At 43.3% G+C, this 288,358-nt stretch overlaps 3 protein-coding genes, 1 long non-coding RNA gene and 1 pseudogene across 10 annotated transcripts; 3 read left to right on the forward strand and 2 right to left on the reverse strand.

The window, feature by feature from the left end:
• Nucleotides 1-1,495: 1,495 nt before the first annotated feature.
• Nucleotides 1,496-2,513, reverse strand: LOC121491224 (annotated as a pseudogene).
• A 16,574-nt stretch (nt 2,514-19,087) lies between these two features.
• On the forward strand, nt 19,088-85,292 carry AFTPH (aftiphilin). 4 transcript variants are annotated; one of them, XM_041754604.1, is made up of 10 exons: nt 19,088-19,218; nt 45,615-47,578; nt 59,908-60,059; nt 62,061-62,187; nt 62,824-62,880; nt 65,758-65,880; nt 71,828-71,888; nt 73,432-73,515; nt 77,369-77,492; nt 84,135-85,292. In XM_041754604.1, exons 2-10 carry the CDS (start codon nt 45,647-45,649, stop codon nt 84,280-84,282), a joined length of 2,808 nt encoding a protein of 935 aa, XP_041610538.1. In that variant the 5' UTR covers nt 19,088-19,218; nt 45,615-45,646; the 3' UTR covers nt 84,283-85,292. The 4 variants fall into 4 exon arrangements, 3 of the variants coding, with proteins under 3 accessions (XP_041610538.1, XP_041610540.1, XP_041610539.1); XM_041754605.1 differs by lacking the exon at nt 19,088-19,218 and adding an exon at nt 19,769-19,912; XM_041754606.1 differs by lacking the exon at nt 73,432-73,515.
• A 12,337-nt stretch (nt 85,293-97,629) lies between these two features.
• LOC121491767 (leucine-rich repeat extensin-like protein 3) lies at nt 97,630-98,403 on the forward strand. Its single transcript, XM_041756945.1, has one exon. It carries the CDS (start codon nt 97,630-97,632, stop codon nt 98,401-98,403), a length of 774 nt encoding a protein of 257 aa, XP_041612879.1.
• A 17,496-nt stretch (nt 98,404-115,899) lies between these two features.
• SERTAD2 (SERTA domain containing 2) lies at nt 115,900-230,282 on the reverse strand. 4 transcript variants are annotated; one of them, XM_041755674.1, is made up of 2 exons: nt 230,204-230,282; nt 115,900-121,314 (listed from the first exon to the last, which is right to left on the reverse strand). In XM_041755674.1, the coding sequence occupies exon 2, from the start codon at nt 121,308-121,310 to the stop codon at nt 120,324-120,326; it is 987 nt and encodes a 328-aa protein (XP_041611608.1). In that variant the 5' UTR covers nt 121,311-121,314; nt 230,204-230,282; the 3' UTR covers nt 115,900-120,323. The 4 variants fall into 4 exon arrangements, with proteins under 4 accessions (XP_041611608.1, XP_041611609.1, XP_041611607.1 ...); XM_041755675.1 differs by lacking the exon at nt 230,204-230,282 and adding an exon at nt 141,450-141,626; XM_041755673.1 differs by lacking the exon at nt 230,204-230,282 and adding an exon at nt 139,215-140,696.
• Nucleotides 197,336-210,765, forward strand: LOC121491158. The gene is made up of 4 exons (XR_005987887.1): nt 197,336-197,846; nt 206,494-206,625; nt 208,084-208,251; nt 210,570-210,765. It is a non-coding gene; the product is annotated as an uncharacterized LOC121491158 (long non-coding RNA).
• Nucleotides 230,283-288,358: the final 58,076 nt, after the last annotated feature.

Consider the following 288,358-nt stretch of genomic DNA (forward strand, 5'->3'; position numbering starts at 1 on the left):
TCCCCATTGAGAATGATATTTGCTGTGGGCTTTTCATAGATGGCTTTTAAGATGTCGAGGAAAGTTCCCTCTATCCCAACACTCTGAAGGGTTTTGATCAGGAATGGATGCTGTATTTTGTCAAATGCTTTCTCTGCATCTAATGAGAGTATCATATGGTTCTTGGTTTTTCTCTTGCTGATATGATGAATAACATTGATGGTTTTACGAGTGTTGAACCAGCCTTGTGTCCCGGGGATAAATCCTATTTGGTCATGGTGAATAATTTTCTTAATGTGTTGTTGGATCCTATTGGCTAGTATCTTGTTGAGAATTTTTGCATCCATGTTCATCAGGGATATTGGTCTATAATTCTCCTTTTTGGTGGGGTCTTTGTCTGGTTTCGGAATTAAGGTGATGCTGGCCTCATAGAACGAATTTGGAAGTACTCCATCTCTTTCTATCCTTCCAAACAGCTTTAGTAGAATAGGTATGATTTCTTCTTTAAACGTTTGATAGAATTCCCCTGGGAAGCCATCTGGCCCTGGACTCTTGTGTCTTGGGAGGTTTTTGATGACTGCTTCAATTTCCTCTCTGGTTATTGGCCTGTTCAGGTTTTCTATTTCTTCCTGCTCCAGTTTTGGTAGTTTGTGGCCTTCCAGAAATGCGTCCATTTCTTCTAGATTGCCTAATTTATTGGCGTACAGCTGTTCATAATATGTTTTTAAAATCGTTTGTATTTCCTTGGTGTTGGTAGTGATCTCTCCTTAGCATTTGACTCTTGATCTCAGGGTTGTGAGTTTGAGCCCCACGCTGGGTGTAGAGATTACTAAAAGAAATAAATAAAATTAAAAAAAATTTTTTTAGCTTTCCTTGATGAATCTGAAGCAATTATTACTGTGGTGGTGGCTAAACAGCAAATTTATTTTTTTTAAGATTTTATTTCTTTATTTATGAGAGACACAGAGGCAGAGACACAGGCAGAGGGAGAAGCAGGCTTACTGTGGGGAGCATGATGTGGGACTCAATCCCAGGACCCTGGGATCACACCCTGAGCCAAAGGCAGATGCTCAACTGCTGAGCCACCCAGGTGCCCCTAAATAACAAATTTCTAATGCTGGCATTCCTTCTACATTCCTCATTAGTTATCATACACATCAGTGCATCTTGAGCCTCTCAAAGGAATGGGCCCTCGGTGTGAGGCTAGGAGATGTGTCATTAAATTAAAGATAGTGAACAATGAAAGAATGTGGCAACATCAAGGGATTCATGGAATGAGCACAGTTGTTTTTGGTTTTTTTTTTTTTTTTTTTGGCTGGGTACAGTATACTTTATTGATGGTACATGACAAGGTAGGGCTCCCCGAGCCCCTCCCCTTCCTCGGGGTCTAGGATGTAAATTGGAGGTCAGGAGATTCTCAGTGTGTTGGGGGATTAAGTTAGAGCAGGGACTCCCCAGCAGCTGAGGGCCTCTCTCTTCTTCTTGTTCTTGCTGGGGCTGGTGGTCCAGGAAGCTCTTACTCCTTGGAGGCCATGTAGACCATGAGGTCCACCACCCGGTTGCTGTAGCCAAATTCATTGTCATACCAGGAAATGAGCTTGACGAAGTGGTCATTGAGGGCAATGCCAGCCCCGGTGTCGAAGGTGGAAGAGTGGGTGTCACTGTTGAAGTCACAGGAGACAACCTGGTCCTCAGTGTAGCCCAGGATGCCCTTGAGGGGGCCCTCCGATGCTTGCTTCACTACCTTCTTGATGTCATCATATTTGGCAGCTTTCTCCAGGCAGCAGGTCAAATCCACAACTGACACATTGGGGGTGGGGACACAGAAGGCCATGCCAGTGAGCTCCCGTTCAGCTCAGGGATGACCTTGCCCACAGCCTTGGCGGCGCCAGTGGAAGCAGGGATGATGTTCTGGGCAGCCCCTTGGCAGTCACGCCACAGCTTCCCAGAGGGGCCGTCCACGGTCTTCTGGGTGGCAGTGATGGCATGGACGGTGGTCATGAGGCCCTCCACGATGCCGAAGTGGTCATGGATGACTTTGGCTAGAGGAGCCAAGCAGTTGGTGGTGCAGGAGGCATTGCTGACAATCTTGAGGGAGTTGTCATACTTCTCGTGGTTCAAGCTCATCACAAACATGGGGGCATCAGCAGAAGGAGCAGAGATGATGACCCTCTTGGCCCCGCCCTCCAAGTGAGCCCCAGCCTTCTCCATGGTGGTGAAGACCCCAGTGGACTCCACAACATACTCAGCACCAGCATCACCCCATTTGATGTTGGCAGGATCTCGCTCCTGGAAGATGGAGATAGACTTCCCATTGATGACAAGTTTCCCATTGTCAGCCTTGACTGTGCCGTGGAATTTGCCATGGGCAGAATCATACTGGAACATGTACACCATGTAGTTGAGATCAATGAAGGGGTCATTGATGGCGACAATATTAACTTTGCCAGAGTTGAAAGCAGCCCTGGTGACCAGGCTCCCAATACGGCCAAATCCGTTCACTCCGACCTTCACCATCGTGTCTCGGGGACGCGGCTGGCACCGCACCAGAAGATGCGGCTGTCTGTCGAACGGGGAGGAGCAGAGCGCAGCACAGTTGTTTCTGTAGGAACTCGCAATTTCCAACATGAATGAATGTGGCCACCATCACCACCCACAGCCTTTCTAAACTGGTGAATTAGGGTTGGGTAGCCTGGTGCGTGTCTGCACATCTTTCAAGTTATCCAAAATAAACTGTGCCTCCTAGGACCTGGCTGGCATCCTCTTGGTCACATCAAAGCAGGAGGGAGTGTCGCCAGGCATTCAGAGAGCATGGCAATGAAAGAGAAATCAAGGATGGATGCATGCAGAGAAGAGGAATCCGCGTGAAGGGGCATTTGGGGTGTTTTGACTGTTAGGGCTCATGCAACAGAAGAGCCAGTGAGAGAGAAAGGCTAGAGCGGGGAATAGCACAGTGTTATGGAAACCATGGTAGGAATCCGAAGAAGGAGAAAGCATCCAGGGTTATCTTCTGCTCCTGAGTAGAGTCTTGGATTTGGAGTCACTTGGGGGCTTTAGATTAGAAACACTTGGGTTGAACACTTTTGATATGCCTGACTCCGTAAAATAAGGGAGAAACTCCCCATGGGCCCTGGGGTGTCTGGCCAACTCCTTTCCCTGAAACCAAAGTCACACGGCCAGTCCTCTGCCCAAGTCCACCAGGATGTACCAGACCTGCCGAAAGGGCCTGGGAGGCATCTCTGTTCCCTCTAGCCTCTACAAAAAGAACCAAGCCCAAGGTCCTGGTGTGTCTGACTCTGCTTTACCTCTGTAATAGCAGCTTGCAAAAACCGCACCTCCCCTCAGGAATCTCATTTACCTCCTTTTCCCTCTCCAAGCCCCAGCTGTCCCCCTTCCCTAAGCATTGCCCACAGTCAGGAGTATCAAGGGTTACAGCAGTCAGCAGCATGACCTCATTGGATGTGCGCTGATGCAGTGCATGGATGACTTTTGAGAGGCCAATTTTTTAAAGATTTTTAATTTATTTATTTGACAGAGAGAGAGAGAGAGCAAGCACAAGCAGCGGGAGCAGCAGCAGGAGAGAGAGAGGCAGGCTCCCTGTTGAGCAGGGAGCCCTCATGGGGCTCGATCCCAGGACCCCAGGATCATGACCTGAGCCACCCAGGCACCCCTGAAAAGCCAGTTTTAATAAAAATTGTGAGAGTTCCAGATAAATTAGCTACAGCCTACACTTTCCAGAAAGACAGGTTAGCTAGCAATGTGACAGGAAAGCATAGCTGTGGCATAGGTTTTTGCAGTCAAGACAACAGGGCATGTTTTTAAGAAGCTAGAGGAGAACAAGAACTTGAAGATGCCAGAAAGAGGGACATAATGAACAATGGGGATTAAGTGGAGAATCATTGGTGAAAAACCCCCAGGAAAGGTCAGCTCTGCGGTGAAAAATAGGATGTGGCTTCTCTGGAAATAGAAAGAATGAAGAGGAAAAAGCTAAGGATGGATGGTGATGCACGCAAAACTGAGATAGTAGAGAGAAGAGATGAGGCCTTGACCTTCTCAGTAAATTAGGCGTAGAGGGCATCTGTGGCAGTAGGGGGAGGTCAAAAGTTCTTTAAGAAGAGTGAGGAGAATTTGGAACAGCTGCCTCCCAGAAGTCACTAGAACGTTAAGAGGAATAAAAAGGCTGCTCTGACAACAAAATGACTTATGAATCTGAAAAACAAGCATGCCCGGATAATGCATTGGGTACAGATTGATTTTCTCCAGAAAAGTCTTTACAGGTCTCTGCTGATTGTAATGCTTGTTGAACCATCTATCTGAATGTCTAAGCCTGATAAGAATCTTTGGCAGACTAACCAATGGCTGGGATAACTATTAGCATGCACTTCTCAATACTTGGAGAAATGAAATTTTCCACTCACCGTAAGCTGTTAAAATCCTAATTATCCCCCTGGAGCCTGGCCCTCTCAATTCCAACTAGCTCCTTTACAAAGGAAGGGGATCACACACACACACACACACACACACACACACACACACACACACACGAAGTAGCCATTCACACACACCATGAATAAAATAAATTGATCTTTGTTTCCTCATCCAGTAAGATACTCTAAGTCACTCCTTGACACATTGACTTTCTGGTAATCTCATCATTGATCCTTCCAAACACAGTAAGCTTTCTACCCACTACACAGTGACAGCAGCAGCTGGGTTTTGTTGGAAGATGCATTCATGTCAACTATGGAGAACATTCACTCCTACTCCCACTGCATCCCACACCACACAGCGGCCAATTATGAATGAAAGGCCAGGTTCTTTCCTCCTGAGCTTTTGTGGAGAGACTGAGAAAATCATTTCCTGGGGAAATGAAGGCTGAAAGCCCTGGCAGGGAAGGAGACAGTTCTCCAGAGAGGGGTAGGAGAAGGTTGGCAGGGACAAAGACGTAAGGGACTGATGCCAAGAAGCAAGGTACTGAATGTTGACAGCACCTTCTTCCAAGCCCTAAAGGGGTTCTTTGTGGGCTCTAGCTTTCAGCAAAAGGCAACTTGCAGGAAGTGGTGAGGAGAGTTGCCCTCGCTTGATCCAGAGAAAAAAGACTGAGTAACGGCAGCCTAGGAAGCCCCAAATCAAACACAAGCCCCATGGCAGGTGGCCCAAAGCAGGGCCCAAGAAAAGAGTGGAGGTTGGAGGAGGTTTGGGAAGCAGAGTCATACTTTAACCAAAAGGTGATCAGCAATAGAAGGAAAGAGAATAAGAGTCTCTTGTGCAGTTTTGCCTGCATTGAAAATGGAATTAAGAGTTAAAATAATAATAATAAATAAATAGGGGCCCCTGGGTGGATCAGTGGTTGGGCATCTGCCTTTGGCTCAGGACATAATCCCAGGGTCCTGGGATCGAGTTCCGCATCGGGCTCCCCACAGGGAGCCTGCGTCTCCCTCTGCCTATTTCTGCCTCTCTCTCTCTGTCTCTTGTGAATAAACAAATAAAATCTTTAAATGATAATAATATTAACAAATAGCATCAAGAGACTCAAAATATACTCTACAAAATTGAGAATTTGCAGCATTTTGTTATTTAAGGGCACGTGTCAGATTGCAGTTAGATGTGTAGTTTAGCATATAGATCACATCATACTATATAGCTTAGCACATGCAGAGCAGATCACATTACTTATTACTATATTATTAGAGTTACTTTGCTCTTTGCAAAATGTGTCTTATAGAAAATGACCGTCTCCCCAAATAAGTGATGACTGAAGAAGTGGTTCTGTTGGGAGAGAAAAGTAATTATAAAGTCAAACATGTTAGAAAAGTCAGGCTTGAGGGGACCAAGTATTTACCTTTAGAAGTTATGCTAGAAAATGCTGCAAAAGTGCGTTATAAATCCACCAGTAGTTGAAAAGAGAAGAAACCAACAGGGCTATGAGGACGGGGGACACCATGGGGACATAGTTATATGCGGTAAAAGAGCACAAATAATATGAAGTTATGTGAATAGATTAGAGCTACTCTTGAAGATAAAAGAAAACACTTGAGTTGAAACACAAGCAGACAGGTGATATATTTGCTTTTTCCCACAGTTGGCTGTTCTTTAATTGTGCTGTTTATCTCCTAAGAACACTTGAGTGGTTGTGGTTGCAAAGCCAACTTTTTTTTTTTTAAAGATTTTATGGACAAGCAGGCTTCCCACTGAGCAGGGATCCCAACATGAGGCTTGATCCAAGGACCCTGGGATCACGACGTGAGCTGAAGACAGATGATTAACCGACTGAGCCACCCAGACACCCCGCAAAGCAAACTTCTGAGCCGAGATCTGAAGTCTCAATTAAAAGGGAATACATTAAGAGCGTCCCTATTGCTATAAATCCATGGTGCAGAATTTAAAACCCTGTATACATCGGTCTCAGCCTGCTTCCCAAACTAAGGCACAGAAGAGAGCCAGTCGTTACAACGTTAGGTTGAGAAAAGATGAGTTAACTCTGGGCTAACACTATGTTGGTAATTGAATGAATTCACTGGTTGCCTAAAAAGGAATGGGATGCTGGGAAAAACAAGACGTGCCCACCCGTCCAGGCATTGCCCCATCTCCTCTGCTGCCTTCTCCACTTCCTTCTTCCCTCACCTGTCGCCCCTTGTATTCTAGAAATGACCTCAGACCTGCTGTAGTTATCATCATATCCAAAACCAGACTTGCAGCCAGCCCTCTGATATGCTCCAAACTTACTACTCTCTTTTCCTTCCACTTTCTACCCTACTCTCCTGATTTAAGATATCATGGCATTATTTGTGACAGTAAAACATAGTAGAAAATGTGGAATTTGTTTGTTTGTTCTTAAAATATATAGTTGGCCAGATTATGGAGTACTATGAAGCCATAGAAAAGGAGAGAAAAGCATTATATGTACTGATGGGGGAAACATCCATCATCCATAATATACTATTGAGTTGGGTTGTTTTTTTTTTTTAAGTAATTAGCCCAAAACACCATCTGGAGTCAGATGATACTATCTTTGTAAAATAAATGAAGCAAAACAAAACTACATAGATGTCTTGAGATTCTAAGGGTATGACTGAGGAACAACAGGTGATCTGCTTGGTTAAGGCCAAAGAGTCTTGCCTTGCTGGGTTGGGTTGAGTGTATACATACCGAGTGCATCTAGACGTGAAGGTAGCGGAGAATGAAAGGCAGTTCTGGAGCAGGGAGGCTGGGAGGAGGCAGGTTTGGGAGGAGGATGAGTAGAAGAAAAGGAAAGGTGAGAGAGACCCCTTAGAGAGAAGAACTGCTTTGAAGATGTCCTGCCAGCTTCTCTGCAAGTCATGTGGGAACATGGTATGACAGCTACTTGCCAGAGCCAATTGTTCAGCTCAGAATATATTTTTTAAAGATTTTCTTTATTTATTCATGAGAGACAGAGAGAGAGAGAGAGAGAGAGAGAGGCACAGACACAGGCAGAGGGAGAAGCAGGCTCCATGCAGGGAGCCTGACGTGGGACTAGATCCCAGTTCTCCAGGATCACGCCCTGGGCTGATGGTGGTGCTGAGCCACCTGGGCTACCCAGCTCAGAATATTTTTAAAAATTCCCTGAAGAAGAAATGAAACTCCTCATTGAGTTTTAGGTTTATAAACTGTTAAAAGAACTTTTATTTATTTTTAAACCACTACAAAAGGAAGATAATGGAGCTGGTTCTTGCTGCCTCAAAGACCAGAAATCACACTGTATGGTCTTAAAGAAGAAAAACCCAGAGAAAGATGAAGGAGGAGAAGAAAAAAAAATGCTTTGAATTTAATGGAATTTCATATACATATCTCCATAGGATTAATACTAGGTAATTTCTGAACCATCATCATTTCCTATCATTGTTTTACCAGCTTCCACGACTGTAGGAACTTTTATCACAAGCCTTTCTGTCCATATAGATGTAATAGGTTTATATTTGACATAGATAAAGTTCTGTAGAAAACCCATTTGACAGCAGTGGTGATTTTGTTTCCCCATAATCAATGACAACAGGGATGCCTGGGTGGCTCAGGGGTTGAGCATCTGCCTTTGGCTCAGGGCGTGATCCCGGGTCCTGGGATCAAGTCCTGCATGAGGCTCCCTGCATGGAACCTGCTTCTCCCTCTGCCTGAGTCTCTGCCTCTCTCTCTGTGTCTCTCGTGAATAAATAAATAAAATCTTTAAAAAAATGACAACAAAGAAAGCTGAACTTTGATGGATATCAGTGCACAAATTTATGCTAATCTGAGACCTTCATCATTATCCCAGTTGCCAGCTAACAAAGGCTTTTTGTTTAGTTCATTAGGTCTTCATCTCAGCTTCTTCATCAGCCAAGGGCAGGACATTTGCAACACAACATTGAATTAACAAAGTATTTTAGATCCAAGTGATTTGTTTGCTTTTGCTAGATTCCGTTGAATAAAAACTGATTCTCTTCTTTAAAAAAAAAAAAAAAAAAGATTCATTTATATATTTTAGAGAGAGAGTGCATGTGCAGGAGCTGGGGGAAGGGCAAAGGGAGAGAGAGAGAGAGAGAGAATCTCAAGCAGACTCACCCGCTGAGCACAGAGCCCCACTTGGGACTCAATCTCACAACCCTGAGATCATAACCTAAGCCAAAATCAAGAGTGGGCTGCTGAACTGACTGAGCCACCCAGGTGTCCCAAAACTGATTCTCTTCCAAAGGAAAAATATACTTCTGGTTTTTTGTTTCAAATTTAAATACAGTCATTGATGCTAATTAGACTTACTATGATGATCATTTCTCAATATATACAAATATTAAATCATTACATTGTACACCTGAAACTAATAGGATAATGTTATACTGTATGTCAATTATACCTCAATTAAAAAGAAATTCTGGGAAAAAATTGGTATTTGGGATTTTGATCAGGATTATGTTGAATCCGTAGGTTAAATTGGGGGGAACTGCCACCTTAACAATGTCAAGTTTTATGCTGCATGAACATTATAAATTTCCATTCACTTAGGTCTTTGCTAAACTTTCTCACAATGCTTTGTTAGCAGAATAAATGCCTTGCAGATTTTTGTCAGTTTATTCCCAAATATTTTGCCTTTAAATTCTATTGTGATGTCTTTCAAGTTCATTTTTTTCAATTGTTGTAGGCAGCATATACAAGTAGAGCTGATTTTTGTATATTAACCTTGTAACATGCAATGTTCTTAAATTCACTTTTCAGTTTTAGTAATTTTTTTCATAGATTCTAAGAGGATTTTTTTTTTAAGTTTGTTTATTTCAGAGAGTGAATGAGAGAGCATGAGTGGTTGGAGGGGCAGAGAGAGAGGGAGAAGCAGACTCCCTAGTGAACAGGGAGCCTGACGTGGAGCTGATCCCAGGGCCCTGAGGCCATGACCTGAGCTGAAGGCAGACGCTTAACCAACTGAACCACCCAGGCACTGTTAAGAGTTTTCAATGTAAACAACCTTGTTGTCTGTAGTAAAGGGAGTCTTGAGAAATACCCCCCACCAGATAGATAGTGGTTGCTCTACATGGCTGAAAAGTTTAGAATTCGCATAACTGAAGATCTAGATTGCTAATCTGTGATGAAGCTGGCAAGAGTGAACTTCAATAACATTTCTCCAGGTTGGGTGCTAAAAAAGATGGATAACCTGGATTCTCTCAGCAGAAGCAGATTAGTGCTCCAGTATTCAGGGTGGACCCATTTCTGTAGAAGGTAACAGAGACTTAACACTGTTGCATCCTAAACATATGCATTCATTCATCCAATACACATTTGAGTATCATACGTGCATAATACTGATGGAAGGATAAAAGCACCATGATAAGCTCATAAAAGCTCCCAGGGGCTGGGAACCACCAACACCATTTCCTTAGTGCATGTTACTTAACATATTCTCTTTTGTACCTGAGTACAACCCAAGATTCAGCCCTGCTTCATCCCAGTCCAGGAACTGCTTTGAGAACCACAGGGAAGGGTCTTGGGACCCATGGAACACTGATCTACTTGAACCCGTGCTCAGGAGTTCTCAGGAGTCTATCTCGAACTCCATGCAGCTGATACAGTAGGAAGAGATCAGTTCTGTCTCCCAGTCGGTAGGGACACAACACTCGTGGAATAACCACATCAGTGATAGCTAACATTTGCTGGTACTTATCATGTTCCAAGCCCTGTGTTCAGTACCATATGTACAGCATCACATTTAGACCTCCTATAGGTCCATGAGGCAGAAACTATTAACAGTTGTTTTATTGAAATTTAAAATGTACAGAGAAAGGGCACAAAACATGTAAAATCTTTGCATGTACCTGATACTAGGCTGTAAACTCCTAAGGGACAAGGAGTATCTTGTTCATGTTTGTCTTCGCAACACCTAGGACGGAGCCTTAACATACTACTTAATGTTGTTACATGGTTAAATAATAAGCTCATAGCCAAAAGTAAATAAACGGTCCCTCTGTCATTTATTTATTTATTTATTTATTTATTTATTTATTTATTTATTTATTTATTTATTCATGAGAGACACACACAGAGAGAGAGAGGCAGAGACATAGGCAGAGGGAGAAGCAGGCTCCATGCAGGGAGCCCGATGGAAGAATCGATCCCAGGACCTGGGATCACAACCTGAGCCGAAGGCAGACACTGAACCACTGAGCTACCTAGGCGTCCCAGTCCCTCGTCTTGTTATCAAATTTTGGTGCACATCACTGTCACCTGTGGAACTGCAAAAGCCATAGGTGCCAATGTTCCAAGCCTGGGGATCTGATATAGTGGGAGAACCCTGATTCGGTAGCTGGATTTTTGGCCATATAAATATTTTCATTAACCTTTAGCCCTGGGCTGTTCTCAAACAAGAACACGTTTGCTACGGCTTCACTAAATCATATGGCTAGAAGTTTCACGATATGTATCTGTCATCTCTTCTAAGATGACTTTTTTACACAACTTTTCATCTCAAATGCTTAAAGTACTCTGGGGAATTTCGCTAAAAGGATTTTTAAACCCACACTTCCCACATTTTTACATCAAAAAAAGAATAAAAGTAATCATTGGAATAACAATGAAAATGTCTCCGGCAGTGCATAAAAAGGAAATAGGTACTAGGTTAAGAAGGAATCCATTAATATTATGGATATCAGTAGTATCCAAAGAATTTACAGTGGTATTTTATAAAAGCGATACTCTAAAATTTGCTCCATTTTTCTTGTCAAGAGAACCTTATCGATGTTCTATTATGACAAGAATGTAACTGGTAAAAAAAAAATTAGAAATGATAACTGTTTATGTCCAGAGAGGTTATAAACATACTAAATTTCATACCATCAATTTCATCCATTTCAATTACTCATTCAGCCAACAAATGTTAGATAAACACCATACTAGGCACTAGAGATACAGAGATGAAGAACCCAGTTCTTTCTCCTTAGGCTAGAAGTTTCAGGGCGCTTGGGTGGCTCAGATGGTTAAGCATCTGCCTTCAGCTCAGGTCATGATCTCAGGGTCCTGGGATGGAGCTCCACATCCAGCTCCTCCCTCATCAAGGAGTCTGCTTCTCCCTTTCCCTCTGCCTCTCCCCTCTGCTTCTGATCTCTCTCTCTCTCCCTCTCTCTCTCATTTCTCTGTCTCTGTCTCTCTCTGTCTCTTTGTCTCAAATGAATAAATAAAAATTAAAAAAAATAAAGTTATAAGTTTAGTGAGGGAGACAGTTTAGGAAATTGGAAACGACAATCGATATGATAAGAGCAATATTATAGATACACACAAGGCACAACAGAGGCTTAGAAGAGAAGAAACAAATTTGAGGGGGGCAGGGAGTGCAGAGAAGATGTCAGTGAAGGTTTCTAGGAGGAGAAATTGCTGAGGAGGAATGATTCTTTGAATTTTATCTTAAGAAATGCATAGGAGCAACATAGTTGAAAGGAGTATCTGTCAGGGTTCTTAGTCACCAGCAACAGAATTGACATAGACTGATTAAGTGGAAATTTATTAAAACATTAGGTAGCTCACAGAATCTCCTGTATGACTCAAGAACGAAGCTCAGAGTCCGAACAGCCAGGAACCTCTCCCCAAATCATGCCAGAGATCTGGTCCAGTGAGGATGCTGCGGAAACTGGTATACCCAGGGCCACTAGCCCTGGACATGAAACACCAGCCGGCCCCTGCCGCCTCAGAAGCTGTCTCGCCAACCCGGCTACCATCACCATCAGAAAAAGTTCTCCATGGCTCTTGCTTCTATTTGTTAATTAGCTCCCAATTCAAAGTCTGGGGACGGGCATCTGTTCGGGAAAGCCTAGGTCACACGCTCCACCTAGCAGCAAAGGAAGTTGAGAAAGGAAGCATCTGCCCGCATTCATTGCCAATCGCCAAGTAACAAACCACCACAGGACTTGGTGCCTTAAAACAGCAGTGACCATCATTGTAACTGAAGATTCTGTGGGATGACTGACTGGGCTCAGCTGGTCAGAGCTTCTGCTCTAAGTGGTGTCTTACTGGGTCTAAAAATTATCTGAAGGGTCATCTGCCTGGAATGTCCAAGATGGGTCACGTCCATGGCTGGCTGTTGGCTGAGAGCTTAGAGTAGGTCACTTCTCCTATCCTCGTGTAGATTGGGTTCCCACAGCATGTAGCACTCGGGGGTTGTTGTACCTTTTACGTGCTGTCTCTCTTCTGGGACAAGCATACGAAGCAGCAAAGTCAGAAGCTCCAGATCTCTTAACGCTCAGCCCGAAAAGTTACACAGCACCACTTCCACCCATTCTGTTGGTCAGATTAAGGCACAGGCTAGCACACACTCAAGAAGAGCAATAAATGCCATCTCAAAATTGCAGAAGTGGCAAAAATCTGCAGCTGTCCTTAATTCCCCACATTGGCCCTCTCAGCCTTTATACTGGGAAGAAGGGATTGCCTCCCATGTAGACTCATAAATTGGTGATTTTTCCAAACATAGGAAAGAGGTCCGGATTCTGAGCTCTTCAAAGAAAAAGAGAAAAAGGGGGGAAAAAGACAATCGCCCACTGTAAGAAGCAGGAAGAAGGGCATTTCAAGTAGAAGGAACAGTATTGAAAAGTCACAGAGGGCTGCCGCTGATACTACCACTTAAATAGTGCACTACTCTTGATAATATAATTCCCGCTGTTCTCTTGCTAACACTGCATTAGAACTGCTCCTTGTTGAACAGAGCTGTAATTCTACTGTATTTGTGCATATTAGAGGATTTAAACTAATTACAATTGATTTGGAAGTTGCAGTCCTTGCTTGTTTTCTCCTTTCTACAAATTTAAAACCCTTTACAAGAGCACTGTTTACAAGGTCTGCTCCAGAATCAGAAATGTGTATTTGACAATGATTGCCTGGGGAATGCAGTAATTTGAAAATAAATGTAAGGGAAACCCAGACTTCATCTGTATGCTTGGATATTTTTTTAATAGCCTTTTCTTTTACTTTGTATTATGAAATACTCTAAATAGCAGAAAAGTAAAAAATAAAAAAAAAAAAAAGCCTAATAAACACTAAGACATCCACCACCTGGATTCGGTTTAATAATTTCTAGCATTTTGCCATATTTGCTTTATCTCTAGGTATTTGGGGTATTTTTCTGAACCATTTTATTTTTTAGATTTATTTAGAAAGATTTATTTATTTGGGAAAGACAGAGCAAGCAGGGGGAACTGCAGAGGGAGAAGGAGAAGCCGACTCTCTGCTGAGTGCAGAGCCCGACGTGGGGCTCAGTGTCGGGATCTTGAGATCATGACCCGAGCCAAAATCAAGAGTCCGACGCTTAACCAACTGAGCAACCCAGGTGTCCCTTTCTGAACCATTTTATTTTCTTTTATTTTTTTAAAGATTTATTTATTTATGAGATATGCAGAGAGAGAGAGAGAGAGAGAGGCAGAGACACAGGCAGTGGGAGAAGCAGGCTCCATGCAGGGAGCCCGACACAGGACCCAATCCCAGGACCCCAGGATCACTCCCTGGGCCAAAGGCAGGCGCTAAATCGCTGAGCCACCCAGGGATCCCCTCTGAACCATTTTAAAATAGATTATACACATCATTATATGTCAGGCATCTCCAGAAAGTAAGGACATCCTCATACAGATCCATAATTTCATTACCAGATCTTAAAAATTCACAATAATTCCTCAAGAACATTAAATGCCAATACACAGTCAGATTTCCTCAACTATCTCCAAAAATGTCTTTTGTTAACTGGTTCATTCAAGTAACAATTCTGTCAAGAACCACAAATTGCACTAGGTTGTTATTTCTTTTACATTTCTTTTAACCTAGACTATCCCTTTTCAAGAGAACATGTTATTTGTAGAATAATCCATGTACTGGATTGGTACAATTGTTTCTTAGTAGTCCTGTTTAACTCGTTGCTCCGGTATTTCCTATAAACTGGAAGGTAGTTTTAAAGGCTTAATGAGATTCAGATTAAATATATTTGGCAGATGCTGTGTACTTCTGTGATCTGTGTATTTCACACTGCATCACACTGGGGGCTCTTTGTGTCCAATTGCCTTTGTCTTTCACTTTGGGGAGGGACACACAAAAATAATGCACGCAGGTTGGGTGAGACAAAACAGTCTAAGACAGGATTCCAGCAGGACTAAAGGTGTGGATAGAAGTGACAGCGAGCCCCTTGGGGGTTGCTGTCTGCTTCTGAGCCCTTAGCTTTGGGCTGACTCGATTACCTGAGAGGAGAGACACTCATCTTGATGGTATTAATGAGGGGAGGCAAAGATCCCGGCTGGAGTCTGAGAATAGAAGAAGAGTAAGGTCCCGGCATAGCCCCTGCTCGGGTCTCTCTTGCCTTGTTCTGGAAGATGTCTGGTCTGATTTCCTATTAGGAAAAGCACCACAGCAACATTTTACTTACAGGGGTCTACAGACCTATAAGAATTTAGGGTCTGGCATACTTAATATGGAACCAGAGGCCAGAGCCTCTGAATTATTGTCTCTGTCAGCTGTAACATGCCAGTGGAGACCCAAAATCCTAGTAGGAAGCTCTGAGAAAACCATTGGGGCATTTTGGCTCCTGGAGTGATTTTTAAGTTTGGGGGAGCAGTAGCAGTAGCAGACAGTTGGGGGACCTACAGGCTCTACAGGGACTGTGTGAGAATCAGGAGAGATAATATACTCAAAAGCGTTTTTGAACAGTTGAACAAATCTTAGATATTAGCATTAGCATAATACATCAGGAACTCTCTCTAGGATGCTGTTCGCAATTTGTTGTTTTAAATTAGCTGGCTCTGGAAAAGCTGTTTTTTAACTTGAAAAAATGAATACAGAACATGTCAGAGAATTATATAACACACACCCTGTACCCTCCACCTAGAATTAAATATAAATGGCTTGAACAAAGCATCAAGTTGTATGTCTTAAGTAAATACAACTTTTACTTGTCAGTTGTATCTCAGCAAAGCTAGAAAAGAGAAGAAAAAATGTAAATGGCTTGCCACATTTACTTCAGATTTTTTTTTTTAAGATATAAGACATTGCAATTACAGGTAAAAATCCACTTTGGTGCTTTCTGACCCATTCCATACTGGCCTCTAATGACTTTTGTGTATCTTATTCCGGTCCATATTTTTGTACTTTATTATACAAAATTTATATCCATTAAGTACTGGTTTATTTTTAAAACTCACATACACTATAAAATTCATATCACATTTTACCCATTCTGAAACCTCATTCACTTTTGTTTTTATAATCATTGATACCTACAGGTCTAGTTTATTTAAGTGCTGAAAAGTAATCCATCTATGAATATATTATAATTTATTTGTCCACTAAAAAGTATTACTTAGCCAGAAAGCATTTACTGGGTTATAAAATGAGATCCTAGGAAAACGTGTAGATGAAAAGAACCTTGGAAGTCATCTGGTGCAGGGTTTCTGAAGCTGTGGTTCATAGACCCTCTTCCATGAATGAGCTTTAGGAGGTCTAAGAAATTTGAATGTCTGTGGGATGAGCATTTTCTGCAGAAAGGGTCAAAGCTTTGACCATATACTCAAAGAGATACATGTGCTAGTTACTTGTCCTAAAGGAGTTGAGGACCTGTGATCTAGTTTCACTCTCTCATTTGACATAGAAGAAGACTGAAGTCCAGAGAGGTTAAGTAATTTATACAAAATCATAGTGACAATAGATCCTGTTCATGAACCCAGGTCTATGTTATTCTTTTTCCAGAATATCACATTGCTAGGGCTTTATGCTTGTTGATTTCTTATATAAATGAGTTAACTTCCTTTCAACTTTTAGTCTATAAACTATAATTCTATCTTTTTTTCTTTTAATGATTATCCACTGCTGGTAAGGAAGTGGTAAAATTGGTACATTCCTATATTACTGGTAGTATTGTAAACTGGCATAGTCTTTTGGAAAATAATATGAGATGATAAAGTGCCAATAAAACATTAATATCTTTTTGGCTCATTTTTATATTGAGAAAAAAGTCCTACAATTGGACAAAGCCACATGGACAAAACGTTCATCAGAGTATTACTTGCAATGGTGGAAAATATCTACTAATAGGATAACGGATAAATCACAGTATGTCCACTCCATTGAATACCATGGAGATCATTAAGTCTTACAAAATGTTAAGCAATAGAGGGAAATGCTTACAACAAAATATTAAGTGGAAAGTTAGCTTTATTTAGTTATGATTACAACTTTGTAAACAATCTACACAAAACACTAGAAGTACATACAACACGTGATAAACGGTCATTTACTTTTTCTTTTCTTTCTTTTTTTTAAAGATTTATTTATTTATTTATTCACGATAGTACTTTTTCTTTTCTTGATGCAAATTCTTGGGTAATGAAGTTCTGGTCATAATTTTTAGAAAGTAAACAAAAATAATACCATCATTAGATCCAAATGCAGTGATTTTTTTCCCCCAAATGCTTATGTTTCCTACAGACTCATCGTCTTAAAAACATTGAGAAACAAAGGCTGTCCTTTTGTACTACACTTTAGTAGGCTTTGGAATGCTGCTCTGACCCCTGTGTAAGATTACCCATTACCAGCTGGTTGATTGCACTCACAAGTCATCTGACCAAATAGCTACCCAATCGCCTTATTCAGAGTTGGACACTGATTTCTAAATTGTTGTCCTCAAGTGGATAGAATTGGCTCCTACATTTATCTCATTAAAAAAAAAAAATCACTTTGGAATCGTATGTTATGTGTGGATCAGGGACCTACTTTTTCCAAAATCAGGGTTTTCTTTTTTAACGTTCTGATGTTTGAGTCCACTATTTCAATGCAAACATTTTCCTGGTGTAGGGTCTGCTTTAAGGATTTTACATGTTCTTCTCATTCCGAGATCTCTGTGCAGCAGAGCTCTCAAATTAGGACGAGCACGTGTTCATCTAAAATTAATTCATTCCCAGTCTCCACAACGAACACACAAATACTTTTCCTTCTTTCCTTCTCGGTCAATAAACATTTATGGTGACATAGACGTGCATTATTTATTTATTTATTTTTTTCCCCAAGCCTGCACGTGAGCTACACCAGCAGGGGGCGAAATACAATAGGAATTTGACAAGCCATACAGATTCTTTTTTTTTTTTTTTCCTTTAGTGACTGAGCAATAACCAAAAATCCAGTAGGACCCACAAAGCAGTCAGTGCTCCCACTGAAAGTGATGCAGTCTCCGTATTTCTTACAGCGATTTGAGTTGTAAAAAGACCAATGTAGCGCTCCAAGTTAATTTGTCTAGAACATTGCAGAGGCGGGATCAAACCGTGATGAACTGCTTTTGTCCTTATCTTTCCCCTGATTTGTATAATTCCTCCACTCAAGGGGGAGGGAGGCGGGGGGTGGACACTTCTCTGTGGCTGAGGGGGTGTTTTCCATCCTTGCTTCTTTGCGCAGCTCTGGAGCTTGGCTGTCTTGGGACTATTTTAAATTATTCAAATTGCCGGTGCGGGTTTGCCCAAAAGTGAGGAAAATGAGCGCCCGGCAAGGAAGCGGGGCTCCCGATTTGCAGGCTGGGTGCCCCGGTCGCCTGGTCCTGGACGATGAACAATGATCCTTGAAGCCTTGGAGTCTCCTTTTTTTTTTTTTTTTTTTTTGCAGTGGTCAGTGTTCGAACAGATACTTGTGATAAAAACGAGGGGGAAAGGTCACAAAAACGCCAATGATCAGCTGCTGGAGGCTGACAGCAGCAAAAAAAATCCATGATGAACCAGGGGAGCGCACACGTCGACCTGACACCTTCGGCTTCCTTGGAGGGTCTCCATCTGTTAGCAAAATTCCCGATTTTTTAAAAAAAAAGAAAAAAATTTTTTTTGGGGGGGGAAACATATTAGCTACTGGTCTCAAAAGCCCATGTGTCCGTCTTCGGCGGGGGCTCTCCCTCTGCTTTATAACAATCTCTTTGCTAAGGTAGCAAAACCAGCAGCTTCCTCTTCTGCGAGTTTAAATTAAAAATGAGGAACATTGGACTGAATTTAATAAAAAAAAAAAAAAAAAGTCGATTTACGGGGCGGGGGGAGGGGAAGGGCAAGCTGATCAGGGCTCTCCGTGGTGGAGAAGTCACGGTGCAGGAGTTCACAAAATCTTGGCAACTGTTGTTTGCAGAGCGGGACACTTGGCTCGGTCCTGCCCGCGCGCCGCCGCCGCCCGGCTCGGGAGCACCCGGCTGGGGAGCCCCCGGCCCCGCGCGCAGCTCCCGCGGCAGGCGGGCTGCGGAAAGACGTCTGTCCCCGCAACGCCTCGCGAGGAAGTAGAGGAGAAGGGCAGCCTGCCCACACCCAAAATGGCGGCCGGCACGCCACGCGACCGCGCCTGCGCAGGGGTAAGCGTTCTGTGACACTAATTCCCCCTGGAGTGTCCTCCCCCGCCCCCCCCCCAGCAGCCCCCGCCCCCCTGCACCCACCAGCGCCCGGCCCCGACCTAGCCACCTGCGCCCGGAAGTGACGTGTCGGCGGCAGCGGTTCCCCCGCTGCATGATGGGAGAGTGTGTGGAGTGGGCGGGGGGTCTCGGCGGAGGAGGAGGTGGAGGCGGCGGCGGCGGCGGCGGAAGAGGGCGGAGGGTAATGGGATGGGGGTCCCGCGGCAGCGCTGAAACTCCGGGTGGGCGTCCATGGCGCTGCTTCGCTGACGGGGCTGGGAGCAGCCTGCCTTCCGCTCTCTCCAGCTCCGCGTCGGACTAGCCGGTCCTTCCCCGGGGAGCCAGTTACTCCCCGGGCCCCTGAGCCATGCCCATCGCGGCCGCCCCGAGCGAGCCAGGTAAGCGCCGCCGCTCCGCGTCCCCGGCCGCGCGGGGGCCCCAGGGGGCGGGCGCCGGGCCCGGCCCACCGGCGGGACCGTCGCCCGGGCCGGGAGGACCTGCCTGCCGCGGAGCCTGGGACTGCGGGGCCGGGGACGGTGCCGGCTCTGCGGGCCTGCGGGCTCCGGACTGGGGCTCTGCCCTCTTCCGCGGCGGGTGCGGGGACGCCCGCGGCGGCCGCGAAGCGCTCAGGCTCGCTCCCCGCCATCCCGGGCACCGGCCGGGGCAGCGTGAGCCCTTCCCGCATCCGCGGCCGCCGCCGGCTCGCCCTGCCCCTCCGCTTCCACCTGCCCGCAGCTCCGGCCGGCCGCTCCCTCCCTCCCTCCCTCCCCGGCGCTGGAGAGAAGTTTGGGGCTCTGCTCCAGCTTCCTCTTTTTTTTTCCTTTTTTTTTCCCTCCCCCTTCCTCGTGACAGGTGTAAACACTGCCTGCTTCTCCCAGGCCCGAGGCCGGCTGCGACCGGAGCGTGGCTGCTTCCGAGGGTCTCTGAAGCAAGCGGGTTTTGAGACCTCCCAACAGGCAGAGCTCATGCATCCCTTCCCGAAAGGGACCTTTTCTGCCCCTTTCTTGCACTTCTCAAGAAATATTCCGTGTCTGCTCCCCAGATTGCGTTCGCAAAGTTGGACCATTATTCTTCACGCGCCCAGTCTGGCAGGTGCAATGTCTTGCTCGGGCAGAGGACAGGAGTAGAGGGTGAACGGTCCGAGGGTCTTTTCTCCCATTAAGGAAGTACCGAGTGGCTAGTTTTGTTGTTGTTGTTGTTTTGTTTTGTTTTGTTTTGTTTTTCTCCTAGAGGTTAATGCAAGTTTTCGCTCGGTTTCCCACCGAGCCTTCTCTTTGGGGGCCGAGGAAGGGACTAACTCACACTTGTAAGTGTTTCATTGGGGGCATCAGAAGGGGGACAAGTGAGACAAAAGCAGTGGTCCCGGTTCCAAAGTTCTCACTTTAGGGGAAGAAAAGTAAAACTTTGCTTTTGAGCTTCGATCTTCCCTCTTCCCTGGCTTTCACGGAGGGCTTTCTCCTCCTCCCAACTGGGGTTTTGTTTTTGTTTTTGTTTTTCTTTTGAGGGTGGGAGAGGGACCCAGTTTGACCCCTGGTGTTACATTTAATTGTTATTCTCAGGGAGCCTTTGAGACATTGGAATGTCTGCCAGACTCCAGGGGAAACAAATGTTTCAACACTATTCCGTTGATCTAATTTGCAGTTTATCTACATTTGATATGCTTTGCCGGCTTAAATGTTGACTTTCGTAGTAGTCATTCTTAACTCTTTGCAGAAGTATCTGTGTCTGTACAGAGTACCTAGGGCAGCCTTGTACCCTTGTACCTGCAAGATATTGCAGATGGATTTAAAGATCTCGTATAAAAATATTCAGCCCAGTAAATGACACCTAGTAAATTCTCATTAGATCGAATTCCTTTATGTATCAGTTAGATATATTAATTGACCTTCAAAGCATAGGTATATTTTAAAACCTTTAAAAAGCTCTTGTAAGAAATTCACTAGAATTCCCATAATATGTAGGGCATCTGTTTTTCTGTTTTCTGGTTTTTGACCTAGAGACTATTATGAAAACAATTCTGTATCCGATGTCTCCCTTATTGGATACTGAGCCCATAATTGCATTGATAAATTTTGCAGAATCCAGTTGTCTTTATCAAAATTTTGTGATCTAGATGAATCCTCTTATGAAACATCATTTAAAATTGTAATTTGTTTTACTTGCAGTTAGTTAAAAGTTACTCCAGAAAACAAGTGAAATTTGAGTACCAAATTTTCACTTTTGTGTGAGATCCAAAGTGCTTCCCTTAACAGTCTAAAAAAAGTCTTTGAATAGCTTCTCATTGAGGAATTACCCCTTCTCTCCTAACCCTACTTCCCAAAACTCATAAAAGGAGGCCATTAAGTATTTAGGTATTTTTAAACTGTCATAAATTATTTAAATCGAATGTTTATATTGTAATTAACCTACAATTCCAAAGTTAAAAAATAAGTACTTTATTCTCTCTTAGCACTTTCAGTTCCTCTTTAACTAGGCTAGTGAACCTTTCCAGCCTGACTTAGTAAGTATTTATAATTTTTACACAATTTGCAAAATGTCTGGCATTATATGGGATATATATATATATGTATGTGTATATATCTCTCTATATGTGTATCTCAATTCAATAATTGGTCTTTTCTCAGAGTGTGTGTTTGTAATACAATCACAGGTCCTTTTGCAACTTTATGATAATTGCTAGCACTAATATACACTGCTTACTATGAGTGTGAGATACTTATCTAAGCGATTTATATAGAGTATATTAACTCATTTAATCCTCATAACAACCCTATAAACTCGTAGGTGGTATTATCCCCATTTTTCAGTGAAGAAACTGAGGTACAGATGTTAAGCAACTTGCCCAGGGTGAAACAGCTGGTAACAGAACCAGAATATAGTATAGTTTTGCTTATCGTATTTATGTAGTTTTAATACAGTTTTTAAAACATGCAAAACTATACAATATATTTTCTGGGAATCTTGGAATAGGTAGCAAAAGTATAAAAACATTCATGGGAATGATAAATACCAAATGAGAATAAAAGTTACCGTTGAAGAACTGAAGAAGAATAAAGGATCTAGGAAGGGCCTTTGTTTTTGAACCATAGCTTTGCTGTTTTAAAAATAAATCTATAGCAGATTTAGTAAAAGGGTACTTGATCATTCATTAATTTTTTTTTCTAAACTTGTGTGCTTGAAATCATAATAAAAGATCGGGTTTATCATTTTAAAAATAAAGTAGATTGTATATTTTAAAAGAGGACAGGGAAGTAGCTAAGTGTTATTTTGTATTGACTTCCTTTTAAAATATATGAAGTTCCTCTGCAGTAACCTCCCTTGCCTGCCTGGGCTCTCCTCTTACTCCTGCCAACCATCTCAAAAGCCCTGTATCACACTCTTAGTTTCTATTTCTGGCCTTAACCTGGGGATAAGGCTCATAGGTCTGGATTAGACCTATTCCCTAGGAAAAGGAAGAAGTCAGAAAATGTACACTGGGGAGGAAGCAGAGAGGTGGGGAGTCTGTGTTCATTAGTTTGGGGGAAATGAAAGAAGAAGGCAAGTAGATTTAACACTCCCTCCTTTCTTCCTCAATCACCACCATCCCTGTTTCAAATACTAACTTAAGTAAACCTTGCAGAGATAAATTGCTAGTAAATTAAAGGTTGTCTGTATGCTCAAAGCTTAATTTATAAGCACTGTTTTGGTGAATAGTTCTCAGAGGAAAATATAGTAGTGAATTAGAATAAATTCACTGTAGGTTCTATTTATGTAAATACTTACAATATGCTGTAAGCCATTTCAACTAAATCTCTAACACCGTGGTAGTCTCTACCTTTGCTTCTTACTGCAATACGCGAGGCTTTATTCTAGATGCTGGGGATACTGAAATGAACAAAAAAGAAAAAAAAAATAGCCCTCATTGAGCTTTTCTTGCATTTGTATGTGTGTATGGGGAAAAGAAAAAATAAAATATAGAGATGGCATATGATGTGAAGTGTCACAGAGAACAGTCCATTTGGAGGGACACAGGAGTACAGACTTTTTGTCTGAGACAGGAGTGGGAGGTGGTGGTTGTTGGGGTTTGCTGTTGTATGTTGGATGGAGTCAGAGAAAGCTTAAGACCTGAAGTTGGTGAGGAGAATATGGGCGAGAGCGGTAGGAGCAGAAGTATGCCTGGAATATGCAAAGCATTGCAAGGGGAAGAGTAGTATATGTGATCACAGAGTTAGAGGGTGAGAGGGCAGTGTGCAGGGCTTTGTAGAAATTCTAATGACTTTGGCTTTTTACTGTGTGAAATGGGAGGCCATTGCAGGACTTTTGAGTAGAGATGTGACATAATCTATGTTTTAAAAGGATCCGGCTGGGGAAGAAAAAAAGGATCTGGCTGGCTGCTGTACGAAAAATAGACTATAGGAGTGCAGGAGTGGAAGCAGGAAGATTCCATTAGGAGGTGGTTACAGTGATATGGACAGTTTCTTGAATTGGAACCTCTAGTAATTTCCCCATCGCTAAATTCAAAAAATTTCCCTTCTGAAAATTCAAGGCCCTCATAGCCTACTTTTTGAGCATACTGCCTACTTCCTTCATATATCCCGCATTCTAACCAAACTCTATTAATGTGACTTACTGTTCTTTGACACTTGCCCCATACTTTATTTTTAGTGTCTGCTGTTACTTGTAACAGTTAAAAGCCTTTTCATTTCAAATTCTATCTCCATGAAGCTTTTTCTCATTTTTGCCATTCTTCCTCTTTCCAATCAAGTAAGGTCTTTTTCTTAGAATCCTTATAACTGCATTTTACTTCATTTGATGTTTATATTCTGGTTTGTGTTAATTACTTTTATTTTTCTTTTATGTGTTGTTCCCCTTAAATAATTGTAGTTTACTTTAAGATTGTGACTCCTTTTACTCATTTCTGCCTCTTATAGAACCTAGCACAGTTTTGTATGTAGTAGATGCTCAGAAATAGTGGGTATATATACTTTAATTTTTAAAAGTAGTCTTTTATTACAGGAGCATTGTAGAAAATTGGCAAGCAAAAAAAATTAAAAAAAAAAAAAAACAAGAGGAAAAGAAAATCACATTCCTGCTGCTCAGAAATCCCCCCGTTAACAGTTTTGTAGATTGTTTTGTGTTAGTCAACTAATCTCCTCTTACCATTTTAGAAAATTTTCATCTAAACTAATATTCAGGGCTATATTCAAATTCTTCCCCAGGTAACCCAGAAATATCCCTTTATAGCTGATTTGCCCAAATCAGCATCCACTGCACGTTGTATTTTATTTTTCTGGTTATTAAAATTATGAAAGGATAATGTGTTTTTTAGAGAATATTTGGAAAATGTGGAAAAGTGTAAAGAAAACTGGTATGTCCCTTGATGGCAGGGACCCATCTGTTTTAATGCCTAGCAGAGAGTAGCACTTAATAAATACATGTTAAAAGGAATAATATGTGTTAAAAGGAATATTAGTCATCACACTACAAAGAGATAACTAAACATTTTGGATTGCATTCCATTTTTTTCCCCCTGTGGGTATATGAGTGTCATATACACATGTACGTATGAATCATGTTGTATCTTGGTCAACAAGTTTGTGATCTTTGACTTTGTTTTTGGTTCTTTCTGTAGGACTGAGTCTTAGATGCGGCGTTACTAAAAGAAAGGGAAAACCAGTTGCTTTCCAAGCGGTTGTAATAAAATCACTTACCTACAAGGAGTGTTTGAGAGTACCTGTCTTCCTTTAATCTCCTCAGGTGATGAGTAAAAAGGCAGTTTTTAAACTGTTTACCTGAATTTTTATTTTGGATTTAGGCTTTTCAGCAGTATGGAATATTTGCATAATTTAAACATTTTTGAAAAGTTTAAATACGAGATGTGTTCTTATTTGTTATGCAGTTAAAACTGCTTAATGCTGTGTTGTTTTAAAAATAACTGATTATGGGATCCCTGGGTGGCGCAGTGGTTTGGCGCCTGCCTTTGGCCCAGGGCGCGATCCTGGAGACCCGGGATTGAATCCCACATCAGGCTCCCGGTGCATGGAGCCTGCTTCTCCCTCCGCCTGTGTCTCTGCCTCTCTCTCTCTCTCTGTGACTATCATAAATAAATAAAAAATTAAAAAAAAAATAAAATAACTGATTATGTTAGTAAGCTATTTAAGTACAGGAAATACAGTATTATTTTCTGGAACTATATTGTGCAGTACAATAACTTCTAGCACATGTGGAACTTTTAACAAAGCTAGTCCAAAGTAGATGTGTTCTGCGTGTAAAAAAACACACTGACACTAATGTTAAGATACATGTTTTAGGTTGGTTACATGTTAAAATAATATTTTAGATGCTTTGGGTTAAGCAAAATATAATTTCATCTGCTTTTTAAATTGATTGTTAGAAAAGTTAAAATTGTATATGTGGCTCATAGTGTATTTCAGTTGGACTGTCGTGCTCTGGAGCCTGACACTGACTTGTTTTTACGTATGGAAAAGAAATGTAAGATTAACTTCACTATTCTGAAAAGCAGTAAGTTTTTAAAAACCAACTTCTTACATTTTGATATGTCAGTATATTTTTCATAGGATATACAGTTTGCAGTCATCTTTCAAATTACAAGTGTTTGATTATAGACTATAACTTACTGCAGGTCTTATGCTGTCAAAGAAATATATACAGGAAGACTTGGGGAAGGGTTTTAGGAATTTACCTGAGAAATTGATCCCTCATCTAAGAATTGAAGAACATGTAGGAATGTTTTAGGCATTGGGACTGCAGGTACAAAGGCCCTGTGGCACAAAAGAATGCATGCTTTCAGTAAATGAAAGAGGGCCTATTTAGAGTATTGGAAACAATAGAGGAAGGGAAGAGGAGGTGACTGAAGAGGTGGTAATGGCTCATATAGACTTTATTAAAGATTTTTTAAAAAAAATCTTTAGGGCAGCCCCGGTAGCACAGCAGTTTAGCGCCGCCTGCAGCCTAGGGTATGATCCTGGAGACCTGGGATCGAGTCCCACGCCGGGCTCCCTGCATGGAGCCTACTTCTCCCTCTGCCTGTGTCTCTGCCCCTCTCTCTCTCTCTCTCTCTCTCTCTCTCTGAATAAATAAATAAGTAAATCTTAAAAAAAAAAAAATCTTTATCACAAGCAGGGAATCAGTGTGATCAGATTGACTTTTTAAAAGATTACTTAGGTTGTGCATGATTGCATACCAGTCAGGAAGAGGCTGTTTAAGTGATAATGGCAGCTTAGACTGGAACAAGTCACAGAAGGTGAAAGGAAGTACAGATATTCTAGAATTGAGGGATTTATGAGATACAAATCATTCTTTAGAAGATAGGGGAAGGTGAGGAGCTTTGTCAAGGGTGGTTCTTATGTTTCTGATTTAGTAACTAGGTGGGTGGAGGGGCCATTCCCTGAGTTAGAGCACCCTGGAAAAGGACTAGATTTGAGGAAGAAAAGCTTTGAGTTTTCTTCCTGTTAAGCTTGGTTTGAGTTGAAGAATTCAAGTGCAGAGAACTAGTAGAGAGTTGGCTTGGCAGGTCTGGAGCTCTGGTTTGAGAGCAGGGTTGTAGGAATAAATCTGGGAGGCCTAGAACATGGTAATTAAAGCCTTAGGTGGATGAGATTGTTTAGGGGGGACGTTGAATAAGAAGAGAGCCTGCATGAAACCTGGAAGAACCTACACTACTAATTTGGATATGTTTCATACTTAACAAGAAAATGTGAATTTGTTTTGAGACCTACTTGTAAAGTGAAAGTAAAGAGTAAATTAGATCAAGTAAGTTAAATATTTCTGTTTGAAGTGTGTAATCGAGCAAATAATCTAACACAATGCTTATTTGATTATTTGGAAACATACCTTTTTCCTGCATCAGAAAACAAACTGGGCTTCCCTTCTGAACACGCTGAAAACAATTATGAATAACTATCGGTTCTTTTTGTTAACATTACCAGAACTAAGGAAAAATTATATAATTCTCTCCATAAATACTGTAATTGTCTCCATAAATTTTGAAACTCACTTTTAATTTTTTTTAACAAAACAACTTAAAAAAATTATTGGATAATTCTGCAATATGATAAAATGTATATACCTCCAACCAAAAATCATTATTTTAATTTAGGGGGACTAGTAATGCCCGCTGTCACCATTACTAGTAGATTTGATATTGGAGACATGAGCCAGCACAGTCAATAAGGAAAAAGACATAAGAATTGGAAAGGAAATGGTCAGACTATTCCAGTTTGCTTATGATGTGATGGTATACTTTACAAGTAATAGGAGCTTTCAATTTTATAAGTAGCACTTAGCAGTTAGAAAATAGAAGAGGAGACCCCATTTTACATGAGCAGAAAAAAAAAAAAACCTAACAAGTTTAACAACAAATGTAAAAATCCTACATTGCTAACATTGAATTTTTCTGTTGCATAAAATAACAATTTTGTGTTTAGATAATAGAGGATATCATTCCTAGTTCACATCTTCTTATTCTTTAAATGTTAATTTTAAATGATATTTTCCAAAGCAAGACTTCTAGGAGTAGGATCTTTAATATTTGCATATTTCTTAATGAGACCAAAGAAATAAAATGAATGCTGTTTCTGCCTCACGCACCCTCCCAGGTGGGTATTTTTTTGTTGTTGTTTTCTTCTTAATCATTGCTTATGTTTTGTAGTATTTTCTATTTTGCTATAGTTAATCATCTCTCATCTCAATTGTTCATTATTTGGATGCAGAAATGTTGACCTGGAGTATTTTCAGGTAAAACACTTCTGCTATAGTGACACTCAGAATCTGAAGCATTGATTTATTTTCTTAAGACTTTTTTTTAGTAGCTATTTATAAAATTAATGAACCTACATTAAGAAATAAATTAACTCTTTTTGCACCAAATATTTTTTTTAAGATTTTATTTATTTATTCATGAGAGGCACACAGAGAGAGAGGGACAGAGACACAGACCAAGGAGAAGCAGGCTCCATCCAGGAAGCCTGACGTGTGGGACTCGATCCCGTGACTCCAGGATCACGCCCTGGGCTGAAGGCAGGTGCCAAACCGCTGAGCCACCCAGGGATCCCCTGAATATTTTTAATAGTATCTTTGCTTCTTAAAAAAAAAAAATCATACCAAGAGTTTCAGGTATAACATTCATATTTTCTCTTCCCAAAACCCAAACTGGAATGTTTGAATATTCATTACTTTTTTTTAAAAAAAATTCATTACTTTTTACCTATAGTTAAGTCCTCCTTCATCCTCCTTTCGTATTTCAGACTTATCCCTCTATATCATAACGAGCTAGCAGATGATAGCTTTCTGTCTCATTAGGTTTCAGAAGTTTACTTGCAACACAGTGCAAGCGTCACACCTAAATAGTACAGATTTTAATCAGATTATCAGTGACCTTGGTTTCTGGAAGTAGAGAAGAGTTTCTGTTGTTGCTGTTCACATTCATTTCTTAATATTCAATAGCAAGTGGAACCGATTAAATTTTTAAACATGGTTTTATTTTTACCAAGAATTCTATTAACATTTAAATTATGTACATAATTGTATCTGTTTCCAGGATTATTGCAGTAATTCAAAGTTGATCCTTTAAGGAAATTTTCCAAGTTTTATTTTTAAGAAAAGTATCAAAAATTTTGTTGTGAACTCTTTTAAAAAATTTTTTTAAGATTTTATTTATTTATTTGACAGAGAGCAAGCACAAGCAGGGGGAGTGGCAGGGAGAGGGAGAAGCAGGCTTCCCACTGAGCAGGGAATTCAACGTGGGCCCTATCCTAGGACTCTGGGATCATGATCTGAGCCAAAGGCAGGTGCTTAACCAACTGAGCCAACCGGACACCCCTTTCTTTTATAAATCTTGAGTGTGAAATTTCTTTGTGATATTCTCAGGTAAATTTTAGAAATGTTTGTACAATCAAATCATTGTAAGTAAAGGAAAACGTTTTATAAGAAAAATGACAATTTCATTGATTTATCTCCATCAATGTGTTCAGCAGTGAAGTTTGCAGGCATTTATGTCAACCCCAAAGTTATAAAGTCCAGTAACATTCTTATCTTCTGGAAACTTAACTCAGTGTTTCTCCAGCTTTACTGACAATCAGCATCATCTTTGAAACCTTAAAAAAAAAAAAATACAGATCTTTAGGTCCACCTGTTCTATTAAAAAGGAAAAACTTAATACAAAGCTAAGATTGAGTAACATTGGTTTATAGGCTACTAGAGGAGAAAAACATGGAAACAAATTTGATTTACTTTGTCAAATGTAATAAAAGAGGTAGATATAAAGAAGGATTAATTGATTTAGAAAGGCAAACTAACATAATGAAAAGAACAGTGGTTGTAATGTTAAGGCCTTCCTTTCTGTACTTACTCTTTGTGAGACCTCGAGCAGATTATTTGACCTCTCTGAGCATGTTTTTTTCCTCTACAAAAATAGATGGTTGAGATTAAGTTGGATCATGTATGAATAGTACCTAGTATAGTACCTATGACTTAATAACTTGATAAGTATTGGTGGATCTCACTTCACAGAAAACTTCATGCCTGAATAGGGTTTGAAAGTGTAGTAAGTGGGTTCTCTGAATAGGTAACAATAGGAAGTTAGAAAAAATGATGTATGACAACCTAGAGGTAACAGAGCCAGTGGAGGAACCAGGGGTTAGTTTTGTCTGATTGGTGCACAAAGAGAGAGTATCTTAGTCATGTTGGATAAGATAGGTGTTTCAAATAGACTGTAGTAATCCCAGCCAGAAATAATGAGGCCGTGACATAAGCTATTGGTTGTGGGATGTTAAAATAAATACAGTAAGAAATATAAAAGACCTCATTTATGGTTGATTTAATTTGTGGGATGGGGGTGGGATGGGGGCAGAGGGAAAACAGGGCTAACCCTCAGATTTCTGGGCTTCGAATTTAGAATGTTATATAGGGGGGCACCTGGGTGGCTCAGTGTTTGAGTGTCCATCTTTTGTTTGCGTCTTGGTCCTGGAGTCTGCCTTTCTGTGTCTCTCTCATGAATAAATAAAACAGGAAGGAAGGAAGGAAGGGAGGGAGGGAGGGAAAGAAAAGAAAGAAAGAAAGAAAGAGAAAGAGAAAGAGAAAGAAGAAAAGAGAAGAGTGTTGTATAAGAACAAGTGGTTTCTGTTCTTTTTTTGGGGGGGGGGGGTCCAGTTTCTGTTGTTTTGAGTAGAGGTTGATTGACTTCAGTTTTGGAATTGGAACATATGAAATATCTTTAGGACATCCAAGTGGTGATATTCAGAAAGGCATTTAGGTAGACAGATCTGGAGGTTGGGGAACCTGTAAGTAGATAGTGGTTTTAGCATTCTGAACATATAAAAAGAAAAGGTGGTTGAGAACCCTCCGGGATAAGAATATGGGGAGACCAAGGCCTGAGGAACACTGAAATTTAAGAGGCAAGCAGAAGAAGCAGATTCATTGAAGGAGGAGAAAGGCTATGATAAGAGGAGAATCAAGAGAGACTGCCTTTCAGAAAATGCTTTCTTTTATTTTAACTTAAAAATGTGTTTTAGGGGCACCTGTGTGGCTCAGTCAGTTAAGCATCTGCCTTCACCTCAGGTCATGATCTTGGGGTCCTGGTATCCAGCACCTTGTTGAGCTCCCTGCTCAGCAGGGAGTCTGTTTCTCCCTCTCCCTATGCAGTTCCCCCTGTTCATGTTCTCTCTCGCTCGATCTCAAGTAAAAAAATCTTTATTAAAAGTGTTTTAGACACATTTCCCAATTAATATTGTAGCTTTATCTTTTTTTTAGTGGCCATAGTTTTTATTTACCCTATTCCTTATTTTCTTTTAATAATTTATTTATTTACTTACTTATTTGACAGAGAGAAAGCACACAAAGATAGGGAGTGGCAGGCAGAGGGAGGAGAAGCAGACTCCCTGCCTAGCAGGGAGCCCTATGCCAGGCTGAATCCTGGGACCTTAGGATCATGACCTGAGCCAAAGACAGTCATTTAATTGAGCGCCCCTACCCTATTTCTTATTGATAAATATTTCAGTTATTTTCAGTTAACTTTTTAAACAAACAATGCAGGAATTAACATTTATGTGGAATGATCTTTGGATGCTTGTATGATTGTTTCTATAGGATACATTCTTGTGGATGAAATTATTTAGTCCAAAAACTGTGCATTAAAATTTTTTGTATATTGCAGAATTACTTGGAGTATGAACCAACATGTAGTCCCAGCAATAGTATCTTTAATTTTATCCTTAAAGTGGCTTGCTTTGTAGATTGAGGGTAGTATGAATTTGAAAAAATAATAGTATTTGTTATTACTTTATGTAAAATTCTGTGAAGAGAAAAAGAACACTTTCACTTTATCAAATTACTTGGCTCATTCAAATAATGTAATTTAAGAATGCATTTTGTCCTTGTAAGCACCAGATCAAGGAGGAGTTCTTTGTTTTGAAAGAAGCTCTGTTCCCTCCTCTTATATGCTGGAAGCAGTAATTGGATTTAGAGGAAGTGGATCAGAAGGAAAGGGAGTGATAGTATTATTGTGAGGGAGATTAAACCTTGAACAAAATTGATGCATGCAAACAATTCTTGTTGTGGTAGACATGCATTACTAATACAAATTCTGTGTTAAGATTTTGTACAGAGATATTTTGAGATTTTTTTTCTTGTCGTAGCAAACTTTAAGCAATGACTACAAGACTGTAAAATGATTCCTATAAAAGTGATCATAGGAGAATTGATGTCTTAGAAAATACCCAGAATAGAAACACTGCAGGAGTTTTAAGTCGCCTTAAATTGTGCCACTTACGTACTTTAAAGGTGAAAAACTATGGACAAATTTCAAATTTTTTTATTGACATTATTCATAACATCTATATAGAAGGACCTGCATTTCCCTAACCTCAGTGATACTAATAGTATTTAGGGGAAATTGACTTTTAGTTTTGTTCATTTTCTTTAAATTCTTCAGTGTCCTTTTTGTCTTTTTTTTTATTATTATTATTTTTTACTTTGGGTTATGACCTATTTCTGGTTTATAAAATTTAGGTTTATAAAATCAATTTAGGGGATCCTGACCAACTTTTAAGGAAAAGTGAAATAGAACTAAAAATATCAAGAGTACCCAGAGAGTAAGGGTAAGTACTAGTTGGTGAAATTCTGTTTGCCCTTTACCCTTTCTACCTCTCAGGGGAAAGTAAAACTTTAAACCAAGGAACAACACAATTGAAAGGTCAACCACCTAGAATTTGTTTGCTATGGGAATTCCTTCCATAATTTCCATGAAGGTTATCAGTACTGTGGGACCTACTTGTGGCATTACCTGGGTATATCACAACATACATTCTTGAGCACTGTTTTGGAAGGTGTTTACGTTTGATTTTTCACATATACAAAGCTTTTGTTTTATAATCACCCCAAGAATGTCCTTATATGTTATTATTTGTGGATGATGTATGATTATCTTTAAGCCTGGTTCATTATCTGGTTTCCTTCTCCCATGTTTCTAGGTTATCTTTTTCTCAATTGATGGGTGGTCAGAGAAGAAATTAACAGATAGCACTTAGCAAAGATAATTTGTGAGGTAAATCTGCTGTTGCATAGGACATATTTAAAGGCCAAATTTGTGAGTTATAGATTATGTAGGACACTGCCTGCATCCCTTTTTCATTAGCTCAGGTGATTGAATTCTAACTGCATTTGGTTGCAGTTTTAGAACCTTTACTAGATGTTTTTTTCTCTAAAAGGTGAGTTCTCCTGGTGGGATTTATAATATCTGGAGTAGCAGTGTCAGGAAGGGTAGCTGCCAAAGGCCTGAACAATTTGAGTTACAGACTAGAGTGGGGTCTTTCGTTTTGAAAGTCCATAAAGTAGGTCTTGTGGTTTTGGTTTTTATTTTTTTCATAATACCATGGGATCTTGAGGTTTAACTCATCAGTCTTGACCAGAATTTAAATCTAAAGCTTTACAGCTAGAAATTTCTTTCAAAACATGTCAGCTATTCATGCTGGCTGATTGCAAATCTGTGGGAAATTTTACATGGAGTATTAAAGTTTCTGGGAACAGAGAACAAGAGCAGGGGAAATTAGTTGGGCCATCCAGAGTCATATCACGCTCTGGAGACACCAGCTGACACCTCCACTTATGGTGAGAAACTGCCTCAAATCAAAGCAGAAAGTCATACTGGCTGGTCTGTTAAACACACACATGAACAAAAATTTGTCCTTTAGCTGTTTGTTTTTTTCCCCCTAGTTTGCATATAAGCACTACCCTGCTCAACATATTCTTTTTTTCAGTCAGGTGCAGCACAAATGATTGGATTTGCTTTCTTTTGCACATGTTACATCTCAGACCAGCCTCCCAGATCATATTTACTTACCTTGACTGAACTTCGATGTTTTCTAACTTACTTGGTGGAGCACCAGAGCGAGGGTTATAGAAATCTAGTGGGAGGTTGAGAAGGAGACAGTTCACGAGTGGTCAGTGGGGTAATGCCCCAGCAAGAACAGTAATAGGGCATTCAGTTCCTACGGTGCATCAGGCCCTGAGCTGCAGTGGTCAGCAGCAGAGGCCTGTTCCTGCACAGCATTTCCAGTCTTTTGAGCTCAAGTAAAGTATCTCTTGCAAGTGTAGTTTCAGTGGAGTGGTAGGATGGAAGCCAGATTGTTCTGGGTTGAGGAGTGAGTGGGAGGCTAGGAAGTAGAGATAGCCAATAGACAGAGCCCTTTGAAGAAGCTTGGTGGTGAGGAGGAGGAGAGCTAGAAGGGCACAGAAGGGAGGAGTTTGTTTTGTTTTGCTCTGATTTGTTTAAGGTTGGAAGACTCTGGAACATTTACAGGCTGGTGAGAAAGCATCAGTAGTAATGGAGAAATTCAAAGGGTCCCCTGAGCAAGCAATTGAGAAAGAGAACAGAAAGTCCAGAGGTTATCTGTAGACAATATGGTAGATATAAGCAAGATTTTAGTGAAAGGACTTGAAACTGAAGTAGTTCTGCTTTTAGATTCTGTTTTTGTCGTAAAGTTTCAGGGATGTTAAGGAGGAAATTAGAGTGGCTAATTTATTCTGTAACTGTGTAATAAGAGCAGAGAGTACTAGGGAAAAAAACTGTTTCCCAGGGCTAATGCATCCATTCTCACCACTGCTTCTGTTTTGTTGTCTTTGTTAGCAACAGTTATCCAATATCATTTATCCAATTTCAAGTTGAAGTACCTTTTGGGGAATAAAAGCTAGTAATCTCTCAAATATGGTCAGTTGATATGATGAATTAAAGATAAAACAATTTCAAAAGTTTTTGTTTATCTTGTTTAATTTTTACTGTGCCGCTAGAAAAACACAAAATGCCTTATGGATTTACATAAAAGAAAAGCTCTTTCTTAGGAATTTTTGAAAACTACCTTCTGTAAAATGGTAACTTTTATTGCTACTTAGCAACATTCATTGAAGAGTGTGAGTTGCTGCTCACATTGTCATTTAGGTTATAGGTATGGTATTTGTACTTTTGTGAATCATCGTTATTGACATCAAAATCAGGAAGATAGAAAATTTGGTTGTCACTTTTTGTCAATCTGGCCTTTTGAGGGTGATCAACTTAGTTATAAAGATATTTTGCTGCTTGTTTCTTTACATTTTTACCATTGTATACATTAATACTAAAAAGAAGACATTCACCTCTTGGCATTTTTGTTGGTTATTAGCTTGTAAGCATTTTTTCCTCTTTCAAACTATTGTGAAAGTTTCAGAAACCTTTTTCTTAACTCAGAAACCTTTAAGGGATGATTCTTGTAATTCTAGTATTTGCTCTCAATTATTTCTGCAGTAAGACATTTTTCAAGTATTCTATTAGCTTGTGACTGATTCACCACTTAGTAGTTACACTACCATGAGGGATTATTTAACCTCTGTAAGCGTCTATCTGTAAAATGAAGATAATCCCTACCGCATAGCATAGTATGAGGAGTAAATGAGATAATTCACAAATGCTTTTCATATAGTATCAGCACATAGTAAGTGTTGAATAAATGTTAACTTGATATTGGTGTAAGCAGAAGAAAGTGCTTGGACTCCTCTGTTTGTTCAACAAATATTTTAAATAATACTGCATGTTATGCAGTTGATGACATGTTGACATATTGATATAGCTGATGTCTATAATGTCTTGCGTTTTTGTTCTTAAGTCAGCAAGTTCAGATCATATCTCTTAAAAATATTCATCTTTAGAATTATGGAAGTTTGATTAAAGAGCCTTAAAGTTTGCAGCCTATGTTGAAGGGAATCTTAGAAACAAATCACAACAACATAACGCTTCTCAATTTTTTACTAAAAAGCATCTATTTTTAGGGGCTTTCCTTGTTTTGTTAGCCACCATAGAGCTAATACAATATGCTGAATTTTAGAAGCATGAAAACTTTCGTGACATCATGCACGGTCCAGTTGTCTCTAGATGGTTTGGAAAACCAGAAAGTTAACTAAAATCCCTATCTTCATATCACTCAGAATAAGGGCTCTTTCTGAGACAAGATGACCTAAACTGAATGTAGGCTGGGCAGATTCATTGGCAGTATATTTTTATAGTATCTTAAAAAACTCCTGTGAAGATATTACAGTAAAGATTTTAATAATTTGAACTACTGCAATAGCAGGCAACATTTGTAATGCAAATCGATGTTGTTAATTGCTTGTGTAACATTTTCATTCATTTTTCTAAAGAAAATACACATTTTTTTCCCATCACTCACCCAAATGATTTGACAAGTGACTCGTTAAAAACCTCAGACATCATGATAAAAAGGTGGCAGGGTTCTTTTGCGTGTGATCCATTAACTAAACCTTGCTAGTGTGGTTTGTGCTACTTAGAGCTTCTGGCACAGTTTACATGGTTGTTTGTCTTTTTTCTTTTTTCTTTTTTCTTACCACCATCCTTCTGCTTGTTTGTGTTCTCCTTTACTTACCCCCACCTCCATTCCAGTCCTATAAAAATAAGTTTGGAGTGAAAGGTTCTCAGTAAAGCTGGGGATTATATAATCTAGATATGCTTATCTGGCCTTCAGAGTTGATGTACACATGGATGCAGCTTGATCAGTGCCCTGTAAAACGTGGGAGTTTCTCTCTCTGGTGAGTTTTTAGCTTATCTGGAAGGTTCTCTCAGTGTTTGAGAAATTTCTAAAGGGCTGCTTAGAGACCCCACCACTACCACCAAATGTGAGCCCAGAGACCCTTAGGACAGTTAATACTTTATGTTGATGATGGAGGATAGAGGGGTGATCACGAATTAACTCTATCCTAGAGTAGTATGTAAAATCCTTTGCATCCCAACTAGGTACTTTTTTAGAAGCCTTTATTCTTGTGGCCTTTTCTCTAAATGGATAATATCTACAGCTGCTTTACTTCAGGTTGCTTGTGAGAACTCTGGGTTGTATTGTCCTCATCAAAACCTCCATCTTTTAATAAGCTAGTACTAGTCCCTTGAGTTGGTTCAGAGGCTGTCGTCTCAGTCCTTCAACCTTGGGCATTGTTTCATATTTTCCAGGGGTGGGTTAGAGAAATTGGCAATAAAATCAATATCTTGTATCTTTAGTGCAGCTAGGAATATTTTTCTTAAGTGACTTATTCTTTCAGTGACCTTTTAAAGTATATGCAGAGTCATGTGAATGTTTTTGGCAACTAAGCAAACATTGGCTTAGATTTTTGTTAAGGGTAGATTATGGTTTGAACCACAAACTTGGTGAAAGTTAAAATGTAATGATAGTTGATAACTTGCTGAGGTACAGAATGTGCCAGGTATTGAAGGTCTGTTATTTGTAATCCTCACAACAGCATTGAAAGGGAGGAACTTCTAGCCCCTTTTTATAGATAGGACACCGAAGCTCAAGGAGGGCAAACTCACATAATTAGTAAATGAGGAAACTGGAATCTGAACCTAGGATCTCTTTGACTCCAAATCCAAGATCTTTCTCCTGTACCAATGCTGCCTTTTGAGACAAACGCATATTACCTTAAATCCCAGAATTAGGAAAAGTATAAATAAGCAAAACTTTTTTTTTGATAAATGGTATGCTTATTATTACGATCCCATATGCATTTACTTTAATGTAGTTGTTGTTAAATGTGTTGATTTTCTGAGAAACACGTTTTGTTTTTTATTGTTACATACACAGAACAAATGTATGAGTCTTAGTACATTGTTCATATATGTAAAATATATATGTACCTGTGTAACTAGTATTCTCATCAAGAGATAATAACATTATTAGCACCCTGGGGCTCTTTTATGCCCCCTTCCAGTCAGTACTGTACCTGCTATAGGTACCCCTGTTCTGAATTATCCCCGTAGATTCGTTTTGCCTATTTTGAACTTCCCAGAAATGGAATCGCAATATGTATTTTGTGTGTATATCTGGCTTTTTTCACACATCATGTCTGTGATAGTCATCCATGTTGTTGCATGTAATAATAATTCATAATGTACTCCATTGTATGTGTATACCATGGTTCGTTTTAACCAGTCTGCTTATGGACACTTGGGTTATTTTTAATGAAGAATCAAGTTATCATGGGGGCGCCTGGGTGGCTCAGTCAGTTGGGCATCTGCCTTCATCTCAGGTCCTGATATCAGGGTCCTGGGATTGAGCCCTGCACTGGACTCTCTGCTCTGCTTCTGCAGAGTCTGCTTCTCCCTCTCCCTCTGCCTCTGCCTGCTGCTTCCCCTGCCTGTGCACGCATGCATACTCACTCTTTCTCTCTCTGTCAAATAGTCTTTAAAAAAAAAAAAAAAGTTATTATGAACAGTCTTGTACATGCCTTTCAATGCACATATGTACTCACTTCTGTGGAGTATAGACCTGGTACAGTTTTAGTAAGTACTGCCAAACAGTTTTCCAAATAGGTATACCAGTTTCCAGTTTACACTCCAGCCATTAAAATAAGAGAATACCAGTTGTTCCATATTGTTGCCATTGGTAGCTGTGGTTAATATTGTTTTGTTCTAATTTTATCTGTTCTGGTGGGTGTATAATAGTGTCTTCTTGGGGCTTTAATGTGCATTTTTTCCCTGACGACTTTTCAGATAGTTATTGGCTATTTGTGTAATCTCTTTTGTGATTTACCTGTTCAAAATATTTTGGTCATTTTTCTGTTGAGTTGTCTCACCTTGATTTGTAGGAATTCTTTATATATACTGGATATGAGTTCTTTTACAGTTATATGTAGCACAGATTTCTTCTCCCAGTCAGTGGCTTGCCTTTTCACTCTCTTAATGTTGTTCTTTAGGTAACAGGAATTTTAAATCTTAATGAAGTCCAATTTACCATTTTCTCTTTTATGATTTCTGCGTTCTGTGTCTTATTTAAAACACCTTGCCTTCCCTAAGGTCTCGAAAATAATCTCTTAAGTTATCTTCTAGAAGGTTGATTATTTTTACCTTTCACATTTAGGCCTACAATCTGTCTGGAGCTGATTTTTGTATAAGGTACTAGGTAGAATCAAAGATTGAGTCCACCTGTATAGACATTCACTTAATCTAGCACCATTTGTTGAAAAAAAAGGCTTGTCCTTTCCCCCTCCACACCGCAGTGGCATCTTTGTTATCACATGACATGTAGCTTTAAACAAGTCTTTATATCTGGTAATTTAAGTGCTTCAGCTTTGTTCCTTTAGGGAAACTATTTTTATTTTTTTATTTATTTTTTTTTTAAGTTTTTTTTTGTTTGTTTATTTTTTTATTTATTTTTTAATTTACTATAGTCACACAGAGAGAGAGAGAGAGGCAGAGACATAGGCAGAGGGAGAAGCAGGCTCCATGCACTGGGAGCCCGACGTGGGATTCGATCCCGGGTCTCCAGGATCGCGCCCTGGGCCAAAGGCAGGCGCCAAACCGCTGCGCCACCCAGGGATCCCTAGGGAAACTATTTTTAAATTGCCAGATAGTCTTAAATGATAGTGAGCCCCATTCCTCCTTTCATTCCTCTGCGTTCCCAACCCTTCCTTTCCACTTGACCCCAGAGCTTTCAACCTATAGACCTACCAACTCTTCTTTTCCATGACCATTTCAGACTTGAGGCTAGAAATCCTTAAGCAGGTACAACTTCTTTTCTTTTGAGAGATTAGTATTGAATTACTTTCATCCATTGTATGCCTTGTTACCCTGGCTGCTAATCTGGCACAGGACTCAGGGTTCCACAGCTGATTGCTACTAGGCTTCTGGATTCTTCCCCTGGTTCCTCTCTAGTGGACTCTTATAAAAGAATTACCAAACCCAAGATCCTTTGATTTTCATAGTCTGTAGCCCGGAAGGTCTTCTTTGGCTTACATTTTTATTTTACTATTTTTCACTTATATTGCCCCCTAGTCTCTGTTCTAAGGGTGTGATTTCCCATGGACAGACTCTGAAGTGCAGGTAGTCTGCCAAATTCTCTATCTGCATGCTCTAACTTTAGGATACCCCATTTATTACCCATGAAATCCCCTGTCTACTTTTTGTGTATAATATGGTTTGAATCTTTTCTAGATACCCTCATTACTTGTTTACTCCACTTTAAGAGGTCTTGGAATAAGCAGGCATAAAACTGGGAAGTTGAACACACCCTTTTACACACGCACATGTGTGCATGTACTTGTTTTGATTATAAAGAAATTAGACAACTGATTAGAACTCCTTGTGGTATGGAGTAAGAGTCCATTAAGACAGCTGAAGAGACATTAAAGTTGCTGTGTGCCAGGCACAGTATTAAAGTAGCTCATCTATCTCTTATTCCGGTTAAGTAGGAATAGCTATTTAAAGTCCATATTTTCTGTGTTAAAAAAAAAAAAGAAGTATATTTGTCTTAAGTCAAACTTAGTATGCTAATTCATCAAATACTTCAATTAACAAATAATACTTCAACTAACAAATTTTACTGAGTTGCCCTGGACACTGAAGAATTTTCTGAAAAGTTCCAAGCCTCCTCCACACTGGCTGGTTGGCATTCTTGACTGAAACTTGAGAGTGGCATTCTCTTAAATTGTTGAAGGATGAATTGGACCAAAGCCAAGACCTGCGGGAAGGGAATCTGTAGCCCAGTTTCTTCCCATCAGTATGTGACACAGTTTAGAGAAATAAGGAAATGTTCATAGTCAGGGAGGCTGACAGAGCCTATTGTATCTAGAAGGAGAAAGAGAATACTTTGTCAAGATGTGGCAGGAAGGACTATTTTTAGTATTGTTGGTGTGATTACAAAGTTGCTGATTCAGAAATACAAAAACCTGTACATAAATGTTGTTAGCATCTTTAATATGTATACTATTTAAATATACTATTGGTGCATATATTAAGGTTATGTTTATGTAAAGTTTAGGTACTACTTAAAATAATAAAGTATAAGAAATAACCCATATGTCATTCAGTTGATGAGTGAGAGAACAAACTGGTATATCTGTACTATAGAATACTAGTTAGCCATAAAAATAATTGACCTATTGATACATGCATAACCAGGATGGACCTTAAGGGCATTATATTTAGTGAAAAAAGTTAACTTCAAGAAGTTGCATACTGTATAATTTCATTTACATAACACTTTTGAAATGACAGAACTATGCAGACAGAAAATAGATCAGTGGTTGGCCAGGGATAGGATGGGGGAGAAGGAGCAATTCTGTATCTTGATAATTGTAGTTACAAAGATTTGTACATGGGATCAAATTAAACAGAACTACACACAAAAGCTTTTTTTTTTTTTTTTAAAGGTGAAGACTGAATAAGGACTGCAGTCTAGGTAATAGTAATGTTTCAACATGGTCAGTTTCCAGGTTTGCTATTGTCCTAGAGCTATATAAGATTCACCATTAGGGGTAGCTAGATGAAGGTTGTACATATGGTGTCTGTTATTTTTGCAACTTTATGCTAATCTATTATTGTTTCAAAACAAAGAGTCAAAAAAAATAAGGTATATTGTACACCTGTGTTCAACAACGTTATTCACAACAGCCAAAAGGTAGAAGTAACCCAACTGTCTACCAACAGATGATAGTATATACATACAATGGAATAATATTCAGCCTTGAAAAGGATGAAATTCTGACACATGCTACACAAAATATATGAACCTTGAGGACATTATGCTAAGTGAAATAAGCCAGTCACCAAAGGATATCTATTGTGTAATTCCACTTATATGAGGTGCCTAGAGCGGTCCAATTCGTGGAGAAAAAACAATGCTGGTTGCAGGATCTGGGAGGTGGGAGAATGGGGAGTTATGGGGAGTTATTGTTTAATGAGTACAGAAAACAGGTACCTGGGCAGCTTAGTTGGTTTAGTGTCTGATCTTGGTTTTGACTCAGGTCATGATCTCATGGTTGTGGGATCAAGCCACATGTCGGGCTCCATGCTCAATGCAAAGTCTGCTTCAGGTTCTTTCTCCCTTTTGTTCTCTCTCTCTCTGTCTCATCAATCAATCAGTCTTTTAAAAACATGAGTACAGAAAATATTTTAATATTTTGGAAGACAAAGATTTCTAAAGATGGATGGTGGTGATGGTTGTACAACAATGTGAATGTACTCAATGCCACTGAACTGTACACTAAAAAATGGTTAGAATAGTACATTTTTAAATTTTTTAAATAGGAATTTTTATGTATACTTTGCCAAAAAATTTGAAAAGAAGATACTTTATAAGTAACATGTATTTATTATACAACGTGCATATTTAAATGCAAACATAAATCTCCTTGAATACTTTTAATTTTTTAATTTTCATTTTGAGATGATCATAAACATAGAAAAGTTGCAAGTTCAGTACAAATAAGTGTTTTTCCAGAATAACTTGAGACTGTTACCAACCTGATGTCTCATCTCTCCCAAGTATTGTAGTGTGCATTTCCGACAACAAAAGACACTCTCTTACGTGACCACAATACTACCCTCAAAATCAAGAAATTAGCATCAACACGTTGCTCCTTGGACTCTATTCAGATTTCACAGTCGTCCCAATAATGACCTGTACAGAAAGGGAAGCCAGTTGAAAATCATGTGTTAAATTTACTTGTCATGTCTCTAGTCATCTTCAATTTGGAAGAGTTATTAAGTCTTTCCTTAATTTTCATGACATTGATACTTTTGAAGATTACAGGCCAGTTGTTTTGTAGACTGTGTCTCAATTTGAATTTGTCTGAAGTTTCCTCATGAATAAATTCAGGTTGTGTCTTTTGGGCAGGAATATTCCAGGAGTGATCCTGTGTTCTTGTTACATCTTGTCAGGTGATACATGATTTCAGTATTCCCATTACTAATCATGTTCACTTTGATCATTTGATGAAGTGTCAGCCTTCACCACTGTAAAGTTACACTTTGTTCCTTTGTAATTGAGTATGTTGTGGGGAGATATTTTGAAACTGCAGTATCTTATGTGTTTGTATCTGAGGACTGATAGTTGATTCTTTTATTCGGTGGATTATAATTCAATATTATCTTTATTTTGATGCTCAAATTGTCACCAGTTTTACCACTAGGAATCCCTTCAAGCTGGCTTTTGTGTCCTTTTGACATGTTGGTATCATTATGAATGCTTTTAAATTTAAAAACGAGTAATCATGATATTAATGGCTACATGGCATCCTATTGGGAGGACAAAGCGTAATTTGTTTAAATAATCCCTTTGGAACATTTTTGTTTTACTTTTAAGAAAAAAACAAAAAAAACAAAAAACAGGGACGCCTAGGTGGCAGTGGTTGAGCATCTGCCTTCGGCTCAGGGTGTGATTCCAGGGTCCTGGGATCGAGTCCTGCATTGGGCTCCCTGCTCAACAGGGAGTCTGCTTCTCCCTCTGCATGTGTCTCTCCCTCTCTCTCTGTCTCTCATGAATAAATAAATAAAATCTTAAAAAAAAACACACACACACAGTTTGTATAATATAGCCAGATTGCCTTCTGGAAGCCTTCTAACAGTTTACACATCCACAGCAGTATGTGTGTGCAAATGTCCTTTTCTCCACACTCTCATTAACAATCAGTATTTTTAAATAATAGGAACTTCATAATCACAGGGAAACTTTTAGAGGCCAAATTACCTTGTATAAGCATTGTAAGGGGTTATCAGGACTCTGGACAAAGGAGAAAAGTAGGGTTTATATGTATCTTTTACTATTTTTTTCCTTTTCTCTTTAAATCAGCAGAAAAGGTATCTCAGAAGTAAAGCCATTATTTTCTTATTTATGATGCTGGTTTTGTAAGGAAGACAGTTTAAAAATAGATATATTACAATGGAGTCTTTTTCTTTTCTTGTGATTTATTCAATTTCTTTCAAATAACTCTCAGTGACTGACCAGTCATTGACCTCAAAGATCCTTTTCAAAATTCTGAAGTCATTCTCTACTAACCAGCTGTATGACCTTTGGGAAAGTTGCTTATCAGTAGGCTTCATTTTCCTCATATCTAATTAAGTTAAGTGGTTTCTAAGGTATCTTCTCCCTAAAGCTGCAAGATCTTACGAAATTTTGTTCTGAGAGTTAGAAGAAAGTGGTTGTTTTGTTTTGTTGAGCTTACAAAACTGGTTGAATTTTGTAGTAAAATATTTTCCTCGTGTATCTAATTTTACAAATGTGAATTGCAGGAAATATTCATTGGGCTTCAGTTCATTGGAACTATCAATTTATGGTCTGGTTTTGTTCTAAGACTTCTGTTGTTTATTTTCCTTTGCTTCTAATGTAAATCTGTCTTGTGGCCCTTTTGACTATTTAGTACAAAGAAACAGGATAGCCCAGACACAGATTCCATTTAAGAGTTAAGTGTATATAGAAAGCAGATATCATAGACTAATGGGTATGGAAAGGATTACTCAGTAAATGGGATTATGACAATTGCTTGGCCATTTAAAAGAAAAAATTGCTTAGACCTTTGCATCATATATCAAAATAAATTATTAAAAAAAACTAAATGCAAAGAAAACCACCTGAGGTAGAAAAAAATAAGATTGTATATTTATTAAATCTCAAGTTTATATGAAAGCAAAATAATGAAAATTACTAATGGAAAGTTGATTTGACCTCTTACAAATTAACTTTAGAAAATAGTTTGGCAGTTTCTTATAAAGTTAAACTTAGGTGTAACTGAGCATTTGTACCCCGGGGAATTTATCTTAGAGAAATAAAACCTCATGGTCAGATAACAATCTGTATACAAATATTGATAGCAGCTATATTTGTAATTATTTGTAATTAGAAACAATCCAAATGCCCTACATTGAGTGAACAGAGAAACTGTGAGCCCTTTTATAACAGAGTACTCCTTGGCAACAAAAAAGAAAACTCTTGACATGTAACAACATGGATGGATCTCAAGGGCATTAAGTCTAGTGAAGAAAAACCAACTTCAAAGAATTACGTATTATATAATTCTATTTACATAATACTTGTGAAGTAGCAAAATTATAATAATGGATAATAGATCAGTGGCTGGCAGGAGTTAGGGCTTAGAGGAGGGTGTGAATATTGAAAGGTAACAACAGAGTTTCTTTATATTGATGAATATTACTGAACTATTTTTGCAGGCAGTGCTTATCTCAATTATAGTCTTGGTTATTTGAATCTAATCTGCACATGTGATAAAATTTCATAGAATTACACACAAAACTGATGAAATCTAAATAAGGTCTGTAGCGGAGTTGATAGTGTTGTACGGATGTCAGTTTTCTGGATTGGTTATGTACTATCGTTATTTACCATATTATCGTTGTGGGAAACTGGATGGAATATACATGAGAACTCTCTACTGTTTTTGCAACTTCAAGTCAGAAATGGTTTCAATATTGAAAATTATTTTAAAAAATTAAATAAACTGGGGTACATCCAGACAACGGAATATTATTCAGTGCTAGAAAGAAATGAGCTATCAACCATGAAAAGACATGGAGGAAGCTTGGATACATGTTACTAAGTGAAAGAACCAATCATATAGTATGTACAGGCTACATACTATGTGACAGACTATATGATTCCAATTATTTGATATCCCCAAAAAAGGCAAAACTATGGAGACAGTAAAAAGATCAGTGGTTGCCAGGGGCAGGGGAGAGAGAAGAATATAATGGGTGGAACAGAAGGTTTTTAGGGCATTGAAATTACTCTGTGTGATAATGTAATGGTGGATACATATGATGCATTTGCCCTTACCCATAGAATGTACAACGCCAAGAGCAAACCCTAACATAAACAATGGACTTTGGGTGATAATGATGTATGTCAGTGTAGGTTCATCAGTTGTAACAAATACACCACTCTGGTGTAGGATGTCCATAATAGAGGAGGCTGTGCATGAATAGGGGTAGGGAAGATACAGGAATTCACTGTACCTTCTGCTCAATTTTTAGTGAACCTAAAACTGCTCTAAAAAGTCTATTTTAAAAAATGGGTCAGAAATAAACATTGAACAGCAAGGTGAGGAATATATTTGTAGCAATTATTAGAGATAAAATTTATTTTCATGTCTTATTTATAAAGAACTCATACAAATCCATAAGACAGACCCTGAATCCTCTGTGGACTGGAAAGAGAACTCAAGAGAACAAGCAAGTGCCCCAAGAGAGAATTTTGTAGATACACTTATGTGTTTACTCAAAAATTTTTGGAAACCTCAAATTCAGTAATGTAATACCACTGCTCTTGGAAACATGCACTGGAAGAGAGATTTTTTTTTTTTTTTTTTTTGCCATTATAACTGTGTAATCTCACCTAAGAGAAAAATAATTTAAAGGATACAAACAGAGCACTGTAATTTGCATTGTTTTGAAATAGCTTTGAGACAATTTTGAAAGACCTTACTGTATGTAATCTGTTCCCTCCAAAAAAAAAAAAAAATCTGTTTTTTTTTCTAGGTGTAAATTAATCATTTGAAAGCAATTGAACAATGGAGCCAGACATCATTCGAATGTACTCTTCATCCCCACCACCACTAGACAATGGAGCCGAGGATGACGATGATGATGAATTTGGGGAATTTGGTGGGTTTTCAGAAGTGAGCCCTTCTGGTGTAGGGTTTGTTGATTTTGATACACCAGATTATACTCGTCCCAAGGAAGAGTTTGTACCTTCAAACCATTTTATGCCAATTCATGATTTCTCAGAAAATGTAGATAGCCTTACTAGCTTTAAGTCCATTAAAAATGGTAATGATAAAGACATCAGAGCTGAACTTTCTCCTCCTGTGAAAGGACAGACTGATGTTTTACTTTCTACCACCAGCAAAGAAATAATTTCATCTAAAACTTTAGATACTTCCATTGATGGCATAGAAAGTCCAGAAGATTTAAATACTATAGTGAAGCAGAGACAGAATGTTGGAACGCCTGAAAGTTTCTCTCCAGGAGATTTTAGAACTGATATGAACATTGTTCATCAAAACAAGCAGTTAGAGAGCTGCAATGGTGAAAAGCCTCCTTGTCTGGAGATTCTGACAAATGGGTTTGCAGTACTGGAAACTGTAAATCCTCAGGGAACAGATGATCTGGACATTGTAGCTGATTCAAAAGGAAGAAAGCCTCTTAGCACTCATAGTACTGAGTATAACTTAGACTGTGTACCTAGTCCTGCTGAGGAATTTGCAGATTTTGCCACATTTTCCAAAAAGGAAAGGATACAACTAGAAGAAATAGGATGTGAAATTTTGAATGGTCAAGAAGCATTAACCATTCAGGAAAACAATAAAATTAATAGAGTCAGTGAACTTAATTCTGTAAAAGCAGTGTCTTTGGGTAGAAGTTTTGATGAAAAAGGAGACATTGATGGAGAGGATCAGGTTTGTGTCTCAGAAATAAACAGAATGAGTACCAGAGATTTCAGTACTGAAAAACAACGCCTTCCAACATTGCAACAGGATGAATTTTTAAAATCAAGTGTTCAGTCAAAGCCTTGGAGTTTGGCAGACTCAGCTGATAATTTAGAAGCCAGCATAAAAGAAGACGAGTATAAAACTGAGGAAAAACTTGATTTATTTACTTCAAAGTGTGCTGACCTGTGTATGGATTCTATTAAAACTTCTGATGCCGGTGATGAAGTTGGTTCTTCCAAAGAAGAAAGTAAAAAGTTTACTTATTCCCAAAGCCCCAGCATTGATCCCACAGAAGAAAGTGTTCTGGATGATTCTATAAGTGTAAAAAATGGTGACAGTAGTAATGATTTTGTGACTTGCAATGATACTAACGAGGATGAGTTTGGGGACTTTGGCACAGCCAGTGGCGCAACTCCACCTTTCGTTTCTGGTACTCAAGATTCAATGAGCGATATCACTTTTGAAGAGTCTTCAGAGCACTTTCCACATTTTAGTGAACCAGGTGATGACTTTGGAGAATTTGGGGATACAAATGCTGTTTCTTGCCAAGATGAAATTATATTTACTGAATCCGACCTAAAACAGACTTCTGATAGTTTATCAGAGGAATGTAAATTGAGAGGAAAGTCTACTGGAACAGGCACTGATCCTATTTCAAAACTGGAAATTGGGCAAGAAGGTGAATTTGGAGATTTTGATTCTGTGCCAAATATTCAAGATGACTGCAGTGCTTTTCAAGACTCTGATGATTTTGCAGACTTCAGTTCAGCTGGGCCTAGCCAGGTTGTAGATTGGAATGCTTTTGAGGATGGACAAAAAGATAGTTGTTCTTGGGCTGCTTTTGGAGACCAGGCTACTGAATCGCACCATCGAAAGGAAGCTTGGCAGTCACATAGGACAGATGAAAAGATTGATACTCCAGGAACCCCCAAAATGCACAGTGTCCCTTCAGCAGCTTCCAAAGGAGCAGTTGCTGGTGGCCATTTACAGGAAACAGCCACTTCAGTTCAGGTATTTATTGATTTACTCTATTTTGTATGACATATAAATTGCTGTAGAGGCTTTTCAGAAAGTATTTTTAGATTGGGTGGGTACCTATTGAAGGAGTCTCATAATGCTTGATTTGTAGATTATATTTTTCACAACCCTTTGGTAAACTTTCGATAGACAATCCTATAGTAAGTAATGCTTGGTAAGTAAGGTTTTTCTTTATCTCAGTGAATTTAGTACTTACAGAAATCCATCAGCTTGCTTTTTGATTAACATAAATACCACTTATGTAAAAAATTCATTCATTAGCTAATTATTCCAATGAATCCTTCAGTTTTTACCTTTACAGTCATTTAAGAAGAAGATTAAAGCAAGATGTAGAAGATTTTTTTTTAAGTTTCAGAAATAATGTCTCTTAATTTTGCCCACCAAGAGACCTAGGAAATTAGAATCAAGTTTGCATTTTTTGAAGATTGATTTATTTGAGAGAATGAGAGAGAGAGAGAGAGAGAGAACCGACGTGCACCAGCTGGGGAGGAGCAGGGGAAGAGGGAGAGAGGGAAAGAATCCTCAATAGACTCCCTGCAGAGCCTGACCTAAGAGGGGCTCTGCTGACTCAGCTACCCAGGTGCCCCTAAAGTACAGTTTTGAGTGCAGGACAGAACAAGCAGAATTTTAAATCTCAGCCTGTGCTGAAGGCTGTAGGGAATTGAAGGACAGAAAGAGAATTTGAGCAAAGCAGATTTGGATTTCATAATTTGACAATGACTAAAGACCTGGGATGAGAGTTTGAGAAGGATCAAGGGTTAGACTTAGAACAAGAAACAGTCATAGGTTGACTTACTGTGGCTGTATTTATTTGCTTATAGTTTCTTACAAACGTACATTTTTGTTCACACTTTTTGGGGAGTAGGTATGTCAGGGAGAATATTTTTATCCTCCAGCACCTGTACTTTATCCTTTTCTGTTCCAGACTCTTTCAGAGACGATTCACCAAGATTTATTCTTACCTAAAGTAGCCCCTAGAGATACATTTTGATATCCAGGCTGTTCCACAGTCATGAATTGTACCCTGTGCTAAACCTAACGTTTCCTCAACCCCAGAGGTGTTAAAAAGAGCACTCCCTAGAACATCACTGCTTTGCATTGACAATTGATAGAAGGAACACTTGTCTCACCAGCTTTTTTTAAAGATCCTGAGAACAAAATCAGAGTCTGCAAATTCTTCCAGTTATCTTTTGCTAAGCAAACCATTTTCAGTCGGAAGTATTTCCAACGTCTGGATGTTAATTGAAATGGTTATACATCGTTGCTTTGATACATGAAGATATTATTATGATATTATCAGGTGGTGTATACAGCTAATCACTTTTCATTTGACTTTGAGTGTCTGAACAGCTTAATTTGCTAATTCAGTTATTATATGGTTTGGCTAATGTGTATTATTCCTGTTGATTAATTAATTATTGAAGTAGAAGCTTTCAGTTTTAAACAAGGAGTAAACTAATTATATAATGCAAAGCCAAGACTGTTGATGGTTGATTTTGACCTAATCCTTTCCCTGTTTAGTTTCATCTTACTGTAAGGTGACACTGGTATTGAATGATCTTTAATTTATAGCCCTAGAACTTGTAACATCATGAGATAATAAATTTTTAAAAGTATGACCACTTGAAAAAGGACTTTTTTGCATTACACAAGTTGATTAAAGTTATTTATAATTTGATAACTGGATATAAGAGGTAATAAAGTATATAAGCTTTGTATAACCTTACAAATCTGAGTTCAAATCTTGACTCAGCCTCTTATAAGCTTTATGATTTTGTAAGTTACTTCTGAGCTCAGGTGTTTGTAAAAAAAAAAAAAAGAGAGAGAGAGAGAGAGATAATATCCACTTCAAGGGACTTTTGTGAAGACAAAATGACAGGAAATTTTAAAGTGAATGAAAAAATCCACTGAAAAATAAGAATTTTGTAGTATGATTCTATTTTGTAAAGATAGAGCAAAAATTGTGTGGATGTGGCAAGATACATTAAGACTTCCCAAGATTTGTTTGGCTCAGTCCTCAGACTTTTATTTTTGCTGAATAGATTTGGAAAATGAGCAGAACTTAGAGATGGATTTTGAAAAGGAGAAATTGTTAGAAGGGGCTGGAAGATAAGTTTAGAAGGAAGTTGAGGTAGGGAAATGGGTAAGCCCCTACTCGGTAAATGACGAGTTGGAAGTGATATTCGTTCTTATTCTGCTGTTGTGAAGGAGGCTTGTGGCCTGCAGTTTCTTCCTTTTCCCAAACATGCTGGAAAAATACATTAATCTAAGTCCCCTAGGAGAGGATTAGATTTACTAGTATTTTTCCTAAAATGTTTCATCTGCTTGCTACAGTGTTGGGGACAGAACAGAAATCCTCATTTTTTTTTTTTTTTTTAAGATTTATTTATTGTAGAGAGCATGCACAAGCATGGTGAGGGGCAGAGGCAGGGTGGAGAGAGAGGGAGAGAGAGAAGCAGACCCCCCATTGAGTACAGAGCCCGACACAGAGCTCGATCTGAGGACCCTGAGATCAAGACCTGAGCTGAAATCAAGAGTTGGACACTTAACCAACTGAGCCACCGAGGCGCCCCTAATGACAGTGAACATTAAGTTTTTAATGGTAGAATTTAGAATGATTTTTTCCTTTTAAATTTTACCTGAATGTAACAATTCTGTCCTGAACAGAGTATCTTCAAGTCCTTTTGTCCAAGTTCGGCTTTGGCAGAATGTTGTGAGTCTTTCAGAATTCATAGCTTAGTTAATTCATTTAACAAACATGGGAAACAATTCTGTTTCAAGAAATGAGTGCAGTTGTCATTTCAGATTTCTATTTCTCACTATAACGTTGTCTGGGTCTCTGTTTTTTAGTACTTTCTTTTTTTCTGGCTACCAAAAGGATATCTTAATATTTTAATAAAATATGTCTTCCTTGGATCAAGAGACAGTTTTATTGCAGCTTTATTGTAATAACTTATTTACTTAGTGAGAAGTCAACCAAAAAGAAATCTTCCAAACTTGTAAAATGTTCTTAAACTACTTCTTAAATGTGGGTCTAGCAAGCCTCAGAGAGTTCAAGCCTTGATATAAAACCATACATGACCATGTACTGAGAAATCTTCCCTTTCAGTGAATATTTTTTTCTGAGAACACAGAGATCAATATATTTCATTTTCTTGTTAACATTCTCATAAATTGTAGAGGAAAACAAGTAGTGGTATCTCTGTTGAACAAATTGGAAAAGAGGCCCAAGCTGTTCTTCGGTTTTTAGGCTAAGATTCAAAACAAAAAGATGATAAAAAAAAAATCCTCCTTAATTTCGAAGCAGTCCTCTTTTCCAAAAGACCATTATGTATGTAGTTTTAACTGATTTCTTTTTTCCTTCCTTTCCTTTCTTCCTTCCTTTCCTTTCTTCCTTCCTTTCTTTCTTTTCTTTCCTTCTTTCCTCCCTCCTGCTCTCCCTCCCTTCCTTCTACCTGTTAATATTCCAGAAAGGAAATCTGATTGAAATAACTAAGATTACTTGTCCGTCCATGTATGGTAAAGGAAGTTAATATTGTACATACTACATTTAACTCTGAGCTTCTGTAAAATTTTTAAAATATTGCTGTGGATGTTATTTGAGAATGTAGGTAATTGGTAAGTAATCTCTTTATATTACTCGACTATAGAAAAGGAACCAAGAGTAGTTTTTGCTTATTAGCTATCTACTTGATAATGCTACTGAGAGGTGCTACTAGATGAAGATTTTTTTTTTTTTGAGAGCCTTAAAAATTAAGAGTATCACAAAAAGAAAAAGGAAGAGAATTATTAATAGTTTGGCTTATTTTACTTTTAAATTAAATTTTTGGTTCACCAGAAAGTCAGTCAGCATTCTCAAACTGACTCTTAACTCCACATTTTTACCTTTGTTTATTTTATCATCTGCCTAAGATACGTGCAAGGTTTCCCTTCTGTGGATGAACAGCTGAACTTATTACTGAAAAAAGAAGTAAGCAACCAAATAAATTAAGTGGTCAAAAGATACAACTTCCAGTTATAAAATAAACGAGGGGATGTAATGTATAGCATGGTGCTATAGTTAATAACACTATATTATATAACTGAAAATCTCTAAGAAAATAGATCTTAAAAGTTCTCTTGACAAGAAAAGAAAAATTTGTAACTACGTGTGGTGATGGCTGTTAAATAGGTGTATTGTGATCATTTTGCAGTATATACATATCAAATCGTTACGTTGTACACCTAAAACTAATATATGTCAATTATATCTCAATTTTTAAAAAGAAAGAAATTGAGATTTTGGCCTTAGAGCTCTTTGCTTATTTGAAGTATCTGGATAGCAATTTCTTTTGTTATTTTTCCCCTCAGGAAATTAGAAATTCTAGTCTCTAGTTTTTCTCTAGAAAAATACTTCACTAGATTTACCCACAACTTACACAGAAGGGGCAGACCATCTTTTTAGAACATGGTGAATATTACAGTTGGTCACTCTTGATAAAGTATACAATTGTAGATTGTATTTGATATCTTACTAAATATTTAATGGTGGCAAGGCATAAGGTAACCTATTAAATGGAAGGTTAAATTACCCAGTGGATTTTGTGTTTCTTCTAAACTTCCACTTAAGAGCAAAATCTAATGCTATCAGTGTTAAAATTATTAACATTAATCAACTTTTGTTCTGAAGGAAAAAAACTAGATACATGTTGAAGGAACTTTAGGAATTGCCGTAAATACAAGCTACTTTAAAGGAGATCTGAATTGAGTGGCATAAGAACCAGAGTCTTGAATCCTAGGTGCTAGTCTTACGCACCCCTTTGGAAAACTTCATGAGATTTTCAATATACTTTTTATACTCCAGTATAATTTTTTATAAAGTAGAGGTATATTAGGGTTCTCCAGAGAAACAGAACCAGAGAGACTTACTAAAAGGGATGGCTCAAGTCTTTTGGACGTAAAGAAGTCCCAAATACAGTCCTAAAGCTGTCTTCAGTTGATCAGATGAGGACCACCCATATTAGAGAAGACAATCAGCTTTACCCAGTCTGCCAGTTCAAATGATAATCTCATCCAGAAACACTTCCACACACATACATCTAGAATAATGTTTGACCAGTCATCTGGGCAGGGGCACTTCATGTCCTAGTCAAGTTGACACATAAAATTAACCACCAGAAGAGGGAGTGCTGTTTGTCCCTGTACAGCTTTCAGGGTTTCGGGAGATTTGCAACCTGTTTGTGACTGGGACCTACCAACTGGGAAGCTCTGCACTCAATAATATGACTTGTTTACATCAGTGGGTAAAATGAAATGATTGCTTGTATACCTCCTACTCTAAACATCGAGATATGAGAGAACTGAGAATGAGTGTAAGTGAATGCATACTTGATGCTTTGCCCCCACTGATGAATTTAACCATTGGGTAGTAGATCATTTGTGCTTTCCCAGAAATCACATCCGGTTTGAAAAAGTAGTAACTGTTATTATAGAGACATTCAAGGTAATAAAGGACCCTGATAGGAGAACAAAATTTATGACAAATGAGAAAATTGGGAAAGATAAAAAAGCCAGTGTACCCTTGAGAGTAACATAGCTAGGGCCACATGTGACTTTAATGTGACTTACCTCTAAAAGATATTTAAAAATTCTATTTTGTGACTTGGTATAAAGATGAGGATGTTAATACTTATTTTTAAAACATTTTCATAGGGACGGCTGGGTGACTCAGCGGTTGAGCATCTGCTCAGGGCATGATCCCAGGTCTGGGGATCGAGTCTTACATAGGGCTCCCTGTGGGGAGCCTGCTTCTCCCTCTGCCTGTGTCTGCCTCTCTCTCTCTGTCTCTCATGAATAAATAATTAATAAATAAATAAATAAATAAATAAATAAATAAATAAATAAATAACATCATTAAAAACCATTTTCATAAATCCCTAAAGTTATGTGGGCCTTGGGCCCTGGAAATAGTATAGTGCTTAAAAGCAACACTCTAGAGTCATACTACTAGACTGAGGTCCAGGTTTCAGCACTAACTTGTGTTAGTCACTTCCCTGAACCTTAGATTTAGAGAATAATAGTACTTATTAAAATCTCTCATTCTGAAGGTAAAACGAAAGTGTGCATGTAAAGGTGCTTACCACATTGTCTCGCACCATAATAAGTGCTCAACAAATGTTAGTTACTGGATCCTCTCAGAAATGAACTTCTTGGAAAATGGTCTTTAAAGGTGCAAAGAAATAGTGTTGCCAACTGAAGTTTATGGTGAATGGCAAAAAGTAATAGTGAGCAAATAAGAATTTGAGTGAGAATGCCTCTATTTCTGGCTATATACTCATCTGTCAAACTATTTTGAGAAGAAAGCTACTGCTTTGGGCTAGTTTCCATTCTCAGAATAGTTTTGGCAGATTAGGAACTCTTCTGAATACTAGTGCCCTCCTTCTTTGTCCTAGTACTGGACGTGAATAGGGAAAATAAAATGGACTCTGGCATCTGCCTTGAATGGGATTTGACTTTCAACACTACATGTATCAGCTCCCAGTTCTTACAATGTGTACTGGCCAGATGTGCTGCTGTTTGCCGTAGGCTGAGAATTTGATGCACGTGTGAACTGAAGAACAAGACTGAGTTTACATAACTGATATTCAGCTAAACCAGTCACTAGTTCTCTAAGTCCAAATTCAAGAGAGAACTAATGACTGCTTTTCCTCTATGACTTTGGAGTTAAAGGCATTTAAAAGTCAAGTAATTAATGTGAATATTATTTCATTTAGTTTGCTATTCAGTTACGGTTGTAACCGTAAATAGCTAACTATTTAGTATGCTAAGTGTGTGGGCACTTGGCAACTTCTCATTAATTTACAGTGCAGCACTCTTTAGTAAAATGTACATTTTGCTTTGTTGAAAACTATGAATTGTAGTGTTAGATAAAATCATTGCTTTCTTAGGTATAGTCATCACCTCAGCAGTTAACAGTTGAATCTCTTATCTCATGGCTACAAATGTTTGAAAGACCACCAAAAGTGGGTAAAAGAATGATTTGGTGAAAATAGTAGGCTTTGGAGTTTAGACTTGGGATCAAATCCTTGCTGTGCACCGGACCAGCATGAGACTGTGGTTAATTAGTCTCCCTGAGCTTTAGTTTGATTTGTTATACTAGAAACAATAGTATTTATCTTTTGGGTTTTTTATTTTAAAAAGATTCATAAGGTAGTATATATATAATATCAAGCATAGTACCTAGTACATAAGGGATTCAGTTATATTTGTTACAATTATATAAATATATTCAACAATGGTTAGATGGCTTATAATAAGATATACTTTCATAAGTGGAACAAATATGCCCCCTGCAGTCTTAAATAAAAGTGAAGTGCTTTTTTCTTTCTTTCTTTCTTTTTCTTAATCTAGTGCACACTGATTTAGCTAACATTTCTGTATCAACTATGTACAGGAACCTAAGTACTGGAGATTCAAAATGAGACATAGTCCCTGCCCTCAAAACTCCTATAATTTTTAGAAATTGAACCTAGAACTGCTTTGATGACCGCATAATACAGTGTTTAAGAACACAGACTCTGGAGCTATACTTCCTAGGTTAGGATTCAGCATGTAATATTCATCTGATTGGGAGCAAGTTAACCTCTTAGTGCTCCATTTTTCTCATCTAAAAAAGAGATGATAATATAGACTGTTACTTCCCTCCTGTGGTTTGTCTGTGTTCTTCTATGAGCTAATATTTGTAAAGCATTTAGAATAATGCCTGGCATGTGGTGAGCACTATGTAAGCATTAAATAAAAAATATAATGCACCATATCAGGCTTTTGCAGTTTCTAACTATGTTTCAGAGAACATCTTTGATCTTTTACTGAATTTAGGCTCTCACTTTCCTGAACTGATTCGGGTTATACTTACATGGTTTGCTTTACATGTTCTGCCTTATCTGCCTAGGGAAACTCATGTAGCCAGTCTAACTTTACCATTAATTCCAAATATTAAATACTGTCTTTTAGAACTTTGCATCTAATGCAAGTCCACATATACTGTAACATGTTAATAAACATTATTATTTAATTCGCATCTTTTTCTGAATCAGCTATAAGGAGTTTAAAAATGGGTAGTGTTCCTATTTAATCAAAACCAGGAGTGGGAAAAAAAAAAAACAGGAGTAGATTGCCTCTTATGGCTAGATATACCCTATATATAAATAAGAATTCTTATAAGCAGGGTAATATTAAGTTCCGTTTCGTTCATACACAGAATAAGTCCAAGTTTAAATAATATTTCACTTTGTTAAACCTAGTATTGATGTAATATTAATTTTATTACTGATTTGGTTTTAGATTGTTGTATGTATTAAACTGTGGCTGATAGTGTTGAGGGAAAAATTATATATATTATACAACAGTTAAAATTATTTAATAATTAAAACAACTTTTACCAGTACATGGTTTTGATATATAACTTATATCTCATGCTTAAATTTTTTGCTCAGAATAACAGTAATTTTTTTTTTAATTTAGCGTGTGATTACTATCTGTTTTAGAAAATCTGTTTCTTGGGATCCCTGGGTGGCGCAGCGTTTTGGCGCCTGCCTTTGGCCCAGGGCGCGATCCTGGAGACCCAAGATCGAGTCCCACGTCGGGCTCCCGGTGCATGGAGCCTGCTTCTCCCTCTGCCTGTGTCTCTGCCTCTCTGTGTGTGTGTGTGTGTGACTATCATAAATAAATAAAAATTTTAAAAAAAATCTGTTTCTTGAAAGAAACCTATCTGCTTGGTCACAAGAAAAACTGTTCTTATAGTGGGTTAATTTTTCTTCTGAGCATTATGTTATGTTCTCATACCTGTTCTGTTTACCAAGTTATTTGGACTATATTCCATCATATTTTTTGAAATTGTAATTTTATTGCACTTCTTGGGAAGTAAAGCACTCTTAAACCCAATGCTGTTTACACACTTTGTATTTTATTTTATTTATTTATTTTACACTTTGTATTTTATATGTGATCACAATTTAAGTCATGAATGCCAAAGTGTCAACCAAAATGTTTACCAATCTACAAAGAGAGGTGCCTGGGTGGCCAGTTAAGCGTCCAACTCTTGATTTCAGCTCAGGTTATGATCTCAGGGTCGTGAGGGTGAGCCCCATTTCAGGCTCCAGACTGGGCCTGAAGCGAGCTTATGATTCTCCCTCTCCCTCTGCCCTACCCCCCCTTTTTCTAAAAAAAAAACAAATTTTTTTAATAAAAAATAAAATCCACAAGGAGTAGCATGAAGAGGTTCTGTTTATACAAGTGGCTCTTAATGATAGACATTTTTAAATTGGTTCTTATTTTCCAATTCAAGAGGATCTTCAGGGGTGCAAAAATTTGGATTATTTCATTTCTTCTTATACTGTGGTAGAAATCGATAGATTGAAACAAGTATTTTCATAATGATTTAGAATGTTAAATAGTGGGGATCCCTGGGTGGCTCAGCGGTTTAGCACCTGCCTTCAGCCCAGGACGTGATCAAGTCCCACATCGGGCTCCCTGCATGGAGTCTGCTTCTCCCTCTGCCTGTGTCTTTACCTCTCTGTGTGTGTCGCATGAATGAATAAATAAATAAATAATCTTTAAAAAAAAAAAAAGAATGTTAAATAGTGGTAGAGAAACATCTCTAGTGAGATTTGAACCTAGATTTGACATTTATTTTATTCCTTGGTAGGCCACTGTGTTTCTATGTACCACCTGTATAATAACAATAGTAGTGAAAAAAGTTACCACTTCCTCGGCACACACTGGGTACCAAGTATTTAATCCTGTGGTTGGTCACCCACCCTGTGAGATTGCCCCTGATATTTTCAGTTTATAAATCCAGAAACTGAGTCTCACCCCTGGGTCCACAGTCCTCTGTTGAAGTATTATATTACATCATACGTTTACTTCCTGGAATTAACTAGTAGCAAATGAAATTTGGCATGTATAACCATGAACAACATATTAGTAAGAAATTCTTTGTAGAAGATTCCCTTTTACCATCAGACTAGTTGTATGGGTAGCTGGAAATTATACTTTTAAAGCAAAATGTCAGGAAATTTATTTTTCATTACAATCTTTGTTAATTCTGTTAGCTGCTTTCTTGTTGAATTGTTAAGAGTTCCTCCTTATGGTGGGTGGTCCTGTTCAGTTAGTAGGTTCTGATTATTTAAATCTTTGTTATTTATTGCTCTACCTCAGGGGTCAGCAAACTGGCCTATGAAACAAATCTATCCTGCTGGCTGTTTTAGTAAATTAAATGTCATTGGAACACACGACACATATGTTTATAGATGGTGCAAAGCCGAAAATATTTACTGTCTAGCCCTGTATAGAAAAAATTTGCTGACCCCTGGTTTACTTCATTAAAGAAAGTATATGAAGCAATTGAGTGTAATATCTAATCACAAAGATAAATGGAACTTTCTTTTAAATTTTCCATGTAACTTACATTCTCCATGAGAAAAAGTTAGGTAATAAGTAAAGACTTGAGGTAAATGTGATATTCTGTTTGTTCATGTACATTCCACTGATTTGAGAATTTGCTTACTGGTATACCTAAGACCTGGTAGTTAGGTGTAATATTGCCCAAATAACTGGATGTGTTTTGGGGTCATTTCTTTCTTCCTTTGATAAATATTTTTTCTTTCCCATTAGAAGGATAACAAAGAGGATACAAGAGAGATTCAGTTTTAATTTACAGAGAAGTAAAATTTGGTCATATGTGAGTTTTTGTTTACCTTCCCTGCCCAGAAGGAGCCAGCGCTCATCATGTTTCCAATTAGATGGTTATCTGATCCCTTTAAAAGTAATGTCTGTCCATTCCCTCTGTTGAAGCAAGTAAGTATGGGTCCCCTTGACACACTCAAGTTTCACAAGCCTTGGGATCTTGAGTCTACTCTTTACTGTAGGTTTCATAATTGATACTGAGAACCTTTTCCCATATCACACACATGAATATAATGAAGGTGTTAGAGTAACTTTTCTAGAGATAACAGAAGAGCACCCTGAGACTAATTATTCAGTGTTAAGTTTTTGCTCTGATACTGCTTCCAAAAGAGAGGTTTTAGTTTGGAAAACATGTTTGTGAAGATTTTTCCTTTTGTTTTGCATTTTCCTGTTTGCTGAGTATACTAAACAACAGAAATCAAGCGTTAAGTTGTTTTTGTTACTTGGCAGGAAATACTACCATGATGTGGCATTTCCTTGTACACTTGGTATCATTTCAGTAGTACACTTCCAACAGTCTTTAACTTCACAGTGTATATTCCTATTTGGTATTTAAGTAATAAATTGGAAAAAAAATAGTAAATTGAGCTAAATTGAAAATACTTCACATGTATCTGACATACAGTAAGGAAAGTAGGAATAAATGTTATTGTAGGCTGTACATGTAGAATAACCTAGTAGTACCCCCCAAAAATGTCAGTCAGTCTAAATTCAACAAGTTTTAATTAATGAAAATACTCCAAAATGCCAGCATTCTCAGTGAAAGTACTCCAAGGAATATCCAGTCTTTGTGTGGAGGAAAGGCAGTGTTCTATTAAAAAATACATATATACACACCATATGTAGAAGCGTAGAAAAAAAATGGAATTTTTAAAAGATAACACAGATCATAAAAATGATAAGTGAGCTATTGAATTTCTTAGTAAAAATTGAGACATTGTTTCATACTTTGGTTCTTTTAGCAGCAGAGATATTTCGAAAAGCCTTTTAAAGTTCAAATGTTTATATTCAAGAAAAAGGTTTTGTCAACTATGACTGCATAATATTTTTCATAAACATCCAGTTTAAGTATTCTTAAATCTGGAGTACATGGGTGATCATAGGGAGCATCTCAGTGATGTAAATAATATGAATGCTGCCTGTTTGTTTTTCTGAATGTTTCTCTTTGGTTTTTTGGGGTTTTTGTTTGTTTGTTTTGCTTTGGGTAGATTATTCACACTTTGAGAATGATTTCTCACTGTACAATTGAATAATAATTTTTTCTTTGTGAATTCTGTAATAGATTAAATAAGGTAATGTTTGTGAAGTACCAGATATGTTGCTTGGCATATAACTACATTTGTCACCACTCTATCACCATGATTACTTAATGTGATCATTTAGAACAATTGTTTTATGAGTAGTTATGCCCCTGTGTTTTCCTGTACCCTGACTGGTAGTTAACCTCCCTCTCTCTTATAGTGGTAAACAGGGTGCAGAGTTAAGAGGCGCGCGCGCGCTTGTGTGTGTATTGATGATAAAACTGACATTAAAATTAGAGAAATGAAAATAAACTTTTGGGGGGTGTTTTGATGCAGACAGCTTTATTAAACCGCCTGGAGCGAATTTTCGAAGCATGTTTTCCTTCAATACTTATCCCTGATACTGAAGAGGAAGTTACTTCCCTGAAGCACTTGCTGGAAACAAGCACCTTCCCATTAAAAACAAGAGAGGCCTTAGCTGAAAGTGGGTAAGTAGTAGACAGTTTTTAAGATAGCATGCATATTTGTTAGTTTCAAATATTCCAACTTACAAAGTTCTCTTAAAGCATCAAAGTTCTAAAATGTTCTTGTAACATTGTGTTGAAGTTTAAAAATCATATTGTCCTACAAAAAACTCCCTGCTCCATTTTTGAACACTTTTAAAAATATTTCTAAATGGATATTCTCATCATTTTATATATTATCTTTTGACTTCTAGTATGATAGATGAGAATTTAGACTTTACATCTGCTATCCTCCATCATCTCTATATACTTATATTTTTTGTTGAGTTGATATTTGGTATTTGCATTATTGTATCATGTAAATAGTGCTCACTGTCCATTATTAGAGCTTCTTTACTAAGTCTTTTCCTACCCTTCAACAGCCTATTAGTACAGTTTTACTTAGGATCAAACCATTCCATTTTTTTTCCTGAGTCCTCTATGAGAGGACTCAGTCCTCCTGAGTCCTATTCTAATCTGGAATGGATTCAATCTAGGCTTCTTATCTACATGTTGTCTTGGTAGTTCCCTTCATGTAGAGCCCATTTTGGTGAAGCACATCCTCTAATGCCTCCTGAGAAATAAGTGGGTACATGGGTGGTAAAATTTTATTTTATTCTATTCTCCCATTAAATGTATAATTTAGGATTGTTTGTTGTTGGTATTCTGAAAATTCACAATGAAGTGTCTTGATAGAAATCTTTTCGTTCATTGGACTAAGTACTAGGTGTATGATGTTTCAGTATCGGGCAGTTTTCTTGTATTGACAATTACCTGCCCTCCATTGTCTTTCTGGATCTCCCATTAATTATTAGATGTTAGATGGTCTAGGTTGTTTTTCTCATTTCAAAGTTACTCTTATTCCTGTACTCTCTTGCATTTCATTACTATCCATGTCTGGACACATTCTCTCCCTCTTTACAAGTCTCTCCATCCCTCTTTGTGACTTCAGTGCTTGCAATGCAGGGTTTTAAGTACCTCTTAATTTCTTTAAAGATAGAGATTATGGGGACCCCTGGGTGGCGCAGCGGTTTGGCGCCTGCCTTTGGCCCAGGGCGCAATCCTGGAGACCCGGGATCGAATCCCACGTCAGGCTCCCGGTGCATGGAGCCTGCTTCTCCCTCTGCCTGTGTCTCTGCCCCTCTCTCTCTCTCTCTCTCTCTCTCTCTCTCTCTCTCTCTCTGTGTGTGTGTGTGTGTGTGTGTGTGACTATCATAAATAAATAAAAATTAAAAAAAAAAAAGATAGAGATTATGATTTGCTTCTTGGTTTTTGGGGGATGATTTCTGAGAAGAAAAGGGGACAAAGGTTTATGCTTTACCATCTTAAAACCTTTTAGATGTGTTATTTTAAAATATGCTAGTTGTCCAAATAGACTTAGGAATCTCCCCAAGAGATTCATTTTGGGGATATAGCAACTCTACAACAAAACATACCATAAAATACAGGAAAATATTTTTTGCCTTACTAACAATAAGACCTAAACAGTAAAAACAACTTATTTAAACTGTAGAATTGTGGTCAATTAAATAATGATGCATTCTGTCTAATTGAACGTTACACAGCCATTAAAAAAGTATACATGTAGATGAAGAAATGCTCAAAATCTGAAAAAAAAAATTTTCTATATGCTATAATTGCAGCTACGTTATTGGGCCAAGACTTAAAGAGAAAGCACAAATATTAAATGACTGTAGTAATATGGTAGAAGGATGAGTGATTTCTTTTCTCCTTTTAAATATTTTTGTTTTACAATTAAAAAAAACAGACTAAGTTTTGGTTGGTTATTGGCAAATTGTTTCAAATGAGTTTAACTTAGCTATTTTAATAACTAAGTGGTAGTTGATTTTATTCAGATTTGTAATAATTGTATACTCATGTTAAATGCAAGATTTATTGGAATATATAACATTTTACCATCACATTAAAACTAGAATTTGTGGTGAAAGCTATTGCATAACCTGTTGTTGGTGGCTTCATCATCAGGGAACTGCTGGATGTGTGGACCGAGCTACAGGACATCCATGATGCACATGGCTTGAGATATCAGTGGGGCGGCTCCCATAGCAACAAGAAGCTTTTGTGCTCCTTGGGAATAGACACCCGAAACATTGTGAGTTTTGTTATACCTTGGAAAATCCTTTAGTGGATCTATATAAGTGTTTTTAAATTCTGTTACACTTCTGATCAAGCTATGATAAGCTAGTTCCTCAGAAAAATAATTATTAGTTGTCTTAAAAGCTAATTTATTTTGAATATGACAACTTTTTTTTCTTAATGTTTATTAGTTTTTTTTTTTTCTTTTTAAGATTTTATTTATTTCATGAGAGAGAGAAAGGCAGAGACACAGGCAGAGGGAGAAGCAGGCTCCCAGAAGGGAGCCTGATGTGGGATTTGATCCCAGGACTCCAGGATCACGCCCTGAGGTGAAGGCAGACGCTCAACCACTGAGCCACCCAGGAGTCCCTGAATATGCCAACTTTTAAACATAAATCTGTCTAAATTTTTCTCTAGTCAATATATCTTATTTTAAGAAAAAGTGGTTTTAGTGTTTTTTGTTAACTATAAAAAGAAAGGATTGGACTAAGATATCAAAAACAGAAGCCCATATGAGCAGTTTAATAATTTGTTCTATTTATGTTTCACAGTGTATATAATAAAGCATTGCAAGCATATTTTGTTAACTGTTTGATTGTATAACATGTCATTTTCTAAATAAATGTTCTTTTTCTGTAACACATGTATGTAGCTCTTCACGGGTAATAAGAAGCAGCCTGTTATAGTGCCCATGTATGCAGCAGGATTGGTAAGTACAAAAATGTCTGTGTGCAAACTTATTATTGCTGCATTCTGTAAAATTTATCTTATGTGGCATGACACGGAAAGTGTTTTTTAGGGGGCATTTAGTGTGGAAACATTAAATGAATAACTGTTAATTTCCTTTTAGATCTCATAAATCCTTTCAAGTCTTGATTTAAGGACATTTTTCTATATTGTATTAATTAAAAACACTGTTTTGTTTTGAATTGAAGATTTAGTAACATAGTGCTCCTAATTCTAAAATGTACCTTTGGAGGTCTTGTTCTTTCTGCCTTTTTTTTCTCTTTTCTAAATTTGCTTTTAAAAAGTGGAAGCTAAAGTATCTGAAGGCTGAGATATCATATATTTTAATCCACTTCTGATCAATTTTAAATGATATAGTAGTGAATCTGTGGATGTATATAAAAGCTTGGGAATACCAAATGCTAGTAATTGAAAATGAGCCACAATCCATAATTGGCCCTCAGTTTTTCCATTAATTTTTAAAAATATGTTCAATTTTGTTTTTTCAGATATGCCAGGTAGCCCAGGATAACTGAGGAATTTTCTTTCTGTACCTTATCAAGACTCAGTCACACTTTAAAGTTTGATGTGTTTGTGTTTTTTGGTGTGTCTTTAAGTTATTGGTGGACATTAAACTAAATCTATTAAACTAAATCTATTCAACTAAAAATATTTTTAAATTCTTACACCAATAACTACAAAATAAGGTAAAACACAATATTTAAGAAAAAATAACTTGATATGGAATTTAAATTATACAACCCTTTATGTGCATGGGAAAGTGAATTTGCGGTGAAACTTGACCTTCTTTAATCTTACAGACATTTTCATGAATAAACTTTAATTACTGGTAATGAATTGGAATGTTTTACTTTGTTTCATTTTTGTAGTTTTGTTTGTTTTATGGAATTAGGCAAAAAGTTTTCTGTGCTTCAGCTTTTAATCCGTTTCTTCTCCTTTATAAGTGTAAATAGAATTTATCTTATATTTTCAAAACACCTTGATTATCCCTATACTTTTTTCTGTTGTGATAAAAATAATGGAGAACATTCTTTAACTTTTGGTTATTTGTATTTCTTTTTTCCTCAAGGAGTAGCATTTTAAAGATTGTTGGTGTTAACTGTCACATTCTGAGTAGAAAGTATGAATTTAATTTGTAGGAGTTTTCATTCAGCACATTGGGAGCAGTAACCTACTTAATCCTTATGTGTAAGCCCAGCATATTAGCCAGTTCTTTAAATTTTGTGAGAAGTTAGAGACCAGTGTTTTTGCTTTATTTTCCTACCTTAATTACTATCTTTCTTGGTAATAATTTTACCCTTTTTATAAGCTTTTAATACCAAAGTTGATTTATTGAATATATATCTCTCCTTTTCCATCTTTATGATGCTTTTACATTTAGAAATTTATTCTTTTTCATATCTGGTTTCCAATTTTAATTATACCTGAATTCTTCCCATGGTGCTTCAGCCAATGAGATGTTTAGTATCATTTGGTCTCATTTGGAGGAATAGGAGCTGAAATGATCGTTTAAGTCACTGGTTCTCAGACCTTAATATGCATCAGAAATGTTTGGAAGACATGTTAAAACACAGAATGCTGGGCACCACCTCCAGAGATTCTTACTCAGTAAGGGTGAGGCTGCACATCTGACAAGTTACCAAGTGGTGCAAAAACTACTTGGGAACCACTTTGAGAACCACTGATTTGTGGGATAGTTCACTTTGGAAAAGTTGGCTAAAGCTGGGAATTGTTTGCTGCGTGCACTGTCGCTTTAGATAAGGGTGCACTAGAAACCCTGTATAATGTATAAGCTATTGAGTTAGACCATGAATTTATTTTCAGTCAAGTTGCTGTCATAAAGCCTTTCACAAATAGCATTGTTAAGAATTGAATCTACAAATTGCTTTAGTTAGCATATGCCCTCTTTTATAAGAAGGGGGATTGTCCTGAAAACTTGTTTTTAGAAATGTATAGTTACCTTACTGTCTTAGCTGCTTTGATATTTTTCCCCCAGTAAAGGAAGATTTTGTGTGGTCTGGTTGATAAATACATAAGAGTTTATCAAGTATTATTTTAAAATGTGTTAAAGCTTGGTTTTTTTTTTTTTTTTCAGGCCATTAACTGATGTTTACCCATTATTATTAGTGTTTGGTAGAGTATTGATACACATTGCTGATTTTTTTTTTCCTTCTTTATTTCTCCCTCCACCCTGAATGGATTCCTTTCTTACACAAAAAGTGCGTTACATTTGTAACACATCTAGTGGAACATGTAAGATGTTTTCCCCTCTGAAATAGCTGTGTCTCTGCTTTGTTAGCCCAAAGATCTAAGTATTAAGGTTCCCACCCTTTAGTGGAGATAGGATCAAATACTAAATTTACATTGAAGCAGGTAGACATCATCATCATGGATGGCATGTTTTAGAATGCTCACTTCTCCAATCACCACCGTGGTGTAATGGGTACAAAGGGTGCCCTTTCCTGCAGTTTCAGTGTCTGAAATATCTTAATATTGTTGGATTCTTAGGGCCTATTCTGTGTACTTGCCTCTTCCCTGCCCCTGCCATCCCAAATTGTTTATGCCTTTGTGTAGCAGTGATAACTAGGCACTTTAAAACCAATTGAATCTAAAATACAAGGTCTTGCTTCAAAAAGTTTGGATTCCAAAGGTACTATTGTAAAACATTTTCCATTATAGTGCTAGAAGATTGTCTCCAAACAAAATATAAGCATAGTTGCTTTGTCTTTAGTGCTTTCCAAATGACTTGTTTTTTTTTTTTTACTTTCTGCTAGATTGACATTCTCATAAAGTTGATTTCTCCCCCCTCTTCCACTAATAGCTAATATGCCTTTTTCAGGGTATGTTAGAACCCACCAAGGAACCATTGAAACCACTATCTGCTGCAGAAAAAATTGCTTCCATTGGTCAGACAAACACCATGTCACCAGAAATGAACACATGTACATCTGACCAATTCCAGGTAAAAATATCTGTATGTGTATTGATACACTTATGCATGTATACACACATATGTCCAGACACAGTGTTTCCCATAATATGTAACTTTTAGTTTAAAATATTTTAAAAATTGGTTTAATGATGGACATGATTTTGATTACTTATTAATATCCCTTGGAATACAATAAACAAACGATCTTTAATTTTCAAACAAAGGCACAATTTGAGAACTGGCTGGTTATGGGTAAGTCCTTTAAACCTATCTAGGCCCCAATTTCTTTACCTATAAAATGAAGACTTTGAAGCAGGCATGTCTAAAAATCCTTTACAGCTTGAACATTGTATGATCATAATTACTGACACACCAATCTGGTAAGTACTGATTTTCAGAATAATTGGGAAACACTGCATTTACACAAACCCTTCAAATTTGCTAATGTGTGTTTTTCCTGAAGCCTACACATTTTATAAAGTAATAAAATTAGGTGTGTTTATTACATCAAAAACTGTTGTTTTGAGAGTTTGAATAAAAGTGTTACTTAAGTTGAAAATAATGTGGCCTTTACCAAACATTATTTGGATTAAGAAAAAAGAAAACTGTCTTACCTTTCTTATCCTCCACCTCCTTGGCACTGTTAAGCACAAATTTTTTTCAGTCTAATATGTTTATTATCAAAGCTGCTCCCCTCGCTTTTTTATCTGGAAAAAAAATGTGCTTACTCTTCCCACATCAAATTAGAAACTGACTCAGTGCTGGTTAAGCATTCTTTTTCAAAGATTAATATTTTTAAGTGAACATTACCATTTGTAAAACATCTGCTTTGTCATTTCTTACCTTCAATATCATCTTTAGTTATATCTAACACACAAATATGGACAGCCTTTCCCAAAATGTGTGTTCCATTGAATGCTAATCCCCAGAGATGTTCCATTAAAGAAGGGTTCCGACGGAAGTAAGTTTGGAAATTTTTTCATATCATACCCTGTAACCACCCTCGGAGATTCTCAACACACATTAAGCACTCTGGAGAATCCTGCAGTTAATAACCCTATTTAATTTTATTTCTTAAATTTAGTTGGCCACAGGATCCTTCTCTGCAGAGACCGGGGAAAAGGGCCATAACACCTGTAGAACTAGTATTTTGGAGAATATACTTTAGAAAATAATGATATAAAGCAAAGTCCTTCCCTTTCACGTGTGTTTCAAGGAACATCTGACATTACTGCTGTGTACCACTGTGGTTCATACTTGAGCATAACTTAAGCATCCCTTTGAAGCCAGTTCATTACTAGCACTGAAATAGTGGGCAAGGAAGCCTGAAGCATAAAATGCCTGGCCTTGTTGATGGTTGGGCAACAGGCAGGGTGGTTTGGCAAATTTATCTCCATAGGTAGAATCTGTCCTTAGTTATTCTCTGTTAATTGCCCTTGTATTATTGTTCTCTGGCTCTCCGCTTCCCTCCCAGGCCTCCCCTACATAAGCAGATTCCAAAATTACTTCTCCCACAGCACATTCCCACTTCTGCCTTATGCAGCATTTTTATTCCAACAGTGCTAGATGTTAGGAAAGTAATTTGAACTACCTGGTTCAAACTACCTGGTATGTTTACTGAAAATGAAGCCATTCTTTATTTGAGGCCACTTGTTGCTAGTCTTGCTTGCTGCCACCACCTCCTCCTCCTCTCCTCCGTCCAAGCACTTCTCTGTGTTACAGCCCCATAAGCTATTGCTTATTTTGTCAGTTAGCTGTCACCTGTCATTTTTGCCCCTAGTTGGTTTAATTGACTTCTTATATTTCATTCTAGTCACACTTCATATCTATCGTCTTCCTTACAGAATTTAATTGTAAATGACTAAAAGTCTAGATGATCTAATAAAAAAAAGTGTGTCAATTTAATGGAACTTTTAATGGAAATTAATGTGTATTAATTAAATGGAGGTTAGTCATAGCTCCATGATACGTGTTTAGCTGCTGCTGTCTCTTTACACATATACACCCCTCTATATTTATGGTCAAAGGAACACTGTCCCAGTATTGATAGACAAGTATGGATATTTTCAGCAGCATTGAAGCATATCTAACTTTTTTGCTAGAAGATGGAACTTGGTCTCTTGCTAATTATATTTTAAAAACTTTGTAATCACATCTGTTTAGTACACACACCTCTCTTTTAAAAAAAATACACAAAGTACTGAATTAACAAGTTTCATTCTGTACTTTTTTTGTGGTAGTTTGTGATCTTCATTAGCTTTCCCTTTTAGACTTTTTTGGGAACCAAAATAATATTTCCCAGTGGGAGTTGTTGTTCAGACTTCTTTCTGAATCAGCTTGAGCCTCTCTAGGTCTTCATTCTAACATACACACAATTACACTGGATATTTCATTATACATGTTGGGATTTTGTGCTGAGGTACCTCATCTTCTTCACCAGACTGTATGATCTTTGCTTGGCTCTATACCCCAGAATCAAGTTAAAATATTTTAAAAACATCTAAAATGCATTGTAAGATTCTCTTTCTATAAAGCGATCTTTCTTACCACTATTCTTTGGCAGGCTTGTATATATTTTGTTACTTTCTATTTTAGCCATGCAGTAATACACTACATCTTCCCATTAGTCATAATACCCCAAGGAAACAGCCATAGCCTTCAGTGCTGGCAGTTCAGCAAAATATGTCAGGAAGGATCTGTTTAATACCTAATTATTTAGTTATTTATTTATTTTTGGTCAATCATACACCAAATCTTGCCTTTATGTTTTTATAGCGCCATCACTAACAGTGACTTTCAAACTTCACATTATTGTTTAATTCTCATTATGATACCTGCTTTCTCTTCTGTCTGTCCTGTTTCAATTTTGGTATCCATTGAATTTTTACTGTTTTTTTTTTTTCCAATTAGTTTGTACTCATTACTCTTGTAACCATTGCATCTCTTGTTTAGGAGCTGGATGACTTACTAACAACTGTTCCTGGTGTTTTTTCCAGGATACTTTTACCTGAAAAGATAGCTTTATGGTCAAAAAAGCAGTAGTGATACTTTTGTTGTTTTGTTTTTAAATCTTCATTCACTGAATTTCATGGTCACATCATTCCCGGTGCTGCTACTGATTCCCCTCTTAGTAAGATCAGTATGTCAACCACATCTTATCCACTGCTGAGTAGAGTCAGCTCTCTGACCAGCAGTTATTTATCTAGCTAGTCACTACATAGCAAATATCCTCTTAGGCCATTTGATGTGGCTGTTCCATTTGTGAATCAGAATTTTAAAGTTAGAAGAAAGGAAAAATGATTATATGGCATTGTTCTCTCTTTTTACATTAAGAGAACATATTTGGAAAGGCTAAATGATGTATGCCTCTGATCTGTAGCCTCCATTGGTTTGGGGGAGTGGGATGGGTTCTGCTCTTTTCTTTTTTTAATAGGCATTCTTTGTCTTTCACACAAGTCATTCACAAATGACATGATCATCTACATAGAAAATCCCAGTGAATTTACCAGAAAACCATGGTAATGCCAATAGGTGAATTTGGCAAGATTTTGGGATATCAGATCACTATATAAAAATAAGCTGTATTTTTATATATCCTAAAAACAAGTGATTGGAAATTGAAATAAAAAACATGTTACTTGCCAAAGCAACAAAACCATGAAATATTTAGGGATAAGTGTAAATGTACTTAATTTTTCTTCTTTCATTTTTTATTTCAAGTTTTTATTTAGATGCCAGTTAGTTAACTGATAGTGTTTTTGCTCTTTTTATTATGACCTTTTCTTCCTTAGTGCTTTTAGTTGCTGCAGTAATCACTTTTACCACATTGCTTAAGGTTGTTTTAGTGCGTCATTCAGTGCTTTCTCTTTAAGTAGCCCTCCTCACCAGTGCCATTAGTTAGCTTATAATTGCTAACGTCTCCTGTTTTACTTCTGTCTTATTTCCACTAAATATTGACTCGTGTTTTAGTACCTCATTATTATAATATTGGCTATGTTTTCAAAATGCCACATACCTGTATGAGAATCTAAAATACCAGCAAATCATTGAAATATTTCTAAGCAACCAGCTAATTGACATCGTTTAGATAAAACATGTTAATGAAAGAGCTTTGCTTTCTTTAACCAGAAATTTTGTTAGTGCATTAACCTGGTTGTTGTCCATCCTGGGTGTTGTCTAACCAGGTTTCTTTCACTGGTCTCTGAGTAGAATAATAGAAGTTGAATCTGTTGGGATACTTAGAGCTTTTCATTTGTTTGTTTTTGAGATCAGCTAACAAAGATCTTTTCTAAATGTTTATTAATCATGCAGATAAGTTATAAATCAGATTTTCGCCAGCATTATTTTTTATTTTATTTGGAATAATTATAGGTTCACAGGAAGTTGCAGAGATAGTACAGAGGAGATGCTTTGTACCTTTCACCAGTTTCTCCCCCTAATTACATCTTTCTTAATTATAGCCCAATATCAAAACCAGAGATATGACTTGATTATAATATGTGTGTATAGCTCTATGTCATTTTGTCATGTGGGTAGATTCGTAAAACCACCACCACAATCAAGATACATGAACTCTTCCATCACCATAAAGAACTCTCTTAATAGACTTCCCCACCCCCAGCTATCCCCAACCCTCTGGCAACCACTAATGTGAGGATTTTGCTTTGTTTATACCTCCCTCCTCAACCTCCAGTCCTGACCTGATATAGGGAAGACTAAATGCGTATAGTAACATGCCTGTCATTTGTATCCCAATTATCAAGACAATTGTATTATAATATCATGGGATTAGACTTTCAAAAATAACCAATTCATGCTCCTTTCCTGTAGGGAACAAGCAATTATCTATACACCAATATAATATTAATGTTTTAATAGTACCTACCTTACAATAAAGCATAGTGGTAAGCAATAACCAAAAAAAAAAGCAACGTGTTGGTATTAAGAGTCTATCAGAACACAGGTTGTTTCAGTAAATGTTGTCAACACCATCCCCAAAATAAAAAAAGAAAATCAGGATTTTCTTGTTAAGATTTTTTTCTTGTTAAGATTTTTTCTTGTTAAGATTGTTCTTAAAATAAGGCAGTGATCATTTTTTAAATGTTTTGTATTACCTTCCATCTTACATGTATCATTTGCTCAATTTATCCTTATGTGTTTGGCAGTCAACAAAATTTAAAAACCCAAAATAGTCAAATGGAACTCTGATTATGCTTTTAAGTATGTTGAAAATTAAATTCTGATGCTGACTATAAGTAATTTCTAAACTGGAGAAGTTGATTTTAAAAATTCTCTTAATTTTAAATGTAGTTTCTGTCCCGTAATTTTCTTTATAATTTGGGGAATTGTAAGGAACCGGAGACCTTAGACTTTAAACCTTCTTATTTTATATGCAAAGAGACTAACTAAATTAAGCCAGATATGGTCATATAACTAGTTATTTAGTAGTTACTTAGTCTTGAAAAATGCCGATCTCCTTATTTTCATATAGTACCTTCTCTATTGCATTAGACCATCCTCTGAGAAATTTTAAGTGTCTAGTCATTTAATATAAAGTAGATCACTCGTTAGTGAAAAAAGTTAGTGATTTTTTAAAATATCTGTATTATAATCTAGCCAATAGTTTAGATCATAACTTGAGAATAGATTGAAATCTTGACATAGAATCAGTCCATAAAAATCTGTTTGAAAATGTAAAGTGAATTCCTTTTCTCAGAGTTTTTTTAAATTAACCAATAAGCTGTACTTTGTCAATTTTTCAGTTTCAGTTTGTGTTCATATTTTTAAGTAACCTTCTGAAATTGTAAATTATCCCAATTTTGTCTTTAGGTACTTTATTGCCTAATGATCTTGCTATAATAGTTTTTGTTTTTTGGGGTTTTTTTGTTTTTGGTTTTTGGTTTTTGGTTTTTTAAGGATTCTTTATGTTGCTATAGCCTGTACTGATTAATTTTGATTTTTTGGTTTTCAACTCTAGGAGTCTCTACCACCCGTCCAGTTTGACTGGAGTAGCAGTGGCCTTACTAACCCTTTAGATGGTACGTCTCTCCGTAGAGCCTCTAGCACCAGAGCTAGAGTTAAGAAAGCTACAAAGTTCAGACAAACTTCTCTCTGCTGATTTCCTTTTTTGTTTGAACATAACTTCTTATCTTTGGAAATTCAGGCTTTCTTTCTGAATAGTAATTGCTCAAAAAAAAAAAAAAACAGCTGTTACTATTATTAAACAGTATTAAGTACATAAGTAGGTAGCAGTAGCTAGGTAAAATTTTAATTTCTTTATCTTAAGTCAAAAACAAGCTTCTTTATTTTTTACAAGTATCTAAGTAGTTGAAATGATATTTTAGGTAGAACCAGTTTACTTGAAATTTGTTCCTGTAGTTTTAATTTATGGAATTTTCTTGGATGCAAAGTCTTGTGGCTAGAGGCTGCTTAAAAAAAGCACAAAGCACAATTATATAACCAAAAACAGTGTGCAAATAGATCATATTTATTGACTCAAAGTAGTTTTCAGATTTAATAATATTTTATAGAGCACTTATGCAAATGGAAAATGAATGATTTTCATGATTCTTTTCTAAAACTTATCTCAAAATACTAGTAGGTAGTTCTAGAAATAATTGGTTTCTCTTATGGCTTCAAGAGAAAATCCTGGAAAAGGAATAACTTATCCTAGTAATGTGGGTCTTTAAAATAAATGACACAAAATGCTCGTTTTCCAGTGTGCTGACACCACAAATTTTGATTGGACCCTAAGATACAATTATCCTTATTCCTTATACTTCATAAGTTATTTGAGCCATTGTCTAAAACACCCGTCATTCCATCAGCTTTGCCTTAGACTGGGGGTCCTAGATCTGGAAAGCATCCAATTGAATAACAGTGCTGAAGGAAAGCCTGGATGCACCTTTTGCTGTTGTCTGGTGTCTTGAATATTCAGTCAAATCATCATGCTTTTTATTAACAAACAACTTCTTTAAAACTGTATACTATTTCTGATTACTGTTTCAGAGTTAAAGGGGAACAGTACAGCTTGAGGTTGCACATCAGGGTAGGGCAGTAATGATAGTCCTTATTAATGTTATTTTAATTTAAACCAAGTTAATGTATTGGTGCGTGTCCTGAAACTGACAACTTTGTCACTTTTTAAAAATCATTAATTTGAAACCAACATTACTAACATGGAAGATTGATTTGGGCATGTACAGTGATTTACTGTTGGGTTGAGATTAAAGTATTGTTTCCCTTTAACGGGTACACTTTCCCCTTGGTCTTTCTGGTATGGCTTTGAGTTTTGATTGAAAGAACTGAACTCCTAACTAAAACCTTACTAAGTGTTAAATTATTTACTTTGTACATGAGAAAATGTACATTGAATTATTAAATTGTTACTTTAGAAATGTCCTTAGTAATGAAAAACTAATACTGTACACATTGTTTTAATGTTGATTTTAAAATATGTAATGACTACTAATTATAACCTGCATGTTCAAGTGTGTGTCTTACCCCTTTTTACACATAACCCCTCCTCCCTTGGCTTACCTTCTGTGTGGCTGCCTACCAACACGGTCACTGAATTTCAAGCTAGTGGAGGTTCCACTCTTCTGAACCTTGATTTCTTTGGGCCCGTGGATGACAGTAGCTCTAGCAGCAGCACCACAATCCCAGGTCAGCAGAGTGTTAAAACCACAATTCTAGTTTAATTACTAAAAGCATGACCACATCACTTGACTTTCCTATAAACAAGGAAACAAGTAGTTGTATTCTCTATAATATCTTTCTAATACTTTTCTTTTATCTATTGTTATTTTCTAGTATCTGACTATAACGAATGACTTCTGTAAAACATGTTTTAAAGAAAGCTTTCTCAGTGTACTATTCAGAGCTGAAAGTAGTTTCTAGGAATAAAGTAGCCCTAATATCTTTAGCCAGTTAAAGGCAAGGTTTGTTTGTGGGGTTTTTTTCTTTTTCCTGTAAGTGGAAAATGTGATATTTTATATGCTTATTTTTAAAAGCATATTCTATAAAGTCATTTAAAAAAATACGGGTTTAGAAATATAAGGATATTTTAGTATACAAAGATGACTTTACATTGTAGTGCCTGTGATAATAGAACCTCTACAAATTCTAGCAGTTAGTTGTTTATTAATGCTAAATGTATAATTAGGTCCCAAAATGTTAGAGTCTAGCACTGAGTTATATATAGGTCCCACATAGAACTTATGTAGCCCTTAAATAGAAAGTATTCTGTTAGTTTTTCATGAAGAAAAAAAAAACTGTTACAGAAGTCATAGTAGAAAATAATTGCTATGAGAAATTAAAAACTAGAAATTAAAACTTAATGGAGTGCCTGTTAAATTAATGTTCAGCCCTGCGAAGTTCAGTTTATTGACCAAAGGACTAATGTACTTTGTCATTTTTTAACTGAATAAAAGATTAAAATATAATGGCATTTTTATGTTTACATTTTATTCAATATGATTTTAATGAGTCCCTGTCATCCCACCTTGTGATCTGGTAATCATGCCCATTGATCACCAGACAGCTGTTGGGGTGCTATATAGATGCTGATGCCCAGAATGCATAGCAAGGATCCCTGTCTGTGCCCTCTAGCAGCCAGTTACACAGCCAGCCTGGTTCCTGAGAATTTGCTGGTTTTGTTCTATTCCACTAGATATCTTGTCACCCACTTCAGGAGCCATGGTGGGAAATGGGGAAAACCGTAAAAGTCAGATAAGGGTGGGCCTGGAACCCTGAACATCTTTCTCCAGAATATGGTTATTGAAATCTGATCCTGCTATGAGGAAGTTCCAAGGCCATTTGATAGAATGACTGGATTTCTCAAATCTAAGCCCTTGGTTATCATTTTCATTATTTCCAAGATTTTGCAAGCAGATAAAAAACCAATCTGTCTGGTTTTGACTTCAAAATGATATTTTACTATTTACTCAAATTACTTCTAAAATACATTTGAGCTATGGAATGACCGGGGTGAGCCTAATTAGCTGTTTTTAATACTTAATTGGGGGAAAAAAAGACAACAAAAACTTGTGTATCAGTTTCCTTATTACCATATTCCCAAGAATGAATTACCAAACTCCCATTTTTAATTTGCTCTCAGATTTGTTTTGTCATGAACTGTACTATAATTTACATGAGGTCACTATTTTTGGACACCTAAAACCTGGTTTAAATTTAATTTTTGGTTACATTTCAAACTCCGTTAAGAACACAAATAAGAAGTATACAGAAATTACGTGATAACCAGGCTCAAAATACACACAGAAGAGCAAGTGGTTTCAGAGGCTTAGAGCTGTAATGGAAGTGAAATTAGCATGTTCAAATGCAGTCCTCATTATTTTGGAACCTCTTAAATATTTTTGGTCCATATTTTCATTAGTATGCTCTAGCCACTATATAAACTTGATTACTATAAATTTGCTTGGCTTCTTTTTATTGCTATTGGGTTTTGTTAAAACTTACCATCAAGCTACAGGTATCAACACTTTTCTCAGTATTCCATTTCACCACTTGCTTGCACTTTTTCTGACTTGTTTCTGGGAAAGTCATTTTGTCTTAGCTTGCGGTTATTTAATTATTTTGTGTGTGAGACTTAGGAGGTTGGCATAGAACTTGGTTGGCTAGCTTTAGTTATGTAACTAAACTATGCCTCATTAAGGTTCTGAAAAAAAAAAAACAAGCAAACTCTTCCATTAAAAAAATTACTCTCCAATAATTAGTGTAGAGTAAGTTATCTTGTTTTTGAAAAATATAAAATAGTCACGGTATCATGTACCTTCCTTTATTTTTTTTTTTAATTTTATTTTTTATTTCTTTGGTGATGGTGGTTGTTTTGTTTTGGGCTAGGGAGTTTGGGTTTTTTGTTGTCTTTTTTTTTTTATCTCCCACTTTATTCTTTGACAGCCAAGTGGCCAGTAGTTTTCAAACTCAACCAAATTTTTACTACCACTTTTCTGTTGCCAGTCAGAATACAGTTGTTTATTCTGCATTATATATTAGACATCAGCTTAAATTTTGTGGTTACTTGAAATCTAACCTTTCATAAAGTGGAGGAAGAAGGTACTTTTGGTTCATTTCGTTCCTTATAGGCATCTACAATTTTTTAGATTTTAATTGAAACCTATATACTTACAGAGATACAAATAAAGGACCTCATTAAGTATATTTTGAAATTGTACCTTAATGAAATATTAAGAACTTGGGAGAGTCAACATTTTCTATAGCCTTCCTCCCTTGTTGGACATGATAACTGTGGAAGCTGCTTTTGCTTGTTTGATTTCTGTAAACATCTGAGATCTGTGTTTACATCTGCTAGTTATCTGCAAAGTTGGTTAATAGAAGGCAGTTCCTGACTTTCTTAGCCTTAAAATATCTTAAAAAGAAGCTTGTTAATAACATTAATATTTACATTTATATATAATTTTCTCCTATCTTCAGAGAAATAATAAGTAAGGATTGATGAAAGTATAAGACATTGTTCCTTATAGTCTGCTTTTCTGCTATATTCTGAAACTACTAAACTTTTTATCTCAAGTAATTTGCTGGTACCATAGAGAGTAGAGGATTGATTGATTTTTTTTAATCTGAGTCTCTATTAACTAAAGTTGAGCTTGAATCAAAAATGTTTAATTGTTCATTTCAGTGTTTTTGTAGTCATTATTATTTAATATAAATCTATATCCAAGGGAAATATAAAAATATATATGTATATTTAGTGAAGTCCAATCAAAGCTAACAAATCAGCTTCATTTTGAATTCCTTAAAACCAGACTGGATATGAGACCATAGAAATATAAGTAATCCTTGAGACAATTTTCATTTTGTCTAAAATTAGTGCTCTTATTAGTTTTTCTGGGAATATTTTACCCTCCCTACTTCGGACCTGAAGAAAGAACATGTGGTATATAATTTATCTTTAGCACTAATTTGATGCTTTGAGTAATAGTTCGTGTCCTCAGGGCGTCAATATATATTTAACCAAGTCATTTACCATATTTGAGACTTTAGCTTCTGAATCTTTTGATGTGGAAGAAAGTGTAATGGAGGTAAAATGGTTACAAACGTGTAGAGGGAGAGAAAACTTCAAAAATGAGGCTTATCAGTCCATTTAAACATTGAAGTATCATATAACAAACAAATCATGTGTGCTCTTTATGCAACATTGATAACTTTCATATTGCTAACTAATCCAAAATTGAGTTTTCTATAGCAGATAGAAATTTTAGAAGTATTTGCATATCTACTACATAAGTGTTAGATGAATTAAGGCTGCATTTATACCAAAGTGAGATCCTAAAAGTATTTTCCTACTTTATAAAAATTCTGAAATGTGAAATCTATAATTTAAAAAACAAATGCAATACTACAGCAGTCTAAAGACTTATTGTGCTCATAAAAGACTCAGATGTTTACAGAATGAGTGCCTTTTGCATCTTGGATCATGGCTGATTGAGTAACGCACTGCAACTTGCCCTCACTGACTGTCGTTTTATACTATAAGGTGTGGATCCAGAGTTGTATGAGTTAACAACTTCTAAGCTGGAAATCTCCACCTCAAGCCTAAAAGTGACGGATGCATTTGCAAGACTCATGTCCACAGTAGAGAAGACAAGCACATCTACCAGGTAAACAGCTAGTGTTCATTACACCTTGCTTTGAATTCTGTGTTAAACAAAACAGCTCTGATGGGAAAGCAAGTAAGTTGACAGTATTTCAATATATTGTATTAAAATTCACTTCGTATTTATAAAAATCAATAAATGATGCCTCATTCCAGAAAACAGTTATCAAATTATGTTTAATTGTGAACTCTATTAGAATAGAGCTATTTCATGAAAGGCCGGGAAGGGTTGACAGATGTGGTTTTCTTTTTACCCCACCCCTGTAAACTTTGTGGAGAAGAATTCTGATTAAGTATTGAGATCATAAGCCATTGTAGAAACAGCCCCTCTCCCTTCATAACCACTGAGCTGATCATCTGTGGGAACCCACTTTCACACTCCCAGAGTCACTTAAGCTAATCTTGCTACTCCTTACCTAAGATGGAGTAGGCAATGGCTAGTATTTTATTTTCTGCATTATTGCTGATGTGCAGCACCTCTGACTTGGGATGTGAAGCCTTGCTTTGCCAAGCTTTCTGGGAGGCCTTTTAGGGGCATGACTTTTATGGAAAAGCAGTGTTGGAACCAGACAGAAAGAATGTCACTTGGGCCCCTGTGCTCAGGATTCAGGAAACCTTTAATTTTACATAATTTAGCACTGGAACAGTAAGCCATGCTTACTGCTTTGACACGTTAGCCATAAGAATAGGCCAGTTCCTAATAAGAGGTAGTCATTGTGAACCAGGAAATCACTACTGCAATAGCAAATACTGGTTGATAGGGGTACCATCTTTGTTGATCCAAATCCATTATTCGTCAGCATTTTCAAGTGGAAATATTTACCTGCTAGTTGCTCGCGTTGGCAAAAGTATTATAGGCCTTACTCCTAAATAAATCCATTCTGCCACCAGGTCAGATTCAGATTTATCTTTTGAATCAGTTCTTCTGTAGAAAAACATCCATTTAAAAAGCCCTTTTTTCTGGGGATCCCTGGGTGGCGCAGCGGTTTGGCGCCTGCCTTTGGCCCAGGGCGCGATCCTGGAGACCCGGGATCGAATCCCACGTCAGGCTCCCGGTGCATGGAGCCTGCTTCTCCCTCTGCCTGTGTCTCTGCCTCCCTCTCTCTCTCTCTCTGTGTGACTATCATTAAAAAAAAAAAAAAAAAAAAAAAAATTAAAAAGCCCTTTTTTCTTATGAATAATTAAATGCTTACCGGTCTTAAAACTTTGATTTGAATTATCACATTGCCTTTCAAACTGTATTCTTAAATATCCATTCATTAAACAGATATGTATTATTATTTATAATTATGAAAAGGCATTTTTACTTATTTCATAATTACGAATCTCCTTAACTTTTCCCTAGAATAATTTATGGCATGCACACACCACAGATTGTCATTCTCCTTGCTCCTGTTTCTTTGTGGTAACGCCTCCTGGCACTAGGAAAGCTTCCTATTCAGTGAACCTATTTGCAAATGAATCCTCCATGGATTATTTTTGCTTATTTCCTAACTTTTTCTGTCTCCAAATCATATTTTCAAATCGAAAATCTTCTCATACAAATTTCTCATCCATTTTTCCTATAAATGCATCAATAGTCAAAGCTACTGCACATTTGACTTTTTTAAAAAGTACTGATGCTTTTATTGTTTGAGCTTTCCCCTGCCATTTTTAGGGCAACCTTTTCTAAAGACGGTTGTACCATTTTGTTACTTTTTTACCTCTGCTGTCTGACTGAATGAATTGTGGTAGTTTCCAGTCCCATGATGAGAATTAGTCTTTGTGCCATTAGGAGGAGCTCTACACCACATTGTCAGCTTGCTTGCTCTCCTAATTGTGGTTTTACTCATTCTTGAAACATCCCCTGTACACCAGGCAACCTGAACAACTCCTATCACTTTAAGAAATTATCTTCATCATTTCCCTTACTCTGTACTGTTACAGAGTGTACTAGAATCATTGTGTGTATCCTAAGGTTAGTGTTGTAACAGCGTTGAATTGCTCTCTAGTATCTGTCCAGCTTTGCGTTTAAAACACAACCAATTAGGGGCACCTGGGTGGCTCAGTGGTTGAGCATCTACCTTTGGCTCAGGGTATGATCCTGGGGTCCTGGGATTGAGTCCCACATCGGGCTCCCCACGGGGAGCCTGCTTCTCCCTCTGCCTGTGTCTCTGCCTCTCTCTCTGTGTCTCTCATGAATAAATAAAATCTTTTTTTAAAAAAAAGCCATTTAAAAAAAATAAAACACAACAAATTGAAAAGAAAATGAGTTGCCAACTCTGTATTTTGTTTTGAGGAATTATTTGAAAATGGTAAGAAATGCAGATATTCACAAGTCTTAAAGTTAGAAGGTAATACTGTAAAATGTCTCCATGAATGATTCTCAGTTGTACAGGGAAGAAAAAGGTGGATGGCATGCATCACTTCAGGAGATTTTGGTGTCTTTGTTACTTTTACATTTTGTTCTGTTTTTCTTTTTGTTTTTGAATAAAACTACAGAAAGCAAAGCTCAGCAAACTTGACTGTTGACAACACACAGAAGGTAGGGTGACTGTAGGGCACACCACAAGGTTAGGAAGCTGCGCTGTAGGCAGAGGAAGGTGGCGTGTAACAAAAGGACATACTCTTTTCTAAGTGCCTTTGATGCATATGCAAGAAGTACATGTGCTCATCTCCTTCCAGACACAAGCTGTTACAAGTGACTTCTTAAAAGAGATGCAAGTTCTTAGTTTTAAAATAACTTAGTTTTAAAATAACCTGGGTGGCTCACTCAGTTGGGTGTCTGCCTTCGACTGCAGTCATGATCCTGGAGTCCCGGGATCAAGTCTCGGCGGGCTCCCTGCTCCAAGGGGAGTCTGCTTCTCCCTCTGCCCCTCCCCCTGCTCCTTCCCTTTCTCATGCACTCCCTCTCTCAAATAAATAAATAAGATCTTTTAAAAAATAAAGTAGTTCCTTCTTCTTGCTTTACCTTTTCTAATATAGAGAAAAATTACCTCCTGATCCTAATCAGTGGGACCACCCAGTTAGTAGTGGCAAACCTCCAAGTCAGGTTTATTCAAGCCGAACGACTCATCGCCAAAAGTGATACGTACATCTTTCTTTTTTTGAGCTTTTAGTTGAGATATATTCCACATACCATGAAATCTACCCTTCTCAAGTATACAGTTCATTGGCTTTTAGTATGTTGACAACATTGCACAACCATGACCACTATGTAATTCTAGAACACTTATATCACCCCAGAGAGAAACTCCATACTCATTAGCAGTTACTCCCTCTCTGTCACTTTTCCCAGCCTCTGACATCCACTAATCTGCCTTCTGTCTCCAGTAATTTGCCTATTCTTGTTATTTCGTATAAGTGGAATCATACAGTGTTTGACCTTTTGTTCCTGGCTTCTTTCTCTTAGTGTGTTTTCAGTTTCAAGTTTGGCCATGCTATTGAGTGTATCAGTATTTTCCATTCCTTTTTATGACTACATTATATTCCTTTGTGTGATTACACCACATTTTGCTTACCCATTAATTGGTTGATGGATATTTGGGCTGTTTTTACTTTCTGATTATTCTGACTAATGCTGTGAACATTCATGTACAGGTTCTTGTGTAGACAAATGTTTTTCATTTTCTTGGGAGTGAAACACTGGGTCATACAATATCGATATGTTTAACTTTTTGAGGAGCTGCTGAACTGTTTTCCAAAGTAGTGCCACCATTTTACATTCTTCCAATAATATGTAAGGATACAAGTTTTTCCACATTCTCTCCAAGGCTTGTTATTGTCTGACTTTTGGTTACAGCCATCCCGGAAACCGTTGTCTACATCAAGGTCAGGAAGATTTACACCTAGGTTTTTTCCTGAGAGTTTTATAGCTTCAGCTCTTACATTTAGGTCTTTGGTCCATTTTGATTTAATATTTGAATGTGGTGTGAGATAGGGGTCCAACTTCATTCTTCTACATGTGGATATCCCACATTGTTTGATGAAAAGACTCTTTTTTTTCCCCATCGATGGTCTTGGCACCCTTGTTGAAAATCAGTTTTCCATAAATAATGGGTTTGTTTCTGGACTCTGAGTTGTATTCTACTGACAAAAAGGATAAATCTTAGCTAATGAGAATGTAAATCAAAATTAGGTCACTGCTTTTGGATTTGAGAAAAGTTCATGATACAACTTTTTATTTTTAAATTCTCCTCAATTTTCTTCTTATAGTCCAAGAAAACTAGATCACATCAGTGCACAGTGACTACAGATAAATACACAAACTATCAACTCTGTAAACTTTTTTCAATTTCCTGTTGCCTCTAAATAGCACTTCTAAAGTAAGGCCATTAGTAGAACATCTAGAGTAATCTTTACTAACCATTTCTTGGGTATAAGCTTCTACCTTGCTCTCCTTTCCCACACCCCAACTGCATTCCACAAATGAGAAAGTCCATTTAGGTCCAATTTTATTTGTTGCTGTGTTTTGTTTTGTTCTGTTAAGATTTTGTTTATTTGAGAGAGAGCAAGCACATACAACTGGGCTGGAGAGGGACAAGCAGACTCTCCTCTGAGCAGGGGGCCCAACACAGGGCTCCATCCCAGGACCCCAGGATCATAACCTGAGTGGAAGTCAGACACTTAACCAACTGCACCACCCAGGCACCCCTGTTTGTTACTGTTTTTAATAACTTTTATCATAATAGGAGCGATAAGATATAGAAACTTAGAAAATACAAAAAAATTAAAACTCAGTTTCACATTCTTACCACTCAGATCTGTATAACTCCTTTCAGATCATTTGCTATGCAAATATATCCATATGTGTGGTTTTTAGCCAAAAATGAGGTTTTATAGTCCATACCGAAATGAACTTACCTTTGCAGTCTGTAATCTCCATCTGTGAACTTCAGTGCATTTTTATTCCATCTAATACCAAAGCTATATTCAGATGTCCCCTCAATACCAGTTCTCAAAGCAGGGAACTGTTGTACCTGGCTGTTTCAGCCTCTAAGCCTCCTTTAACCTGGCTTATCTACCTCCCACCCTTTTGTTTGTGTTCAGTTTTAACAGTAGCTTATTAAAAAGATGTCCAGGTGTCCTGCAGAACGTCCCAACCTCTGGATTTATCTGTTGGCTTTCTTCAAGTAGTATTTAATATGTTTCTCTATTCCCCCTATTTCCTGTAAGCTAGAAACTATATCCACAAATTAGATGAATTCGAATGAAAGGTTTTGGCTGGAATACAGCACAGGTGTTGTACCGCATCAGAAGTTGCATAGTGACCTGGTGACTCCTCAGTAGTGATGCGAAGATTGACCGTTGGTGAGAGTCTTGATCTCTTTCCGTTATACAGACACTTCCAGTCTTTCACTTTGAGACTAAAAATGAACTCTCTGGTTTTTCTTCATCAAACATCCACCTAATAATTTTGCCACCATTTAAATGCAATTAAAATTGTAGATTTTAAGCAGAAAATACTGGATTGCTCTCCCATTCTTCTGAGAAACCTTAGAACTGAGTATTGGTTGATCTGATGGTTTCAATGTGCCTGAAGCCCACCCCTCATTGAAGAACTTCGGTCTTAAAATTGTGATGTTTGATTTTTCCATCATTCTATTAAATCTTTTTATTTCAGCCTGAATTTAAAAGTGATAACAGAAAAGCCTAGATATGAAATAAAAGCCTGTTATCCATCTTTCCCTTCTCGTTTCATCTCCTGACTCCCTGTTCCCCATTCCAACGACAAAGAATTCAGGTGGAAGAAATAATATATATATATATATATATATATAATATAGGACCAACTATTTTACCATAAAAGAGAATTGGGCTTTTTAGAATCAACAATTTTAAACAGAATTTGGTCTAAAATTAATATCTCCATGACTACAACTATTCTTTCAATATATTTAACATCCTGGAAAAAAATCAAGGTTGGCTTACAGTCATGTGCTCAACTTGAGCCACATTTGAGGCTCACTTGACATTTCCGCAGCTCACCATCTGGGAAGCCCTGGGTAAAAGGGGTTCTTCCTGAAGTGCTCACCTCTAATATCAGGGGCCAGCGAGTAAAATCTACTTCGTCTACAGAAGCCCAAGGATTTCTAGCTTTCCCTTCTCCGTGAGCACTTCCTGCCTAAGTCCATTCTCAGCACCTGCGACCGCTCCCGTGCTGCTCCTTTTGGACCTGCTGTCGGTGTCCCAGCAGGGCTGAGACTGGGCGTTTCTGAGCCAAGGGCTTCCTCTCCTGGAATTCCCCAGGAGGGGATGAAGAACGCCTGAGGTTAAAATGATTTACAAGGCCTTGTGCCAGACATACTTATGTTGAAGTAATTTTGGTAGTTTAGTGGGGTTCAGGGGGAAATCCAGTTGGGTGAAGTTTTATTAGGGCTCCAGCATGATATTTCTGCTTAGCAACATTTTTAAAGTGTGCCCGGGTAGATGCTTCTAGCCTTAAGCAGATCTGTGAGCTGTACCTAGGTGCATGCGAGTGTATGTGTGCACACGCCCAGCTGTAACGCATATACACAAATGGGGATGCATCTTCGGAAGAGTGGTACGTGGCGCAAGAAGCACACACAGTTCCTTACGGGGTCAGGAACTGGCAGAGAAGTCCCCACAGGCCGCTGTCTTACAGCAGAGTCCCGTCAACACACTTCTCTTTTTCATTTGTCCTTAGGAAACCGAAAAGAGAAGAGCACCTGAGTGAAGAAGCCATCAAGGTGATTGCTAGCCTTCCTGACTTAACGTTCATGCATGCCAAGGTGTTGATGTTCCCAGCCACGTTAACACCTTCCACAAGGTCCCAGGAGAAAGCGGATGGATAACTGATGTGGATTGGACAATTTCAGTTGCTTTTCCTTCCCTCCAGTCCTTCCTTACCTACCATCAAAAGCATACCTGCTCTAATTAAAAAAAAAAAAAAAAAAAAAAGTTCAGCTGATTTGTTGGTAAGCCGCACTAGAAAGGTATACATAGTAATGTATATTTATTTACATACTGAAGTCCTAAATTTATATTAGAAAAAAAATGTAAATAATCGGGGGTGAACATTTTTGAAGATTTATTCTTTTTGTGTTGCTGGGGTGTATACATTTATGTCTTTGTGAAATACACTGGTGGTGTCCTTCTTACAAAACTTTTGAAATAAAAAAAAAGAAAATTAAAAACTCAAATCTCCACTGTCTGTGAAATCCCCTTCAGTCTTTTCAGATTGCATTGAATGTTCTATTAATTTTTCATATCATATGTTGAATTACTTTTGCTATCATAAATAAGCTCCAAAGTCCCTGTTTAGCTTTTTTTTTTTTTTTTTTTTCCAATTTTATGTGTGGTGGGTTTGTTTCAGATCTGGCTTTTTGTTAACATTTTTGCACTCTTTTTTAATCTTTTCAATCTGGCATATTGCTGTTTGACCTTTTGCAAGGTACTTTATCGATTGCTCTTTTGTTATAGGGTATGTGGATCATTGTCAGAACTTGATTGGAGGGGTTTAAAGAGATTGTGTCTGTTTTAAATCAGTTTGGTTTGGAGAAGGACCAAATTATATGAATGTCTTACAATGAAATTTACTTGTTAATGATTTTTTGTTTTATCGTACCACTATTTTTTGAGGATTTTGCACAGTGTAAAATGACATAATCATAGATTGCTATGGTTTAGGCTGTATATACAGAAAAAACTATGGGTTTTAAATGTTTGGGGAAATTCCTATGGAAAAAAGAAAGACACGTAGAAGAACCTCTGACAAGGTTAATGTGCATGCCCAAGGTCTTTTGAGATTTCAGTGTGTAAATTTCCTTTTAGCTTACACAAAAATAAAATAATTTAAAAGAAATTGAGCCTGGTGTCTTTATACTTTGGTATCTGAGGAAAATATGAGTTTGGATGCAAAGATTTATTCCATTTTAATATATTTCAATCCAGAGGAAATCATTTAGCAGGGCTTCCACTTTTTTGAAAGCAGAAGGAATTAGGATCTGGCCCATGGGAAATGGGTCAGTACTAGAGGGGAGTCGTTTTTATGTAAAACATGAGATTATAAAAGAAATTCCCATGATTCACTATAAATGTATCTTCATCAGAATTGGCAAGATTAAATAAGGGTTTACAGGGAATTTCTGTCTTTTCCAGAAAATACATGCATGATACCAAGGTGAGCAGGAAATTTCTACAAGGTAATCTTTAAATATTGTTATTAGCCGGGTGCCCAGGTGGCTCAGTGGTTGAGCGTCTGCCTTCGGTTGAGCGTCTGCCTTCGGCTCAGGCCATGATCCCAGGGTCCTGGGGTCGAGTCCCGCATCAGCTCCCTGCTCGACGGGGAGCCTGCTTCTCCCTCTCCTCCCTGCTTGTGTCTCTCTCACTTTCTCTCTCGCTCACTCTCAAGATCTTTAAAAATATATAAATATTGTTACTAGCTGTTGTGTCAGCTGAGTCACATGACCTATTTCATCAGAGAGTGGCAGCCCGCCCGACAGCGGCCCTCAGCCTGTGGGGAGGCTCCGGTGGAAGCCTCGGCCCCTCCCTCGCCGACCGTCCTGTGCTGCTCCTGTGCTGCCGGGTTCACCGGGCTGCGGGACCGCCGGTGCAGGCACGGCCTGGAGACGGCGCCTCTCCATCCTCCACCCGCCATCTCCCCAACTTTTTTGGGGGGTTTGGGGGGTTCTCTCCGAATGGTCCCAAGTCCTCAGTGTCCGGTGACCCTTCCGAGTGGAAGGATAGAAACAGTCCTCAGCAGAACTTCCCCAGTTGCAGTAACTAGAGCCCAAAGGGCTGCTTCTGCCCTGAGACCACACCATAATGGCAGCACCTCCCAGCCGTGGATTAGCTGCGCTCCTGTGAGGAAGGTCGTCAACCGCTCTGAGCCTTACAAGTGGGCACGGTGCTACCCTCCTGTGGGGCTGCTGTGTTCTACTAACTGTAGAACGCTTGGCACGTGAGGAAAGAGCCAACGTAGCCAGAACCTAGAGGCAGCGAAACCTGTGATGCTCCCACACCCCCATCCCAGTAGATTCAAGAGGCCGGCGGAGGAGGAGGAAGGGTCATGGCAAGCAACAAGGGAGGGCGTTGGGATTTAGAAGTGGTCCAGGGAGTCCTCGTCCTCGAAGCGGCCTGCCTCAGCCACACCCACAACGGACATGTCTTCTTAGAACCACATTCTAAAAAAATAAATACAAATAAATGAACAAATAAAAATTACAAAATAAATCTGACAAGCCAGATTCCCTGCTTGTCTGTCCTATGGGCCTTCGATGTTCTCGTCACAACAGGCACGTCAGCCTCGCATTCTCACAGGCTAAGGGCCGGACTCGCCTTGACCGGAAGTGCCCCCGCCAAGCCAGGGCTCGGCTGCGCCCAAGGCCGGGCAGTGCGGGGAGAGCCTGCAGCGTCTCTCGGGGTCTCGGCCCAGGGACAGCCCGTGGCTGCAAACAGCAGCTGACCACTGGTCTTTCTCGTCAACCGGGCGGGCCCTGCAGAGCCGGGGAGAAGAAACCAAAGAGCAGAGACCCTGAAAGCGGCCACGCACAGTGGACACCGGTGTAGCCGTCAGCTTTGTGTCCTCGACGCCTTCAAGCCAGCTGCCCTCATCCCCCAGACTCGCATCTCCCCTTGCTGGTCAAACCCCAGCAGCCATACCTAGGTCCCCATTTAATCCGGACTGGGAAACATGGGAGAGATGTCCCTAAATTGAGTCATGTGTCACTACTATTTTTGTGAGTCATGCTTTTATATAGAAGCTTGTTCTTCCCCCTACATGATTATCATGTTCTCTATTTAGAACCTGCCACTTCGTTCCCTCGCGTTTCTTGAATCCGTTAGGATTAGGTTTGGCTGTGAGTAACAAAAACCCAAAATACTGCATTCCGTGTAATCAGATTCATACTTCTGCCATACTTCGGAGCTGCTCCGAGATCGGAATGTGGCCTACAGTTGGAGGGCACCCATTGCACCGGCAGGGGCCTTTCTGTTAGTGACACACCAGCTCCTGCTGTCTACGGTCAAGGCCCAGGGTTGATGAGACCTGGTAATGGCGGCTTAAACCATTGAGGTTCGTTTGTCTTGCAGGCTAGGGCTGGCGACGGGGCTCCGTGAGATCACCAGCGACTGATGCTCTTGACTATCTCGTTGTTCCGCCACCACCCACACATGGTGTCTACCTCATGGTCCAAGGTGGCTGCGGATGGTTCGGCCACTAGCCCTATGTTCCAGCCATCAGTGAGGGAAGAGCGAAGAAGAGAGCATTCTCCCTCTCCTTAAGAGCACTTTCCATAAGGTCTACAAAATAACTCTACTACCTTGTGGCCAGAACGTGGTGGCAGCACCGTATCTGGCTACAAAAGAGACTGGGGGGACCTGTGTTCTGGGCAGCCTCTAAATGGGAGTCTGGTAGGAAGACGGAGAGAACAGACCCTAGGACAACGGCAGAGCTGGGCCTCATTTTGCAGTGCATGCAGCGTGCCACTGAGTTACAGTAATACCTAGGGAAGTGGATTCCAGGGTCACTGTCTCAGGACGGGATCTGTTGACTTCCTGGTGTTCTAAGAGGGGAAGGAATCGGGGTACCTGGGTGGCTCAGCAGTTGAGCAGCTGCCTTCGGCTCAGGACATGATCCCGGGGTCCTGGGATTGAGTCCCACATCGGGCTACCCATGGGGAGCCTGCTTCTCTCTCTGCCTGTGTCTCTGCCTTTCTGTGTGTCTTATATGAGTTTAAAAAAAAAAAAAAAAGATTTAAGAGGGGGACGGAATCTATAGTGAGCAGCAACACAAGTTTACTGGGACCTGGGAGGAACAGATGCTAGGACACAATCCTGAATGGTAGAGGGGAGCACCTGGGGAGGTAGAAGGGACACGGGATGGGGCTGGGGGTCGTGTGTTCTAAAGAGAGTTCTCCACTAACCAGCTGTAGCGTGTGGAACAAATCCCTTTTCCGAGTCTCAGGTAGTTCAGAGTCTATGGAATTGAAAACTAAGGTAGGAAAAAACCTCAGAAAACCACAGAATTCTCGGGCTGGGAGATGAACAAGACCGATGCCCAGAAACCAGCCCCAGGGGCCCTGCAGTGGGGGAGGGGAGGGCTGGCCCCTGCAGTGACTCATCGGGCCTCTATGTCGGGGGACGGGGGTGTTGCAGATTGCAAATTTCAAAAAGCCAAGGATGATTCAATTCTCCAAGCTGAGGAAATGGGAAGTCTACACAGGAAATCGACTTGCCCAACATTACGCATCTATAACCAGAGGCAGGACCTGAAAACAGTTTTCCTGACTCCTGGTCTTTTCATCTGCAGCCTCCCGCATCTCCCCGCCTTAGAGGGGTGGCTAGGCCAGCCTGTGCCTGAGCCAGGTTCCTAGGGACCTCAAGGGAGCTCCGAGTCCCAGAAGACCGGGGGGGGGGGGGCGGGGGGCACCACCAAGCTTGCTCTGATGGCTGGCAGGACTGGTAGGACTTCTCAGTGGAGACCCAGGGTCCCCACAGCCTCCAGCAATGCTGTTCCTGACAGTAAGCCTGACCCCCCGGAGTCTTACATGTCAGTTATCCGTTGTTTCAGCTTATCCTTCCGGCCCGGGCTCTAGCTCAGAGAAGCATTTCTTTCTTTTTTTTTTTTAAGATTTTATTTATTTATTCATGAGAGACACAGAGAGAGAGAGGCAGAGACACAGGCAGAGGGAGAAGCAGGCTCCCTACGGGGAGCCCGATGTGGGACCTGATCCCAGGATCTGGGATCACGACCTGAGCCAAAGGCAGATGCTCCACCCCGAGCCCCTACCCCCACCCCCGGCGCCCCAGGAAGAGCATTTCTCAGATGACTTCACATACGACCCGTGACCGTGTGACCGTGTGACCGTGGAGCGGCACCTGCGATTTCACCCTGTGCCCCCGGGGCCCCGCTGCGGGATGCGCTCACCTGCCGGCCCCTCCCGGGAGCCCTTCCTGCGCCCCCACCGGGCCCCCCTCACCCCCGCAGCAGCTCCCCAGCCCCCAGGGCTCAGCCCACCTGAGCTCCCGTTCTGTCCCCCGCCTCCCCGAGCCCTGAGAGGCACCCCAGCTATCCTCGCCCCAGTTTCCTGGTGAGGCAACCGAGGCCTAGAACGTGGAACGGCCCAGGGTCACTCAGCCAGAGGAGGAGAGTCTAGAACCCAAGCCGTCGGGTCCGAAGCCTGAACGCTTCCCCAGAGCGCCAGCGGCCGGGCCGCGGAGGGCTGACGGCACCTCTGGGCGCTTCGGGGCGGCCCTTGGCTCTCCTCAGGCTGCGAGGCCCGAGGGCACTTAGGGACAGTGTCTGCCCCTGTTGGCCCCGGGCCCCCCCTCGGCGCCGCCACCTGGGCAAACCCTCACCTCGTCCGCTTCCTAAACCAGTTCATGCAGCAGCCCCTCGGTGAGATGCACGGGGATCCTTCCAGAATCTGTGCTTTGCCGTCGCCTGCAAATTCCGCAAGCCCCGCAAGCCCCATGTGATTTTCCCCACAACATATCCCGTCCTGTGGCTCGGGGACTCGGCCTCCAAGCTCTGGAGCAGCCGAGGCACCGTGCCCGCCCCAGGGGCCTCCATTTGGCCGAAACCATCTGTCTGGGTCTGGTTTTGCCTCAGCCCCTGCCCTGCAAGCAGCAAGTAGGGGCCGGACCAGTGGGGATCGGGGCCACTCCGGGCCGACCCTGTGGTCTACACCGCCAGTGGCCCCTGGCTGAAAGTGCACGGCTCGCCAGGAGACCCCCAAACCTAGAATCACCCCCCTTCCCGGGGATGCCCCCCAGGTGGTTGTCTGGGAATCGGGGGGGGGGGGTGGGAATCAGCAAGGACTCCTCTCCGAGCAAGGCCCCACCTGACCCCCGGGTTGGTCCTCAGACAAGCTGGGTACCCCCAAGGGAAGGCACGCTGACAGCCACTCCCCCGGTGACCACGAGGACCCTGAAGGCACCGCTGGGCCATGATGACGGCGGCCACCCGCTTTACCCCCCACCCCCCAGGTCCCATCAGCGCCCCAGGCCCCGACGGTGGGATCCACACCCCGCTCGCCTTCCGCTAGATTTAACCCCCCCGATCCCCCCTGCTGCAGTGCCTGGGGCGGGTGGGGGGAGCAGGGCGCCCCAGACCATCCCAGCCCTCGGGCTCCGCTCCTCCCAAGCCGCAGTTTGACGGGCTTACGGTTTGTTTCACTTTATATCTGCGGAGTCCTGGGAGCCGGACCTGGGACCCGGTGGGAGCCGCTGATTCATGGGCTCAAGACGGCGGCACCGAGCAGCCTTCGGCCTCCTGCCTCCATGGGAAGACGCCGCGCCCCGCCAGGCCTAGGAGAGGCCAGAACTCGGCGGGCAGCCCCTCGGGCTCGTGGCCTCGATCCGGGCCCGATCCCGGCCAGACCCCTGCTCGGATCCCAGTCCCGATCCTGCCAGGATCCCGGCCCTGATCCCAGCCCTGATTCCGGCCTCAATCCCGACTCGATCCCTGCCCCAATCCTACCCAGATCCCAGCCCTGATCCTGCCCCCGATCTCGGCCTGGATCCCAGTCGTGATCCCAGCCGGATCCCGGCTCGATCCCAGCCCCTGGAATCACCCCCGCCCGGGGCACCGCGCGGCCTGGGCTCCGACCCGCGAAGGGGAGGCGGCGTTTCCCTTCGGCTACTATCTTGTACTCCCTCCTAATTTACAATCTGTTTGCTGTTTCAGATGTTTGGAAAGAAAACGCCTGAGTCAGCAGCTCTGGAAAGCTTCATTTGCAGTGAAATCTGGACTCTTCTTTCCCATCCCAGATTTTGTTTTGTTTTGTTTTGTGGCTGGAACCTCACATCTGTGAGGCAGGCGGGACCTCACGGGCCGGGTCACCAAACACCTATTGAAAGGATGCATTCAAGGGTGGCAAATCCGGGCAGAGCCCACGGGTGACAACTGGTATTTACCTAATGTCGGCCTCAGCCGAGCGGACGGAGAGGAGCAGGATGACAGCCAGTGGTGGGTCCCGGCTCCGGTGGAGGGGGACCCCCGCAGGAACAGCGGCCCCAAGGGCAGACCAGAGAGCAGAGAACAGAGGCAGTTTTCCCAGCTGAGGGGGCGTCACCCGGGGGGTAGTGTCTCCACCGCCCACCTCTGCGGAGACCGTCCTCCCGGCCACTTGCACAGCAGGTGACACTGGTCCATCTGGCCATCCAGGGCGGCGGTGAAGGGGCGCGCACTTGGGAGGGGCGACAAACGGACCTGGAGCCGCAGCTTTCCCGGCTAGCTGTCCCCAGCTGTCACCAGCCCCCGCTACCGGGCTCCTGAGGTGGCCTGAACATTCCTCCCGGGACAGCAGCAGCAAGGAGGCAGCAGGCTTCGAGGCCTGGCACTGCCGCTCCCTGACGGCGACACCAGACCCAGCCTGTAAGGTGCGGGTGGGAGTCAGGGGGCAGAAGACCAAAGCAGGCTTCTTAGGAGAATTCAGGACACACGTCCTGTCAAACACTGAGCAGGACACGTGGTGACACTAAGTGCTCAATAAATGCTGGGCGCTCGGATTATTAGGACGCCGCGTTCCCCTGGACGCCCGCAGCATGTCCTGCCTGCCCTGGGAGCCTCTGGACCTCAGGCCTAAGTTAGGGTGCAGCCCCCCAGTCCAAGAAGTAATTAGGGAGCAGCAGGCTGGCCGTTCACCGCCTTTCCACCTGAACGGTGAGGCCCAGACCTGCTGAGGCCCGCGAGCAGGCCCCGGGTCGCTGTGGGGGCCCCGGGCCGCAGAGGGGTGCCCGGACCCTCCAGAGGGAACACACAGGACGTCTCCATAAAACGTGACCTGTGCAAGTCCTGTCTGGTGGTGGGCTTTTTTTTTTTTTTGAGAGAGAGAGAGAGAGAGAGAGAAAGAGCATAAGCAATGAGGAAGAGGGAGAGGGAGAAGCAGACTCCCTGCTGAGGAGGGCGCCTGACTCCGGGCTCGAACCCAGGGCCCTGCGATCATGACCAGAGCAGAGGGCAGATGCCTGACGCGCCGAGCCCCCCAGGCGCCCCTCAGGGTGGCCTTGCGACGGTAGCTGGGAGGTAGACGTTAGGGGAGGAGAGCTCAGTCCCGCAGAGGCTGCCGCTCACTCCTCACCTTCCATGAAGCAAGTGAACGCCCTGCGCTGGCGCACGGCCCTCCTGGACACGCAGGGGGTGCAGGGGCTCGGGCGTGTGGAGCTCGGGGGCCCAGAGGGCGCGAGCCCTGGCCCTCGGGGCACCTCATTCTCCCTCCTTGAGCCGTCCTAGACCTTAGGGAGCTTAGATTTTATTTACTTATTTACTTTGCTGAACAATTTCTGAACAAAGGGTGGTTATCCTCCCATGCCCCCCCACGTCAAAACACAGGGGTCTTCTCACTAACCCCAGTGCTAGTGGCACCCCCGCGAAAATGAACGATAATATCTGAACGTCACTTGAAAACCAGTCTCCTTGGACTCCCCGAGGCGTCCCTAAAAAGTCAGAGCTTGCCTGTTCAAACCGGGCTCCACTGGAGGAGGGCGCGCCCCACTTGACCACGTGTCCCTTTCAATCTAGAACAGTTCCCTCGACCTTTTATTTTTTATGACGTTGCTGTTGTTGTTGTTTGTAAGAGACCAGGCCAATTGTGTGGCAGAATGTCCCAGATTCTGGATGTGCCTGTTTCCTCCCGGTGCCGCGTAGCTTGTTTGTTTTCCATCCCCTGTATTTCCTCCAACGGTGTCTGAGTCCCTTCAGGCTGCTTAAAAGAAAGTACCATAGACAAGGGCGGTTTGTAACATCAGGAATTTATTTCTCACGGTTCTGAAGGCTGGAAGTCAAAGGTCAAGACAGCAGCTTGGCCAGGTTCCGGCGAGAACCCGAGTCCTGGTCCTTTCACCACATCCTCACACAGCAGAAGGGGTGAGGGAGCCCTCTGGGGCATCTTCGAGGGCCACGAGTCCCCTCCCAAAGGCCTTGATCACCTCCTAAAGGCCCCACCTCCAAATACCTTCACACTGGGGCTTAGGATTTCAAATAGCAATTTTTTAAAAAGATTTTATTTATTTATTTATGAGAGACACACAGAGAGAGGCAAAGACAGGGTAGAGGCCCCACGGAAGGTTCCCGCAGAAGGCCGGGGACATGAGACAGCTGGCCATCCGGGATCCCCCAGCTGTGGGAAGTGGCCGTGTGGGTCCTCTGTCATGTTGGGCTACGGCAACCCAAGCAGCACTGGCCACCTGGTGGGCGGCCTTCCCCCCTCCTGGGACCTCCCCAGGCCTCTGCATGGCTCAGAGCTCCGAGAAGCCTTTCCTGAGCGCTAGCTCCGAGCGGACGCGCCACACTCGGGGCTGGGCTTTTCTTCTCAGTGCACATTCCCCTCCCACATATATTTACTGTTTATGTGGTTTATCTGTCTCTCCCGCCAACACTCTAAACGTCATTAGGACAGGGAGCTTTGGGGCAGCCCAGGGGGCTCAGCGGTTTAGCGCCGCCTTCAGCCCAGGGCGTGACCCTGGAGCCCCGGGATGGAGTCCCACCTCCGGCTCCCTGCATGGAGCCTGCTTCTCCCTCTGCCTGTGTCTCTGCCTCTCTCTCTCTGTGTCTCTCATGAATAAATAAATAAATCTTTAAAATAATAATAATAATAATAAAGACAGGGAGCTTTGCTGCTTTGTGCGCTGCTCTATCTCCAGTGCCTAGAACAGCTTGTCATGGGTAAGGAAGGCAGCTAATAAATCTTGAATGAATGAATGAATGAATGAATGGGCCCCACAGCAGACAGCCCCATTCCAAGCCTACAATTGACCTTAACAGATACTGTTTGAGGTTATCATCTTCCCAGAAACAGGTACGAAAATTCCGAAAGGACACTTGACATGAAGTAGATTAAAAAAAAAAAAAAATCACACCAGTGGTGAGCAATAAACTCTCCCCTGCAAGTTGTCTGACCTCCCCAGCCCCGGGGCCCCCCTCCCTGCTGCCAGAGTTTGGGCAACTCCCGAATGGCTCAACTCGGGCTGAGTCCAGGGCCTGTTGGTCATAAATACCATTTCGTCCCACTCAGCTCACTTAGGCGTTTGGCGTGGAGGCTGATTCCCTCTCTCTGACTTTTTTAATCCGAAGTTGAGTCTTCTTGTTTGCCCTCGACCGCTGAAGGGTGCCCCTTTTCACTCCCAGCGCAGTCGAGGCCTGGCGCAGGCCCGAGTGAGCCCGGGGCCTGGGAGAGGGAGTGGGGGGCGGGGAGCCCCGAGCCGAGGGCCTCCCACCCATGAGCCAAGCAAGGGGGCAGCCTTTGATCTGCTGCAGTAACACCAACAGCCAGGGGGAGGGGGGGGGGCGGCTAGCGAGGGGCTCTGGGGCCCGCCATCCCCGACCCCCGCAAGGCACCGTGCACTGGGGAGAGGCCGGGGCGCCTGTTCCCAGCAGCTTGGTGACAGCGCCCCACCCCCTCCCGCAAGCCTCCCCTGGGGAAGAAAAACACAAGACGGCATCTGGCAGCTTTCTGGAAGGCGACCCAAGCCTCGTGTCAAGCTCCAGGGCAGGCCCCCTCCCTCCAGGAGCGCGAGGCGACTGGGGAGACGCGGCCCAAGGGAGGGGCGGGGCGGGGCACGCGGGGTCACTTCCCGCGGGTCTCCGGCAGGTGCCCGCGCCCCCCCCCCCGCCCCGGAGTCCCCCACGGTAGCTCCTCCCAGCAGCCCTGGGCACAGGCGCCCCGCTTGTCGCCTCACCCTGCGCCCGAAGCTCCTGCAACGTGCAACCTGCGCAGACTGGCCTGCGGGTTGCGGTCCGGGCGCCCCGCTCCCCCTCGGGCTCCCCGCCCAGGAGCTACGAGGGCGATCTCCCGGGCTCCCGGCGCCCTTGCAGCCCCCCTTGCAGCCCGCCGCCTGCCGTGCGGGCTGGGAGCCAAAAGAAAGAGGAATTTCAAGGGGCAAGAGGTCCCCCTGGGGCAGGGCTGCGCACGGGGCCTGGGGCAGTGGGAGGGGCGGCTGCCTAACCCTAACCCTAACCCAACCCTAACCCTAACCCTAACCCTAACCCTAACCCAACCCTAACCCTAACCCTAACCCTAACCCGACAGCTCCGGCCGCCCCGGGGAGCCCCCTCCCCCCCCCCCCCCGTCGAGGTTAGCACCCCTCGCTCCCTCTCCTGCAGGGTCTGGGAGAAGCGCCTTCCGTGGGGAGACCCAGGGATGAGCAAGGCCGCGGCCCCACCTCAACCCGCCCCGCCTGCTGTGCCACCCGGGCCTACTCACAGTTCGCAGGGAGGCCTGGGTGAGGCCGTCGGGCCCCTGCAGCCCTTCCCGAATGTTCTGTGTGGTCTGCTACGCATCCCCTTGCTCTAGACGTTTGGAGAAGAGCCCCAGACACCGGGAGTCGGGGAGCTGGGGGCTGCCTGCAGGGTCCCGCTGCTTTCAAGACCCGATCACTTCCCTGCCCCTCCTGCTAGTGTTTGACCTTTATCTGGATTCTCTGAGGCAAAAATACCTACAATATAGCACACATATGGGCAGCCCGGGGCGGGGGGGGGGGGCGCAGCGGTTTAGCGCCGCCTTCAGCGGAGGGTGTGATGCTGGAGGCCTGGATCGAGGCCCGCGTCCGGCTCCCTGCGTGGAGCCTGCTTCTCCCTCGGCCTGTGTCTCTGCCTCTCTCTCTCTCTCCCTCTGTGTCTCATGAATAAATAAAATCTTTAAAAAAAAATAGTACACATATTTATACATTCTACACAGACGAATATCTTTCAGCCACGCGCGAGGGCATTTTTGCCACTTGCCACCAGACTGTGTTCTATACTTCCCTGCACCATCTGGACATTTTGTAGGAGCTTCCCTTCTTGCAGAAGGGGGGCGGGGTGGGCTGGGGAGGACACAAAGGCCTCTGGGTTAATGTGCTGGAAGCCGCTGCCAAGCTTATAAATTAAGAACTATTGTCTTTTTTTTTTTTTTAAAGATTTCATTTATTTATTCATGAGAGACCGGGCGGGGGGGGGGGGGGTGTGCAGAGACACAGGCAGAGGGAGAAGCAGGCTCCATGCAGGGAGCCCGACGTGGGACTCCATCCCGGGTCTCCAGGATCACGCCCTGGGCTGAAGGCGGCGCTAAACCACTGAGCCACCGGGGCTGCCCCAAGAACTACTGTCTTTAAACTCGTTCGGCAAACCTACAGAAAAATGGATTTAAGTTGAAAATAATGTCATTTCCACACAACCTGGGGAGCACGTGCAAAGCCCCAAAGCTAAAAGCTACTACTGCACACTGCTCAGGAGCTCGCCGCCCCGTGGGCGGATATCCCAAGAGTTTTAGTGAAAACCAACATAACACCAACTTGTTTGACCAAGCTTTTAGGATAAACGAGCTATTAGATTCTTAAAGCAGGACTAGAACATGAATGAGCTCTAGACCCCAGTTCAGTTATAAACCAACAAATTAGGCATGGTTTTGCTTAACAGTTTTAGCTTTAATGTAAATATATATTATTACTTAGAACATTAGCATCTGAACTACATAATGACTTTATCATTTTACTTTAATTAAAACCAGAATTAAACCCCATGGGGCTCCCCGGCCACGCGGAGGCCAGCGCACAGGGGCGGGGCTTGTTGCTCAGGGGCGGGGCCAGCGGGGCGGGGCCAGCGGCGCGGGGGCGGGGCCTGCGGGGGCGGGGGCGGGGCCGCGGCGCGGGGGCGGGCTTCAGCCTCGGGGAGGTACAGCTGGGAGCTGTCTCCTGTCCAGCTGGATTTTCCAGTCAAGTCTGCACGTTCCTTCCTGTTCCTTCCCTCATCCTCCGGCAAACACGTGACTTGAGCCGGGCGCCCAGAGAGTGAGGGGATTCCCACAGAGAAGGGTGCCTTGGAGGCCAGGGCGCCGGCCTCCCGCCTCACCCTCCTTACCCACCCACCCCGCCCTGCGCAGCTCCCTGCAGGCCCCGGCCCCGCCCCCGCCCGGGACAGCACAGCCCCGGGAGCGGGAAGGGCCTCGCAGACCGTACCGCTGTGCCCCAGCCGCTCTCCGCACCAGGCACGGGATGGGGGGCGCCCGGGGGCGGGGGGCCCGGTGCCCCTGAGCCTCGGGCTCGTCCTGGGCGCCAGGAGGCGGCCCCGCGCGCCGGCCACACGGTCAGCGGCGAAGCCTCGGCCCGCCACGTCGGGCTCCGGTCCCTGTGCCGGCCCCAGGCCCCTGCGCCCCACCCCCGCCTCGCCCCTGCACATACCCCCCTTCCCTGCCAGGCCGCCCTGAGCCGCCCCTCCCGGGATGGGAGACGCGCAGGCTTTCGGGCCTCCGGACCCCCCTCCACCGCCCGGACCTCCCCCTCCACCGCCCGGACCTCCCCCTCCACCGCCCGAACCTCCCCCCCACCGCCCGAACCTCCCCCCCACCGCCCGAAGCCCCCCTCCACCACCCGGACCTCCCCCTCCACCGCCCGAAGCCCCCCCCACCGCCCGGACCTCCCCCCCCACCGCCCGGACCTCCCCCCCCACCGCCCGGACCTCCCCCTCCACCGCCCGGACCTCCCCCTCCACCGCCCGGACCTCCCCCCCCACCGCCCGGACCTCCCCCCCCACCGCCCGGACCTCCCCCTCCACCGCCCGGACCTCCCCCTCCACCGCCCGGACCTCCCCACCACCGCCCGGACCCCCCTCCACCACCCGGACCCCCCTCCACCACCCGGACCTCCCCACTGCCCGGACCTCCCCCCCCACCGCCCGAAGCCCCCTCCACCGCCCGGACCTCCCCCTCCACCGCCCGGACCTCCCCTCCATCGCCCGGACCTCCCCCCCCACCGCCCGGACCTCCCCCTCCATCGCCCGGACCCCCCCCCCCCACCGCCCGGACCTCCCCCCCCACCGCCCGGACCTCTCCCTCCACCGCCCGGACCTCTCCCTCCACCGCCCGGACCTCTCCCTCCACCGCCCGGACCCCCCTCCACCGCCCGGACCTCCCCACCGCCTGGACCCCCCTCCACCGCCTGGACCCCCCTCCACCGCCTGGACCCCCCACCACCACCCGGACCTCCCCCCAACCTGACCTCCCCCCAACCGGACCCCCCTCCACCGCCCGGACCCCCCTCCACAGCCCCGAACCCCCCCACCGCCCGGACCCCCGTCCCCCTCCACCCCCCGGACCCCCCCCACCGCCCGGACCTCCGCCCCCCGCCTCCCCCCGCCCCCCGCGCTCCGCAGGCCCCAGGACACAGTCACGTCCGCGGGAGTTAGAGCAGCGAGTCCACGGGGTGCGGCCTCGGGAGGACCCGATCCTGCCTTCGTTCCCTGTTAGCCGTGGGCCAGCCCTTCACCTCGGCCTCCGGGACCGCGGACAGGCGAGCCCGGCTTCCCCCATAGACATGGTCTTTCCTGGGTGACGGCCACGAGGGACTCGGAAATGGACCCCAGTTTCCTCAAAGACTTGATGCACTTAGCGCCACCGCAGCCTAACCCCGGGCTGGGGCCGGTGGGGCTGGAACAGGTAAGCCGGGCCTCGGGGCGAGTCCTGGGTGCTCCGCCTCCTGCGGGGACCCCGGGCCCTGCTTCCTGGAGGTCCTTTATAGGCTCAGCGACAATTCTCCCAGAAGGTTCTGGGTCGCTTCGGAGACACGGATCTGAAAGCTCGCTGCACTAACCTAGAGCAAGAGATGGTCATAGTTCATCCTTTTCCCCAGAGTCCTCTTCAATACCTTTATATAAGGTTTTCTTTTCTTTTTTTTCAATATAATGTTTTCAATAACATTGTAAACACGCCTAAGTCTGTAATGTGTCCCAATCCCCCAGGCCCAGGTCTTACCCTAGTGACAGAGAAGGGGAGCCTGGTAGCCATGATTTGGTGGGAATGCCCCCCACCCCAGACGTTTCACAGCCAGCACCCTTCGGGCCACACTGCCCTTAATCCAAGCAATAACTCTGAGGATGGGATCTGGATCAGAGGGGGGGAGATTCGGGCATGGGGTGGCCACGTTCCTCCCGTCCCCTCTCCCAGGTGACCCTGACCCTCCCACCTGCCTCTGAGCATTTGAATGTTCACAGGGGTTAAGGAGTGAGAGGAGCGCCTGGAGAATTGGGCCCCTGGCTGGTCAGCGGGTGCCCCTGGGTAGGCAAGACCAGAGAAGGCCGGAGAGAGCAGGGCTTTGTTCAGAGCCAACTGAGATATGTCAAGAGCCTGCAAATATCCTCTTTGTCCCAACAAGTCCACTGCAGGTATTTCTCTTATGGAAATAATCAGAGAAACCGTAAATGAGCCACAACGATATGGGAGCGGTTGAAACAGGAGGGGCGCTGTCACATGAAACCACGGTCTTCAGCCATCAAAAATCCCTTTTCCAAATAATTTCTAATGATCTGGGAGTTTCTCATGATATAAGGTTGAAAAGCAGCATAAAAATAGTATTGTAGGGGCACCTGGCTGGCTCAGCAGGTGAAGTGCATGACTCTTAATCTCAGGGTTGTGGGTTCAAGCCCCACGTTGGATGTAGAGATTACTTGGAAAGACAATCTTTTTTTAAAAAATGGTGTTGCATGTTGTTGAACTTTATCCAGAAATACATCTTATTTATCTAAAAATACATATTATTGTAATATAGATAATAGATATAAATAAAACAAAGGACTAGAAGGAAATTCACCAATTCACCAAGGTTTTCTGTGGGTGGTGGGATCACGGGTGATAGGTGTTTTCTGCTTCGCTGTTTCCCATCTGTGTTTCTAGAATGAGCACTTTTTTACTTTAGCATTCAAAAAAAATAGTTTAAGAACCTACAATGTTCTCAGCATTGTACCAGACTCAAAGATGAATAAGATAACAAAAGCCTATTTTCTGTCCCGGAGGAACTGAGGTCCAAGGAGACAAGAGGTACCCCCCAAAAATACCAACCCAAGGCAGGGTAGGATACATCCTGAAGAGGCGAGCAGCATGCAGTGGGAGCACGGGAATATAAGCTCCTTGGGGCCAGGCCTGGGGGAAAGTGGCGACAGGCCGGGGCACAGGGCAGGGTAGCCTGAGAGTTCAGCTGTGCTCCCAGTGCCCTGCGACTGTGGGCAACCTGGGCAGAAGGAGCCTAACTTTCCTCATCTGTAAAATGGGGTAACAAGAATGTTCCCGTGAACAGTTAAGGTGATGGAGATGAAGCATGGTGCCTGGCACCCGGGAAGCTCAATAAAAATGAGATTTATGGTAAAAATTTGAGTCAGGTCTGGGTGAGAAAGCCCAAGGGCTGTGTGGGAAAGTGGGGGATTGGGGGGGGGATGAGGCAGGGGGCTAAGTGCAGGCAGCGGGGTGCAGCTTCCAGGGTAGGAGAGGCTCAGTGCAGGAAGGGGGGGTTCGGGGTGCCTCCTCCGACCCAGAGCAAAGGAATAAGTGGGGGACACAGGGATGAAAGAGAGGGTGCGGACTGAGCTGGACTGGGAGACTTCGGCTCCGGGGAGGGCAGGGAAAGGGCGTGGAGGGGCGCACAGGGTGGGGGTGCTCACAAGCCACAGGGTGCCAGCGGCCTGGGCCTGGGCGTACTGCCCCCGGGTGACAGGTGATGAAGCGGAGGCTCGGGGGCTTTCCGGGGAACCTCCTGCGTGCTCCCCGAGACCCCTTACCCCTCCTGTCCCCCAGGTGGGGCGTGCACGGGCTGGAGAAGGGGGGCTGCGGGGCAGATCTCGGGGTTCGCAGAATTCGAGTACGGTTGCTTGGACAACGTCCTAAACCCCTTGAGAGGCCCAGACATGGGGGAGGTGACCCCCCCACCGCGGGACCCCTCCGGGTGGGCTGGCGCCAGGGCCCGGATCCCTGGACCACCTGGCTCCCTGGGCCTGCGCTCCTCTGTCGCGCTGACAACTGGAAAGAGATGCAGTGCCTCAGAGGAGGCTTCCCTTCCAAACCTTAGGGACCCGGAGGGGCAAGATTGCTGTGCATCTGAGGGGGGACAATGGAGAAGCAAACGTGTCCCATAGAAAGCCAACTTTAACACCCCCCCACCCCCACCCGCACCCCCACTCCCGCTTAGAGCCCAGGCTGTCTTCAGGGAAAGCCTTATTGCCTGAGCGAGCATTTTTAATTTTTTCCAATCCACCTGGCAGAGAGCCTGACCACAGCATCTGCCTCACCCTTTCTCCTGAAACCCTGGCCTCCTTGATGGGATTTATAGAATTTAGGGGAGGAGGGGGGCGGGGGCTGTGTTGTTTCCCAGTTCTGCCGCCCATTTTTCACAAGAGAAAACTGGGTGTCAAAGAGAGGAGAATAGATTCTGCAATAAAAGCATTTGGAGCCAGGAGGGGGAAATCTAATTTATAACAAGGGTTCTCAACCGTAGCTGCAAATTAGAAGCACGAGGACACTTTAAAACATACCGATAACCGGGCGCCGTCAAATATTTGCTCTGGGATGAGGCCTCTCCCTGTCTCTCTCCCTCCCTTTCTTCCTTCCACCCTCCCTCTCTTCCTTTCTTTAAAAAGTCAGCCAGGTGAGTCTCATCTGCCAGGGGCGAGAACTGCCCACATTAGGTGAAACAACTGTGTGAGAAAGAAGAGGATTCGATAGAAAAATGGACCCAGGAGGTGAAGGGGTAACTCGGAGAAGAAATAAAAATGGCTAATGGGCACATGAAAAACAGTTGACCCCAATTAATAATTAAAGAAATGCTAAATAAAACAATAATGAGATAGCATTTCATGTATCAAATTGTCAACCTTTCTTTTTTCTTAAATGAAAGAATATTCCTAGGAATCGCAACAGTAGTGCCTTGTAAGTGTGAGTGTGAGTGGTGGGGGGGCTCCGGCATCGTTTATGAGGATAGAGGGCTACAGTCTTCCCTGGGGGCACCTGGTGGCAGGCCTACGCTTTTAACCCGTCAGTGTCACCTCAAGATTCTAGATCAGGATGTCCTGAGATTGTAACCGGAGTTGTTAATCATTGCAAGAAGAAAAAAAAAAAAAGGAAATTCCTAAATATTTCACACTAGGAAATTAGCTCGATGAATTACAGTGTAACCATAGAACAGAATGCCACCCAGCCACGGAATATGATATAGTAGATGAATAAATATGTCCCTGCTTGGGGAAAATGTTCGGATAAATTATTGAGTGCAAAAAAGTTTCCAAATAATAATGGTAACCGTTTTTGTTTTGTTAGAAAAATAAAGAGTATGGAAAAGTGTGTGTGTGTGTAGGCGTCTGCACTTAGGAACTTACAAAAACGTATGTAAGGTTTTAATAGTCATCACCTCTAAGACAAAAGTGAGGGTTTTACATTTTTATTTTTGCTTCTTTGTATTTTCCAGCTTTGCCCTACAAAAGGACATACTTGTTTTGGTCAAAAGGAAAAAAAAATCTTTTTAATTGTAAAACCTACATTGCAGAGCAAAATTGCTAATCTGTTTTCTTCTGGGAGGGGCAGTCAATATCTTGGAGCAATGAAATCTCCAGATAATCCCCTCCGCTCTTCGTCCTCTAGCGTCTCATCTTTGACCAAGAAGCCAAAATAGAGCCTCAATTTGGATCTCTCCTCTCCTTCCAGGCCTTTCCCACACTGTCGAGCTGTGGGAACTGGCTAGGAGTTGGCGCTGGGGGAAGAAGAGGATCCAGAGGTCTGAGAAATCCCATCAGCGTGGAGAAGAACCCAGGCTTTGAAGTCCTGGATCTGCCTCTATTTAGCTCTATGTGACCTTGGGTCAAGCCCTTACCTTCTCCAAGCCTCAGTTGTGCGCAGCTATAAGGTGGGAATAATAATAGTGCTGAGCTCATTGGTGATTGCTCACAAGGCTTTCCTGAGATGAGGCGACATAAAGCGTTTAGCATGTCGTGTGGCACAAAGCACTCGACAAATGGCACTTCTGATCATTTCTGATTTGGGATGCCAGACTCTTCCCTGCCCGGGAGGTGGGGGAGTCACACCAGGAGCCTCTGACCGTCCTGACATTCACCGAGGCCCTTCTGACCATCTTGGGAAGGAAACGAGAGAGAAGCCAAACCGCTGACCCACAGACTCCAGAAGGGCCTTCTAGACTCTCTGCTAGACTTATCACCTAGGTGGGGGCTCTTACCTGCAGCCCCTTCCCCACATGCCCTGTCCCTCCTTCCTGTAAATGTCTGTGGACTCTGGTTCTGCATCTTGACCTTTCCTCCACGGTACCTCTGTTCATCGCAGTCTACTTGGGGATGCCTCAGAGCCACCCAAGGCCTGTGAGTTCCTGTTGCCACTGTTCACTACCCCCGCCCTTGCAACCTGGGACTAGGGGATGAAAATAAACTCACCCGCCCATCCTATCAGCCCCATGACCATCTCCATGCTGGTCATGCTGAGCCCCTTACTACCAACCCAAAGGCAGTTCCCACTGGGGAACTTATTGGGATGACCCAGCTCCTCATCGCAGAGTGAGGTTCAGAGGTCCCAGCCGGTGCAGCAGCTGGGACCTGTCACCCAGGCTCAGGGAGCTTCTTTGACAGCAGTGCAGGTGCCTTCTGACAAAATTGGGAACAGAGTGGCTTTGTGGTCTCCTAGAAGGCTCCATCTGGGAGATAGAGAAGCTGTGCCCACTCCCTGACCCAGAGGAGGCCAGAGTCCCTGGAGGCAGCAACTGGCCCACCTGTTCTCTACCCCCCTCCAGAGCAGGGCTGCCCGGGACCAGGGCCTTGGAAGCAGTGTTGCGAGGACTGAGCCTTTACAGCAGCACCCTGAGCACCTGTGACATCCTCTTCCCTGAAGACCAGGAACAATTGGGGTTGCCAGTACAAAGGACCTGGAGGGCCAGTCTGACCTCACCTCTCCTGAATGAATGAGGGGATGGATAAATGAATGATTTGGCTCTATTTTTTTTTTTTTTGTTATTTCTTGAGTTAATTAACATAGGATAAAATGTTCATGGAAAGAAGATGTAGTACACACATGCACACACACACACACGGAGGAATATGACTCAGCCACCAAAAAGCATGAGGCATTGCCATTTACAACATGCATGGACCTGGAGGGGATTATGTTCAGGGAAGTAAGTCGGACAGAGAAAGACAAATACCATATGTGGAATCTAAACCCTATAAATACAGAGAACAAACTGATGGTTGCCAGAGGGAAGCAGGTTGGGGGACGGGCAAGCTGGGGGAAGGGGCGTGGGAGACACAGGCTTCCAGTAATGAAACAAGTCATGGGAACAAAAGGGACAGCATAAGGAACATAGTCAGTGATACTGTACCGCACTGTGCGGTGACAGATGTGAGCAGGGCGCGACACAGAGAGAGGTTGAGGCACTGCGTCGTACACCTGAAACTGATACACCATTGTGCCAACTGTAGTCAAGTAAAAGCTGTTTTTAAAAACTCTGTAAGGGTGCCAACCTGTAGACGATAGCTAAAGATGGGCGCCCGAGGGGCCCACCCTTGACTGCAGCTCAGGTCGCGATCTCAGGGCAGTGGGGTCGAGCCCCCAATCGGGCTCCTCGCTCAGCAGGGAGTCCGCTTGAGGTTTTCTCTCTCCCTCTCCCTCTGCCCCTCCCCCTGCTCATGCTTCTCTTTCTCAAATAAGTAAAATCTTAAAGAAAAAAAAATGGTAAATAAACCCAGAAGCTTAACTGAGCACACAAGTGTCAGTAGGGAGTCACATTTTGCATCTGCTGCTTTGGCTTAGCAGCTAAACCCGAACTGGGCCTGCAGGGCACTAATAGTTCCACCAAGTCCTGACCAGGTGAATGAATGATTTGACCAGACATCTCAGATAAGGCAGGACCAGGGGAGGAAGCTCCGGGTGTGCCTCCGCACCACAGAGAGTTAAAGCCACTTACACTTCTCCGAGTGACCTGAGAAGGGGTGAGCATTTGGAGTCAGGGGCCCCCAGATGGGAGGCTCAATTAAAAACGCAAAATTAGCGGAGCAGGAGAGCCAAGGGCAGACTGGGGGGCTTCCGTTCACACCGTTCACACCGCAGGCTGCGCTCCCCGCTGGGGTAACTAGACCAGAGCATCTGCTGAGTAGGACAATCCAGGGACACCTGCCCGGGCTCTAGGTCTTCCCCCACAGAGTCGCAGACGCTCTAAGAGCCACCTCTTCTCCACATATGCACTGTGACCCTGTCCTGGGCTATCCTGGGTGTTGGGCCTGAGCCACAGTTAAGGTTTGTGTGGACCGGATTCCCTGGAAGATGAGCTCCTGGCTGGGACCAGGTGCCCAAGAACTTCTGGGGAGAACCCAACCCGGCCTCCAGGGCCTCCAGCCTTACTGCTCTGTTGTTGACTCAGGTGGGGGGTGGGGTGGGCGTTGAGGCTCTCCCCATCTGGACTTGCCCCGGGGGGCTCCGGCCTTCTGCCCAGCCCCTGGGTCCCGTCTCCCACCCTTGGACTCCCCTAAACAATGGGCTGCTCCAGCCTGAAAGGGGCAGTACCAGGGGGCAGTGCCCAGGCCCGGTCCAGCTGAACCTTGGCGCCAGGCAGCATCTGGAGTGCAAGGCAGGCCCACGAAGCTGGTGTTTTCCTCTCGGGGAGTGGCCCCTTTCTGTGACTCAGACCCTGGGAATCTGGGAGCCTCACTAGCCTAGGCTCTCGCTGGCTCCCAGGAGCCCCCACCAGGCTGAGAGTGAATGCACTTGGGTTTCTTAGCTCCCCTGGCCCCCTCCCACTCCCCTCAGTGGGTTCCTTTTGTTGTCACTAAATCCCCTCCAATCTCCCTTTCCAAAAGCCGGCAGATCCAAGTGGAATTCAACACCCAAACACTCACACAAAAGCTAGGATTAATAGCTGGCTTTGTCTGGGCACAGATGTGCAGCAGCTTGGAAGGGGGGTGGCTTTCCTGCCACTTGAGTCAACCCGGCTCCACACTGGGGGAGGGAGGGGGAAGGAAGGAGGCACCGGGAGGGTGGGGGGACCCATGCCCCACCCCTCTGAGCTGGTGTGTTCTTGGGGGTCTGGCCCCACCAAGGAGGAGACAAAGGTCCCCCCTCGCTGGGAGGTGCTGGGAGGCCCCTCGGTCTCTCCTCCTTCCCCTCCTAGCAAGTCACACTCCCAGTGGCAGCGAGCAGGCGCTCAGTCTCTGGACTCAGTCCCTGCTCTTCTGGAGCCTGAGCCCCGAAACAGGCCCCGGCAATCCTCAAAGAAACCCTGTGAGCCCAGAGATAACAGGTCGCTGCCGGGAAGGCAGGCAGGGAGGGCTCCAGGGGGCGGCGGGCCTGACGCTGAGCTCCAGAGGCCCAGGGCAGGGTCTGCGGGGGCTCCAGGGGAGGAAGGACTTCAGAAGGGTCTGGCAATGAGGAACCTCCGAAAGTTATAGGCCCGGAGGAACACGGTGGGGTGTGAGGAGGACAGGCTGGTAGGCAGGTGGTAGCCGCTGGGGCAGAGCCGATTCTCGCCCTCTGCCTCCAGTAGGAAACCTTTTTAGAACAATCCATGCTACTGTTCAACCACAAGATCCGGGAGATTCTGAATTTGGTCCTCAACACTTATGGGAAAGATATCATATTTCCCTATTGTTCTATGTCAGGTAAACCAGGCTCCATTCCCAGCAGGATCGCTGGTTGGAAATATGACATCAGTCAAGTTTTGGAGTGGCTGGAGGCTTCCCCCTCCCCAGAATGGTGCAAATATCTAGGGTCCCTGGCCTGGCCTCTGAAGAATTTATCAGCCAAGATAAGGTCCCTACTGTCAGGAGGTTTATATGCTACAGGAAATAAATGAGTAACAAACAAGGAAACAAATAAATGAATGAGATGACGTCACATGGCAATAGATGTTATGAAGAAAATAGAACAGAGCAGTGTCCCTGCCTGAGGATGGTGTAGGATGGATGCTCAGGGATGGCCACTGTCTGAAGAGGTGGCATTTGAGCTGAATCTTGGAGGATGAGAAACATGGGATATATTAGGTAGAAGCTCATGTCATCATGGATATTTAACTTTTTGGGGGGCGGGTCTACAAAAATACTAATTTCATAGGGTTCAATGAAATATAAAGACAGAGAGGAAAGGAACAGCAAATGCAAAGGTCCTGAGGCAAAACCAAGCTGGAAGTGGTGGTCCAACCTCAGAATGGTTAGTGGAGTTGCGTGGTGCCAAGCAAGGAAAAAACACTTAGGAAAAATGAGGTTGGAGGGGAAGACTGGTCAGGGAAGGAGTCGGGAATTTAAGTTCAGCGGTAAGCTGTTGGAGGGCCAGGATGTAGCCTGATTCTTATTTGGAATGTTGAGATATCAAACGTTTTTAGAAGTCGAAATTAAAAACTTAACACCGGTTATATTAACACTTTTTATACTTAGGTATAAATCTCACAAAATCTATGGGCAAAATAGATATAGATAGGGAAGGAATATGAAATGCTGACGAAGGAAATCAAAGATCTAAATAAATGTTCATCGCAGTCTACTTGGGGATGCCTCAGAGCCACCCGAGGCCTGTGAGCTCCTGCTGCCACTGTTCACCACCCCCGCCCTTGCAACCTGGGACTAGGGGATGAAAATAAACTCCATGTTCATGGAGAGAGAAGACTCAGTATTGTTCAGACGCCTAGTCTTCCAAACTCGACCTACAGATTCAATACAATCCCAATCAGAATTCCAACTGATTCTAAAGTTTGTATGGGAAGGCCAAACCCCAGAACAGCCAACACAATATCGAAGGAGAAAACAAAGTTTAAGGCCTGACCGCCTGACCTCATGACTTACAATAAAGTCACGATGATCAAGACTGCACGGTATGGAAAGAAGAAACACAGATGAGTGGAAGAGAACAGAGGAACCCGGAAACAGACCCACACAAATATAGCGTCTAATCTTTGATAGAAGAGCAAAGGCAATTCAATGTAGAAATGATCGTCATTTCAACAAAACGTGCTAAAAAACTGAGTATTCACAACACACCAAATGAATCTAAACACAGACCTTGTACTTTTCATGGAAATCAACCCAGAACACGTCATAGACTTAAATGTAAAATGCTGAGCTACTTGAAACTTCTACAAGATAACATTAGAAAAAATCTAGGTGACCTTGGGTTTGGCATTTATTTTTTATTTATTTATTTTTTCTTAAAGATTTATTTATTTATTTAGCCATGGAGACACAGAGAGAGAGAGAGGCAGAGACATAGGCAGAGGGAGAAGCGGGCTCTCCACAGGATCCCAGATCCCAGGATCACGATCTGAGCCAAAGGCAACACCCAACCGCTGAGCCATTCAGGCGTCCCTGGCATTTATTTTTTAGATAAAATGCCAGACGTGTGATCCACGAAAGAACAAATTGAAAAGTTGGACTTCATTGAGATTTAGCATTTCTGCTCTGCAAAAGACACTCCTAAGACAATGAAAGGAAATCATGGAGTGGGAGAAAGTCTTAGCAAAACACATATCTGATCGTGAACTGGGATCCCAAATATACAATGAATTTTTCAACAATAAGGAAAGAAACAACCCAATTAAAAAGGGGCAAAAGATCTGAATAGACACTGTATCAGCTGATGGATAAGCATGTGAAAAGATCATCAACATCGTATATCATTACCACAAATTAAAACAACGAGCATCGCTACACCTAATTGAAAGGCTAAGGTCAAAAAAATAAATAAAATAAAATAAAATAAAATAAAATAAAATTAAATTAAATTAAATTAAAAAAGGAAAGGCTAAGGTCCAAAACACTGACAACACCAAATGCTGACAAGGATGTGGAGCAACAGGGACTCTCACTCATTGCTGGTGGAGTGGCCACTTGGGAAGACAGATTTGGCAGTGTCTTACGAAGAATACCCCTGGGGCGCCTGGGTGGCTCAGTCGGTGAGGTGTCTGACTTTGGCTCCGATCATGACCTCAGGGTCCTGGAATCAAGCCCTGCGCCTCTGGGCTCCCCACTCAGCAAGAGGGAGTCTGCTTCTCCCCCTCCCTCTGCCTTCCCTCCCCACCTCACCCTCTGCTCCCTCCCTCTTTCTCTCAAATAAATAAATATTTGTAAAAAGTACTCTTACCATACGATCCAGCAATCGTGCATACAGCTATTTATCCAAGGGAATCAAAATCTTACGTCCACACAAACACCTGCACACGAATGTTTAGAGCGGCTTTATGCATAACTGCCAAAACTTGCAAGCAGCCTTCGATAGGTAAATGGATAACCAAATAGTGGTGCGTCCAGACAGTGGAATATTATCCAACAGTAAAAAGAAGCGAGCGATCCAGCCATGAAAGGACACGGAGAACCTGAAATGTGTGTTGCTAAGCAAAAGAATCCAGTCTGAGAAGACGGCATAGGATAGCATCCTAATTACACGGCGTTCTGGAACAGGCAACACGACGGAGACAGGAAAAGGATTAGGAGGGGACAGCGGGTCCGGGGGAGAGAGGAGGGAATGAACAGGTGGAGCACGGGAGATTTTAGGGTGGAGGAACCATTCCATGTGACACTGGAATTGAGGACATGACATCATGCATTTGTCAAAATCCATAGAACCGTCCAGCCCAGGAAGTGAACCGTCCAGCCCTACTCTAAAAGATAATATTAATGCGTTGAGATTGGCTCATCAGTTGTAACGAAGGTTAACATTCGAATACAAAATCATATAATGGGGGAAGCGAAAGGGGGGTAGGGAGGGGGATAGATGGGAACTCTGTACTTTTTTCCTGAGGGGGCAGGGGGCCGAGGGAGAGAGAGAAGCTCAAGCAGGCGTCCCTACAGGGCGAGCAGAAGGCTGCCCTGAAACCCGAGGGAGGTGGCAGTGACGGTGCCAACCTTACTGGGCTGTCGTGGTGTAATGAGCTACCTCTCGGACGACACTTCGCCAGGGCAGGCCCGAGAAGAGACTGACCACACCGGTTGGTCGCTGCCCCCCATGCCTGTCCTCCTGCCGGGGTCAGGGTGTGGCTCGCAGCACGGCAGGTGCCACCCGCGTCGCTTGGGCCTGGAGCCAGGGCGCCCGGCGGGAGCTAGTCCGTCCTTCCACCAGCAAGTCGTTCCTGAGAGTCGGTCCCCACGGCCAGGGCCACCCAGATGCCAGCCCCCGTGGGCTCCGCGATGCAGTGGGGGGGACGCTGGTATCAGGAAGGGAAGGTGCCCCCGCTGGGCGCCGGGCCCGGGTGCTTGTGAGGCAGGTGCGCGGCCCCCTCGCGGACCCGCTGGGTTAGAAGCCACCCTTGCGCGGGATCCCGGGGGGTTCGGGCACACATTGTGGGGGGCATGGTAATGACTTCTATTTCCAAAGGAGCATTCTGCTGCTCTGTGGAAGACAGACGACCCCCATGGGGGTGGGGGCGGGGACACCAGCCGGTGGCTGCGGGACCCCCCTGGAGAAGGGCGACAGCGCCAGAGCCTGCATCCATCGGCTGGGAGGCCGCGCACAAGGTGAGTGGGCTGGGGGGGCAGGACCGACTCCAAGGACTCGCCTCATCCGCCAGGTGAGCGGTGTCACGTCTACTGCACCTGCACCGGGGACTCGGCAAAGGCTACTTGAACAAATGGGCCAGGAGGGCCCAGACCTGAGGTGCCCCTGACAAGCCCCGGGGGTCAGCCTTGCTGGGTGGGAGCCCTCCTGGCCTCCGAAGTTTCTCTCCTGCCCGTCCCGTTCTTCCTTGCAGCCCAGCTGAGGAGGTTGGCAGGCCGGGGATGCAAACTGCTAGGGTTTGGGGACCGGAACCTACGCCTGACCCCTATTTTCCTGGGCCCGCCCCCAGGCTACAGACGGGGTCCAAGCATCGCAGGGTAGCTTCTCCACGATGGCCCAAGTGCGGCCCGGGTCCCCTGGACGGAGGGGGCTGTGCACCCCGCCGGGTGCGGAACAGAGCCCCACAGGCACACACAGCACCCCTGCCCCGAGACCCCAGGTACCAGCTATACTGCCTTGGATAACTCGCCTGACTTTTCTGGGCCTCAGTTTCCCTATGGATTAGTGACAGGGTGGCCAGGGAGGCCCAGCCCAGTGTCCACAGAACGAAGCGCCTTGAAGGAGGTCGTCGGCCTGCGCTCATCTCCCTGAGGACCCAGGCCCTCAGCCCGACCCCTCGGCCCTCCCTCGGGGCCAGCTGCCCCCGCCCTCACCGTGCGCTCTCGGCCACTGAGAACAATGACCCACACTCATCCGATGTCCATTCCCTGCGAGTGCCACCGGGCCCTGTCCTCTGCTGGGCAGAGAGCTGCCCGCAGAGCCCCCTCAGCCAGGCTGAAGCCCCCAGCGGCTGGGCACCCCCCCCAGGGGTGCTCAGGCCCACAGGCCAGTGACACTCAGTCCCGTCAGAGCTGCTCAGGCCACCCTGGGACGCAGAGCGAGTCCTGCGTCCTGCCACGGACCCTGCAGCCGGTGGCCTCACGTGGGGGGCTGAGGACTCAGGGGCAGCACCCAGGCCCCGAGGGCAGGGACTCCCCATCCATTGCCACCGGGTCACTTGGGCTGTGCCCAGTCCCCGGATCCCAGGGCAGAGACTCCGGGAGCGCAGCCCACGTTCAGGCCCTGATGTAGGAGCCAGAGCGGCTGAGAGTCAGAGACCTGGAGAGATGGAGAGACAGAGAGACAGAGAGACCCGGAGAGGTGCAGGGCAGCCCCGGGCCGGTGGCCGCAGAAGCTCAGCGCCGCCCAGGCTGAGGGGGGCGCTTTGGTTTCGGGGCGTCCTGGGGTGTGCTCAGCACTAGGCCGACTCTGCGAGCGCCTGACTTTCAGCTGAGCGTCTGGGGGGCCCGCCTGGCTGGGGAAGGCCGAGGGCTCAGCTGAGCTGCGTCTGCCCCCCGCAGCCCTGGGGGGGAGCACCCCGGATGCGAGCTCCCAAGGCCTTCAGCCCCCGCTCAGAGCCCCGGCGCTCCTGGGGCTCCCGGAACCACGGTCCTGGCTTCTGCGGGCGCTGAAGGCAGGACCCCAGGGCTGCAGGCAGCCTCCCCCGCGCTCACCCCACACGCACCCCGCGCCCGCTGCCTGGGCACCTCGGTCTCCCCAGGGGTGCCCCACCGCCCCCACCACCGCCCCCTTCGGAAGAGGCGTGAGAAATCCAGCGACTGAGCCACAGCCCCGAGCTGCACCTGTGCGCAGGTGTCGGGCCGACGCCCCCACCCCGCCCTCGGGCCCCCTCCAGAGCGCTGGGCACCGGGCGCTGTGCTGGGGCACCTGGCAGGCAGGTGAGTGACCCCCACCGCCTTCCTAGCGCCTTCGGCTCCCAGGACAGTGGCACAGGCTGGGGAAGACGGTGAAGCCGGCGGCTGGGGAGGGGCGTCTGTGCTGGGTGCCCCGGGAGGTGCGGTGGGGAGACGGGTCCCCAGCTCCCCCTCCTCCCAGCCTCGGGCCTGTGCTCCCTCAGCGCCCCGGCTCGTGCCTGCTTCACGGAGGCCCTGTGGCAGCAGCGGCTGCTTGTGGCCCAGGCAGCTGGCCTGGGGGGCTCCCCAGCTCCGGGGACCCCCGGCCCACGTACCCCCGGCCATCCCAGAAGCCCCAAAGGCTGGCCCTGGTGCTCCCGGGACAGTGGGAGCCTCCCCGCCAGCGTTTGTGGCAAATCCCGGAGGCCCCGAGGCACTGGTGGAGCCCCCGGGATTCTAAGTGTCCGGGCATCCGCGTCTGTCCCCCTCCATTGCCACCAAGCCCCAGAGTCTCCGAGGGGGCAGGGGCTGGCCCGGGGTCACGGAGGGCCAGGGCGACAGAGCCTGGTGGGAGTCCGGCCCTGCGGGGGGCCCTAACTTGGGGGTCACCACGGGCCTCCCTGGGCGGGGGGATGCACAGCCCAGGGAAGGAGCGGTGGGTGAGGGGACAGGTGACAGGTGACGGGGCTAAAGCACAGAGTAGGGCGAGGTCTCCTGGCCCCCACCTGCCCGGCTTCCGACCTTGGCCTTTCCCCACCTCCCGACGCCAGCAGGAGGGCCACAGGAGGGGCTGCCGAAGGGGTCAGGACAAGGGGCACAATCCCAGCGGTGCCACCTGCCCGCTGCATGAGCCTGGAGAAGCTCGGCACCCCCTGAGCCCGGGCTCCCCCTCGGGGCGCTGAGGCGCCCAGCAGGCCTCCCCGCGGCCTCCCGCCGAGTGCTGCCCGGTCCCCTTTCCGGAGGAGCCCGCGGCGGCGGGGGGGCGGTGATGATGAAAGCACAGAGGAAAGAGGCAGCAGGCCCCGGGCGCCGGCAAGCAACAGCTGTCGCCACGACAGGTACGACCAGGACGGCGTCGGGAATCGGCCGGGTCCCTGCAGAAGGTGCCTTCTGCGGCCACCGCAGTGGGCGGCTGCCCTCAACGACCTCGACCAAGTGCTGTTAATCCCCAGCATCGCGGGGAACAAGCCCAGGCGTGACCCTTGTGGCCCTCGTCCTAGCGATGAGAGCTGAGGGCACCGAGACGCGGGGACCTGCCCAAGGGGACAGGCTGCGAGCAGTGGCACCGGGCCTCCGGCAGGCCGTCCCCTCGCAGAGCGCTCCCCGACCCCCTGCGGGACACCGCGGCTCGCACTGGAAGCTAATCGCACGCCTCGGCTTTTATGTCTGTAAAATGGGGCCTTTCCACCGCAAGGATGTGTCCAAGCCCCCTCCCACGCCCTCGGCTCTCAGATGTCCACCCTGGTGCGACTTTGCCGCCGGCTCTGCCCTGGGCCGCACTTGGAGCCTCCTGCCCCCTGCGCTCAGGCTGCTTTCGGCCCGCGCCCCCGGGGAACAGGACCCGCCTGCCCCGCTCTGGGGCCCCCGCTGCCCTCAGACACCGTCCTAAGCCTTACGTGGTTTGCACAGACCGGGGTTGGGGCAAACTCTGGTAAGGGCCAAATATCTCAGATTCGGGGAGACTTCTGGTCTCCGCGCCACGTGGAGGGCAGCAGCCACAGGCAGTACCCCGAAGAACCAGGGCGGCGGTGGGTTGGTTCTGACTCGGGGGATGCCCAGAAAGCCTGACGTGCGGCCACTCGAGCGTGGCCTTGGAGCGATGGTAGAATTTCTACAAGCAGGAGTAGGGGCACGAGCAAGAGCATGGAGCGCGCCGGGAATGGGGCACCCCGGCGGTTGGGCTAGGAGCGGGCCTGGGACCCAGGCAAGAAGGACCCAGCTGCTTCTGGGCTTCTCCCACATGGTAGAGAAGAGAGAACTATGGTTTTTTTTTTTTTTCTTTTCTTCTTCTTCTAATTCAACAGATACGCCGAGTGCCTACTACGTGCTAGGCACGGCTGTGGGCGGGAGGACGGACACTACCCGTACCTTGCATTTTCATTGCACTGCGAACATTTTCCGAAAGATTTAGGACCTGTGACTTTATCTCGCCCTCACAAGCACAGAGAGCGTGTACGACCTGCCAAAGTGAGCCCTCTAATTAATAGCAGATGCTCATACTGCGGGGACCAGCCACTCCACCGAGCAGCGCGCTCTTATTTCCAGCTGCCTAAGGAGAATCTTCCACCGGAATGTCTGGAGAGAGCTCATCCTGCCCGTTCTGCCCTGTGTGGGTTTGCTGGGGCTGCCATCGCAAAGTACCACAGACCAAGTGGCTTCAACAACAGAAAAGTATTGTTCTGGGGGCTGGAAGTCAGAGGTCCAGGTGTCGGCGGAGTTGGTTCCTCCTGAGGGCGGGGAGGATCTGCTCCACACCTGTCCCCCAGCTTCTCGTGGTTTGCTGGCAGTCTCTGGTGTTCGCTGGCCTGCAGACGTATGGGCCGCTCTCTGCCTTCATCTTCACACGGTGCTGTCCCTGTGTGCTCCTGTGTGTCAAGACCTCCCCGTCTTATAAGGACATTAGTCATATTGGATTAGTCATTTTAATCTGGTGATCTCTGTGAAGACCCTACTTCCAGATGTAAGGTCACATTCCGAGGTCCTGGGGGTGAGGACGTCAGCACATTTTTTGGAGCACACAAGTCAGCCTGTAACACCTCCCCGGCACCAACCCCCCACATATTCCACTGCTGGCTGAATGGAACCTTCATTACACAGGCCCCTCGGGTCCAGCTCCATTCCCTACCAGCTGCTATGGTGGGCCAGGAAGGCCTGGACCAGGCAAGGCTGGACCCCGTGACTCCCATCAAAGAAGGTTGCCCAGCATCTCCTCCGTGAACCCCTGGAAGATGATGGTAAGGCGGGCAGGGAGGGGACCTGCTGGAAGATGAGGAACACGGTGGCGAACCACTGGTGCTTTGTAACGTCAAGTCCAGCCTCAAGGATGTTAGAGAAACCTCGGGGGCACTCACAGCAGATAGGAAGCAGCTGCGGCAATGGGAGGCAAGGAGAGGCGGGCCCGGGGTAGGGAAGCTGCGGTCGGGATGGAAAGGAGGCAGCCCGGGAGCGCGGATGTGGTGGCGCGGGGTGGCGGGGACTGCAGGGAGGCCCGGAGGGGCAACAGGGTGAGTGTGAGATGGCAAGGCTGGCAGATGCTTCACGCCAGGGCCTGAGAGAGAGGGGCAGGAGCTGGACACCAGTTTTCATAGTCCCAAGTGGGTCAGATCCCGCTGGGAAAGAGAAGTGAGAACGAGGAGGTCGAGAAGGGTCGGGGGGGGGGGGGGGGGAGAGCCAGGAGGCCAAGACAGTTTGAGAAGTTCAACAGCACCAACCCCAGCACAGGCCGCCGAGTGGGCCGTTCCTTCGCACAAGCAAACTGTGACACCCCAGCTGGTAGTGCTCCAGTCAGAAGCAAACTGCAAACACGCCTCTCTTCATCTTTTAACTGTTTATTGTATAATATAAAACTACAAAAGTAAGACTGCTCATTTCCATGTACATTTAATCTGTCCAATTGTTTAGATTACAGCCCGAACCTACGTGTGAATACAGCTATCTGGGTTCCGATGTTACGTCTGTAATATTGCATAGAAAAGGCACAGCTCTCAGGTCTGTGGGGGAAAGGTTACACCTCCTTTCTGACAAAAGCCTTCCTCAAAAACCATGCACCAAACATGTCACTATGTACATCTCTTCCAAAATCTTGTTTGTTTGCTTGTCTGGACTGCACTTCTCTTCCAAACTTGTTATCCCCAAAACACGTCCGAAATTTTTATTGGCTTTGTCTGCAATAGCATTTGATCCTGGCTAATTTTCAAGAACCATTTAGACTCATTCTTAGAAGCACTGAGAACAACTGTACACAAGCAGGACGCACACACCTCGCTGCCTTCGGCAGTTACAGGAAGTTAACCATTCACAGCCAGAACAGGTTAGGTATGCTCTTTTCAGTATTTTCGGAAAATGTATAAAGGTCCAATTTGTAACAGCAAGGTTTTGAAATTAAGACAATTCATACAGAGGGTAACAATCGCTGCACAAAGTAGAGTCTTTTTTTTTTTTTTTACATCTGTCATTTAAGAAGGCTGCCCTGTGGTATTCATAATTCATTGTTTACCACAAAGGTGGTTAATAAATTTAAGCTTTAAAAACGATCTGTAAGATGATACTTTGGCTCTTTGGAGCTTATTTATTTAAGAAATTTTCCTTGATTGACCTCAGGGCAGTTGGGATACTCCACGGGGATATGGCAATAAAAAGCTCAATTGATAAAGACACTCGAGGTGTAGCGGAGGCTCTGGCTAGTTCTCACCCTTGGGGGTGAACGAGGGTCTCAGTGTGGTTGCCCCTTCTGTCATCAAGAGAAAGTGTTACTAAAAAAAGTTTAAAAATATCAACCCTTTGATGCTTGATTTTCTTAAAAATTTGGAGGTATTAAAACATTCCTCATCCATACCTTTTGCATATTTCAAATAGACCTATACAGAGAAGAGGATAAAACTGAACGTGGACGGTGCATACAATGAGAAGATCCAGGGGTCTGGCTCGGACCCCCTTTGAACACAGACTGACATTCCTACAAGAGAATGAATACATTCCTACCATACATTCTGCACATGGTACGATCCAGATGTTGTTAGAGCTCCACAGTAAAATAAATATATTTACACAGAAAAAAAAAGGAATAAATAACTTATGAAAAAAATCACTTCAAATTCAAAGCTCTTATTATTCTGCTCTCATCTTGTCATTTCATTGCACATCACTGTCAATAATTTTCCTCTCCCAGCCCCACCCAGCACGTCTTTCTCATAAAGGCACCTCAAACAGCCTGCCTGACTCCAAATGCCACACCGTGTCCTTTAGAAAGGGGGAAGGCACTACAGCCAGGTGGCGTCTGGAAGCGCATCCCAACACTCAAACTGGGGCTTGGAGATCACACCCAGGCCCGCATTCTTCCCCATTGGGACTTCGCTTTGAAAAAAATAAGACGAAGATAACTTGGACACTTGATGTTTTTGTTCTTCGTAAGATGGGCCACTAATTTCCCATGTCTTCCTCAACAGACCTGGAATATCGAGCATCTATGACAAGGGTGTCCAGCGTTAAAAAGCACTTGCCTGCTGTTGTTGGGGGGTTTTGTTTTGATTTTGAAGCCCAGCCTTACAAATATGAGAGAGTCAGAGAACCATGTTTGGGCAACACTTTGCTGTGCTTATTTGAACTGTTGCCCAACATATGGGATTTGTTTAAACACACGATTTGCTAATCCAACCAAAGTACAGTTGTTCTAAGTTACTGTAAATCAGTTTTTAACAATGGCAAATCAACCGCCTTGCCCTGTTATTGTTCAGAATAATCAACACTATTGTGTCTGTGTACGTACGTATGTGTGTGCGGCATGTGAGGACTTTGCCGGGTTATCAGAAGGATGGTGTCTGGGCGGACTTGTTCTCCACAGGAAAAGGAAGCTCTTAAAATGGACAGGCACAGTGACACGGAAGCATCTACAACCACCCTCACCCTAACTGTATGGTCCCTGGTCCTGTCAAAGGAAATGACACATCTGCAGCAGTGAGAGGTGCCCAGGTGGAGGCTGCTCGTAGGAGAACAAGTGCAATTTGATCTGTTTCTCACTGCTCTGAGTTGACAATTAGCCTTTAAAAACACATTCAAATGGGGGGGGGAGTAAATTCTATTATAGAAAAATTTAATCCTATCACACACAAATCTTTTGCTTAAGTGAGCAGTTCCTTCATCACAAATGTATTTGCTTTGCCATGTGCATTATAAAAATAAAACTATCTATGGCTTGTTTAAAGTGCCATTTTATAAAGCTGTCTTATTTTAATTGGCCAGAAAGACTCAATTTTATCCATGGCAAGAAGTGAGCAGAATTGGTGACTGAATATTGACAAATGACCAACAACAAAGACAACAACAATAACACAAATCCCATAATTTAAAAATTCTTAAATAAATATAAAAGTTATTCCTAAAGAAGCCATCTGCATTTCAACAATATAAGGTTGTAACCAGCTAAAGTACCATTGGAAGAAAGAGAAAAAAAAAAAACTGAAACGAAAAGGCCATCAACAATTTCGGCAACAAGCATGATACATTGCAAATGTTTTAAAATTAAATGTACACCGCTAGGAACAAAAAGCTACTTCTCAAGTGTCCTGGGGGTGGGGGTGGGGGGTGGGGTGGAGGGGAGGCAGGGGGAAGGAGGAGGAACATGCATAGAAAGTCCTGTCTGTGTATTTGGGTAAAACAGCCTTGTAAAGTGTAGTTGAAGCGGTTGATTCAAGGAAGCAACCAGACTGGAAGCTGTGACATAATGGTACCAACTCCAGGTTCAAGAGCCAACGGATGTTACAAGACAGCATCCCTGGCCGGGCCGAGGTGAGCTGAGCTCACTGTGGTGATCATCAGGATGCCATTTTCAGCACTTAGCAACAGAGGGAACAAAAAGCTCTAGGGAAGGGAAGCTGGAAAAGACAATTGAGCAACACAGTGGATGGATGCCTTCTGGGGTAGTTTCTTCCTTGCGAGCCCTAAGCATTGCAAACAGGGTTTAGTTAGTTCCACGAAGAGGTCGGTTTCTTTTCAGAAAATTTTGTTCTCATGTAAAATTTCAGGTCATTGTAAAAATTATGCCAAAAGGGAAAGATCTGGGTTTCTGTCTAAAAAAATAAGAACAATTAAAAGCACAAACTTGGCATAAATACGGTGAGTATTCGGTAGCCTTCCCCTCAAGAGAGGGAGCTAAAGAGAACCATCACTTCAACCCCCCCTCCCCCGAGCTCCAAGGCCATCTCCCGCCAACTGCTTAATGCAAGTTTGATGAGCGGATATGGCTCTGGCTTTGGAAGTCACAGTGCTGGCGGGTGTTCATGCCAGGGGGTCGGTCGCCTGTGGGATTTGGGTGTGATGCATCGCCTGGCCCTTTCTTAAAGCAGTGTGTGTGTGTGTGTGTGTGTGTGTGTGTATGTGTGTGTTTGCATTTGGGGACATCGACTGCGGATTAATTTGATCCAATTTTCTCTTTGCACCAAACACATATAAAACATTACAACTCTATAAAAGTACAAGTGCAACTTGTACATCTGAAGTTTTGCAGGAACTATGTGAGCAAATCCTATCAAAATAGCTATCTCATATGTATAAACAGCATTTGTTTTTAGAAAAACAATATCATAAACTGCAGAATCTGTACAAAAATATAAAATAAATTTGGGCAGCAGTTTCTAAACAGCCATGTAAATGCAACACTTAGGAGGAGTAGTTAATGCCTCTAAAAAGGCTGAATTGCCAAGTCAACCTATACAGGGCGAAAAATGCCAGAAAAGGTACTGAGATTATCTAAATAATATATATATATATTTTTTTCTCTTTTTACCTCTTGCAATAAAACTTATAGAAAAAATAGACAAATATGCACATGCAATTTACAGCTTTTCCAACTTCTTCCTTGTGCTTCACTTGAACTGTTTATTTTTTTGTCAGTCGGCATAGCCACGTGGTCTTCAAAGGTGTTCCTTCCTATTCCAGGGCAGGTAGGTCTCTGGGAACCACTCGAAACGGCGTATTGAAAGTGGTCCTACGTGGATGAAGGCACTCCAACTCTGCTCAAAGCAAAAAAAAAAAAAAAAAAAAAAAAAAGAGAGAAAAAAAGAAAAAGAAACAAACAAACAAAAAATACCCGAAAAAACAAACTAGTGTGATCCTCGTGTAAAACGATCTTCTCTGGAAAAGGCAAGCAAGGGCGCATGCGCAGTGCGGAGAGCTGAGGGTGCGCGCCGCCGGGCGGGCGGGCGGGGCGCGGGGGCGCGGGGACGCCGGTCCGCGGGGCCCTCAGGAGCCGACCAGCACCTCCATGATGTGGTCCAGCTCCGTGAGGTCCATCTTGAAGGGCTGACTCGGGGCGACCGGCTGGCTGCTGTACGGCGCCAGCGTCTTGAGGAGGTCGTCCGCCGACACCGACACCGGCGCCATCTTGGAGGCCGTCCCCGCCGCCGACGTGCAGGGGTCGAAGTCGTACATGGACGTGTCGATGTCGGCGAACAGGATGTCGTCCAGGGTCAGGTCCGTCAGGAAGCCCGTGGACGTCGTGATCTCAAAGTTCCCGGGCAGAGGGTCCATGAGCTTCGGGTCGTCGGGCTTGGCGGCCGCGCCGCCCCTGGAGCCGTCGGGCCCCGCCGCCGCCGCCGCCGCCGCCGCCGCGGCCCCGGGGGAGGTAGGTGTGGGGCACAGCTCCTCGATCTCGTCCAGCGCGGAGGCGAAGCTGTCCTTCTCGGGCGCCGGCGGCGGCGGCGGGGGCGGGGGCGGCGGCGGCGCGGGGGCCGGCAGTCTGAGGGGAGCCGCGGGCGGCGCGGCCGGGGAAGTGCAAAACGTGCCGTCGTCGTCGTCCTCGAGCAGCGAGGCGGGCGTGAGGCAGGCGTCCAGGGGCGTAGTGCTTCCGAGGTCGCCGCCGGCCGGCGGGGGCGGGGCCGGGGCCGGGGGCGGGGCCGGGGCGCTGAGCGCGGGCGGCGCCTCCCGGTAGCTGTCGCTCAGCGGGCCGGGCGGGGGCGCGGGCGCGGGCGCGGGCGCGGGCCTCAGGCTGCCTTCCTGCTTGAGCTCCTCCTGGATGCGCCGCAGCATGTTGTTGATGAGAACGGTCTTTTGCAAGCTGGGCTCCGTGAGGGGCCTGTGGTTGTAGAGCTTCATAAGGGAAATGTTGAAGATAGTCTGGCGCTGTAAGGTGTAAGACACCTTGGACGGACCGTCGGAGGGAGCCAGGATTTTGCCTTCCAGCCCATCTTCATGCTCGTCAAACTTCCGTTTTTCCCCTTTACCCAACATATATCTGCAGAGGAGAAAGGAAAGGGAGCGGCATCAACCACACGGAAACTCATTTTCTGCCCTAAAAGGGACGCCGATTCGGGGTTCAGGGCTTGGACTCCAGTTGCTTGCCCCAGGTTGGTGAGAAGACGCGAACTGGCGGGGCAGGGCGGGTGTGTGTGGGTCTGCTGGAATGCGAGAGCATTGGGAAATCTACCTTTGTATGCTGGTGGAGCAATTTTTATCACTAGGTAGTCTGGTGAATGTATTTCTTGAGAAATGTGTACGACACGGACAAGTTAAACGTTACCATGGAAACCATGATTTTGACTTTCTCCACTCGTGTGCTTGCGTTCGCCTGCCTAACATTACCATGCAGGTTCAGTTTCCCTCCCCCAAACAGATTTATTTTTAACGCCCAAGAAAACACCTACAATGCTATGACCTAACAGATAAAGGTGTCCCAGATTACAGCTTGAACACATCTCGAAGGATTAAAAGGACCAAGGTGGAGAAGGGGCGGGGGGGAGAGGAGGGCGCACACAATTTTGCTAGAACCCTGTGTGCTTTGCAAAACGTCTTTTCCTTCCTCAGCGTGCACAGAGCTTTTCTGCCTGTTGGGTGACATGTGGCGTAGCACCCGGCCTGTGTTAAGTGACCACAGCGATGGAGCGGCCACCGCTTCTCAGCCCAGAATAAAGTGGAGGAATGTGGCTTTCCCAGCCCAAGCGCCAGTGGCTCAATTTGATTGCGTACAGTTAACGTCTGACTGCAACCGCACGAATTTAAAAGTAATTTGTTCTGATTATAAGACCTGCTGTTTGAGTACGTGAGACATTTCATAACGAAATACCTACTGTGATTCCACAGATACACACGTGCTTCGGAAAAGAGCCAACCACCTCATATCTCAGACCCTGACATTTGGGAATGGCGTGAGTTTTAACACCTGCCCTGCCTCACCTGCCGCTCCCTGCCTACGCCACCTCCTTGCCTGCTCTGGCCTTACTGAGGACTCCCCCGGCCGGCTGCACCTTCTGGAGAGTGTTCCTTCCTTTCAGAACTTCTACCGTCTAAACAGAACAACTGTTCTGTTTAGTTCTGTTTCAGTACAACTGCAAGCCCACTGGCCTTTGCCTCACAGACCTCACTTTCTAACCATTTAATCAGGAAAGTTGTTCTGCTGTCCAGACCAGAAGACGTGGTTCTCATTAAGCCGGGCCTGTGCTTGCTCCCCCAGCCCGTCTGCAGCACTTACCCACAGGCGAGTGTTAATCCTCTCCTGGGTGCCACTCACTGATATCTTCATATACAAGTAGTTTGTACTTATTCAATTTTTCTTCTAAAAGCGACTTGCCTTTTACTGAATTGCTTCAGCTGATTTTGATGGAGCCTCATTCAGTCTTTATATTTGTTTACTCATTCTGCATCTATGCTGTCGTGGGCACTCTGCCAGAAAGTGGGTAGTCCTGCCAATGAATAAAGCCTGGTCTTCAAGGGGCTGAATATCATCTCCTACACCTCATTAGCATTTTGAGTTGAGTCTCATCCTAAAGGAATAAAGCTAACCATAATAAAACCTCACAGATCTTCCTTGCAACACTTTGTGAAGGAAGACCACGCCACACCCCCCCATCCCTCCAAGGCGGACAAACATGCAAGTGGGTCACAGGACACATGAGTTCCACTTGCAGTAGTCACTGCCTTCACGTGCCTCAGTCCCCGGGAGAGAGAGACAGCCGCAACCCATCAACGTCAGAATCAGCTTGCGAATTTGTTAACGTTCATGAAGAATGTACAGTTACTTGTATGAAACACTCTGCCTTATGTAAACATTAAGAAAATGGATGTCAATCACAAGGACCAAAGACCTGTCCCATACTGTTCTCTGAGGCAAGGAAGATACGCTAGTAATAACTCTTACATCTACTGCTCCACATGACAAAAACATTTCCTACTGTTTAGTGCTAAAAAGTCTCATTTGTATATATACTTTGCATAGAACATTTCCTATCTAAAGTATCTGTGCTCATTTAAACTTGAGTGTGAATCAGAGAGGAGGTGATTCCATTTCACGTTACAAAACATTTTTTCCTTTATGCCTTAGAAGTGTTACTGGACGACTGTGTTTTGAAACAGTTATACTATTTGTATCTGCTTAAAATTTAACCTTTAAAATACTCACTTCTAGGAAAATTCCATTTTTGCCAAAGAGCTCACTGAGCATGTGTAATTCTCATTATAAGGCTATTAAATGGTCTATGTTACTGGATACAGGTAATCGCACCTGATACATGTAAACCTGTGCAACAGTACACATATGCATACAAATACACTGTAAAACAGTGTTTCTCAAAGTGTGGTCTGTGGAAGGTGCCAGTCTGTGAATTGTTACTGGCCCCTGACGAGTTAAACAGAGATACTGTGTTATTTAGAAACCTTTACATCAAATTTACAGAATAATTGTATATCTGTATATCTAATTTCTAAAATGGGGCTTCTATTTTTGTCTTTGTACTTTGATTTCACTTCTCTAGTAAGTATTTTTGTGTTTTACTAAAGTATTCATCTATGAAGGAGGAAAAAACAAGATGATCCTTTATCACAGAAAGTTTGAGAAGCACTGTCCCCAAATGTAAATCAAAAACAAAGAACAAACAACCCACAATAAATTACAGCAAAGACTTTCCTTTTAGTCATCGATACAGGATTGTCTTTTTTAAAGAATTGGTGCCAGGATAAACAATACTTTCTCAATAACTTTCTCAGCAAGGATTACTTACTTCTCTAGAAATAATTACTGAATCAATAAAACTCGAATATTTACCAAGCATGCAGTACTATGGGCATTTAGCAGAACTCCCACAGCTGAAGGAGACGGGTGGCAATGTTTTGGACGAGATTTCAAAGTGAGAAGCACTTAATTTCCAAGTAGAATGATCCAGCTGGTCATAGCTGTGTGATAATCCTAATGATTTAGGAAAAGCCTGGTAAGATGTTGTAATGCTGGAAGGGGAAGGTGGAGGACCCTCGTAAGCAAGATAGACAAATCGAACCTTGGATGCTTTTCAAGTGTGTAAATAAGAACCAATAAGAACCCATGATAGAGTATGTCTCAAAGCAGGTTTGCCTTCATTTCTCTATAGCATTTTATGAGGCAAAACTGGCTCCACACACCCAGTGAGATTGCAAAACACACACGATCCTGATTCGTATTCCTGATTCTATCTACATTGTTATCAAAAGGAAGAAAATGCAACAATATAATAAAATCAGCCCCACATTTTCCCTTAAAGACTTTAAATTAAAAAGAAATTTTGTTAAAGGTCAAAGTTTTTCCAGAGTTTGCTTTAGCGCGTCGTCTGAGTCCGGTCTTCCCACTGACCACGTTCAGAGGAGGCCTCCAGCTCCTGGAGTGGGAGGTTTTGAGAACTCTCACTCGCAGCGCAGGAAGGGTGTTAATGACCACCTTCTGGAGCAGGGCACGCTTCAAAGTAGATGAGACAAGCCACTCAAGAACCTGAGGGCAAAGCCAAATGGTGTCTCTGGGCCTGGAGCTGGGCTGGCCAAAGCCAGGGTCAGCAGCTCCTCAGAAGCCTGTTTCCCCAGGCACGCTAAGAAAATAACAATAGCTCTTGAAAGCACGCCTAGTGGAGACGCACGTGACCTTTTAAAAGGCCTCACTAGGCTGCAGCTTGAAGATGAAGCAGTAGCTGGGGCTCATTTAAGGGAACCCTGGGGCAGGGGGTGTTCCGCTGTTCCTGCCTCAGAGGCCCTGGCTGGGGACAAGGGGCCTGCCAAGGGGCCTGCCGTCCACTGAAAGGAGGGGCTTGTGACAAGTGTGGCTTCTAGGCCATCCAGAGCCCTGACCCCCCTCTTTGTCTCCTCTCTTGGCTTGTGAGGACTTAAGCCCAAAGCACATGTCTTCCACCCAAGTTTTCATAGATCCAAGACCAACCCTAGAACTTAAGGGCTTGTTAGCGACCTCCTCACATGGAGGAAGGAGGTGGCTGCTTCCTCCCTTTTCTGCCCCTCCAAAGGAGCCGAAAGCCAACCACAGGCACTCTTCTCTTGGATATCCGGTGGTTCTTAATATAAGCTTCTTGAGATAAAACACCCTTCTTTCCAATAAACCTGTTAGAAACAAACTTCTAGTGTACTGATTCTCTTAACGTAAATTTTAGCAAGTATTCACTACAGCAAACTAAGTTTTGAAAATAAAGAGTGAAGTTCTTGAGTACCAACATAAATGAAAATGTCTCTGGGGTTTTCTAGGAAGTTTAATACTGAATACAACTCTACACCAAACCTGGCTTTCAGTTGCACAGCTTTCACCAGAAAGGACCCTGCCCTCAAAAGCTACAATCTGCCTGGGCAGAAGATCAACAGTAACAAAGGGTCACTAGGGCAGTCTTCGGAAGAAGGAGGACCAGAAACACAGGGGCTGATTTTACCTCACTCTGGAGGGGTTTGCACTTCCAGATTTTACTTTATTTATTTACTTATTTGAGAGAGAGAGAGAGGATAACGTTATTATTCAGCCCTTAACTCTGTAACTCAACAGTATCAAACTACTTTCACCTTTTTAAAAGTTAAAGTTCTTAAAAAAAATTCAAAGTTCTATATTTACTATGGTATATATTTATTAAGAATTTAAGCTCTTTTGAACTATGAGAAAGAGAGAGAGAGAGAGAGAGAGAGAAGCGGGAGGGAGAGAATCTTCAGACTCCCACTGACCCTGGAGTAAGGTGGGGCTGATCCCAGGACCCTGAGATCACAACTGGAGGAGCCCTGGAATCAGCAATCAAAAGTCGCCTCCTTACCTGAGACTGAGCTACCCAGGTACCCCTGCACTTCCAGATTCTGAGTGACATCCATAGCAAGGTTATTATGGGCTGGGGTGATAGGAAAGACTTTTGGAGATAGGATTTGAGATTTAAATTTAAGGCGGGACTGCCTCATAATGCCTGTTTCCTACTCCAGATGGTAAGCTCTATGAGGGCACAGACTCCGTTGCATTCATCTCTGGATTCTCAGGACAGGGCAGTCCCCAACACACACAGAAGACGCCCCATAAATAATTCCTGACCAGGGACACCTGGGTGGCTCAGTGGTTGAGCATCTGCCTTCAGCCCAGGGCATGATCCCGGGGTCCTGGGATCGAGTTCCACATCGGGCTCCCTGCAGGGAGCCTGCTTCTCCCTCTGCCTATGTCTCTGCCTCTCTGTGTGTCTCTCATGAATAAATAAAATCTTAAAAAAAAATAATCCCTGGCTAAATGAATGGTAAATGGAAAGAATGAGGAAAGCCTCTGAAGGGCAGCCAGAGAACTGTAAGGCAGAGACAGAGATGTGTGTGTCTTTCCCTGAGTGTGAACTGTGCATGGGAGGGAGGGTCTGAGGAGGAGGAGAACTGAACAGACCTCCCAGGTGACAGCTGTACGGGGCGGGACCTCGTAAGGCAACTCGGCTGGACTGAGGCACGTTGGGTGGGCAGGGAAACCTTAGCTCTCAGAAGGCTGTCTCGTGAATGAATGCCTGTCACACTTCTCGAACATGGGGAGCATCCGACCCACCCGAAGGGCTTGTAACACAGAATGCTGGCCCCCTTGCCGCTAAGATTCTCATCTAGCACATCTAGTGTGGGACCCAAGAATCTGTATTTCCAGGTTTACAAGTAATGCTGGTCTGGGGACCCTATTTTGAGAACCACAACCACCTCTTTTCCCCATCTGGCCATTTCATGTTTAAGCCTGTGGATATTTTTACCCAATTAATCTTGAGTCCAAAGGTCCTCCCTATTTGTGTCTAAGCAAGTAAGGAAAAAAAAAAAAAAAAAAGAAATGAACAGTGCCTTTGCAATGGCAACTGACAACTGACATTAAAAAAAAAAAAAAAGCCTATGCCGAATTAAAGGGTCTTCAGCTTAACTTTAATGGTAAAGCCCAGCTTCTCAGCCTAATGCATCAGATCCCACTGCTCAGTGGGACCCAGATTCTTCTTGCTGTGATCTCAGAGTATAAGCTAGTGAGGCCTTAACCCCAGTGTCCAAAACGGAACTGAAACAGTACCTCTGTGTTACCCATGTGTTAAAAGGCTGACGTTTCATAGCTTTTGAATTGTTAAGGCATTAAGGAAAAAATGCAAACTCAAAATAAAGAAAGAAAGAAAAAGAAAGAAAGAAAGAAAGAAAGTTAGTTCTCTTTAACTCCATGTTTTTCAACTTTTTAAAAGCTGTGCCTTAAAATTAAAAAAAAAAACAAACCCTCTTCTTTAATGCTATTTGAACTGTCAAACATAAGTATTATATTTAAATTAAGACTATTAAATCTAGGGACGCCTGGGTGGCTCAGCAGTTTAGTGCCTGCCTTGGGTCCAGGGCGTGATCCTGGAGTCCCAGGATCAAGTTCTACATCAGGTTCCATGCATGGAGCCTGCTTCTCCCTCTGCCTGTGTCTCTGCCTCTCTCTGTGGGTCTCTCATGAATAAATAAAATCTTAAAAAAAAAAATATTAAAAAAAAAAATTGAATCTACTTTTGCAAACTACCACCTCTGTCACCCACCCACATCCCCACCCTCCCAACAACCGGTTGCTTTAACCTGCAGGCTTTCCACAGCACTCCTAGGGACAGGCCCCAGCGCCCCCCCCCCAGCATCCCTGGTCCTGTGTGGCCCTGAATGGGAAGTCTCCTCAGCCCACCAGGAGGGCTGACTTTCTGACTATGTGCTGGTCCAAAAGGGATGTAGATCATTTCTTCAAAACACCTCAAGGCCGAACTGGTTCATACCTTGTGTGCGTTTTCAAGAGCCTGTTCCAATTTCTTTTCGACTAGTAAATAAAAACTATAAATCCAGTGTTTTCCCTTCTCAGGAGTGTTAGCAGGCTTCACGATTGACATGTTGTTTTAAAAGTCAGTTAAGGAGGCAGAGCTAAGCCATGTCTGCAGTCAGGGAAGGGTAGGTGGGGTGGGGGGGCATTGGCATTGCTCCTCGGGGGCCGGTCACCAGCCTGCACACTTGGGGTCTGTGCGTGTGTTCGTGTGCATGCTATACTTTCAAAAAACATGTTTTAGGGATCCCTGGGTGGCGCAGCGGTTTGGCGCCTGCCTTTGGCCCAGGGCGCGATCCTGGAGACCCAGGATCGAATCCCACGTCGGGCTCCCGGTGCATGGAGCCTGCTTCTCCCTCTGCCTGTGTCTCTGCCTCTCTCTCTCTCTCTCTCTCTCTCTCTCTGTGACTACCATAAATAAATTTAAAAAAAAAATTAAAAAAAAATGTTTTAAAAATACGAGTTAATAGCTCTCGAGAAAAAGGCTTCCAGTTCAAAGGGGAGCTTTGGAAGCCACATCCCTAATCTCTTCAACTGTATCCTGCAATGTGACCGCTGGTTGCTGAACGGTACAGAAGTACCAAAGCTGACGCTACAAATCATAAAAACGAGACATTTACAGTGATGCCAACAATTCAGAACCATGGTTTGATCTCATGGATCAACTTCATCTGAAGAAAACAAGAACCTAAGACAAAATGTGTGACAAGTGTCTTCGGAAAGGCTAGCAGGGGCTATTTCCTCATCTGACATCCTGTGCTGCCAAAACCCACAGCCCTTTAAGTGGAAACACACACATTCTTTCAGTTTCTTTTGGGGGTAGTAGTAGAAGGAAGGAGCGCCCTTGGCAAAAATCATTGTGCGTGCGTGTGACAGTTGACCAAGACCCAAAGAGAGGCTGGCCAGAGAAATGGCTCAGAGACAACTTCTGAGCACGGAATATTCTCATTTCTCTTCTCCTCCCCCCATATACTTGCCTTAGGATGCATTCTGGGTCCTGTGTTTGAGGTGGTCCAAACAGAGAACTTCTGTGCCTAAGAAAGGACACCTCCCACCGGCCACACGGCACAACTCTGAGAAATGGTTCTCCTGTCAGACTGTCACACAGCAACTCCCAGGCAGGACGGAAAAGCCGGATCCAACTGGGGGTGTGGGGGGGGAGCCACACTTGCTTAGACAACTTTTTACACTGGTAAAATAGTACACCTTAAAAAACACACAGGACTCAGAAATCTGATAATGTCTACACTTTTTAACACCCTCCCTCCCCCAAGTAACAACAGAACACACCCAGAAACAAAAAGCAAAAAGGCCACCCTATAAAGGACGCGGTGGGTTGAGGGGTGGCGGGGGCAGGCGGACAGGATCACGGAAACAGCAACAGGAACAGGCCCAGTCCTCCAAGGGCTCGCCACCCACGGCTGTGCCGAGCGCCACGCTGCTCCTGGAGGTGGTAACAGAACCCCCAGCTCGGGGTGGGTGGTGGCGTGGGTGGGGGAGACCGGGCGGAACCAGCCCTCCCAAAGGCGGCCTTCAGACCCCAAAGTGACTGCCTCTGGCCTCGGGGAGTGGCGGAAACAGGGGCAAAATTCCAACGGGGAGCAAGCCTCTCTGCTTATTACAGGCAGGGCCAGGACTCCCAGAGGACAGGGGACAGTGTCAGTAACAGAACCCCTAAAGCTGCCCGCACTGGGAAGGGGTTTTGCTTTGTGTGTGTGTGTGTGTGTTTTAAACAGAGCAAAAAAAAAAAAAAATCCAACCGAAGCTCATCCAGGATGAGGTCCCTGCAGTAACATCCATGCTAATTGGTAAGTAAGACAAAGCCTTCCCTAACAAATCAGCAATGTAATTATGAAGCCAGTCACTAGATGAAGCCAGTTAGGCGCGCTCGGGCGCTATTCTGAAGCTGTAACCCGACACCACTGTTTGCCGCGGCGCCTCCTCCGGCTCTGCCCGCTGCGCTGGGGTCTGGGGGGGCTGGGGGGGGACACCGCCCCCCCCCACTGCACTGCCTTGGGGACCCAGGCAACAGTCCTCTCTGCTTTCTCGACAGCGCCTTAAAGCCTAGAGATAAAACCCAAACCTGGCCAGGGAGTCCGCCTGTAACTAAACTGAAAGACATAAAAACAAAAAACTTTTACTGTCTGCGAATGAATGTCTTCTGAAGTCCACATTTTAAGAAACTCCAGCTTTCCCTCTCAGGAGTTTTACTTCCAAACTTCCGTGAAACTGGGGACAGTTTCAGACACAGTTGGTTTGTCAAATGTAATCTTTTCTCTTGGAAAAAAAAAAAAAAAAAAAAAAAAAGCAGAAATTTAAACCTGGACAACTAACTGCGTTTAGCAGGCAAAACAGACTCAAATTCTGGGAGAGAATGTTTCAAGTAAATATTTCTTTGGAATATATTATGGCCTCGCTAATAAACATCTGGAAAGAAAAATGGTCTTTTCAGAATGTAACTGTTCAGTAGTATAAAGGGTTTCTAATAGCCTCCTTATTGGTTCCTCTACCAGCTGGGCATTTTAGGTTCTAAGCTAACCCTGAAGAAGCTGGGGACACCAGTCACCTTCTTCCAAAGACAGGGGAAATGCTAACTATTTAGTTTATTTTACCTGGGGATTCTGGCTAAAAGCACCACACCCTTAAAATAAAAGACTAAGCAGAAATATACAGATTCCTAAATTGAACAAAAACATAACCAATACATGATGCCTGGACTTGCTTTAAAATGCTCTAGAAACAAACAAACAAACAAACAAACAAAAAACCGGCCATGGAGATGAAATAAAATCGACAAAAAACGTCCACAACTATTGAAACCGGGTAATAAGTACAAGGGGATGCGTTACACTCTACTTTTCGAGTGTTTGGAATTTTCCATAATAAAAAGTTAAAAACACCCTCCCAACGCCACGCGTCCATACAGACTTGAAATCCCACGAGTGTGAGAAATCAAGTAAGCGCACCACATCATTTGCACCGGCGGCGAGAACTCTTCCACGACTCAGGGTGAGCCTCCCCAGAAGGCGCTGTCAGGCCGGGTAAACAAGCAAGCCCGGGGCAGGTCCACTCCTCTCCAGCTCCGAGAAGAGGCGCAGGCACAGCCGCGAGGGGGCGCGCCCGGCAGCGACCTGGGGATCTCCCCAGGCCCGCACAGGCCAGGAGGGGTCCCACCGTCCAGGCCAGGCGGGACCCTGCGAAGCAAGCCAACAGCCCTGCCAAGACCCGACTAGGTCATGTTAGGCTACGGGTCAGGCTCTGAAAATGCTGTCCTGAGAGAAAGGCCGTTGCCTGTACCCAAGTGACACTTGCCGTTTCAAAAACCACAGGTCGAATCCCCTGGAGGAGTCCTGAAGTGAGAACGCACAACAGCAGCAACAAACATACACACATACAAACCCAAGTGAGGGCTTGGGAGAAGCCAACAGTCCAGAATTTCCAGGGGAGGGGGTGGATCCTAAAGCGGACTCCCAACCACACCAGGAGTCAGTCTTGGTGTCAGCATTAAGAATTGTACTAGTATTGAAAAGCCTTCGATAATCCTAGCGCTTCTTCAGAACAGGATATTGCTTCCACTGCTAAACAGACAGCTGCTTCAGGCAGTTATTTGGGAAAACTTCATAAAGGATGCGGGGAGGAGCCATTTAATTGTAAAATGTAACAAAGTTAACCTTAGATAATGAAACCAGTTACTGTGTAACTAGCTTGCTGAAGTTTTTTTTTCTACTCAAATTACAAGTTGTGGTTCTATGATGTTGTATGTTCCACAATAATGTCCATAAGCCATGAACTATTATCACCAATCTTTACATTTGAAACTTTAAAAACATATTATTTTTATAATAATTTATTACAATTGTTAAAATTACGATGCTAATTCATACTAATTGGGTGTCAGGAACATCTTTTAACATGCTGAATCTAAAGACTCATAATCAATTAAGGGAAAAAATTCTTAGACTTCAATTTCTTTCTTTCCCTTGAGATAATGTGCCCCTATAGGCGAGGCGGCCTTGCCCCACCCCCATTCCCGCGCATAATGAAAATATTTTTTTCTCCTGTATTTATAATTGCTTGGATGGGATTCTGGTTTCAACTCTCCTGTAGCGTCTTTTCCCCAAAGATACCTTGTTTTTCCCCTCACGTTAGAGACCCTTAATAAACAATGTCAAGGGGAATAAAAAGGCTTAGGGTAGAAACCAGATGCTTTGCCAAAAGTTAAGGGACAGTTTTTTTGTATGTTTTCTTTTAAAGAGAGCCATCGGATATATTAAACAGTCACCCTAAAACAGGCCAATGTAATTTGTTAGAATGAATCTGTATATAAAAAAGAAATTGCATCTTTAGTTAAAACAAAAGGTTGTCTTCCAGGCTTTGTTAGCCAACTACTTGCCACTGAAACTAACAAAAACTAAGTATGTTACTTACATCAGGAAGCATTTCTATGCAAGTGTTTCTTATAGACTATGAAGGGTTTTTGTTTTTTTATTTTATTTATTTATTTATTTTAAAAAGATTTTTTTTATTTATTCATGAGAGACTCAGATAGAGAGAGGCAGAAACACAAGCAGAGGGAGAAGCAGGCTCCATGCAGGGAGCCCGATGCAGGACTCGATCCCTGGTCTCCAGGATCACGCCCTGGGCTGAAGGCAGGTGCCAAACCGCTGAGCCACCCAGGAATCCCTATGAGGGGTTTTTAAACTCAAATTCAGAATGCTTTATTACTGTAAAAAAAATCATTTTAAAGAAGACAGGTTATGAATATGCCTCACAAATATCGAACAAATTTTGTCTTTTAACTTCCACATGCAGTCTAGTTATTTTTTTAAATACACTTAATGAGTAAAACTGAACGCTGTACCGTAATGGTACAAATGTGGTTTCCTTAAAAGAAATTTCTACAACATGACATACATGAGAGGATAAAAACTAACTGAAGGTATAGGATAACAGAAATATACTTAAGAGACACATGAAAGGGAGTAAACTATGGAGGGTACAGTCCCCTATGAGTGACATCCATACTTGGCATGTTTATTTTAGTTACTCCTAAGAATTAGGCAGGCTAGTGATAAGGTTTTACAAAGACAATTTAAACTTTCTATCATATACTTGAATAATTTCACAAAGTAGAAAAAAACAGACAAACTAAACCAGAGAGCAGTAGATGATAGTTTGTAAATATGGCCAGCATTCATTTTTAAAAGTAATTTTGGGGCTACCTTGAGATAAAACGTATTTCTTTATGAGGACTTCTGCATATTGATAATTAAAGACCCATGGAATGGAAAGTCACTTGGTGGAAGACAGTAGGAATAGCCAGAGTACCACACTGAACGTGGTAAGTATAGTTTTCTAAGGAACCGACCTCCTAACACTTCAAAGACCTTCAGTGACCCCTAAGCACAGCCTTCCTCCAGCCTACCGCACTTGCTACCTCTAACATGCCGTTCGCCTTGCCTATCTTCAGGAGTTTCAGAAGCAAGAAGGCAGGTGCCACTGGAAGAATCCACGCTCTGAGTCTGTAAACCGTTCGAGCTAACGATCGTCACCGGGTGAAATTGATTTTATTTTACGTTTCGGGATGCGGTGAAACATATTTTTAAAAAATCAGCCTGTTTTAAAAAGTACTCGGAAAAGAACATCACCAAACTCATGCCAAGCAGAGAGGCAGCACAAACATTTCTTCTTCAGCTGCAGACCACAGAGTTCAAATGCACATGGAGGCTCCCTCCAAGGAGAGAAATCTGAAAAGCAAATCTGTCGCATGCGTTATTTTAAAATGGGCTAACCACTCAGGGAGGATCAGTTTAAAACAGTTGCCACCTTGTTATCTCAGTTAGTGTGGCTAGAGTTTTATGCAAACCTGTTTTGGGGTAGAGATGACCTTGGGACTTTGAGATTCCCTGAGTTCAACTCCGGTAACACTTCTAAACACCAGGGTGGGGTGCTCCAAGCCCCAGGAGCTGCGGCGTGGCGTGGAATGATAAGCAGCCACCAGGAGAGGAGAGCAAGGAGCTAAAGGTTGATCTGCAGCAAGCAAGTGGCATATCCGCGTGTAACTCTGTGACCGTGGCACATTCAAGTAGTTCTTTTTTTCTTTTGTTCCACGGATTCACACAGCCCTCTCTAACCATGAGTGTGCCTACAGAAAATGCCCTTAAGAGCCGGAATCCCTTCCCTTCACTATTCCACACGGAACACCCTAGAACCACAGAAGATGCCTGGTGTAGGGGGCTTCTTGGCAGTTAACTGCCTATGAAGCTTATTACAGCAAAAACCTTAGAACCGCTTGGGAACTCTGCAAAGTTAAAGGTTCTTGCAGGGAGACAGAAAGATAGTAATTCAGACATGAATCAGTTTTAAGAATTTAGGTTTGCTGCTACCTGGAGTCACCAGAGAAACAAAGCTGCCTTTGGGCACCTAAAACTAGTCAGACCTGCTGTAGCGGTTGCACGGTGGCTCGAGCTGCCCTCCGCTCTCCTCCCTCCAGCCCCCGCCCCGCGCATCCGCATAGCTCGCTTCCCCCAGGGCGGTGCCGGGCCGGGCACACTCACCCCTCATCCCGCCGTCCCGTCCCAGGCCTGCCTGTCCCTGGCCGGCCAGGCCTGCTCGGAGGCGGGCCCAGCGCTGCACGCCCAGCGGGCGAGTGTGAGGGGAGGCCACACGGGCCAGCAGATGCCCGGCTCCTTTCTGAACCCAGGGCGGCCAGGGGGACAGAAGACAGCTTGTGCGATCCTGGGTTCCTAAAATACATAAATCAAATAAATGGTGGTGTGCGTGTCAGTGAATCCTGGCAGGTATTTCCAGTTGAGTTCAGACGAGGGACAGAAGACCTTGACTGGAGACGAATGAGCCTTTCCAGGTTTTGGAACCCTCAGAACCACAAAGAGAGCCGAATTTCCAAAAGGGAATTTGCACTGTCTCAAGTGCTGAGGGGAAGTGAGAGGCATTGGTTTTGTTCTAGTAAAAGTCATATGTTTTCAAAGATACTGTGATTTTTTATTTTAAAATTTTTATTTGTGTTTCAATGAAAATTTTTTTAGACTGCCAAGCATGTTTTTGTTTGTCTCATGATCTTCAGGAAAAAAAAAAAAAAGAAAGAAAAAGAAAAAGAAAAAGAAAAAAAAAAAGCACAAGGCATCTATTTATTACCCAGAATAGGAATGTCATCTTATTGGCCTGACATATGCCATTCACAGATTCATACAAAGAATGAACTGCCACACAGTGCTCATGGAGAAAGACACTGCTCCACACAATGAGTGATGGGCGCTCCAGGGGACAGTTCTGTTCACAGGGTTTCCCAGCATCTGCACAGAGGGCAGAAGTTTGCTTTTCATACCAATTGCACTGGCCATTGGAGACAAAATTTTTTTTTTTTTTAAAGACACGCCAACTTTGGTGAGTAGCTGTTTCCTTCAAGAATATTAAAACTAAATATTCACATACTTCTTAAGCAGGAGTCCTAGCTTATGGGTTTCTATCACCTGTTTAAGTTATAAGTATTAACAGTAGGTAGAAAATTATGGTTTATGTATATGCAAGTGTCTGCAGAATTTTTATGTTCTGTTGCTCAGTATTAATGGAAAGATCTATGAAGGTAGGTGCTACCCTTACTGTAAGGCCACTTTTTGCTTAAAACTGAAGCTTGCCCTCTGGTGCCTTTAGCATATATATGATCTTTGGACTCAGTAATCAAAGATACCTCTCTCTTTCTCTTTCTGTCCTGTGCCAAGAAACTACTGTGACTAGAACCATCTCCTACAGGATATGCCATAACAATAAATATGAAATTTCTGTAGCAACAAGAGTTTTAAAAAAATTCTACAAGTGAATTAAAGTTCACACTCCTCAATATCACATTTATCTCTACACGTTCGTAATCTACATACAATACTGACAGTGGTCTTGATTTTTCTGATATAAATGGAAAACGAAATAAAGCTTCGTGCTTTTACTAGTAATCTTTAACAAGAAACCACAGCAAAAAAAACAAAAACAAACTCGAAAAGTTCCTGTTGTAGATTTTACCTTTTTTAGTTCATTAAAGTGTAAAATATTTTGACAGAGGATAGCCTTGTAATATAACTTGATACCAATAATTTGTAGTATGCTCCTTTATTTGAGCAAAAAAAACCTCCCCTTTATGCATTTGTCTGTATTTTTGACCTCCCCATACCTTTTTTTTATGTTTTGTGTCTGTGTCTCTCTAAAGTACTGTTGTACTTTTATTCTGCCATTGGAGCGTTATTTAAAATAGTGGATACCAAAAATATCAGTTGCTACATACATTTGAGTGAGTTTTAAAATAGCAAAATTTTTACTATTTTCTATGCTCATTATTAATAATACAGTGCATGGCAACTGAGTAAAATTTATATTTCAGTTTCTCGCTAAAAAAGCTTCCAAGAGGGACAATTCAGTAAACGGGAGCCTAAAGAATTTCAAAATCTGAATTAATATCCTTCTCTTAGTTCTTAAAGGGCAACAAGCCTGAGCAGCTGTTACCTAAGAAGCTGTGACACTTGCGTGACAATAACACTGTTCCTTAGGACACCTCTTGTTGTAATATACTTGGTTGGTATTATAAATTGTGAGTCCGCTCTCCTACCTGTTGTAATAAAGCAAGGAACAGACTGTTAAAAAGGGGGAGAAAAAGAAGACTATCAAATCCATTTCCTAGGATTTGTCACCTGACAGCAACATGGTTATGTACGTTTTAATGGGGGGGGGGGGTATTTCCAAGGGTTCCAAACTTGATGAGCAACATAAACAACTTCACATTAACATATAATTTCTCTAAATCAGTCAGTGAGGCTAAAGGAAAACTTTCCAACACTTGTCTTTCTTTTTTTTTTCCACAAAGAAACTGATAAAATTAACAGGAAAAGCAGAGATCCATGTAGCAGCTATTCTTGCTCAGGCCAGAAGCTGGGTCTTCCGATGGGTATTTTCACCCTCGCTCAGCTCACTCAAATCAGAATAGACTGCTATAAAAAGTGGGAGCAATGGGAGGAGCTCTTGGAGTGAGGCATGCCTTCTGGTTAGCTGAGCAACTATCCCCTTCACCCCCCTCAGCAAAACAATGGAGAGGCTCTCAGGTGGACTGTCCTCCAGGGGTTGAGTGGAGCCAAGAGCCCACTTCAATCTTGTCAGAGACTAGTCCTTAATTATAAAATGCTACTTTGAGCACTTAAGGCCTCGGGGATCCTATTGGCTGCGACAACTTCTAGGTTCTTTACACACATTATGGACATTTCTTAACATACATTGGGAAATCAAAAAGCTTATTTCGCGAACAAAGCTGGAAAACACGTTCTGCCTTCCTTAAGACTAAGCGGGGCTGCCCAATTCAGTTCGAATAAAAACTGCAATCGTGTGAGGCTGTATGTCTCGCCCTGCTGACTGCCCTTCCTCATTCAGAGCCTCTAAAAACTTACTTTCTACCACCCGAAACATTCTGAAACTGCCCATGTTGAAAGCAAAAAGTTATCCTAAGACAGGCTACGTACACCTAACCTTTTTGTGAAATTTAAGACTAAACGCAAAAGACTCCTCCTATCTCTATCGCTGCTACTTCTGCTAAAGGTAAGCTAACTGAGGGCCAAGAATAAAAACAAGGACAACTTGGGATTTCCTCTGGATGCGCTGGCCCTCTGACGGCACCCTCGGTCCTAGTGGTACAAAGTCCAGGGCCAGGGCCAGCTGGCTCCCCTCGGCCCCCTCCCTCTCAGGCACAGGCGGTTACCACCAAGATGACTTGTAGGTTTCTAACTTAAAAGCCAGCGTCACGTTAAGTCTAATACACACACACATATTCAAGATCCATTCACTTGTCACGAGCGGAAGGAGGGTGGAGAGGGGGAGGTTTTCGAGCTAAAAGCACAGGCAAACTCACAGAAACACACCATAGCAAGTTAGATGAAGACCCGGTCAAGGAACCCACAAGTGAAGCAGCCTTCACTCCAGCAATCCGAGCCTTAAAAAAAAAAAAAAAAGTCTCGTACGTTCACAACAACACAGCGGCCACAACACGCACACACATCCCAGCTGCAAGAGCGACAGCTCAGGCTGCCTCGGCCCCAGCGCTGGGCTCCGGGCAGCGCCGACCCCTCCTGACCCGGGCCCGTGACTGCCCGTCCCCTGCCCTTCCCCCAGCAGATCAGCCCGCGCAGGCTGGGGGGGCCGGCGCCCGCCCCCGCCCCCGCCCCGCCCCGCCCCCGCCCCGGGGGTCTCAGGGTGCGCGGCCGGGCAGCAGGGGGAGGGCGCGCTCCTCCGGGTACCTGCACCGGGCCAGGTCCCCCGGCCCCGGCGCCCCCCGCCGCGCTCCGGGCTCTCCGGCCCCGGCCCGGCCCCAACGCCGCCCCCCACCCGCCGGGAGCCCGGCGCATCCGAGGATCCCCTCCAGCCTGGCGCCGGGAGAACTTACCACATGCAGCTCCACCTGGGAACTAACGCATCAGGAGGGGTTTCCGCCCACTCCTCAAGCTACTCCCTGTCCATGCGGAGTCCCCGCTCCGGGGGCCCGAGGGTGGCGCCGGGGAGCGGGCGGCCGGCGAGACCGAAGCTAAGACTCCGCAGTCCTCCGCCGGCGCGCTCGGAGCATTATACAATGGTGGCGGCGGCGGCGGCGGCGGCGGAGGAGGAGGAGGAAGCGGGAGGCGGGCGGAGGGGGCGCCCTGCCCGAGCGAGCGGCAGCTCGTGCTCCAGCACCCGCCGTGCAGGAGTGACGTGCGGCCAGCGAGCCTCCCGCGAGCTCCGGCCCCGGCGCCGCAGGCCCCGCCCCCGCCCGGCCCCGCCCTCCCCAGGCCCCGCCCCCTCCCCCGGCGGTCCCGGGAGGCGCGATAAAGGCCGAGCCGGGCCCGGCCGCCGCAGGCCCCGCCCCCTCCGGCCCCGCCCTCCCCGGGCCCCGCCCCCTCCAGGCCCCGCCCCCTCCCCCGGCGGTCCCGGGAGGCGCGATAAATGCCGAGCCGGGCCCGGCCGCCGCAGGAGCAGGAAGGGGCAGGCGGAGCACGGAGACGTCGGGTGGCAGCGCCGCCCCCGCGCCCTCTCGGGCCGGCGCGCCCTTTATTTTCTCTAAAGCAAAGACTTACGGCGATGGCGAGAGGGACGGAGGCGGTCCGGCCAGGGGGCCTCCGCCAGCCGCCCGCAGTCCCCTCGCACTCCAGAAAACACTCCTGCAAACGACCGAGCGGCTGGTGACAAAGGCGGCGGCGAGTGCAGCGCGCGCACAGCCCGCTGAGTCGCGCGACCGCAAATATGACAAGCATCTGAGCTATTCGGCAACTCGGGGCCGGTCAGCGGGGCGGGCAGGGTCCCGCGGGGGAGGGGGGCCGCGGAGGTGAGGGGCCGGCGTTCGACCCCGGGGTCACCGGGTCCTCGCGGTCCCCGGAGGGCGGGGGGGGCGGCGGGAGCGTCTGCAGCCGGGACCCTCGCCTCCGGGCGCACGCGTGGCCCGCAGCGCTGCACCGGGGCTGCACCGAGGCTGCACCGGGGCTGCACCGGGGCTGCACCGGGGCTGCACCGGGGCTGCGGGGGTCGCCGAGCCAGCCGCACCCCCGGAGTAGGACGGAGCCCCGCCGCTCCTCCGGGCGGAGCGCTCGCAGGTAGGGAAGCCAGGCTCGGGGTCGGAGGCCGAACTTCCCAGGGCACCACCGTCCCCACCCCCACCCCTTAAGAAAGCACCTACTTCCACGTAGCAGGGGCATTTCTACCAACTGCGAGAGCTGAGCCAATTTACAAACACCAGGAAAAGAGAGACAGGCTCCCCCTGGAAAATGAACGCTCCGTTTAAAAATTGCACGCGCGTCCAGCGTCAAGATGCTACAGAAAAGTGATTCAGGCACCTTCAGATTTTGGCTGCCACTCCAGTCACTACCATCTCAGATCCCTGGCGTTTAGTGGTTCACTACACTAGTGATAGTTAAGGATAAGAAAGTGCTAAGGCCTAGCTAACCTAAAGGTGATGAGAAGTCGTTGCCATCAAGACGGGTCGAGACCTATTCAAGTCTTCTGGAATAATTTTGTTATCAATTAAATTGATGATCTTATTGAAATTAAACCTGGGTTAAAATGCTGGTAGGGACGGCGTTGTTTTCTTGTTTTATCTCTAAGGAGAATAAAAAAGGTTCTTACTTGACCCTCACTATAATTAAAATCTCACGGATTTTTCTTTTAAGTGTAACCAATGCCCAAGCCTAACTATTTGTGGATGTCTCTGGAAAGTTTCGTTCTAGTCGCGCTCCATATTACACATCATGGAAGTAGTGCTCGGGGCCCTCTGCAGGTCCTGCTCAGTCTCTGCCTGGGTGGCGGAGCATTCAAACATTTTGCTGCGAAAGCCAAGATATTTTTCATTTCCAGAGTTCTGCCTTTTAGAGACAACAGTAACTACTAACAGTTTCCTAACCACCCACTCACTTATACTTTCAAGCGCTCACTTTAAGGAAAAGCCATCGAAATAGAAGCTGCAGTAATCTCTTCCTGTGATATCCTTGCAGCAGAGGCCAGAGGCTCTGTTGAATTTAAAATTTAAATTGTTATTCATGAATGGAAGTTAGCAGCAAGTTAGACTTGCCGAATTTTTGTGACACCTGGGTACTCTCTACCAAATGGATTGCCAAAGGCAGCGTTCCTGTACAGAAGAACTGAGGTCAGAAAAAAGAAGAACTGAGGTCAAAGTGACAACTGTTGTGTCTCCAAGTTCTGACTTCCTGGGAGAGCAACCTGAGTCTTTGGGGGATAAGGTTTTCACCTTTCCACACTTTTAAAGGAAGTAGCCTCTTAAGAGTGTGCCCATTATATATACGGGTTCCACTTCCCCCACTTTTAGATTCTGGGATCTTTCACCAAAGCATGAAGTGGCAGCTTGGACAGCTGCTACTGTGGTGCGACACAAGGTGGTTAACCGCCCCTCCCCCAGGCCGAGCCCCCCCCAAGCCCGCACCGCAATCCCTGCCTGGCCCTGGGAGCCCAACTCCACAAAGATAGGGAGAGCCCTCCCTTGGGCTGTTGAAGGCAACTCCCTTCAGTATGCAGTGGTCTGATTTTTAAGAAAGCCTTGCTTATTCCTAGCCAATGAACAAGAAATGTTTCGTGAACATGTAAGTGTGGTTTTTCACTCTCACTCTTTGGAACATTTAAGAAGCCCGTTTAAAATAATCCTACCCTCAGGATTTAGAGTTTAGAGTTTCCCCTTCTCACTTTCACGTATGAGAAACGAGGCCAGCCGTCCACACGTAACTATCAGGAACATACCCGTCTGGGGAGAAAACAAACGTGGCTCTTGTAAGTACAGAACGGTGATGGCCATTTGCAAAAATACTCACTAGTTTAGTTTCAGAGAGGTGCTTCTCAAGCGTGCCTTGTATTCTGGGTACTAGTTTGCACTTCACTGCTTCTCTTTGAGAGTTTCTGTGCCTTCAGGTCTTGCAAACGACTAGACTACTTCATAACCGAAGGCCACTTTTAGCACTTCATTAGCATGCACCCAAGAAATGACACCAGGGCAAGCCGGCTGTAGAAACCAGAGAAACAAAGACTTTAAAACGGTTCTAAACTTTAATTTTTCCTTTCTCCTTTACTGTAATTTATCTGTCAGGTTCCACTTAAAATACTAGTAGTAATCATCTCCACCTATATACCTGGGAAATGTTGGCCTTATGGAGAAAAAATAAGATAAACATGTCAGTTACTGAAACACATTGTATGCGGCCAGCTGGCCTAAATCATCTTTTCATGGAAAATACAGACATCTCACTGAACCTGGACGTCCCATTTGCTGATAACTTAAAACCGTTAACTTCAAAATCAAGTTCTGGAAGTCACATCACCCAACTGAAATACCAAGGAGTTGATACTGGACACAGTGATCCGGAAAACTCTACTCTCTCACAAAGATGGCACAGACAGGTTCAGTACTTTGCAGCCACTAGCAATTTAAAGCTTCGTGGTAGCAACCGAGCACCTTAACACGTCCACTTCTGCAGACTCCTCTCCAGCTCTTCCTCCACCTACTTTTGTCAGGTTTTTTCCCTCTTTCTCCCTGAAGTCATGGCTCACACAAGCAGAACTTCAACTCCAGAGAAGGGCTGCTTTTGCAAAGCTTCCCTAATTCTTACTGGCCTGTTTTGCATTGACAGTCCTTCCCTCATGTTCTGAGAGAGGGTTATTCTTCTGTTAGCGATATGCCTTCTTCTCTTTTAAAAATCTGACAGTAAAAAAAAAAAAATCTGACAGTAAAAAAAAAATCTGACAGTATTGAAATCCTAATTTGGGACAAAATCTTAATGATAATATTTGAAGAAAATGCTTTTAAAACCTTTTTTATTTTCCTAACATTGTTGATTAATCCCTTCTAACCATTACTAGAAAAGATAGTTTCTGTTGGGCATTAGCTTCTTTCCTATTCCATTTGCCACTACTTGACGTTAAAATCTTCAGATAAACTTTGAGGTCCAATGGGGAGCAGCCCTTTTTAAAGACTCCAGCCTTTGCTCTCACTCTTTTCTCAGCTAGAAAGCGAAGGCCCTTCCTGGTAACAACTCCAGTGTTTCCTTCCTGCTGGATGCTGCTCCACTAAAGACTGGTGGTGGCTTCTTAAAAGCATCTTTCCTTGTCCCCAGTTCCCTGTACAGCACCACCCTCTCAGTGGCCTCTGCATGCTGACTCTGTACTACTTGTCTGTAAACCATCCTCCCTTCTTGAGAAGTTCATAGTCTTCTCATGATACTTGGCACTACTGGCATCCACAGAGAACATCAAATAAATGTTAGAAATCGTGTGGCCTTTAGGCCTGCCTTGTCCTTGGGAACCAGCTTGATGAGATGATGAGTCCTGGAGTAGGAGTTGGAAGATTTTGTACAAATACATCACTTAACTGTGATTAATTGTTGACTTTTTAGTTTCTTAATCCATATGTCACAGATTTAGGGGCAGCACAGGTTCTGGGGAAAAGAGCACAGGTTGTTGGTCAGGAGATTTCAGGTCTAGTTCCTCAGCCACAGCCAGCAGGGCAGCTGAATCAGACCCTTGGCATCATGGGGCCTGCCTGCTTTCACAGCCTTCAAAAGGAGGTGCTCAGGCTCAAAGACTTCTATAGCCCCTTCCCAGAGTTAGGAGTCTATAAAAAAGTGATTACAATGGAGACTACCCCCATGGGGGAGTTTTAGGCTCCAATGAGATCATCTGCTCAAACTGGAGGAATATAAGGCTAACTTCACATTCACACATTTCAAAAAGAAAAGTACAAATAATGACAATATACTCTATTCAATAGGATATGTTCTTGGAATTACTTTCATATCTAGAAGACAGATTTGAGCAATCTATCCACATTTTCCTGGATCTGTTGCCCATTTTGGTTCAGGTCATTTAGCAGGGAAATCTGTATTCCTGCCGACCCCACTGCCCGGATGCCCTTCCCCCACCTCCCCAACGTTTGGATAGTAGTGGGATGGTTTACAAGGTACTTTCATGTGGATTTACATGTTCACACTGCATAACACCTTCCCCATGCCATAGGCAGGACAGGTACTCCTTCCCACATCTTACAGAGGAGTAAACAGAGGCTTGGGGATGGACTTGCCAGTTGAACTCCTTTATCAAGCTGACTCCCAAGCTTTCACAAAGAAAGTCAGGAGGCTGTGAGATTTCTAACATTCACTGAAATTATTTGTGGGAGCCAGTAAAGACCCAGCTGAGGGTCCTGAGAAGAGAAGAACATGAAGTCCTCAAGAAAGGAGGGTGGTTTCTAAGCAGGAAGTACAAAGTTGACATGCAGAGGCCACCAGGAGCATAGTGCCGTGCCATGACCTGGAAACCACTTTGCTTTGACCCTACACTAGAGTCATAAAATAACAATTCTACTTCTTACCCAAAGAACTCCAACCCCGCAACCCTCCCTGTCCTTGGCTTTGTTAGCATCCTATTTTAGTCCACAGAATTAATAACCCATAAACACTACAACAAAAAAAGAAAGAAATTTCATCACACCCTTCAGTCCCCTCACTCATTTCTACTACGGTTCGCAAAACTGGCATTCTTGTTTACCACTTTGTCCCTCGCCTCTGGAACAGTACCTGACACAGCAGGTATTGTAAGTTTTCATTGAACGAATAATTCAAAGAATGCCAAAGAGTTTACAGCAGCTTCATAAACTCAAAGGGTTAATCTTTCCTGCTAATGTTTTCCTCTCACTGCCTTTTCACTAAGTGCTGTGTGTGTGTGTAAATAACACGTACAAATAACCATATACCATGAATTTTTAAGTGGTATTCGAGGACCTTCATAATTAGAAGAATCACTGTGAGTAATATAATATTGTCCTTGTAACTGCTTTTCAGCAATTCTAAAATATACCAGTTGGGTTTAACATAGTTACAAGGACTAATGGGCACTCCCATAGTACTGTTTGTCTATACAGTCTCACTATGTGGGGAATAACCTTGCAGATAAATTATGCCCTAACTCTACCATTCTGTACTTCTTTATAAGGATTTTCTCTTCCTACTTTAGAATTAAGTCTTGGGGCACTTGGGTGGCTCAGTCAGTTAAGTGTCTGTCTTTGACTTGGGTTATGATCCTAGGGTCCTGGGATGGAGCTGGAGTCAGGCTCCTTGCTCAGCAAGGAGCCTGCTTCTCCCTTTCCCTCTCCTTGCTGCTCCCCCTATTGCTCCGTGTGTGTCTCTCTCTCTCTCTCTCTCTCTCTCTCTCTGTTGAATAAATAAATAAAATCTTAAAAAAAAAAAAAAGAATTAAAGGTCTCAATCAAGCGATATTTAAAACCACAGCAGCATTTGATAATTACAGAGGGAGTGTGTGCAAAGACTCGCCTATCCAAATTTTCAGTGATTATCTGAATGGTTCAAATGCCCACTCATAACTGACACCTTTATGCATTCATGGTCATGAAATGTAAAAATATGCCAATAGTCAAATACATTATGAATAGCATCAACCAATATTAACTTCCAGGAAAACTTGGCAAAATGATGACAGGAAAAATAATTTTTTGAAAGTATTACTCTAATGCCAGCTGTCTTTTATGTTTTAAAATCAAGCATTTATATGACTGGCTAGGCTAAATTCTCTTTTTGGCTAAACAGAGTCTCATATCTCTTGTAGAAACTATCTAGGATGTGTACCTTTAAATCACCAATGAGTACAGAAGTCACTTAAGAGAACTCTGGTAATTTGGGAAATGTAAATAAAATATTTAAGTCATTTTTGAAGTCCCAGCTGTAAAAATTCTACTTTGAGAAGTTAAAAAAAAAATGCAAAGCTTTAATGTGTATAGATGCCCAGGAAATGCCTCTAACTTGAGGCTATGAGGTATCATTAGAAAATAAACATGTGGCCAGAGAACCCAGTTTAAATGTAAGCATAGTATACAACTAAAAATGAATCAGCTTGTTTGCCACTTTGAATTTTTACTGGGTTTTCTGGAAGATAGGTAACACTTGGGTAAAATGGTATAGACTTTTCTTAGTCACCAGTGTAGAACTATTTTTTTTTTTAAAGACTTGTTGCCAGAACAAACAAGAATACACAATTTTTTCAAAACTATCCAACTGTCCAATCATACTGGCCCCTTGCTTTAAATTGAAAAAAGGTTATATTTTTAAGTTAAAGTTTTTTTTTTAATTTAAAATTTCAGAAATGCACAAAGTGAAGTCAAGTAGGAAAAACCAAAGCAAGCATCCCAGATAAACACTGACACATCAGATACACTTGTGTGGCCAGTCAGCTGTTTTTCTAAACATGCTTTAAATATTGAACAAAAAATTTAAGCGTGCTAAGTAACACTTGTTTCAAAACTGTTTTCTTAGAGAAGTCTCGTTTGAGTTATACGAAACTCCTTAAATGGGCAATTATCAGAGAAACTGGCTTTTAAGGAGAAAATAATAGTGTGAATGAGCTATATGTAACTTCCCTTTTTAAAAACAGAAGTTGAATCTGAGACACCAAATTTAGAAAGGAGAGCGCGAGAATATCATGTTATAGCATAGACGCCCACTGGTGTGCTGTTCTGTTACAAATCAATGTACACGCTATGAATTTGAGTTTGCTCACACAATATATGTAGTTAATCATTCCTAAAGATGATTCTTTTAGGAGAAAACATAAATGTGAAAGAGTCGCATCATCAAAACACAAAAAACCCTCACTTTTTAAAGGGCCAGATTCCCTGATTTTGCAGTGATTCCTTTGGCCTTATTATACAGAGTAGTACTGTCCACGCTGGGGATGCAGGTAACTAGCTTTTGTGGGAATAATACTTGTAATTTCAAGAACATTTATACTTCCTTTTAACAATATTTAAGAAATTAAGGCCCAGATTACAAAAAGGTTGGCAAAAATTGTCATGAATCAGATGTTCATTTTCAATCCATTCTCATTTGTTACCACTTTAGAACTGTTAGACATCATACTTTTAGTTTGGGTGATAATAACAGCTATAAAGATAAAGACTCCAGAATTACTATATTCACATTTGGCTAAAAATGAAAAGTGAGAAAGCAGAAACCTTTCTGAAAGTTCTTCAGATGAACAGAATTTATGGAAAGCTATACCATTTATGGACAGGAATACTTAATACTTTATAAATATCACTTCTCTCGCCCCTCAACTCATCAATAAATTAAATGCAATTCTAATTTAAATCCCAATTTTTTTTTATGGGACTAGGTAAGGAAATCCAGAAATCCTCTGGGATAGCAAAGGGTGAAAGATTGCTATAGTAAGTTTAAAGAACAAAATGGGGGATGTGTCCTGTCAGATATCAAGGCTTATTATAAATTTCTAGTAAAGGAGAGTGTTGTGTCATAGGGATAGATAAATAAATCAACAGAACAGAATTGACAGTGCAGAAATAGCCCCATGCATATATGGAAGCGTAAAATATGACACAGGTCATATTACAGATCAGTGAGAAAGAACAGATTATTCAATAAATGGCTAAGGGTCACCTGGTTAACTTCATGAAGAATAAAATAAAATGAGGTTCCTAATATTTTCCCAAAAAATACATTTCAGGTGGACTAAGTCTAAATATGTAAAACAAAATTTTAACAGGTTTAAGGAGAGAATATAGAAGAATATGTTTATGGCTTCGGGATAAGGAATGTGAAATTACTGTTTGATTCCTAAGATTCACTCTCTACTTGCCTTTGCCTTGCTCCGTGCCTTGAAACATTGACCCCCTAGGAACTAAGCTCTTTTGCCAACTAGTTGCCAGCTGGATTCAGTGAAAGCAAGGCAACAGAAGGAGACCAGTGGGCCAGAGGGGAAAGAGGCTGGGGTATTCTCTCCTGATCCTTCCTTCTTCGAGCCTGTCATGGCACTATCCATCCCTCCACACCCACAGCTCCTGTGCGTGGCCCCTTCTCCAGGGTGTCAACTCTAACAAATTCAAGCAACACCATTCCCCCCACCCCCTTCCCCTTTAGACTTAAGGATAGGAACAGCTTCCTAGAGTTGTTGGTCTTCCATGCCTCAAATTTTGTCACATCTCTGTAAAAAAATCCCTTTACTAAAGTCTCAGGAGTTGTATCATTTGAATGGAATTCTGTTTCCTGACGGGACCTTTTGACTGTTCAGAAACAAGACACCCGGTACAGAAACCATAAAGAAAAAGGTAGATAATTTGATGACGTTAAAATTAAACATCTATTAAACCAAATAAAGGCAAGCTAAAGGCTGTGGAATGATGTATGTGATTCATATGATCAACACAAGATTCGAATTCAGAATAAAGAACCTTTCTGAATCAAGTTTTTAAAAGGCATATACATCCGACAGAAAAAGGGGATAAAGAGGAAATTTAAAGGTCCAATAAACATGTGAAAAGACACTCAAACTCGTCAGTAATTAGAAAAATGTAAATTATAAAAAGATAGTTCACAACTACCAGACTGACCATCTTGGGGTTGGAGATGATTTGGCATGATCTGGTAACTCTGGAGACACATACGCCCTACCCACAGACACGCAATCTTTCTTACTGGGGTTCCATGAAAAAGTAAGCCCTACAGAAAATGATTCAAGTGACTATTTCCTCAATTCTCCCACAGATGGCATAAAGCTAAAAACCAGCCGTGTGCTGGTAAATGTTTAGCTAGGTGGATGAGGAAAGGAGCTTTTATTTGTAGCATTTGTTGATTTCTGTGGTGTGAATACCCCCATCACGGCTGATTTCAAGCTTCCCAAAAGGACTCAAGACTCAGAAAGAGATTCACACAACCGCTCTCAGAAGCAGGTATCACTCTCTGGCTCCAGCCCAACCCTGGAACCATTCTAGACTTACAGGAGCACAGTTGGTAACTCATTACATATGATGGATGCCTCAGGGTACTGGAGCTTAATTCTCTGGAGGAATTCTGGATGAGAAGAGCTAAATCTAGAATCCAGAGAAACTCTAGCTTTTATCCCCCATGGAGACACAGAAGAATGTTCGTAGCAGGGATCCCTGGGTGGCACAGCGGTTTGGCGCCTGCCTTTGGCCCAGGGCGCGATCCTGGAGACCCGGGATCGAATCCCCACGTCAGGCTCCCTGCATGGAGCCTGCTTCTCCCTCTGCTTGTGTCTCTGCCTCTCTCTCTCTCTCTCTCTCTCTCTGTGTTACTCATGAATAAATAAAATCTTTAAAAAAAAAAAAAAAGAATGTTCATAGCAGCTATTGCTTGTAATAGCTAAACACTGGAAACAACCGTAATGTTCATCAAGATGAGAACCAACTGGTACACTTGAAAACTATAGTGGTTAAGAAGTACTAAAAGTACCATATATCGACATGGTTAAATCTTAAAAACATAAATGTTGAAGAAAACAAAGAAAGCTGTTAAATATGTACAGTATACTACCATTATACAAAATCTTTTAAAACGTGCAAAATATTGCTATACATTTGTTTACAAATACACAGGTTTGCAGTTACAGAATACGAACATCAGAGATAAAAAATATTTAGGAAAGTGGTTACCTCTGGTAAACAGGAAGATAATGGAATCAAGGAGAGACACACAGGTGCCTTCTCTTTTATCTATAATGTTTAATTTCTTTTTTTTTTATAATGTTTAATGTCTTTTTTAAAAACATGAAAAGCAAGGAAGTATGCTGGACTAAACAATTTGAATTTCTTGATTTAGATTTCATCACGTTAAAAAAATACCTTTCTTTTCTTTCTTTCTTCTTTTTTTCTTTTCTTTCTTCCCTATGGCTCCTGTGAAGTAGAACTTCCTAAGTTTTTTCCTACAATTTCCAATATCTATTAATAAAGCACTGGGCAGTATTTATATTTGATGTATCTATTTATCCCCCATTATTTCAGTAATAACTTATTCTTTTCATTCATTTTGATATATTGTCCTTCTCTCTCTCTTAATAACAGACTGTAAAAATCCAACGATAACACTATAGTAATCTAAAGTTCTTAACAGGAAGCCCAGCTGACAGGTCAAGTATAAGAGAATAATTGGTATAAAGCCCGGGTTTGGGGTGTATTTCTCACCTGCGAGGCTAACTTCTATCATGCTAGAAAGGATAAAGGCTTCCTCACAAAATATGGAAGGCTTGTTACTTCCTTAATATGCCAAATAACGCATTTAGCACTAAAAAGTGAGGTGTGTGTGTGTGTGTTCAAACAACGGAAACACATTTACCCATGAAATAAATATCTTTCACTTGTTGAGGTGACCACTGGCTGCTATACCAAATGCATTTTGATTCTTTCTTATTCTATGTCTCTTGATAGAGGGATAGAAATAAAGCCCACATGCTCTCTTGACCTCGGGGAACGTGATGTTGTCTCAGTGCACGGGTAATGTGACTTTTTTTCAGAGATTGTCTTGAAATAAGCCTATGTTTTAAATACACACTTTTCTGCGTGCTAGCAGGCATTCTGAAGCTAGGTGGTTCTAAATAAAGAACTCTAGTCAACAACAGGAAATAACTCCCACAGAAAAAAGGGGCAGAAGACAAACTCTCACCAACTCTTGTACACAGTTCACAACGGCCTTTTGTTCCATGCACATTAAGCCTGAAATCTTTACTTTTCAGAGCATGTCTGGGCCTTTGCAGAGCAATTAAACCTTTCTTTTCCCTTTGCCGGTGTCCTTGCCTTCTTCTCTCTTCTCTCCGAGGAAGTTAACCTTACAACTGACTTCTTACTATGAGGTAGCAGATCAGAAAACGGGACAGTTTCTATTCTGAAACATAAAGTTTTTGGTTTTTCTAATGGAGCTTCTCACGGAGGAAAAAAAAAATCAATTCTCAGTTCATTCAAAACTCATTTTTCCTTATACGACATACAACGCCACATAAACACGCACGTATGTTCTAAAGGAATCTGTTCATCTGCAGTACGTTTCTATGTTTCTATGGGCTAATGTTGACGAGGATACATCACATCAACCTCTAAGTCTACACTGATGGGATATTAACACTTTGCTAGTGACTTTTCAGCAAATCAGTACAACTGGAAGATAAGGGATCCCTGGGTGGCGCAGCGGTTTGGCGCCTGCCTTTGGCCCAGGGCGCGATCCTGGAGACTCGGGATCGAATCCCACATCAGGCTCCCGGTGCCTGGAGCCTGCTTCTCCCTCTGCCTATGTCTCTGCCTCTCTCTCTCTCTCTGTATGACTATCATAAATAAATAATAAATAAATTTAAAAAAAAAACTGGAAGATAAATTTACATTCTATTCAAAGGTTCCCATCTTGAGTCTTTTATGAAAAACTGGGAGAAAAATCCAGATCCCAAGCTAACCAAATAAAAAGACATCTGAACGATAGTTTTCAAAGTCAAAGTGACTCCTACTGGAAAGGGCTGGTGGCATTCAACTAGAGGACAGCACGGGTACTCCTGACAAGAAAATGGGGCCAAGGAAAACAGCCTGAGTATGAGTGCAAACTGCTATTTCTTCCCTCTCCTCTACACTCAGCCTTGCCCTCACTACTGGCTCCTTCCTGAAGTCAATAAATTATAGACTCAACACTCTCTATCTTCAATTTTAAAACAAGAAACAATCTTCCTGTTCTTCAGTGCTGCAGGAATGCCTGTGGCTGCTCCTGTCTCTACCTTTCACAGCTCTAGTCCCACCTCCTTCCTCTGGCTTCTGCAGGACAACACTGTAGCCACCCCTTGGCCACCTTGAGAAAAGAGCACCAGTGCCCTCCAAGCGCCAAGGCCAATGGACACTTCCCAGGTCCTCATATTACTGAGCCTCTCTGCAGCACTTGACATTACTGGCAGCTTCCAACCATCTCTTTCAGTGACTTTGTTTAAACTGTGGTCTGCTGGTTCTTATCTCTCTGGGCACTTATAGTTTCCTTTGCTGGCTCCTCTTCCTCTGACCCCCGCTATAAGCCAATAGTTCTTGACTTAAAAAAAAAAAAATCACCTCCAGTTGCAATTGGGACCAGAGAATGTCAAGGAGGTGAGTGGGAGATAGAGATGATTGGAATCTTCACTGGAGACATGAGTGTTTTGAAAAAATTTTGCCAGTTGATAATCACTATCTAAATGTTTGTATTCTCTATGGTTTTCTTTTTGCTCCTTCTTCTCTTCTCTCCTATAAACTCTCCCCAGGCAACCTCACCCACTCTCAGGGCATCTATATGCTAATGATTCACAAAACATTAACCACATTCCAGACCTTTCTCTTTGAGCTTCATATCTGACCTTTATAGAGAGAGAGACCGCATATCCCAGTTTGTCAGGGTCATTCCTAGTTTATGTTTGTCCTGGCATAATTATTAATAGCACCCTGTTTCAATCTCAAAACGGTCCTAGTTTGAACAATAAAAGTATATAATTAGCCTCTTTGTATCCCATTGCCTATTAGGCATCTCCACTGGGTATCATAAAGGCGCCTCCAACTCACAGCACATCTAAAATCGGCCTAATCGTATCCTCCTTAAATCTGCACCTCCTCCTGAATGCCTCAAGACGGTTAAGGTACCTACAAGGTACCCCTGGTGTCTAGGCTGGAAATCTAAGATTCAAAGTATCTTCCTGCTCCCTTTCCCTCACATTTAACCAGACATACAGTCCTGTCAATTTTCCCTCTTGAATATTTTTCACATATGCCCCCTCCTCGCCATTTTTTCCCATCACTGCCCTAGTCAGGACCCTAATCATCTTTCATCTTGATTACTGCAACAATCCATCTCCCTACTTCCGGTCTTGAATGCTCTCCCTTTACTGCATCTACACCTCCTACTGCGTGACTGGTAGCATGCTATGTACTAAAAATGCAAAACGAACAAGAGAGGCTCCCACCAAATCCACAGGGAAGACTAACTCATCAATGAAATGCAATCAGTTACATGGTGATAGAGACATGCGCAGGGTGACAATGGACACTTATGAGTGGCCACAGAGCCTGGCCAGTGTGAAAGCCATGGTGACAGCTTTAGGGTAAATGGGGATTAGTCAAGGTCATTAAAGGCAGATGGAGCAGCAGAGATGGGGAGGTGAGAAATACCATAGTATATGGGTGCAGATCTGAAGTGTAAATTGTAAACAAGGAGCAACAACATACAAGAGTAAGGAGTTTGGCCACACAGGTCTAGGAAGGCCTTGGATGCCACATTAAAGGGTCTGGACATCATTTTTGTTTTTTAAAGATTTTATTTTATTTTTTATTTTTATTTCTTTTTAGATTTTATTTATTTATTCATGAGAGACACACACACACACACAGAGAGAGAGAGAAAGAAGCAGAGACACAGGTAGAGGGAGAAGCAGGCTCCATGCTGGGAACCCAATGCCAGACTCATCCCTGGACCCAGGATTACGCCCTGAGCCGAAGGCAGGCGCTCAACCGCTGAGCCACCCAAGGATCCCCTGGACATCATATTCTGAAGGCGGTGAGGAGTCATTAAAAGATTTTCCATGGGGGAGCGGCATGATATGATTTTTTATTTTCTTTTTTTTTTTTTTTTAAAGATTTTATTTATTTATTCATGATAGTCACACAGAGAGAGAGAGAGAGAGAGGCAGAGACAGGCAGAGGGAGAAGCAGGCTCCATGCACCTGGAGCCCGACGTGGGATTCAATCCCGGGTCTCCAGGATCGCGCCCCGGGCCAAAGGCAGGCGCCAAACCGCTGCGCCACCCAGGGATCCCCTGATTTTTTATTTTCAGACATTAATTCAACATCTATACCTGAACTTGACAGAACAATCTTAGAAGTTATTTAGAATAACCAACAAATGGAGAAAAGTAAATTTTACTGAAGATGTTAAAAAGCTATAATAATACAGTTGGGTTCTGGCAAAAGAAAAAATACAAATGGATCTGCATTGAAAAACTTGAAACAGATCTTAGTATAAAGATCTAACATAGTCAAAGATGGCATTCTTATTAGGGTGAGAGGAATGTGTGTACAGGAGTTTGCTATTTAAGTGGAAAGAATGGATGTTAGATTTTTGCCTCAAACAATGTGATAAAACACTCGAGATGAACTAAAGAATAAAATATATTTAAAAAAAACACGAGAACTAACAGAAATTACAGAGGAATAACTGATCATAAAGGTAGATGAGACCTTTCTGAACATAAAGCAAAAGAACCATAAAGTTAAAATGGATTACACTACAAAACTATACACCAAAAACACCATAAGCAAAATTATTATTATTATTATTTTTTTTTTTTTAAGATTTTATCCATTCATTCATGAGAGACACAGAGAGAGAGGCAGAGGCACAGGCAGAGGGAGGAGAAGCAGGCTCAAGGCAGGGAGCCCGATGCGGGAATCGATCCTGGGACTCCAGGATCACGCCCCGGGCCAAAGGCAGGCGCTAAACGGCTGAGCCACCCAGGGATCCCCATAAGCAAAATTAAAAGGACAAACTAGGAAAAAATATTTGTAACACAGCTAACGAAGAGTAAGTAACCTTATTTCCTAACAAGGTCTCAGGAATCAATTAGAAAAACGCCAATACTAAATTGGAAACACATTGACACTGAATTGGAAAAATGAACAAAGGATACAAGCTAATGATCACCCAAAGAAAAAAATGCATGAAACAACAAACACCAATTTACCCAATCAAAGCAATACAAATTAAAATAGAAATATGATTGCCACACACCACGCTGGCTACAGATGTGTTAACACGGATAACCATGTGAGGGCACAGTGGGCTGGGCTGTCAGATGAAGGTGTAACTGGATTCAACCTTGAGAAGACAGGGTTTGTATTATGAACCTTTTAAAATATCCATATCCTGTAATATGGACCTTTTGCTTCTAGGAGAAGCATTAGTTTCTCCATAGAACTAATCAGAGCTGTGCGTAAAAATTATATTCGTTCAACAACTACTTATTGAATGTCTATCGTGTCCTAGGTTCTGGGAGCTGGAATGTGGCAGCAAACAAAAAACCCCACAAGGATCCCTGTTCTCATGGCCCTCCCATGCTAGTGAGGGGAAAGAGAACGCACAGAATAGATGAGGATATCATACGGCGTATCAGAAGTTAAGCGTTATCCAGAAGAGTAAAACAGGAAAGGAGGTTGCGGAATGTGTGCTTGGGTGTGTATGTGTGGAGCGGGGGTGTGATTTTGAAGAGGTGGTTAACAAAGCCTCACAAAAAAAAAGAAAGAAAGAAAGAAAGAAAGAAAGAAAGAAAGAAAGCAAGCCTCACTGAGAAGATGGCAGTGAGTAAAGACCTGAGGGAGGGGAGAACTGATGCCAAACACAGGAGCTTTCCTGGCAGAGGGAACAGAAAAGGCAGACTTGCCTGAGGGCTCCATGTCCAAAGGGAGAGGGAGAATGGAAGGAGAGGAGGTACCCAGAGGGGGCAGGTGGTGGAGGGCCCTAGAAGCCCATGCAATGACTTTGGTTGGCTTTTACCTGGAGTCAGAAGGGAGCCGATGACTCCTGACCCCTAACGATGTCCTCTCTAGACAGTGGCCAGTGATGCTTTTAAAACAAAAGTCAGGTCGTGACGCTCCTACTCAAAACCCTCCAATGATGGTGATTGTGTTGTAATGACCGATGTGCTTAGCGTTGCTTTGAGTTTTGTTTTTTTTTTAATTTTTATTTATTTATGATAGTCACAGAGAGAGAGAGAGAGAGGCAGAGACACAGGCAGAGGGAGAAGCAGGCTCCATGCACCGGGAGCCCGACGTGGGATTCAATCCCGGGTCTCCAGGATCGCGCCCTGGGCCAAAGGCAGGCGCCAAACCGCTGCGCCACCCAGGGATCCCTGCTTTGAGTTTTCAATCTCTTCAAGTGTGCCAAAAATTCTAGTATTTGAGAATGTGCCACGGACATTAAACAACTGAGAAGCAGTTGTGTAACCAGTGGGTGTAACGGTTAAGAGCTTGAGCTTTACAATTAAGCAGACCTGCCACTTAGGAGCTTTCCGCCACTGAACCCTGGGCATGTTAATCAATCTTTGATTCTTAACTATAAAAAAAAGAGGAGGGGGAAATATTATCGACCCCAGAGTGTTACGGAGATTAAATTAGATAATGTATTTGTTTTTCAAAGTGAAGGGTGCCACTGATGGTACATGAGGTGATTTAAAAGGTACAAGGAGCTGGCACTAAAGGATCTTCTTGGAAGAGAGAGGTAACAGCTTGGTGAGAGGTGGGTGTTGTTTGAGGGGATGCAGTGGTTTCCCAGGAGGAGGAGGACTCAAGGTTTCTTGCTGCCTCCCTCCATGCTGCTGGAGGTGGCCAGGTGATGCAGTTTGGGCTGGCGGGATGTAAGGGGAAGTCAGTTTGCCGGGAGCCCTGGGGAAGAATTTTACCACTCTGATTAATAAGTGAGGGGCACACAAGCTTACAGAGAGAGCCCTCTCCCCTGTTCCTGGCTGTGTGTGAGGATGCGGTGCTTTCCTGTGTGCATGATGTAAAAAGGCTAAGCACAAAAGTCCAACACACTGAGGCTGGTGGGGCAGAGGTCGAGGTGGAGCCTGGGTCCTTGACATCACTGAGCTAGGGAGAACCACTGGCGCCAGGAATGCCCACTCTGAACTTCTGAAACAATAAATGGCTTATGGGTATGTTTATAACGCTGTAGGTGAGGTCCAAGGGCCATGGGCCTGTGAATCACCTAGGGACTAGTTTAACCCCCATCCTTGGACCCCGCCCAGCTCTGCTAAAAACATTATCTCTGTGGGAGAGGCTTGAGAGGCCTAAGAATCTATCTGCCTTTTATATTTCTCCTTTGTACTGGTTTCCTATTGCTGCTGTAACAAATTACCATAGACCTAGTGGCTTAAAGTGATGCAAATTTATTCTCTTACGGTTTTGGAGGTCAGAAGACTAAAACTGAAGTGTTGACAGGGCTGCATTCCTTCTGGAGGCTTCGAGGGAAATCTGTCTCCTAGTCTTTTCCAGCTTAGAGAGGTCACCTGCACTCCTTGGCTCATGGCCCCTTCTCCCTCAAAACGCATCATTCCAATCTCTGCTCTGTTGCCACATCCCCTTCTTCTGCCCTAGACCTTCTTGCCTCCCTCTTATAAGGACTCTTGTGATTACTTGGAACCCACACACACAATCCAGGATAACCTCTCCATTTCAAGAGCCTTAATTTAACCGCATCTACAAAGTCTCTTTTATCAAGTAAAGTAACAGAAGGGGCTGGGGCGGGGGGGAGGATGGGTGAAGGGGGCTCTTCTGACCACACTTCAGCTGATTATGAGACCATTACAAATCACAGGTTTAAGCCACTGTTTGTTGGCTTTTCTGTAACCTGCACATGAAAGCATCCTAGTAAATCACTTACTGGTCATAAAAACTTAACCTAGTGGTCCTCAATGGGAGCAGAGATGAGGGGTAGAGGATGGATAAAAGGGTCTGGGAAAGTGAAGAAACATTAGAATTGTTTGGGTTTGTTTGTTTGTTTTTTGTTTTTTTTTTTTTTCCAAAATATGTGTGTGTGGGTCCTGCCCCAGACCTATGGAATTGAACTATCAGGTATAGACACCAGCACGTGTGGGTAGACAAGCCTCCCTGGGAGATTCAGCTGGAACCCCTGGCTAAATCCACTGATAATCTCCAACCCTCGTTTTCTTATCTGTAAAATATGAAAATAATATATGTCCTGCCTATCTCTCATGATCATGTAAAGATCAAGCAAGGCAATGTACATGGGGGCATTTTATAATTGGTAAAGAGCTATAGAAGTATCACTGATGATTAGAGGAAACTGATGCAGAATGATGGTATTGGGTGGTATGATTCATCCAAAGAGACTCCAGGTATGTGGAACTAACAAAGCAAGCAAAAATAAATCTTTGAGAAAAAAGAAGAAATCACAAAGCCCATGCACCAAATCCCATGCATTATCATGTATTTCCTGAGTGTCTATTTAATCTTAAAGACAATTTTAATTTTTTCCCCTCCAAACCATAGATTGTAAATGGAAGTCAGAAGACAGAATGGATTGTACATGATACTAGCCAAAAGAGGGTGTTGGAGGCAGCTAGCAATTTGAAAGAGGAGAAGGGTTTCAAATGTTGATAAAAGAATTCCAAAAATTTGGTGATGTGGGATTATTTAAGGTAGTGGTAAATAACACTATGCCCCTCCCTTGCTACTAACCCTGCCTTAAGGTATTCCAATAGAATACTTTAGCAATCTGAATGATCCTGAATTATGAAGAAAAGGTAGGATTACGCTCAATGCTCTCTGTGGGGAAAAACGTAATAACAACAAGAACAATAATGGTATAGGGCAAGATTTTTATCAAACTAGCTCACATTTAACAAGTTTGGGGGGATCCCTGGGTGGCGCAGTGGTTTGGCGCTTGCCTTTGGCCCAGGGCGCGATCCTGGAGACCCGGGGTCGAATCCCACATCAGGCTCCCGGTGCATGGAGCCTGCTTCTCCCTCTGCCTGTGTCTCTGCCTCTCTCTCTCTCTCTCTCTGTGACTATCATAAATAAATAAAAAAATTAAAAAAAAAAAAAAACAAGTTTGGGTGCTTTTTTTTTTTTTTTAAGATTTTATTTATTTATTCATGAGAGACACACAGAGAGAGGTAGAGATACAGGCAGAGGAAGAAGCAGGTTTCCTGCAGGGAGCCTGATGCAGGATCCCAGGACCTGAGCAGAAGGCATTTGCTCAACCACTGAGCCACCTAGGTGTCCCAACAAATCTGAGTGCTTAAAGGGAAATTTTAAATATCTATAAAATGCATGTGTATAGAATGCCTGTATGCTATATAAATAGTCATTATATGAACTATAGCTATTATAAATCTATACATAAGTCTGCTGATGTGAAGAAGTCCTCATGCATCATAAGAGCTCAATAAATCTGTGTTGTTTGAGAGACCAAAATTGCCACTGTCAGCTTCATGAATGAGGGATGGTATTAGATCAGTCCATCTGCTGGCTGTAAAGTATATGGTAACGATTCCACACCTTAAGGGCTGTTTGGGTGGCTCAGTCAGTTAAGTGTCTGATTCTTGGTTTCAGGTCAGGCCATGATCTAATGGGTTGTGGGATCCAGCCCTGCAGTGGAATCTATGCTCGGTGGGGAATCTGCTTGAAGATTCTCTCCCTGTGCCCGTCCCCCATGTGGAATGCACACATTCTCTCTCTCAAATAAATTAATTAAAAAAAAAACGATACCACGTCTTTAAATCTATATAATTACTTATTTACACATTAGAAAGCATGTTGACATCATTTTCTTATTTGGTCTTCGAACTCCCTAAAGCCCCAAGAGCCAGCTACTATTATACTGTTTTTCTTTGAGGAACTGAGGTTCAGAGAGAACTTTCTCAAGATGCCACAATGACCACGCAGCAAAGCCCAGACTGGAATCTAGATCTGATTCAAAATCCACTTTTTATTTCCAAATTTACATTATGGTAAATAGCACTTCACTTAACCATGTAATAAAGACTCTTGTCAAGGCACATTTCTTTATTTTAAAAAAGATTTTATTTATTCATTCATGAGAGACGAGAGAGAGAGAGAGGCAGAAAGAGAGGCAGAGGGAGAAGCAGACTCCATGCAGGGAGCCCAATGCAGGACCTGATCCCAGGACTCCAGGATCACGCCCTGAGCAGAAGGCAGGTGCCAAACCGCTGAGCCACCCAGGGATCCCCTCAAAGCACATTTTTTTTAAATTTTTATTTATTTATGATAGTCACAGAGAGAGAGAGAGGCAGACACAGGCAGAGGGAGAAGCAGGTTCCATGCACTGGGAGCCTGACGTGGGATTCGATCCCAGGTCTCCAGGATCGCGCCCTGGGCCAAAGGCAGGCGCCAAACTGCTGCGCCACCCAGGGATCCCTCAAAGCACATTTTTAAAAACAAATTCAGATGGGCACTTTAAGTGTGGGGATCTATCTCTCTACTTACCTACCCATCTACTTATTTACAAAGCACAATGAATCAGAAAAATTTCAATAGATCTTTTAATATGCATATATTATCTCTTTCTTTTTAATATGCCCACACACCTGCTAAACTTCTATAAACAGCTTTAGCTCCAACTGAAATTTTATGACTGAATCTCAAACACTTAAATAAATAGAAAATGCTGCGTTGGTCTAAGCTAGTAAACAAAATCATTAGCTCTAAAAACAAAAAGCTCAAAATGTGCAGGTTTCACAAGTATTTGGTTGCTGTAGGAAATGCTGCCGTTATTCCAATGGTATATTTTACTCTTATTTATATTTCTAGTGGACTACTATGCTTCCATGCAATTTCAGCCCACATACGTTGATGACACAAGCAGAGCTTAAAATGCCATGATTCATCAAGGCTGCCACAGTCGTGCAGCCCAGTGATATACCCATCGGATGTGAAGCTGCACTCTGCCTAACGTAATTCATGCTCTTTTGCTCCTACCACACATTGTGTGTAACTCCAGCAGAGCATATTTATCCACCTCTGACCCACCCTCCCACTTGCAGGAGAGACAAACTGTTAAACTAAAGTAAATAAAAAAGGATTCTGTAAAGAAATCATCTTTTCTACATTAACAATAAAAAAGTCTTCACTCTGACTTAGGCCACTCATATCCATTACCTTTTGATTCTTTGCAGAAAAACCAAAGTACAAAATACAGAGTAGTCAGAGATTATTTAACATGTAGCTAAGCAAACTATAGTCAACATTTTCTGACATGCCTAATAACACTAACTTTGGAGTCAAAAGGTCCTGAGACAGACAGAGTTTCAAGTTCCAGTTTGACCATATGTTGGCTATCAGACCTTAGGCAACTTGCTTACACCTCAATTTTCTCAGCTGTAGATAGGGGACAGAACCAGGACCTGAGGCTGGTGTTATTGTGAAGGTTAAGTGAGATGATGCATGCAAAGAGTTAGCCATCTCAAATGTAAGAGTGTCCAAATAGCAAGTATTTCAACTTAGCACGGTTACCCCAAATAAAATCTCTTAAGTATTCTCTTAACACCAAACGAATGGGAGAGGATTCTGGGAAGATGGGCAGAGTGGAAAGCACCAGGAATCTGTCACTCCAACTAGGCAACAAGCTGCACTAGCAGAATCTGTCTGATGTAACTATTTTGGAACTCTGGAGTCTGCTGAAGGCATACAACTTCCTGGGAAGACTTACACAGTAAATTACAGTGAATTTTGGTTAATTTCAGACAAGTTCAGCTCTTAGCACATTAGCAGCTACTCATCCCCCACCCCCAGTTGTATGAATGCTCCTGGAGAAGCTCCCAAACAGCTTATGTGAGCCAGGAGGGCAAAAAAGAACCTCCCCCCCTCCAAATACTGGGGATCTATGCCTTGATTGCTTTTTCCTAAAGTAAGCTCTCTACCCAACACGGGGCTTGAACTCACAATCCCAAGATCAAGAGCCACACATTGTACCAACTGAACCACCCAGGTGCCCCATACGCCCTGTTTGTTGATTGTTGTTTCCAGTCATGGAGGGGCAACGAGGTAGGCAGACATTTTTGTGGCACCTCCCAGTACTGCTGCAAGCCTTTCCCTCTTCCCCTGAATTGACTTCCAGGTGACTTAAAGGGCCAACACCCTTTGCCTCCACTTTCTTTTTTATTTTTTCTTTTCTAACCTTTTGGGGAGCTGGACATTAAAGGTTAGGACATTTAATAAAGAACTACAGTATACAGGGAAAATAAGAAAGTGACCAAGCACGCCCAGAGAAAAGCTCAGGAAAAAAAACCTGAGGAGACTTTAAATTTATACCTCAGGGGCAGCCCCGGTGGCTCAGCGGTTTAGCACCGCCTTCAGCCCAGGGCGTGATCCTGGAGACCGGGATCCGACTGAGTCCCACGTCAGGCTCCCTGCATGGAGCCTGCTTCTCCCTCTGTCTGTGTCTCTGCCTCTCTCTCTCTCTCTCTCCTCTCTGTGTTTCTCATGAATAAATAAATAAAATCTTTAAACAAATAAAATAAAAAATTTATACCTCAGGCTGATCCTTGACACAGAGACAGCCTATAGCAATAAAAAAAAAAAAAAACCAAAACAATAAATAAAAATAATACAAAAAAACAGCAAACGCTGAGGAAGGGGGAAAGTCTGATTTCCAAGGTTGCCACACTATTCGATTCCAATGTCCAGTGTTCAACAACAACAACAAAATCACAAGGCATTAAATAAAACAAAACAAAACAAGAAAATATGGCCCATTCAAAGGAAAAAAGAAAAATCACTAGCAAATGTCCTTAAAAAAAGACCTAGTGGAGATATAAAGACACCCAAAGAACTAAAGGAAAATGTGGAGAAAGTAAAAAAAATTACATGTGAACAAAATGAAAATACCAATAGAGAGATAATCTTTTTAAAAAAAGTGAAAAAGAAGTTCTGGAGCTGAAAAGCTGAAATGAAAAGTTCACTAGAAGTATTCAAAAGTAGATTTGAGCAGAAGAAAGAATCATCTGAAGATAGGACACTATTGAGTCTGAGGAGCAGAAAGAACAAAATTGAAGAAAAGCAAGCAGAGCTCAGAGGACCTGTGGGACAAGTGGAGCAAAAACATCCACCGTGGGAGTCTCAGAAGAAGAGGGTGAGGAAGGAGTAGAGAGAATATTTGAAGAAATAATGGCTGAAAACTTCCCAAATTTGATGAAAGACATGAATATAAACATCTAAGAAGCTCACCAAACTTCAAGGAAGATGAACTCAAAGAGATCTGCACTGAGACATAATAAAATTTTCAAAAAACAAAGAATCTTGAAGGCAGCAAGAGAGAAGTCAATCATCACATCCAAGAGCTCCTTAATAAGATTATCAGGACATTTCTCATCAGAAACTTTGGAGGCCACAAGATAGTTAGCTGATATATTCAAGGTGCTAAAAGAATGAAACCATTAACCAAGAATCTTATATCTGGCAAAATTGTCCTTCAAAAGTGAGGAAATATTCAGACATTTCCAAATAAATAAAAGCTGAGGGAGTTCATGACAAGTAGGCCCATTCTGTAAGAAATGTTCTAGGAAATCCAGCAAGGTTAAATGAAAGGACTCTGGACAGAAACTCAAAGACATATGAGGAAATAAAAATCTCAAAAAAGGTAAATAATACATGGACAATTATAAAAGCTAGTATTATTGCAAAACTAGTTTTTAGCTGCAATTTTTGTTTTCTACGTGATTTAAGACACAAATAGATTTAAAGAAAAAAATAATTATCAGTGGAAAAGCTAGTATTACTGTAACTTTGGTTTGTACTCCAAATTTTGTTTTTTCTACAATTTAAGAGACAAATACATATTTGGGATGGAGCTACAAAGGAGCAGTTTCTATATGTTATTGAAGTTGGGTTGGTATAAATTCAAATTAGAGTGTTACTACTTCAGGATGTTAAATGTAATCCCTGTGGTAATTACAAAGAAAGTAGCTATAGAATATACAAAAAGAAATGAGAAGGAAATTTAAACATTTCACTACAAAAAAATCAGGTCAGCACAAAAAAGAAGACAGTAATACAGAACATGAGGGACAAAAAAAAAAAAAAGCTATTAAGTCATATAGAAAACTAATACCACAATGGCAGAAGTAAGTCCCTCCTTATCAGTAATCACATTAAATCAGTTGCATTTCTATACATGAACAATGAACAATCTGAAAAAGAAATTACAAAAACAATTCAATTTACAAAATCACCAGGATTAATCAAGGAGGTAAAGGACTTGTACAATTGAAACTACAAAAAATTACTAAAGAATTAAGGAGGAAATAAATAAATGGAAATACGTCGCATGCTCATGGACTGAAAGACTTAATATTGTTAAAATGTTAATACTACCAAATGACCTACAGATTCAATGCAATCTCTATCAAAATCCCAGTGTTGTTGCCTTCTTGTAGAAATAGAAAAACTATCCTAAAATTCATACAGAATCTCAAGGGACTCTGAATACCCAAAACAATCTTGAAAAAGGACAACAAAATTAGGACTTATAGGGATCCCTGGGTGGCGCAGTGGTTTAGCGCCTGCCTTTGGCCCAGGGCGTGATCCTGGAGACCCGGGATCGAATCCCACATCGGGCTCCCGGTGCATGGAGCCTGCTTCTCCCTCTGCCTGTGTCTCTGCCTCTCTCTCTCTCTCTGTGACTATCATAAAAAAAATAAAAATAAAAAAAATTTTAAAAAAAATTAGGACTTATACTTCGTAATTTCAAAATTTACTACAAAATAACAGTAATCAAAATTGTGGTATTGGCACAAAAACGGATATATAGGTTAGTGGAAAAGAACAGAGAGCCCAAATACAAACCATATATCACATATAAGGGTAAATGACTTTTGACAAGGATGCCAAGACCCTTCAATATGGAAAGGACAGTTTTTTCAACAAATGGTGCTGGGAAAACCAGTATCCACATGCAAAAGAATGAAGCTAGATCCTTACCTGATACCATATGCAAAAATTAGCTCAAAATGGATTAAGTCCCTAAATATAAGACCTGAAACAATAACTCTTAAAATGAAAACATAGGACAAAAGCTCTACAACATTGAATTTGGCATTGGTTTCGTAGCAAAGGCACCAGTAACAAAAGAAAACAGACAAACTGGACTTTCTGAAAAATTTAAAATTTTGTGCAACTAAAAACACTGTCTACAGGGGCACCTGGGTGGCTCAGTTGGTTAAGCATCTACCTTTGGCTCAGGTCATGATCTCAGGATCCTGAAATCAAGCCCCGCATCAGGCTTCCTGCTTGCTCAGCAGAGAGTCTGCTTCTCACCCTCTGCTCTTCTCTGCTTGTGCTCTTTCTCATATACTTTCTCTCTCTCAAATAAATAAATATAATCTTAAAAAAATAAAAATAAAAACACTGCCAACAGAGTAAAAAGGCAACCCACAGGATGGGAGAAAATATTTGCAAATCATACACTTGATAAGGGTTAATCCCTTATCTTTATCTTTAATGTCCAGAATATAGGGAGAACTCCTAGAAGTCAACAACAAAAACAAATAACCTGATACAAAACATGGGCAAAGGATTTGAAGACATTACTCCAAAGAAGACATATGAAATGACCGACAAGCCCATGAAAAGATGCTCAACATCACTAATCATTAGGGTAATCCAAATGAAAACCACAATGAAATATCATCTCACATCCATTAGGAGGGCTAATATCAAAAAAACAGAAAACAACAAGTCCCGGCAAGGATGTGGAGAAACTGGAGACCCTGTGCATCAATGGTGGGAATGTAAAAATGGGTGCAGCTATTGAAAACAGTAAGGCAGTTCTTCAAAAAATTAAAAACAGAATTACCATACGATCCAACAATTTCCTCACTCCTGGGTGAAGAATCAAAAGCAGGGTCACAGAAAGATATCTGTACACCCACGCTCACAGCAGCATTATTCACAATAGCTAAAATGTGGAAGTAACCCAAGTGCCTATCAATAGATGAATGGGTAAGTGAGACGCGGTATACACATACAATGGATATTATTCAGCCTTCAAAAGGCTGAGTTTCCTGAAGGAAATTCTGCAGGATGCTACAACATGGATGCACTTCATGCATGGATGAGGACATTATGCTAAGTGAAAAAAGCCTATCGCGAAAAGACAAACACTGTATGATTCCACTTTTATGAGTAAGTACCGAGGGTCAAAATCAAAGACAGAAAGTACAGTGGTGGCTGCCAGGCCAGGGCTGAAGGTAGGGGAGAATGGGGAGTTACTGTTGACGGGTATGGAGTTTCAGTTTTACAAGATGAAAAGAGTTCTAGGGAAGGATGGTGGTGACGACTACCCAACAGTGGGAATGTATTTAAACACCCCTGAACTATATACACTTGAAAACGGTTCCTATGTTAAATGCTGTGCTACGTGTCTTTTACCACCAAAAACAAAAATGAAAACAAACAAACAAAAAACAGAATGAAGTAACCGGGGGAGTAGCTATAACATGGATAATTAACAAAACTGGCCGTAAGTAGTAAAAGACTGGGCTTAAATTTATGATTTCATTGTGGGGAAAAAAATGAATGAAGATATCAAATGATTATTAACAACTGAAATGGCTTTGTATTGGTCAGTAATGACCCACAACAGCATCCTGGCTTACTCCTATAACCCTTTTCTCTGAGGAACTCCGTATGTTTTCTACATATATTAACTTTTCTCACGAGGTCAAATGAGAAATTTTCCAGAGGATATCTGCATAAGGTAAAGGAGAGAAATATAGGATTCTAGAACCACCAAATGCACCCTTGTGCCAAGTACTATGCTAAATGTGTTACATATGTGCCTCATTTTCTCCTCCCAGGGACCCCGTGAGGGATTCGGAAAGGTTAGGTAAGCTTTTAAAGGCTATTCAAGAGAAATGCAAACTGAGTCTCATTAGATTCACGAAAGCTGAGTGTGCTGAACCGAACAGCCTCTTCATTAACCCAGTAGTCACCCCTGATCAAAGAGGTTTGCAAGGCGAGCCCCTGTGAGTGGTACGTCCAGTGAAACAAACAAAAAGGTCTCAATATTGAGGTCAACATAGTCAAGTCGTCGGTGCTAGACCCGCAGAAGACGGGAAGAGAAAAGGAGGAAGAGAAAGGGGGGGCGGAGCTTTGATCACTGAAACAACTCCCAAACACTTGCACGAATTAAAACCACGTCACCTCGGGTACTCTTCCCTTTAATTCAAATGTAAGCTCACAGATGGGTGGCTTTGACATAGGAAATTAAACCTTAAAGAACACGTATGCAACATATTCAAGTCCAGAATATATTCAAACTCGCCAGGGTGTCATATAGCCACTAATTAACATTAGGATTTGGTCCTGAACATAGTTTCTAACTCAATCAGAGCTTATTTCTAAGTCTGTAATCATTCTCTGGACTTCCCCCTCCCCCCAAAAAAGTAGTATTACAACATTATTACTAAGCAAAATACTAAAAATACTAAAACACAATGGAAGCTATTCTTCTCTGAGCACATATACAACTCCCATTGTTATTAAGAGAGCTGAGCACACACTCGTTTGGAGGAAAAAAAAGAAAGAAATACCGTGTAAATGCCTCAGAGCTATTATAAGTGATGCATTAGCTTCCTACAATTAAATAGAAAAAGCAGAGACTGGTTAGATTTACAGTTTTCAAATATGTACATGTCCCACCAATTACTTACTTTGTGTTAATTTTAATTTAAGGAATTGTCCCACATGAAGTGGTTGCATCACTGATAGATTAGATCATGACACTCTTTTCAGAAAAGCAAAGATAAGTTTAGTAAGTTCAAAAAATAGACTAAATAAAGGTTCCCTTCTTCATCTGAGAAAACATGTGAGTTGAAGTCAAGTATGGGGACTTCTGGAGTCAGTTTCATAATTACTTACAACCCCACAAGCAGTTAGAGCAAAACTTCTTTATAGGAAAAAACTGTTTTAATTCACAATTATGTGGTTGCATATATACTCACCACTAGCTGTGCAGAATCATAAGGTCTCAAAAGCAAGTAAGTACACTCTTTGGGTTTTGAGACCTTGGTCTTTCTTTGAAGAACGGGTGTGGTGGTGGTGATGGGGAGGGGGGGAACCCTTATAGCCAGAAGAAGCCTGGAAAGCTCACCCAAGACTTGCATATGAAAAAGATAGATAAGCCAACACTGGGCCCACTTACTGAAGATTAACTGCCTGGCTGCAATATCACGGATGTATTTCTTTTACTGCCGTGTATGTGTTGAGGAGGTTGACATGATTTTTAATTGGATGTTACCAAAATGAGTTCATGACACTTTTTATTTTTAAACTAACAAACATTTTTTTAACTACAACATTTATTCCCCCCAGTGGACAACCACTTGGCGCCCCTAATGGCTTCATAGGAGTTGGTTTTTAAAACCTGGAAACTGATTGGGTGATATTTAATCTCCAAGATTAAAATCACTTAGTGAATATTGTATTGTTCCACTGTTCTCACTGTCATTTTGGCATTTGGGGCCTCGCTCTGCTGCTTCTGCTGGCGCACTTACCAGCTAATGAAACCTAGCCCAGGAGCAGCTGCCTGAATCTATGTCAAACTGCATCTGGCACCCATCTATCTTCCAGCCATCTAAATTCACCTCTGAAATCATACAAAAGCAGCGCAGAGCTCCCTGCAGCCACACCAACACACCAGTCTTTGTTTCATGGAGACTGTAAAGCAATTTTAGACCTCTTTTTTTTTTTTTTTTAATTTGCTACATATTTTAGAGTGGCAGCTTTTGAAAGGAATGATGGAAAGTTTTTGTTTTGGATTTTTTTTTTTTTAATCATGAGACTATCAAGTCTTAAAAATATCCTGTTAAAATTTGGTAGACCATCATTAGCACAGTTTTGGCTGAAATAGTACATTTAGGGGCTTGCCAGTAGAGACACACTGGTGCCGACAGATCCCAGACAAGGAGGCGAGTCTGCTTAAAATTCTTGAGTTGTCACGGTTATTAAATATGCTGTGCCACAAAACCTTCCAGTACTCAAGGTTTTCTCCATATCAGCTCTGCTAAATTATCAAAAATGCGAGTTTTAGTAGGAAAATATTTACATGTGAATTCAAGGAACATTATTTTCAAGGACCATTGTGTGAGAAAGGTTTTCCTGGTGAGGAATCTATACTTAATACACATATATATTTAATATGTATGTATTTAATTTATATATCTTTTAAAGATGAATCCTTTTCCCAAAAATAGTAATTAATTGGATCATTCTGTAACAAGTGACTCTTCTGTCATCCTGAGGACAATGACTTTAAAAAGGAATACTATTTTCTTTAACTGCAATGGCTAAGGCTTGAGCCAGTAACAAGGAGTGTAATAAAAGAGAGAGAGAGAGAGAAAGAAAGAAAAGAGTGAAACAAATATGTGCAAAAGGATCTACACAGAAAGCCAAATCTTAGATAATGCCTCAAGCAAACTTAGTTCTTAGATCAGAAATAAGTGAAAAACAGCTTTTCTTTTTTCACTCATTCATTGATTTTATTCTAACATAATGTTAGAATTAAACATATATAATCAATTTCTCTTTTAGACATATGTACCCGCATCCTATACTTTCTATTATGCATTTGCCATCCAAACTTTTTGAGGTGCACAGTTCAGTGGCATGAAGCACACTCGTATTGTTGTACAACCGTCACCACTATCCACTTTCAGAACTTTTTTTTAATCATCCCAAACAGAAAGTCTATACATTTTAAGATTTTATTTATTTATTCATGAGAAACACAGAGAGAGGCAGAGACACAGGCAGAGGGAGAAGCAGGCTCCATGCAGGGAGCCCGATGTGGGACTCGATCCCGGGTCTCCAGGATCACACCCTGGGCTGAAGGCAGACGCTCAACCGCTGAGCCACCCAGGCGTCCCAAGTCTATACATTTTAAACAATGACTCTCCATTCTCTCCTGCCCCTCAGCCAGCCTCTGACAACCTCTATTCTACATTTGTCTTTATGAATGTGACATTTTAGGTACCTTACATAAGTGGAATTGTGCAATATTTGTTCTTTTGTGTCTGGCTTATTTCACTTAGTATGTTTTCCAGGTTCACCTATGTTGTCACATGTATTAGAATTTCATTTTCTTTTTAAGGATGAATAATATTCCGTTCTATGTAGATACCACATTTTGTTTAGCCAGTCAGTCATCTGTCGATGGACATTTTCGGTCATTTCTACCTTTTGGCTACTGTGAGTAATACTGCTCTCAACACTGGCCTACAAGCGTCTGTTTGAGTTCCTGCTTTGAGTTCTTTTGGGGATGCCCTAGAAATGGAATTGCTGGATCATATGGTAATGCTATAGTTTTTTGAGAAACCGAAAAGTAGCTTTTTAAAACAGCTTCTAAAACTTAAATTTGTCCTTGTAATGACTCAGTTTCATGACTGAAATTCTTCCTCTCTGATGTGTGGAGGTTACCAGTTCCCTACACATTGCCAAACCCAATGGTCATTCTCGGTCCTTGTCCTACTGGACCCACACAGTTGATTGGCTGATCACTCCCTCCTCCTTCAGGAAATCACCTCGTTCACTTGGCTTCCAGGATCCTGCACTCTTGGTCTTGGGTCTCCCTCTCTCGCTGGCCATAGCTTCTCAGCCTCTCTCAGCTCGTTCCTCTCCCTCTCCCTGACCTCTATAGGGTCCCCGGGGCTCAGTCTTTGGACTTCTTAATTACATTCGTTCCTTGGAGATTTCATCCAGTTTCATGGCTTTAAATATCATACAAATGCCGGCAACCTGCAAACTTAAATGTCTAGTCTATATACCTCTCCTCTGAGCTCCGAACTGGAATATCCAACTGCCCATTCAACATCTCCACTTAGGTGTCACAAATTCAACATGCACTCATCTTCCTCCCAAAGCTGTCCCTTTGGACACCACACACACCAAGCCCTGCAGTTTCCCCCATCTCAATGGCAACACCATTTGTGCAAGTCCTCAGCAGAAAAACCTTGGAGTCACCACTGGTTCCTCTTTCCTTTGTACCTAACATCCAATCTGACTGTAAATCCTGTTGGCTCTGTCTTCAAAATCTAAATACAAACGAATCATTTCTCATACCTGTACTGCTATCACCCCTGTCCAAACCACCATCACTTCTTGCCTAAAATACTGAAATAGCTTCTGAAGTACTCTTTCATGCTGTTACCCTGTTCCTCTACTATCTATTCTCAACACAGCAGCCAGAAGGATGACCCTTTTGAAAATGTTAAGTCAGGTCATGTCACTGCTTCATTCAAAATCCTCCAATATCTCACATTTTACTCAAAGTAGGACCCAAAGATGACAACATCTTAAAGGGCTCTCTCTATGCTCTGCATTTTCATTGTCTAACTTTATCAGTAAACTACTCTCCCTCACTCATTCTGGTTCCTCCTACACCAGCTTCACTTCCTTGCTGGTTCTTGAACATAGTAGGACTTTTCCTTTCTTTTCTTTTCTTTTCTTTTCTTTTCTTTTCTTTTCTTTTCTTTTCTTTTCTTTTCTTTTTTTCTTAAGATTTTATTTATTTATTAATGAGAGGCAGAGACACAGGCAGAGGGAGAAGCAGGCTCCATGCAGGAAGCCTGATAGAGGATCAGGTCCTGGGCTGAAGGCAGTGCTAAACCACTGAGCCACCCGTGCTGCCCAATACTAGAACTTTTCTACCTCAAAGCCTTCACACTGGCTGACCCTTCTGCCTGGAACTCTCTTTTTCCCCCATACCTGCTTGGTCTTTCCCTTACTTCCTTTAAGACTGCTCAAAAGAACTGTCCTTTGGGGATGCCTGGGTGGCTCAGCGGTTGGGCGCCTGCCTTCAGCTCAGGTCCTGATCCCAGGATCCTGGATGAGTCCTGCATTAGGCTCCCTGCAAGAAACCTGCTTCTCCATCTGCCTGTGTCTCAGCCTCTCCTTCTCGGTCTGTGTCTCTCATGAATAAGTAAATAAATCTTTTTTTTTTTAAACTGTCCTTTGTTTCTAAATCCTCTTTAAAATCGCAAATTGCAGCTCTCTCACTCCTGCCATCTTTTCTGTATCAAACCCCTAACCCTAAACAATCTTTTCTGTATCAAACCCCTAACCCTAAACAACCCCTTAAAACTTTTTTTCATAGCACTTCACATCTCCTAACATATTGTATAATTTATGTATTATGCTTGGTTTTTGCCCCAGTTAAACTGTAAGCTCCATGAAAGCTGGGGCTCCCTTCCCACTGATTTTGTGTATTTCTGGCATTTAGAAGAATGCCCACCATGAGGTAGATGCTCAACAGTTGTTAAATGAATGGGTCAGCAGACAGACACCCTTCATTTTGGGATGTGCTTAATATGGCCACCTTCAAATATTCTGCCACTCTCACTCTTCAGGAAACCCACAAACGTTTTAAAGCATCTTCTATGAGTCCGGCACTGTCCTAGCTGCTGGGGGAATAGAGATAACTCTTTCCTTTACAAAGGTCACAGTCTAATGGAGTTGTAAGAAGTTCATAATTTTTAACTTTGAGATAAGTATATTTTCACATGCAGTTGTAAAAAACAATACCAAGAGATAATACCATGTATCCTTTACTCAGTTTCCCCCAAGGGCAGCATCTTACAAAACCACAGCACAGGATATTAGCTTTGATGTAGTCAGGATACAGAACTTTTCTGTCACCACACTGATCCTTGCCTTTTTTTAGCCGTATCAACTTCCCTCTCTCTCACCCTCTACCTTTCTCAACCCTTGGGAATCACTAATATGTTCTCCACTTGTGTACTTTTATCACTTCAACATCGTTATGTGCATGGAATCATAAAGTGTGCAACCTTTTGGGATTGGCTCTTTTCATTCAGCACAATTCATGCAAGTTGTGGCGTATAATCATTAGTTGGTTCCTTTTCGTTGCTGAGTAGTGCTGCATACTAGTTAGTTTAATCATTCCCTCGTTGAAGGATCTGAGTTGTCTCCGGTGTGGGGCTATATGAACAAAGCTGCTCTAAACATTCACATACAGGTGTGTGAATGAACCTGAGTTTCTGTTTTTCTGAGTTAACTGTATGGGTATGCAGCTGCTGCGTCATGTGGTTGTGGCATGTTTAGCTTGCAAACTGTTTACCAAAGGGCCTGTGACATTTTACATTCCTACCAGCAATGTATCTGTAATCTACTTTTTCTTAGCAGCCTCACCAGTATTTAGTGTCATCGCTATTTTTTATTTTAGCCATTCCGATAGATCTGTATGTATCTCCTTGTGGCATCAATTCGCATTTCCCCAGTCTGATGTCCAACATCTTTTTGCCATCTATCCCATTTTATCCCTTTTGGTGAAATGTCTCTTCATGTCTTTTGCCCATTTTTTAATTGGATTTTTTTTTAACTGTTGAGTTTTGAGAGTTCTTTATATATTCTAGATACTAGTTCTTTGTCAGATATTTTCTCCAAGTCTGCAGCTTGTCTTTTCATCTTTTTAACATAGTCTTTCATAAAGCAAACTTTATCTTTGATGGCTTAACTTGCCAATTCTTCCTTTCACAGATCATGCTATGTGCAATGCAATTTATTTTGTAATGGATCTGGGTCTTTACTGAGTAAGAGTTTGCCAGATTGAGAAATGAGGAAGAACATTCAGGGCTAACGTGTCAGAATGGTAATACCAGCTATGATTCCAGTTGGCTTAAAAAAATATGAGAACTGCAGAACTCTGATAATCCTTTCCTTACAATAATACTCTATGTGTAATCAGAAAGTTCTATACTCTTTACAAGATGGTGAGGATGGGAAGTAATAGCTGTATGTTTGTAATATGCAATATCTGGGACTTGGCTAATACGGAGAATTTCTTTAAAAACAATTTACGAATGCCAACCACTCTAATATATAATTCTAGATACTAGAAATGGAACTCAGAAAGAATTTTTCTATACAAATAACGTGGAGGTAATTAGATAAAGAATATTATAAGTAGAGGGGCCGCTCCTTTATTTGACAGGATCATGTTCATAGAATGCTCTACATAAATAAATTTTCTAAATAATTAATGAAACTTACTTCTTTGGGAGTGCCAAAATGTTTTCTCTTTTCACCACAACGGAATACTCTGGATCATTGTTACTGAATCTAAGTATTTTACTAAGTGGTAATGTTGTTAAATGAGCAAAGCTTTGGGGCTACCAGAAAACTGTATGCCCCATATCAAATTTCTCTGAACTGCCAGCTTAGTTTTAGCCTCGGCCTTTTGTATGTCCATATTCGTTACTGGACATTCTGCTCTCAATTTTCAGAGTTGTCAAGATGCCTACTTCTCACTACACTTCCTCCTAATCTGCAGTGGTTTGGGAAGCCTTGTAACTATGCTAATAAGAATTCTGTCTAAATTAAAAGTAATAGGCTCTGAATGAAGACATGATTTTACTCACCTCTGAGTAAAATGCATTAATGCATGGCCACGTGACATCCATTTTAATGCTGTTGAAAGCTTTGCGCAGAGGCTTCTAGCTTGCCCCAATATATATTCTCCCTTTCTTCAATAACAATGTAATTTTTAGTTAAGGCCATGACTGCCCAACCAAAGACTAAATTCCCTAGCCTCTTTTGCAGCGCTGGGGGGTGGGGAAAGAGGTGGCCAGTTGACTAAGTTCTGGAAAATGAGATTTGGGCTGAAATGACAGCTTATGTGACATATGTGTGTGCCCATCCCCCCCACCCCTCCCCAGCCTGTTTTCCCTTTCCAGTGGCTGTTTTAGTGGATGTTGCACCATCCTGGACAAAGGTAATGCTCCAGGGTAGTGGAGCAAAAAGATAGAAGGTGATATGATAACAGTTCTTGTGTACTGTTCCCTGGTCCCTTATCTATGACATCTTTTGAGTATCACTAATATTTTCAAGAAATGCTGTAACATTCTTAGTAAAAAAATGAATTCTAAGTTAAAATACATATTACGTAGACCTTTCTGAGAGGAATGTTGTAGGAGGCAGCCTCTTACATGGTCCCCATCGACTCCTGCCTCCTGGTATTCAGGTCCTTGTGAAATTCTCTCCGCTTGACTATAGGCTGACCTGTGACGCATTTCTAACAGAGAGACGAAGCAACTGTGAAGGGATTTCGCCTTCAAGATTAGATGTACAAAATGATTGTGGCCTCCATCTTACTCACCCATTCTTGCTCAACTGCTCTGATCGAAGCCAGATGCCATGTTGTGATCTACTCTAGACAGAAACCCACAAATTAAGAAATTTCTTCCAATAGCCCATGAGGGATGGGGGCCTTCATTCCAACTGCCTGCGAGGAGCTAAATCCTGTCCTCAACCATGTGAGTGAGATTTAGGAGATCCTCTTTCAGTCAAGCCCTCATTTGAGACCACAGCCCGGCTTGGCAATGAGAGATCCTAAGGCACTCAACCAGGCTGCACCCAGATTCTTCACTCACAAAAACTAAAATGATAAATGCTTATTGTTTGAAGCTAAGTTTTGGGGTAATTTGTTATACAGTAACAGATAATATAGCTGTCCCAAAATATAAATATCAATGATAAGAGATTGCAATTTCAAAAAGTTATATATATGTGCTGTCAAAGTGAGCAAAAAAAGGTCATATATAGATTTCCTCTCATGGTTTTGCTGCTTTTATACATACTAGAAATTTGTAGGTAGTGCTTATGTGAAAAAGAAAGGAATATATTACCTAGAGTATGGAAATAACTTTGTTTAGAGTTACACAATTTGGACACTAGCAAATCAGATTTTGAAAGTGACCAAATAATTAATTTTTCTAAATATTTTAGGACTAACGTTTTCACATCAAAGTAATGCTCTATATTACATAGTCATACAGATATCTTATTTTTTTCCACCAAAATAAAATAGTATCTTGATAATAGTACAATTTAGTCTCAAACTCTAATTGTGGCATTTATAAAATGTTATAAAATCCATGAGATATCAAGAATACTAAGCAAATTTCTATATGTTCAAATTTGGAAATGTTTAATTATTAGTAATTTAACTATTTATATCTTGGTAATCCCAACCCCCTAAGTAGACTCTAGTACAGAAAGCAGCCAACTTTTTTTTCCTTCAGATTCATTTTTTTAAAACACAAATACAGCAGAGAAAAAATTTTAACAACTTTATTAAGATATCACATACCATATGACCCATCCATACAAAGCATCTAATTCAATGGCTTTTAGTGTAGTCACAGAGTCATACAACAAACTAATTTTGCACTTGATGTTTTGAGAGGCCATGATGGAAAGAAAAGTAGCAAAAAGGGACTTTCACAGAAACTATCACCCTTTTCAAAGGCTAAAGTCCCATCTTCCAAAGCTAAACTGCAGGCATTTTTTCAAAGTTTACTCTTCTTCAGACAACTGGCTAAAATTCCTAGATTCTGGGGCGCCTGGATGGCTCAGTTGGTTAAGCATCTGCCTTTGGCTCAGGTCGTGATCCCAGCCCTGGGATCAAGCCCTGAATCTGGGCTCACTTCTCAGTGAGGGGCCTGCTTTTCCTTCTCCCCCTGCCACTCCCCCTGCTTGTGCTATCTGGTGCTCTCTCTGTGTCAAATAAATAAATACAATCTTTAAAAAAATAAAATAAAATTCCTAGATTCCTTTTCAGTCTTTAGTTTAATGATGCTGTCCTCCATCCCTCTAGTCTTACAGTTGTTCCTGGCCACTGCTCTTTCCCCTTCCTCCTAGCTGCCGATCCAGAGGCCTCCCAAAGCACATGATATTCTCTAGTGCAGAGCTTTTGTACAGTGTGCAAAACGTCACAGGTGGGTGGCAGGTATGCTGAGATGCTGATCCCTCAGTCTGTAAGGCAGCCCAAAGCAATGGAAACTCTTCAGCCAGTGCAGAGGCAAGGCTCACCCTCTTCAGCATTTTCTATGCATCACAGCAGGAAAAAGATTGTGAAGCATTATTTTAATTTGACTTATTTGGTGAACAAACATCAACACCAATCTCGTTCCATCATGCTGCTGCAGACTGGGGCAACAAACCAGACTGGGGCAAAAAGACAGTCAGTCCCTTACGGTATGGCAAAGGGGACGTATAAGTATTTCTAATACACTGTGATATGAGCTCCAAAGTAATGATGTCACAGAATGTAACATAGAAAGCTCCTGGAACTGGTTTGAGAAAAGAGAAGAGAGAAGAAAAAACAGATGAGAAAAGGCTGCCTCTAAGCCAAGGAACTGCCTTCTCAGGGAACCTGGAAGCGAAGTGCCACCTTCTTCACCTCATCACCACATCCCAACACCAGCACAGTGCCTGGCTTATTCCAGGTAGTAAATAACTAAGCTGTAAGAACAGAGTTCAGGCCTCTTCTTATGCAACGTGACCCAATAACCAAGGGTTCCCTTTTGTCACACTCTGAAGAATTACAAAACCGTTGGAATGCGTGATCTTTGTCTTTTGTCTCCTGGGATTAATTGATCCTTTTGGGGGACTCCTATGATCTGGTATTTCTCAATCCTTCATTAAATGTAAGCATAAGAATTCATTTAATTTAATTCAACAAACAATTAATGAGTGCCCACTATGATAGAAAGAAAGCCTTTTACTGGAAAGTTTACAGATTTCACAATATTCTTTTTTTTTTTTTTTTTTAAATACTATCTGCCAAATAAACTTGGTAAGTAAAACTAGGTTCTAAGAAAGTTATGCCCTTTCTTCTTTTTTTTTTTAACGTAAGGAAGAAGCTCTGAGAAGAAATAAACAAGAACCACCTTGCCCAAGAGGAGACACCTGGGAACATTAAGAAAGAGGGAAGGCATAGTAAAGAACTTGAACTCAGAACAGGGAAACAGTGCAATGGTCACGTTCATTTTGTATCTCCCTGGCAATTTATGAAGGCTTCAGACTTCATCCTCTGCAACAATGCATCTCAGAATTCAAGTTTGCTTGGTGTTTATTTCCCTTTATTTTTTAAATACAGCTCCAGACAAAGAAAAACAACCCCTCCTATTAGAGAGTGAAAAAGAAAATCACGGAAAGTACAAAGTGACAGCCAGAACACCTTCTATTTACTTTGAACTATAAAAATATCACTGATGCACAGCTGTCAAATATAGCAAACTCAAAAAATGTAGAAGGAGGACGTGAATACAGGAAATAAGAGTGCAAGCAATTCCCAACAATAAGGCGTGTAACTATTACTCTGTCACACTCAGTCCCTGGGATCCACAGCACTTAAGGAATTCCTGGTGGCTGAATCTACACATAGGAAGAATGATACTCGGTCCTTAAAACTGACTTTTCTCTGGGCCAAAGATCATCTAACTCTGAGCACTGCACTCGATCTAATCAAACAATCCAAACTCCCCCAGAAAAAGAATCCTAATAAAGTGTTCCTTGAGTCTGCCCTCACAGCCCATTACCTCTCAACCTTTTGTCTGCGGTAAAGATTCACACTTCAGAAGGAAGATTATCAAAACCAGAAAGAAACTGTTCTTGAGAAGCAGGTGGACAAACATATTACAATAGCTTTGAGACGAATAAATGAAGTTAAAAATTAGAATCTGGAATTGAATTCCACCTATAATCCTGAAATCCTAATTTTGGTTGTTTTATCTTTGTGCATCCTTCCTTCCCCCGCTCCTACCCCCTACACGAAGAAACGTTTTAAAAACACTATTAGAATGTAGCAGAACTGACTGGTTTGGTTTTAAGTACTCCTTCCTGTATCTGGGAGGCTCATAATCAGTGAAGTGTTTCAAAAGATGAAGAGCAAAAGGAAACTGAATGAGGGGGCTGGATTATGTAATTTGATTCTAACAGAAACAGAAAACTGTATAATCCCTGAACGGAATAATCAGATAATGAATCATCAAGAAAGGATATACATTTACCAAATATCCTAGAGATTAAGTGAATTTTCCCTGATTTTATTTTTCCCTGGACTAGTATTCATTTTTTTGCTGAACATTATAAGTAACTAGCTTATTATCTTACAATTCAGATAAAATTGAATCTTTAAGATCACTTTAATTAAGGACAACATGATTCCTTACACATTTTTACCTCACTTCATCTTTTGCTTCAACAAAACACCACAAATTGTAGCACAGATTATTTATCAGTAAGCTTGATAAGTGAAGAGATCAACTATTACACTTGTACATCATCATTTGGCACATTAACGGTTTGGTCTCTGTACAGTTTTATTTCTTTTGTCAGGTATTTGTTTATAATCTATGGTGCTGTACAACACCCTGTAGTAAATGTATACTATGAAAACATGTTTCTTGCAAATGAAATCTATAAATGCTCACTATGTGTTTTTCAGCATCTTTAACTGGATTTTCCTGGAACTTTTATTATTGTTCTTGATCTCAAACTTTTTATTGCCTGTTTTATATACATTTCTTGTTCAAAACTGAAAACAAAAAACAGAACATAGAAAATGTGAAGGGTTCTTTTTTTTTAAACAAATACTATTTCTCCATAAGTATAACAAATCTTTCCAAGGAATCTGTCTGAAATAAATTAATCATAACTAAATTTGCAACTAAGACTTGTTTAAGGGGATTCCTGGGTGGCTCAGCGGTTTAGTGCCTGCCTTCGGGTGTGATCCTGGAGTCCCGGGATCGAGGTCCGCATCGGGCTCCCTGCATGGAGCCTGCTTCTCCCTCTGCCTATGTCTCTGCTTCTCTCTCTGTGTGTTTCTCATGAATAAATAAATAAAATCTTTTTTTAAAAAAAAAGACTTGTTTAAATAACTTGTATTATATCTCAATAACCAGATCTCAAAACAAGGCTATGTATCTTAATTAAATAAAAAACAATTAAGCAGTCAATGTTTTAGTTTTCAAAATTTCATTTTAAAAAGGTACTGTGTCGTATTTTAACGATGCAAACAGGAATCAGACTCATAATACATTCAATTTTATTGTTCTTTGCAAAGAACCAGTTTTTGTTTCATCATTTAAAAAATATTCTTTGGTCTTTTTCCTATTTTGTTTATTGATTTCTCTTTATTATTTTCTTCTTTCTATTTACTTTAGGTTTAATTTGCTTTTCTTTTCCTAGTTTATCCAGGCAGAAACAAGTCATTGATTTTGGATCTTTTTTCTTCACTAATATAAGCGTATACATACAAATGTATAGTATATACACTTCTCTCAGCACTGCTTTAACTGCATCTCACAAATTTTAATACATTGCAATTTCATTTTCTTTCAGTTCAAAATATTTTCTATTTTCCCTTACAATTTCTTTAAACCACGTGTTATTTTAAAAATGTAAAGTTTAATTTCCAAATATTTGGTAAATTTCCCAGGTGTATTTCTGTTGTAGATTTCTAGTTTGATTCCATCACGGTCAGAGAATATATTCTCCATGATTTCATCTTTAAACATTTACTGAGACTTTTTCTATAGCCAGTAATATAGTCTATCTTGGTGAATGTTCTAATACACTTAAAATAATGTACTTTCTGCTACTGTGCTCAGATCACAACCTGAGCCAAAATCAAGTGTCAGATGCCCAAGTGACTGAGCCATCCACATGCTGCCCCAGCACAATTTATTACTCTGAAATCTATTTTGCCTAATAAATAATAATAATAAAGCTTTCTTTTGATAAGTGTTTGTACAGTTTATTTTTCCCTATTCTTTTACTTTTAACCTTTCTGTGTCTTATATTGTAAGTGTATAAATAATATATAATTATAGATGGTATTATATAGTTGGGCCCTTCTTATAGTTGAATCTTATTTTTTTTATCCAGTCTGACTCCTTTTAATTGTATTGTTTACACCATTTACACTTAATGTAATTATTAAACTAGGTTGGCTCTAAGTCTAGCATTTCATCTGTTCTTTGTTCCATTTTCTCTCTTGTCCTCCCTTCTTTTGGGCTGAGTATATTTTACTATTTTATTTCATTTCTTTATTAGTATTTGCAATATTCCTTTTAAACCTAACACAATATACCTCCAAATAATATACAACTTCACATATTGTAAGAACCATTCCTGGTACTACTGATGTCATTCACCTTTCTTCCACACTATGCAATAAGACTTACAATACAATCTATTTGTTTGCTTTATAGTCAATTGTCAAAGAGTTTTGTTTTGTTTAATATTACATGGAGAAAACTCTTTTCATTTATTCACATATTCCCCACATCGAGTCTCTTTATTCTCTTGTGCACATCAAAGTTTTCATCAGGGATCCCTTTCCTTCAGCCTGAAAATTTTCCTATTATATTTCTGGGTGTGCAGGTCTGCTGGCCATAAGTTCTTTCACTTTTGTTGTTTTGTTGTCTCAGACATTTATTTTGTCCTCATTTTTGAAGGATGTTTGCACCTGGTATGCAATTTTATATTGGCTGTGTTTTCCTTCAGCATCTATAAGATGTCATTCCACTGTCTTCTGCTTGTATAGCTTCTGATAAGTAGTTTATGATACTTTTCAAAAAAATTCTCTATATGTAAAAGTCTCTCTAAATAACTTTTTTCCTCCTAGCTTCTTTTAGCATCTTTATCTTCATATTGGTTTTCATCAATTTGGTTATGATGTAGCTTGGCATGGTTTTGTGTTTGTTCTGCTTCAGATTCATTTAGCTTCTTGAGTCTGTAGGCTTAGTTTTCAGAAAATTTGGCTGTGTCCTTTATTTTGTCCAATATTTTTTCCCTCCATCCTTAGAACTTCAATAGATATATCAGACCACATATGCTGTCCCACAGGTTATTGAAGCTTTGTTCATTTTTCTTTTCTTCTTTTTGGCAGTCATTTCTCTCCATGCTTCGTATTGAATAGTTTCTGTTGCTATGTCTTCTAGTTCACTGACCCTTTTACTCTCCATTTCTAATCTGCTGTGAATACCATCCAGTAAATTTTTCATTTCAGACATTGTACTTTTTAGCTCTAGAAGTTTCTGTTTTTAAGTATTTCCATTTCAGTCCTTATTTATGATTACGTTTCAAATCCTTGGTCATACTGATAATAACTGTCTGCTAACTCATCATCTTAGTCATTTCTAGTCCTCCTGATACTAAGTTTTTTTTTTTTTTTTCCTGGTAAGGAATCATATTCTCTACTTCACATGCCTAGTATTTTTTTATTGGATGCTGGACATTATAAATGTTGTATTTTTAAGTGTCTGGATTTTGCTGTCTTCCTTTAAAAACTGTTACTTTGTTTTGACCAGCATTCAAGTTACTTGCAGATCAACTTGATCCTTTCTAGGCTTGTTTAAAGTTCTGTTAGGATAGCAGGGTTTCTCAACCTTGGTACTGATATTTTGAGCCATATAATTCTTGGTCAGGGGCCTGCTCTCTGGATTACAGGTTGTTTAGCAGCATTCCTGGCCTCTACTCATTAGATATCAGTAGTACCTCCCAGTTGTGATGACACAAACTGTCTCTAGCTATTGCTAAATGTCTTCTGATGGGGAAAAAATTATTCCTGGTTGAGAACCACTAGTCCAGGGTAGCTTTTACTCTAGGTCTGGTTCAGACCTATTTCCAAGGTGTGACCTTTCTGGTACCTCTACCAAATGACCCCCTGGCTACTCAGGACTCAAATAGCATAATGCCGTAGGTGAAGTCTGGGAATCATTAGCTTACAGGTTCTCCCAGTTCTTTGTCTGGTGTACAGAAAACAGTTAACATAGCAGGCCAGATTGCTATCTTTTGAAAGGCCTCCTAGGAACTTGGACTTCAGAAGTGTTCCCAACATACTAACTGATAAGAGTGGCTCACTGGACCTAAACTGTTTGTACAAACAATATGGTTTATGCTGAACATCTGCTTTCTTTGTGAAAGTCTGGAATTTTGGTATGTGTCAGGTAGAACAAGCCTACGTGACCAGCTCCTAATAAAAACCTTGGTACTAAGCCTCTAATGAGCTTCCCTGGTAGACAACATTCCACACGTGTTGCCACAGGTGATTTCTGGGGAAATTGTGACCTGTGTGATTCCACTGGAAGCATTCTCTTGGAAGCTCACACCTAGTTTTTTCCAGACTTCACTCCATGAACCTTTTCCCTCTGCTGACTTTTGCTTTATATCCTTTCATTGTAATAGATCTGAGCCAGGAGTATGACTATATGCCAAGTCCTGTGAGTCCTCCTAGAACATCAAACTGATGGTGATCCTGGGATCACCAACATACCCAGCTTTGTGGAGTTTAACCACAGACATGCATTGCTTAGTATTCAGCAACAGACTTCAGGGATGCCTATGTAGATGTCTGCATAGCTCTCCCTCTCTAGTGCATGGCCTCACAAATTCTAGTCTCTTCAGCCTCACTGAACTCTAATCTGTCTCTCCTCAGTTCAGCTACAATGTGGACAAACAATGCTCCAGGCAGAAACCTGTAATGATCTCAGGGCTTACTCCATTTCCCTCTCTGAGAGATCACAATCCTGTACTGCCTGTTGAGCAGTTATGCATCTGCAAAGAGCCAGGCAGCCACCCATTGTCACTGATAGTGATTATATCCTCTGTTACTACTATTTTATCAATGTTTTTCTTTTATTCACTTAGCATACCTCTTGATAATTTTTTTGCTTCTTATCTACATCTCATTGAATAAGACTATCTCCTATCACTCTGTCCTACATGCCTGTTTATCTGAATCACATTCATTTATCTGTTCCAATAGATATTTATTATGCACCTAGTATAGGGGAACCTAGTAGGTTAAGAGCAAGAATCTATAACCAGGACGCCTGGGTTCAAATTCTGTTTCCTCCCTTTAATAGCTTTGTAGTCTTGGACAAAGACTTGGACAGTCTTCTCTGTGCCTCAGTTTCCCCATTAGTTAAATGGATACAACAGTATCTCCCACACAGGGTTGTTATCAGGGCATGTGACCCTCTCAACAACCCTATATGAGAGAGACTGTTAACAAAGTTCTTAGAATAGTGCCTGACACATAGGAAGATCTATAAAGGGGTGCCTGGCTGGTCAGTCAATTAAGCATCTGCCTTCATCGAGGTGGTCATCTCCAAGGCCTGGGGTTAAGCCCTGCGTCCGGCTTTCTGGTCAGCAGGGAATCTGCTTCTCTCTCTCCCCCTGTCCCTCACTACCATTCTCTCTCTCTGTCTCTCTCTCTCAAATAAATAAATAAAAATCTTTTAAAAAATAATTTAAAAAAGGAAGATCTACAGAGCACTTGCTGCTGCTGCTACTACTACTACTAATGCCAAGCATTATCATAGATGTGAGTAAGACAAAGCCCCTCTTTTTTTTACAAGAAACTTAGGACCCATTAGAGGGTGCACAAAAGGAACAATGTAATAATATTTCAGTAGTTTATATAATTACAGTAAGATAATATTTACTGAGCACTAAATAGTTTTATCTGCCACTTAATCTTTATAGCAACTCCACAAGTTAGAGACTATTATGACATCCATTTTACAAAGAAGGAAACTGAGTACTTAAAGGTTTACAACCAAGGTCATATAGCCACTATGCTGCTGGGATTTGTTCAGCATGATACAGTTAAAATATTGCTAAATGACCACACTGGTGACTGGGGCTGTTCAGGGCCACCACTAGCCCCCCTTCCCCACAGAAGAGCTGAGAAGATTGGAGCTGGAGTGTGAGGAAGAGAGCTGGGCTTCCAGTTGAGATGACAAAAGGTTGGAGAGAGATGTAATAACAGGAGATAGAGCATTTAGGAGCGTAAACTAGAGTCTGGGTTGAGGTAACAAATTTAACTCCAGATATGCTGAGTCAGGGGAATGTAGGACATTTAGAAAGATCCTTTGTAATACCTTACTGGAGATCAGATGGAAGGTCTTACCCATTATCTCCTTTTCTTACCTTAATTAATTATTACCTTTAGTGTTGCTTTCAACCCACATGTCCAAAAGTCTTCTGGATGTATGAAAAAGAGCACTGCTGAATATGTTTGGAGAAATATGTCTATGAGTTTGGGGGGGGAAAGTGGAAGGGTTAGAAGACAGTGGTGGATGAAAATTATCACATTTTTAGAAAAGTGACAAATACAGCTTCTGGTGTATCCTTACAATACGAGCACAGTCAACAAACAGTTCTTAAAAGTAAATAGGAGGTAGCCAAACAATCGGATTTACTAGGTATTAGGGAAGGTAGAATTCAATTGTGCAACACTGGAATTTGCCCAAACCATTAGGGGCAAGTAGTTAAATGTAAAAGGTGCTTCTGATCACCTGGATGATAAAAATGTCTGCCATCCTTTGCATTAAAACAAAACTTCTAATCATACTGGCTCTTCAGTTTTTTTCCTTAATTTTGAAAGTAATCTACCACACTTAGATGTACAACCAAAGGATAGAAAAGATAATACCCAAAAAGATATATGTAACAAAAAATCTAATTAGTGATTTTTGAAATAGTTTAATCTGTGTATTAACAACAGTAGGTCTGTAAAAAGAAACCATGTGGAGAATATACCAACATTTAGTTTATGTTTTCACAAGTATTATGCTGACTGTCTTATAATTAAGTACACAGAGCTCAGAACAGCCAACGCTACAGAGAGCTTACCCTGACTGCTAACCATTACAGAAGAGGTTGAAAGATATTTGCTAATGACTACCATAAAAGGAACGGATGACTAAGAACGGAGAGGATGTGTGACTAAAATGTCCCACTACAGTTCTTTGAAAATTCCCTGAATAACTAGGCATGCCAAATGTGGTCTGTCATAAAATTATTTGATGCTAAACTCTGTAGTTAGACAACAAATACATGCTTTGCCCAAAGGATAAAGCCTTTGTATAAATCACTCAATTGCAGAGTGCCAAAGCAACAAGATCATTAATAAGTGAAAGTGTTCATCAAATTAAAGTGTGGCCCCAAGTTTTAATGCCACTAGGCTAGATTAGGCCAACTCCACAGATAATTCATTTCCATTCCATTCCAAGGGTGTTGGGCTACACATAGGGCTACTGCTGTTCTTTCCTATACCGGAAAATGTACAGAAAGTTTCTCACAGATCCTCAAACATGAGAATAATTCAAGTCAGCACATTATAGTCTTATCTTTGGTGAATCAACTTTTGCACCCCAAAGGCTCACCACAGCTACACTCAAACTGCAGATATCAAAAGAAAGTCCTACTACACAGTTGGGAATGCATCTTATTTCTTTCATATACATGCTGTCTCTGCATATGCTGACACAGTTGATTTTCCAAAGAAATGTTATTTTCTCCCAAATAGTAATTCCAAATTGTAATGATAATTAATAGTTACTATACAAATAATGTCATTTTGTCCTTAAACTCGTGAGGTAGATATTACATCATTTTTTAGACGGGGCTGCATGCTCATGGTCACATCATTTAACATCAGATTGAAACTCAAGTTTGCCTGACTCTAAAACTCATGTTTGTTTCACTACACTTCACTGTTTCTTGATATTTTTCTGTTTGTTACCAGCACTCATGGTAGAAAACACATTGAGCAAGTACTGACTCAAATGGGGAAACAGTTTTGAATAACAACAGAAATATCTTGTAACACACGACAGTGACTTTTCATGCCATGTAACTGAGAGTATAAGTATTTATCTTTTCAGTTTTATATTTTTGGCTTTCCTAAACATGTTTATAGCGTGCTATCATATTTTGATAAAATACGGGTTTTTGGTAAAATGTCCATTTTCAGCATGTATGAATCTTCAAGAACCCATGTTCTTATGTATACAATGAAAAAGAAAAAGTTCTTCATTCCTCTACACAGCTGTCTTTCATTCAATATAATTGATTCAAAATGAAGGATGAAACTTACTTTCTTTATTGGGTTTTTAATATTTCCTCTACCTAGTGACTGATGTACAGGGAAAAAGAACTTATTTAATAAAAAAAACATTTTAATTTTCTGAAACAATAAATTACAAAGTGGCATTTTGCTCTACTGAAAGAATGCAGAATCCAGTATTATTAAAAATGTCAAGTACCATCATTACAGAGGACATCTGTTGCTTTTGTTGCATCTATTATTATTCTTCCATAACAGCACCATACTTTTCTTTGTGAGCCACCCCTCCCTTTTTTTCAGTCCAGCTGATTCTACTCTCAATACAGGGATGGGCACATGACATAGGCCTGGCCAATCAAAGGAGTCCATCTCCCTTGCCACGGTGACCAGTTCATACTGATCAGATGCATACATGTCCCAAGACAGACCAATGAGATCCAATGCCAAGATCTTTGCACAAACGACTGGGAAAGAACTGCCCTCTTTCTGTTAAGGATACCAAAAAGGTAAGACCATTGCCTCTGGCTGTCCCCACTATCACATAGGGTCAATATACCTAAGACTGAAGACACCACAAGAGAAAACAATGAAGAAAAGTAAGGGAAAATTACATACATATTCTTGACGCTATTATTTGAACAGTAGCAGGTTCAGAATGGGAAGGCTGGTGTTAAGAGCCTATCCCTGTCATGTGGCTACAGACGACTCAGCTTCTCTCGACCCCTTGTTTCTAGCCTTCCAGGCAATTCGTGGTGATTCAGGAGAGCACCTGGTCCATTTATGGCTTAAGTAGAAGAACAAAGTTAGTTTCTGTTTTTGCAACCAGGAACCCTAGCTGGTGCGATAGGCAAACAATTTTATGATCTTAGGCTGGAGAAGGCCTGCCAAAAAAGATAGATCTGACTACATAACAATCTAAAAAATAGTAATAAAATAAACAAAGAAAAATAAATATGTGAATATGCAATTCACAAAAGAATACTAGTCAATATATAGTTTAAAAAATTTCAAATCAATGAAAAGAAATTAAGGTAAAAAGGCAAACCAGAAAGATACTAGTCTCCCAAAACCACAAATCATGGGAAGGCAAAAACCAGTTTTGTGTTATTTATCATTGAAACCCTAGCATACCCTGGCACATAGTAGGCACCCAGGTATATATTAAATAAACAAGTGAATCAGTTTAGGAAATAAGCAAATGGATATAATATAACATATAACGGATTTTGTCACGTACTGTTAGGAGGAGCACACACTATACAGACAGTGGAAAAGAAATCGGCAGTATTAGAAGTGTTTTATTTTATTTTTTTAAAAGATTTTATTTATTTATTCATAGAGACACACAGAGAGAGAGAGGCAGAGACACAGGCAGAGGGAGAAGCAGGCTCCACGCAGGGAGCCTGACGTGGGACTCGATCCCAGGATCACGCCTTGGACTGAAGGCGGCGCTAAACTGCTGAGCCACCCGGGCTGCCCTTAAGTGTTTTAATGTACATTCTACTAAACTCAGCAAACCTATAACAAATTTATCTTACTAAGAAAAATGGAAAAGTGTGCAAAGATGTAAGTGTAAGTGATATTCCCAGCAGTACATTGCTTCCACGAAAACAAATGAAAAACAATGCAAAAATAAATAAATAAATAAATAAATAAATAAATAAATAAATAAATAAATAAAAGAAAAACAATGCAAATGTCTGGCAATAATGGTTCAGTGAGTATATTATTATACATCCATTCACATTGGAATACAATGCTGCTATTTAAAAAGATAATCTATATTGACATGGAAAGGATTCCCTGCCTGAAAACAACAGAAAGCAAAACGGCTTCTATAGTATGACTTTATTTAATGAAGTTATTAATTTCTATATATCCCCTAGGGGAGGGTCCAGAAGTTTATTCATCAGAATTATGCCAGCAGATTCTGAGTGGACGATTTAGGGGAATTTATACTTCTATGGTTTGGATTTCTGCAACAAACAAATATTGTCTTTGTAAACATACAAAATAATAAAATGACACACACGTGCCTATGCATGTAGAATTAGTACAATATCTAAAGGAAATAAATTTAGTATGTCGTCAGATAAGATATGAGAGACTCTTAATCACTATGGTATTGTAAGCCTAAAACTGACCAAACTGGCTTACCCAGGAATAAAATCCTCCCCCCATCACACCTTCATTCTAGTGGTGTAAGACCCAACACAGATGCTAGAGAAGCTACCCAGGTAATGCATTCTGAGAAAAGAACTAGTTTTATCTTATAAATAATGCTTTACTGAATTAACACGAAAAACAAGTAAACTGAGGGAACTGAGGGGGCAAACCAAGGCTGTCAGTTGTTCAGATGGTCACTGTATCAGTTCTGATCACCCAGAAAACCCACACTAGAAAACCCATCCAGGACGCCCGGGTGGCTTAGCAGTTGAGTGTCTGCCTTTGGCTCAGGGCCTGATCCTGGAGACCTGGGATGGAGTCCCGCATCGGGCTCCCTGCGTGGAGCCTGCTTCCCCCTTTGCCTGTGTCTCTGCCTCTTTCTGTGAGTTCTCTCATGAATAAATAAAAATAAAATCTTAAAAAAGAAAGAAAGAAAGAAAGAAAGAAAGAAAGAAAGAAAGAAAGAAAGAGAAAAGAAAAGGAAAAGAAAAGGAAAAGAAAAGAAAAGAAAAGAAAAGAAAAGAAAAGAAAAGAAGGAAAGAAAGGAAGGAAACATCCAAAATGCAGTGGAATTTTTTTTTAAATTTTTTTTTAAATTTATTTATGATAGTCACAGAGAGACAGAGAGAGACAGAGAGAGAGAGAGAGGCAGAGACATAGGCAGAGGGAGAAGCAGGCTCCATGCACCGGGAGCCCGATGTGGGATTCGATCCTGGGTCTCCAGGATTGCGTCGTGGGCCAAAGGCAGGCGCCAAACCGCTGCGCCACCCAGGGATCCCCAAAATGCAGTGGAATTCTTTTGTCCAACACCGTCAGAATGTCTCTCATTTTGCTGCAAACTATAACATATTCACCCACCACTGATTCCAAAATCCTCAAACATATTATCAATTTAAAAAGTAGTAAGCAGGGGCCCCTGGGTGGCTCAGTGGGTTAAGCATCTGACTCTTGATCTCGGCTCAGGTGAGGATCTCGGGGTGATGGAATCCAGCCTCTCGTCGGGCTCTGGGTTCATTGCAGAGTCTACCTGAGATTTTCTCCCTCTCCCTTTGCCCCTCCTCCACGCCCACACTCTCTAAATAAATAAATAAATCTTTAGAAAAAGAAAAAGTAAGTAAATTGTTTGGCATGTAATATAGAAAGCAAAATTGATGCAGGAAGAGGTAATGTAATACAAGTTGTCAGTCTAATTACAGTAAATAGCACAACCAGTGCATCTAAAAGTCTTGTTTCAATGGCCTGTAATATCCTGAAGTACTCAAAATCTCAAGAATTCTGCCTTTGGAAAAAAAAAAAAAAAGAATTCTGCCTTTGAAACTGAAAACTCTCTGCGGGGTATCATAACTTGTACAATCCATCCAAGTTAATATCGTGAGCTTTTTCTCTTTCTCTTTCTTTCTTTCTTTCTTTCTTTCTTTCTTTCTTTCTTTCTTTCTTTCTTCTTTTTCTTCTTTCTTTCTTTCTTTTTTTAGAAACAGCACGTGGGGGACTGGGGCAAAGGGGAGATGCACAGATTGAGAGGGAGAGAGAGAATCCCAAGTAGGCTCATGTCCAGCACAGACCCCAATGTGGGGCTCAATCTCACAACCCTGAGATCATGACCTGAGCTGAAATCAAGAGTCGATGTTCAACCTACATCGGAGCCACGCAAGTGCTCCAAACTCTCTCCATTTCTTTAAGAAATAAGATATACAGCAAATGCAAGAATGTTAAACTCCATCTCAGAACTTACATATTCAAGTACAGGCAGTGTAGTGTAATGGTTAAGACTTTGGGGGCAGATGGTCTGTCACATACTAGTTACGAAATCCTGGACAAAATAAGACCTGCTTCAGAGCTATAATGATTAACTGAGTTAATACACATAAAACACTCAGAACAGTTCCTTATACAGAGAATGCTCAATAAATGTATTAGCTATTACATGATTATGGGGCATAAATGACTCTAGTACTCTAATGCAGTGGGATAGCCATGGAACTAGCCAGGCTAAGTTTAAGTTTTAAGGCATTTATAATTCAACTCATTATGGTTCTGACTTTTTTAAAAAGTAGTGAATAATTAATTTTACGTCTTTGAGATGCTTTAAAACTCTGCATTAACTAAATGTTATTCATAAGCTTACACAGTACAATTGTTTCAAAGAGTTCAGAGGCTTAATCTAATTAATTTTCTGAGCCAAAATGTGGTAATTTTTTTTTCAAATAGGCAATTTGTAAAAGTGAGTATGTTTATCAGTTGCAGGTTTTATTCTGAAAAGAAAAAATCTTTGCAAACATGACACACATACTTCAAAGAACTGGTAATGAGTTGTTTACAATAGTAATTACTACAAATTTGAAAGGGACCATTACAAAATCCAGCTATATAAAAAGCCTCGTACTAAGAAATGCTCTAATCTTGGATGTACCTTTCCCCCACTTCATTATATTAAAATGAAGCTTGCTTCTTTTTGCTTCTTTCTCACTCCATTTTGAGCCATCCCTTCATTTCACTAACAGATCACTAGACTTCATCATCCCTTTTCAGTAGGGATGCTCTTTTAAAATAAATGTCTCTCTATTTTTGCGAAAAATCATGAGACCTAAAATCTGGCCAACTCACGGTATCACTTAATCGACAAGAGTGCCTTCAACACATAGCAGAGTTGGTTTTGGTGAAGATGATCTGTAAAACACACATTACTAGAGATCCACAATATCCCAGCATATTTACCATTTATCTTAGTGTAAAGGTCTCTGGTGTGATGACTGGTGATTCTGTTCTGTTGTGAGATTTGAGGAAGTCCCCTTTGCAGCAGGTTCAATTATTTAAATGTCATAAATATGGCCCCTGTTTTTGGTTAGTAAAACATCTTAACCACTATATTCTACTCTCTCAAAATAATTTGGGACAAGCAAGAAAAAACACAGTAGTGTGAGGGGCATATGGGTAGCTCAGTCAGTTTAGTGTCTACCTTCAGCTCAGGTCATGATCTTGAGGTCCTGGTCTTGGGGTCCCTGTCCTCGTCTGGCTCTCTGCTCAGCGGGGAGTCTGCTTCTCCCTCTCCTTCTGCCCCTCCTGTACCCCTCTCTCTCTCTCTCTCTCAAATACATACATAAATTTTAAAAAATACAGTAGTGTAAGCTGCATTAGCATGCATTTAATTTACTCAAATTCAACTATTTGTGCTCAGTTAAAAAAAGGAAGCTGGAGGGGATGCCTGGGTGGCTCAGCGGTTAAGTGTCTGCCTTCGGCTCAGGGCGTGATCCTGGAGTCCCGGGATCAAGTCCCACGTCAGGCTCCCTGCATGGAGCCTGCTTCTCCCTCTGCCTCTCTCTTTGTGTGTCTCTCATAAATAAATAAAATCTTTAAAAAAAAAAAGAAAGAAAGAAACTGGAAAATAACAATTTAGGTAGCAAAGGCAACTCCCTCTGTTTTACTTATTTTATCATGCTCAAAAGGACAGGAGAGGGGAAACGAATTTTGCACCTTTAGTCCATTTCAGTATTTAAGTATCCCTCCTTAATGACTCAAGAGAGTATTTAATTAAGCGGAGTGTGGTTTTAGTATTAAGAGACCTTTTTCATATAACATTAGTTATATGCAAGTCAACTATTTCATCCGGGCCCAAGTAAAGAAACCGTGATTAGTCCACTGCTGCTAGGGAAAACTGGCTCTCTGGGGAGACGGAATGTCAGTTCACTGCGCACCTTCCTGGGGATTTACAAGAGCAAGTTTGACCAAATGCAATTTCTGCCTTACATGCTATCTTCAAAACTTATCTCCTGCCTTAGATGCAACTCCACCATATGCATGAGCGCTGTATGTGCTACTTCAACAACAGTGAGTAACAGAGGCCAGATAATTACAGAATGCAATTCATGCTCATCTAGGCCATTACTGCGGCTTTACAGTCTCTTACAACCTCTCACAGCATCTGTTCAGTTTCTCCCCCCACTGTCCACAAAGTCCCAAATAGATCCGCACCCCATTTACAGTTAGTGGCTGACAATAACACCTACTTTATAAGATGATGGGGGCTATGGAGTATCAGTTACTTCCATTTACTTCACTTTCAACTCCCTGTCTTGAGGAGTCAGCCCCTCCTCCCATGGACTGGAATCTGGTCTCACTGCGTTCATTACTGAAATGACTCTTTGAAAGCCACTGATGACTTGGATGCCAAGTCCAAGCACGACTTGGTCTTCAACATTCTCTCCCTACAGCAGCGAGTCTCAACCTTGCTACCAACGAGAAGTACAGTACAAAATAAACGCTGATGCCAGGGCCCCACTTGCAGACTCCAATTTAACCGGTCTTGGGTTGGCAGAGGGCTGGGTCCTTGCTTAAAGCTCCCCAAGTGATTCTAATGTGCAGTCAGGGTCAGGAACCACAGCTTTGGATGCCTGGGTGGCTCAGTCAATTAAGCACCTAACTCTTGATTTTGGCTCAGGCCACGATCTCAGGGTCCTGAGATTGAGCCCCTCATAGGGCTCTGTGTTCATCAGGGAGTCTGGGGAGATTCTCTCTCTCTCTCTCTCTCTCTCTCTCTCTCTGTCTCCCTCTGTCCCCCACCCCCTCGCTTGTACTCTCTATATAAATAAATAAAATCTTAAAAAAAAAAAAAAACCATGGCTCTACACTGCCTCTGTTCATCAACTCACCCCTTCCACTTGAAACTACTGGTCACCATGATACCCTGCTCCTCGGGTATTTCGATTTCTATTTCTATTGTTCCTCTTCAATACCCTTGTCTGGAGTATCTTCCTCTGATCCATTTGCTCCGCCAATTGATCATTTTCCTCTCAACCCTTAATTTAAGGTTCCTAATGATCTGAAAGCCTACATCTAATCTTGAACTCAAGCCTCAGCTCCAGACCCTCCCCTCACATAGATATTGTCCCTCTGAATTTAAACTCCACATAGCAAAGCATCATATTGTGCTAGTTGCCACTCTCCATTCTACTAATGGCTATTTCAATCTTTCTGCATTTTTCTCAAACACCTACCACATCTCTCTTTGTTCACAGCAGAAAACCTTGCTCCTACTTCACAGAGAAAACAGAAGCCTTCACACTCTCTTGGCACCACAACCGGTGGTGCACCCTGTCTCTGCCTCCCAATCCCTCTGGGGTTTTTGTTGTCAGCCACCATAGAGACCAGGACCTGTGGATTATTTCCTTTCCCTTTTCTGGATCCTTCCCATCAGCATCTAAGCATACTGAAACCTTCTTCATTTTCACAAAAGAAACTCAGAAGATTGTTCAACTCTACACTGTCTCTTAGGCATCACCATCTCTCTTCTCTTTGCAGTCAAAATTCTTAACAAGTGCCTATATTGACTTTTTCCCCTTCCCGTTCACTGCTCAACTCACTACAAGTTTCCACACCAGCACTCCATCTAACCAGTTCTTGTCACAGTCAGCAAGGGCCTCCTTGTTACTAAGTCCATAGAAACCTTTCTAGAGCTTAGCTTTCCTGAGCTCTGGACAGGACTGTAAACTACTGTACCATATTCTATTGTTTTTAAACGTCCTCTTCCCCTGCCTTCCAAAACACTTCACCTTCATTTCTCTCCACTTCTCTGGTGAGGGTCAAGTATTTCGTAGGATGCTTTCCTCACCTGCTCACTTACGTCCTCTCCCTGTCCACCCTCATCTACTTCCACACACCAACTGTGGGCGGTATCTGCTGACGCCTCCTAAGTATTTCTTCACCCAGATCTTTAATGAGATTTGCACTTACACGCTCAAATGCCTAACTCTACTTCTCCTCTGAGAATTCTGTCTTCTTGGTATTTCGAATTCAACATGTCCAAAACCGAACTCATTCTCTTCTCAAGCCTCCCCTCAGATCAGCCGCTCTTCTTCTTTCTCAGTAGGAGGCATTAGCCTCATCCATTCAGTTTCCCATGTCAAAAACCTGAGCACCATTCTCATCCCCTCCTCTTTCTAAATGCACAGCGTTCGAGCAAGCACCAAGTTTTGCCCATTCCACTCCAACTGCTCCAGTGTATTTCCAGCTGAAATTGTCCTGCTTTGAATTTTACTGGGACAGAATCCTAACTGGCCAGTGTGATCTCTGGTGTAGATCTCATCATGTCACTCTGCTGCTTAAGACTACCCAAGGTGATGCATTTTATATAGAAATGGGAATACACAGACAGGTTTATCAGATGGAACAGAGTTCAGAAACAAACCCAGAAAAATAATTTTGTATGTGATGATGCTTAAAGCAGCATTTAAAATCAGTGGGAGAAGATTCAATTAATGTAGTTGGGATAATTGGCTATTATTTTAGTCAGGAAAAATGAAAGTCGTATCCTTACCTCATGTAATGAACAGAAATAAATTCCAGATAAATTCAAGATCTAAATGTAATAAAAGAAATCATAAAAGAACACGGAAGAAAATATATGAGAATATTTTTACTAATCTGAGGATGATTAAGGCACTTGAATAAAAGACCCACACTCGAAAAGGCTGTATAAGGACCCCGGCTCACCTCCTTAATGTCATCTCTCTCACTGCTCCTACTCCTCCTCTCCAGTCATGAGAACATCATCTTGTTCCAAGGGAAGCACCACACACTCTCTCTCATTTCAGGGGCTTTGCAACATTCTCTTTATCCCTTCTTTCTATTTATTGAACAGCCCATTCTCTTCCCTCTGATTACAAAAGCTGTATTTATCATATCTTAAGTTTGGTTCTATGTCTTTTTTTTCCTTCTGGATTCTATTCCGTTCCATTGATCTGTTAGTTTCTTCCTGTGCCAATGGCATATTTTTTTTTTTTTATCAATGGCAACATTTTTTAATGTACTAATTATGCTAGACTTAAGGTAGAACTATACCCATTAAGATTATTTCTTTCACTATTTCTTTCTTTCTTATTCCTTTTCACTATTCTTCTTATTCAAATATTGAGAAACAGTAGAATCAGCTTATCAAATTCTATTTAAAAATTCCATTAGGACTTTTGGTTGTAATTGCACTGAATCTATAGACCACTTTGGGGAAGACTGGCATCTTCTCATCTAGGAATATGCTTCTTTATATATTCAGTCCTTCAGCAAAATTTTGTTATATGTCTTACAGAATTACCATTTTAAAATCTTTCCTGAATATTACATAGTTCTAATTGCAATGGTGACTGGGGCTTTATTTCACTACATTTTCAAAGTGATCACTGATGATGTACCGGGAAGTTACTGAATTCTGTATATTTTCTTTGCATCTGGCCACCTTACTGTTTTTTTCTCACTAGCTCTAATGGTATTTATTTCTACTAATAGTTATTCTAGGACAGTGAAAGAGTAGTAGATTCCACAGGAAAGAAAAATGACAGGTAGTTGAAGCAGGTCTGTATGCAAGATAATGAGGTCCATATAAGAGGCTGAGTTTAAAGTGATAATGTTATACTTAACCAGAGATATCCTTAAAGTATACAGAACTGGAACAGAGAGGAGATGTGAGGTGAGGGCTGAATAAGAAGTAGGAGTCATGCGCATACAGGTTAAGAGCTGAAAACAGCAATGTTGATGCCAAAATTTGCTACAAAAAATAAAATGAAAAAGACAGTTTTTTTCATTGTGTGGTAGTTTCATATAACAATTACTGAGTACAGACAGATAAAATGTATTTTTCCAAAAAGAATTTCAGAAGACCAAGGGTGGGGTCTCCCAATAGTGGGTCTGACTATTACATTACTACTGTGGGATTCATGTGAAAAAAAATCCTGACGATCAAAAGTAAAGGCAGGAAACGGGTGGCGGGAAAGGGAAATGCTGAACTACAAGGTCATGGTCAGGAAACCAATTTGGCGAGGTATGTGGAAAACCAGCACATATAGAATCAAGTGCCACATACAGTAGTGCACAGTCCAAAGGCAGCTTTGTTTCCCTAACAGGACTCGAGTGGCAAGGGGAAGGCCAGTGCCTGTGATCCATAGTGGGAACCACCTTGAAATTCCCTGTCAAGCTTGTTTTCTTTTAGTCACTCTTACTGCTGAGACAGACTTTCAAATGGAGCTCAGACAAAAGGCTGCCCAGGTCCTAAGAAACGCATTAGTAATAAATGCCTGATGTTTGTCAGCAATGTATACAAAGTCCCCTTTTAATTCATTTCCACTATTTTTTCAAACAAGTCAATGAATAATACTTATAAATCACACAATGAAAGAAAATTAAGATCTACTATGTGCAGCCAAATGGTAATTTTATGGAAGAAAGGTCACTGTGTGTGTGTATACACTCTATGTGTGTGTTCATGTGTGTGTGTGTATTCATCGAAAAAACAGCGGAAGAGCATTTGTCAAATTGTTAAAAGTATCGCTAAATACCGCAATTCAGCATAATTTTTATTTTTTAACTTAATCTTTTCTGCATTTTTACATAGTTTTCTATGATGAATATATGTTGATTTGATAATATAAAAATACAATACCAGGTGTTATAAAAATCAAAGATCCAGATAAAATTTTAATATCAAAGAAAAAAATCACAACTGTAATACAGAATTTCAGATTACTCAGGAAGATAGGAATTCTGATTAAGTCTCCAAATTTTCAGAATATAAGTAAAAAAGGAAGATGTACATCTAAATTTCTGCTCTGGAGAAAGCTAAAATAAAAGGGTCTTTTAAGGGGTAAGTGTGAAATCCATAAAGTCAGGGTAGCAGCATGAAAAGAGAACGTAACTGATGCTCTCATTACATTGTAGACTGGGAAAGAGGTCAGAGAAGATAATCACCTCCAAACTGACCTCTTTAAAAACAGCAAGTCAAGATGGGGTCATACTATTTGGAAAATGAATGCAACATCTCTCTGAACCCAATGAGGTGTACAGGGTTAACTGCAGGAGGGAGCTGCTTCTTGGCACAGTCATGGGGGAAAGGCAAAATGGGTGGCAGCTAACCCTGCCTTCCCCTGAGACAGCTATTTCCTAGGCTGGACTCTCACCTTCCAGCATCCCCAACCAGGCTGCCTTCCAGGTGCCCGGGCCTTCTGGAGAGTCCCTACCAAATCCTATAACCCAGACTCCCACCCTCCCTTCCTCAGGACACGGACTTTTAAAGCTCAAAAGGAAGAGGCTAGGAAAAAGCAGCTAAGTGCACAAATTAAGAGTCCTCTAATTTGAAGCTAGAAGACAGTCTGCCAGAAGATAGCTGCCTAAAGCCAAAAGTAGTTTACTTATGATCAGATGTGAAAAATGGGTATGTTTATTATGCTCAGTTGAACACACACTGGTTTAGTGTCTTCTACAGATGAGGTACTTGCTAGGGGCTGCAAGGGGGATATAAAGAACAATTACCCTCCTAAGGGAGCTAGTGCTGACAGAGGTGTGTGTGGGGCGGGAATAAAGTCGGTCATACAATAATGAGAAGGAATACTGCACAGGGGGTGAGAATGGGCTCTGGAGTGAGAGAACTGAGTCGAAACACATGGTTTCCTACCTGTGTGACCTTGAGCAAGTCACTTAACTTCTCTGTGTCTTAGTCTCTTCATATGTAGAATAATGATAGCAGTGGTATCAACCCACAGGGTTCATGGGAAGGGTAATTAAAACATAAGAGCTAAGAACAGTCCGTGGCACATAATTTTGTGTCCCTATGTAGCAACATGCTAATATTTTCTATCTTGTACCTTATATTTAAAAAGGGGGGTATCATTAGCCCTGTTTGTAGGTGAGGAGACTGAGGGCCAGAGAACCATGTTATTTAGATACAATCGGGAAGGAAGAACCGAGTTATACAAGCCCATTTCTGCCTGAATGCAAAGCTTAGGACTTTTATGACTACTTACTATTACTATGAAACAGTAGCAGTCAATATTTGCTTAGTTCTTACCCTGTACCAATTACTGGATGCAGAATTGCAGCGATTCCCACAAGATACTATTTGACCCCATTTTATGGAGAGAAGAAAGCCTACACTTCGCCCTGCACCCATGCTGGAAATCATTAAGCTGGGAAGCAGCAAAGCCAGGATGGAAGCCTGTGTCTGCCCTCTCCCAGGGTAAGTCAGCCCTGGCCAGCGGTGCTCTACCGGGGGAGCTTTAAAAGCGAGGGACTTCAGAGGGTCCTACCCCTAGAGGTTTCTGGGGTGGGGGGCCGTGGCAGCCAGTGTCCTCACCGGGGGTTCTCAGGAGCCTGCACAAGCATGTTTTGTTGTCGGTCTTAAATGCCAAGGTGAAAAGTTTACACTCAATTCATCTAGAAATGGGGAGTCAATTAAGGTTTTTTCAGTGAGGTTTTTCAGTAAGCGGTGTTTTAGGAAAATTAATCTGGGGGTAATGAATAGGATGGACCAGAGGGGAAAGAAAAGTGTGGCAGAAACCAACTGGCAAGGAGACTATTCTCAGCCACAAAGCTTATTTTAGTCTTAACATAGCTATATATCAGACACACAGAAAATAAGCCCTTGGAAAAAGACCCACCTAAACACAAAATGACTTGCAACTGCAGAAAAATGTATTTTAATATACCAGATCAATATATAATAGCTCAAATAAGAATGAGGTTTATCCTTTTTAAAATTAACAAAAGAAAAATATACAAGCGTATGTACAAAACACCGAATTTTTAAAGGAAACTCTGAGACACAGTAGGTTTGTAAATATGATTGAATTGACCTAGTATATTATGAAGAAAGGAAAAGTGGGATTTTAAAAGAATTTATAGTTTAAAAAAACTAGTGAGATGAACTTTCTGGAAATATTAAAGAAAAGAGAAGATCATGTGTGGGATTTATTTTACATAATAAAGGATATCGGTTATTTAGATAATAAATTCATGAACTTAAGTTATTTTTAATTTATAGTACAGCTATAAATGTATTTATGAGATCCTAATTTTAAGGAAATAGTATTTGTTGTCAATCGGAGATTAAAAAACTAAAATCAGGGGGATTCCTAGGTGGCTCAGTGGTTGAGCATCTGCCTTCGGTCCAGGGCGGGATCCTGGAGACCCGGGATCAAGTCCCACATCGGGTTCCCTGCATGAAGCCTGCTTCTTCCTCTGCCTGTGTCTCTGCCTCTCTCTCTTTCTCTGTGTCTCTCATGAATAAATAAATAAAATCTTAAAAAAAAAAAAACACTAAAATCAAGGCAGCTCAGTCAGTTAAGCTACCGACTCTTGGTTTCTGCTCAGCTCATGACCTCAGGGTTGTGAGATCAAGCCCCACATCAGACTCTGCACTCAGTAGAGAGTCTGCTTAAGGATTCCCTTCCTCTGCCCCTCACTCGCATATTCTCTCTCTCTCTCAAACAAATAAGTCCTTTTTAAAAACCCTAACATCAAAATTGCAGTAAAATAAGAACGTTTTATAGTTTCTAGGTTTATTATCATTAGAGCATTGAACAGATACAGAAAGTACTCATTTTTAGAAAGGAACTGACACAAGCACCATAAAGTTATTATTATACCCTCTGACTAAATAAATCTACTCCCAGGAATCTGTTCGAGGAAAGTAACTGAATAAAAGCAAAATGGCATATGTAGAAGATACACAAGCAGCGTTTTTCTAGTACCTAAAAACAAGGAATAATCTAACGATCCAGAATTAAAGAATGCTTGATAAATTATGATTTATAAATCTAACAAAACTTGTATAATGCTAAATTTCTATAATAAAAATGACATAGAGATACAGGAAAATGATTGTTATATTTTAAGTGCATATTGCAGACAACATCATGGCATGAATTTTACTTATCCTTATATAAATAGTATACTTGGAATAAGGCAAATGTCAAAAATATAAACAGTAGTTCAATGGCTTTGATTAGGTGTCTTTCCTAAAATAAAAACTTTAAATATTGTTATATTGTCTTTATACCAATTTTTAAATTTCTTTAAGGTGGAAGAAACTTCCTAAGGCAAGGCCACCTCCCATCCTCATCCCATATCATAACCTCTCTCATGGATGGTTTTTGCCTAATTAGTCTCATTTGTAAGACAGCAGTAACAACAGCCTTTCTTCTCATTCTTAATATTTATATTAACTGGAAATAACATAAATCATGATCCCTTCTCAAGATTCTGAGTCCAGGGCAAATCCAGGCAAATCCAGGAAAGGTGTCCCCACACCCACATGCCTTCCTGAATTTTTGGATAGCACAGCTCAGCAGCCACACGGGTTGGCTTGCAACAAAACCCTTCCTATTTCTAAATAAAGTATTTCTCTGTGCTCATAAGTGGAAATGCACTCAGATTCTCCCAGAGTTCATTTTATCTGGGCCATTAGATAAAGAATGCCTGACAAAGGGAGAATGAGATTCAGGGAAGTGAGAGCTGCAGATGGTTTTCCAGAGAAGTCTGTCTACTGCCAGGTTTTTAGAAATAATTTGGGGGTGGTTGGGGGGAATCAGCAGTTATAAGCAGGTTGCAATAGGAACACCTTATCTTAAACAATTTTTCTAATGTTCTACGCTCAATTTCAGAGAAAAAGTCTTGGGGAAAAAGAGGTAGTTTTCAAAAAATTTTTTTCCAGCTTTTTTTTCTGCACCCTTGCATTATGAGAAATAACCCAAATCGTGGTTTGAAATGGGCCAACACAGATCTTGCAGAATAACATGTAGACATCGGGCAACCACAGGTCAAGCAAAAGAACTGAATTTCCTCTCCCCTGATCCAGTTGCCTCCCCTCCCGTTTCCTGTTCTCTCCAGTCACCCCACCATCACTGTCCACTGCCCATGTACTGTTCCCTCACTCCTTCACGCAGCCTCTATGTCTTCAGAAAAGACAGTACATCCATGAAAATGCACCTGCTTCCAGTCCTCTATCCTGAGTACCATCAGGAAGATTCGCCTTCTTCTTCTTTAAAAGGCAGCTCTCTCCACATTAGCCTCTGCTTCAAAACACCCATTAACTGGCCAGATACCTCAGCATAAACCTCAACTCTCTCCCTAGCTGGCCCATCCAGTGTTCCTATGTACACCTCGGGCTTTTCCATCTCTGCATCTCTGCTGACAACATTCCCTCTCTCTGGAATGCCTTTCCTTCTCCATCCTCATGATCCAGAACTCTACCCATCCTTTAAGATTCAAGTCAAAAAGCACTTCCTCTGAAAAGCATTCCATGCTAGCACGTATGAGTGCTTCCTTCCGCTGAACTGTCATCCTAATCTCTGCCTCTATTATGGCATTCATGACATCTCAGAAATTTTATGGTTACTTGTGAATAAACTTATTTCTTCACCATAAAAGCGGTGACAATAGCCTCTTCTACGCCCCTCACGACCATAGACTCAGCAAAGGGCTAAGTTTTGGTGAAGTTAAGAGTGTATGTCCATACTCACATGTGCATGAGTGCATGCCCATGCACATGTGTACGTAAGAAGACCTCACTTGTTTAGGACTTGGAATGGGCAGGTGTCCAGGCTAACCTCTACAAGTATACTTAACCCACACATAGCTCGAGTGCCTCCAAGCCCTGGCTGCACATCATTTCCCTGAGGTGCTGTTGGGTCTCACCCCTGAAGAGATTCGGATTTGAGGGACTGGGGCAAGACCCAAGCATGGGTACTTTGCAGACGGCTCTGTGCCTGAATGTGCAGCGGGAGGGCAGAAAAGGTCTTAACAACCTCAACCTGAGGGTGGGGTCCTGGCAACAACATGTATGTGGCTCAACAGGGAGGAGAAAAATGATTTCTCCCCCTTTTCTGGGGGAAGAAGGCACCCAATCCCATTTCTTAGTCTTCCTCTCCCCATTGCACAGAACCTCATGATGCTCTAAATCCCCTGCATTTCCCACCTTCACCTGCCCCTTTCCCTAGAATCTCTCTGCCAAAAGTTCCCTCCTATCCTACCACTCCTGAAACGTCAGTTCCTCTAGAGAGCAGAGTTCAATTAGATATTTGCAATAAAACATGGTCATAAAGAAAATGTATGCTAGAGGGATCATTAATGAACCTTTCAATTTTTTGCATTACATGGTAAGAGCTACTATCTCCTGAGAGCTTACTACATCCTAAGCATGGGCCCATGTCCGGTGTACGTACACAAGTCTTAATTTAATCCTAGAGTGACCTTGAGAGGGAGTTATAATTATCCTCATTCACAGAAGACAAAATAGACTTGGCAGGTGAAGGAGAGCCACCTGCCCAAAGATTCCACAGCTGGGACGTGATTTCAAGTCTGAAGCATCAGACTCCAAACTCATGCTCTTATCTTCCCTGCTACATGTTAAAGAAGACTCTTGCTCCCCCCGCCCCCTCCCCACACACACTTGTTAACTGTGTTCAGTGGCACTTGACGAGGATGAGTAAGAAGAACTCTGGTAGCAAGGCAAGAAGGCAGGAAACTGCCACAGTGTGACCAGACTGGTTCTGTTCCTGGCCTCCACCCCCCTGGCCACTGTTTCCATAATCTTCCCTCCTTCCTCTACTCTGACCCTCAGATTCTATGAGCACAGATAATGCCTCCCGTGGCAGCAGCATCTGGGTCTGGTTAAAAGGGGAAAACTGGGGCAAGAGCAACAGCCATTTGTGTATAGGGTTGCTTATAATTAGACTGCCCTATTTGAAATGCATCAGTAAAAGTGCAATTAGTAGTTTCATTTCTTAGATTTCTGTTATATCTCACTTTGTGAAAGACTTGGGTTAAGACCTAAATCTTAGAAATAATATCCTGGGAGGAGTTAAGGAGAAAAATATGTACTGAATGTGGGTCCTGGTTGTGAAACAACAAGGCCTATATTATCCAAAAATGTTTTTATTTATCTAGGGACACTAACCCTTAGCAAAGGTAAATATCACTTCAAAAGAAAAAAAAAAAAGATTAGCCCGGACAAACTATAAAAAGAGCCTTAATTTATTTTCTAACATCCTTCACTCTGTTGGCAGAGATTCTCAGCCACTTTCGTGAAGACTTCACATGTCCACTTAAATCAGAGCTTGTTCTACGGGCATATCCTCCAGGGTCCAGCAATCTTTGTCTAATCTGTTGCAACCAAGCTGGGATAATGCTCTTCTCTCAGGGCGCACACTCTTGCACACACAAACCCAGAGTGTGTGAACCTCTGCCAAGGAACGAGAGGAAAGTCCTGTTGGAAGACCAGGCACATCTGCAGCCCAGCTCCACCGCTCCGCAGTCATCCTGACAACTGAGAACCGGAGAATAAACACTCCTCTGGGCTTATGGCGCGGGGATGGAGGTTGAAGGCCATGATTAGTAGCCGAGAATTCACACCTCAACGGACTCGGTTCCTAACAGACAAAACTGAAATGATTTAGGTCTTTGTGGTTTTCTAAATGTCCTCATTCCAAGGCTCAGAACATAAGGAAGCACAGTAGATGGTGCTCATGTACATACAGAACACTGACCGATGGTCCTGATCAAAAGTGGGAGAGCCTGAGCTCGGCCTGCAGCAGGAGGGCCAAAGAGGTAAACACAAAAGAGTCCGCAGCTTGGTAACTGTCTCGAATTCCTTACAATTCATCTAGCTTCATGGGAAAAGCAAATCCTAGGAGTCACGCAATCTAGACTAGTCTCTGCTTTGGTACAGTTAGTTACTGATCTTTTCTGTGCCTCGGTTTTCTTACCTATGAAATACAAATCTTAGGACCTCGGTGGGCTTAGTTCAGTGTCACAGAGATAAAATTTGGCCACTTATAACACACGACCATAAGTAAGAAAATCCAGTAATGCTGAAATCTCATTACTATTTCTTCTTTCATTTGTAGTCACCAGAGTTTTATGATTTAATAACAGCAGAAAGAGTCAGAAATGGTTTTAGTCTCCATTTAAGTCCTCACTCAAGTCACTTTTCACTCTGTTCCCCTTCCAGAAAATAAGGATATAGGAACAGCTTCTACAGAAAGGTTCCTAAGTCTCAAATAACTAAGTACTACATGAAGTTTTGAATTTAAAAAGTTCCTGGTCATAATTTTTACTGCCTTCGCCACGTCAGTAATGAGGAGGAGGAAAACGCACCTGAAGTATTTGAATTCCTACCTCAACTTGTGATAGAACCAAAGGAACCACAGCCCAAAAAGCAGAAGAGGTTGGACAAATACATCCCGCATCCAGTATAAAGAGGGGAACGCTGGAGGGTGGCTCCTCCCTTCTCAACACCCCATCTTGCTAAACCAGAGACTAGCAATACTAGCAAAAGTCAGAGAACTGGACTTGTAAATAACAAAAACAGAGAAAAGTGCATAAATACAGATGGACCGAGTTGCACATTATAGAGCGACATCCCCACCCAGGTCAAGAAATAGAATATCGCCAGCATCCCAGAGGCACCTCCCCACTAGACACCCCTCCTCGACCCCCACTAACATGTATGGATCCTGGTGTATCCTGGTGCACAAGAGCTGTGCCTTCTCTAGGGCAGCAGTCGTCAAGCATAGTCCAATGAACACCTGGAGTGGAGAAGGGGTCCCAGGATCCCAGACCCCTTCACTACTGAAAAACTGGAAAACTGAGGGGGCATCTGGGTGGCTCAATCGGTTAAGCGTCTGCCTTGCACTCAGGTCATGATCTTAGAATCCTGGGATCAAGCCCCATGTCAGGCTCCCTGCTCAGCAGGGGGTCTGCTTCTCCCTCTCCCTGCAGCCCCTCCCCCGAAGCTCGTGCCTGCCCCCCCACCCCCACTCCCAGTCCTATCAAATAAATAAATAAAATCTTAAAAAAAAAAACATTGGAAAACTGGGATGGGTTCAAATGACATGAACAAAGGCAGGAGTACCAAACTGCACAAGCAATCACTGCGTTCCTCACCTCCGCACACTAAGGAAAACATGCCAGCTTCGCGTTAAAACGGAGCAGTAAAAATATTAATTTTGTTCCATCTCTACCCTTGAGAACATGTCTTTTTAATATTCTGTGACAAAACGGGAGAGTACACATAAAGCACTTCTGCTGCATACCAAGGTTCGAAGGTTGCCTGGAGAAAGACACTTGGGCAATTGTTTGCCTTTGAGCTGACGGTGGCTGCTTTTTTCACGGGACACCATTTTTACTGAAGGAATGACAGCCAGACGAACTCTGGTTACTGAGACTTGAGTATCTGGCAGACAAGGAAGCCTATCACTTCAGAAAAACAACTGACAGTTTTGGTGCCAGTGATAAAATTCGGGCTTTCAAGTGAAAATCGGAATTTTGGAAAACTTGTATCTGCCACTAGGGTGCTTGACAGCTTCCCAATACTTAAACACTCTTCTGATGAGATCAGTAGTGGAGTTAAAGAATGTGACATCTTAATGTTGTACAATGAAACGTGTCAACAATGAAAAGATCCGCATAATTCAGTAAACTAGTATTTTCCAAATAATTGGATGTTTGGTGTTACAAAATCATGCATGAGTAAAAACCTATGCAACGTGCAAGATGAACTAAGATATTTTAATTAATATATAACTACAAACTCATTGACATGGTTTCAGGTTTCATACTGCTACCGAGTTTTAAGAAACTACCATTTGTGGGGCACCTGGGTGGCTCAGTGGTTGAGCATCTGCCTTCGGCTCAGGTCATGATCCTGGGGTCCTGGGGTCAAGTCTCACGTCAGGCTCCCCAGAGGGACCCTGCTTCTCTCCCTGCCTGTGTCTCTGCCCCTCTCTCTGTGTCTCTCATGAATCAATATTTTAAATATAAAAAATATTATAAATTATAAGATTTATATATAAATTATAAAAATATCATAAATATAAAAAATATAATTTTTTTAAAAAGACAGAAAAACTACCATTTGTAGTTTTAGTTGGACATCAAAGAAGAATATAATTGTTCGAAAAGGTTATTAAAATACTCCTCCTTTGTCAACTACATACCTGTGCAAGGCCACATTTTCTTCACTTCAACCAAAACAACATACCACAACAGATGAATGCAAAGGTGCAGATTAAGGACCCAGTTGTCTTCTATTAAGCTAGACATTAAGTAGATTTGCACAACTATAAAACGATGCCACTCTTCTCACTAATTTTTGGTTTGTTTTGGTAAAATTTAGTTATCTTTCATATAAAATGTTACTTATGTCAACACATAATAGGTTTTCAATGAGTAAACAAATATTTTTTAAATTTCCCTGTTTTCTAATAAGGCAGATGATACCATTAGCTATAATCCACATAAACAAAAGTTCTTTGAGGTCCTCCATAATTCGTAAAAGTATTAAGTGAGATCAAAAGGTTTGAAGAACTGCTGCTTGAAGGTATAATCTGGGAGTGAAACTGCTAGGTCACAGGATATCTTATCTTCAGCTTCGCTAGATACCACCAGACTTATTCCTAACACAGTTGTACCAGTTTACACTCCCACGACAGTTCTTTGTATTCTGAATATGAGTCCTTCGTTGTTGCTGTCCTAAATGCTTTTCCCAATCTGTTTGTCCCATCTTTGTAGTGAACGGAAGTTAATCAATCGTAGTCAAATTTATCACTCTTTTCCTTTATGGTCAGTACATTTTGTGTTTTGTTTATGAAATCTCTCCATATTCCTGACTCTATATTCTCCAATATGCTCTTCTAAACGTTTCACCGCTTTGCATTTCGCAAGTGAGACTCATGGCACTGCATGCTTATCGGTTTAGGACCTCTATGAGCTCTACTAGGCCTCTCTGCATTTCCATGTCTCATTCAGGAGTCATTCCATACCTTGGCTTTTCAACTGGCTCTTGGGTAAGTAAATATATCCTCCGTCTCTTTATAATGTTACAGTGATCAGCAAAGCTGCCCTTCACGCTGCCACAACGAGGTTTTCAAGAAAGTCGTGTTGATGTTTTAAGAGAGAATTGAAAGCACTTTGGGAAATTTTCTAGGTCTACAGATTTCAGTATTTCTCAGCAAAAGGTAAATCTAAAACAGAGTGAAGTGCATGCTTGCATACAGTGCTGGTTTCGTTCACTTTAATTGACAGAGGTCTGGGTAGTGGCTCCAGGATTCTTCAGTAGGAAAAGCACCATCATATTCACCATGGGAATTGGGAAGGGCTTTCATGTCACATATTTGTCACCCTGAGACTCCAGCATCTTTTTAAAATGTAAGTTATTTCTTCAACAAGACTCAATAAATATTCATGCCCAAGTATCTGTTTTCATATGAACTGTCTGCTACTTTTAACGTCTAGCATAGTATTTTTTCAAACTAGAGATCATTATCCACTAATGAGTCATGAAATCAATTAGGTAAATTAAAATCAGTATTTGTTTAATGAACTACAATAGAATGTAATAGGAAATATCAAAATGCCTTAAATCATAGCGAAGGTGAATACTGCTTCATGAAAAATAAATATTTAACGTGTGTCTAATGTGCATCTCAATGTAAAATGTATTTTTTACCATGAGTTTCTGTCAAAATCCTCGAAAGGCATTAGCCTGGCATGTTGTAGTGAGCACACATGCTACAGAATTTTCTTCCCAACGATCATCTCTTATCCACGGAAATACCCATCCACCCACCCACTTCTAGTTGTGTGGGTAAACACATGCGTCGCCATGTTCCTACATGACCCCCAGCCCTGATCCTTGCTGAGTGTTCCAGGAATGGACACATGATCTATATTGATCTGATGAGTTCCCCGACTATGATTTTTTTTTTTAAGTTGGCCTCCAGGGAACTTTCTGGTGACAGAAGCTAAAAAATAAACTGCTGGTGGCCATGCTTCCAACTCTGTGGGGAAATGGTCTGCCAGGAGAAGGAATGAAACAAATGTGCAGAAAGAGGTGAAAGGAGAACTCTGACCACGTTCAGGCCAACTGCAATCCTACACTTCACATGCGTACCACAGTTGGGTGACCCAAGCCTTTCTTAGATTCTGTAAGTCAAGTCTCTATTTTCAAAGTTACTTTGATAGGTTTCTGACACTTTCAATCAAGCAGGCAGACGTGCAGTGCCTGTTTTTCTCCTCAAGTCTTGGGGCCTGAAGTGATGAATTGAAAATTTAATCCCAATGAATGACGACTTGGGTTCTTGCCCTAAAAATCTATGGAACTCCCCTTCCCCCCCGCTCCACCATTTATCATCTAAGACGGAAAACTAGCACAACTCAGAAGGAGGCTACAAATATGAAAAAGGCTGTTATTGAAGTTCAACTTTGGTCTTCACTACCAAAATGAAATAAAGAACATTTGGGGAGAGACACGGTAAATGGAGGTAGGACCCTCAAAGCCTCTTAAGCAAAGTTCACATCTGCACCATTTATAATATTTTGCCTCTGCCTTGGGCCTGATCTGAAGCCGGTAGCATTACAGTAGAAAGGTACTGCACAGGCCTCAGTCAATGGGATATCTGTTTATTTTTTAAAAGCCAATCCAAAAATCATTCCATCAAGTTCTGAGGCCCTGGAGACTTGAGGGAGGGCAGCACTGCCTGATTACAACCAAGTACTGCTGAGTGCGATTCAAGGACTTGGAGGCAGAAACGTGAGAGAATGGAGAGAGACTGGCTGAAGAGCAAAACCTGGAGCTCACAGAGGTGAGTACGAGCCAAGTCAAGAGACGGGGAAATTGAACACAGCTTTTAAATTAAAGAGAAACGCCTCTTCCTCTAAGAATGTAACATAGCTTCCTCCTGTATGTGCTTTACTGGAGGCTAGTTTGCCCTCGAAATTTATAATCCAGCTGCCTTTGTGTGTGTACCTGAACATTTCATGCACAATACTGCACAAACTGACCCACTTACACAATGCAGTTTGTTCAGCTTTGGAAACAGCTACTGAGAAAGACAAGTTTAATTCTGGTGCTAGGAAGGTCTATAAAGGCATTCCATGAGTGTTTTTGTTGGCAAAGTAATCTCTTATATAATGGGACTTGTAATTATTCTGATCATTTTCTGCATTCCCTATCAATTCAGCTTGACTTGGAGACTGCCCAAATCATGAGAGGCTTCAAAAAGGTTCTCCAGGTTTTCAGCTGAAGAGCACTCATGGAGGGCTAGCAAGTGTGTGACATGCTTGCCATCAGCTCCTTGAAAATGTATGCCAAGGAATTAAAAGTAATCAGCAGAGCTTTTATAACAGGGTACAATAATATATGATGTTCTCAGTCAAAACTTGTAGGGACAACACCCAAAGAAAAATCTGATGCTAACAATTTCATTTGCCTTTTTTTTTTTTTCGGTCCAGATTATTTTATTTACTCACTTGAGAGAGGGAGAGTGTACACGAGCGAGAACAAGAGCAGGGGGGGAGCGGGAGAGAGAGAAGCAGACTCTCTGCTGAGCAGGGAAGCAGGGAGCCCAACGCGGGGCTCGATCCCAGGACCCCAGGATCGTGACGTGAGCTGAAGGCAGACACTTAACTGACTGAGCCACCCAGGTGCCTCTCGTTTGCTTTCAATTTACTTTTATTTTTTTAAAGATGTTATTTATTTATTCATGGGAGACACAGAGACACAAGCAGAGGGAGAAGCAGGGTCCCTTTGGGGAGCCTGATGCAGGACTCGATCCCAGGACCCCAGGATCACATCCTGAGCCGAAGGCAGATGCTCAACCACTGAGCCACCCAGGCGTCCCTTCAATTTACTTTTAATCTTTATACCTCAGTTTCTCAGGGAGGAGCAGCATTTTTCTGAAACGTTCCAAAGTGGTCGCAATTGTCATTTCTTCATACAGATAGAAGGTTTTATAACAAAGAGCTTCTTCATAAATGTTTCCAGAAGGCCGAGGTCAAATCTGAGTTATCCATGAATTGATCTATGACAGTTCTGGTCTTTCAAATGTCTGAACACTGAGCACTGGGTGCGCCTTAGCTTGAATGAAGTCTCCCCCGTTGGTTCCCAACGGAAAACTGGGTCCAGCACTGGGCTCTGCACAGGGCAGGCACTCAGAAATGTCTACTGGAAGCTCCTGTCAAATTAGCTCCTGGGATGGCAATTGTAGCCTCTGTGTAGGGACGTAGACTTTTATTTATTTATTCATTTTTGGGAGAGAGAGGGAAAAAGGGAGGGGGGCAGAAGGAGAGGGAGAGAGTGAATCTTAAGCAGGCTCCACGCCCAGCGCAGAGCCCAACATAGGGCTTGATCTCACAATCTTGAGATCCTGACCTGAGCCAAAATCAAGAGTTGGTGCTTAACCGACTAAGCCACCTAGGCACTCCTGGGAGATATACTTTTTAAAAGAAAGAGCACACTCATCTGGGTCTGGGGAATGAGCCCTAAGTCTTATTTCTTGCAATTAAATGAAGTTTCACTCTCCTAATGGAAGAGCTTTACTGTAGATTAAAAAAAAAAAAAAAAGTATATTAAAACTGAACGGTCCCTAAGGTTCATTCTGCACTACCATTCTGCTTCTAAGTAAGAAATAACAAGACTGCTCTTTTTTTTTTTTTTATTGGAGTATTAACTTCAAAGTCAATCAAGAAGCTGCCCTTTGATAATATATGTGCTCTTACCCTGAACATGACCTGGTCAGCTGTCCGGATTTGCTGGCTGGGGTTTTCTGGGGAGATACGAGCCTGAGAGGTGGGGAAGACTGCGAAGCTGGATGTCATCAAAAGTGCTTTGCTCCTGGGACGCCTGGGTGGCTCAGCGGTTGGGTGTCTGCCTTCGGTCCAGAGCGTGATCCTGGAGTCCCTGGATCGAGTCCCACATCGGATTCCCTGCATGCACTCTGCTTCTCCCTCTGCCTATGTCTCCGTGTCTCTCTCTCTCTGTCTCTCATGAATAAATAAAATCTTAAAAAAAAAAAAAAGATTAACTCTACAAAAGTGCTTGCTCCTGGCTTGGCGGAGGGAACACTGGGGCAGGAGGTCAAAAGCCAGGGATCCCAGTCCGTGCTCTCCTGCTTACTCCTAGGTACCCTGGACAAGCCATAAACGTCCAGAATTCTCCTTATGCATAAGAGCGGAGAGCACGACCCCACGAGGTAGCAGTGGCCGTGGCTATGGGAGAGGGTAATGCCCCTGGAGCGCCTCCAAACCATGATGCACCATGCACCTCGACCTGGTGTCATGATTTGTAAGACGTCTGCCAAATTACCGTTTTTCAACAAACTCTGAACAGTTAAAAATAAAAAGCTAATGCTTCTATGAAGGGTTAAAAGTAAAATTCCCCCTTTGTTTCCTGCTCACATCAGAACCCCCCCTACCCCCTGGGGAACAGAAGCCAAGACCCTTACCCAGGAGTCCCGGCCCAAGGCCCACAGGCTGAGCTCCTCACGCCCGCCCCTACCTCTACCGGCGGCGTCTAGTCCATGAGGACCCCCACCTGGGCTGCAGGAGAGGCTGAGAGCCTGGGGCACGGCTCCCTAACCTGCAGGGCGGCAGAGCCGGGCCGGTCCTGCAGGCCGGGGGCTTCCCCAGGCTTCCCGCTGCCCGGCCGCTGGGGGCAGCGGTGACTCCAGGTGTCCCACGTTGCTGCCCAGCAGGACTGAGGGGCTCCGACTGGAGGCCGGGACTGACCCCTTATTCCTGGTCACCCACAGGTCGAAGGGAAGGACAGTGAAAGCGTAGTCACCTGCTTTCTCTCTTTTATGTACTTGGTCTCTATTCCTCCGGCCCGCTGGGACTGTAAAAGCCGGCAGTATCATCTTTTAAAGGCAAAAACAATTTTTTCCCCACTCGATGAAATAATAAATAAAATGCAAAATAAACAGCTCTTTTGGTTCATGTTAAGTCATGCAATAAAATACATTTCTTTTCACCCCAAATGCACTTTTTTTTCCCTTGGGTATATATTTCAGTGAGCTCCTGTACAGATGCTAGCTTATCGAGGTTGCCAACATAGTTGACTTCTGATTATCATAGCTTCATTTAAAATTCATTTTTGAGTGCCTACTGTGTTCCAAAGTGCAGCGCTAGATAGCAGCCTTTTAAAAAATTGTATTTGCCTTTTGGATACATGGAGTTTTAACTGTTTTTCTGTCAAGGCTAAGGTAAAATCAAAATCAGTTTGCATTCCCTAAACATACACCTCAAAATCAGGGTGGCTGGCTCAGGTTAGGGCAGTCAGCGGAGAAGTTGAAGTACAAGTAATTTCTTGTGGATAATCTACACATATTTAAAACCCTCCCTGCCTAGTCCTAATGTCACAGTGAAAAACCATCTCAGAGTCACAAACAGAAAACCAAGGGTTATCCACAAACCTAAAGTAGTCCAGGGACGCCTGGGTGGCTGAGGGGCTGAGCATCTGCCTTTGGCTCAGGTCATGAGCCCCCCCGGGGGGCATCCTGGGATCGAGTTCTGCATCAGGCTTCCCACAGGGAGCCTGCTTCTTCTTCTGCCTGGGTCCCTGCCTCTCTCACTGTCTCTTATGAATAAATAAATAAAATCTTAAAAAAAAAAGTCCAAAGCCATATATGCAACTAACTATAAATCATGGAAGGTAAAACTCTTCTTTTTCACTTTTTGCAGCTGCCTGAAAATATACTAGAAGTGGCCACGTGAGAAAGACAACTATTTTACATAACAAATAAATTATATTCTTACCAGTGGCTCAACTCTCCTCTCCTTCCCAATAAAAATCTGACTTCTAACTAATAGAACGGCTCTTTCATGTTGGTTTTGTCTCTTCCAGTTAACAACACAAAAGAACTGTAATCATTCATTCTCTCAATTTTATGTTGCTTTCAGAAACCAAATGAAAAACAGGATCATCTTGTTAATAAATCTTTCCAATTACGCTGGGGAGTGTAGACTTACACTAGATTTTCCAAAAGGCTCTGAGACAAGGGAGTGGGTTGCCTTACTGTCAAAGGGTTCCCAAATGCATCAAGACTATCTGATTTTAATGCGCAGATGTCTTAACAGGAAAAAAAAAAAAACCTCATAAATCATCATCTCCACACATTTCAGAAGGGAGAGGAAGTAACAGAATAGAACAGTTAACAATTACTAAAGAAGTTACTTAAAACAGTGGGAAGAGAGACAAAACCGTGTTTAGAAGGCCTGAATCTCAGCAATACCACCACTGGCACACTTTTTAATTCTCTGGACTTGAGTTAGCTCATTTCTAAAACGGGGAAAAAGTCCAGTTCTCCCGCTCATCACACAAGTTTCTTGTTAGGATTCTATGTGCAAATTCAAGGATAAAGACTTTAGAGACAGCTTGAAAGGCCTACCCCGGATTCCTGACAGTAACAAATTTCCCTGCATGACGTTTACTCGAGTGAGGCTGAAGGTGACCAAAGCCCGTGACAGGCCTTCAACTGCGCTGCCAACGGAGAATCTCTAAAGTGGGTCTGCTATCACCGCTGCATGGGGTGACGTCAGGCTGTTGTTTACAGGAGAAGAAAGGCTGCCAATTTCCAGTGAGCAGAAGACCGCAGTGGCCAGCCTCCTTCAGCTGCTCGTGGGCAAGAATGGACTCTTTATGTGTGGCATGTGTATACATGCGACAGTTCATGGGAGCCGGGGGGGGGGGGGCAGAACACGAAAACTGCTTTGTATGTGTGCACCAGCACACACTTTGGGTCTTAGGTTTTCACTAAGATGCCTGATCAAAATTGATCAAAATGCAACTTTCACTTTTGTCATTCTGAAGAAAAAAAAATGCCACTCCCTGAAACTTCATTGTTTGATTTTTTTAAAAAGTATTTTTAAAGCAGAACAGTCAATTCTTCTGGTTTTAACAGACTGCTCAAGTTCCACAAACATTCACTAACACAAAGAATTACGGAAGATCTATTTCAAAGCACAAGATAGATTCATCAGAGTGCAGTAACCAAGTTTTATAAGGAACGACTTCATTTTCAGAGTGGCTGGAGCTGCTTCCTCCTAGAAGTTCAGGAAGTACTCACTCAAGTATTAACACACACCAACTGAATCCACTTTGGGGAGATATTTTGTTAAGTTTATTACTGTAAAGAGGGGGGGGGGAAGGTCTGGCTTTATTAACATATGCCCATTCATGAAATTTCCTGGCAGAAAGCAACCTTATATTAAATCAAATTTAGAAGGGCAAAAGAAAATAGGGACTGTATTCATTATATTCTTTCTTCAATGATCCATCACCTTCTGGGATAGCAGTCAAATCAGGAATAATATGGCAACAGAGCATGTTTATAACTGGCACAGAAATTTTACTTCAGACAATAAATCTAGTGTATATCTTAACATTTGAACACTGAAGAAGAGACATGGGAAATAGTTTTGGTACCTGAAAATGTATTTTCTTGGGTCCTGCTATAAGTATAGCTGAAAAGAGGAGAAACTACAGCTCGGTAACAAATGAGAATGAATTCTGAGTTCTGCTTTTGGCTTTGCAGCTGATTATCATATAACGCCAGATCAAACACTTAGCCAAGGCAAGCCTTAGTCTCTGTATCTGAGAAATGGGGATGATAACAACAAATATTAGTCTCCAATTTTTAGGAAAATGTAAGAAAAAAGAAGCTAACTAGTGAAAGTCTTATGTAACATTACAATACACTACAGGAACTAGAAAATAATGGAAACATGGTCTGGGAATCCAGCCTGATATTGGCCAACTCCTTTGAGAGTTGGGGAGGAAAACGTGTTAAACAAGTAGGAAGTGTTATTAGCACTTCTTTCATTTTATAGTTAGACATAACAGTAGCATGAAAAATATGGCACCAGTTCAACTTTTTTACGGCCAGTTCCAGCAAATAACATTGGCGACATATTCTTAACACACACCAAGAAACCTGAAAGGCCATCTCTGGGCTCCTCCTTAACGTGGAATGACCAAAATAAAATAAAATAAAATAAAGGATGCCAGAAAACCCTGCAGGAAAATATGGAAGTAGGTATAAATTATACCTGAAAACGGCTGTCATCAGCGTCATTCCTTCACATGGTGAAGAATACCTGAACACACAAGTCCATGATGATACAGAACAATGGTAAAATGGTGGCACACAGGAACATTAATAGTCTGACAGTCACAGATGTTTTACAGTCACAAGTATTTTATTGACTGAACAGAGCAGTGATTACAGCAGAGCTTCCCACATCCTGAACCAGTACAGAGTTCATGAACTTTTTTTTTTTAAAGAAATAAAACTGCATATAAAGTAAAGCGGTCAACTGATAAAGCAACCAGCAAGAGGAATAGTAAGAGAAACCAAACTGATGATAATCTTCATACTTAGTATTTTTCCCTATCCACCTTACTTAAAACTCTAAAATCAACGATTTGGGATTGATTTTTGTTGCCCGGCTGCCAAATTGACAGGATCGCTATAGAGCGCACTGAGAAAAATGAAGGTGTATGAAGAGGAGACAGTTTTAACTGGATGGACCAAGTGCCCGAGTTTTATTAGTTGTGTCTTTGAAGTTGCAATGATTCAGTAGTCGCCTGTGAGCATTAGTGTATTGAGTTCTTGGAACCCTTTGTACTCTCACCGAGGCGGTTTGTGAAGCAGATGTATAGCAAGCACGTGTGTTAGGACTTTTCTAAGTAGTGTGCCGCACGGTGGATGATGTTTTGGTGGACGGGAATGTAGCAGTTACAGCGTGATGTGTCAAGTGGAAACTCGGGCACTTGGTCCATCCAGTTAAAACTGGACAGAACTCCCCTTTGCCAAGAATTTCTCGCTAGTCATAAACACGTCTCTTTTCTTCTCATCGCATAATGGTGTACTGAGCGTGTACTAATACCTGCATCCAATATTCAAAAGTTAAAGAATAAATATTCCAAAGTGCATCTCAATGCACTCTATATTCCTCAAGGAAGCAGGGATACTGCTAGCTGGAATGTCAACCCCTTGGACAAAAACCAAATGGAAAGCTCTGAAAAGGCTAACTCTCACACCAAACATGCCTACCAGGGTACAAATGGTAATGGAAGATGAAGCAGAATAAGCAAACAAAAGGCTTCCACTTTATTTTAGGAAATGGCAAATCCATTTATAAAAAAAAAAACACCTTCTTGTTCATACAATTATTCAAAAATAAAAGTCACAGTTTCTGCAAAGGAAGTGAAACTGAGGCCACCAGAGCAGTTGCCAGAGGCCATATGAAATGATCACACAGATGAACAAAAAGTGGTGGCAACAAGCACCTCTCCTCCATCACCCCCAATATAGATTCTTTGCCCATCTCCCCGTCTAGTCATCACACAAGAGCAAAACATTTAAAAAAAAAAAAAAAGAAGAGTGGTCAAATGCCTTGGTGATCCTAAATTAGTCCAAATAGAAAATGTGTCGGTTGTCATCATATTGTTCTCAGGGCGCATAAGTACTGCAAAGAACAAAACCAAAACTTCATGACCCACATCAGTGTAGCACACTCACCACTTGGTAGTCTCTATGTTAGCGGTAACATGTGAGAGGAGCCTCAGTGTAACTTGACAATGCTGAGAAGACAGGGGCGTCCCTGTACTCCCAGGTTTTCATGCTCAGTTGGGAGAAAGACAGGCTGTACCACCAACAGGGTCCATGACTTGGTTTACAATAAATCTAAACGTATTGGCTAATTACAGACAAATTTTCTGACATTCAACTTTTTACTTAAGATTTTATTTATTCATGAGAGATACATAGAGAGAGGCAGAGACATAGGCAAAGTCCCCGCTGGGAGCCTGCTGCAGGACTCGATCCCAGGACCCCGGGATCACGACATGAGCCAAAGGCAGACGCTCAACCACTGAGCCACCCAGGCGTCCCTCAGGTTTTTTTTTTTTTTTTTTTAATTTTTTTTTTAATTTTTATTTATTTATGATAGTCACAGAGAGAGAGAGAGAGAGAGGCAGAGACACAGGTTGAGGGAGAAGCAGGCTCCATGCACTGGGAGCCCGACGTGGGATTCGATCCCGGGTCTCCAGGATCGCGCCCTGGGCCAAAGGCAGGCGCCAAACCGCTGCGCCACCCAGGGATCCCCCCTCAGGTTTTTTAATAACACAATTCCAGTACTCTCAAATGACCCTTTGCTTTTGTCCAGCTACATATTTTTTAAAAATCACTTCTCAAAACTCAAGATGACCAGTAAGTACCCCCAAATGCTTCATGACTCAGTCACACAGCATATAGTTGAAGATTTATAAGTTGGATGGCACAATGCTCGAAGTGGCAAAATGTATTCATGGCCCTAAAATCTTCCATGGTACTGGGTCTTCTGCAAATAATAACAAAAATGATTCTCCAAGTATAATTTCTTTCCCAGATAATTTTTAAAAGCCACTGTAAATGTATTTTTCTTAGCTGGTCAAGAATTTTTCATTGATCATGCTGTGATTTTCAGTCAAAATAAGAACTCCGTATGAAAAGTGAAAATAAATGACCCGACATGAAAGCAGTTTGCCCTTAGAATCTATTCCATACAACTTAGACCCAATACAGAAGAAGCTCCAAGACAGAATACAGAAATGAAAGAATCAAGGAAGAAACAGAGACAAAGCTCTGGCAATTACTCTGTCATTAAAGTCCTGGGTAAAAAGAGGCGATTAATGCACTGCTCTCCAACCCACTATCACTTAGATTTTTGTTCCATTCTCTCAAGAAGCACAGTAGAAACATTTCTCAGTAGGGAGTTATAAAAGTTGAGTCAATCTCAACCTCTAAGCCTTGATTGGTTTTTACGTGCCTGATTGAGTGTCTGAAGACAGGGATACATGCCGATCCAACTACTAATCCCAGCAATTAGTATGGCCAACTGTATAACTATGAACAAATGTTTCCTACGTATGACTCTTCACATCATGGCAAAACTCAGGCGTATTCTAGTTAGGAAATTAAATTTTAGTTTGAGCTTTGGGAGCTTGATCTTTGCTTTCTTTTCATTTCTTTTTTTAACACTGCATAGTGGAAATAAAAATAAAATCTGGTATTAGATGGGAAACAACAGCCATTTCACTTTTCATTTTAGCCTCTGAGCCACTGGTAGCAAACCTTAACTAAACAGTAAAAGCATTTGTTACACAGCAAAGGGAATCTTGTCCACAAAACTTTCCGGCAAGGCACTAAAATTAAAAATCTGCCCAGACAAAATCAAGTTTCATAAGTTATAATCACATGTCACCATTTTTAAAAGTAACCAATAGCAGTCTGAGGAAATGCAATACAAATTTCAAACTTCTTTTTCTAAAACTCTAGCACTCTTAACTAAAGTTATAGCCACAGCGTCCCTTAGCTGGCTTCTTAAATAAAATTATAACTTATTTCAGAGTTCTGCTTTGATTGTGCTGCTTCATAACTAAATGTTTAGAGAACATTTAGTATAACATTCTTATACATTGAGATGTATAAGAAACATCAACACACACTTAAAAAGTCCCTTTAAGAAATATCTCTTTGGGAGCACCTGGGTGGCACAGTCATTTGAGCTTCCAACTCTTGGTTTCTGCTCAGTTCTTGATCTAGGGTCATGGGATTGAGCCCAGCGTTGGGTGCCACACTCAGCACGGGGTCTACTTGGGGTTCTGTCTCCCTCTGCCCCTCCTGCCTGTGCATGCATGCTTTCTCACTCTCTCTGAAATAAATACACCAATCAAACAATCAATCAATCAAAATAAAAAATATCCCTCTGGCTAAAATGATTCATGCCAGCAGGTTTGACTTATAAATGGAACCACTCAAAATCTGACCATTTTCAGTATTCACAGAGCTTACTAGATTAATAGATACCTCAACAACAAAATTAAAGACAAAGAAAAAAAACCGTAACGGAAAAAAGATGGGCCAAGGTTCAGCATCTTCTAAGTCGGGAGAGATGCTGGGTTTGTCATTGTTCTTTTATTTTCTCGTCATGGAGGTTAACAGGAATTCAATATTCTACTTGAGAGGTCAAGAAGAAGCAATAGCTTCCTTTTAAGAGTGATCTGATTATTTAGGAAGAGAAGTCAAAACCAAGGTGATGATCTTCCCATGTGATTGGCTTGTAATAATTCTGCAGAACTTCATAGGTGTTTCAGAAGTGCTTTAAAAATTCCATAGGGAGAAAAATATGACAATCCTTCTCTACATATTTTGAAAAGGGCACGTCTGAACAAAGACCCTCCAGTGTTCACACATATTGGAAAACACGACTTTGGAAGATGACTTTCTCACGGTAGGTGAAAGAAGGTCAAAACCAAACAATCAAAAAAATAATAATAACTGCTGGTAAACAAGACACAATTCTTTTTAGAAAGTAGGTTCTGAAGAAGTCAGAGTAGCTAAACTATGATGATAAGCCTAGATTTTCCCAAGGTATCAAAGATCTGGGTTATACTGGACAAATAAGCTACTATATTTCAAATATAGCAATTTATTTTGCTGACTTTTTCACAGGTCATGGTGCACTTATTTTATTTTAATAAAAGGGGAAAGAACCTATCTCAACTTTGTTGTTTTTACAGATAGTGACATTAAAGAGATTTCTGCTCACATTTGATCTGGATCTTGATAAATACATACCCACTATTGACAGTTTCACTTCCCTGGCTCTGCATTAATATAAAGTGAAGCTGAAATATATAAGAAAACATAAGATGGGCCAAAACAGGTTAATGGAGGGTATCTGACCAATCTACAAAGCTCACATAAAATGCTTTGCCTTATATACTGAGGTGAGAGGATGCACAAGAGACCAGGTAAGGAATAGTCACTTATGATGTGCTCACTAGTATGTAGTGTGACAGTGTCAAAGGAAGACAGAATTTTTTATAAAATGAAAAGGAGAGATATAAAATAGGAATTGGCGTTATTAAGCATCAGTTTTGTGTTTGTCGCTTTACCTATTTTATGTCAGTTGATAGTCACAGAAGTAGTAGACACCATTGTTCCTATTTTACAGCAAAGAAAACAGAGGCTTGGAGGAGTGATGAACACTGTTAGTGGTATACCCAACGTCCATTCCTCCTTCTTCTCCCTAAGAAAACCCCATTCCCGGTCGCTGGTCCGTAAGTAGGCAGAGATGTCCAATTAGACAGAAAGACTGACAGATCACACCTGTGGGGAGGTTTCTGACTTCCTCTGATTGGCATAAAGTATGGATGTGAACCAGCTTGAGGGAGGAGCCCAAAACTAGTTGGAGCCAGTAAGGAGTCTGGCATGGCGGGGCTATGCTAAGAACCCAAACGACAGAACTGACCAACCCCAGAGCCTGCCCTACCTCTGGATTTCTTGTAAAATAATAAATTTCCTGATCACTCCAGTGAGCTTGAAGGCAGTTTCTGACAGCATCCTAACTAATATAGAATTTTGTATCTACAAGGTCACCTGCAGTAAGTGGCAGAGCAAGTGTTTGAACCAACATCATTCTGGCTCGAAACTGAGATTTTTTCCATTAAACTCCACTGTGGCATGAACTTTGGTAAGTGACTTTTTTTCTCATTACATGATCATGCGATGTGAGAGCTAGGAAGGTTCTTACCTCGCCATACATAAGAAAATGCATTTATCTCAATAAAACGTTTTAAGCAAACACAGAGGAAAAACACATCATTAGCAAGAACTCCCAGAATTTCATGTTCTGAAGAATTTATTTCATATGCACTTAATTTTTAGTAGAATATGAATTCATATGCCTTTAATAAATGGAATTGAGGTCTTAAAGAGCATTCTAAGTTATTATTAATTTTCTTATGTGTCATAATGGTATTGTGGTTATGTAGGAGAATGTCCTTATTCCCAGGAGATGCGTCCTGAAGTATTTAATAGTAAAGAGTCATGATGTCTGAAACCTATTTTCATATGGTACAATAAAGTATATATGTAGAGAAAAGAGAATGTGAGCCATAAAGCAAATGCTGCAAAAGGTTAATAATTACTGAGTCTAGGTAGAGAGAATACAGGTATTTGCTGAATTATTCTTCCCAGCTCTCTACATGTTTGAAAGTTTTACAATAGAAAGTTTGAGTGTGGGGGAATAAAGTTTGAGTGCGAGGAAATAGTGTGTATGCACACTGAATAACCTGGCGGCATTAAAAAAAAATCTTAAATGAGGGCTTCACCCTGGGATTGTGCCCTGGGCACGGGTAATCCTAATGTGTATGGTTGGTATGGTAGAAAGAGCCTCAACTTTCAAGTCACAACTCTGACAGTCCCAATCCTGTAAAGATAACTCTGAAAAATTTTCTAGACTATTTATTATTCATAAAAAATTGTCAGGGTTTTAAACTTAAGCATTATTCCAACAATAAAGAAATTTCCCTGAAACATACATCGGGTGACATAAGGAATACTCAATTAATAGCAAATCATCATTTTAACAGAACATATATTAAGCCTTCTCTGCTGTGCTCAAGACCATGGGGCATGAAGAGTGGAGCAGATTTAGTTCTTCCTAAACAAATCTATTCATAGAGTCTATAGTTCAGCATGCCAAAATTTAGTTTATAAAATGGAAAAAAAGGGGGGGGGGACAATATTTAAGAGGAAGCATTAAGCCATTTAACCTCTTTTAAGAAAAAGAAGGTCTTACTAAAATCATGTTCTTTACTCCATGCCAAAGATGAGTCATAATCTGTTAAACTACAAGGAAAGGAGGATTTCTTGAAAAATATACAACTCTAATTCTCTAAATTCAAATGTGTACAATTTACTTAAAGATACTCCAGTGAGCCTTACATATGGAAAAAAGCTCTCTAAGGTCCCATATCTAAATTTCAGCTGACGCATAGGCCTCCTCAGTTCTATTTGTCTTTCTTAAAATATATGTGTCTGGGGTATAGGACGGAGGTGAATAAATGACAGATAAAATAAAAGAGAGAAATAAAAAACAAATGACAAGCTTTAAAAATATAATTCTTATAATGGAGATTTTATCTTGAAAATACACCTTAAGACCTAAGTGGCTTTTTAAAAGTTTGATATACACAGATTTAAAGTACATAATTTCGTAGGTTCTGACATATGTGTATATCCCTGAAACCACCATAGCAATCAAGATGATGAACATAACTACCCTAGGTGGCCTTTCAAATCAAATAGATGTGAAATGGTTCTTGCCCTGATAGTTTTCAGGAAAAGAAATTCTTGATAGAAATTGTTTTTTAAAACAATAACAACACCAATAAAGAAATCTATACACAAGTGTCCAAATACCTTCAACAGATGAAACATTTTATCAACAGATAAAATACACATCAAGGCTTTGGATTTCTTTTTCCTTCTAATTTAAATCTAAGAGACAAGCACGTGATGTGTTATTCTATCGTAGACGAGGTCCAAATAAACAAACAGATGTACTCTAAAAACAAAGAGATGCTTATTAATACCTTCAAATATCTAGAGAAATGAAAACAAAAGCCATAGGCACACAGATTTTTGTTTGAGAATTTAAATACACACATATCAGGAATTTTGGCCAATTCTGAAGCAAAACAATTTAGAAAGATGGTATCTACGTATTATAGCATTACATACAGACTTGCTAAATTTGGCACATCAGGCCCAGAGCATGCCTATCTCACAGGCAGGGCTGCTCCAGGCAAAACTAAGGAAGAAAGAGTGACGGCCAAAAGCCTCGGCAGTCTACACTTCTTTTCCTCGCCTCTGAGTGCTGCTTCTGCTTTTCAGGAAACTCCCCTTGTTTACAGGGCCTCCATTAATAGATCAGTCTTCCCAAACCTATGGAATAATTTTTTGGCCTCAAGAACCTGAACCATATCCATGGCGTCTATATGCACATTCCATTCACAGGCGAAGTTTCTGCCTCTGACACGCTTTGCTAGTGAATGTTAAGAAATGCCTAGGATGTGGGCTCCATTCCCTTTCCTTTCCCTTCCTTGCTGAACAGTTGCAGTGGCTAGAAAGGGGACTGCACTGCCCTTAGGTGCCTACGGCACCAAGAAAGCCTCTTTTAAGGCTTTGCCCAAACTGAACAGGATAGATGGAGTCCCGTGAAGGCTAGCCAGGGCCTCCAGGAGGCAAGTCCATTTGACCAAGGGCTCAGCTTACTGGAGCGGCCTGCAGGAGACTTCCCATCAAGCTAAATCCCATACTGCCTAACAGAAGAGATTTGATTTCCGTGTGGGGATATTTTGTCTCCTGAATAGGGCTGTGAATACAATTATGAACAGGTGCCATGTCTTATTAGTCTCTGATACCCCCAAGCACTTGGGACATTTATCAAATATTTATGAATAAAAATTTAAAAGTAAAAATCATTATATTATATCGTATCATGTTAATGCTGTCTGTATAGCAAAAACACTTAGATATATCTAGTATCTGGGGTGGAAATGTACACTAAGGGTTTTATTTGTTTGTTTAAGGAATTACATGGTTTTGACAATCATGGAGACAAAAATTAGTTTTTTTTTTTAAGTTTTATTTATTCATGTGAGAGACACAGAGAGAGAGAGAGAGAGGCAGAGACACAGGTAGAGGGAGAGGCAGTCTCTCTGTGGTTAGCCTGATGAGGAACTTGATCCCAGGACCCTGGGATCATGACCTGAGCCAAAGGCAGACTCTCAACCACTGAGCCACTCAGGCGTCCCCCCAAAATTAGTTCTTTACGTACACTAGACAAAGCAAACTTAAGATTTTCTTGTTAATTGTGCAATATAGCTGAGATGACCACATTTCCATTGTGCAATTTTCAACGTTACACATTTTTTTCAGGCTCTGTCACAAAGAAAACAAAGCAAAAGGAGAAAACAACTTTAAAAGTGTAAAGAAGGACCACCTGTGTGTGGCTCAGTCAGTTAAGCATCTGCCTTCAGCTCGGGTCATGATCTCCGGGTCCTGGGATCCAGCCTTGCATAGGGCTTCCTGCTCAACGGGGAATCTGCTTGTCCCTCTCCCTCTGCCCTTACCCCCCACTCATGTGGGCCCTCTTTCCCTCTCTCTCTCTTTGAAATAAATAAGCAAATAATCAAATAAATTAAAAAATGTATAAATGTATAAAGAAAACCAAGAAGAAATTTCAAACTGTATCCACTGGTAGGTTACCCAGGGTTCAAAAATGAGGCTGATTGCAGGATTTCTGGTGGAAACATCCAGCAACATTATAGGCATTTAACACTTCAGCTCAAACTCAAATGATAATTGTCCGTTCAAATGGAGTTTTGTTTCAGGAGTTAGGATTCCTTTTATGCCAAGTTGAAGGACATAAAATCCGTATGAAGAAATCTTACTTTTTTCCAGACCATTATTACACAATGTTTAGTTATGACTACTGCATATGGTAAATAACAAGCTTTATACACACCAGAATGGACTGGAATGTAATTTCTACAAGGACAGGAATATTTGACTCTTTTCCCCAGTAAGAATAGCTGGTACACAGTAAATGTTAAATAAATATCTGTTGAATGAACTGAATAAATGAATGAATGGAAGTGAGGAAAGGGATACAGGTGTGCCTTTAAAAAAAAAAAAAAGATCAAGTTTTTCTATGAGGCATAGGTTTCACAAAGTACAATTCTGGAAAAAAATCTCTTCCTTAACACTAAAATACAGCTTATCTAATCTTATATTTATTGAAGTTAAAAAAAAAAGTAGCAATGGACTGTTTATTATCTAAATCAAAAGGAGGAGTCATTTTGTTTAATAAAACTGAAAGGTTTTCTACTATTGATGTCTGAATAATGTCAGATATTTAGGGAAACTATTAAACATTCTCTCCAAATCAATGGATGTGGGTCCTTAGGAAACTTTCTACCCAAAGGATTTTTATGTAAATCTTTTTTGTTTAAAAATACATATTCATTTTCATACCCTTTGATTTTCTGGGTGAAAAGAACCCTTAAAATCAAAACAAAAGTTAACTCAAAGGGATACATTTCATTTGAGTTGAAGCCATGGAAGACAATAAAGCTGATGGTTACTTCACCAGGAACCATTAATCATTCAACAATGGTGAACCCTGGAAAACCTCACAGTGGACATGGTCTGACATTCTGTCTGGTTTTAAGGAGTTAACGACAAAACAAAACAAAACAAAGGAGCTGCTCTTTCCGGCTAACGTGATGTTCTCAGGCCAGCCGCCCCCAACGTGGTCAGGTGGCAATGGTCACTGCTGAGACAGCTCCAGAGCTTGCCAGCACGCTGGACACGGAGCAAAAGGCGCACCAGAAAGCCTGGATGTTTGAGATGTCTCAAGGTAACATGGATGGGGAAAATGCTGTGGGTATTCCCCAATAAGAGAGGCGAACAGAAAAGCAGGAAATAATAAGCATGTCACAGTTTTGCCTTTTTAGTACCTCACATAAGCCAAGACCTGGTTGTAGGTTTACAAAATGGTCCCCTGAAATCTTGTGTTGGTAAGATGATCCGAGAGTTCATCTGTTGAGATAAGGCCAAGCAAATTTTCTATACAGAAAATGTTATATGTTGCCACAGTCTCATAAAAGCAGACTGAACTAAATGAAAACCCCTCCTCTATGCCTTACACAGAGGCAAAGGCAAAAGAGAGCTAAGGAGAAAACCTGCTGTGATAGAGGGAAAAGAAACCAATGCAAAAAGGAGATGGAGCAAATTAGAAAGATGCTGCATTAAAAGAAAGAAACTCGTGGAAACACCAAGAAAACTGAAAACAATGGTAGTACAAGGGGTAGAGGGTTGTGAAAAACAGATCAAATTTAGATAAAGGATGAACTGTCTTGATCATTTTATTTAATTGCTTAAAAGTAAACATACAGTACTATAGAGTTATACATATCACCACATAAAATTATAAACATCAACGTAGACTTTAAATTCAAAAGTGGAGAAGAAATCTGATCACTCCCCAAGTTTCTATCATTTGGAAACTTAACAATAAGGACAAAAGGACAATATATTTTTAAAAGTTGCTTTCTGCTTAGCAACCTTGCATTTGAGGATCATTGTTCCCTATACCTAATATTAAAAGGAATAAATAATATTTCTCATATGTCCCACTTGTCTTAATAGGTATTACTCTGAGTACACTAGAATTTCATTTCAACTTTAAAAAGTGAGTAATGTCATGAGGTTGTGACAATGCTTCTCTAGTAACCAAGATAGAGGAAAAGCTAAATTCAAAGAAACTTACATAATGTGCCAACTCTGGGCTTTTTAGTTTTAAAGACTGCTAACTTCACTTTTAGAGACAGAAAAAAAAAAAAAAAACTAGTTGCCTAACATACAGCCTTTCCACATGTGTCTTCACTCACCTTCCCAAATAAAAGATTAGCTATAATAAATGAAATCTTCCAAGTCACTATGCATATTCTGAAATGTGCATATTTCAGTGCATTCAAGGTACAAAATAAATGAGCATAGGGAAAGCTCTTACAGCCAAGTAATCCTTTTAAAATTTAAAAGTAAATAATATGATTAATTTTTCTCTTCGAATATACGTCTAATGGAATCTGATATATCTCAACATTTCTTTCCTACAAAGTATGTGCAGGTTTTACAAGCTTTAACTGAATGAAATGAGTTATCTCCTCGATACACACTTTGTTCTTCAACATCAACATCTGCTCTAACTCAGGATATACCAAAATTCGGTGGCAACATTAAAATCCCATTCAATTAAACCAGAGTTCCTTGTCTTCTTAAAAGGTAGCTTACACATTCTTGTGAACACATCAATAAGAAGTCTCTTCAAACACAAAGTTAAAAGGAAAAACGTCTTTCAGACAAAAGATCTAAAAGGTTACAATTTTTAAATAATGATAAACAAACATCCATTTCTAAATGCTAATGTTTATTTTGTGTTTGCTTGCATTTTGTCCTTCTCCAGTGCTTTTAAAAAGCACTTACAACCCCTACAAAGTCCTCTCTGAGTGAGGGCAGGGCAATGCCTTCCCTCTTCCCACTGAAAGGGTAAGAACATGGAGAGTAGAAGTGAAGCGCACCCGCTCAAGGTCACGTGCCAATCAGTAGCACTGCTCAGTCTAGAACTTCATGGACCTTACTTCTAAGTTGGTCAATAGATAATGCACATATTATTTCCTCTCTTTTCGATCACTAACAGAGTGCACAGTTACTCGTTTTCTCAATGTTTAAAGACAGGGATAGAAATCACAAGTCCTGAAAGTTATTTCTATCCCTCTCCTCTACTTTCCAAGCAATTCTTCATCAGAAACATTGCTTTTTTAAAAGTTGGACCCATCATATACATCTGCAAAATGCTAATAAATACTTTACAAAAATGGTAAAGAGATATGAACGACAGAAACAATGTCATGCTAAAATGTGTCAAGCAAAAAATAAGTAACTTTCCATCAAACAGACCAGATGCTGAAGTGTAGTTTCTAAGTGTCCATAAGTTAACGTTTTTAAGTTTCATTTGAGATTGGCTGCTTTAAAAGTATATGGATAAAAAAGGGCAAGTTTATTAAATTAATTGTTTTAGCCAATAAAAATGCAATACATTCAGCTAAATTGGGTAACCGATGATTCAGTTAAACAAAGGATTATGTATACCACGGTGTAGTAGATAGCGCACATACTTGAAAAGTTTTAACAATGTTATGAAACACTGTACACTCCTGAGTAGATTAGTATTCAGGTTTCTTTGCTGAGGATCTCTCTTTCATGAAAGTCATTTCTTGCATTTTATAATTTCAGAGGGCACAGTAATTAAACTGCATTTTATTGACAAGTAAAACAGAATGATTCTATAAATGAAGCAGCTGGTAGGCCCCATCAATTTTGCTTATTTAAAAATATATATATTCCCCAATTGTGTAACGCCTATTAAGTGTGCGGTGAAATTTAAAGTTTAAGTGTTTTACTTACTAATTACATATACCTCCTTTATGATTCCTATTACACTATTTACTACAGCTATTTCAAAAGTTAATTATTTATTAAGAGTGCTCAAGAAAAAGAGTTTTAGTCTTGAGTGGAAAGAGAAATGAAGATTTGGTCCTTAAGGAAATGATGTTTGTTTTATTTTCACAGTGTGAGTATGATAAATTCTCCTTATTATTATTAATTCTGAAGCCAATAACAACATCATATCATCATTTGGGAGACTCAAAATAGAATTTGTATAATTCATATTAATTATAGGAACACCTAACTTAGCGACAGAAAGTTTGGGAGTCAGAAAGTCTCACAATAAAAAATGGACATGTCAGATAACAAAGGATAGTATTCAACATGCACTTTTCAGACTATTTTAAGTTTAATTTTCAAAATGAAAAATATGTTCTTAATGAAATGTAAGTAATACAGCAATTCCCCTTGTTTACTCTCTATTTACAAAAATAATAATTGAGAATGTAAAAATTCAATTCAGCAATATTAATAATATTCTCCACAGTTCCACAGTATCACTTAAAATGTCATTCAACTAGTCATAAACAACTTGAGAATAACAGTATTTAAAACTTATTATTTGGCATTCATTAAGCGTCTTTATGTACCCAACACTCTCCTAGGCACCAGAGATTAAATTTTGAATGAAAAACGAGTCTTACCCTCAAGGGGCTTTCTGTTTAGTATAGGAGAAAATTGTAGATAACAGCAAATGTGTGATAGGTACCATTATAATAGAGATATATACATTCTGTGATGCAGATTTAAATGAAAGAGGGACCAACTCATCTAATAACTAAATATCATGAAGACTCATATAAACTCCAGCTTAAAAGTATAAATCCAATAAAACATCATGCATATTGATAAGAATTCTGCTTATTTCATTGATGGCAATATATCTTTATCTTTACCAAAAATGTACTTCTAAAAAATACAGCCATTGGTGTTTCAAAACATACACAAAACACTACAGAGAATTAAGTTCAAAAAGACCTACCAAACACTAGTCAAGATCTTTGCATATATCAACTCATTCTAAACTCACACTAACCCTATGAAGCAAATGCTACCATTATTCCCACTTTACAGATGAGGAATCTTGAGTTAACTTGACCAAGGTCACAAAGATAACAAGAGGAAATTCTGGGACTTGAACCTAAAGGGTCTGGTTCTAAAGGCCACACTTTGAAGCACTACACTAGACATCCCCTCGGCAGATGGTGATGGGACAGCGAACACCCCATGTTCTGTGACATGCACTCTCTTATTTATCTTTATATCAACCCTTTGAAGAGAAGTCATCCTTTCCAATTGCAGGAGAAAACCAGCACGGGCCAGGTTTGAAACTTGCCCAAGGTCAGGCAGCCATTAAGGGTAGGCGGCAAGATTCAAACTCAGGCAGCAGGGCTCCACTATGCTATAAAGGCCTCTCAAAGATTCAGTCTCAGACTCATGAAAAAGGCCACAAGAAAAGAATTTATTAAACAATTCCAAAAGGCTTTGTATAAGTCTTCCTGAAACACTTTGCAAGGTTTGGGGGCTTCTGACAAGCATTTCCTTACGATAGCATTTACATTTGAGTCAACATTACTACTTTGGGTTGATCATAAACACATTTCTGCTCTTTAAAAAGAAATCTTTCTGCAGAAACTTGGCAGATTTCAGTACAGGAACAGTCTATTCTTTAAAATTAAATTTAGTAACAACTTATTCTGGTTAGTCTGAAAGAAAAGGAGAGAATGAACTACTAAGAGGCCTTTCCTGTACTTTAATATTTCAAAACATGTTTGGTTTGGCCTAATTTGAATCTTGTGGACAACTAGACCAGAACTTGATTCAAAAAGAGTACTACCATTTTTAAATAGGCTGAATTCTCAAAAGTGACCTCAGAAGCCGATTCAAAGTAACTATTTCTCATAATTTTTACTTTTATCTCAAATTAAATATGAAAGATGCCTAAGGCAAGATTCTCATAAAGGATATAGGGGCAGCAGGTATGTGTACCTTTGAGTCACCCACAACCAAGAAACCAAATTAAATCCTACAAAATTCTGTAGCATGACATTTCTTAAGAGCAGCGAAGTATACAAAAAATGGATATCAAGAGGAAAAAAAATCCATATTTATCCTTAACACATCCCACTGTGCCTAGGGACTGAGAAAAAAAAAATTCTGTGCAGTAATGCCTCGCTTGAATAGAAGTGAGATAGAGATGAAGTGTCAAGCTGGATTTCCATCTTACCTTGCTTTCTTCCAACAGGTTCAAAGACTTCATGGTCTTTAATACGGAATGCATATTCTTCCCCCAAAAGGGAACCCATAAAACTATTTTAAAATAAAAATACTTAAGCCGTGGCCCCTAGGCAACCTGTCTTCCCTCGCTCTATCCCCACACATTCGAATCAGAAATATCTTTTGCTTTGCCTTTATTAAATAAAAGTTGAACTGTGATTTAGAGTAAAATGCACTCATTAGGGGTTTTACACTTTTTGCAGGTCAGTGAGATCTAGGGGATCCCATCGCTGACTATTTATCGCTCACTAAGCATCCTAAAGACAGGAAGGAAAAAAAAAAAAAACCATGCCATTACCGCTCATTTTATAAGCGTGATAATGCCCCGATGGTGGAAGTCTGGCAATACCTAGAAATACAGCAAAGCTGGTGAATAAGGAGTCGAGGGGCGGGGGAAGAGGGAGCGAGGGAGGCAGTCGCCACCTCGAATCCACGCCGGACCAGGAACCTCCAGCCTACAACGTGATCCCTGCCCTCCCCGGAGTGGACAGGCTGCATTTTTCCAGATCCACACCGCCTCCCCCCAACCCCAACCCCAACCCCAACCCCAACCCCAACCCCACACGGTACTCACCCTTCTGCGAGGAAGTCTGCAGCGGGTCCAGCTCCGAGACCGGCCGGGGTGGCAGCGAGGGAGGGGACGTCTGGGCTGTGGGCGGGGGGGGGGGGGGGTGTCGGTGCGTCACTCGAGTGCAGGACGGTGAGTTCGAGGGGTGGGAGCGGAGAGGAGCGGGGCAATCAAGTCACCGCCGGAGGAGGAGGAGGAGGAGGAGGAGAGACGGGGGTGGGGGGTGGGAGGGAGGGGTGGGGGGTGCAGAGCCCCTTCCCTAAAACAAACCCACCGGCCCCTGCGACCCCCCGGCCCCGGGGAGGGAGAATAAATCGGGGGAGATAACAGACGAATAAATCTCTAAAACGACGAGAGGCGAGGAACAGACTTTAATTTAAAGGGGGCGGGGGGGAGGGACTGAGCGAGGGCTGGAGGGGAGGTGGAAGTGGCTCCGGATCTATCCCATGCCTTTGCAGTCCCCAGGCAGAGGAGGCTGGCACAGGGGAAGTTGCAGCGGCTCCCGAGGAGAGGGAGGAGGAGGACGGGGAGGAGGAGGAGGAGGAGGAGGAGGTTACACCGTAACAAGTACAGACAGACAGCCATGGATCGCAGGGGCGCCGCGAGCAGGGGCGGCCGCGGCGGGGCGAGCGGCGGCGGCGGCACCCCCTGCTCGGCTCGCTCAAGACATTTAATTGGATTGATGGGTTGTGCAGTGACTCACAGACTTTACAGAGTCGTACAGCAGTCCCCGCCCAGCTGGACAGGGGAGCTGCGGCGGGGCCGGGCGGGGAAAGGGGCCGAGGCAGCGCCGGCAGGGGAGGGGGCGACCGGGAGGGCGAGGCGCTGGGGGGGCGGGCAGCGCAGCGCAGCGAGTGGCCAATGGCGAGCCCCGCCGCTCCGACGGGCGTGGGCGTCGGCCAATCACGGCGCGGCTCCATAGGCGGCTGGCTTCGCCCCTGGCCCAATGAGTCTTCTAAGGACACTGCCGCGAGCGGGGCGGGGGAAGCAGGGGTGGGGGGTGGGGAGCGGTGGGTGGACGTTGAGGTGGGGGGTGGAGGGAGATGAGGCGCCGGGGCCCGGCGGAGTCACTCGGCCCTGCTAGCGCCCGGAGTGCGCCGTCCGCCAATCGGGAGGCTGCGCGGGGGTGATGGACGCAGGCGTGCGGCCAATGAGGAGGGAGGAGGTGCCGCCCCGAGCCCGAGGGGAAGGAGTGGGCGGGCCAACGCCTTCCCCTGCCTCCCGCCCGCCCGCCCGCCCGGCTCGGGTCAGTCACGCAAATAACAGCGTGAGGGCTGGGGCCGCGCGGGGGAAGGAGGGGAGGGGAGCGGAGGGGAGGGGAGGGAAGGGGAGGGGGGCGGCGGAGGGGCCGCGCTGCTGGCGGCGTGACAGCCGCAGGCGCTGGCGGTGCTGCGGGCCCCGCACCGGCTGGAGGAGGCGGCGGCGGGGGCTGGCTCCGTGCTCGGCTCGCAGGCGGCCGCTGCTACCGCTGCTGCTGCTGCCGCGGGGCGCCCCTGCGGCCAAACCCCACTCCCCACGGGCGACCGAATTAGGAGTGGATCGGATCCAAACTTTGCCCCGGGTCCCCGCAGTGCCCACACCGAGAGGCAACTCCTGTGACGTCCTGCGGGGCGGGGCTCGGGCATCTGGGGAAGCTGGAAGCCCGGGAGCCGGGGCTTGGCAAGGGCATGAGCCTCCTTTGCTTGCAGGTCTTCTGGGGAAGTCGGGGCAGGGCGTGGACAGGTTGAAACAGCTCCCGGACACATACCATTTCTTTACGGAGCTCCCGGAAAAGGCACTTTGCTAACCCGGCAGGAGCGAAGCCATATGGGCTTTGCATTTTTTTTTTTTTTTTAAATACGTGTGTGCGCCTCGGCCTCCCTCCCGCTGGTGTGCCCACCCTCCACCTGGTACCCCGAGGGCAGTGCTGGGCAGCGAGCGTCCTCTCACTGCTCGTTCCCAGCAGCTCTGGCTTTTTCTCCATTTCCTGCCTGCGGTCCAGTGATCATCTTACAGACCTTAACACTCTCCACGCGCTTCTACTTAGAAGTCACTTTAATTACCCATCTGACTAGAGATGCTCACAAAAGCGAAGACAGTGGCAAAAACCCACTTTCTTTCCCACAAGGTGCCTTTCCGCGCGTTACTTGAAACTTAACAATTGCTTCCTCCCAGGAAACCAAGGAAAAGACAAATTATATACTGCGTGCCTGCAAGAAGATTTTCAACTCCCCTTAGAATGCCTGCTATTCATTTTTCATGGACAAGTCAACTGGAGAGACCTAAGGGTTGACTTGAGGTCTTTTTTTTTTTTCTTTTAAGATTTTTATTTATTTGCAGAGAGAGGGCGAGCAGGGAGAGTGGCAGGCAGAGGGGGAAGCAGGCTCCCCACTGAGCAGAGAGCCTGAGGTGGGGCTCCATCCCAGACTCTGGCATCATGAGCTGCGTGAAAGGCAGTTGCTTAACCAACTGAGACACTCAGGTGCCCCTGATTTAGGGTCTTGAAGTGATCGAGATTTTTTTTTTCATAATTATGAGATTAAAACCTACAGTGGTCTGAAATTCAGAGGACAGATAATAAGCTTAGCACAACAGCTTACTCTAGCCATATTGAGACTTTCCTAGATTATTGTCATTTTAAAGTACTGATCCTTCTCCTGAGCCCTAACTGTGGGCTGACTCTGAACTTTAGCCCTACTCCGTGGTATCAACCTATAGTCTTGAGTCCTGGTGAACTTGTTATCTTAGATACTGTATTAGTAACACAAAAGAAGATTTTGAATCTGGACATACACTAGGATCTTTCAGAAGATCTCCAAATAGCCAGGTTTAGCATCCTGTGGCAGAAAATGCCCCCAATAAGGGGAAACCCTTATTGGCATGCTTTTAATCTCTACCATGTGTCATTTTCTAATTCTGTGCCCTCTCAATTCCAGTATTTCTTAAATGGTTGTCGAAGGCCCACCCAGATTCCTAGGCCTGCGTTCAGATCTATTGAATCATCATTTCCGTAGGCAGGACCTGGGCATCTGCTTTTGTAACAAATACCCCAGGTGACTTGAATAAATATTAAAATCAGCATTTGATTTGAGAATCCCTATTTATTCCTTCCTTTTGAAAATTTGAGCACCCGTATTATTTTTCTTCTTTCTTATTTTCCTTTCTCACGCAGTACCTATTTCCTTTTTCCTGTATATTTCCAAGCTCTTATTTTGATGATCACTTCCCTTTCTACATTTCTTGCACACAAGTCTATGTTATACACTGGCAGGGCAATCCGCCAAAAAAGAGATTGAAACTGGCAAATTGTCTTTCATAAATATCATAGGCATACCTTATAACTATGACACTTAAAGCTACAGGGAAGTCATAATTTTATAAGCTTAAAAATATCACTGTAATCGATATTATATATAAACCTCCGATATGTAGAGACTTAGTAGTTTATAGTTTCAAAGTGCACAGATATAGAATTTTTCATATGTAGGGGTCACATTTCAAAACTCAAATTTGACCATGCAAAAAACATTTATATTGTTATCATAATTTTTCTAACCAGTGGAATGAAACTAATGATATACCAAGAAGTGTGATGATTACCAAAAAAGGAATATATGAGATTTTTGTTGCCTCAGACCTAGCTGAGAGGCTCCAAAGTACACACATGCAACAGTTAAATAGGAATCTGAGGAAAAGTCTAGGAAGGCTTTAAGTGTGTTTAATCACAGATGAGGATTTAGTTAATTTTTATCTAGTTTTCCTTTTGCTTACTTATTTTACTCTTATGATTTAGAGCCATATGTTTTAAAATCTAAAATAAAAAGTATACAAGCAGTATGCGATTATCAACTATTTTGCTTTTACTGCCATTTAGATATTTATATGATTGTAGCTGACCTCAATTAGATTATAAGCTAGTTATAAATAAGTTTGAATATATACTACCCACATGGATCAGGAAGTAAAAGCACATCCTTTATTGAGAATAAAGAATAGGTCTCATAGAATTCCCACAGATAGAGACTAGACAAGCATGAGCTCACAATCCAAATTACAAAACAAATGAAGTAAAAAAGCCATTGTGATTGAAAGGAAACAGAAACAGAGAAAAAGGAAACTAGCAGAATTAGATTCTAAATGCAAAAAAGGACAGTTTAAGAAAAATACTGGCCCATTTCACTTATGAATGTAAATGCAAAAATTCTAAATAGAATATTAACTCACCAAATCCAACATGCCTACTCCAGTGAACTCAGAAAAACCTTGAGCCCCATTTTCCTATCTTTATACATCTCTCTAGCTTCCTATCCAGCCATTTATCATGAATATAATAGATCAAGTAGGGTTTATTCCAGAAACTCAAGCATGATTTAGTATCAGAAAACCTACAGTAATTCATCTCAAAAAGACTAAGAGAGAAAAAACATTTGAGAAAGCGCATCACCTCTTAATAATAAGAACTTTGAGAAAATTAGGAATAGGAAGAAATTGACTGAACTTTATGAAGGACCAAAACGTACAACAAACTATTAATAGATTTTATTTGAAACACATTCCATTTAAGTATGGGATGAAGATAAGGTTGCCATTGCTGTTTAGCATGATACTAAAAGTCCTGGCTAACAGGATAAGATTTGTAAAAGGAAGAAGAAATTAAATCGAAGAATCTAAAGGAAAGAGATAAAACTGAAATTGTTTGTAGTAACTTGAACAACCATATAAAACATCCAATAGAAAGCTATTAGAAATAATCAGAGAAATCGGCGAGGTGACAGAGATGCGTTTCTCCCTTTCTTCCATAGTACTATACTTTTTTTTTTTTAACATGACACAAGGCCAGCCAGAACACAGACAGCATTTGCCAGCATCCCTTATAGCTAAGTATTTCCATTTTCCAGGCAATAGGTTAAAAGTGGCATTGGAACGTAAGTCCTAGAAAGGAGAAGATATGCCTCGTCCTTTTTCTATTATCTGAAATGAAGACATGGTTTGGAGCTTTAGCAGTTATCTTAGAGCATGAACTGACTTGGGTATGGAAGCCACACACAGTGGAGCAGCAAGACAGAAGGCATCTCCTTTACCAGCACCGGCCTTAGAATATCTACCTTGAGTCTTCTTGAACTTCCTGAATAAACCTCTATCTAATTCATGCTACCGTTATTTTAGCTTATGCATTTATGTGTGTTGAATGTTGCCTATAGCCAAACCCCATCTAACTGATACAGCAAGATCCGCAAACACAAAATCAATTCATGAAAACCAGAAGTACTCCTACACAGTAGCACTAACAAACTGGAAAGGAAGATAGTATTTACAATAGCAGCAAAGCTATAAAGTCTCTGGCAATTAACCTAAGAAAGAAGGAACAAACCTTTATGGAAAAAAAATGTCAATTCTGTTAATAGACTTCAAATAAGACCTAAATAGGGTTATGTATAATGTTTGTGGATAGGATAATGACATTATTAAGCTATCAAAGATCTCAAAATGTATCCATAAACTCCATGCAAACTATTCAAACCTGTAGCAGGATTCAAGGAATTTAAACATTTTCAAATGCATATGGAAGACTAAATTCCATATAATCTGGTCATTTTTAAAAAAAAATCAGAGAGGGGAAATTTACCCTCCCATATAGTAAGATATATTCTAAGTGACAGTAACAGGCATGTAGAACTGTGGAACAGAAGAGAGATCTCAAAAACCCTTACCTCTAAGAACTTGGTATGTGATAATGATGATGTCACAAATCTGTGAGGAAATCACACTGACACAGTCAACTATTGCTGCAATAATAATACTACATAACAGACAACCCCAGAAAGTCAGCGGCTTACAGCAGCTATTGTTTTTTCTCCCTCTCAGTTCTGTGTGTGAACTGAGATTTGCTGATCTCATCTGGATTCACCAAGACTTGATTGGGCTCCACTGAATTCACTGGGCTTAGCTCCAGGACACAGGTTAAGTTCAGGTCTTCATCACATGTCTCATTCTGGCAATTACAGAAGCTCAAGAGGTGAAGCCAAGTCATTCAAACACATTTAATACCTCTGTTCCCATCACATATTCAATTGGCCAAATAAGTCACATGGCCAAGTCCAACATCAGTAGTAGAAGGTGCTACAAAATCACGTGGCAAAGGGCATGTGTGTATAATTCAACAGCAGGAAAGACATGAAGGATTGAGAACGACAATCCAATCTAATATAGAGGTTTTATTTCATAGGTAATTTTGGGAAAATCGGTTCACCATGGAGAAAAATAAAGTTGCATCCATATGCAAAGGTGAGCTCTTAATGAATTAAAAAAGCCTAAAAAGGAAAGAGAAACTGTTAGGTGTATAGAGGTTAAAAATAGAGTTGCTTTGGAGTCTTAAGATAGGAAAAGACTTCTTAAATAAGACTCTAAAAACATAAACTATAAAGCCAAAAGAACGCTAAACTTGACTGCATCAGAATTAAAGTTTTCTGTTCAACAACAATACCATAGACAACTTAAGAGAGAGTTGATCGATTGAAGGGTATTTCTAAAGGCTAAAACCAAGAAAAGATTAAAATCTAGAATATACTAGGAATTCTTGCAAATCATCGAGGCGGGGGGGTGGGGGCAAACAGGAAATAGTAGAAAAATGGCCAAAGGATATGAACAGGCAAATTTACGAAAGGGAACCTTGAGAAAATAACAAGTAGATGAAGAGATACACCACCTTGCTCATAATCAGATAGATGCATAGTAAAACAACGACATACTTCTTTACATCCATGAAAGAAACAAAAATGTGAAAGTTGGATAACACCAAGTGTTGGCTAGGATGGGCCGGAGCGTGAACCCTTGTATGTCGCTGTTGGGGGTTAAGCCCCGGTACGGCCGTTTTGGAGTTATCTGGCCATCCATCACGAAATGTAGCATCTGTTTTCCTGATGGCCCAGCAGTTCCACTCCTGGGGATACACACATCTAAGAAACTCTTGCATGGATCCCTAAGAGGGCACAGCTGAAGACGCTCATCACAGCAGCACTTGAGGTAGCTGTATGTTGCAGGTAAACCTGAGTATCTAACACCTGTACTAGAGGTAAGTAAAATGTAGCAGGTGCTCTGGGAAAATACGAACTAATGTACTAAATGTACATCGTATAGCACGAATCAATCTTTAAAGTGTTTCTGAAAAGGTAAAGAGTCTGAAAAGGTAAGAACCGGGACAAGAGCATGTAAGCCACTGGGCTCTGGCTGTTTTGCATTACAGGGATGTTTTTCATGACTGCTCTTAGCTGGGGCACCTTGAGGGAAGGGTAAGGAAGGTGCTGTTACAGCTCCCTTCTTACTCGAATATGTCCTTCCTGTTTCCACGTGAAGCCGCCGCAGGTTTTCATGCAGGGCCTCCCCCAACACCCCAGGGCAATTCCTCCTGCAGGCTTCCCCAGTGTCTCCCAACGTGGCATTGCCTATCACGCCCCTGCGTCCACACACATATTTCACATATGTGCATCTGGTTGTAGGCTTCCTTCGCAAGCTGGGGGGGGGGGGGGGGGGGGGGACAAGCAACGGCCCTTGAAGAGTGAGCCAGAGTCAGAGATAGGGAATCCTGCACAGCCTTGCCACTCTTACCGCCTTCCAAGGGACAAACACCCAAACATGACTGGATTTTTCAAAAGCTTTATTTCAAGACTGACCTAAAAATGCATTTGCTTGTGTATTTTTATGTACCTCTTAGTGTGCTGTCAGTGCTAATAATAACCATAAGGATGAAACAATAGCGGCTGATTGTAATATTAGCTTTGTGTCAATAAGCTGGAGACACACAGGCCTTTTAAAGTTGATTGGGAAGGAGGAGATGAAGAAAGATAATGAGCTGTAGAGATCTAGGTTAGAGATCAGAAATAGCTCCCTGAAATCAGGGTGGGTAAGCAAGGCAAGGAATTACCAGAGGGTTTGGGGATAGATGGGTAGTTTTCTGAAAGATTTGGGAGTTTTCTAACCTAAATACGGGGGAATGGATGGGACGGCCCTTGAAGTTTCTCCCAACCCTGTCTCATCATGAATCTCCTCCGAGCCAGCATCGTTGGAAACACAATGGTTTCCCACAAAGATATACTGAGAATAGCCCCTGCTTGGGTTATGCTGCCTTAAAAGCCTGTCTCTGCCTAAAGCTTTCCTAATGGCTCATTACTAGCATATGAAATTCTGACCCTTAGTAATGGCTATGATTTCATGGCCTTCAAAATCCCATATGCAGGAGCTTGCGTGAGCCCAGATAGGGAGCTTCGTGAAGCCCAGCAGCCCACACCCCTTCCCAGTGACCAAAGCGACAGCCCCACCAGGCTTCTCTCCAACTAGCTTTGGATCTCTGATTTTTGCAAAAGCCAGAATGAGATCCCGCAGAGATGACTCTTCCCAGCATCACTCATTTGGGGGCTGCAACACTCGGTATTGGGGCATTAATGTTAGCTGACTTGTATTACATAAATCTCACCCTAAATGGTCTAATGATTTATCCTTCGGTAGTTTTTGTAACTCCTAGAAGCCGTGTAATCCAATCACTTCGAATTATTTGTTCAACAATTACTTACCGAGTTGTAGGGAGTCTTAGGAGATGTATTTGGAAAAGCAGATGGAGCCCAGATTATAGAACCTTAAGTGCCTGGTTAAGAGTTTCAATTTATAGGATAAGGCAATAGGGAGCCTTTGAAGGTGTTTCAGGACTGGCATGGCATGATGAGAAGAGTGTTTTAAATTTAATTGAGCAAACACTGAGGGAAAGGACAAAGAGTTATTAAGTCCCTATTACAGGAAAGGGGGAGAGAGAGAAAGTCCTTGCCTTCAAGAAATTTATAGTTGCTGAGTGTCGTTCTGTTTTTGTTTTTTAATAGAGAGGGTACTATTTTGAGATATTAGCCAGTGTGCTTCCTCTGCATTTCCTATACCCTAGTCCCTTCCCTTGGGGTACGGATACTGCAAAACAGAGACTCAGAAAGAAAGGAGAGTGAATTCTTGACTTCCAGGTCTGGAAATGGGCTTTAAGACCTCACAGCAGAGACGATTCGTTTTAGAGGAAAGCCACAAGGCAACGTACACCGTAGACTTGCAAGTACAGTTTGGGGAGGGGAGGGGGGCAGCATAATTTGTAGAGTCCAGAAAGAAGTGCTAAAATAAAAAGGTTTGCTCTTTCTTCCACAGTCTCTCAACCTATCATGTTTTTTAAACACTTACTTGATGATATTCTAAGTAAATGAAAATTTTAAGACTTAAATTGTTACCTGAATTTTCTTGTTCATTTTTTTTCTATTGCGAAATACCAATTTTAAATGCAAATATAAGAGCATTTAACTTACAAGCAGAATCCCGGAAGTGATCCAATTCATATGCTGCAGCTCGTATGTGCCTGTGTATTTTATTCTTCCCAGAAGAGTGGACAAGCCAAAACTAATTCAACTGTTTTTATGTCACTTCCTGATCTGTGCGCATTTCTACCAACACTCTACTTCAAGGAAGGATTGGGAGGAAAGGAACCATGGGGTGCCCTACATTTCTCTTTCCTTCTAGGTCTTCATTTTCAGCCTATGTGGTTGCCTAATAGAGACAGTATCAAAAGTAAGAAAGGATATGATAAGGTTCTTTGCCGGTTCATGTTTTTAGAATGCCATTGCCCTTTTTTTGCCTTCAAAACAAGTCCTGGTTTGAACAGAAAGCCTGACCTCTCAGGGCTGTCAGTGCCCCCACTTACTCAAAGATGAGACACACTTGCATCTTGCTGAACTCCGGAGGGCCTGGGACAACTGGAATTCTGTGCTCATGGTTGGGTTTGGGATGTGTGTGGCAAGAACAGCAGATATACATGTGCCCTTGGCTCATGCTCCCTTGTCCAGGATGGGAGAACTTAACACACAAAGGTTCAAAGATAAAATCAAGATTGAGATACAGAAGAGCCCATCCGAGGGTGCGACTGCGCCAGTGATGGTACATCTGTGACACTGGCCCTGTCTGGAAGGACAGATGAAGGGCCAGGCTGTCCTGCCTCAGCTGAGAGAATGATGCTCTGGGCCGGTGGCTGGGGTGGGGGTGGGGGGCAGTGAGAGCAAAAGCAGAGGCTGTAAGCATGCTATGTCTCTGAGAGAAGGGGCTCTGCATTCCACCCTTGAGCCCCACACTCCTAGTTTTCCACCAGTCACACTCCAGAAACCACTGGAAGGTGGAAAACTAAAAGCAGGGAAGGACCTGAATCTCACTTTCAAGGTTTCATAGTATTCGTTGAAAACATGAAAAATACAGAGAATCATCAGGAAGGAAATTAAAGTATCTAGAATTTGACTGTCCAGGGAGAAACACCATTAACATTTTTGCCCAAATGTGATCTATAACATGTTTGTACGAAATCTGTCAACGTAATAAGCATTACTCACTGAATATGCCGCTAGGAAACAATTTCACATGTAACTTTGCATTTTAAAAAAATATTTAAGATTTATTTATTTATTTTAGAGACGGGAGGGGTGGAGGAGGGGCAGAGGAAGAGGGAAAGAGAGAGAAACTCAAGCAGACTCCTTGCTGAGCATGGAGCCCTGTGCAGGACTCGATCCCTGGACCCATCATGAGGTCATGACCTGAGCAGAAACCAAGAGTTGGACACTCAACCGACTGAGCCACCCAGACACCCCTGTAACTCAACACTTTATTAGGGTGAATATTTGGCAACGGTTTGCCCAGTGAATTCTAGAGGGAAGAATCTGTCAACAGAGAGCCTGGACAGGAGATAAATGCGAGAATCGCAGAGGGGATCTGGGTTGGGGGTCTGCAATGAGGAGAGAGAGGAAGAGGCTGGTTGAGGCTCACAAATAGAAGGCTGGGGGGGGGGGGAGCAAGTCATCAAAGAGTCCATCTGTTTATAGTTCAAAGGTGGATAAATCTAGACGTGGATACCCAAACACTTGGATATCCACAGGTCTAATCACGCGTGGCCAGGAACTGGAAAAGCTCTCTGCCCTGAGCGTGTCCACCTTGCAGCGTGAGTAGCAGGCGATTATCAGGTTTTCCAGCTTCCGGAGCAGCCACCCCAAACCAAACCAAGCATGTTGAAGGGGAGCAGTAGCTGCCAAGTGTCTCACAAGATGTTCTGCAGGTTATGACAAAATTGTCAAAAACAGACAGTTGGGTGGTGAGCTCTCCTTTTCTGCATCCCAACAGGGGAGATTCGCTACCTGAGATGCTTCCAGCAGGTTCACAGACAGTTTTTATTTTATTATTCTATACACAGTATATTTTGTCTAGTACTGTGTGCTGTATAATACACACACATAGACACATATATACCACGGACACCCAAAAGCCGTGATTATTGCTTAGAACAAAGCTAAGGGGGCAGCCCGGGTGGCTCAGCGGTTTAGGCCCAGGGCATGATCCTGAAGTCCTGGGATCGAGTCCCACGTCGGGCTCCCTGCATGGGGCCTGCTTCTCCCTCTGCCTGTGTCTCTGCCTCTCTCTCTCATTCTCTCTCATGAATAAATAAATCTTAAAAAAAAAAAAAAAAAAGAAAAGCTAAGGTAGAGAACAGAGTTAGCTTGAATGATTTTTTTTTAAACCTTTAGAAATAATATTACAGCTGGTGCCTAGAGATAGTACGATAGTAGATAGTACGAATCACGAAAGTGGTTCACTTCGGTGGTACTTGAAGGTGGGAAACATCTCACCGGGACTTTGCAGTTCTTGAGAAAGTGGCATATGGTCTGTGAGCAGGCTTGTCCTATGACCTGAAAACAGAACTTGTGACCCAGAAGACTATTGTAAACCTCTCCCCATTCCAATAATAATTCTATTTTGAGCCATTTTTAACTGCCAGACTCTGGCAAAGTGTTCTACGTACGTTAGATTGTGTACACAAAAATTCGCAATATTTTCGTTTGTGCGAAAACACCCTTCCTCCTCCTTGTCTTCACCATCATCCCCATCACAGAGCATTGGTGCTGGGCCCTCTGACGGAAATCACCCTGGCAACACCAGTCCTACCCCATTCCTGTTGCTGTACTGAAGAGGAACAATATAAACTCAAGTAAAAAATACCTACAGTATCACTTTGCAATATGTAAGTGTATCAAACCAACATATTGCATACCTTAAATGTGCTCAAGGTAATATGTCAGTAATATGTGAATAAAGCTAGAAAGAAAAAGTACCTATAATGAAACTGAAAATATACATGATTTGGCTGATCTCTGGTATAACCTCATAGTGCACCCCCCTTGTCTACACCAAGACCTCTTTTTTCTCTCTCTGTGATGGAGGCACATGCACTCTGTGCACGTTACCTCACTAGAATATCGTGAAATCTAACCAATTGATCTTTTTTAAAGAAAGATTTTTAAATAAAATCTTTTAAAAATAATAATAAATAAATAAAAAGGGGATCCCTGGGTGGCTCAATGGTTTGGCGCCTGCCTTCAGCCCAGGATGTGATCCTGGGGTCACAGGATCAAGTCCCACATCGGGCTCCCTGCATGGAGCCTGCTTCTCCCTCTGCCTGTGTCTCTGCCTCTCTCTCTCTCTCCCTCTCTCTGTGTCTCTCATGAATAAATAAATAAAATCTTAAATAAATAAATAATTTTTAAAAAGAAATATTTTATTCATTCATGAGAGACACAGGGAGAGAGAGGGGCGGGGGGCAGAGACAGAGAAGAAGGCTCCCCGAGGTGCAGGAAGCCTGATGTAGGGACTCGATCCCAGGTCCCTGGGATCACAACCTAGCCAAAGGCAGATGCTTAACCAACTGAGCCACCCAGGTGCCCTCAGTTGATCTTAATTATAGAAAATCACTGGAGGAAGTATGAATTCTAGTAAATAAAACTTTGTTTTAAGCAACAGCCTGGTGTAAAATAAAATGGGTGAATCATAAATCTCTTTGAATAATTATTTTATAATAGATGCTAAATAGACCTTAAGTCTGCCTCTGCTCCCATTCATAACATGCCCCATTAATAGAGAAAAAAAAAATCAACAACAGAGTGCTTTCTTTACAAATGCTGGTAATAGAGTTCTAGCAACCTCTGGGCAAAGCATTTCTAAGATGATTCATAGTTCAGGTAGAGCCAGGTGAAAAGAGTCCTGAGGATAAAAGCTTAGCTTAGCTTTTTTTGGTTTTGCTTCAACACAGTAAATGTCTCTAAAATGACAATAACCCCAAATACAGAACTGCTACAAATTGAAGAGAGATCTATCACATATGGTTAAATTTATAAAGAACTTAAAGGTATTATTAGTTAAAAAACTGTAATAGATGATGCATTCTCATGGAACAAAATTCAAGGATACAAAAGGACAGATAATAGAAAATATGTTTCTCCCCCATTTTGGCCTTCTGTTCCTTCCCAAGAGGCAAACACTGTTACCAGTTTCATAAATATTTCCATATATGGGGGCAGCCTGGGTGGCTCAGCAGTTTAGCGCCTGCCTTTCGCCCAGGGCATGATCCTGGAGTCCCGGGATCGAGTCCCGCGTTGGGCTCCCTGCACGGAGCCTGCTTCTCCCTCTGCCTGTGTCTCTGCCTCTCTCTCTCTCTCATGAATAAATAAAATCTTTAAAAAAATATTTCCATATATGTACACATTTGATACATATAAAAGTTAATATGTGCACTTATATTTATTTTTGAAAAAAATGATAGCATTTTATATTGTCTCTGCGTCTTTCTTTCTTCACATAACAGCGCATCTTGGAGATACTTCCCTGTTGATATGAAAAGGGGTTGCTTTAATTTTCTTCAAGGCTATGTAATAGTTCATTACACACATGTGCCATTATTGCAGGACATTTATACGTGTCTAATCTTTGGTTGGTACAAACACTGCAAAGATCAACACTTCACATGTATGTACTGCATCTGCAGCATAAACTCGCAAGAGTGGAATTGATGGGTCCAAGGGTATAAGCATTTTTTTTTTTAAGATTTCACTTATTTATTGGAAAGAGAGAATGCAGAGAGAGAGAGACAGAGTGAGAGAGAGAGAGTGCACAAGTAGGGTGGGGGAGGAATGGAGGGAGAGGGAAAGGCAGGCTCCCTGGGTAGCAGAGACCGTGATGCTGGACTCGATCCCAGGACCCCAGGATCATGACCTGAGCCAAAGTCAGACGCTTAACGGACTGAGCCACGGAGGTGCCCTGGGCATTGGCATTTAAAAACGTGATGGCCACTCTCAAGTTGCCTCTCACCAGGGGCATTTTGAATGTACTGTAACAGTTGCTATTGAGGTCATACTTTAACTTCATCAAAAACTTACACAGTATTAGGATATAGTACCCTCCGCAGCAAAATCGTGTTATAAAAACTGTTATAACAGACACCCGTCACTTTATAGACTGGGTGTTAGCGAGAATGACATATTGACTATTATTTGGGTTGCATTTCGCTGTCTTAGAATTACCTTCATGGTAACAGATCTGTGGTTTAGCTATACTTTTTTTAAAAATAGACCTACACAGAGCTCAGAAAATTTGGGGGGGGGGGGGTAAAAATACTTTATATGCTATTTTAAAGATGAACATATGTCCTTACACGATTTGTTAAAACCCATAGAATATACAACAGCAGGAGTCAACCTGAAGGTAAAGTATGGACTTTTGGTGATTATGATGTGTCAAGGTAGGCTCATTCTTGGTTACAAATGTCCCATTCTGGAGAGTGATGTTGAGCATGGCTGTGCATGTGTGCATGTGTGGGGGCCGAGGGCATACAGAAAATTTCTGTATATCCCCTCTCAATTCTGCTATGAACCTAAAATTGCTCTAAAAAATTGTCTTGGGCAGCCTGAGTGGCTCAGCGGTTTAGCGCCACCTTCAGCCCAGGGTGTGATCCTGGAGACCCAGGATCGAGTCCCACCTCCGGTTCCCTGCATGGAGCCTGCTTCTCCCTGTGTCTCTGCCTCTCTCTCTCTCTGTCTGTCATGAATAAATAAATAAAACTTTTTTAAAAATTGTCTTAAAATAGGCCTGTGTGTACATATGCATACCTTTTTCTTTAATAAATCTAAAAGCCAGTATTTGGTTAGTTGACACCAGAGTTTGGAAAGTGAAACTGAATAGAAACCGAGATGAGAGATAATCATCAGGCTTCCTCTTCATTTGACTGCCGCACAAACAACCAAATTATGAGAAATAAATTACGGTCTAAAAAAATTCCCTGTTTTAATTACTGCAAATGTTCATGTGACTAGGTAAGAATTATTTTTAATCACCTGTCATCATACAGATAGTGCGCATCTAAAAGCATAAAGTCAGTATCAGAAAGCCACAGTCTCCAAAAACAAAAACAAAAACAAAAAAGAAAACCCTAAGACAAATCTGCTTTTGCTTGAAATGTGCAAGGTTTTCCCTTTCTGGGCTTCCTCTCCCAAATAAACCGGCCCGCGGGAGTCGCCGGCCGGGGGCGAGCAGAGAGCCTGCGCCCAGCATCTTCCCTGGGATCCCCCCGCGGTGGCGCCTTAACCGTCGGAGCCAATTTTGGGGGCGGATCTCGCCGACTCCCGAGAGGCGCGTTTATCTGACACGTTTAGGAGACGCGTGAAGTCGTGCGGGCTGTGAAGCTTCGGAACCGCGGCCTTCCCGGGCCTTCCCGGGCCTTCCCGGGCCAGAGCGCGCGCCCAGGCCGCCAGGACCAGGCCGTCCTCGGGGTCGGGGTCGGGGTCGGGGTCGGGGTCCCCGCCCTGCCCCCACCAGGGGGGAGCGCCTGCCCCGCGGCCCCGCGGCCTCCGCGCACAGACGGTGCGTCCCTCCCCCGCCCCGCGGCCGCCCGAGCCCCGCGCTGCACCCGACGGCCGCCCCGCTTCCTGCGCTGGGGGGGGGGGGGGAACGGGGGGCCCGGGAACGGGGGGCACGGGGGGGGCTCCGGGGAGCGGGGGGCAGAGGGGGAAGGGGGGGCGGCCCAGGGAAGGGGGGTGCCGGGAACGGGGGGTGTGCCCCGGGGAACGGGAGGGGCCCGGGGGAGCGGGGATGCTCGAGGGGCGCTCGGAGAACTGGGGCCACCGGAACGGGGGGGCGGCCCGGGGAACGGGGGGGTGCCGGGGGAATGAGGGGGCCCCGGGAAATGGGGGGTCCTCGGGGAACGGGGGGCGCCGGGGAACGGGGGCCTGTCCCGGGCGCGCGGTCCTCGGCGGAGAGGCGGGGGGCTCCGGGCCCGAGGGCGCCCCAGCGCGGGTGCCGTCGCGCGTCGCCGCCGGCCGCTGCCCCCCCGGTTCCCCCCCGTTCCCCCCCGGGTCCCCCCCTTCCCCCTCCCCCCCCCCCGCCGGAGGCAGAACAATAACCCGAGCGCGCGCGGGGGAGCGGAGACCCCGGCGGAGGGCGGAGGCCGGGGGGGGGGGGGGGTTCCGCGGGGGGCAGCCCCGGGCACCGCGCGCCCCTGGGGGGCCCGGCCCTGGGAGGCGGGGGGCGGGGGGCGGGGGGCGCGGCCCTGGAGGCGGAGGGGAGGGCGGGGGCCGGGCGCGGGGAGGCCACGTGGAGGACGAGCTCGGTCTGCGGAAATCCAGGATCCGCAGGCGCCGGCTGGAGGCCGGGATCTCCCGTAGCCCAGGGGCAGGAGCACGGGCGGGGGGAAGACACTCCCGGAGCGTGTGCGCTTGGGTCCTGTTCTGTCTCGGATCTGAACCTCCGAAGTCACTAGTGGAATTTCCATGGGCCGGTCTTTCTGTAAACAGATGGGTCTGGGCTTCCCCACCCAGGCTCGAGGCTCCCTGGGCTTGTTCTTCCAGCCCGACCCGCTGACCCGCTCGAGGTCTCCAGATCGCAATCTCCCTCCCTCTCTCCCTCTCCCCCTCTCTCCCCCCCTCTCTCTCTCCCTCTCTCCCTCCCTCTCTCCCTCTCCCTCTCTCTCCCTCCCTCTCTCCCTCTCCCTCTCCCTCCCTCTCTCTCTCCCTCTCCCCCTGCCTCCCTCCCTTCCACGCACACAACAACTTGGTCCCCTTTACACTTTTCCTTTCATTGTGGCTTATGTGCGTGCACCCGAGTCCTACAGCTCTTCTCCCTTCTGCTTGGCGCCTCCATCGGGTTCCCCTGCCCTCCTTCCCTGAGTTGATTTTATTTCAATCTTTCATAATTTGGCTCCCTTCCATTCCTACTTTCTTTTGTTTTTCTTTTACAAACAATACATTTGCGTGTTTGTTTGTTTGTTTGTTTATTTTTCTCCCCATTGCCTGAAGTTCTCAAGGACTCAAGGGTTCCTGGAAAAAAACCAGGAAGGTTTCATGGCATTTTATGTCAGGGACGTGTGTTATACAGTTCCACTTTCGGAAAGTCTGCGCTAGCTGGGATTTTTATACTTATATATAGGTCAAGCCATCTTAGCTGAAGAAGTCACAAACTGTAATGTCTTGGGTGCTGGGCTGCTTACTTATAATAAAAGGCATGCAGGAAAAGCAGGAAAAATGTGTTTTCAAATCGTCTCTGAATGTGGATTTTATATCCCCCCACTCCCCCCCCCCCACATACACACTTAATACGTTAAGTTTCATTTTTATTTTTGTTTCTTGTTTTAGAGAGAAGGCTCGAGCAGGAGGAGGGGCAGAGGGAGAAGCAGAAAGAGAATCCCAAGCCAACTCCACACTGAGCAGGGAGCCCAAAGCTGGGCTTTATTCCAGAACCCTGAGATCATGACCTGACCCAAAGTCAAGAATCCCATGCTTAACCGATTGAGCCACGCGGGCACCCCCATACACACTTATTAGGCAAAATTTTGATCATACAGTATTTGAAAGTCATAGAGAGCCATCTCCTTGGTCATCATCTTGCACTTGTTCCCATCTGTGAAATGTCTGACTCTTGGCTCCTTCCTCTGAGTCTGGTATAAGAGTATAAAATACAAACATTTATGAAAACACAAATCGGAAATAGCTCCTACACTTGGGACCTGAAAAAAAAAAAAAAAGCCAGGCAAAAGAATGGCTGAAGTTTTAACGAAAAGCATACCTTTTGTGGCTAACATGTTAGGAGGTGGGAAAGGATGTGAGTGGCGAGAGGAGAGGTAGGAGTAGGGGTTGTGCAATAATGCATTTCCAGGAGTCAGCAGGCTTCGCCAGGGCTGGCCCTCAGGTTAGGTGGAGACTGAACATAGCACAAAATCACCTACCTCTGCAGGTGGAAGGTAGCGGGCAGATTGGTCTTTTCCAGCACCAGCTGTGAGTGAGGGGCCTTTCCACCATCTTGCCACCACTTCCGCCCACCTTTCTGAATTACCAAACCCGCATTTCTCCAGCCTGGACCTAAGTTGAAGGTGGATCAAGAGCAAACCATAGGTTAGGAGCCATCCTAGTCACATAAGCCACCTTCACGCCTTCAAAAAATTATAAGGATTTGGGGGCCCCGCAGGTCAGGCCTAGCCCCCAGGAGTAAGACTCAAAACTGGTAATGTCATCATTTATTGAGACTTATGTTATGCTAGGCACTCTCCTGTGAGTCTTTATGTTGTATCTCATTTAATTATCACAGTATTTTGAGGTAGATATTACTACCCTCATTTTAGACTTAAGAAAACAACAGAGTAGTGGCTAAGGGTGTATCCGCCCAACGTCACAAGGCTAGGGAATGGTAGCTGGGCCCTTGACTCCTGCTCTAGCCCCAAAGCCTACACTCTAATCCCCTCTCAACCAGGGCAGGAGATAAAGGCTGTCCCCAACAATGAGGTCGTGGGGACTCCTCCTGAGGTGGGGGGAGGCCTGCAGTACTCCTCCTTGTGTGTCTCCAGGGGCCAGGTCTTTGTTTATGGGGGGGTGGTGTAAGTCTGCACGGGGTCACTATGACGTTCACCTTTGCCCTTTTGGACCTTGATTCTGGTTTTTCGAAGGAAAACCTGTCCACCTAGAGAGCAAGACTTCCTTGAGAGGTCAAAAGTACTCCTCCCTAAACCATGCCGGCAAGGTTGGGGGGTGGGCAAGCTTCCATCCATTGTGGGCAGAAGAGTTTGCTCTTCACAGCAGCAAGACGGCAGTTCCCTTACGGGGACCAGCCACAGCAGCAGCCCCTGTTAGCTGTGATGAGGCGGCCCGGGCAAGTCACAACAACTCAGCAGTGGTGAAAGAGAAGCAGGGTTACAGTGGGAGGGGCCTTGAGCCGAGACAGGCTGGCGATGGCCCCAGAGATGAACCAACTGTAGGTCAAGCAGGCATCCAAAGAGGCCCAGACACTAACAGGGCTTAGTGCAGGCAGCCCCAGGCTGGAGGTGTTTATCTAAGACGGAGGAAATTACCGGGTTTGAGAGCAGGGGCTTTGGAGCCAGACAGCTGGATTCAAATCCTGCCTCCTTCCCTTCCCAACTCTGACTTGACAAGCCAATTAACCTTCTGTGCCTCAATTTTCTTATCTGCAAAATGGGTATACCAATGCTGTGAAAGGCTCTTTCCTAGGGCTGGTAGGAGGGTCAAATGAGAGAACGTACACAAAGCGCCGAGAACAGTCCCTGGTTCGTTGTAAGTCCTCTCTCAGCTAAGTGCTCTGTGATAATCATCCAACTCGGGCCGAAGACAACAGGGGGATTCCCGCTTCTGGTGTACATTCCCCCAGTAAGAAAATGAAGCAAAACCAGACAACAGAAAGACTGCTGGAGTTAGAACTCCAGCAAAACACTGGGAAAAAAAACGTCTTGGCGTAGCGTTAAGACCCTCAATTCCACTCCCCTCCACCCCACTCCCTACCTGCCCTGCTCCAAGAGCTTGAAACGAGGATTCCACAAAATGAGCAGCAGTGTGGGGGAGTGAGGCACCCATTTGACCAGGTGCCAGACGACCTGAGCTTAGTACAAGTTGTAATCTTGAGCGAGTCACTTAATTTTTCTGAGCCTGAATTTCCACATCTGTAAAATGAGTCAGTGGACTTTTTGTTGAAGGGGGGCAGTCTGCCCATCATCTTCCCCACTTCTTCTGGGAACTGTTCTTTCCCACACCCCACCTGTTGTGATCTCCGTTTTCTTACGTGCTACTTCCCTGGCCATAGTCGATTGGTCCAGGAGGGGGCACCTGTCCGGAGCTGAGCCAATCAGAGTGCTTCCTTGAGGTTTTTTGGTTTGGGTTTTGAACTGGAACTGGGAAAAGAGAATCAGCACTTCTGAGTCGAGTGTGCAGAATGGAGCTCAGGACCGCTTGGCAGTTGTTTCCACCACGTGAAGTCTAAGAAGCTAAAACATGCAGAGATAATAGATCGTTCTGGTGGCATTTGGACCAGGTGTCTCTGGGACCGACACATACCCCAGCCTTGCCCACAGTTAAATGAGACATTCGGATTGATTCCAATTAATTCACCCTTTTGCTTAACCTGGTTCAAGTTTGTTTTCTGTCATTTGTACCCCATCCCCCAAATCCATGACTAATGCAGACTAATTTATTTGTAGAATCCCTTTTTTAAAAAAGATTTTACTTATTTATTTGAGAGAGAGAGAGAAAGAGAGAGAGAGAGAGAGAGAGAGAGAGAGAATGAGCAGGGTGGAGGAACAGAGGGAGAGGGAGAAGCAGGCTCTCCACTAAGCAGGGAGCCAGATGTGGGGCTTGATCCCAGGACCCTGAGATCATGACCTGAGCCAAAGGCAGACACTTAACCAACTGACCACCCAGGTGCTCTAGGATCCCTTTAACTCTCAATGCCTGTGCTTTTATATAAACAATAGATGAATGGTGTTCAAATAGGGCCATGTGTCTGAACCTTAGATAGCTGTGTGAAATATCAAAGATTAAAAAAAAAAAGAAGAAAAAGAAAAGAAACCTCATTTAACTCACTTAAAAGTGGAGAAGAGGTTCAACACTCTTTATAGCCTTTTATTATATCTAAATGAAAGAAATAAATAGGTCAAGAGCTAGTGTTTTGGTGAACTGTGAGGAAATCAGCCATTAAATTATAAAAATTGATTTCAAGACTGTTGACGTAGTGACCTGATTTTGAAATTGAATCCATTTTTCCTATGCCTAGTGTAACACAAGAGGGAGAATAGTAACTCTGGCTTGGTGAAGACCAAGAATTTAGAAAGACTCGGTCACAAGGTGGCAATTTTGGCCCAAATTCCCTAGTTTGTCTACACTATCTAGTTAGTAATGAGTGAGTGAAATCTTTTCTGTGTTTTGGTTAAAAGAGATAGTGTAAATAGCTATGTAAGTCTCTCATTTCTGATTTCTATTCTAATCCATCTGTGTATTATTAAAAATAACTTACATTTTAGCTTTTAATAAATATTTTTTATTTTGGCTTCTTCAGCATTTATGGATTTCAATGTATAAAATATTGCAATTTTTCCCATCATTAAGATAACTCGGGAAGAGCAGGTGACAATAGATCTTTCTATTTCTAATGATCTTTTCTCAGTGTTAAACTTGAGATATATGCATATGTGTCTCTGTTTATATCCGTAACTGTACTTATTCTCCTATAGTTAATTCTTGATAGTTAATGGTATGAGGGATGGTATTTGCATATCATGTTGAAATCCACGGAAAATGAGGAGATCTCATTTTTTGGTATTATTGTCATTTAAACCTCCTCCCCGGAAAAATACCTTAAATCTGAGCTTACACATATTGTATGGTACATGTACCATACTTACATGGACATGTAAGACCACTTCACGTTTCACAGACTCCCTTAATTCACTTTTTATTTATTTATTTTTTTAGTTGAAGACTGTACAAGATGTAAAATCACAAGTAAGGAAGAAGTGAGAAGAGAGAGGGGAGGCTGGGGCTTGTATAAACCACTACTGAGACATTGATATATTTGAATAATAAAACCAAGGTGACGTGGGATGGATCCTGAACATCAGTGGTGCCTAATGACTGGCTCTGACTCCCCAGATCATCCTCTGGAGGCTGGCAGAAGCCTCGCTGTCAAGATCACCCCTCCTGAAAGGTAGGAGCCACGTATCTGGGAAGATTTTCACTGTATTCCCACTTGATACCCTCCTGCGTAATCCTTCCTGTCAGGGAGCTCCTCACCAGCCACAGACAACTCAGCGACGTGGTGTGTGATCTAAGCCCTAATATACCCTCTTCTTTGGCCCTAGAACCTTCCCTACTCTAACCCCCTGCCCAGGCATCTCCTCACCCTGCGTCATGGCCACTGTGTCTTGACCACAGACTATCCTGCCCCCATTGGCTCTGTCGTGCCTTACCTCTGGGTCCCACCTCATTACAATTAGAGGGCCCTGGCCAGGGGTTTCCTAGGAGACAGCAGGTGGGCGGAGAAGCTCTGGGAGCGCACTCAGACCCTTGGCTGAGCTTGGCCTTTAACCTTTCACTCCGATTGTTGTGTGTGGCCACCGTGCCCAATGGCTGTGCCTGATTTTGGAACAGTTCCTGCTCTGGCCCAGGCCAATCCGGCTTATCCTCAGTTTCCCTTTTCCACCCTTTTCAGCTTACACAGCTGGAGAGAAATAGCCAGTTTTGCCTGACAGCAGTATGCTCAAGAGAAGATGCGATACCACTGTGAGCATCTGCAGGGTCACATAGCTCCCCTTCCCAGGGACGCGTGGAACAGAGCAAGCAGGACCCCATATGCGTCAGTGGTGGCTCTCCTGCCTTTGGTTCAAGCCACGGGTCAGAAGACTGACAGACAATAGACCAGCACACCGATGGACGAGCGATGGGCTGCAGAGCCCGCACAGGTGGATGAGTTCAGAATAACGTGTGAAATGTATTTTGGGTACAACAGGATGTGCAATCCCTCCCTACGACAATGTTAGTCAACAAATATTGCAGCTCGGTATAGACCTCTGTACAACTTGCTGGAAATGTGTTAAATGCTAGAGAAGTTACATCCAGAGCCAGCCTAGAGATAGATGCACAGCCGGGGGGGAGACTTCTGTGGGAACTGTAGATAATTTTATGGTTACTGGGAGACGTTGCTTTGCAATCACTCTTCACTTCTTTAGGCCCTCTTTGAATCTTTTCAACTTTTCAAGTGCACAGCCAGATTTTCAGGAATTTGAGGAGTGCCTAGCTGGCTTAGTCAGTAGAGCCTGCGACTCTTGATCTTGGGGTTGTAGGTTTGAGCCCCACGTTGCATGTAGAGAGTTCTTAAAAATAAAAATCTTAAATAAATACATAAATAAATGTGGCTCAAAGTGGTGGTCTTGCCATACCAAGAGATAATAGGAAGGTCTGCAGCTTGGATTCCTAAATCCTCAGGAATTTGAAAATGTGTCATGAGCATAAAAAAGACACATTTGAATTATTAGAACAACTGTGATTAATTGTATGGTATAGACTAGGAACCCACACAAGAGAAATAGCATTGTTCGGGGTAGAGGAGCAGGAGAAAGAAGAGACTCTGGCATGTGTTTGGTCGACATCATCATCTATTTTCTGCAATGACAGTGGCCTGAGGACATGGTCCCAGACCCCTCAGAAGAGGGCCCCTTACCTATGATGAGAGGAAGGACTGCATCCGACAAATGATTTGCTCATTCATTCATTCCATTCATTTAAAAAATTCAGCCGGGGCACCTGGGTGGCTCAGTGGTTAAGCATCTGCCTTTGGCTTGGGTCATGATCCCAGGGTCATGGGATCGAATCCCACGTCGGGCTCCTTGCATGGAGCCTGCTTCTCCCTCTGCCTGTGTCTCTGCCTCTCTCTTTGTGTCTCTCATGAATAAATAAATAAATAAATAAATAAAATCTTTAAAAAAAACAAAACAAAACAAAAAATTTGACCACTAAATACATACCAGGAACCTCGGATATACTACATAATGTGTCCTGCGGCATGAGATGATGCAGTGACAGGAGATCTACTGTCTCTGCCTTCCCTGAGTATGTTATCCTAGTCCAGGAGGACAAAAACTAAGCAAACAGCAAACAGTGACAAGCACTGATGTGTTAGGAAGAAAATCAACAAAGGGATAAATTAGAGCACCGTGTGTTTGGGAGGAGAGACTCTTTTTAGAGAGAGCAATCTGGGAAGGCTTCTCTGAGGACAGGATCCCTTCTAATTTTTATTTCTCTCATCAGCGCTTAGCAGCCCGCAAAACAGCCTGTGAAGTTATACAGAGACTTCAGGGAAAGAAGCTCTGCATGCTGTCCTGTATGAAGTACGCTCTTTATATTTTTCAAATGAATGAAGAATGGTATGGAATCACCACTCATAACCTAATGAGGAGAGCTCACAGTCTCTCAGAGGTGAAAGAAGGGCAGTCTACCCCTTAGGAGGACTGGGAGTGGACAGTGTCAAAGAGGAAAAGGAGGGGATTTCAAAGACCATCACAAACGTGTTGAAGACCTATATCCCCACAAAATCGTACACAGGAATGTGTCTAGCAGTCTTAGTCCAGAATCGCCCAAACTTGAAGGCAACCAAGACACCCTTCAGTCGGTCAATGAATTAAAAAAAATTTTTTTTTGTGGTGCATGCAGACAGTGGAGTACTATCTGGTGCTGAAAAGACAGGGAGTGACCTTAGATGCATATTACTAACTAAAAGAAGCCAACCTGAGAAAGCAGGTATGGTAGGGTATGATTCCAGCTCTGTGACATTCTGGAAAAAGCAAAACCATGGACCCATTAAAATGATCAGTGGTGGCCAGGGGTCGTGGGGAGGGAGGGATGAATAGGAGGAGCACAGAGGATGTTAGGGCAGTGAAACTACTCTGTGTGACCCTGTGATGGTGGACGCGTGTCATCGTACATTTGTCAAAACCCATAGGACGTACAACATCAAGAGTGAACCCTAAGGGAAATTCGGGACTTCAGGTGATCATCATGTGTTGATACAGGTTCCTAGAGGGTGACCCATGTATCACTCTGGTGCAGGATTTTGGTGTAGAGCAGGCAGTGTGTATGAGGAGGCAGGGCGTATATGGGAAATCTCTGTCCATTTTGCCATGAATCTAAAAGTGCTTTAAAAAATACAGAATCTATTTTTTAGGGCAGCCCGGGTGGCTCAGCGGTTTAGCACTGCCTTCAGCCCAGGCCGTGATCCCAGAGACCCAGAATCGAGTCCTGCATTGGGCTCCCTGCATGGAGCCTGCTTCTCCCTCTGCCTCTCTCTCTCTCTCTCTGTCTCTCTGTCTGTCTCTCACGAATAAATAAATAAATAAAGAATCTATTTCTTAAAAATCCAGATTGAAGCATTTACATCAGCCATTGTGAGTCTGACTCATGTGAGTCCACTTCTGAGAGCTGGAACCCCCACAGTGTGCCAGGTCTGCCCGTCAACCTGGACTGCAGTGAATGGACCCAGATTGTTCTTCCTGCCTCAAATGTTGTTCTTTTCTTTTCCACCAAAGACTTGTTCCTCACCCGTTATGGCCTGGATGTACTTAACGTCCTTCTGTCTCCCTCTTGGGCCTTGCCATGACTCGTTCTGCACTCCTCTCGCCCTTGGCAGAGGTTGGTGCCCTCCTCTTTGGTGGCACACATCAGCTGGTGCTGCAGGTCATGGCTTCGGTATGTCACTCCTGTACTGTGGCTCCTCAAGGGCCGGGATCATGTTCCCACCTCCCCAGCGTCTGGCAGTCTGGCACGGTCGAAGCTGTCTAGAGAAGTGACATTATCCCACCTGTGTCTTAAAGCAACGGTGCTGGCAGCGATGTGAAGAAGGCTCGGGGGGCGGGGGGGTGAGAGGCCAGGGGGATGGAGATCCTCCCAGGCTCCCAGCGATGGGGTTCAGCGAGAAGTCGGCCAAGGGGCCAGTCGGCCAAGGGGCCAGCGGGAAATGCGGGTTAGAATCATTAAACCTCAGTGATGGATTAGATAGATGGTGAGGAAGAGGTGAAGGAGAGCTGGAAACTCGGGGACTTCTGGAGACTTCTAACTGGTCTTTTGGCATCAGTCCTTGCTCTCCTAAGAACTGTGTAGACGGTTCTCATCGCAGTGGCCAGTGAGCTGATTAAAAAATTAGGATCATTTTCCCCTTGCACTCAAGACCTTTCATTGCCCGTTCTGGCCTCACCCTCTCTGGACTCGGTGCCCACCCCCCTCTCCGGTGCCTCCCCCTGTCCCACGTTGCTGTTTCCTTGGCCTGTCATCTCTTCCCCGACCTGGTGGCCGCACTCCCTTCAGATGTGTGCGTGGCAGTCGCTTTCCCAGGTCGTCCTGTGCTCCTCCTCGCCTTACACGGCCCTTTCCTGTCTTGCTGTCTACCGTGTATAGATGTTAGGTATTCTTCTGCTTGTCCCCTTGGACTAGAGCTCCCTAAGGACAGGGACTTTGATCTGTTTTGTTCGCAGCCCCAGCCCAGGGCCCAGGAGCGGCCTTGTCCAGCATGTCGTTGAACAGATGCTCTGCAAACCCCAACTGGTTGATGCAGTGGCTTCTCATGACTCACTTCCAGAGCAGGTCGTGAGCATCCCCTTGTGTCCCATGCGACGTCCGGCAGGCCTTGGACATGCGGCAGGTGACCAAGTGGACCCTGGGGGGCGGGCCCTTTCCAGGGTCCTGGCCCTGACCCCCCTCCCCTGCCAGGGCTCCTTTAATCTGCTTTGCTCACAACTTGCTGTCCCGACAGGAACAAAGTCAGGTGGGTGACAAGCCGGGGTCCTGTGAAGAATGAGCCCAGAAGATGCAGTTCAGCAAGGGCACCTCCCAGGTAGTGGTGCAGGCAGCCCCGAGGACTGAAGTCCCCGGGAGGCCAGGATCAGGCTAGATCTCCCCCCGATGTCAAATGAAGCAGGTAGAGCCCTCCCCCCCACGCCCCCCCCCCCCCCCGTCGTGGGAATCAGGGCTGAGGAGTGTGGCGCAGGGGCGGGAAGGCCTGGACCAGGTGAGCCCAGCAAACGAGGGCCTGCACCCCGCCTGCCACCCCCCACCCGGGGCGGGACAGCGCTGATGGCCTCGGAGGTGTCCCTGTCGTCTCACCCTCGGGCCCCTTGGCGGCCTTACCTGCCGCGGCCCAGCTGCACCTGCACCACCTGCCCAGCTGCACCTGCACCACCTGCCTGGCCCACCAGGCATTTCAGGCGGCGGGTTGCCTTCCTCTGTCCGCAGCAGCCTTGACCCTACGCATCAAACTGTAGATGAACGCGTCTGTGTCGTGCTTTAAAACTGATTAGGGACCGGGTCCAAAACTAATGTCAAGGAATTCCCCGTCCCCAAATAATGGGCCCTGCGGCTGGGCTAGCAGCACGGAGGAAGGAGGAAGGAGGGCTGAGGCCGCTCGGCCCTGCGGACAGGGAGGGCGCCGCCTGCCCCTCCCGCCCTCCATCAGCCCGGGGAGCCTCTGCACCTTTCTGCTTCCTGCCCCGCCCGCCTCGCCCTGCTGCCAGCCACCCTCTCCCGCCGCCCGGCTCACCCCTGCCCGCCCTCCCCAGCCCGGCTCACCCCTGCCCGCCCAGCCTGGCTCACCCCTGCCCGCCCAGCCTGGCTCACCCCTGCCTGCCCAGCCTGGCTCACCCCTGCCCGCCCAGCCCTGCGGGCCTCACCCCTGCCCGCCCAGGCCTGCCCAGCAAGCTCTTCGGCTCCCTTGGCTCCTGGCTCCTCGGGTTAGTGGCCACGGGCCTGGGCAGGTGCAGAATTATTTCTTTCCCTTCCCGCCGCCACAGTGGCTCAGGAAGAAGCCAGTGCCCCGGCCCCGCCTGCCCGGGAACAGGGCCGAGGCCCGGGAACAGGGCCGAGGCCCGGGGAGTGCAGCGGCCCTGGCGGCTCTGGATGACCCAGCGGCCTCCGGCCTCAGGCCTCAGGTTTGAGAGCGGGGATCCTGCCGCTCACTCCCCCCCTGTGCCCCCCACAGCCCCATCCCCAGCGACCCCCAGTGCCCAACCGCTCCGACCCCTTGGCAGACACGACGCACTCGCCGGAGTTGGACCTCGGCCCACTGCTTCCCAGTTGCCAACCAGCCAAGACAACACCTGCTTCTCATTCTCTTCAGGGCAAGTGTGAATTTTCCCCTTGTGCTTGCGCTTGAACCCTTCTCCCTGTTTGCTTTTTTGACATCTTCTAACCTCACTCCCGAAGGTGTCCGAGTGAGCCCCAACATCTGCTCTTCACCGTCCAGGATGGCCCTTGAGTTCTTGCAGCCAGTCTGGGAGGGTCCGGGGCGGCCGACTTTGCCTCTTGGGTTTTGGGTTCCTTTGTCTACATTTGGCTGGCACAAACACTTCTAAAAAATGGTCTGCAGCTAATGCCTTTTAGTTTGGTTCCCTTTAACGAGGGGTTTATAAAACCACTCTTACTATGCAGAACACATGTTCTAAGTATACAGTTACTTGACGGATTGAAACAGTGCTGAGGGAAGCAGAACACATGTTTCAAAATATTCCTGAAATGCATAATTACCCCGTGGACCAATCGGGTACATAATATACATTTTAATACACCATTTAATTGCTGTTTACCTAGGAGACAGCAACCTTTCGGGTCTCTTGGGTTAAACTACAGATTTTTTAGAAACTGTCTAAACACATATTTACTTGATTCATTTTGGTCTCCTGGGTGAAGAATCCTTTTGCAGAGAAGTGGCTGTACATGCAGAACAAGAGAATTAAATGCTCTGAGGTAGTGGCTACCCATGGAAAAAAACAAAAACAAAAACAAAAAACAAAGGCTTCATCGTTCATGATTCAGGGATAACAATCCTAAAGCGTGGGCTGAACCCAAGGGCCCTAAAAATAATCTGTCCCAGTAACTCCACATTCCTGAAACTCAACCCCTCCCAACACCTGAATATTTTTTTCATTGTAAGTCTTTCTGATAAAAATGTGTATGTCGCATCACAGGGGCTTTTTTGAGAAATAAGACCAAGGAGATACAGCTGGAGAGCTTCATCTCTCGAATCCAAGTGCAAGGGAGCGCTCCTTCTCTCTCCTTCCCCTAAAACCTGCTTCTCCTCGCATGTTGCCCATCCCAGCAAGTGGCACAAATACCCACTCGGTGCTCAGATCAGAAACCAAGTGTCACCTTTTACTCTTTCCTCCCTCCCTCCCTCTCTCCCAACATCCATCCAGTCAGAAACTCTATGGCCATATTATTTAGCTTCTCTGGGCTTGGTTTCCTTGTCTGTAAAACAGGGATCACAGTAGTACAGACCTCATACGATTGTCACTGTAGGCTTTATGTTCAGGACAGTTCTTAGCACACAGTAAGTACGACGCAGGTACGTTCTCCTTTTTCCTTCTCCTCTCCACCTTTAATATTTCTAGAATCTGTCCACTTCCCACTACCCCCACAGCCAATGCCCTAATTCACCTGTGCTCCTCGCTGGTTTTCCAGCATTCACTCTTTCCGACCCTACTTGGCCCCACCCCAATCCAATTCTTCGCGAGGAAGCCAGAGCTGTCTCTCACATTCAAATCTGAGTGTGGCTTTCCTAAGCCTAAAAGCCAACCATGACTCCTCCATCATTCTTAGGGTGACCAACTTTTAGAAATGGCTTTCAAGGCCTTTCATGATCTGGCCCCTGCAGGATCCCGCTCCAGTCCCGAGTTCTAGAAGGTTGTGGTTATCAGAAGTCTGACTTCAGCCTAAGTGGCACGAGACTGTACACGTGAGGCATTACAAAGTCTGGTCCCCTTTCTCAACATGATGGTTTTAAGGAAACCTGTGCTGTGTCCCCTAAATCCTTCTCCTATCCAAAGCCTGAGGCTTCACTGTTAGTATCATTGACCTCATAGACCACCAGTACCCCCGAGAGGGGCAGTACGTGAAGCACCTTCCTTATCGTTCGTAGATACCTGACTTCTCCTAACAGGGCACAGAAAAGTTTGGCTCCCGGCCCAAGACAGATCTGGGCACGGGCTGACAAGGGTTGGCCACCTTGTCCAAAGTGACAAACCACAGCTACCCAGGGGAAAAAGAACCTTAGTCTTGTGAGGGAAGTGGACCTGTTACCTCTGAGGAAAGAGAGAATCCAGAAGAACCACAGGAGAATGGTTCTCAAACATGAGCCAGCCTCAGACTTACCTGGGAGGTTTGTTAAGACACGTTGTGGGTCCCATTGTGGAGATCTGAATTCGGCAGGTCGGAGGATGCACGGGCCTGTGAGAAACCACCCGAAACACCACCTGAGACCGTGGCCTCTGTGTGACCAATGTTGTGGCAACCCTTTTGCTCTCTTTGCTTTGTCGGCCCTCAGGTTGCTGAGGCCGGAGGCCACTAACTAGGCCAAAGAACTGAGCCCCCAAGCTGGCAGGCCAGGAGGCAGCTTCGGCAAGGACGTGAGCGTGAGCGGGGCTCCCCGCAAGTAGCACCCCAAGGGAGGCCTTGTATCCTGGCACCTCAGAGCAACTCATTCGGCCCCGGCAAGCCCTTAGCTTCCAAAGGCCTCGGATGGGCCCACAAGCCTCAGATCCTCTGAAGCGATTGCCGCCTGCCCCACCAGCAGCCGCCAGCGCCCGCGTCTGTGTGCATCAGCGGGGACCGCTCGCTCACGCGGGGGTCCTGCTGTCCGTAGCGAAGACCCGGGGCCGAGGGCCCACCTTCTAGGCCATTTTCACTGCACGTGCACGAGACAGGTTTCAATGGTAGGAAGGTCGGTCGGGGAAACTGAGAGGGACTGAGCTCCCTAGAAGGCAAGCACCCGGGAAATGTGAACAGACGGGAAGGGGGGCGTAGTTCCTCTGTGGCATCTGTTTCCATGGTGATGGTCCAGAAGGGGAGCAGAGGTCTCACGGGCACCAGGCCCTCACCGCCAACGGGGAGACCAGAAGGAAAGGTTGACGATTACACAGACTTTCTACCGCCTGTAGCAGCAGAGGGGAGGAGATCCCGGTCGGAGCCCCAGGAACCCTCGAAAACTCATTCACCACCGTAGATTTTCCCCGCAGAAGGTGCCCCATGGCCAGCTTATCTGAGCAGGGGTGACAGATGCTGAGCCAGACCTACTAGGGCTTCAGAGAAATTTAGAGAGAAGAGAGAAAGTAGGGACCAAGGGCAGGTGCCAAGGGACTGGGACCAGGGCAGGTGCAACGGCTGGGATGGAAGAGAGGGCCCCCTCCCCGCACAAACTGGGGCCGCCAAAGCCATGTGCTCTACAAGACAGCCAGCCGTCCGGTACCCAGGGAGACCACTTCAGTTTCCAGGGAGGTCTAAGAGGTCGTGGTGCAAAAGTTAAGCTTGTCTGGTGCAACAGCTGATTAGTTCCCGGTGCAAGAGCTGCCTGACAGCATTTCCGGGGATGTCTACGGGGTAGCAAAGGGTGCTAGCAAAGATTGAGGTCCAGGTAGTGGCCATCTGGCTTCAAACCCTAGCTCAGCCCCTCACCTGCTGTGTGACCTTGGGCCGGTCCCTTGAGCAACCTGTGAATGCTTGTCATCGCTCAGAGGGGAAAATAATAGTACCTACCTAATAAGGTGGTGTGAGAATGACATAACATAAAAAATGTGGGAAATGCTTGGCATCTTGCCCAGCACAGCGTGAGCGCTGAATTTATTATTATTACTGACAAGCAGTGATGTCTGTGATATATTATTAAGTGAATAAATAAAACACATTTTTGGCACAATCCAATTTACGTAAAAAGGAACCACTATATTTCCCTCTGTGTGTGTGTGTGTGTGTGTGTGTGTGTGTGTGTGTGTGTTTATAAACACAAAAAGAAAAATTGGGGAGAAAAAAAAGAAAAGCCAGGAAGGATCAAATTGTTAACAGTGGTTACTTCTGGGGAGTGACATTGGGGAAGTAGGTGAAAGGGGGTTTTGCCATTTCGCTAATGAGCATGTGGATGTTTGGGCATTTTTGGGGTGAGGAGGGTAAGGGAGGCGGGGGTGAAAGGTATCTTTCTGTCTTAAGGGGCTGTGATCTGCAAACAGGGCTTCACCAAGGCTCCGGTGCTGATTTACTGATGCAAGAACCTCAGGCGTGCCCTTAGGTAGCAGTCCCTGAGCTTTCTCGCTACGGTGGTTCTGTTTTCAAGGCACACGCTGCCCGGCCACCTGGGCCTTTGCGTAGTGGCCGTCTTTTCCCCATGGCCAGGGCTACCTGCCTGACTTGGCCCCAGCCAGGGCATGGCCCAGCTCAAGCTCCACACCAAGCTAGACAAGCCAGGAAAACCTGAAGAGCCAGAGACACATTCTTTGGTGCTCAGCACTGAATGAAGTTCCCTGCATTGACCAGTTCCCTGATTCTGATGCCTGAGTGATGCCGAGGCCATTTTCTCCTTCTTCCTCTTTGCATCGAGTACCCCTGTAACGCTCTGGGTAACAGCCCCCTCCTCAGCCCAAAGAGCAAGTTCTAATCCCTGGAGCCTCTAAGTGTTACCTTTCTTGGGGAAAAGAAAAAAAAAAAAGATTTTTGCGGATGTGATTAAGGATCTCAATGACCTGCATGGGCCCTAAAAATACAATTATATGTATCTTTATAAAAGAGAGATATAAAAAAATAAAATAAAATAAAAATAAAAATAAATAAATAAATAAATAAATAGATAAATAAATAAATAAATAAATAAATAATAAAAGAGAGATAGAGGGGGATTTTTACCTGGGCAGAAGAGAAGGTAATCTGATTCCAGAAGTGGAATGGTGAATGGAATGGTGTGGGGAACGGAATGGTGTGGCCACACATCACGGAATGCTGGAGGCCGGCAGGCATCAGAGGTCACGAGAGGTCGCAGGAAGCAAGGAAGGCATCTTTCCCCGGGAGCTTCCACAGGGAGACCCGCCCTCCCACCTTGATTCCAGTCCAGGGATACTGATGGTGGACATCTGGCCTCCAGAACTGTGAGAAGATAAGTTTCTGTTGTTCTAAATCACCAAGTTTTTGGTAACGTGTTACAGCAGCCACAAGAAACTACTACCAGCGCCCTCCTCCCTGGATTTGAGCTGGGCACGTGGCCGCCTTGCTGGGACTCCATCTCCCAGCGGCCACGTGATGCCATTTGGCCTGTGAGTAGAAATGATGTGTGTAATTTCTGTTTCCTGGGTTTCACAATAAGGTTTCTCACCCACCACGTTCTCCTTCCCCTCCCCACATCCTGGAAGGCCATCACGGTGCTGGTCAGCATGCTGGGGCTGAGAGGAGACGACAGCTGGAGCGACCATCTCAGACACAGAGGTGGCCGCAGTGAGCAGAGGAGGGTTCCTGGGGCCCCGCACAACCTCATGGAGCTGTGGTGTCCTCCCCGCTGTGCAGCTGCATGAGAGAGGAAGGAGAATCTGTCTTATTTGAGGCATGCTGTGTTGGGAGTCTTTGTTACGCAGCCTTACCCAGCTTATACTCTGACTAAAACATTGTGGTTCTGTCTTGTTCTGATAACTGGAGCCTCTACATGCCCGTAAGTCCCCTACAGCCTATGCCTGCATCCTGGCTTCTACCGACCTACCTCCCCTCGGTAGACAACCATCTTCCCAGATTTCTGAATATAGCCAACGCCAGGTTTTCTGGCTGCCATACTTTGTTTGTCTTTTGGGGGCACCTCCACTGCTCTGTGTGGGGCTGGCTAAGGTAGACCCCTTGCCAGCACTACCAAAGTTTGCCCCACACCACACCTTCCAGGTGTCAGCCTCTACCTTCACTGCCCCTTCAGCTGGCTGGGCCTCCCACTCTAGGAGGAAAATCTGCTTCTAGGTCTTGACTCCTTCTTGTCCCTCGTGTTCTGCAGGGACTGACTGTGTCCTAAGATATGTGGAGGAAGGGTGGCTGGCTACTGGCAGGAAACACATGTAACTACCAAGTCTTCCCTGACACCTTCCCTAGCCAACCTCGAAGCGGCCCAGAGTTTCTGCCTGCAGCGTAAACCAGCAAATGACTATGCTGGGCTTTCATAATAGATAGACATTTCATTGTTTGATGACTTACACTTGTATTTGTTTTCCTTCCACAACTTTACGGTTGAAAATGTACCACCAGGTACGACGTGGGCCTGAGGGTGTATACTGTTTCAAGAAAACATATTTTGAACTTGGAACGTGTCCGGGTCTAATGTCCGGTAAAGAATCACCTGGACACCCGGTGAGAAATGCATTTGATTAACCCTGAGCTGCACAAGGAAATGCATCCAGTGTCCTGGATTAGACAGCTCCTGTTTATTTATGCAAAGAGTAAGAGAAAGTCATTAAAGCCCCCATTCCTGGTAATTGTCTCAGAAATTGCATTCCCTGGCCTAGCAATTAGTTTTATACAAAGCAAGAAGATATTTGGGTTAATAACCTTGAGTTTTTATGACTCCATCAATATTTTGGTTGCTGCAGGCTGCTTTGCTACTGTAAATTTTGAGTACAGTGCTTGTGGGGTGTATAAATATTTAGCTAGCCATTGAAGCATCAATTAATGAAATCATTTCTTCTGTTCTTTAATTTAGAAGATACCGTTGGCAGTGTAGTGGTATGAGGTGTTTATTTTAGCTACTGTCATAGATGGGGAAACCAAATTGCTGTTGTGCTTTATGTTTTATTACTGTGTCACTTTGCATATCCATGTTGCACGCGTCTCTTTTAGATTCATCTCCTTCCAACAGATCTCGAATAACCTAGTTACTTGCTTCATACAGTTTCGATCTGATTTTTAACTTTGCTGCCGTGCTTCTCTGTTTTAACGTTTGTGATATTTTGTATGCGTATGTGTGTGTTGACGTGTGTGTGCATGTTTTAGTATCACAAGTGTAGTTGGAGTCAAAACCAGGATTGATTATTAAGTCCTTCCTTTTACAATGTGATGCCTTTAAAAACAAAGAACCTGGGGACACCTGGGTTGCTCAGTGGTTGAGCATCTGCCTTTGGCTCAGGTCATGATCCCGGGGCCCTGGGATGGAATTCCACATCGGGTTCCCTGCAGGGAGCCTGCTTCTCCCTCTGCACGTGTCTCTGCCTCTCTCTCTGTGTGTCTCTGATGAATAAATAAAATCTTTAAAAAAATTTTTTAATTAAAAAAAACCCCACCTAGATAATCAGAGTCCAAAGCTATAGCTCTTCAATACCAAAAGGGCTAAGTCAAGTGAAGCCTTCTTTCAACTGGTTGTTCTATCAAAATCAAGCTTTCCCAAAATGCGTTCCTCAGAATATGTATTCCTGGGATGCTAAAAGGATTCTATTTTGTTGCCATTTGGAAAGCCAAGTGGAAAAATAAAAGGTGGCTCAATCCAGTTATTAGTATCTTTGCCAACCAGGAGACATCTTGAGGGTAAAGGACTGAACACAATCTGCCCACTGTTTTTCAGGTTGAATTATTAAGAGGCCTTCAATTCTTTAACGGTGTTTTGGAAAAGAACTATCAATGATCGTATATTTTTCAAACATGTGTTCTTTGGTACTGGCACTTGCTTATAAAGCTGAGTCAATATAATAATCGGAGAGTTCCAATCGTCTTCACTAGAAAAGGGGCCTTGTTTTTTAGATAATCAGGAATATTGAATATGAACTGAATACAAAATATTAAGAGAACATTCTACTCTTATTAGGTGTGCTAATCACACTTTACATAAGAAAAATCTCCCCCTTGTTTGGAGATGCGCACTAAGGTAATTAAGGGTAGGATATCACACTGTCTGGAATTTCCTTTAAAAATAGTTTAGCAAAAAAGGAAAGGGGGAAAAATGGTCAGAGACAGAACATGTACGACAGAAAAGCAGTGGTTGCCCAAGCTGGATAATGAGTATATACATGATCTTTCCACTTTTATTTACATTCAACAATTTTTATGATGCAAAGAAAGTTCTGTGGTCAAATAAGTTTGAGAAATCCAAGCTTTAATAAAATAAAATTAAGCTTTTTTTTTTTTTTTTTTTTTTTTACCATAGGCCTTCTTAGGACCTTTACACATCCTATAAGTGTGTGTATAAGTCTTTTTGTTTATTTGTATTTGTTACTTTCTCTGCAGAGCATCTTAAAAGATGAATGTCCTGCAAAATACGCTACTATACTTTAGGAAATACTGGCCTCATCTCTACGTAACTACCGGTTTGGATTGCCCACACTGACCATTACTGGTTCATGATGAGAGTGAGCACTTTTCTCCCTGCCCCTCCATCCACGTCAGTCACCACGCAGCTGAATCCTGAGGTTGAGCCTTAGGAACATCAGATGGGCTGAGGTTTGGACCTTGGCTCAGCCACTTACTAGCTCTCTAATCTTGGGCAGGTCACTTAACCTCTTTGTCCCTCAGTTCCTTCATCTGTAAAATGGAATAATCCTAGTATCCTCCTCCCAGGGTTGTCACATAGAATAAATGAGATAATGCCTGTAAAGCATGTATACGCTGCCTGGCATGTGGTGAGTCTTCAATAAATCTGAGATATTGTTGCTGTAATCCATTCTGTAAAGCCCAGCTTAGATCACATCCTCTGTGTGAAGCTTTGTGGGTTTCCTTCACACAGAATCAATTCCCTTTTCTTCTGTATTCTGTTTCATACCTTTAATGTGTAATTCATTATAAATGCCCCGAGGAGAGGGACCGTGCTTATTCATCTCTGCATTACGGCAGCCTTCTAACAGGCCCTCAGACCCAAAGGGTGAGAAATCCCACCAGATTCAGCTTCTTTTAGGTCCTTGGAAGATCCATACAAAAATATCATCTACATATTATTGCTCAACCACAAGAGAAGCTGAGAAATGTAGTCATCATTCCAGACCTCTCCACCGCTCTATCTATGTACCGTTTAGGTATCCATCTTCCATGTCTGTCTGTCTGTGTATCTGTCTATCTGTCTATCTGAAATGAAGCCAAAGGGTCAAGGCTAGTCCTGCAAAAAGCCCATTGCCTGCTCTCTGATGAGTGGAAAAGACTCTCGCTGCCTTTAACATAGTGATTTCAGGATAAGAAAACAGCTTCCTGATGTTATTAGTATCACTGGGCCTTTGTCACACTAGAAAACATTTTTTGTATTGACACACTTGAATACTATTTAGAAAAAAAGCCTTCAAGGAAGAAATATCATAAGTGCCTCTGTAGCCATAACGTCCCCACTGAGGCATAGTGAGCACACACACTGAGCATTTCGACAGGAAAACATGCAGATATTTACTTTGGCAATAGCCAGATTTCACAGTTAGTACTTCCCAGGTCCAAGCTTTATAGTCATACATCTTCCAAAAGAACATGCAGGCAGCAATAAGGAACCTTGGATTTAATCAACTTATACCTGTTTCTTTAGCATATGAACAAAGCTGTCTGCCAATTCATGAGCATCTTTGACTGTTAGATTTCACTTTCTCTTGTGGTGAGATTTCATCCAGTTGGCAAACAAATGATTACTTGTCCATTGCCCTTTGCTTCCTTTCCCTTATCACTGAGGACGTTTCTTCTCACTGAAATTAATTAAAAATATTAATGAAGTCTTCACTGTTCAATGTAAGAAAGACAAACTGTATGAAAGCACTGTCCTCACCAAGTTTAGTTTACAATCCAGTTGGCTTTATTTGTGGTTTTTGTTCATTTTAACCAGATAGGAGCATATTAATATAACTACTGTACACTTCGGGTTTTACTTATATATCGTAGGAAGGGTTCCATAATAGCATATATAAAAATATGGAATATACAGGAATATGGAATATTTCTACAAAGGGAATATGCAATAGTCCCAGGTAGGAATATGGAAGTCAAAAGAATTGAATTACCTCATTATTTTTTTTAAGATTTTATTTATTTATTCATGAGAGACACAGAGAGAGAGAGAGAGAGAGAGAGAGAGAGAGAGAGGCACAGACACAGGCAGAGGGAGAAGCAGGCTCCATGAAGGGAGCCTGACGTGGGACTTGATCCTGGGTCTCCAGGATCATGCCCTGGGCCAAAGGCAGGCGCTCAACCACTGAGCCACCCAGGGATCCCATTTCATTCTTTTTTAAAGTTACATATTGTTCCATTGCATAAAAATACCACAATTTACTTCACCTGTTCACAAGTGATACACATTAAATCTTTTGCTATTACAAATAATGCTGCAATGAATAACTGCGTGTTTTCTATTTCCCATCTGGGCAAATATATCTGTAGGATAAACACCTAAAAGTTGAAGTGCTAGGTTGAATCGCAGAGAACATGTGCTCTTGTGATTTTGTACTTATTCTAATCAAATAACTATTGTCAAACTGTCTCCCATGGAAGAAGACAATTTAAATACTCCATAAAAACTTATATATTAACTCTTATATATTTGGCTCTTTACTGTTGAGTGCCTTCATTAGAGGGGAAATTACCAAACTTTGTGAATTTTGCCAACTGGAAAGATAAAAAAAAGTCCCCTCTTTTTTGATTTGCATTTATTTTATTATGAATGAGGGTGAGTGCTTTTCGTACGTGAAGCAGATATTTAGGTCTATTTTGGGATCCTCTGTTCTGTTTCATTGATCTGTCTGTTACTGTCTTTTTCAGAATTAAGAAGGATGATTCTCGATTGAAAAAGAAGGTAGAAGAACAACTGAGCTCTACCACTGACTGGCTAGCTTGAATGAATCCCTTCATCTCTTTGATCTTAGCTTCTCCAGCAGGAGTGTTGGATCCGATGAGTTCATGTACTCAGCGTGTTTTTTGGAGTGTTAGGCTCGGCTCTGGGGATGCAAAGGAGAGCCAAAGCAGGTGCTGTCTCTGCTCTCATGGAGTTTACAATCAGTGTGGGGAGGGGGTAGACACTAGTCAAACCCCACACAGATCATCTAGAGTCCCTAGCAACGGAGGAAACAGGAGAAGTGGGGGAGGAGAGAGGAGGGAGGGCCATGGAGATTTCCTTTGGAAGGAAGTGAAGGAAGTAAAACAGATCTGCTGGGAAAAGAGTTAGCCAGGTGAAGCGGGGGAGGAGGGTGGTGTGTGTGGAAAGGAAGAGTTTTCCAGATAAACTTTCTGGCACGTGAGGATTTGGCATGAATAAAAACCTCTCTACTGTAGCCGGAGATAGAAAAATGACAGGAAAGTGGTAGGAGATGAGAGAGGCTACAGAAGTAGACAGGAATCAATCCATGTAGAGTCTTGGATAAATATTTTGGTCTTTATCCTAAACATTTGTCTTATCTGGGACCGCTAGGAAGTCAATTCTGAGTTAAAGACTAAAGTGGTGCGTTTGTGCCGCACACAGAATTTCTCTAGAAAGCTTATAAGGAAAATCACATTTTCAGAGCCATTCTTATCAGGGAGAAAGGAGGGAGTGATTCATCTGCCTAGTATTCTCCCATCTTCCATCGCCCGTTGTTCCTGTTTCACTCTACAAAAGCTAATTCCCCTGTGCTTTCAGAGCAAACCACCCAGCCTCTTCAGTGGTCGTGCCCAAGGTGAAAGGCGTTTCATCCAAACCTGGAGGTTGAGGCATACGGGGAACACCAACCCGGAGAAATAAAAGGATACTGTTAAGGGAATCCGAGAAGCATACAGAGTTTGTGTCCTGTATCATTAAAAGAATCCATGCAAGAGAGTGCCACAGTCTGGCAACGTTGTGGAGAACCGCGTAACGAGCGTTGAGAAAGGATGTACGGAAACCAGCTGGGAAGCTATTGCAATGGTCCAGGCAAGAGCAGATGGTGTCCAAGGTTGGGGTGGTGGATGTGGAAATGGAGAGAAGCGAATGAATATGAGAGATTTTAGCAGGTATAAACAGCAGGCCTAAGGGAATGGTCAGATTTGAGAACTAGGCAAAGTTCCAAGGATGTCAGGTTTATGAGACCTGAGCAACCAGTAGACGGGGGCATCATTCGCTGAGATAAGAATCTGAGGTAGAGACTCATGTTTGGGAGGAAGGATCGTGACTTGGGGTTTGGACTTGTGGCTTTGAGAAGCCGAGCTGGAGATTTTGAGTAGGTGACTGAATGTGTGAGCCTGATTATTGGAGCTGTAGCTGTTTAAGGTAGTGAGGGAATATAGTGGGAAGTGAAATGTAAAAAAAAACTGAGACATTTAATGGCTCTGTGGAGAAGGATGGTAAGGGAAAGAAGACAGAGAAAGAGCGGGGAAGAGGTAGGAGGAAAACAAGAAGAACCCAGGGAAGAGGGTCTCAGGAGGGAAGGTCCCAGAGTGGCCAGGAAGGTGAGGACTGAGTCCTTTGCTTTCCAACATGGTGGCCATTAACCGGTGGCCAAAGTGATGAGGCTGAGGAGTGAGGGAAAATGATGAAAAGGAAGATGTAGTATAAACCTATTCCAGAAGTTTCACTGGGAGAGAAGGACAAAATAATAACAGGAAGGGGCTGTGGGTTGAGGGTGTTCTTGTTTTATCTTAAGAGGAATTTTATGATTCAGTGTAAAGAGGAAGGATTCAGTGTCAGGGAAGGGTGGAGTATATAGGGGAGAGGAGAGAACAGGAGGGGCTGGGATCCAGAACACAGGGCCTGACCTCAGGGTAGGAAGCCTCGGCCAGGATGGGAGGAAAGGAAGGGGGATGGCGCCAGAGAAGGTGGGGCTGTAGCAGGAAGTTGAGGGTCTTGGTCTATGGTTTCAATTTTTGAAAAGTAGGAGGCAGGTGAAATGCAGAAATGTGTGGTGGGGGTGGAAAAGTGGGAAGAAGAGTGGAAAGGGTTTGAAATAGAAGAAACCCCCAGCTTAGTGATCTTGAGAGAACTTCCTTCATGGGCAGCATGGAGAAATGATTACTGGGTGGAGGGAAGAGGGGAGACGCAGACAGGAGACCGAAGGGAGTCCCAGCCAAAGCCCTACGTTTTGCCTCCCTACTTGCCCTCCAGCCGGTCTTAGCTCTGGCCTTCCAGCTAAGGAAGCAAACAAGGTGGGTCTGATACAGCAACTCAGAGTTTCTGGCTTCCGGATAACGAAGAGGATGTCATTTTTGTGATTCACAAATAATAGCTTAACGCAAGAATCGATCAGTTTTTGAAAATTCTTCTTTTATTGTGGCATCTTGATGATGCCTCCCAATGTTGACCCTGGAAAATAGAATATTGTGAGCATCCACTAGAATTTTCACACAGGAGTATGTTAAACGTCTTTTGTTCCTTGGGCTTTTCTTTTCGGCTAGAACAGGACCTAACTGTTTAACTTGCGGTTAAGGATTATTTGTGCAGGGCACCTTGGTAGGTGAAATGTAGTGGATTTGGCGTTTTGCCCGTGGAACACTGGGCAGGAGCTCCAGTTACAAATTGCAGCTGTATAAAATAACAGGAAACGTGGGGCTTTGAAAGATTCCACTGGAAAGATTAATTATTTGGGAAAGAGTTATGCCGCAGCTTCGTGTGTTTTTGGAGAAAAGGTGGCCCACGCCATTTTTAATAGTGCAAAAGAAAATTCTGCTACTAGGACTTAAAGAGGGGAAGGGAGGAGGAGCTCTCGTTTCCTGGAAGGGCTCGCATTTACTTTAAAAACCATCTTTATTCTCTTTGTTAGGAGACAAGGAACTAGAAATGAAAGCCACATGGAATCCCACAAAGATCCGAGGCCTAGACAAGGAAAGCTCCAGATTTCCTAATTCTCTGAGATGACTTCCTTGTTTGTTTGTTTGTTTGTTTGTTTGTTTGTTTTAACTTTCCTCCCCACGGCCCCCACCCTGCCCCTCAACATCTAACAATTTCCTCTATATCAATCCACCATGGACATTCATGTTTCTGTGGGCCTGAGAACGTCATTCAAACAAACCCACAACTTCTGTATGGACACTGACTTTGGATTTAGTGAGTCTGTGACGTCCAGAAGAATAAACCAGCATTTTACCGCACAAGTGGGACGGCCCCGATGATCACACGAGACACCACTCAATAGGCTTGAGCACAGCTCTCCGAGAACAAGGTGTTTCTACACATTCGAAGGAAAATAATGCAGCCTCCCCGGCGTGCGCTGGTTGTGAACTGCCAGGAAATTGGAGGGAAGTTGGTATTTCGGTGGAGGGGAAAGGTGTTTTCTTGAGTTCGAGAGAGATCTGTCTATAAACATATGGAGAAAGGGATATATGTCTCCATGTCGGCTCATCGCTTTGTTTCACCTTGAACATCACTCGTCTGAAATCCGCCCTGGAGAGATTTACGTGGCATGAAGGCTTACCTGAGCGATGGAAGGAGCGAATTTTCCCTGTCCATGCTCCATCTCTCAGAGGTGAGCCTGACCCCCAAGAACGAGAAATGTTTGTTATGTGACATGCTCGGGCAGTGGGATGTTCAGGCTAACCAAGTGACAAAGAGCGACCATTGGAAGACTTCACGCGCAGTGTGTACCGCACACCCAGTTGTCGTGCTGCGGAACTCAGACTGTCTCGGAGGAGCAGGACTTCAGGACTTTGGAACCTTCCAGTGCGTTGCATCATCATTAGAGCAACAATCAACCTCATGGAGGGTAGATGGGTAGGAAACTGGATATTTCCAATGAATAAAAGTTCAGGGGAAAAAAGCTTTTACCATAGGGCTGTTAAATTTCTAATTGAATTTTTTAAGTCAGGGAAGGGTGCCTTTGGAGAGATGACGGTGGCAGTGTATGATTTCTCCTTGTTCCTAAAATCTAATGGCATAGTCCTTGGCTGTCCCAGAGATGAAGGGGGAGGATGAGCTCTGTGGGGCACCTCCATTTCCTGTCCACCCTCCCCCTCCTGCTCCCCGACCACCATTGTCGCATCCCTCTGTTCTGGGACCGAGGCCCTCTCATCCTCTTCAATAATACGCTTCTCGTGGCCTTGGTGCTGAGGGCGAGGACAAGGCCAGACACAGTCCCTGCCTTCAGGGGCATTCATTTTCGCTGGAGAGGCCTAAGCACAGTCCATCCGGGGAGATGGAGGTTTTCCTGGCCGAGGACTAGGAGGGAAGAATCTAGAGAGGCGGAGGCCAGAGGCAACCCTGTCAAATACCAAGGACGGTAGGCTGGTGAATCAAGTGAGGCCCGTGGACTGGAGTCTGGAAACACCTGCTGTGTTGATCCCCCCACCTCTGGAGGATCTCAGAAGGCACATCCCACTGCTTTTCCAGGCTCAGCTCACATCTTGTTCAAGAGTCTCCAGCTAGCCCAGCCTCAAGCCCTTGCTTTCGCACTTACTTTATTTATTTTTTTAGGATCTTATGTATTTGTTTGGGAGGGAGAGAGCATGAGAGAGAGAGAGAGAACATAAGCAGAGCAGAGGGACCCTGGGTTGGGGGCGCTGGGCATGCACTCTGTTCCTCGCAGGGGCTGTACCCCTCCCACTACCCAAACTCCCCCTCGTCCAGCCTCTGCTCCTGGGGCATCCACACCGCACGTGCTGTCCCCCACCCCCCACCCCCACCCCCGTGTTCCGCTGCCCTGGCAAATGGATCCTAAAAGCCTTTTAAAGAAACTGGAAAATCATTCAAGCCAGTTCTTTTTCCATATGTCCGATCTGATCCCATCCTGCTGGAGCGACGGAGGCTGATTGCTTTGCAGTGTCCCCGGCCCAGCAAGGAGCAAGGCAGCCGGCGCCTCTCTTTGGAATTTATCCCACCTTCCTAACTGGCCTTCCTAACTGTCGGGAGCCCACACCAAGCCGATTGGGTCCCTTCAGGTAACCTAAGCGGAAGGGACATGCCTAGGAGGCCAGGGCAACTCTCTTCCCAGCGTCTTCATTACTAACACTTGGAACAAATCACTTAAAGGCGGGTGACTGGTAGATTTTCCGTGTTTTGTTGTTCTATTTAACAAGTCCTGCCCAGAAGTTCCAGCGCCTTTGTTACCTATTTTATCATTTAGAGAGTCTCATTTGCACTTAACATGACAAGAGAAGTCCTGTGTTACCTCTGTTATTCTCGATAAAATCAATATTTAAAATCCGTAGAGTGCTTTCTCAGGGTGCCCTAGACATTGTGTTCTATGTGGACGGCACCCTGGAGTTGTGCAGTGCACAGCTTGTGCAGCTGAGCTGACAGCCTTGTGCTTTATGGTTTTAAGAGAAATAGGCCCTTTCGCATATATGGTAGTAGTAGCAATGATCAAAACAACCAGCACTACCATTTTTTTTTTAGCGTATAAGATGTACCAGGATATATTACACAGTATAAGACCATAAAGTATATTTAATCTTGACAAGAAGTCTCCTTTCATTTTTTTTTAAGATTTTATTTATTTATTCATGAGAGACACAGAGAGACACAGAGACACAGGCAGAGGGAGAGGCAGGCTCCCTGCAGGGAGCCCAATGCGGGACTCGATCCTGGGACCCCAGGATCACAACCTGAGCCAAAGGCAGATGCTCAACCACTGAGCCACCCAGGGGTCCCAAGAAGTCTCCTTTCAAATAAGGAAACCAAGGCTCAACTTCTTGCCCAGCAATAAGCCGTTGGGATTTGAATCCAGTCCTGCTGTCTCCCTAAGCCGTGCTCTTTTTCCCTTTTCCCTTTGGATCCAACCATCGTTCTACACATGAGCAAACTGCAGCTCAGAGAGGTTGCACTGCTTGCTCTGAGTCATACAGGGTCTTCTACTCTATGTCACAGAACTTCTAGGAACTTGATAGATGTGTAAGAATGTGGCCTTAAAGGAAAGTCTCAGGGAGACCTAATAATGTTGAACACACACACACACACAAAAACATAAAGCTCAAGCTCTTTGGGGCATCTCTGTCCCTTTACCTTTACTCACACCTCTCTTGGCGTCCTGGGGGAAGGTGGCGTTGGGTGGCAGGCAGATCCCAACAGAGGGGAGCCCTGAATGTATTTCCCATGGGCAAGTGTTTGGTTCTTTGGGGCCAGATTAATTGGAAAGAAAGAACTTAAATGTGAGGTGGGCTCCGGGCAATTCTGGGAAGTGAAATTGGAATTCTGTAGCTGAATAGTTGCATGTTTCCAAAAACGAACGTTTCAGGGGCACGTGAATGGGTCAGTCGATTGAGCTTCTGACTTCTGATTTCGGCTCAGGTCCCGATCTCAGGGTCGTGAGGCCGAGCCCCAGGCCGGGCTCTGCGCTGAGCGGGGGGAGCCTGCTCAAGATTCTCTCTCTCCTTCTGCTCCCCCCCCCCCCCAACTTCTTGCACGTGCACTCGCTCTCTCGCTCTCCGTCTCTCTAGAAAAATAAAGAACATTTCAGATTTTGGGTTCATATTAAAGAACATGCTCATGTAGAAAATGAACATGATACTGCAAAGTATCAAGAAAAACAGTAAAATCCTGTTACCCAGAGAGACGAAGGGGGTTTGTTGGTTTATTATTTTAAAGATGACAAAGGGAACTTGCTCGTTGATTTGTTCCTTGCAGGCTGTCCTGCTGGGGCTGAGCTTACAGGCATTTGTCAAACCTTCCGAGGAAGTAAGTGAGAGAACAGGGAAGATTAGAACTCAGGTTGCATACTAGGGAGAAAGGGCCCCCAGAACCCTAGAATCTAGAGCTGTTCGTAGACAAATTATTCCTTTTTTCTTAATCTTCAGTTAAAAGTCAGGCTCTTCTCTCTTAATTCTGCACTAAAAGTGATTCGAGGGTTTGAAGAACAAATCCTTCATGGTGGGGGGTGGTGCTTATAAATGCTCTGAGGTTAAATGGAATGACATAGATGGACAACAGGGCCAGGGACCAGTGTCTTAGATTTTATGAAGCTTGGCGTGACTGAAGAATTAAGGCAAACCCATCAGATCTGGCTCTGCCCACCTAGTTGTGTGGCTTTGGGCAAAGATTCCACGTGTGCCCAGACAGAAGCTGGCACCAAATACAAGGCAGCCCTAAACTTTCCAAAGGGGAAATCCTCCCACATCATTGGTCAACGTGAGCACAGAAAACATTTTGTGGCATAGACTTAACTGGGATACGTTTGCTCGATGTATGAGTTTAGTTACACGTACATATTTAAGATCATTCATGCAATGAATTAATTTATGCAAAATATTTCATCTGTAAGGACCACCTTGTTCCCACTCTCCTGTTTCGTGAACCAGATCTATCCCAACTGTTCACGCACCTCTTGGTCACCCACGTCCTCCTCGTCATGAGGGCCACTTATTAGGCGTCCTCACTTCCGCCGGGATTGCTGGGGATTCTCAGGGACCCTGCAGGGGAAGCTGTCGCTGGAAATTTTATCCCAGACTACAAAGTGCCCATCTGCGTAGCATTGGTTGGCTCCTGTGTTCTCTGGTCTCTCCAACATAACTACTCACTGTTCTGCTTTTTACAGTGATCCTAAAAGGCTTGCTGATGACCACTTCCAGCATCGCCAATGAGAAGTCGCATCCCCCGGAATAACTAACAAATCTGTGTTCCATTTCCTCGTCCCCCTTTTGTATCAAGTCGATGATCTCCAGAAGCTTCCAAAGCTAGCGTGGACGAAGGGTATTTTAGGCTAATGTCTTCCTCAAAACTGTAACACGGTTGTTAAATAAAAAGCAATTTAGAAAGCATTGGTGTAACATGGGAGCCGTTGCAGGGATCCTGTGATATTGTGATTTCTATTACGAAATATGTATATTTGGTCTTTGTCCCTGTTTCCGGTACAGAGCTCCTAAAACCTCAAAATTTCCTAAGTGATAAGAGCCATAAAGGAGAAATGGGTGTCTTTTGTTATTCCTATAGCAAGCCCCTTCAACCATACCTGAGTTTGTATCAATGAGGTGATTTTCGGAAAGTCCCAAGATGACCTTAGGATGGGGGCTGGTTGCTAGAGGAACTAATCAGTCCCACCCCTCTCCCCTGACCTGTCTGACTAGGGGCAGCGGAGAGGAGCTGGAGGGTGAATTGATTGCCAATAGCCAATGATTTAATCAATCGGGCCTGTATAACGAGGCCTCCATAAAAACCCAAAAAAGACATGGTTCAGAGATCGTCCTGGTTGGTCAACATGTGGAGGGGCCTTGAGAGGCCGTGGAAGCTCTGCACTCCCTCCCACGCAACTTGCCCTATGCCTGTCTTCCATCTCCCTGTTGTGAGTTACATCCTTTTCTTTTTTTGAGTTACATCCTTTTATGATGAACTGGTCGTGTAGTAAGCAAAGTGCTTTCCTGGGTGTGGTGAGCGACTCTAACAAATCAACCAGAGGAGGGGTTTGTGGGAACCTCTGGATTTCCAGCCAGGTGGTCAGAAGCCCAGGTGACAAGCTGGACTTGTGCTTGGTGTCTGAACTGAGATGAGGGGGAAGGGGGATGGTCTCACAGGGCCGAGCCCCTAACCTGTGGGATCTATCCCCAGGGGGAGAGTGTCATAATTGAGGTAAATTGTAGGACACCCAGATAGTGTCACAATGGCTTGAAGTGTGGAAAATCCACACATCTGGTGACCAGAAACGTCAGAAGTACCGACTAAGGGTAGTAAAGGGGACACTTTGTATTATTCCCTTATAGTATGTTTAGTATTTAGTATAGAATTTGTAGGCCCAAAGATGAAGTACTTTCGTCTTGCTAAATTTGGGGGACCACATGAAACGAGGACCCCTGCTCTTCCACCATCTTGCCTCTCCTCCAAGTACTTCCTTCTTTTCTGAATGATAATTCCTGGAAAAAGTACCTCGTCTAACTGACAGACACATATAGTGGTTAATATCTTTAGACTTTCCATGCCCACGTATAAAACGTAGATAATATAAAATGTGGATAATAGTTGTAATTAACTGTGAACTCCTTGGGGCAGGAATCATCCAAATTATTCATCTTTGTGCTCTATGCCTAGCACAGTGACTGATTCATAGCAAGTACTTAATAAATATTTGTCTGACAAGTGAACGAATCCAAAAGCATTACTCTATTTAAAAGGCATGCATCCCCTTCTGTCTGCAGACTGTCTTGACACCAGGCTCTTACGGGTTCTAGGGTAAGAAGTAGAGAATTTGGTGCAAATCACATGATTATTTAGGCTAATGCTTCCCACCCATGATCCCTAGTACTTCACACATATTGATCTCAAAACCTACGTAAATTTGAATGTATTCAGACAAGATACTGGGTGGTTTTTCCCCCTTTTCTTTCTTTCTTTCTTTCTTTCTTTCTTTCTTTCTTCTTTCTTTCTTTCTTTCTTTCTTTCTTTCTTCTTTCTTTCTTTCTTTTCTTTCTTTCTTTCTTTCTTTCTTTCTTCTTTTTTTCTTTCTTTCTTTCTATTAGAGACACACAAAGAGAGAGAGAGACAGGCAGAGGGAGAAGCAGGCTCCATGCTGGGAGCCCAACATGGGACTCGATCCCGGGTCTCCAGGATCACACCCTGGGCTGAGGGCAGCACTAAACCGCTAAGCCACCGGGGCTGCCCCCACCCTTTTCTTTTTTTAAATTAAGTAAACTCTGTGCCCAATATGGGGCTTGACCTCTGGACCCCGAGCTCAAGAGTCAATTGCTTTACGGACTAAACCAGCCAGGCAACCCAACAAGATGCTGATTTTTAGATGTTGTGGCTCCCACTCCCTCTGGGCATCGCCCCATTGCCTTTGGTTCTGGGACCTGCACTGTGCGATGTTCCAGCTTCGGCAGAGAAAGATTTGCTCTGGGAGAGGACCCTGGGCTTGGGGTGGGGGTGGGAAGTGTCGGGGCCAGGGCACCACACCAGCGAGGGGAAGGGACCCACATATTACTAAGACAACATCTGAGAATAGAGACAAGCAGACAGGAGTGAGTTGGAGTCAAAAAGTCAAGAGTATGGAAGTTGGGTGGCAGTTCCATGGTAGAGAGAAATCACAAGAAAACTAATAACCAGTCAGAAGAGGGTTGGAAGGGACGCCCGGGTAGCTCAGTGGTTGAGCGTCTGCCTTTGGCTCAAGGCGCGATCCCGGGGTGCTGGGATCAAGTCCCACACCGGGTTCCCTGCAGGGAGCCTGCGTCTCCCTCTTCCTGTATCTCTGCCTCTCACTCTGTCTCTCATGTATGAATAAATAAAAAAATCTTAAAAAAAGAAGAGGGTTGGAAAATCAACATGAAATTTCGATTGACTTAAATAGGTATCACTCCACCACCCCGATTATTAAGAGGACTTTACCATAGCCCTCGTGTGTGTGAGTGTATGTGTGAGAGATGAGTGTGTATCATGAGCTACAGGTCAGCTTCCTGCTCCTGAAAGGTTGAGAGAATGGGATCAACAGAGGAGAAAATACACATCTGCTGACCCCGGGAATGCCAGGCACGACGGTGTTCTGGTTCCACGGCCCAACGGCCTAGATCGAAGGCCGGTTCTCCGGCTTACCAGCTGGCTCAGCTTAGCCTCGTAATTAACACCTCTGCTCTTAGTTTTCTCCTTTCCAATGTGGATGATTCTAGAACCCACCTTGTGGGGCTGCTCTGAGGATTGCGTGAGTCAATGCACGCTGCGGTGGTTAAAGAGAGCCACAGAAGCTGTGCTATTCCTCCCAGCAAATGGTCGAGTCTACGTCCCCTCCCCTCGAGTCTGGGACCGTCCCTGACACTAGTTTTGACCATGCGATCAGCAGAATAATGGCCCCCAAAGATGCCCACGTCCTAGTCCCCAGAACCTGTGAATGTCTTACGTTACGTGGCACAGGAGGATTAAGGTTGCCAGTCCGCTGACCTTGAGGCCGGGACATCGTCCTGGACTGTCCGGGTGAAATCACCAGGGTGCTTAGGAGTTAAGAGGGAAGCAGGAGAGTCAGAGTGATGTCCGGGCGGCCACTGCTGGCATTGAAGATGGAAGGAGGCCACAAGCCAAATAATGCAGAAGCCTCTAGAAAACAAGACAGGAAAGAAGATGGATTCTCCTCCAGAGCCTTCTGACTGGCTTGGGCCAAGGGATGCTAGCAGATGTGCCACATGCAGAGGCTTTCAAGGTGCTCTCACATGGGGTTTCCCCACTGGGGCTTCTGCACTGGCCTTAAGAAGGCCCAGGAGGCCTGTAGTTCTTCTCAAAGAGCGAGAGATGTGTGGAGCAGAGCGACCAGCCTCCCCACAGGCCCGTGAGCCTGGGGGAACAGGCTCAGTGCCTTGTGTCACCGAGGCTGGGGTACTTTTAATGCAGTCGGAGTTGACTAATAAGCCACCTGTAGGTGAGAAAACTGAGGCCCGGAGAGGTTTGTTTAAAAACAAGACAAAGCCCATGGAATGTTCATGAGCAAAGAAGCATCTTCTTTAGAGAGCCATGGACAGTCCCTGGACCAGTGTCCTAGGGCTCCCAGAGCTAATCACCGCAGGTGACTTCAAACGACAGATCCGTATTCCCTCACAGTCCTGGAGGCGGGAAGTCCAAACTCGAGGTGTGGGTGGGTCATGCTTCCCCCGAAGGCTCTAGGGAGCATCCTCCCCTGCCTCTCCCAGTTCCCCGTGGTGTTCCCAGGCTGGGGGACGTGTCACTCCAGGCTCCTGCCTCGGGGCTCACCCGGGGCTCCGTGTGGTCCCCCCTCTCCTTTCTCTTAGCAGGACGCCAGGCAGGGGATTTCCTCTCGGGATGGAATTCCTTCGGGATGACCTCATTGTAGCCAATCACAGACCCAATTTCCAAGTAATGCGGCATTCTGGGGTTCTAGGGTGGACGTGAATTTTGTGGGAACACACTTCGATCCAGAGCAGCCCCTCTATTTAATGCCAGGACACTAGGGATATCATTAGGCTATCGTTCAGATGAGAGCTGCAGGCAAAAATCCAGAGGAAGAAGAGTCCAAACCTCAAGGGAAAAAGGGGTTGGAAAGACTTCGGGTGGAAGGTCAGACCGCGCCTCCACGGACGCGATCCATAAAGGTTTGGGCCACGGGAAGGCTGTGAGCACTGTTGCCCTCAGCTGACCCTGAAGGGGAGCACTGCTCGCTTTGAGGAAAACTCTCAAGCCCTTTAGGAGCTCGCATGGAGCACCTTTTAGGAGCACCTTTCGCTAGCCACTGGTCTTCCCGTCCATACCTCTTGTGATGCGCGTCCGTCCCGAGGAGGTCCCCACGGGCGGCGGGGGGCCCCTCGACACCACCTCTCTAACACCCACTATCTCCCGGGAGAGTCATTCATGGAGGAAGGTATTTCAGAAGTTTGGGAAAACACACGCGCCCACGTGAGTCTTGGCAAAGCTACTTCCAAATATGTACAATCTGGCTCTTTCAACACCAGATCTGCGTGTGGACAAGACAAAGCTTGCGGTCCTCAGCTAGTCCGGGGTGCGTGCCAAGTTCAAGAGTCGAGAACACCGGTTCTTGGCCTAGTTGAGCCAACTACAAAACAGAATGTGAAGTGTTACTACTACCAGAAGTCCTCCTGGACTCTGGGGTCAAGCAGGCCCGGGTTCAAGTCCCGGTTCTGCTACTTGAGCAGTGATGAAACCTTGATAGGGACCCGCTCTGAGCTGCAGCTTGAAAATCTAGAGGCTGCTTCTGACACCCCGGCCAGAGGGCTGCTGTGGGGATCAAACGGAAGAGTAGGAAGAGTAAAACGTGAAATGCCTGGAACAGCCCGGCTCTGGAGCAGGCCCTCACGGGACATCGCTCCCTTCCGTGGTTCTTACTGTCCGCACAGACACACAGACATGAGGCCCCTGGAGAGGGTGTTAGCCATGGCTGGTCTCCGCAGTCCCCAGGGCTCAGGATGGCACCTCCTGCTCCCTCCCTCCAGACCGTCCTGGGGCACCTGAGGAGGTGGGGGGTCAGGGAGACCCTGGAGCTGGGAGTTTGGAAGGAGCCTGGACAGTGCAGAGACTAAGGGGCAAACGAGACACAAAAGCTCTGGAGGAAGAAGCCAGTGTATGTTCGTCAGTTTGCGGTGGGCTTTTTGCCCCCTCGCAGGAGGAGGGCCGGGCCGAGGGAGCGGGAGGAGTGAGGGCTTCCTGGTGGAGGCAGCAGGCATGCAGGGGGGTGGGGGCGGGAAAGGGGGAGCAGAGACCAGGACAGGCTCGGACAGCGAGGGGCTGGGCTGTGTGCTCAGCGGAGCCAGGAGAGAGGCCAGGCCCGGGAGGACAAAGGGAGCAGGGCCTGGGCTAAGGTGACAGGCACCGGGTCACTGCACCAGGGCCACCTGGAACAGCAGTCAGGGTCGCAGGCGTGCTTACGTGGCTGCACAGCAACTCAGCTCATCTCTATTACGCTCTGCAAGGCGGTCACGGTCACCGCCCTCACGGAGGCTCGGGGAGGCCGGGTTGCCGGTTGCAGAGGTGAGGCAGTGATGCTTGCCTCCTGGTGTCGCACCCCGAGGACTTCCTCCTACACTGAACGAGGGCGCCCCCAACCCGGACTCTTGCCTGCGACCCCGCCTTTGGAGGACATGCTTCCGTAGCTCAGCCTTGCGCCCCTCTGCACAGAGCCCGTGGCATTTGCTGCTGTAGGTGACAGATATTGGGACCATCCTGCCTCCCCGGAGGTCCTGGCCCAGCGAGGCCTACCCCTTCCTGCCTGTCCCCTGAGGGCCAGGAAAGCACAGGCCTGATTCTGGTGGCGGTGGAGGGAGGGGAGCAGACTGCCCCAACCCCCCAAGTGTATCATGGGGGTGTCCTGCTGTCAGGGTGTCAAAAGGCCCTAAGGAGGCAAAGACTAGTGTGCTGTAAATACGGTAGGGAAGAAATTTCGAGAGCAAATGCCAGCTGGAGAAAGGGGTAGGCACCCACGTGAAGTCACACCAAGTGTAAATGATTCTGAGAGCTGGGTTCAGGGCAGGGAGGGAGATGAAGGATGAAAAGACCCTTGGGGGGGCACCTGGGTGGCTCAGTGGTTGAGAGTCTGACTTCAGCTCATGTCGTGGTCCTGGAGACCCGGGATCGAGTCCCGCGTCGGGCTCCCTGCATGGAGCCTGCTTCTCCCTCTGCCTGTGTCTCTGCCTCTCTCTCTCTCTCTGCATGTATCTCTCATGAATAAATAAAATAAAATCTTAGGAAAAAAAAAAAAGACCCTTGGAAGGAGGAGGCAGGCAGGAAAGGAGGGCTCGGCCTAACCAGCGTGAACACAGTTCCTCCAACTGGTCCTGCCTGGAAGAGCTGGAGGCCTGTCTTCCAAAACCTCCAGCTCCCGGGGCCAGGACAATGCTGGGGGAGCCAGGGCCTGAGAGAGGGGCGTGGGGGAAAGCAGTTGGACTCATTCACCGGATGCTGATTTGCCAGAAAGGGAAGTGGGGGGTCAGGGACATTATTTCCACTTCCTGGATACATACTCAAACACGGAACAACCGAGTCCTAACAGGACGAGGCAATAAAATAGGCGACCACCCCAGGTGGTACCACACCCAACACATTTCAGAATCGAGTAGGAACTGGTAGTGGTATTTTTCAGGCCTAGCTGCCACCTTAAATCTGAAGGACAACAAAGATACCTCAAGAATACTTTAAAAAAAAAAAAAAAAGCCAGCTCCAAAGCTCCAAAAAGATTGAACACAACCTCTTTGCCTTTTATTTATTTATTTTTAAAGATGTTATTTATTTATTCATGGAGACACACAGAGAGGCAGAGTCACGGACAGAGGGAGAAGCAGGCTCCTCGCAGGGAGCCCGACACGGGACTCGATCCCGGGACCCCAGGATCACGCCCTGGGCCAAAGGCAGGCACCAAACCACTGAGCCACGCAAGGGTCCCCCCCTCTTTGCCTTTTAATAAAATTAAATAATTGTGGTACATTTAGACAAAGGAATACTATGCAACCACTAAAGAAAGTAGCCACTTTCCACATAGTGATACAGAACGATCACCAAGAAAAATGTGAAAAAAAGCCAGAGGCGGACCATTCTGGATAATACGTTATGTACCCTGCAAAATACATTTTTTACTACATTTGTGTAAAATAATAACATCCGTATTCTTGCATATGTGCAGATCGTCTCTAGAAGGACACACGTGAACGTGTATGAGCTCCGAGACATCCTGAGGTTCTAAGTTGGGATAGCGACTAGGCCAGTGGGGGGCTGGGGGTGTGTTCCCCACCTGCGTGCGGGTTACCCCATGTGTTCGGCTTATGAACCCTCGTTTGCCTGTCCTTAGGATTCCTGTACTAGTCTATGCTACACTCTGATAACAGTTTTCAAAAAAAAAAATGTTTTGGGTAATAAACTAGATGAATCCATGAAATAAATAATTTTGGATAATAATGGAAACAGGACTCCGACCCAGGCAGTCCGGGAGGCAGATTAGTCCTGAGTGTTACCCACACACCCCATTCAGGACGGGGCGCGGAGGGTGGGGGTAAGAGGCTTAGGTTTCAACGTTCCCCAATCTGGCCTCATTTACTCTTCCTTCACACTGACCTCAGCCTCTCAGCCTCTTTATCAATTGCTTCAGGACTTTTTTTTTTTCCTTTCCCCAAACAGATTAAGCCACAGTTGTTCATCTGTTCAACAAAGTCTGCCCGCTGTGCAATCTGTGGCTCTCCGGGGCTGGGGTGTTGAAGAAAACCTGCTGGCTGGGGAACAGAAGGGGAGTTGTTTTATTTCATGCCGGTACTTTTCAATGTGAGCAAGCATATTTCTTGCTAAAAAAAAAAAAAAAGAGAGAGAGAGAGGCGAAAACCTAATCTCTCAATCTCTTAAACTGAGAAGAAAAATTGTGTTTAAAACTTACAATTTTCCTCATACAACATGGTAATATTTTTCCTAAAGGCAGGGGATGGGGTGGGTGGGTAGAGGGGTGCAGATTGCCCCAGAAAGATAAAAATCAAGTTCTCTCCAGCCCCATTTTCAGACTCAATCCCAGGCATTCCCTTTGAGGGCAGTCGGGTGTTTGCCCAGGAGGTCCAGAGCGGCAGCCCATACTGACTCACACCCGGGCCGTAGGACCTGCTGGAGAAAGGGCGGGAAGGAGCCTGGCATGCATTGAAGACCTACTGTGTGCTGGCCACTGTGCTTGGCACTTGCACCATTTTCACATTCAGACCTCTGAAGTAGCCCCCGCTCTTTTGCCCATTTTTACAGAAGGAAACTACCCTTCTGAGTGGTGAGGTACCTCAGCTGAGGTCCTACTCTGTACACACCCCCATGCATGGGAGCCTGAAGCCTTGGTTCTTACGGTTCCCTGGAGGCGCCTGCAGGCAGATCTCATGGGGGGGCGGGGAGTCCTGTGCATCTGCAGTTAGACGTTGCCTGGGGCTCTAGCTACGTGGAGGCTCCACTGAGCCGCAAGTCCCAGCACAGCTTTGGTTGAACAGATAAAGCTGGAGCTGTCACTCAAGGTCTCTCAATCTCTACAAGGTGTCCCATGCAGCCTGACAGGGAATGTCCTGAGAGTGAGCATTCCGAGAGGCCAGGGCAGAAGCTGCAAGTCCCCTGTGGCACTAGCCTAGCACTACTTCTACCCCAGGCTCCGGGTCAAGGTGAACCACAGGCCCAGCCTTGAGAAGGAAGATGGGGAATGGAGGCCATCTTTTTTTTTTTTACTTTATTTACTTATTTATTTACTTATTTATTTACTTATTTATTTATTTATTTATTTATTTATTTATTTATGAGAGACACAGAGAGAGAGGCAGAGACATAGGCCGAGGGAGAAGCAGGCTCTCCGCAGGGAGCCCAATGTGTGGGCCTCGATTCCGGGGTCCCGGGTCCCTGAGCCAAGGGCAGACGCTCAACCCCTGAGCCCCCCAGGCACCCCTGGACTCCATCTCTTAATGGGGGGAGGAGTGCAAAGAATTTGCAGCCACCCCAAATCTACTGTACCTGGAAAGCGGTAAGGTCCGGGTTTGAACCCAAGTCACCTGACTCCTTCCTTGATGGTCACCTTCAGGCTTGACTTGGAACCTGCTCAACTATTGGAAACGGCCCTTACTGATGCTGGTGTCGGAGAAGGCAGTTAGGTGGCGATACCAACACCACTGAGACGCGCCCCTCATTAAGGACGCCAGCAGGCCGCACCCAGCTCTCTCAAGAGGGCCCCAGTCTTCCCGCCACCCACAGGACGCTGCTGTCTTTTCTAACAAAGGGGGAGTGCCTTCAACACCGCTGACCCCATGCCTGCAAGGCCTCTGAGGACGCTAATTCTTCCACCAGAAGCTGATGAGCCCTTGTCGAACCCCTGATCCCGGATGCGTAGAGGAGGCGTTTTCCAGAGGCTTCTAGAAAGCCTCTGTAAGTGCCATTTGGAAGCCTGAGCAAAGGTTGGCGAGCTCCAAAAATAACTTTACTGTGGTTCCCTTTTGAAATGAGAGCCCCTGCCACCCACCTTGGCCCCTGTCCCAACAGGAACCTGCCCTCTCCAATACTCCAACTGGACACTTACCTTGGTTTGCGCCTGTGGTTGCGTCTTTTGCTTCTCCAGGTTCTACGGCGGTGCTGGCTGGCACTATGAGACCACGGTGTGATGGGCTTCACCAGGGTTTAAGAGAAGCCCCGTCGTCTTGGGCGTGGAGATTTAGTCAACACAGGTCAGTAAGGGAGCATCTATGGAAAATGGAGGCGTTGTCCCCAGGAGGACTGGGGGGTGTTCTATCCCTTTTGCTCCCCTGCAGGGTCTGTTCCTCCCTCAGACCTTGCAGGCCTCGTCTCCTCCCACATTTCTAAGCACCTCTTCCCAGCCCCCCCCCCACTCCCTGTGGGGCTCCCAGAACCCACCTCCTTCTGCTCCCAGGATTCACTGAATTTTAGAAAGATTTCAAATCTGAGGGGAGGAGGCAGCTTAGAGCATCTCAATGCTGCAAATTGGAGAGTTTAAAACCTAATTACTGTCTGCACTCGGCCTCGAAAGGCCTCGGTCGATATTTATTGAATGACTGAGCCAACTTTACATTCACACTGTTGGTAAATAAAAGGATTTTCCTAATAAGCAAATCATTAGACGAGATTTGCAAGAAGGACTTTAACTTAATTAAAGGGATTCTTTGCCAGCCTTTTGTCCGTCCCCCCCCCCCGGAATAATAGGCTCCCTACGATTTTCAAGTGCGCCTCAGGTATGTGTTACAGGCAAGGCTGAGGCTCGTCTCCAGTGGATGAGATTTCGTTTCAGTTCATCTGTGTCCGCACTTCAAGGTACTAAGGGCGAATGTGTTGGAAATGGCCCTTCTCCGAACTTGCCACCAACTCAAATCGGCAGTAACTTCCTCCATCCCCCAAACACCCAAAACGTATCCGGGCACAGTAGCTCTTAGGAATACAACTGAGCGTCTCCGCGGGTGCAGTAGAGAGTCAGGGCGGCCGCCCCAGACACGGGCCTTTGAGAATTCAGTGAGATTGGGACAGGAAAATATTTTGACAAATTCGCAAATTTTTTTTTTTTTATAACAGTGTAGTTACTTCCTAGTGCCCCTTGGCCTCCTCCTGACCCGTCTGTATGTTTCCTTATCGTGGCCCTGAAGTCAGCGGCTCCTGCTGCCTCAGGGGAGGAGCGATAAGGCCCCAAAGCCACAGGCCTACTTAGCAGTGGTAAGAAGGAGCCCTTTGGCTCTGCAAAGTTGAACACGTCACCTCTGTGGCATAAATACGGGACACAGGAAAGCAGAGGACAAGGCATATGAGGATTATCGAGGCTATGGAGGCGGGAGAGCCACCAAGCGGGCAGCAGGGTCCCTGAGAAAGGGCGCGGGGGGCGGGGGGGGGGCTCTGTCAGGCAGAAGGTGGGAGTGTCAGGATCTCTCCAGCTGCCGGAAACTGTGGCTTGTTCTTGGTCAAGTGGGAGGTCGACGTGGAGCAGAAGCAGAGACAAGCGTGGCTTTGAGGTGTGAGCGGAGCACCGACCCAGGCGGGGGCCTGACGGGATGTCAAGCCTGGCAGTTTGGACTGATGACGTTCATGTGGACGTCGGGACCCACCCAATGGAGGCTCACGTCACAGAGCTCAACCCAAGTCAGCCTGCGCTTGGGAAAACCATCCGTCAGGGAAAGCGAGCAGACAGATGCCATCACAGCCCTCAGGCCTCCGGCTCCCGCTGCGGCCCAGCCTCCCTGCCTCCCTGCCCCCCTGCCACCCTGCCCCGTGGGTCCCGGCCCTAAGGCCCTGTGAAGCTCACTCTCGCCCAAACGCCCTCGGGAACAGCTCCACGGCTTGTGAGGCACCACTCCCCTGGCCCAGGGATTTTTTTTTTTTTTTTGCCTTGAATAAATGACATTAAACTCAAATTGTTTTAGTTTTGTCACTTGACAGGATGTAATGGCAGATGCCACCATGGACCGATGGACACCAGAACATCGAATCCCAGCTACGGCCCATCCATCCCCTGGAAACTCCAGACAAAATCTGGTTATAGAGCAGAAGCCAAAAGCAACAGTAATGAACTTTCTGACACCCGGCAGAATGGGCGTTAAAAACAGAAGTCGAAACCATTTATTCAATTCTACACATCTCATCCAGACCTAGGGTGAGATTTGCCCCCACTAAGGCGACGATGTAAGTGCTGGTTTATATAATATGTGCTCAATAAATGCTAGTTACTGTTATTTCCCTTGGTCCCAAGACAAGACACTGAGGAAAGTCCTATTACACACTCGAAGAAAGGCCTATTACCAGATGTGAGGGGGATCTGGCTGAGACATGCGTCATCCCATTGATCACCAGGGTGGATTTGGCTGATCTGGCTTAGCTAGGTAGGTGTCCCCTTCTTCCCTCACGACTCGGTGTGTCCCTCGCAAAGCTGTACACTCAGCTAAAGAGGATGACTGTCCCCCATAGAGGACTATTCTTCGGTCAAGGGCCTAGAACTAGCTGCACTCCCCTGCTGGAAACTCTGAACAAGCTCTCAAG

This window comes from Vulpes lagopus, chromosome 5 (genome assembly GCF_018345385.1).
Source record: "Vulpes lagopus strain Blue_001 chromosome 5, ASM1834538v1, whole genome shotgun sequence".
Lineage (NCBI taxonomy): Eukaryota > Metazoa > Chordata > Mammalia > Carnivora > Canidae > Vulpes > Vulpes lagopus.

What these genes read in the sequence shown, in the direction of transcription:
- AFTPH (XM_041754604.1), top strand. Translation starts at nt 45,647, where the DNA reads ATGGAGCCAGACATCATTCGAATGTACTCTTCATCCCCACCACCACTA. An exon ending in GTACATCTGACCAATTCCAG is followed by an intron (nt 65,881 to 71,827) that starts GTAAAAATATCT and finishes TTTCAACTCTAG; the next exon opens with GAGTCTCTACCACCCGTCCA. An exon ending in CAGCAGCACCACAATCCCAG is followed by an intron (nt 73,516 to 77,368) that starts GTCAGCAGAGTG and finishes TTATACTATAAG; the next exon opens with GTGTGGATCCAGAGTTGTAT.
- LOC121491767 (XM_041756945.1), top strand. Translation starts at nt 97,630, where the DNA reads ATGGGAGACGCGCAGGCTTTCGGGCCTCCGGACCCCCCTCCACCGCCC.
- SERTAD2 (XM_041755674.1), bottom strand. Translation starts at nt 121,310, where the DNA reads ATGTTGGGTAAAGGGGAAAAACGGAAGTTTGACGAGCATGAAGATGGG.